General features: G+C 40.2%; 13 protein-coding genes across 23 annotated transcripts in view; 5 read left to right on the top strand and 8 right to left on the bottom strand.

Moving 5' to 3' along the window:
* The window catches only part of gpat2 (glycerol-3-phosphate acyltransferase 2, mitochondrial), a 116,958-nt gene extending 90,347 nt beyond the window's left edge, over positions 1 to 26,611 (bottom strand). For 2 of the 3 annotated variants that reach the window (XM_063897907.1, XM_063897909.1), the window contains exons 1-2: positions 26,419 to 26,611; positions 17,431 to 17,581 (exon numbers count right to left, since the gene is read on the bottom strand). In XM_063897907.1, coding sequence (XP_063753977.1) covers positions 17,431 to 17,479 — 49 coding nt within the window. In that variant the 5' untranslated portion in view covers positions 17,480 to 17,581; positions 26,419 to 26,611. Of the gene's footprint in view, positions 1 to 17,430; positions 17,582 to 26,257; positions 26,296 to 26,418 lie in introns of those variants that run through there. The other variant, XM_063897908.1, reaches the window with a different exon arrangement.
* Positions 26,612 to 45,064: 18,453 nt separating this feature from the next.
* On the bottom strand, positions 45,065 to 50,582 carry adra2b (adrenoceptor alpha 2B). The gene is made up of 2 exons (XM_063897450.1): positions 49,771 to 50,582; positions 45,065 to 49,587 (listed from the first exon to the last, which is right to left on the bottom strand). Exon 2 carries the CDS (start codon positions 49,561 to 49,563, stop codon positions 47,980 to 47,982), a length of 1,584 nt encoding a protein of 527 aa, XP_063753520.1. The 5' UTR covers positions 49,564 to 49,587; positions 49,771 to 50,582; the 3' UTR covers positions 45,065 to 47,979.
* A 4,288-nt stretch (positions 50,583 to 54,870) lies between these two features.
* Positions 54,871 to 58,285, bottom strand: dusp2 (dual specificity phosphatase 2). The gene is made up of 4 exons (XM_063897455.1): positions 57,067 to 58,285; positions 56,651 to 56,772; positions 56,257 to 56,476; positions 54,871 to 55,830 (listed from the first exon to the last, which is right to left on the bottom strand). The coding sequence occupies exons 1-4, from the start codon at positions 57,452 to 57,454 to the stop codon at positions 55,613 to 55,615; spliced, it is 948 nt and encodes a 315-aa protein (XP_063753525.1). The 5' UTR covers positions 57,455 to 58,285; the 3' UTR covers positions 54,871 to 55,612.
* Positions 58,286 to 60,772: 2,487 nt separating this feature from the next.
* Positions 60,773 to 65,268, bottom strand: LOC134873660 (izumo sperm-egg fusion protein 1). Of its 3 annotated transcripts, XM_063897451.1 has the most exons (10): positions 65,175 to 65,268; positions 64,129 to 64,392; positions 63,793 to 63,867; positions 63,608 to 63,691; positions 63,502 to 63,522; positions 63,290 to 63,379; positions 62,961 to 63,088; positions 62,700 to 62,850; positions 61,544 to 61,709; positions 60,773 to 61,131 (listed from the first exon to the last, which is right to left on the bottom strand). In XM_063897451.1, exons 2-10 carry the CDS (start codon positions 64,331 to 64,333, stop codon positions 61,050 to 61,052), a joined length of 1,002 nt encoding a protein of 333 aa, XP_063753521.1. In that variant the 5' UTR covers positions 64,334 to 64,392; positions 65,175 to 65,268; the 3' UTR covers positions 60,773 to 61,049. The 3 variants fall into 3 exon arrangements, with proteins under 3 accessions (XP_063753521.1, XP_063753522.1, XP_063753523.1); XM_063897452.1 differs by lacking the exon at positions 63,290 to 63,379; XM_063897453.1 differs by lacking the exons at positions 63,290 to 63,379; positions 63,502 to 63,522; positions 63,608 to 63,691.
* Positions 65,269 to 66,116: 848 nt separating this feature from the next.
* LOC134873722 (myogenesis-regulating glycosidase-like) lies at positions 66,117 to 75,703 on the top strand. 2 transcript variants are annotated; one of them, XM_063897526.1, is made up of 6 exons: positions 66,117 to 66,172; positions 68,528 to 68,998; positions 69,924 to 70,455; positions 71,085 to 71,889; positions 72,422 to 72,540; positions 72,972 to 75,703. In XM_063897526.1, the coding sequence occupies exons 2-6, from the start codon at positions 68,730 to 68,732 to the stop codon at positions 73,317 to 73,319; spliced, it is 2,073 nt and encodes a 690-aa protein (XP_063753596.1). In that variant the 5' UTR covers positions 66,117 to 66,172; positions 68,528 to 68,729; the 3' UTR covers positions 73,320 to 75,703. The 2 variants fall into 2 exon arrangements, with proteins under 2 accessions (XP_063753596.1, XP_063753597.1); XM_063897527.1 differs by having other exon boundaries at positions 66,148 to 66,172; positions 68,528 to 68,574.
* Positions 75,692 to 81,525, bottom strand: LOC134873323 (uncharacterized). Its single transcript, XM_063896826.1, has 6 exons — positions 81,215 to 81,525; positions 80,466 to 80,573; positions 79,842 to 79,987; positions 76,573 to 76,687; positions 76,102 to 76,200; positions 75,692 to 75,980 (listed from the first exon to the last, which is right to left on the bottom strand). Exons 1-6 carry the CDS (start codon positions 81,261 to 81,263, stop codon positions 75,832 to 75,834), a joined length of 666 nt encoding a protein of 221 aa, XP_063752896.1. The 5' UTR covers positions 81,264 to 81,525; the 3' UTR covers positions 75,692 to 75,831.
* A 1,573-nt stretch (positions 81,526 to 83,098) lies between these two features.
* On the top strand, positions 83,099 to 123,499 carry msh3 (mutS homolog 3 (E. coli)). Of its 2 annotated transcripts, none has more exons than XM_063896264.1 (24): positions 83,099 to 83,334; positions 83,421 to 83,538; positions 83,863 to 84,122; positions 91,763 to 91,966; positions 92,636 to 92,752; positions 92,838 to 92,955; positions 93,052 to 93,191; positions 94,046 to 94,212; positions 98,181 to 98,290; positions 98,484 to 98,598; positions 99,158 to 99,242; positions 101,280 to 101,389; positions 102,842 to 102,974; positions 104,708 to 104,895; positions 105,740 to 105,908; positions 106,126 to 106,190; positions 106,850 to 106,966; positions 107,238 to 107,345; positions 107,729 to 107,843; positions 108,221 to 108,378; positions 113,231 to 113,417; positions 120,905 to 121,037; positions 121,210 to 121,378; positions 123,144 to 123,499. In XM_063896264.1, exons 1-24 carry the CDS (start codon positions 83,200 to 83,202, stop codon positions 123,268 to 123,270), a joined length of 3,348 nt encoding a protein of 1,115 aa, XP_063752334.1. In that variant the 5' UTR covers positions 83,099 to 83,199; the 3' UTR covers positions 123,271 to 123,499. The 2 variants fall into 2 exon arrangements, with proteins under 2 accessions (XP_063752334.1, XP_063752333.1); XM_063896263.1 differs by having other exon boundaries at positions 91,745 to 91,966.
* Positions 123,500 to 124,032: 533 nt separating this feature from the next.
* Positions 124,033 to 161,540, top strand: rasgrf2b (Ras protein-specific guanine nucleotide-releasing factor 2b). 4 transcript variants are annotated; one of them, XM_063896398.1, is made up of 28 exons: positions 124,033 to 124,635; positions 135,611 to 135,717; positions 136,217 to 136,364; positions 139,778 to 139,867; positions 139,967 to 140,103; positions 140,789 to 140,905; positions 141,064 to 141,143; positions 142,738 to 142,931; positions 143,088 to 143,197; positions 143,279 to 143,397; positions 144,436 to 144,596; positions 144,700 to 144,766; positions 145,271 to 145,407; positions 145,882 to 145,964; positions 146,306 to 146,554; positions 149,690 to 150,183; positions 152,578 to 152,703; positions 153,526 to 153,615; positions 154,202 to 154,308; positions 155,782 to 155,894; positions 156,355 to 156,415; positions 157,168 to 157,271; positions 157,905 to 157,989; positions 158,094 to 158,291; positions 158,533 to 158,612; positions 158,704 to 158,821; positions 158,912 to 158,980; positions 159,437 to 161,540. In XM_063896398.1, the coding sequence occupies exons 1-28, from the start codon at positions 124,360 to 124,362 to the stop codon at positions 159,527 to 159,529; spliced, it is 3,813 nt and encodes a 1,270-aa protein (XP_063752468.1). In that variant the 5' UTR covers positions 124,033 to 124,359; the 3' UTR covers positions 159,530 to 161,540. The 4 variants fall into 4 exon arrangements, with proteins under 4 accessions (XP_063752468.1, XP_063752467.1, XP_063752470.1 ...); XM_063896397.1 differs by having other exon boundaries at positions 152,578 to 152,715; XM_063896400.1 differs by lacking the exon at positions 143,088 to 143,197 and having other exon boundaries at positions 142,738 to 142,864; positions 152,578 to 152,715.
* A 1,352-nt stretch (positions 161,541 to 162,892) lies between these two features.
* On the top strand, positions 162,893 to 167,951 carry LOC134874233 (creatine kinase S-type, mitochondrial-like). Its single transcript, XM_063898297.1, has 10 exons — positions 162,893 to 163,015; positions 164,480 to 164,645; positions 164,932 to 165,130; positions 165,215 to 165,310; positions 165,414 to 165,635; positions 165,752 to 165,837; positions 166,195 to 166,318; positions 166,576 to 166,710; positions 166,804 to 166,929; positions 167,660 to 167,951. Exons 2-10 carry the CDS (start codon positions 164,503 to 164,505, stop codon positions 167,774 to 167,776), a joined length of 1,248 nt encoding a protein of 415 aa, XP_063754367.1. The 5' UTR covers positions 162,893 to 163,015; positions 164,480 to 164,502; the 3' UTR covers positions 167,777 to 167,951.
* A 5,819-nt stretch (positions 167,952 to 173,770) lies between these two features.
* On the bottom strand, positions 173,771 to 181,204 carry LOC134872997 (corticotropin-releasing factor-binding protein-like). Its single transcript, XM_063896378.1, has 7 exons — positions 181,084 to 181,204; positions 180,856 to 180,943; positions 180,125 to 180,282; positions 178,904 to 179,114; positions 177,590 to 177,744; positions 175,143 to 175,263; positions 173,771 to 174,464 (listed from the first exon to the last, which is right to left on the bottom strand). Exons 1-7 carry the CDS (start codon positions 181,162 to 181,164, stop codon positions 174,310 to 174,312), a joined length of 969 nt encoding a protein of 322 aa, XP_063752448.1. The 5' UTR covers positions 181,165 to 181,204; the 3' UTR covers positions 173,771 to 174,309.
* An 11,108-nt stretch (positions 181,205 to 192,312) lies between these two features.
* On the bottom strand, positions 192,313 to 197,936 carry LOC134873530 (homeobox protein orthopedia B-like). 2 transcript variants are annotated; one of them, XM_063897203.1, is made up of 3 exons: positions 197,633 to 197,936; positions 196,926 to 197,323; positions 192,313 to 193,604 (listed from the first exon to the last, which is right to left on the bottom strand). In XM_063897203.1, the coding sequence occupies exons 1-3, from the start codon at positions 197,706 to 197,708 to the stop codon at positions 193,107 to 193,109; spliced, it is 972 nt and encodes a 323-aa protein (XP_063753273.1). In that variant the 5' UTR covers positions 197,709 to 197,936; the 3' UTR covers positions 192,313 to 193,106. The 2 variants fall into 2 exon arrangements, with proteins under 2 accessions (XP_063753273.1, XP_063753274.1); XM_063897204.1 differs by having other exon boundaries at positions 197,672 to 197,936.
* Positions 197,937 to 245,186: 47,250 nt separating this feature from the next.
* On the top strand, positions 245,187 to 252,542 carry LOC134873529 (secretory carrier-associated membrane protein 1-like). Its single transcript, XM_063897202.1, has 9 exons — positions 245,187 to 245,416; positions 246,474 to 246,554; positions 246,738 to 246,851; positions 247,258 to 247,363; positions 248,292 to 248,420; positions 248,700 to 248,859; positions 249,180 to 249,281; positions 249,367 to 249,484; positions 249,882 to 252,542. Exons 1-9 carry the CDS (start codon positions 245,360 to 245,362, stop codon positions 250,041 to 250,043), a joined length of 1,029 nt encoding a protein of 342 aa, XP_063753272.1. The 5' UTR covers positions 245,187 to 245,359; the 3' UTR covers positions 250,044 to 252,542.
* Positions 252,543 to 252,898: 356 nt separating this feature from the next.
* Positions 252,899 to 264,634, bottom strand: LOC134873532 (LHFPL tetraspan subfamily member 2a protein-like). Its single transcript, XM_063897205.1, has 3 exons — positions 264,465 to 264,634; positions 255,751 to 256,481; positions 252,899 to 254,610 (listed from the first exon to the last, which is right to left on the bottom strand). The coding sequence occupies exons 2-3, from the start codon at positions 256,160 to 256,162 to the stop codon at positions 254,354 to 254,356; spliced, it is 669 nt and encodes a 222-aa protein (XP_063753275.1). The 5' UTR covers positions 256,163 to 256,481; positions 264,465 to 264,634; the 3' UTR covers positions 252,899 to 254,353.
* Positions 264,635 to 272,225: the final 7,591 nt, after the last annotated feature.

Below are 272,225 nucleotides of genomic sequence, written 5' to 3'. Positions count from 1 at the left end.
AACAATGTGGCAAGAGGCCAAACGTATCTGTGGCAATTAGGCAAATGACGCACAGAACCACCAGAGTGTCTTTTAACAGGGCTTTCCAGCACAGAGACAAACAGTTTTATTCACAGCTTGTTCATTTATTACTACACGAACCAGAAAACAAATGGCCAGGATGTCTCGGGGGAATGGCTGAGCATGCCTCTAACACATCTCTCTCTGACTCTCTAGCCATTTGTAGCGAGCAGTCCAGAGCCATTTAACCGAACTGAGCCAGAAGCACCAGTGATCATTGTGAAAAGGATCCAAATCTCTCTCCTCCTCTCATAGCACATCAACTTTTCTCACCAGAAATGCTGTCTCAGTGAGCGGTCACGTCTTGAGGCAATTAACCTGACTCAGTACAGGTAGACAATCCAGTGCTGGGAACCACATCCCCCATCTGTCTCAAACCAGCCTTCAAAACACCCCCGACTGTGTCAGAGTACTTTGCACTGTTGAAGTAAAAATGACCTCTGTAGTATTGAGCCTTTCAAAAAAAAGCCTTCAAACCCTGCAGGTAACATTACAGAACAAGGCGACAGTGGGGGGAAGAGCCGAAGCAAACTGCAAGGACAAGGAGGGAGAATGAGGAGCATGCGAGATAGACGTAGTGAAAGCTGGAGCAAGACACTTTAAGGAGAAATTCTATTTTCTCAACAACATTAGTAGAAAACAGGCTATCCTCAGAATCTCCCTGAAGGAAATCAGAAGCACAGCTGCATCCTGTGTGCAGCGAAGGTTCCTCCAGAGATGTAAGGAATCAAAATATTAGTCAAAATGTTTGCCGTCATTGACTCATTTCACCCAAAATTCGGAATGCCGTCTGTCATTTTTACTACATTTTATTACAACTCTGAGGGAGATGCTGTAAATGTAGGTAATTCACATTTTTTTGTTGAAAAACTTTGGTCTGGAGGCTTTAGAGAACGTCCCTCCCCTCCTCAACATGCAGAGGGATTTCCTCCAGAGTGGTTGTAAGATCGGGAAATGAATTCCCGTTCAGACACTATTGTCAACCTCTGATCACTTCCCTGAAAGAAATGCTCCCTGACTTCCAATCCTAGGCTTTGAATAAGAAACGCTGTTAATGCCATCTAATTGGCCGTGAGAAGTCTTCTGCTCGAGGCAAAGACGCATAAACTCAATTTGTAAATCTCTATTGTTCAAATGTGCCATTTCAGGTACATTGGCCCCAGTTTGTCTTGGGAGTTGGCACAGGCTCTGATGAAAACTAAATGCTGTTTGATGGGTTATCATATCAAAATAATAAATCATTCTACTCAAAAAAACATCAACTGCTGCTAGAGTGTGATTGCTACAAACACATCCAAACAGTGATGTGGAAAATTTGCTGAGTGTGTCTGTTGAACTTTATTAAACAGGGCAACAGTGCCTGAGTCACATGGCTGGGATGTGATACTGGTGGCCTAATAGGAAACATGGTGCCGCCAGACAGTCTTTAATTACAGACAAAGTCCTTTGACAGGCCCTTGTGTGACCCGGCTAATTCTCTACAGCAGGCGCACACATGCACACTGAATGAAGGCTACACTCTGATAAAATACTTGACTGACAAATGAAATCTATGTAATTAATTACCCTATCCTGATAGAGGCTCTGTGGCAAGACAATCTGTATTAATGATAGAGAAATCTATCAAGCTCACTCTGTATCCCTCAGTCCTCAATCATGTGCTCATTCTCTCCCTCCTTTCAAGTCTAATTTATGATTCAAAGGAAACCATTAGCACAGAGCCACACAGAGACTGGCACTGTCACAGGGGTTACGATATGCAGAGCCGTGCACAGCCTGGGGAATGGGAGTACACAGCGGGTGCTGAAGACAACACACAGGCCCAGGCTGGCAGAGTTAGAGTATGTCACCTGATTGCTCTGATGCAAACTCACACCTAAATCCACACACTAACTGTAGCAGGACAGCAGCACAGTATGTGCCAGGACAACGCTGCTGACACACGCCAAGTCTCTATAACGGGGTTTTAAATTGTAAAACTTAAATACACAGAAAGGACAGGGGACAGACAATAGCTGGGTTTCAGTCACGTGATTATGATCACGCGCGAAGGTGGCGCGATTTGAGGGCAGGAAGTAAAAATGGAGAATACGTCTATGGAGGAAACCATTGCAGAGAGTCCGTATTGTACGGATTTAGATCCAGTTTCAAGACAAAGATACAAGCAATTAATTAACATATCTGTTGGACCTGACCCATATCTCATGAAAATGAGTGAGTTTTCGACAGAACCTAAAGATTTGCCGACAATCGAGGCTGTTGATATCCCAAAGTATCTGGTCCTTCAGACATCCTACTACACCAAACTGCAGATGAAAGTCTATAAAAGTCTGGAGGCATATCACTTTTTTGTCAGCAGTTGGGTCCACAGCCTCGGTACCAAACGGCTCCACGATGATTATCGTTTGGTCTTCGCCAGGGTGAGTGTTTGTTGGAAGACATCCGCCATGACGTCTGTCAGTTTGTGCGTGGCAACAGGACATTTATGGAGACAGGGACAGTGTTGGATGAAGGGAGGAGGGGACAACCAAGAACATCTGAGGAAAACATCCATTGTGTAAGACAAGCCTTTGATCGTTCTCTCTCATCCATCTGTACTACAGCGATTGTACGCGTATGTGCTTGAAAACCGAATTTGAGGTTTGCATAGATTTTCTGACGATCACATTTGTAATATCTAATAATAATGCTGGTTACACATCTTAGTACAATAATTGACCTTGATCATTTAATGTCCCATTCCCACTGATGCCCTCTGATTGTGGTTGTCAGCTGGCTGCTTCGGTTCGTCGCTCTCGGCTGTCTGCTTCAGATCCGGGCTCATATCCGGGCTCTCAGCAGTCTGTTGGAGATCCAACATAGCCTCAGCACATTCCGACTGTCTCTGTTGGTGTTCCTATAGCTTCATCCTCTGCTTTCGTTGAAGAGATGCCTCTGATTTGGACTTAGTTTTTTGGTAACCGAGTTTGACCGTCGTAGCCCAGTCTACCGACTCAACGTCACTCAAAGCGCTAGGGCAGCCTAAAAAGTCCCAATGAAGTCCCTATTAGACTACCGGCAACTTAATAATCATTACTAAGTAACAGAGCATTTGACGACAACCAAATGCTATATAAACACAGCCACAAAAACCAAGTAAGCTAGCTAACATACCTCTGACGAAGTGGTCGCTGCAGACACGGCATTAGCAGACTCTGCTCCTCCCGACCGCAGACGTAGGTTTAAAATCCACTTTTTACGGCGTAGTTCTGAGAGCTTTTTACATTTCTCCCCTTTGGCATCGACAATCTTTGGTACTCTATAAAACACCTTTTCCTTTTCTCGGCTAGAACGATTGGAGCCGCCGTTAACTACACAAAACATTAGCATTTTTTTGGACGGCAGATCCTCAGAAGCTACTTCAATTCCTGCCCTCCATTTGAATTTCGCGCTCTCGCGATGCAGCAGTGTGACGTCACGTGAAACCAACCTATTGTCAACATGTAGTAGTTACATGAATGTGTAGTACAGAACCTTATTTACTCAAATAATCTCTTTAAATTATTTGTAAGACAAAGTTTTATTCAAAAGATCTGGGAAAATTATTTTGTCAGTCTACAGTAAAATGTTTGTTATGGCTGGAAACTGGAAATTCCCTGCAGAGAATTGGTGGTAGTTAAAGTAGGCTTGAGCTGAGATGGTCCATATCTGGCTCATTAGCTAAGTAACATTACCCGACATAATGGGCATGTAATGACAAATAAAGATGCAAGCATTTGGTCGGTACATGTGAGCCTGCTGCAGTAAATGCAACTAGTAGCACGTTTCAAAAAAGTAAAAAGTACATTTCAAAGTTTGATAATGATGTTTATCCATGACTTAAAAGCATCCACAGACTGTTTGTGGAGCTGTATGCCTGACCTTATTTTTGGTCGGCTCAGACTCAGTTGTTGAGTGTTGAGGTATGCCATGTATCAACATTTCAAGAGCTCTAATCAGAGTGACAAATATTTCTGTTGCTTGCTTTGACAGTGAACAGAAACCAGCTAGAATGAGGGTTGCATTATTATGACAACCAACAACCGTGAGCTGTCTTGTCATTAGCTGCATCATAATTGCCTATTTAACAAGTTTTTATTTTGATATCCATGTTTATAACTCACTGTTTCTTCTTTAAAACACACTCAGGAAAGTTCTTGCTTCCTCGCTATGCTCTAAACTGCTCCCTTCGATCAAACAATTCCTACAAGGTGTTCAAACCCTCATGAGTGCATACTGACATGATAAATTAGCAGGCCTCCCGCTGTGAGTGTTCTGCTCCATATGATGGAGGATTTCTCTGCACTCACACACAGAAAAACCCCTACACCGCGGCGCTTGAATCAATCAGCCCCCACCAAAGGCAGTTTGACTGATCCTTTTATGCCAGTTATACCTGCATGTTGTAATGATAACTTTTTATTTTTATTTGACCATTCATTCATGATCAGCCAGAAGTGGAATTCTCGCTGTCAGCGGGTCAAAGGAGATTTAATCAGCACGACGTTAGACAAGGAAACCACATCGTCACAAGACAAATTGCTGTAAATGTACTGAAAAGGCTTGCTACCATTCCAAACCTTTGTTTCATACGAATGTAAATGAGGCAGGAGTGAACACGTTTTCCTGCTCTCATATCAGCAGGATAAAGGGAACACCTGTTTCATTAGCAAATTTGCAAAGAGGAAAAACCTTTGGGATTTTCAGATACATTTCAGGACTTTGTCGTTTCCTTTCACTTCCTGTCTCTCAAACTGCACCATATTTCTTGCCTAACTTGTAATTTTTCTCAGAGAAACAGCAAGTCGTTTGACTCAAATTAATCCGTGTAGAATTCCTGCAGTCAGAGACAAGGGTAAGTCTGACATTGGTATTCTGTGGAGACGGAGTGAGATGTTATCACTACGATCACAAGGCTTGAGCCTCTCAGAGGGTTGGAAATGGATCACAGGACCAATTCCATTAGATTTCTGACACTTGTTGTTGAGACTAGATTTATCTGCAGTTACTGACCGAGACGACCTAAAACGGCACGTCTTTTTTTTTACACAATGTACAGCTCACTCGTTTTTTTGCAAAGAATGTGTGATAGAGTCAACAGATAAAGAAAGATGGGTTCAGACTTACAAAAGCAAAGTCTGCAAAAATTTAACAGGCTCAACAGAGTGAGGGGGGGAGGAGGAAAAACCCGGGAACAGGCAGACTTAGATTACAGCGCATAAGTGTTCATTTAGGCCTGAGGAAAGCCTGAAACAAAGAACTGACTCAGGGACTTCTCTTAGGTCTTCTATCTTTTTACTGTAGCTCACTCCCTTGTAATATGACTTTTCAGGATGTTTTCTGTAGGGGTGTCTCTTCCTGAAATGCACTCATCACTGTATGAGCATAAGTAGTAAAGACAATCATCCAGTGAAGATTAGTTTAAGGTTTAGTCCACCTGAGATGAAGAGTTTGAATAGGCACAGTAGAAAACTTTTAAGAGCACTATTCAAACTTTGGAGAAGGATCTTGCAAAATGTACAGTCCTTGCTTGAGCAGCTCTACAGCCCACCTATAGAAAACTATAGGATACATTTAATGGTCAGACTCCGAGTAGGCAGATTTCCATCAGACATAAATCCATACCAGAGATTGACTTGAAAAAGATAAACTTGTTTACCGCCACAAAATGTTTTTTATCTGTGGTTGCAAGGAGAAACAAGCATGCCTGCTGGAAGCAATATTTCATATATAGGCCCATTTCTCACGTTGTCTTTATCGTAATCACAGAAGGAAGTGCAGTACATTATATAATAAATCTCCAAAGAGGTCCCACACGGGAAAAGAAAAATAAGCTTCTTCCGCTATCCACCAAGGGATAAAAATATATACTGCTCCCGGTTACAACATAGTACAGACAAAATGATTGTTTGCAATATGAAAAATAAGTACATAATGTGGACAAGATCAGTGTGGCGGTCACAACTGACTGCTGTACATGACTGAATATATCAGAAAAACTGGGATAAAGGTTAAATTATTAAGGGATTTAATCAGTGGCTAAATACATTTCTACAATAGAACAATATACTATGAAAACACCTCAGATATCATTCTTTGTGTCCAGTAATATCCCTCTAACCGTATCTCTGCCTTACGACTTCATATTGTCAATATTCTGTTAAGCATGTGCCTCTCACTTTAAACCCCTAAGCTGCCAACCTCCAACTCCCCATAATTATTTTCCCTCTCATCCACACTCTCCATCTCTCCTCTGCCTGTCTCATACTTCTCTCTCACCGCAGCATAAGGCTACTTAACACCATCTTAACTCCAGTGATAAACAACAGACTAGTCATTCCTCTATCAATCACCATCCCTCCATCCCTGCTCTCTGAGGCTGTGCAATTTCCCGGGTCCTCTCAAGGTCTGATTTACTTCCCTCCTCACTGTCTGTCCTGGCCTATTCTCTCCTCGTCCTTTTTTCTCTTTGCTAGATCTGTGCTGGGTCAGTTTCCCTCCTCTGCACCTTTATCTGAGAAACATTGCCCATTCACTTCTTGCAGCCCTCATCCTATACAAACAACCGCTCTGTCACACTTGTTTCTGTGTAGAAAAAGAAGGAATTCTCCTGAAATTATAGTTAAATTAAACTACTCCTTCACCTGAGAATTGCTCATGCATATTTAATAGCACCTTGAATATCAATTTCATGGAAATCTAATAACAAAAAGAAGATAAAGCAACAGAGAGAATACCGTAAGCATATGATGGATAAGTTGCCCTCAAAAGACTTGGACATAATAACTGCTAAACGCAGAAAAACACTTGCAGAAGGATGTAACACAAACACGACATATGCTACCTTGGCCTGTTCATACCAAGCCTCCTCCATTAAAGCTTAACAAAATAACTGGGATGAAAAATGCCAAAAACAATCATCAATTTACTATTTGAAAGAAAGTAAGTTTCGCCCAAAGCCTCTGTCTCAAAAGAATCAAATTAACTAAAACTTCTGATATTACATTTCTCAGCCAATTTAATCACTGCAGTATAAGGGGAAAAGAGAACGAGAAAGAAAAGACAACAGCAAGTCATTTCAAAAACGATATCTTACTGGAGGGTTTTCTACAGCGGGCACAATTTCTGCCTCTTCAGCACACTCGCTCTATGGAGGGACAACATCTCAAACCTTGCTGTGCTGTAAAAGTTATTTTCTTTTGTGTGTGTGTGTGTGTGTGTGTGTGTGTGTGAGTGAGTGAGTGAGTGAGTGAGTGAGTGAGTGAGTGAGTGAGTGAGTGAGTGAGTGAGTGAGTGAGTGAGTGAGTGAGTGAGTGAGTGAGTGAGTGAGTGAGACACACACACAACTGGACTGTTAAAGAGTTCACGCTCATACTGTAAATCATGTTTGGCTCCACTGCTGACTCTCTGGCTTGCATTGCCCAATAGCAAAGCAAATCTTGTTGCGGACCCACTGAAGCATTAATAGCTTTGCAGCAATCTTGTTTACGCTTTCCCTTCTGTTTACTTAACTAATCTTAGTAATTGTAATAATTCAGGCTGAGAGGCTGAAAAGGGGTGATTTAAAAGTCATTTGTGTCAAATGAAATGACGACAAGCGCCAGGTTATAATTTATAAATAAGACAAAGTTGATGACTCAATCTCAAAAACACGTGGTTGTTAACGTGACAAATTGTTTTTGTGATTTAATAGGATTCGGATAGGCTGTAAGATTCAGGACGACGTCTTGACTTTATTTGATTATGATGTTTTAGTACCCCATGAATCAGCACAAGCTCATATTGCTTGTAAATGAGTATTGTACCTGCTCCAAATGTGTGACACGAGACTCATTCTGAAAAAGTTCTCCAGTGCTCCTTCGACAGCAAAATTAAACTGTAAGGAATAAGTCCCGGTGACACATTGAAATGGGGGTGGACAATATATGAAAGGAATGTCTTACAATATAATGGAAACCACTACAGGCCCCCTGCAGTAATATTAAAACGGTCCTATAGTTTTAATATCTGACTTGTAAGCCGCGTGGCATTCTTCAAGTCTTTGTGGGTTTTCTGCTTTATTTCGATTCAAATTACCTGACTGTGCAACTCTGACTGTAAAGGAAGTAGCAAAACATTACCATCATGTTCATAATCATGAAATTATTTAGTGCAGTATCTGACCTTGTTACTTTTGTCCACTCGTTTTGTTGTTTTTTCATTTTCAGGTTTTGACAGTTGTGTTTCTACTGTGTCATGTTAACATGCTTTAATGTTCAAAAATGCTTTATTCTTTCCTCACACTGCCTGTGCTACATCACTTTATTTCACCCTCTGTTTGAAACGCTCTGAAAGTACCGGTGACAACTGGTGACAGAAACTCGGCACTTAAACCCCTTGCAGTAGCTACATTGTTTGTTACACACATAACAAATCCACAGGTAGTAAAGTTTACTTGCAGGTTGTGACTTTCCATCGCCAAATTGAAATTAAATTTATCTGAAAATAAATCATATTTTTAAAAAAGCATATTGATTGGACTCAAAAGCATGAAGACAAGCAAAAGCCTGCCCTGGCATTGCTCGTTCCTTTTCTGTTTCTGCTGCTTCTTGATCTATGAAGATAATGTTAAACATTCTGGACCTTCCAGCCCTGGCTCCTGAACAAATGGACTGTCCAACCATCCATCCACCTGTTCATGCCAATTCCTTTGGGATCCCATGGTGTTTATAGGCCAGAAAGTATCTCTCCGGTGTTTTCTGGGTTCGATTCCAGTTGGACCTGCCCTCAATAACTGTACAGGGAGCCAACCAGGAAGCATCCTGACCCATTGGCCGAGCAAAGACATCCTGTCATGAAGCTAAAACCTGCTGTTTATATCTAGGGATGCGTCGTTCAATCTCTTTCAGTCCAGATACCCAGGCTTTGGCTATTGGCAGGTGAAGAATACAAATCCAATAACAGTGACTCATTTAGCTGTAAATCCTCACTGTGAAACTGGGCTCATTCTCTTATGTGAAAGACAACATCAGGGTTGAAATAAAAATTGCGTTACTAATGCATTAATTAAAGTAATGGCATTTTGATATCAGTTCAGTCAATAATACCCAATCCAGCACTTTGAGTCAGTATCAGACTTGTATCCATGATTTATTTACCAGAGTAACTCGCTCATAATAATTAAAAATACGTTCCAACCTTATCACTTACTCAGGACAAGGTAGAACAGGCACTGATAATCAATGGTTATCCTACATGATCCTTTGACAGAACCTTAACTAAGTTAAAAGATCATTATTGGCAGCATTGGCATAGATTAATATAAAAAGTGTAATAAATAGCCTATCATACTCTTATAATACAATATACTTTTCGAATATCATATGAATAAGGGCAGATGCGCACTGGTCGGCTTAGAGTCTGTCGTAGCTATCTAAGAAATAGTTGTTTTAAAATTAATATTATAGGATCTATGTTAATACTTTGTTTATCACTTATCAAAACCTCATTTGAAATGCATATGGTTTCACATGTATTTTTTCTGTACATTATCTGTATCACTACATTTAAGGTTTGCTTGTTTTAGTGATGGGAAAGTAACCCTTTCGCCCTCAGTGGCTTCATTAGAGGAAAGCAGAACACTAGACTGGAAAGGCAACGGTGGACCCTTACAGACAAAAAACAGTGTTTGGGGTTGGACATGACACTTAACACAATGCCATTAGTGAACTCTCACTAGCACGCACGCACGCACACACACACACACACACACACACACACACACACACACACACACACACACACACACACACACACACACACACACACACACACACACACACACACACACACACACACACACACACACACACACACACACACACACACACACACACACACACACACACACACACACACACACACACACACACACACACACACACACACACACACACACACACACACACACACACACACACACACACACACACACACACACACACACGACTCCAGTGGAGCAGCTTATTAATGTCATGGGAATTCAGCAAAAATGGCCCCAAAAAAATAACATGGCAAAGAGAGGTCAGCAAATAGTGCTTTGGTGGAAGATAGTCTGTGAAAGAATGTAAACAAAAAATAACTGGAACATGTGCTTATGTTCTGAAAGCATTTGTTTAATCACATTTCTGATTTACTGGATATAACAAGTGTGATAGTGGATGATTGAGATTAATGAGGCAGATTTCCCAATATGTCAGTATACATTAACTTAGCTACAACTAAAGTTAAACATTATTAAAAAGACGCATGCCCTCAACTGACATATCACTTTATTATGTGTGAATTTCACAGTATCAGAGGAGTTTGTAATTTGGCATTCATGTCTTTCTCCGGCAGTAACATGTTCGGTGCAGCTGATCAATGGTATTTGGATCATTTCAGAAAAGAATACATCAGTGCACCTTTACACCTGTTCAAAGCGCAATAGAAACTGAGCATGTGAAGAAAACCCATCATGTGTACTCAATAATACTAATTAGGACATGTAGATATGACAAAAACTAAGAAAAGGAGGACATTTCCTTTTGCATAATAATGCATTAGTGCAAGTTAAAAAGAACATAGAAGACCTGATCGACCGAGAGATTTGTGAAAACTGTACAAATGAAAGGCTGGCCCATGGGAATCCTTTTTAATCACCAGAAATATATGGCAAGTTTGCTTCCCCCAGCTTCAAAATTGAATAAACCATTATAATAGCAAGCCTGCTCTCCGAAATCAAGCCAAACAATGTATCAGTGATACGCGTAAACATCCCAGTAAATGCACTCTAGCTCCAAAGTGGCCGGCATAGTGTTAGAAGGGGAGAGGTTGAGATGACTTTCACACAAAGAGAAACAGAGAGAGTGAGAAGAACAGGCAACAAATTGATGAATAGAAAGAGTGGTGTAAGAAGAGGTCAGTGGAATTGAAAATGCACACAGCAAGTTAGAATGAGAAAAATTATAAAAACACCACTCGAGTGTTAATTTAGTAGAGGTATGAAGCCCCTCATGCACTATGAAAAAGCAGACTCCTGCAGGGATATTGAAACAGATAAACACTCCACAAGCCTCTCCACATCACGCAGATGTGATGCTACCGTAGGCACTATAAAGTGAAGTGGCAAAACAATGCACAAACAAAGCCCCACAAAGGACTAAGGTACACAAAGGCCACAGTGTGGAAGTGAATTGACGTCAGCGAGTCCTTGACGCACTACAGATTTTGCTTGTATAAAATACACTCTCATGAGTACTGAAGGGTCTCCATACTCCTAAGCTGTTGATGACAATGAGGAGAATGCTATGCTTATGTAACCAACTCTATGACAATTATGGATGCAGTTATTGATAAAAATGAGAATCATGACTTGTGTTGCCAAAAAACATATTTTATGCATTCCAGGGGCTTTCCACAGAAAGCGCTGGTGGAGTGGCAGGCTTCTTTATAACCCAGAAACATGCGTTAATCAACCACCCCAACCCACTTCACTTTAAGACCTTCTGAATCAGACATGTTTTCTAGTATTTTCTTTTTGTGCTAAATTAGAGGTGTAGCAAGTGGGCAGTGAGCCATTGTTTCTTCTGAATTATATTTAACTTGAAAATTAAAATATAGGTCTTTTAAGCAATTCGCCATAAAACAGGAATTTGTTGTAACAAAAACAAAACAGACATACTTTCCGGCGTTTGTTAGCAGTATATTTGGAACTGTAACTTCTTAGGAAATATACTTGAACATGTTATTGTGTTTTTTGCAAGATAACATTGAAAATCCACGTTTCCTTTAATTCTCTATCTGTTACCTAGCCATCTATCGATACATCTAGGGGTCCACCTTTCCATCTATCCACAATTGGGGATTTTAGCCTTGCGTGACAAACATAATCAGAATCAGAGTACGTGTATTGGTCCCACGGAGGGGGAGATATGCATTTGTTACAGCAAGAAAAGAGTCCGATTTACATGAAAAAAATGGTGTCGTCTACACTTGATTTACAGCAACAAGTTTGTTGAGGGTGTGTTCTCTAGTACACCATAGTGGACAGAGTCAGTTGTACATGATACCTAACATTTCATTTCCAGCTTCTCAAATGGCAGAACAAATGTACAATGCCCCTATCGTCTACAAGCATTCCTTCTGTTCCCGAGGCGCGCATGAAAGTACCAGGACCCATTCATCACTGCTTGCAGCTTTCATGCGAGTTTGTGTTGTTGTTCCTCATACTAACCCTTACACATGACCCAATAAAATAAGCAGCAGAGGGCAATGTTTTAGGTCCTTAAAATATGTTTTTGTACTATATCTGTCAATGTTAATGTGTTCCCGCTCATAATTAAATTCAGTTTTAAAATGTCACCCAAATTAACCACATTAGCAAGTTTGACCAACTTCCACCCCTAATTCCAGAGGATCTTAACCCATGATTTGCATGGCAGTGAATTGGCACAAGCTGCTTGTTTTGCACTAACTTTTTTATCGGTTGAAAGCACTACTTTTTAGCAATACCACCATTTAAGATGAATAGTTGTTTACAAGTTCTGCGGGACGGAGGGGGTAGATCATGGCACGTGGTGGATGTGGTGATTTGGGGGGGGTGAAGATAAAAAGATACTTAACGATACATTTGCACACACAAGACCAAAGATGCCCACCATCTGTCTCCTGGTTGCATAAGTGTGACACGATGAGCAGCTAAAAGAGATAATAGCACCTCTGTGTGAGAGCTTACGCTTGAGGAGATAAACACAAATAAGAAATAGGGCAAAAGTGAAAAGAGAAGAAAATAATTAAGAGAGTCTCCCTTGAGCCTGTTCCTGTGGTTATGTAGTCTCTGACACCTCAGGAAGAGGAGAGAGAGGTTGGGGGGGCTGTGTCACTTGACTGTGGTGCAAAACAATCAGCGCAGAGGTACAATCAGCTCTTTGACTAAGGGTTTACCAACATCTAGTCTAGACCAGAGCCAGGGATGAAACTTAAGATTTTTAAAGTGATCCTTAAAACTGATGGCCCAAATTCTTGGGTTAAGGCTTAATTTTAGTGGATATATTTATGTAATTGCCTGCAATGTTGCTGATGGAATTATTGGGAATAAAAAGAAAAGTTACTAAAAACCACAGTCACTAACCGGAACTGATACCGATACTTTTGAATACGGATTTCAGAATCTGAATCAAGTAATTGTTTGCCATATATGGGCTCTAATCTTTATTCTCTAACCAGAATATATTGCTTTATGAGGTTTTGACAATCATTTTGTATTTTCTTGTGATGCTTTATTGAGAAGAAAGATAAAAGTTGCTTTGTTAACCTGCTTGTTAACACAAGTAGGTGCTCCCGAAAGGTTAATTAGTTATAAATAAGTTGTGATGGGGGCAGTGCCTGTACCTGATTCACAACAGTTAGTTTAGTATGACAGCCTATATAAACACCACTATAAAAGTACATTTATCAATTATAAATTAAAAACAATGGAGAAATAAAACATGCATGGACACTACGACACTTATTGCCAAGATGAATACTACTTTTGAAAACACTTTCCGCTAACAAACAACTCATCCACATGAACATGCATGAACTGACTAACACACTTCCCTGAAGAGCACTTGTGTAGAGGGAGACAGATGCAATCATTGCCCACCAGATACCATGAATTACTGCTCCGGTTCCCTTGACACAAGACACTCACAAGGCACAGCACTTCAAAGAACCACATGAAAATCAAATAGGCTATATCCCAGTTGGCTTGAAAAAGAACACCATAAAACTAGGGCTGTTTTCATAAACACTGTACACAGCTTTGAGTTCAGTTGTGTTTAGACAGGTAGACCAAACATAGAGAGACCAGTAAGATAATGAAGGTGATACAAAGTTCTCAAGTCAAATGATCAGTGTCATAAGCAGCACAACTAAGTTGGGACACTGCCACCAACTAATGTCAGGCTCATAAATACAATCAGCCAGTTACCCAATTCGGTCAAAAGTATGAAAAAATAAAAACATTTCATTTGAATATTTTTCCAGACCTCGCTTTACGAGTTGTGTCACTGACTGTTCTCTGCGCCGTGTTTCTCTCACTCACAGGAAGCGAGTAGCGTGAAGACAAACAGGAAGTTTTGTTTACTTCAAAGTTGAAATGTGGGTCAATATAAACATACAAGGGTTAACCCTAACCTCATCTCTCATTTCTATATTTTCACATACAAAATCTCACTAGACCATACCATAATTTCCGGACTATAAGCCGCTACTTTTTGCACAAGCTTTGAACCCTGCGTCTTATAGTCCGGTGCGGCTTTTCTATGGATTTTTCATGATTTTTGTGATATCGTAAGAGGTTTTGTTTTGGTTTGTTCCGCTGTTGTACGGCACTACTTTGTCTGGCGGAAGGGCATGTGATCAGACACACAGTCACCGGGGAAAAGAGTGGTATGTTGGTCACATGTCCGTCCGCCAGGCAAAGTAGTGCCGTACGAATTAGCGCGAAAAAGAGACTAGATTAGCAAGAGCAAGACGAGTATTACAGGAGCAAAGGAAGCTTTCATCCACAAACCCTCATTATGGCAAACAAAAGAAATGCATATGATGCAGCTTTTAAATTAAAGGCAGTCGATTTGGCTCTCAACGAGGGAAATAGAGCTGCTGCACTTACCCTTGGTATAAACAAATCAATGGTGAGATGTTGGAGACGCCAGCGTGAAGAACTGGCTCAGTCCAAAAAGACGAAAAAAGCTTTCAGAGGTAATCATTTTATTGAAGACTGGGTGAACACAGAGAGCAAACGGGCGAGGTGTTTCAACTGTGCAGATCCGACTGAAAGCCAAAACAGTCGCCACCGAAATGAAGATAGAAAATTTCAGAGGTGGACCATCCTGGTGTCACAGATTTATGAAACGAAAAGGACTGTCCATCAGGGCGCGGACGACTGTGTGTCAGCAACTCCCTCCCGACTACGTGGAAAAAATAACAAACTTCCGCAAATTCACACTAAGAAAGATATATGCATATTCTCTTACATGTGGTAATTAAACATTAAAACACCTGCGGCTTTTAGTCCGGTGCGGCTAATGTATGAACAAAACAGGATTTTTCCCTAATTTGAGCTTGTGCGGCTAATATTCAGGTGCGCCTTGTAGTCCGGAAAATACGGTACTCAAAATGTACTGAAAAAATACTTGTCATAGTGACTTGTCAAAATGTACTGAAAAAATACTTGTCATAGTGATGACCGTATACTGTTATATTGTCCCTCACATTTTACATAGAACAGCTGTGGACCCCCCAACCAGGGCTTTCAAAACCACGCCAGGGGCAGCAGAGCCTCAGTACATCCACTGGTGGGGCTAACAAAGCATGCACACACACACACACACACACACACACACACACACACACACACACACACACACACACACACACACACACACACACACACACACACACACACACACACACACACACACACACACACACACACACACACACACACACACACACACACACACACACACACACACACACACACACACACAGCTTCTTAGTTAACACCATCAAAGCATTACCTGTGCTCTGAAATCTATGAATGAAGACAGAGAAGCAAATCTAAGTAAAAGCGTGGAATATCGAAAAGAAAATACAATACAAACCATGTCAATAAAAAAGGGTGTTTTGTTACTTGTATGTCTGTACTTATGACTGTAAACAATTTCCGCCTGTGTGAGCTGTATTTGGCACATTGCCGCCCTCTCAGCTAGGAATAAGTGTCAGACCAACCAAGGAAGGAAAGTGTGGCATCTTCAACATGATTAGGTATTCAGAACCAGAGAAGCCAAATCAGAGGTAATAGGGAAGAAATCGTTGCAGCGAGTGAAGGCAAATGAGAGAGGAGAGGGATGAACTGTGATGGGAGAGAGACAACACCTTTGACTCAAGAGCTCATTTGATGGCAGTGAACAAGCTCTTTTCGATCTACTTTGACGTACACTGTTTTTCAGCCATGTTGCTACAGACTCCTCCAAACACTAAAACACTTGTAATGTGAATTAGCTCATTAGCCAGACACACACACATGTGTTCCTCCTCTGCTCTCCATCAAAGGGTGAAATGACATGATTTTCCTGATCCTGTCAAGAGCTCAAAAACATTTGGTTGGGGTTTCAATTTCTCTTTTTGGAATATAATTCAAAGCAATGCAGTCTAGGTTAGTTTAAATTATTTGAGTTTTTATCACCTCTAAATCATCTTAAGGACCTCTTAGCCTGAACTATGTAAACTATTGCCAACCTAACAGATGAATAAGGAATGCCAATGGCCATGCCAAATGACTTATTTATTGAATGTAAAATGTTTTAGGAATTTTATTATTTGACATTTTGAACTGGAACATTGTACCTGCAAAGTGTTTTTGATATGGTTACTAACAGTAAATAATGAAGAAATTCTGCTTTTGATATTTTTTTTATCATTCAAAGGGGACTCGTGTTGTGAGGAAAGTGATGGAGCTGCTAAAACTACAAGATACATATTCTGTTGATCAGTTATAGAGAATGTGTTGTTGACTTGTCACTAGTTACAGGTCTGGTTTTTCCCTCTGGGAAAAGTTGCTGTTGCATTGTGCATTAAAATACAGACATTATCTGTTCGTCCATGAAACTATCAATTTTACACTTCCAAAGCTTGCTAAAGGCATCTTTGATGTCAATAAGATGTTTGAGGTAGCAACACTATCTTGGGTCAGCTGGGAATTCCCATCAACGTATTGCTATTAACAAGGTAATTAAATGTTCTTTAAGACCATAAACTCCAGCCTTATGGTCAACACAACACACACTATTAACAACTTTGTATATATAAATAGGAAATGCGTGGTTGAGAAACCCTTCCTGTTATTGTTTTTCTTTTTGTTCGACTAATAATCTGGTTTGTTAATACTCCAAATATTTGTAGAGTATGTATACACTGGACGCTGTGATATCTCAAATTTGTGAGAAACAATCTCCTCTTTATGGTAATACACACAATTTAAGTAGTATATGGATTAATATTTAATGTCATTTGGACCACACTTGTTATATCTTCCCTCAACCCACTATCAATTACAGTCAGCTTGTTGGTACTCTGATGGTTGAGGTTGTGTCCAAAGAGACACCATCTGTTTTAAGCTTGACCTCTGAGTATTTATGCATTCCTGAAATACTGTCCAAAGACGAAAGTAGTGCTATGCTATGCTTTTCGTACACAGCTTCTTCTTCCACATTGCCTGGTAGAACAGTACGAAAGAATGCAAATGTCCCAATTGATTCAGACCAGACATCAAACATAATTTACCTTTCCAGGTTTCTTTTGATGAATCTGTGTGATGTCCAATTGAGCCCATGTGTGGACAGAGCAGCTAATTCTCCGGAGCATTCACAGCGAGCAGCGGGCGGTTGATGACGTTACTGTTGCGGCTGTCGTAAATCCGGAAGAAAACAAGCACCTGAGGACAAAGACAAAAGGATCATTTACACAAAGGCACTGGAGAGACAATGAGATTCTGGACTATTTGTGTGTCAGGGCCAAGGGCGAAACCATCAGATCAATTCAAGAAACATCAAAAGACCAGATTTATGACCGAATGACAAACCGGGTAATGGCTGGCGGTGAAATGTGTTGCATTTATTGACTCCTGCATTCTCTACCCAGGGGCAACTCCTCACCTAAATCAAACGGGTATTTCCAGAGGGTGAGAATGCTTCAGACACGGAAAACCTCCTGCACAATGATGCTTGTGAAAAAGGGAAACTGAGTTAATGTCTAGATCTTATCTCCAGATATAATCTAGAGCTCATATGACAAAATGACATACTACTTAACCCATATTCTTTTGTCATGTATTTAATAATTCTGCCTGACAGAGCGGACACTGACTCATCTTCACAAGATCACTTACAGCAGAGCTCTGGGAGCATGTGCTACTAGGTACAGCTTCATCATTTGATTTAGGTTTGTAATGACAATTTCATTATTTATGACTGTACGGCATCTGATAAAACATACACAGAATGCCTTATTAAGCGGTCACATTAATGACAGTGTTGAGGGTTGAAGTATTTATATCAGAAAATGATTGAAAACAGCTTCAACTACATTTGGCCTGCATTGTAAAATTTAACATCAAGACTATAACTTGTTGAATGTGGACGTCAAGTTTTTCTAAATTGAATATGAATGAATATCACTATGGATTTTCTCCTAACTGTTTTGTATATCTAACACTACTTTCAACTTAGAAATGTAATGAGTATTTTTCAAATAATACATTTGATATTTATATTTTGCATCATGCACAAAAAAATGCTTAAATAGACAAGCTTTACTAATTCTAACCAACTTGTACAATAGCTAATATTATTGTTCAATTCATATCATGTCATCAAAGTGCATTAAAATCTACACTGAAAACATGTGAATAAAGCAAGGCCAAACGTTGAGTAGACAACAATTGTTCCAAAATGAAAATGAGACAGAGGTTAGCTTTCACTTTGAATGTTTAGTTGGCCCTATTCGAAAGTATTTCATCCCCAGAAGTACTCATGGCCCCTAAAGCACAGACAGTTGGGTCCTAGACACATAGGCTAATGAGTTCTCTTTCAAAGTTTAGTGAAGCAGATAATGCTATCAAAAAGACTGAGTTCAGACAAATCCAGTAATGTGAGAAAATTGTTCGATACACAATAGTCTGGTACTATTATACAATTCTGCCACATTATCAGTGGTTTTTTTTTCTTCAATTTCTCTCAGCTAGATGCAGATTCATGGGACAGGAAGTTCCATGGTATAATAATATAACTTTGGTTGACGTATACTATGGGAGGGGGAAACTCCCAGATCTCAGATGAGCTCTGTGAGGCCTGGGCTCGACATCTACAGAACAGCAGTGTTCTCAAGCCAAGATTTATTATTAGTCCATAAATAATTCATTACAAATGTGTTTTCTGTTCCTGTGGTGTTATCAGAGTGGTGCTGTGCAGCTTATTGGTAATCCTCTGGTTTATCCGACAAAGCCATTGATAAAGACAAGTTAAGATCACATTGTCCTACAAGGACACACACACTCAGCCACCATTGGCGACAATTTAATAACACCAACAATGAATCCAAATGTTATTGAAATCGCAAAAGTTTTCCAAATTGCAGAAATAGCAATATCATAAAAGGCAATACCCTTTTTTTCCATCCATCCATCCATCCATCCATCCATAGAAATAAATATCAATCAGGTAGTGATACAAAAATGATTCATAATTCCAACATCTTTAATCATATTGCAATTGCAAAAAATCCCTGTTGGATATTTTCCCAAATCGGCCAGCCTGTACAAGCTTCCACACACAAAATTAATTAGAGATCATTTTACGATAAGATCACACCAGCAAAAACACCGGAACCAAACCAAGGTTATAAAAGTTGGGTTCCCAAAAAACCATTTCCACTAACACCTTGAACTGTGCCTTCATTTCGATCTCAACTACACACAAGTGTTAGTCTGATTGAAGACACACACAATAAAGTTTCGTAACTGCGAATTACACAGTTGTGAAGCTTTCACTTTGACAAAACTTGTCCACAGACAAAAGGACACCTGGCTAAGTGTTCAAAACTGCCTCTATGGTAGTTGCTGCTACAGCAGGTATCTCTAGGAGCACATTCTGCCATAATAACACACACACAGGCTCACAATGTGAAAACATTACCAGACACATGCTGTCGCAGCTGCTAGCAAATGGAAGTGATTACAGTTCAATGTCATCATCGTTACTCCACAGTCACAGAGAGTTGACAGATCAGTTGCAAAGCTGTGACTGATTATGTTTGAGTTATCTGCTTCGTTTTTGATATCGTCTTAAATTAGGAAATTCCCTTAAGAAGTTATTTGCTTAAAAAAAAGAAAGCAGCATAACCTCTAACATGATAGGTTGAACACTAATGAGTTATATTGGATAGGGATATCACCATTACAGAAACTTCAATAGTCAATGTAACAATTCTGAAAAGGTGATGGTACTCATATTTTATCATGGATGTTCTCAATTATATTGTCATTGGAGTAGCTCTAAAAAATGATTATACTGCCGTAGTGCTTCTTTCTGACACAAGCAAGATATGTTCAGGTATAATAGTAACTGTGGAGACTATAGGTCTAAGGAAAAGCATGCATACTTCCTTTTAACTGAGTAGGGTTCCCTTTCCACGGACTGTGTAGAGGCAAAAAGTCTTGGTGTGAGATTATGTAAATGTGGTGTTGTACAAAGCAGAAAAGCGTGAATAATATTTTCCTGGTCAAACATATTATAACAAAAAGCAAGCAGATAACGAAAAGGTAATTAGGCACAGCTTTGCAACTGATCTGTCACATCTATGTAACTCTGGACTAAATATGATAGTGAGTCTGAAGAAAAGGCGAAGATGTAGGCCACCAAGACAGATAACAGATTGGAACATATAGAGTATAAAGGTTGTCTGTCACACGTCACTTACTAAGGACACTTTCAATATCTTTTTCAAAACTAACAAAAACAATACATGCTATAGCACCAGATACAATGTTGGCAGGCAATAGGCGTTTTTCACAGCCGACATCTCGACATGTCATAGTAGATAAAACACAGGTGCATTCAATACTTATAATTAAAGCTGCATTCCGCAGAGGGTGGACTGGTATTATGCATTTTGGCTTCTTCGAATAGTTTTTGTAACTAATGTGTCTGAAGCAACGTTAATGTTTGCCATGCATTTAAAGTATTGTTTTAACCTAATTGTTAAAAGCAGTGGTGGATTTATATGAGGGGCCGTTAGGGACATTATTCAGAAATACCATTCACATACACATGTGAAACACTCTCACACTCACACAACTGAAACCAAAATCATTTACAAACATATGTAAAAATCGCTCATTACACGTATGAAACGCTCTCACACACACATAAGAAATCCAAAGTTATTCACATGTGAAACGCTCTCACATACACATAAATGAAATGCGATTTCAGTATGTTGTGTGAGAGGGATTTCAGTATTTTGTGAGAGAGGGATTTCAATATGTTGTGTGAGAGCGACTTCAGTTGAAACGGAAGGCTTTTAAAAAAAACAGCGAAGAACCGCGAAAACAATATTTTTCGTCTTGCTTGTTCCATCATGTCTGCTCAGCAGCCTGCACACAGCCCAACGGAGGCAGCAGCGTTGTTAAATATTATCCTGGCCTCAGCGGAGACTATTAGAACGCTATCGAACGTGGCCACAACCAACTGTTGGAACTGCAAGTGGGGACATCCTGGATGGTCAGCTATCGTCCTTCTTCCCGTCCTGCGGCGGGCAACGGCCTATTACTGTCCATGTGCCAAAGCAGTGTTGTGGTTGATTATATCAGGGTGCACAGTCTCTCTCTCTCCTAAGGGAAGCTGTACTATTTAACAACACTGCTGCCTCCGTTACACTTTGTGCAGGCTGCTGAGCAGACATGATGGAACAAGCAAACGGACAGACGAAAAATATTGTTTTCGCGGTTCTTCGCTGTTTTTTTTTAACGCCTTACGTTTCAACTGAAATCGCTCTCACACAACATACTGAAATCGCATTTGTGTGTGTGTGTGTGTTTCACATGTGTATATGAGAGCGTTTCATGTGAATAAGTTTGGATTTCCTATGTGTGTGTGAGAGCGTTTCATATGTGTGTGTGAGAGCGTTTCATATGTTCAATTTTTATTATTATAAATTGATTGATTGCTGTATGTTCTGTATTAACTGTAAAATGTATTGGGACCATGCTTAATGATGATTCTGCACTTTGAACAAAAATTGATTGAAAGAATTTGATTTGATAGTTTTGCTGCTATATAGGCTTAGATTGTCGGGGGACACCTTACTTCTTTCTTCCCTCTCTCTGTACCTGTCTACCCTGATGTTCCACATAACACACCTTCCCCAAAATCTATTTTTGGTGTCTGTCTATGCCGAGACCCTGAGTCAGGGCTCTGGGCAATGCTGCGGTCCTGAGCCCTGGATCCAGAGTCTGGCCGTTCCTGTTGCTGTGGTCCTGCCTGATGCCCACCTTACTACTTCTTTGATGGCTGCCATGGGATTGCTGACATCCACCTGGACCCATCCTCTTCTTAGTTAGACACATTCATTCTCCCGCATTTTGGACTACCGATGTTGCAAATGTATTACCTCTTTTATTTAAACACGATATCTACTACACTTCTGTCCGTCCTGGGAGAGGGATCCCTCCTCTGTTGATCTCCCCGAGGTTTCTGCCATTTTCCCCCCTAACTCTGGGGTTTTATAAGAAGTTTTTCCTTGTACGATGTGAGGGTCCAAGGACAGAGGGTGTCGTATTCATATCCTCTAAAGTCCACTGAGACAAATGTAAAATTTGTGATACTGGGCTTAAATAAACCTTGATTGATTGATTGATTGATTGATTGATTGATTGATTGATTGATTGATTGATTGATGAGAGATTGTTACATATGTTTGTAAATGAACTTGGTTTCAGTTGTGTATGAGTGTTTCACATCTGTATGTGAACGGTATTTCTGAATAATATCCCTAACAGCCCCTCATAGATTTATGTCATGCTGCAGTATTACAAAGCATTTCAACTCAACAAAGTACTGCCTAAATTGAATTAGACATAGGCTAATGTTCGCACTGCGGGGTGAGAAACAAGAATTACAGTTCCAACCTCAGTCTCCACTGTCAGCAACTAGCATAAAAGATGTGCCCCCTTCCTAACCAATAAGTCTAAATACTGCAAAGCAGGCAAAACCTTTTAGAATTATTGAAAACATATACATTAAGGTTAATGTAGGCCAGCTGTCTCCAACACGTCGCTCGCGAGCTACCAGTCGCTCGCCGCCCCCTTCAAAGTAGCTCGCCAAATAGTTTACATTTAAACCATAGACTGTATAAGATTTAAACACACATTTTCATAATATGCCAATTTCATTTGTCACCTGTACATAAAGTACCGCTCATCTTCTATCTGAAGATATGTTGCTACGATATTTGTTTTCACAAAATATGACACAGAGCGCTGCTATCAACCGGTATTGCTAACAATGGCTAACCCGAGGTAATTGCTAAATCTGTAAACAAGGCGCGTCCATCTTTTCCGACTTTCCGACCTCGAATGTGACGTCACTCCCAGTTCCGACCTCCGACCTCCGATGTAAACGCGGCAAACACCGAACGCGGCATTAGCTCGACCATGGCCGCTGAATGCAACAAGAGGCGGAAAACATACTTTTTTCACGAGAATTGGGAAATAGACTTTTGCTTCACAAGTGTAAAGGACAAGTGTGTTTGTTTGATCTGTGGAGTAAGCGTGGCGGTCGGTAAAAAATGCAATGTGGAGCGCCATTTCACCACAGTCCACAGCACCTTCTCACGGAACTTTCCCGCTGGTAGCAATCTACGAAAAGAAAAGATAAAGGACCTGAAAATACAGCTACAACGACCGCAGTCTGTTTTTACCAAACCGGCACAGAAGGCTACTGCTTGTACGGAGGCTTCGTTTAAAGTGGCGCACATCCTGACAAAACGCAAAAAGGCCTTCACTGATGGCAGTGTTGTAAAGGAGGCCATGACCGCGGTGGCTGAAACGTTATTCAAGGACCATAAATGTAAGACAGAAATATTGTCTGCTTTTGCTGATGTACAACTTGGTGCAAATACAATGGCAAGGAGAGTGTCTGCACTGGCTGTGGATGCGGGAAGACAGTTGGAAACTGACATTAACAGGTGTAAATGGTTTTCTATTCAGCTGGATGAATCTGTTGACGCGAGCGATACAGCCCAGCTGGCTGTTTTCATCCGCATGGTTTTTGATGATTTCACTGTGCATGAAGAGTTTTTGACTTTACTTTCATTGAAAACTACAACAAGGGGAGTCGATATTTACAATGCTGTGAAGAACTACTTCACGGAACAGAAGATCCCTATTGAAAAGCTGGTGTCAATAACCACTGACGGAGCACCAGCGATGACAGGTCGTCACTCTGGATTTATTGCCCGATGCAAAGCAGACCCGGAGTTTCCGCCATTTCTGGCCTACCATTGCATAATTCACCAACAGGCTTTATGCGCGAAGGTCATGCGATTTGAACATGTCATGGAGCCGGTTGTCAAGATTATCAACTACATCAAAGCAAAGGCTAAGCAACACAGGACCTTCAAGCAATTCCTGGAGGAATGCACTGTGGCCTATGGAGATCTCCTGCTCCACACTGACATCAGATGGCTCAGTAAGGGTAAAGTACTGCAACGTTTCTTTTCCTTGCTGGGTGAAATCAAGATTTTCTTGGAAGAGAGGGGGGAGGACACCACCTTGTTATCTGATGCAGTGTGGGTCCTTGATCTTGCGTTTTTGACAGATGTAACTGAGAAAATGAATAACTTGAACGTACAGTTGCAAGGTAAAGAGAAAGACGTCTGCAACATGATCAGTGCCGTTAACGCGTTCAGCGCAAAACTGGCCTTTTTCATCCAGCAGTTGAAGGCCAAAAGATTCCAGCATTTCCCCTCTGTCACAAAGGTTTTGGAAACCCATGCAGGGGTAGCTGATGCTTTGAACACAGAGAAGTACTGTGACCTGTTGATCAAGCTTGGCCAGGAGTTTGCAGACAGGTTCAGAGACTTTGAGAGACTTGAGCCCTGTGTGACATTAATTGCCAACCCATTCATGAATGTGGACATTAGTCAGATTTCTGGGCAGATGGCAGACCTTTTCTGTATCGATCCTGTGGAAATGGAACTTTTAAACCTCCAAAACGACATACAGCTGAAATCTCAACAGCATGCTGAACATTTCTGGAGCTTGGTTGAGCCAGAAAACTATAAGAATCTGTGTCAAGCAGCGCTGAAGACAGCTGCTTTGTTTGGGTCTACATACCTCTGTGAATCTTCTTTTTCTGACATGAATGTCATCAAATCTAAGTTCAGAACAAGACTGACAGATGAACATTTGAAAGACTCCATAAGAGTGAACCTAAGTGGGTATATTCCAGCATACAGCTCTCTTGTTGGCACCATGCAGTGCCAGGTATCTCACTAACTAAAGGTGCTTGACTGAATATGTAGGCTAGTGAATAAATTACTGAAAGTGTGATGTGGACAAAGTTAAGAAGTTATAATTGTTCAACATCAATAGTAGCCTATGTGATTTCAAAGGTGTGAGTTATGTTTTGACAAAGTGTCAGTGTTTTGTAAATGTTATGCAAAAAATGTGAATGCGCTCTCACACTTACACAAACAAGCCATGATGCAGACTCAGGGCTGGTGGACGAAGGCTCGCATGCAGGCTGAGGCTCCATGTTACAGTCAATCATGTCCGGTTCTTGTGGGGCTTTTCTTTTTAAAAAACGATCCATGCTGTTGTCCCTTGCTCTTTTTGAAATTAAATGTATTTTCGCGGTTAAATCAAACAATGCACTGCGCTGGCATCTGACCCCGGTGGGCGGGTCCGCGAGTCAGATTTTTAAATTTTAAGTTTTTTAAAATAAAAATGATATATATTATCAACATTAATTTACTATGTTAGTAATCCATTAGTAGGTAAAATAATGTATTTATGTATTCAAATTTTTTTTTTTTTTTTTTTTTTGGGGGGGGATTTTTTTATTTTTTATTATGTCAGAATACCTAATTTTTTGGCGGCACCCCTGACAGTCAGGGGGCACCCCAGTGTGCCGCGGCACCCACTTTGAGAAAGGCTGCCTTAGTATACAGAAACACGTGCGTGGGACATACTAGCTGATTACCGTACCAACATGCATGTAATGTGCCATTACGCTAGTTTAGGAATATACTGAAGGCGCATTTGTTCATGTCACAAACGGCATGTGATGTAATAAGTCAAATGAAACATGTCATATAACTTTAGAGACTGTTGTGACAGCATGCCTCTTTGAGCTAATATTGAACTGCTGTTGAACAAAGCTAACGATTTAGCATGCTAGCGTAGCAGCATGCTAAATCGCACTCACACAAAAGCCCATGGAGCATTTTACCTTCACAGTTACAGATAGAAGACACTTTAACCCACCAAGTGAATTAGTTAGGGGGAAAATATCAAATGTACTTAAAGTCAAAATCCGCTTAGTCCGTTTACCTGCATTAGCTCCTTGCTGCCTCCATGACACCTGTGCTGCACCCGTTAGTTAACTACTTGCAGTGTTTGCGATTGCAGTATGTTATGTGACTTCTAAGACACATAAAAATAAAATAATAATAAAATAAAATAAAAACAGACATGCGTTTAACAACACTTACCGTAGTTTTGAGGATGTTTCCAAAATCCTATCAGGGTAAAAATGTTCGTCCGCCGCTGCAATTAAATGGTTCAGTTTGTCTTGTTCTCCGAATCCAAACAAATGTGGGTACCGGAAGAGACCTATCAAACTTGCTGATTTGACATTTATTTTATTTTATGTTACTTACAACAACGACACATCAATACGTTATGGATTTGATATGTATTCTTGCATGGTATCACCTTACTCAGGTGGGAAGTAACTAACTCAAGTGCTGTACTTAAGTACAGTTTTGAGATACTTTATGCTAGGCTACTTTGTACTTCTACTCAATTCAATTCAGCGGTAAATCGTGTACTTTTACTCCAGTGCATCTATTTGTTACCTTTAGTTACTATGCAGATTTGGATTATTGATGTGAAACACAATCAACACTTAAATCAGACTTTATAGTTCCACCGAGTTACATTCACAAACTACCCTTCAGTAAAGTCATTAAAACTAGCTGCACCTTCAACAGCTTTTATAACACTTTAATGCATAAATAATTATAATCAAAACATAGACTATATATTATTCTGAAATGGGCCAATCTGCATAATGAGTACTTTAACTTTTGGTATTAAACTATTTTGATGTTAATACTTTTGTACTGTAGAACTTTCCAGCAGAGGAAACTATTGCTTTATATATATATATATATATATATATATATATATATATATATATATATATATATATATATATATATATATATATATATATATATATTTATAAGTGATAGGAAGAGTTATGTTTATATTTATATTGTAATCAAACCAGGTTACTGTAACTGATTGCTGTAATATCTTTCATGTTATATTAAGGTTTATTTTGTTATCATACTTGGTTTCCGACCTGTGTGTGTGTATATGCATGACTCGCCACAAGGGGCCTCCCCCTTTTGTTGTTTTCATTCAATTGATGGTCAGGACTGGTACGCCTTGTCGGTGAGTGACTATAAACTAAGCTAGGTTAAATGAGGAATTAATGTTAATATGAACGAGTGTATAATTTCATTGGTTAATTCGGGTTTTGTTTTGTGTTTGCATTGCAGGTTTACAACCTAGCTAAATGTCACTAAGTAACTAACGTTACCAACGGGCTAGCGTAGCTGAATCAGTGGGTGAATGTATTGTGTATGTGTGCGCAATAAAACTTCGTAAAGTGACTCGAGTTGTATCCGCCGTACTTGTCCGGATAACCCTTCCAGAGGGGAGTTTATTAAACTATAGCAGGTAGTTTAGTGAAAATCTGGATAGTTGTAAACCGCTGTCGGAGCCGTGCCGGAGAGGACACGGACCCCGAGCGGAGAATAGCCATAGTTGAGGGCCGGCGTCGGGACCGGAGACCCGGAGTCTGTGAAGGGAGCGCCCGTCAACAACGCCACTACAACGGAGAAGCCGATGCCAAGAGCTAACGGGGCCGTTAAAGGGCTGAATAACTTCCACAAACGTAAGTAAGGCTGTGTGGATAGCATAAAAACTGCGGAGCTAATAAAGTGACTTTGTACGCAACGCTGCTCCAGCCGTAGCAGCCAGCAAGAGACGTCTAGGCCGTTCGCGGACGAGACGTTCATTCCGAACGGATCTACCAAAACGAGTCGAACCTTTTTGCACGGATCTTTTGCTTAAGTGATTGTAGTGATTTGATTCACTTGGAAAGGACAAAATGGCGGAAGATAAGCTAGATCTAGAGAGCCTAAAGCGGAGGTGCTCAAATGTGCAACGAAACTTTACAACACGAATAAACCGCCTTGATGTTAGTGCTGGCCGTTTACGTGAAGTTGAGTTGTCAGAAGAGTTAGCAAGATTAAAGGACGATTATGATAAACTCCTCGATGCCAGTAATGAATATATCGACGCACAGGGGCAGGTAGACCCAACTGACGACGATGGTGAGTTGCGAGATGCCCTGGAGAGGAGAGACGCCAGTGAGCAAAAGTTCTGGAAGAGAACACAGTCATGGAAATGCTGTGGTCCAAGTATGCAGCACCAGATATAGGTGCTCTTGTAACGCAGTTCAAATCTGTTTTTGATCGGGCTGAGGCACTTGGAAGAGATACAGTGGTGCCATGGACGCAGCGAGGGGTCGAAAGCAGTAAACTGGACAGAAAACTCCATGAGCTCAGAAACACTGTGTACACCTGGAGAGATTATCGGCCGCATGGAAAGGAGAAATGGGTGATCTTTTTATCACTGAAAGAGGGCAAGGAGCAACTGATGGATGAGTGGACATGCCGGCGTGAAAATGAGGTCGTAAGGAGGAACAGTACAGAACACGATGATGATTGCAGCGGTGATGGAGGTGAGGAGAGGGAGGATGAAGACACGGGAGATGATGACGCAGTCAGTGGGGATGTCACATCAAGCGACAGAGCAAACATCACTACCAGCGTTGCTCAAGTTGCTAAGGTCAGTAGTCAACCTCCGAGCGGGTATGCGGCAGCTGCCACAGACAGTACTCCCCAACAGACATTACAGCCCACCCAGCAGTCACGACAGTCTGACGGTGGACTTAATGTTAGTTTTGCTCCACCTCCGACCCTCGCCAGCACGCCACAACTGTCGAACGTTCGGGCTGCTCCGCCCTTCGATCTCAGCATGGGACAAGGAAGTAGCGGGTCATATAGCAGCTCTGGTGTGCACGAAGGGTGGGGTAACAACTCTCAGTGGGCCCGACCTAAAATAAGGCTCCCACCCATAAGTTTGCCTAAGTTTTCCGGGGACAGGAGGGATTATTGGCGCTGGAAGGCTGAATGGGAGAGTATCCAGGCGCAGGCAGAACCTACAGGGTCACGGGAATGCAAGAAACTTCATTTGCTAGACAGTATAGGTGAGGCTGTGAGAAATGAGCTCAGACTGTTGCGTTGTAGAGACGCAAACGATATCTTCAGGGAATTAGAGAACCGGTATGGTGATAAAGCGCAAACGGCAGAAGAGATCGTGGTGGAGCTACAATCACGACCTGTTGTAAGGAACCACCAGTCACGGGAGACGTTAGAGTTGATCCTAGCAGTGGAGAGGGCAGCATTGGACCTCACAGACCTGGGGTGTGTAGACGCTATACAGAACCAGCTGGTGATTCGGTCTTTAGAGAGTAAACTCCCTGATATCATGAAAAGAGAGTGGCTCATGTATGTAAGAAACCCTGTTAACAGTGTCCACTCAGGAAACCGTTTTCGACAGGCTCTTGCTGTTCCTGGAAGACCAAAAGTCGTTACTTGTGAGGTTGGAGCAGTTGCTACCCAGCAAGCCATGGCCTGCTAACGCTCCCGAGAGACCAAGCTACCGGGAGAAGCCGAGTGACAGATGGAAAGAAAAAAATTGTTCACTAAGACTACAGCAAGTGCGGTCAAAAGAGACTCCCAGCAGTCGCCATGCACTGTGTGTGGTGGTGAAGAACACGGAGGAAAATTGTTTCGCTGTAAGACTTTCAGGAAGGCCAATCTGTCAGAGAAGAAAGCTCAGGTGAAAAAGCCAAAAGCATGTACAAAGTGCTTGGATGTTCATGGGGTCGATGGTGCCTGCACCTCAAGGTTTCTCTGTCGAAAGGAGGAGTGTAAGAAGGGCGACACTCCTGTGGACCACCACTATTTCCTCTGCCCTATGGCACCGACAAAGGAGGATGCTGTTAAGAGGGAAAACAAAGCGGAAGGAAAGAGGGGACCTCGTGGTCCGACAGAGGAGCAAGAGGTTGTGTTCGCCGAGTTGGGACTGACTCCCCACCAGTTACAAGCTGTCCGCAGAGCTTGTACTAACAAGGTAACGTCGAGAGTGTGTTCCGGTGAGAGTCTGATAGAACAGAGCGGCTTGAAGGAACATCCGGTGCTCATGATGCTCGTACCTGTCACGACAAAGAGAGGAGACGGCCTTGGCGCCTTGGTCGATCTTGCGTCTGACACCAATTACATTACGCACCAAGCTGCGGAAAGACTAGGGCTGACAGGTGAACCGATCTCACTTGTTGTGTATGGTGTCGGCACAATGAAGGTGAAAGTTAATACAAAAAGGTATCTTGTGACAATAAAAGTGTGGACCTCACAAGGAACCCTGAAGCTCCACGAAATGATCTGTTACGGGATGGAAGACATCGCTAAAGTGGACAGAGTGGTGACATCGAAGCGGCTGGAGCAGTTTTTTCCTGAAGTTGAGCCGGGAGAACTGGCCCGCCCAGAGGAGATCGATCTACTGATCAGTACCCAAGAAGGCCGGTTAGCTCCTCAAAGACTGCAAAGGGTCGGCGACCTGGTGTTGTGGGACGGTCCCCTAGGCAAGAGCGTGAGTGGTATGCATCCGGACCTCTTTGAAGAAGTGGAGGTGACCACATGGCACTCAAAGACGCACTTCGCACACTCCATGAGGACAGTGGCCGTCAAAGTTGAAGAACACTTTGTAGGAAGGCCGGGATGCCATTTGGAACTAGAAAGCAGCGTGGAAGTTCGAACGACAGCAACGTGCAATAAAGAGGTCATTGAGTGGCTGAGATGGGACAGTATCGGAGCGGCCTGTGACCCTGCCTGCGGAGGGTGTCGCTGTGGAAAGTGCCCACCGGGAGGAAAGGAGATGTCCCTGGCTGACGAGAAGGAGCTGGAGATAATAAGGGCAGGCCTGACCTTCAGAGAGTGTGACACACACAGCAGCCAGCCACACTGGGATGCAATGTACCCCTGGAAGGAAAACCCAGCCTCTCTTCCCAATAACCGAAAGGCTGTGGAAGCATCGTTCCTGAGGTCTGAGAAGCGGCTCATGAAAGACCCCATGTGGAAAGAGGCTTACACAAGGCAAGTTCACGAGATGGTGGAGAGGGGAGCTGCTGTTAAATTCACCAAGGACGTAATGGACAGCTGGGATGGTGCCGTATGGTGGGTGAGTCACCTAACCGCACCAAACCCCCACTCAGTGACTACGCCGGTGCGCCTTGTCTGGAATAGCAGTCAGGATTTCAGAGGGGTGAGCATGAATAGCATGTTACTCAAAGGCCCAGATGTCCTCAATCCCATCAGAGCGGTGCTCCTCAGATTCCGGGAGGGAGGACACGCAGCTATCGGAGACATCACTAAGATGTATAATTCGGTGTGGCTGGAGGAACGAGAAGTTCATGTGCATCGATTCCTGTGGAGGGACTCACCAAATGAGGAGATTGAGGACTACGCTGTGGTAAGGGTGAACATGGGAGACAAACCGGGGGGTGCATTGCGCAGGTTGCCATGCGGGAGACTGCAAAGTTGCCCCAGTTCTCTGATATGAGGGAGGAGAGAAGTCATTGAGTTAGACTCCTACGTCGATGACCTCCTCACGTCCCACAATGACCCGGAATGCCTAGACAAGAGATATTAAAAGCAGGAGGCTTCTACCTCAAGCCCTGGGTCCGGTCTGGTCAAAGTGGGATGCGGGAAGGAACAGAGTCCAAGCCGGTGACTTTAATGTTGCCCAACCAGCTAGGGGAGGAAGACAATAAAGCCCTGGGGGTTGGTTACCTCGTGCAAGAGGACACACTCTTTGTTCTGTCCTCACCAGGCGCCCATTCACTTGACTAGACAGACAGCTAACAATAGAACGATGGAATGACTTTCTGAGGCAGAAGTGGGTTTTGAACATTTACTCCATCCTTCAAGTTTACAGAATTCTTCCTTTTCTCCTTCGTAAACTAAATAAACAAACAGAAATGTACATAAAAGTGTGTTTGCTTCATCCTTCTACATACATACACAGTGTAGCATAGAAATCACGTGAGGAAAATAACATACTAGTTAGCTTGCTCGCTCTACATGACTTGCAGAAGTTCTTCAGACATTCTATCTACACAAAAACGATGTATTGCCATTAATTTGACTACAAATGAACTTAAGATGCATAAAAGCATAAATTGGTCCTTCATACACAAAATCATAAACATTGACTTACAAGCAAAGCCTTAACAAGGGCAAGAACGTCCTTCAAGGATGAGCATCTCTTCACCTTGGCATGTTCTGACTCAACTGAAGTAATGAACTTCCTACTCTAGCTAGATTTGACATCACAGGAAGTTACATCAGCTGAAGGTAAGTATCAAAATAAAAGGCAGGATTAATAATGAGTGTTTCCTCACTAGAAAGACACTAGGTGGCGCTAAAACCCCCAAAAATTCCAATGCCATGACACTCTTTGTGATGGTCTCCATCAACTTCTCCAGAAGGAAGAAGAAGATGAGAACTGAGATTGACCTCGCGGAAGAAGAAGTGGAAGTGAAGACACCAAAACCGCTGACTCGTCGGTTTCTACTGAGCCAGGTTGCCGGGCTGTTTGACCCAATCGGTCTAGCAACACCTGTGAAACAGAAAGGAGTGATCCTTGTGAGAAGAGCCTTCCAGGAGGCTGGCAGGCTTAATAAAGACACCTGGGATGAACCTCTGTCTGACGAGCTCCGAGGAAAGGCAATTGAGCTGTTCAAGGAGTACGCTCGCCTGAGTAGCATCAAGTTCCATAGAAGCCTCACGCCCTCCGGCTAGAAGGGTAAGCCCTGGGGAATCACGTTTTCTGACGGGAGCTGTGGGTCCTATGGCGCTGTATTGTACTTGCGATGGGAGAAGTCAGATGGTGTGGTCACACGGCTGGTGGAGTCAAAGGCCAAGTTAACCCCCCTCAACCAGAAAGGCGACGCGGTCAAGGCTGAGGTCTGCGGGGCTGTCTTTGCTACACGTCTAAAGGGATACGTATTGAAGCATGGGCGATTGGACGTGGAGAGGTGGTACCACTTCGTTGATAGTCAGACGGTGCTGGGAGCTATCCAGAAAGAGAGTTACGGATTCCAGACGTTCTTCGCAAACCGAATCGGAGAGATTCAGAAGGCTGGACCCGTGACTGACTGGTGGTGGATACCAGGTGAGGTCAACATCGCTGATCTAGTCACAAGGGGGTGATCTCCTGAACTGCTAGGTGGGGACTCTGAGTAGCAGGAGGGTCCCAAGTTCCTGTCTAGTCCAGTCGAGGATTGGCCCATGAAGTCCGCTTCAGAAGTGGCAACCGATGCTAGAGAGATGGTGAACAAACTCCAGAGAAAGGCCTTTTCGGCAGTCCTCACCAGAGTTCAAGCAAGGAAGTTGTTAAACCCCGACAGTCCTGGTGGTGAAGGTCCAGTAGTCACAGATGGAGTTAGCGGGGCTCCAGCGTCCTCAGAAAATGGGATGAAATTGTTCTCAACCGAGACCACGGAAACAGAGACGCTGTGGGGAGCTGCGCTCATAGACCTAGTGGATCCATCAAGGTGCAGTTCTCTAGCTAAGCTCTGTGGAATAGTCGGTTATGTCCGCAGAGCTGTGAAGAAGTGGTTGGCCTATATAGGGAGAGCCTCTATGCCAGCAAAGTGGGAGGCAGTATTGACAGTAAGGGAACTCAAAGCTGCATTCCAAGACATGTGCCTGGCCGCCCAGAAGGGAGTTGCATTTCCTGTGACGACACTAAACAGACTCGTTGTCAGCAGGGATGAAGCTTCAGGACTGCTGCGATGCCATGGTAGGGTCCAGATCATTACCCAGGGGGAGATCGGTGTGCCTCTGCTCCCCCACAATGCGTGGATCAGCACCCTACTCTCGCGGGAGGCCCATGAGGCTAACCACGAAGGTGTTGCTGGTACACTCCTCCGGGTGAGGTCTAAAGCATGGGTGGTACAGGGACCAAGGATCGCCAGAAATGTCATTGACTCCTGTATGCATTGTCGAAAGACCAAAGCAAGAATGTGCAAACAGGTGATGAGTGAGCTTCCCCTCGAACGAACTGAACCAGCCGCACCCTTTGAGTTTGCGGCACTGGATCTCTTCGGTCCCTACGTCGTTAGAGACACTGTAAAACGAAGAATAAAGATGAAAGTCTGGGGTGTGGTGTTCAGTTGTATGGCTTCGAGAGCAGTGCATGCAGACATCGTGGAAGATCTGTCAACGGAAGGATTCCTGAAGACGTACCAGCGCTTCACAGCTCTCAGGGGTCACCCAAGAAAGCTCTGGTCGGATCAAGGAACCAACTTCGTGGGCGCCAGGCCGGTGTTGCGGGAGCTTTATGAGTTCCTAAGTGACATCGACAAGGATCAGGTCCAAGGGAAGGCGGCAGCTGCAGGAACCGACTGGACGTGGGTATTTCACCCGGCTGGCTCTCCTCACCGAAATGGGGCAGCTGAGGCAGCGGTCCGTGTGCTTAAGAGAGCGTTGGTGAAGAAGGTATCCTGACAGCTCTGGAGTTCCAGACCCTCCTCTACCTGGCTGCTAACCTGTCGAATGAGAGACCAATCGGTGCCAGGGCCCAGGTACAAGACGAGACCGTGGAAGTTATCACTCCCAACTCCCTCCTGCTCGGACGCGCAGGACCCAGTGGGGACGCCGGAGGGTTCGAGTATCCAACTTACCCCGTCGTGCGTCTGAGAGCAGTCCAGATCGAGGTCAACAAGTTCTGGAAGCGGTGGAGCCAGCTGGCGGGTCCGGGTCTCTACATCCGACAGAAGTGGCACGCGCCTGCTAGAAATGTTGCGGCGGGGGACCTGGTGTGGTTGGCTGACCAGAACGCGCTGAGGGGCCAGTTCAGGCTGGGTCGAGTCGTGGAGGCGTGTCCTGATGTGAAGGGTGTAGTACGAGACGTGAGAGTAAGAACATGCCAGAGCTGTCCGGGTGTCGCGGGCAGTCCAAGAGAAGCCGTGGTGCTGAGAACTGTCCCTCCACCATCCTCCACAGGGACATTAGGAGGCTGGTGGTCCTGCTACCAGTGGAGGAGCAAATGACCTCCCCACCATGGTGTGTTTCGGTTGGTAAAGGACAGTAAAGGAGCCCCACCATGGTGTGTTTCGGTAAAGGATCAAGGCCCCCCCACCGCCATTCTCTTAGAGGTTGGTGGTGTGTTTCGGTAAAGGATATCAAGATGTCATCTCATCAAGGATGATGAGTGTTGGTTATGGACATTAAAACTGCCTTGATCCTATAGTTATTCATATTGTGGCATTCATGTTCAAGAGTGCAACGTTATGTGCATGGTTATGGGGTGAAATTCATATAGAAGTTTAACTGTTTGAGCTGGTTATGGTGGCCTACTTGGATTCGAGAATCAGTAGCCCAAGTGGGAGGTGTAGAACTTTCCAGCAGAGGAAACTATTGCTTTATATATATATATATATATATATATATATATTTATAAGTGATAGGAAGAGTTATGTTTATATTTATATTGTAATCAAACCAGGTTACTGTAACTGATTGCTGTAATATCTTTCATGTTATATTAAGGTTTATTTTGTTATCATACTTGGTTTCCGACCTGTGTGTGTGTATATACACGACTCGCCACAAGGGGCCTCCCCCTTTTGTTGTTTTCATTCAATTGATGGTCAGGACTGGTACGCCTTGTCGGTGAGTGACTATAAACTAAGCTAGGTTAAATGAGGAATTAATGTTAATATGAACGAGTGTATAATTTCATTGGTTAATTCGGGTTTTGTTTTGTGTTTGCATTGCAGGTTTACAACCTAACTAAATGTCACTAAGTAACTAACGTTACCAACGGGCTAGCGTAGCTGAAACAGTGGGTGAATGTATTGTGTATGTGTGCGCAATAAAACTTCGTAAAGTGACTCGAGTTGTATCCGCCGTACTTGTCCGGATAACCCTTCCAGAGGGGAGTTTATTAAACTATAGCAGGTAGTTCAGGGAAAAGCTGGATATGTACTTTTACTTGAGTAACATTTTGGTTGCAGGATTTTTACTTGTTACAGATTATTCCTAATCTCTGGTACTTCTACTTTTACCAAAGTACACAACCTGAGTACTTCTCCCACCTCTGGTATTACTGCAGTCAACTCATTTAGCATGGGGCAAGGCCAAATACAGTGCACTTACCATTTCATATCCTCAGTTTAAATAGAATAACAAGCGCCAGAGCCTTGATGTTTAATCTTCACCTTAACAAAAAATTGTTGGACTTTACAATTCTAATTGAAGGTGCACTTACGGCCTTATCCTCCATTTTAACCGCTTAACCTACTCTGCTAATATTTTCAGAGCATTTAACATTTTCAGTGGACCTTGAGTCGGGATTTAGTTTTGTTATTAATTATAACTCAAAATTAATTTGGCAAACAAATAAAACATTTTAAATGAGATAAATTCTTCGGCAATCTTCTTTTTTTAAAGTTGGTCATTACCATAACAATTCTGCGTTAGCATCAGGCCATGTACATGTATTAATTCTTCTAAATATAAAAAAAAATTCTAGTGACTAACACCATTTGGAATGTGCCTTTTGTAATTTTAATTACAGGGGTTAATTATTATTGTTTTAATAAATCTCTAATCATTAAAAATTAAGAATATCATTGTGCATTCATTTCAATTCAATGAGAATGTAGAAAGGAGCTTATGACATTGGAAGCACTATGTGTGACAAATTACTGAAAACATATTATATTATGACCAGTAGTGCATTTTTTGAAGGAATCTTTTCTACAATTCGCAGTGGTTTGTTCCAAAATGCTTGTCTTATCAATGTGATCCCTTTCAGGATCCACCTTGACTTTAAAAACCTTAAGGATCAAATGTTAGTCTGACTGAAGCCATACAAGAGGATCTCGTATTTGAGCTCATTGTGGAGTTAAGTCACCCTCTTGTTTGAGTTTCACCCTGGTAACCTCTTTTGTTTGACTTGGCTGGTTTAAACAGGGCAGGTCATCAACAAAGGCAGATAAACTGTAGCCTGTCTAAAGTAGGGGCTAAAAGAGGACTAGAGCCAGAGAGATAAGAGACTCACAGACAGTGAGTGCAGAAGTTGTATAACCAATGAAACAGTCATTGGCTATACAACAATGAAAGCGAAAGTGCTAGAAGTATATCTGCCAATAAAATGCAATAGAATGAAATTGACTGAATTGTACACCTAAAAATTCCTTGTAGGGATACATAATGTAGGGCTGTAATTTACACATTACTGAATCAGCTTAACAAATGGGGAAATGAAGCGCACAAAACATAAAGCATTCATTACATGTCATCTCTCTTTGTCACACATTATAACAAGGCATTTGTTTCTAAGACATCAGGGGAATGATGTATTCCATTGTAGGTGCATCAACGTATTGATCAGGCCTGGATTGATTTTTACATTAATCCAAAGTAATTTTACTGATTACTGCTCCCTGCCTGGATGAAGGCATGTTAATAAGTAAAATCATGAGCCAAAAACATCCAAAAATCATTTCTCTTTAAAAAAAACCCCGATACTGGTAGCACTGTGTAGCACTGTAAGAAGCTTGAGGGAAGAAGCTGCTGTACAGGTGTTTTCAAAACAAAAACACGATAAGTAGATTGATCATGATAAATTGGGTCTCTTTGTTTTCACAATAGTTGTTTGATACCTCTCTTAAATCTGTATTAATTTTATGCTCTTTGGCAGCAGAGGAACAGGCCGAAAGAATGACATTTTCTCAACTAATAAAGTTGTTATGTGGAATGCAATCATTTGCCTATTTACGCATCCAAGGGGTGCGGACCTTAATTTACATGTTTTTGGAGTCATGTCACTGCCCACACACAAGCTAAGTCCAATCATTTTATTTGTAGGTCTTTTTGATCTCTACGCAGCCTCAAGGAGAATATGTGGCCCCTCATCTGGTTTGATAACTTTGTCTCCCTGCTAATTGGTGGTGGGCGTGTAGAATACACTAAGCCTTGCGTTCAAAGCTATTTAGCCCAAAACATCAGCTTGTTGCTGATGATATCAAGGTTGATTAGTTGATGACTAAGCGAGAAAACCATAACACTTTAACGGAAGCTAAAACAGGCAGATAATCCTTAATTAGCTGAAGTAAACCACTGAACCAGGGGGATATTTTCTGTTGGAACCTGTACATATAAAGAGAGCAATGTGATCTATACATTTGTGTTTTATTAATTATTCAAATATAAATGTTACTCACTGTGAAGGGCAATTAAAAAGGTTTACGTATTAATCAGAATCAGAATCAGAAATCCTTTTAGGAAATGTACTTAACAAGTGTTGAGTACATTTCCCTATGAATCTTTCATGTTATCATCAAGTAAATATAGCAAGACTGACATTTTTTATGACATATGAACAGGTCATTCATGCTTGATGTGCATGCCTTCAACTTGAGTAGTTGACACGGTTTAATGTAAGTTTGGGCTACATCCCTTATAACAGGACCACTCAATCATCAGCAGAATTACTCTTTTGGTTATGGTGTAGCTAGCATTCGTATCTATATGGTCTCTTTGACTTTTCCTCATTTACACTTTATTCTTCTTGTCTAAATTGGGAAGAAAGGAGGGGCTCTGATGGTGTTGAGAAGCAGTGAAAAGCTGCAGCATTCTCTCAACCCTTCATCGCATGACAGCCCAATCCTAAGGGAATTGATGAATTCAAATCAAGTCCTATATATTTATAGTTCATTTTTTATAAAATAACACGTTTATTGTTGGTGCGAACATTTAATATGTTTTTGAGCTAAGTGATGTGTCTCTAAACAATCTCTGTATTGCAGACACATCAACAACTGACTCTGAATCACCACGTATGGTTTGAACAGCTTTAATTAGTACCCATCCCATGTGAGTTTTCATCTGCATGATATACACAATGTCAGTTGGATATTTATTGTACTTTCAGATTGGAAAAATATTGAGATAATAAGACTTCTGCACAAATTGAACACAGAGCACACATGCAAACACTCACTAAAGCCAGACTGGTGATGAGCATGATGAGCCTTTCAAAGAGGTATCAGGATATGAGATCATTTGTTTAGACGAATGTGGGAGAAATACACTCACAGTTATTCACATATTCAGCCAGCCATAACCACCAATATGTGCCAAAGTATGTGTTAGCCCCGTGTCATGTTTTATCATTGTTCATTCCATCACTCAGTGCCCCTATGCTTGATAAGCAATTTAGAGAATTTCTCAGCTGTCAATCACTAACACCCGTCTCTATCAAATTACCCTCTGCTCTCATGGCTCCCTTTTTGTCTCTGATCACACATTTAGCTGCTTTTGTCATCTGGCGACGCAATGACACCCACAGAAGGAGATCTGCCTTTCACAATCGTAGACTGCAAGGATCATACATTTAAAACATGAGCGCACACACACCCAGACAAGCACATTTGGCCCTCTGAGACAGGAGGATATACTGTGCCAAGCTGAGTATTTGACTGTTGTTCTTCTTCAATGCAGTTTGGCTTTAGTGTCCTCAGGCAGCAGAAAAGCGTAAATAGAAAAAGTTTTTCATGTTGTGTAAATTGTTTTATTTTATTCAGGCAAATAGTTACATTCATTTAAGTGCCTCATAAAGTGTAAATTAACCCAGTTAATACTTTCAAGGTAACAATAAAAGAGAAGTTTGGTTTCCAAAACCATCCATTAAAAACCAAGCTGGTTGGGAGTCATTAATACATTTGCATATGTAATGAAACAAGCTGGTGGGGTTGTTGGTTGTTAGGCTTAGCCCCCTATCATGGAGGAAAAGTGCTAAGTGTAGAAGCAAATTGGTTCCAGTTTCTTTGCAGATGTCATTTACACCCTGACATTAAACAAAAGGATTCAGCTGTCATACTTTGCAATTGCTATATTACTGCTATTGCTAACAAATATGAATTCATGTCAGCAAAATCCAATTCAAACTTCATGCTTTCCTCCCTTAAGCTAAAAGTAAGCTGGTTTTTATGTTTCTATTTTCATGATTAATCGTATCAATAACCTCGCAAAATGTATTTGACATTTGACATTCAACATTACCATTGACTGGCAAACGTTAGGCTTAGGAAATATTTATCTTAAACATCTCAGTTAACTTTCACAATTCTGCCTTGTATATTGTTTCTCTTACATTTCCTTTGTTGTAGTCTCACGAAATGCCGTGGAGTGTAAGATATCAGAAACACTGAAGAAGTTACAGAATATTGCTGTTGTTGTTATGTTACCTTAATAATAATAATAATAATAATAATAATAATAATAATAATACTGTTACCTTTATTGGGCAATCTAAAATATTGCAAACGTAACAATATGATATTCTGTGTTGTTTGCACAAAAGTATAGAGTTCTTTATGGGTCAAGAAGACAACACTAGAGACCTTTGAATCTCATAAGAGAGATGTTGTTTTGAGAGTCGTTTGCCTGCTGGCCTACTTCTTGGTTTTCAAAGTGGACTAAGAACATTTTATTTTTTTTAAACAGTTGAAAGCTTTGAAAGAACGACTCCTAAGCTAAACAAGGTTTGAATGTTGAGACTGTGATAAGAAATAAATGCCTCTTTCTCTTTGCTTTACTGAATGCTCTCCTCCTGTTAGTCACATGGAGCCCTCCATCCACACTGATGAAGAGAGGCCGACCACGGAAATCAGTCACTGTTAGCTTCAAAGGGAGGAGGAGCAGAGGGAAGATGCCAGGAAACTAAGGTCAGCGGTCTCATTTACAAAATAGTTTTATGTTAAATAGTTTTCTTGTTGAATGATGTGAGCAAAAACCAACAATCTACTTTTTTTTCAATCAGTTCTGTTCAACTAAGAAAAGAATCTCCCATCAGTCTTAGTTTAAAGCTATGATACCTCTCTCGTGTTTGTATGGTAAATATAAAGCTATAAAGCCAGGAGAGAGTTAGCTTAGGTCAACATAAAAACAGGAAACAGCTTGCCTGACTAAAATATTCTGCCTGCCTTCACTTTAATAGCTCACTAAATAACATGCTATATTTAGTTTTTAATCCAATAATAAAATCAGAACGGTAAAAACATCAAGATTTGGTTTTGGAATTACACCAAAACTCCAATCACTGTTCCCAACCAGGAACTCAAAACTTCTACAAGAAAACACACTTAAAGTTCACATAGAGTTCATTCATTGAAGGTAAAACATGCTCATGCAAGTGTTTTATGTGAATCTACCGAAGTATAGCCATCCAGGAACAGTGATTTTTAAACTTCATTCAGGTGTAAATCGAACGACACTTTCAGAATTGCATTAAAATAAAATGATACATCAATCACCTAGATGTAGAATTCCCGGAGTGCATACATCGGCATACATCGGGGCGGAAGTGGCTCAGTCAGGGGCGGCAGTGGCTCAGTCAGTAGGGACTTGGTCTTGGGACCGAAGGGTCGCCGGTTCACGTCCCGATCGGACCAAAAAAAATATGGAGTGAGCTGGTAGCTGGAGAGGTGCCAGTTCTCTGCTCTGCCACCTCTCCTCTGCATGTGGTTGTGTGTGCATGTATTTCCTCTGTGTTTGTGCATGTATATCCTCTGTGTGTATAATGTGTGTCAACACAACAGAGTAGAGAAAAGCAATTCCCTGTAAGGGATTAATAAAAGTATGTCTTCTTCATCAGAGAAAGCTTTCAGCGTTTTGTCAAAGATGTGGGAACCCTTAATGACACATTATATTGTAGAAAATGTGTCTTGTGATTATTTGTTATGGAAACTGTGCCAATAAAGTCAAGTCAATTTCATTTATGTGGGCCAAAACAGCACACACCACCCTATGTCCATTTTGACCCTCGCTTTGAAATGTGCAATCCCAAACCCTCTCAAAAACTATAATTTAAAAAATGATGGAAACCTTCAGGAAGAGTCACTGAGAAGGGATCCCTCTCCCAGGAGCGACGGTCAATAAACATGCTTCTTTTTACATTTTCATTTCCTTCTCTGCTCATTCAGTCAGTCACATCCTCATATACACACCCAGCACACTTTAAATAGGTCTGAGTAAAAAGTTGGAAACAAGATTGTTGTTTAACTGATTGCTGTGGATCCATAAATGAATTAGGGAGCTACTGCTGGAGCTAATAAGGACAGGGAGGGGAATCATCTTTAATCTTATTTTCCTTTTTGTTTTGTATCTGTCTGCATTGGTAAGTGTGTGTATGTGTGCTCCCAAGTAGCAGCATTTGTGAAAACGTATGGTACATCAGTCAAAGTCAAAGTCCACTTTATTGTCAAAGTTTCCACACGTGTTATACATACAGAAACTTGAAATATCGTTTCTGGCAGTCCCACAGTGCAAATATAAACAAGAACATAAAAAGATAAGAGCGTAGAAAAAAAGGGGTATACGTTATATGTTAGACACAATCAACACAGTTTGACGGCTGTGTGTGTGCTGACACTCATGATGTGTAACTGTTTGTTCAGTTTAGTGTCTGTTGCTCTATTTATGGACTGGAGTTTTTTTCCTGTTGTGTGTTTATTTGTGTTTTCCCTCAGAGTGTCTGCGCATGTGTGAGGGTATCTGCATACGTGCATCACTGTGTGTCAAAATGAACTTTGTGACCTTTACTTGTTGGCCAGGCTAAAAAAAGACACAGTCTTTCTCCCCTCTTCACATTCAGAAACCTTGCTTGGAAGTCACACACAACTGCACCAGTAAACTATTTTATTGTGCGTTGATCCGTCAACACATCATTTGCAGATTTTGTATGTCTATTTCATAGCCTGAGCACATACTTTTCAATCAGATGATTCAGCTTAATTTGGATTCTCATCATAATTCTGGCTAGGCTTCGATTTTTATAGGTAATATAGCACTAATAGAGTTAGAACACCAGAGCCTGATGCTGCCAATGATAATAATGGGACAATTTGGCCTCTTCATTCTTTTCTTTATCAACACCAGGAGGCACAATAATGAATCAGTGTTTATACCTGTGAAAAACATGAAAGTAATTGTGTCCACAGGGAAAGCTGAAATGAGGCTCATTCCTAATTCAATGGTGAGTCACACAAGAATATTTTCTTGAGAAATCAGACTGCTGTTGGTCTGAAATAAATACAACAATGAATAATATAAATATCCAATAACATGCTACATGCTACATAGGCAGCATAATAATATGTTCAGTTTGTACATTTAAATGAACTAGCTAAAATGTGGTCAGGACGGATTATGTAATATTTACATGATGTTGTCATTGTGAAAATCTGTGTTAATTTTGAAATTTTCTGACCCCAATAAAAGCAGGTTTTGCCAGAATAAAAGTTAAACAGCAAAAGCAGATCCAATCAACAATTGACAAATACATGCCAAATCTAAAACCCCTTTAACTAAGTCTTTGAAGAAAATGCATTTGTTTTCTCACTTTCAAGGGTTACAGCTTTGTTTGATCCTCACAAAGAAAGAAATGCAACACACACACACACACACACACACACACACACACACACACACACACACACACACACACACACACACACACACACACACACACTCCACTATTGAATACCACTCTGTTAAACAGCCACAGACTCCTACAGCGATTCTAATCATAATTGCCTGTGCCCCCTAAAAATTGCGTTTTTATCACAGATTTCACAAAGAGAAAGTTCATTTTAATGCCTCCACCTTCAATAGTGAGAGAGCGTGTGTGTGCTCCGTGCCTCATAATTCATCCTGTCTCTTGGGTATTTTCAGGAGCCACATTACAGTGTTAGGAAATCCTTCTGTCGTTATAACGTGCAGAACATTGATAAAGGAAAATCTGCGTTGGAATGCCATCCAAAAACATACATATTCATACCGTGGAATGCTATATCCATCATCATTTTTCAAAATGAGATTGAATGTGTCTTTGTTTCTTTATTTGTGGGTAATCCCCCCTCCTACAGGAGCTTGCACAAACATTTTCCTTCTCCTCAAGGCTACTATCACGTTGGAATAAGAGGCTAATGAGAATGTTCTGTTTTTTATGTTAGTTGGACGCTCTCCATCCACTCTCCGGAGGGTCCACTGCCACCAATCAGGCCTGCTTTATATTCCAGCTGAGGCTAGAGAATAAGCAGCTTAGGGACACTGTGTCTGCCTGGATATACAACACTGGAAACATACACATCACGGCTCTCTATGCTTGGCTATGATTAGTTATCTGTTCACCTCCTCTTGTACCTTACAGAACAGCCATGAATATGGAAATCAACCTGTGAGAAGGTTACTCTCAGTTGTGTGTCTCTTCAACGAGTGGAAATATATGTGGGTGAAGGAAAAGCAGGCCAGCAAGGCTAGATTCAGTGCTTAGAAATCCCCAAACCACCCATCGAGCATAAATCAATTACAATTCGCCGTAGGCTTGCTGACCTCAAATAGAACAAGCTGTCACTACAAGTGTGTGTGAGCGTATGTGTGTGTTGAGCCTGTTTCATGACTTGAATACAGTATGTGACAATTGGTGCATAATGACACAAATAATGTGTGTGTTTGTTTGTGTGCTTGCATATGTGATATTTGGCAACATGCTCCAAGTCCTTAAAGACTTCCTCTGTGTTTGTTGGCAGAGAGCTACATCACTGCTGCAGCCTACTTCTCATGTCCCACTGAGACAGGAGATTTTCCAATGACATCTTGAACTGCCATCAGCCCAAAATGTTAAGCACTACTTCCTGAACTTATGTAGCTGTTCAGGGCTTTATCATCATGGCTGGGAATTGCTTCTCAGTTCAACATGAATGCAAGAAAAACGCATTCTGTGAAAACTACCATTATGAAACAACTAATTAGTCATTTTGTTCCTGAAACATAACCCTCGTCCCTAGGGTTGTATCATGTGAAGGTATATGAAATAAAATAAAAACAGGGAATTACTCGTGCTTTTTTAAGTAGCTTTATTTCCAAACTGGAGAGGGATGATGACAGATGGGGGATAGAGGATTGTAAAGCTCAGACCATGTTATTTGATCCAAACACAATAAGAGACAATACAGGCGGTTTCAGGGGAAAGATGGTGATCATGATGGAGATGACTGCATCTGTCACCTTTAAGCAATAATTCATACTTTTGTAAGTTAAACAAAGCAGAAGTTTCACCACATAAAGCCATGGTTGGAAGTCTGAGCAGCATTGAAACTCATATTTATTGGAAACGACCATGAATTCATGGCTTCTGTGCCTATTTTTATTACAAAAGGGTTGCTATAGTTGTCGTATTTCTGGAGAGAAACTAAGCGTTTCAGATGAAGGCAGGGAACAGTTGTATAAGTGCACGGAGCTCTCACTCGCCACCATTTTGTTTTATTAGATATTTGGATCTCAAAGCAGCGGTGTGGTATGGATTTTAGCATTAATGTCCGGCACAAAGTTTGCAAATCATCAAGTGGAAAATGTCTAAGGGTGCTATTGATATTTTCATTTTCAATCACTTTTTAATGAATACTTTTAAAAGAGATTTTCCTGCTGCAGTATGCATGATTAATTGTACATTCATGAGTTTGCTTGTATCTTTGCTTGAACCTTTTACTATCACTACATGAAACAATGACAAACATTGCATTGTAGATTCTGCATTATGCACATAACTCGAAGTTCAACTTCCTTCAATTCAACACAAATACATACACCCCAAACTGAAATATAGCTCAATCCCCACAAAGTAAGAGCAGAAAGGCAAGTCCTTATTTGTGATATTTAACATCTGTACAGTGTTCTTGCTTTTTGATAGCAGCTTCACTTGACTTTCAGAATAAAAGCACAGTAATGGAACAATAAATAGGTAACAGACAGAAAACACAAAATAGTTTGAAATAAATTATACAGTTTCTTAAATCTTTGTGCCCCTTCACATAAACATATTATAAAGAAATACTTTATTAAAGCAACACAGAGCCGGATATCACATAGTCAGGCTGGTGACCTATAAGGCTCTTTGGTCCCTTGGGAGTGATCACTAAAAGCCATGTACTCAATATCACTGATAAACACTGACTCTCAGTTCGATAAGACTTTCTCAACATGGCTAAGTACTACTGATCTGTCAATCAAGTCAAGTAGAAACATTCACAAAGTGATGGCGGCACCAGGACATCTGGTCTCTATTTTTACTAATATTACAGTAGACCTGCAGCAGCCAGAAGAGGCAGCCACTCTCTACAGAAAAAAAACAAAAACATGATCACGCGCGCATGCACACACACACACACACACACACACAACCACAAATTCATACAGGTCAGCAGTATTAGACAATCAGTAAATTGAAGTGTTGCTGCTGACAGCCCTTGTCCCATTGAGTCAATAAGCCTGTGTGTTATTCACAGTCACAGATACATTTTTCTTTTCTTTTTTTAAATCATGAAAGCTGACAGAGCTTAAGTCTCATGGTGAGAAAAAAATAAATGGCCCATTCATGCTCTTGCCTCTCAGCTATAACCCAAATGTGCCATGTAGAGGTCCACTGCAGCTGATGTGCCAGAGGCGTTTGTAAAGAGTGGCTCAGCCATATGGTTCTCAGAATAAACCATGTAGGCGTGATTAGTGGTTACATTACACATACATAATAACACTTTATGTCCTTTACAGTGAATGTAAATCTCTCCCTGCTTAATCAGGTTTTCTGAAAATAATGATCATTAATAGGAATCTAATTCTTCACCAGAGGCACCTCCCATTAGATACTTTGAAAAATGTCTGAAGCACTTTTAAAAGCTAAAAGCGGTTTGATTGTATCTCATAAATCCAAAAACTGTGTTCATTAGAAGAATTGCTTTATCCAGTCCATTGTTGTGATAGCCCAGGTCAAGTTCAAAAGCAGGAAACAACAAGTGAAGGGGAGGGTCAAACTGCCCTACTTTACATCTCAATAACTTACACATGTTTTTCTTGAAAAATCCCCTACACTTTATTTTGTTCTGCAGGTCATGAGAGGGGAAAGCCAAGAGTGTCATTACTAACAACCTGAGTGTCCATCAGGACCCACACCAAGCAAAGAGCTAGGTGTCTGATGTGCAGGCTTTCCTCATGAAAACCCACAAGATCAGTTTGAAAGGGAGTCATTGTCTGTGCTATCACATCTGAAGTCGTCAGAAACCTTCTCTTCTTGCGCCTTTAGATAAAAATCGAGAAAACACATGTTTGCCTTGCAGCTGGACAAATTAAGACTACAGACGTAAGAAATCACCACTAACCTTGTGTGCTCCTTGTGCTCAGTATTGATAAATAAATGGCCTGAGGCTCATAGCCTCAAAGGTCACTTTTCCTTCTTTATATTTGTTTTCTTGCTCCATTAGACCTGGAGTATTTAATAACGACAAAACCATATATATTACACATTAAACTGTCTATATTCTCATTCAGGAGTTCATTCTCAACGGGTTTCATGCTTCCCTCTGACAGTTTTATAGAGAGTGTGTACATTTCTTATTCTGCACCACCCTGTGTCCCAGTGTACTCCATTATTCAATGTGATCTGGAGATTAAACGTTTTAATCAAAATCTTATCAACAATACTGAAGTGCGAAGCAGTTAAGTATCTAGTGCTGCCTCGGTTTCCTGTCCTGTGTTCAGCTCACACCATGAAATATCTGTGCATGTCTGCTTCAAGCTGGGATTTCACAGTCCAAGTTGCCTGTTTGCACACACTGTGGCTGTAAAAGTGTGGCTCTCAGTTCTGATTCCTACGCTGGGATTTCCACACATAGTTTTTTTTAAACAGCCCTTTGAGTGTTCTGAAAAAATTAAAATGATTGATTTGTGATGCCTCAGAAGTAACATTTTTTGTGTGTAGGTCCTTTACAGCTGTACATTTGTATGCTAAAAGAATGTACCCTTGGTGGTACTGCACAATATCTTTTTGAAGGCCTTTCTGAAGTCTTTGTTGAAGATGGTATATATAACTGGATTAAGTGAGGAGTTGCAGTAACCGATCCAGAAGAAAAATGTGAAGAGTGGATCAGGGATGGCACATGTCTCTGGGCACACTGCCTGCAGTGAGTAGGAGAAGAAGAAGGGGAACCAGCACACCACAAAGACACCTATGACCACCGCCAAAACAAAGGTGAAGCGTTTCTCTCTGTTGACCATGGCTTTGCGCCTCGCTGCTCCAGGGTTGTTCTCTGTCTTTGACTTCCTCCGCGGCACCAGCCGAGCCCCCTTTGAAGTTGCCATCATATCCTGGTAGCGCTTGACTGTGGCCGGGGAGTGGAACCCCCCTCCTGCAGGGGACCCTGGCATGCTGGCGCTGCCTCGGCCTCCTCCATGGCTGTGCTCCATGTCGCTCTCTGTGCTTGAGCTGTCACCATTGTTATTGTCAGCTTTTTTCCCACCCTGCTTCTTGCCCTTCTTCCCCTTCTCTTTAGTGTTGGCAGGGGCAGACAGGGGCACAGAGCTGGGAGTTAAGGGGCCACGAGGAGAGGTCTCAAGGGAGGTTGTGACAGGGGTCATGGCTAGAGAAGGTGATGGAGGTTGCAGGAGATTATTGGAAGTGGGATTGGGGGAGGTTTGAGTGTCTCCTGAGGAAGGGGACGGGGTGATGGCGAGGGTGGGGGGTCTGGCACGAGAGGTTTTGTTGGATGACGGCGGTGTGCTTTCCTCATCATCCTTCCCATTGGCCTGGACATGTCGTGGAGTCTGACTTGGTGTTGCACAGCCGACCCCATCCTTCCTGGGCTCTCCTGGGGGGCAACGTGTTCTCTGTTTGGCAATTTGGTAGATTCTTATGTAGACCAGGATCATGATGAGGCATGGAGCAAAGAAGGAGCCAATGGTGGAGTAAAGGATGTACCAGCGCTCATCATTCAGCTGGCACTGGGGTCCTCTCTCAGTCCCCTCCTCCCCTGCCTCACGTTTGTTCAGTGAGAGCAAGGGAGGGAAGGAGATTATGGCAGAGATGAGCCACACCACCACAATAGCAGCTTTGATGCGCTTGGGAGTGCGCTGGCGCCCGTATGTGACCCTGGAGATGGACAGGTAGCGGTCCAGGGAGATGGCACATAGGTGCACAATGGAGGAGGTGCAGAAAAGCACATCCAGTGCCAGGTAGATCTCACACCACAGAGACTTGAAGTACCAGTAGCCAAGCAGTTCATTGGCCAGAGAAAATGGAATGATAAGTGTAGCCACTAAAATGTCTGCAGCAGCCAGTGACACTAAGAACAGATTCTGGGGTCCTCGGAGGGATCGGCTTGTCAGCACCGCGATGATGACCATGATGTTCCCCACGATAGTGAAGACGACCATTAGGGTGATGGCTGTGGCGAATACCGCTGTGGCTTCAGGGGAGTAAGGGGCGAGCTTCAGGATGCTCTGGTTGCAGGGCACGGAGGCACCGGCACTGCTCGTGCTGCTGTTCCAGCCGCTCAACTCCAGCGAGCAGCCGTTCTCCGGAACCAAGGCCATGCTGGGATTAGCTTTCAAATAGTCCTTATAGACAAAAAAATATGTTTGCCGACTAAATAAAACGTATTTAAAAATGTATGTCACTTTTAGGGGTTCTCATTACTGTTTCAATATATCAACATAAATGGTTTGTGCACAATTAAAAATGTGTTACATTTATAAAACTATTTGTGATTATAGTAAAAATAGAATTTGAATAATATTTACCTCAGTTTCTTTCGTTTGGTCCCTGATCAGTGTCCGAACGATAGCTCCCTTGCATCCTCCACGGTAGCTCAGCAAAGTCCATTTTAAGCATACAAAACAGTCCTGGGCAATGCGTCAAGACACGGACCACTGCTTTCAATTAATAAGAGATCTGCCACTATGTAGAGCAGTGTTTAACCACCAAAGAACAGAGGTACTTTTCGAAACGCTGACTGCTGTGAACCAACCTTTCCAAAGTATAAACAAAGCCCGAAAACTAAAACTTCTAGCCTATAGCTCACGAAGTTTAATGCTTTTTTTTCTTTTACGGTTTTTAAGATAGTATTATTTTAAGGCTGTAATTTTGTGTCATTTAAAACGAAGCGACACTGAATACAGGAGACCAGGCGAGAGAAAATAATCCCTGTTCGTTCTCCGTGCGTCCTCGTTTGGAGACGCTTGTATAATTAGGAGTCTCATCTGAACAGCGACCACGGAGAGGTTTTGATAAAGCTAAATAAATGTACTGTGCAATATTTGTAGAGATTTACTAATAAAATGATACTAATGTTTCCCGGCGATGGCAGCGTTTGCAGTCAATCGAACAAGAGAAAGCACAGAGGTTACCTCAGTCTCTCCAGTTTTGCGCGTAAAGCAAGATATGAAGTCAAAACGCGTTGTTTGTTCGGCCGTGAGTCTATTCCCACAGAGCAGCTTCTGTGTGTGAGTCTCAGGAGATGTTTCCCCTCTCCATGGTTCTTTTGTATTTTCAGAACTTTATCAGGATGCCAAGATACAGCCGCTCCTCTTGCGCACATCACAGGCTCCTTCACAGAGGCGCCGCAGCAGCACCCTCACTTGTGAACAGGACCTTACGACGAAATCTAATAAGTGGGGTGCCTCCCATCTCCCTCTTGAGCTTCTTTTTAGACCTGGTGATGTCATTGTGAAGCTGTGGGCGTCATGGGATCCTGACTCGCTCCCTGTGCCACCCCCCCCCCCCCCCCTCTCTCTTCTTCTCACATTAAATGTATATCCAAGCAGCTCAACCAACGAAGTTATATTAGAAATGGCTTGTTGGGTGCCACTGCTTTGATCAATTAACTCCACGGGATACAGCTGCATATGCCATCTGCTTTAGCAGAAGCATAAGTTTCCTGCAGGGGCTCCTAAACTAATTGAAGCTGCTCAGTCGTCATCATCTCCTTTAATACGTGACACAGCACATTTGGCTTCATATTGCTTTCCAATTAGATATCATGTGTTATCAATGCATCTGTAGTCTTATTTTTTTCCACCATGTTTCCATGTAACACCCAACAACTCCAGTTATTTACAGCCAATAAACATTTTCACTGCAGCAGCTGGAGATACCTTGTCATAAGCCTGTTCTGATTGTTGGTTAGTTCAAAGCATGGGCGTCGCCACAATATAATTTGGGGGGGACACGTCCCCCTCACTTTAAAAAAAAAGTCCCTCGTCGTTTGGACCCCCTCACATTTGCCATCAAAAATATTATTGCATGACTGCATTTTAGTCCAGCGTTCTTTTCATTGCTTCACAATGAAATCCGTTCCACTTTATCATAGGGGGAATACCCATATCAATACAAATCCACTCCGCGTTTTCCTAGTTTCCTACACGCCCAAAGTGCGAGTAAACAAATATCACCTAAAGAGATTTTACTAAATAATTATTGTTAATGTAGAGGGGCAGATTTTGCATATGGCGTGAGGAGACTGCAGTTGCAACCATCAAATATTCTTGTTGTAAAAGTGTATTTACTTTTGAAATATGGTCTAGGTAAATGATGTAGTCTCCTCACACAGTAGCTTACTCTCCCTCACAACTCACTGGGTAAATGCAAATTTGCAGTAAGTGTTACTTTCCACCTTTGCTTATTGTGCAAACTGCAGGGCGGAGGGTTAGGCACTTGCTTTCTGTGCTCATGCATTTACATCATCACTTGACTTCCCCATTTAAATCCCTCTGCATTATGCGCCATGACACACTCCCTCCCCCAAGAAGCACAGGCATCCCTCACCATTTGTTGCCCACCTGAGATCAAGTGCTCGAATCTCAATTATCGGGTGAAACCTACGTCACGCTGGCTGAGTCCTAAATTAAGGGGCAGCAGAGTTTATCCTGTGGCTTTTAAAAGTAGGTGGGTGTATACCTGTGATATAAACTCACACAAAAAAAATACAAACACGCACGCCCCCCCCCCTACACACACACACACACACACACATTCACCAGCCTACACATGCACACACACAATCTTATGAATGGTGTGTGGGTAAAAGGTCTTGTATGCTTGTTTTTGTAGTGCAGCCCCCACACGTTGCTGCTGTAACAAGAGAGAAACCCAGCTCGTCACCCATGGAATTACAATTGGGTGCCATGCTCTCTGATTGTGTGACCTGATCCAGCAGCCAATCATGGTTTGTACATTTTCGCTCCACGCTACACATTCTAAATATAAAGGGAAAGAGAATAAAGCTTTTAGCGGGAGAGTGCACTCCAATCAAGTGTCTCTGTTTCCATGGGTGAATTGTGCTTAGTAACACGCTGGAAATGCATTCTGGGGGAGAGGGGTGTGTCACTGAAGACAAGGTTATGGAGACTGAGCAGCACACAGCGTTCAGTGCACAGTACAGCGCTTCTCAAGTGCTTGTTGTGTAAGAGCATGTGGTATACAAACGTGTACACACACACACACACACACACACACACACACACACACACACACACACACACACACACACACACACACACACACACACACACACACACACACACACACACACACACACACACACAATCAGTAGGCTATGCCTGGAGGAAACTCAACCGTTATGGATCACTCACAGTGGATCAGTAATTCTTGCTGCTCTGTAAAGATGTTACACCTGGTTTGTGGAAGAGGATCCACTCTTCTAACTTTCTTCATTCTAAAACCTTCTGAAGTCTACAAGGTACAGTAGGAATTAACACAATGAAGAAGTGAACACAAATTGTCTTTAAAGACTGTTTGTCAAAAAGGTTGCCAGGCTGCAGGTCAGCGTGCTGCAGTGTTTTTTTTACCCTTTTTTAAGTCATTGGCTTGTATTTGTCTCCTGTTTACTATGCATACCTATGCACCTTTAGTTTGGATTGTGGAAAGTTGCAAAATGTTGTCTACAGCAAAGGAATAAGACCTGATTTGAGGGTTGCAATACATTTTAGGTTAAGTGAAGATGCTGGTCGGGGTTAAGCATGTAGTGTTTAAGATAAGGGGTGGCAGCCTTTATCAACCTTTATGGCATTGAACCCTTCACAAAGTTCACTTCACTAATTCAAACCACTTGTCAATTGTGTATTTGACTTTATTGGGTTCTATTTTTCTCTTCTCAGTTTGAATATTGTATTGTTTTAGATGACTAAAGAGGTAAAATAACTCAGTAAACTACTTATTGTTTCCTATTATAGACAGAGAGAATGTTGTCATCTCATTTCCTATCCGTTGATATAGTTGGCGACCCCTTTCACTAACATTCATTATTTCAGTGAGGATCCTCAGATGTATAGCATTACAAGTGAGAATGTGTTTGTAACCTGCAGACAATAACAGAGAGCTCTCCCAGAGGGTCACAATATAATTTTCCTCAATGCATTTGTAATGATTACAGTTGCCACTTTTATGCAGGCCAGTGGATGTGTGTTAAAGCACCTCATTGATATTCCCCAGCTAACAATATCACAGATATTGCTCATATTATATTGTCTGTTAGCAGTTTTACCCGACTGGGATTTCTTGTTTGAATGACATAGTCTCCAGCTGTGAATTACAAATACTGTAAGTGTGATGTCCGTGCAAATCTCTAATTTCCCACTCTCTTCTTTTTGTACATGCAGTACAGGCAAATGCACTCACAAACACATACACACACCTTAGGTAGGTACAGCCACAGCCTAATGTTATATGATTTATGCTGACAGTGGTTAATGTGGAAGCAGAGTGTGAGTAATGGTTTGAGTCTGTTTTCATCAAGGAGCCTGACTGACTGAGGAGGAAGTGAAGACAACAAACAAGATGAGAGAGACATCCAAATAAAAGGGAGATGGAGCAGTCTACTTCCAGTGATACATAAATTATTAAGTGCGATGCACCAAAAAGTCTATTAAATTAAATCAAATTGAATGTGTGAATGGACAATCATGTATTAGGACACACCACAGATAGGAGGGGTTTGTGTGAGTTAGATGTGTGTATGTGACTTTAATGTGTTATCGCTTTAATAAAAGGCTGCCTCCAATAACAAACGGTCTGCTGGCGTCATCTGCTGGATACTTTTAAATTATTTGGATTTCTTGTGGTTTCAAAGGTTGTCACTAGAGAGCACTGTCTCACTACAAACTAATGACCAATGCTTGCTATTACTGTGTCTGGATGATAATATAGCAGTGGTGGATGAATCTTTAAAACAATGTCAAAACTTTGATAAACTCTGAGGTTATTTCTCTACTCTGTGTCTAGAAGCTCCGGATAATGGAAGGAAAAAGTAAAGGACAATAGTTACGCTTGGATACAATTTGGGAAATACATACGATAAAAGGATTATTTAGCAATGCTTATGACAAGAATGTTGGGGGCATACTTAGCATTAGAGAATGAGGGAGTGGAGGCAGCCAGTGTTTGATGCAATAGTTTTAAGTCAGCCACATGCTGACCAAACAAGAACATGTTGCTGGTGTGCTTATAGGGGTTACACGTCTGCAAGTTGTTATTTAGTTTACCTTCTACACTTCCTGACTACAAATGTCCTTTATGGTTTTCTGTTGTCTTGCACGTACAATCAAACGGTTAGAAAAAGTTGTCCGAAGTTGCAACTGAAATGAATAGACGTGAAACTGATATAAGTGGATGTTGAGGTCAAAAAGACTTCAGACTGTTAAGCCCATTTTCTTTCAAACCCAAAGCAAAGCAGTTTTAAAAGATTCAGGTTTAGCAGTAGTGCAACAAAGCCAGCTTGTGTTGAAATGTGGGTAATATATTGACTATTTCTTTTTAGAATATAGGATGTGAAATAGGTGTCACAGCACATACTGTATGAAAGAAGGACATTATACAGACTCACATTATTCTCCAACATGTTTTCATTTTATTGGAAAAAACAGCAGGTATCAGTCAAACATAAAGTGCAGTAACAGACAGTAATAATTCTAACACTGTCAGACAAATACTGAAATATAAAAAAACAAAACAAGATTTACATGACAAAAAAACATCTTCTAGCATGAGTGCATCAAGTTTAATATATCTCAGGATACAGAACCAACAGAAGTTAGTGCATTTCTATAACTTTCACAAATAAACTTGAGAGTCTTCCAGTATTGCCTTAAGTAGTTAACACAGTGTTATCATTTAAAGACAGGTCATGATGTCAGAGTGGTCGTAATTGTGAAGGAATGAATATAAAAATAAGACAGCCTTTGTATAAGATCAGGAACATAAGTTAAACACAATACAAACACACAAACACACCTTAGACAAGCAGGCCCTATCCCCTAAAGAGTAACAAAATGTCCGGGTAAGTCACCTGATAGCTTCTCCAACTTAATGGCTCAGAATCGCAATTGTTCAAAACACATTTATATTACCATCTGCTGTTTCTCAGTTTCTCTTCAAAGTAAAAGTCCAGGTTCACCAGCCTTGTGATGCCAGCAGCACAAGTAGCTTTTCTCTGAATGTACAAAGTTTAAAATCTTATACTAGTCAATAGTACAAGCAGTTTGTACATTGTCCTGATGAATTTCTCTGAGTCAATGCCTACAGGAGGCGGGAGAATTCATTATAAAATAACAGTCATGTAAAAGGTCTTCATCCCTGGCACAGCACATCAGTTTCAAACTGTAGCAGCTGTCCCATGAAGGCCAGGTTGGGGGAGATGACCTGACGGCGTTGCTTCACAAAGTCGAAGGCCTCTTCCAGCTTGACACGCTGCGTATGCATGAGGTAGGCCAGACAAATGGTGGCAGAGCGGGAGATACCTGCCTGGCAATGCACCAGCACCCGACCACCACTCTGCTTCACCGAGTCTGTAGGGAGAGAGCGGAAAGAGGAAGACAGATGAGCAAATTGCTTTCCATTTCACATCAGTTTCTCTGACATCAGGGAAATGCTTTACATTCAGATATACAATTAAAGCTTTACACTGAATGACCAAAGGTTAAAGTACAGTCACTATTCACCATGGATTAAGTGGGTTCTTATAAAAATCAACTGTGTTCTTCCTAACTAAACTTTATAAAAAAAGGGAGGCGGTCAAATAAAACATCATAAATACAGTTGTGCATCTTATGCAACATCATCCAGTTTTGTATTCAGATGATTACACTGCCGGCCCGCAATTCTAGGCTACAGAATGAATTTGATAGTACAAAAAAAGTTACTCGCTAAACTAACATGAGACTAATTCATTGTGTGTCAGGTGGGTCTTCACATTAGGCAAATAATGAACTCACCAATGAAAGCGATGGCGGTGGAGAAGCAGGCTCTGATGTCAGCAGCCAGATTGTCCTCCACCATGAGCTGCAGGTACTGAAAATCCCCCTCATAGAAGTTCGGGCATGTGGAGGAAACGTTGAGCACAGCAGTGATGCCAGCTGCTGCGAGGGTCTCTCTGCGGGAGGAGTGGATGGCACTGCCCAAAAACAGGAAGGGGAGCAGTTCGACCGGACCATCCTGCAATTTACAAAATCATAAAAAGTTCAATGATTATAATTCCAGAATAATCAAGCAGTTTGAACTTTTTTAAAATCATTTAAAAAAAATAGATTTTTGACACACTCCTTAATGTTTAAATTGTATTACAATATTTAATGTTTTTTAGCTCTCAAAGAGTCATTTGAAATGTACCCGATCATATGCTGGTGTTCTACGACCCGTCACCATGGGCTCTGGTTCCACTGCAGAGAGCTGATTGAAGGCTGAGCTGTAACAGAGCTCTGGATAGGCCTCCGAAAATCCCTCCAATCCACCTTAAGGGGAGACAACGTAGTATTAGCCAAGTTCCAAGCTTTCACCGAAGTCATCCTTAAAAACAGTTAAGTATGAAACACTAAAAATATTCTGGTAAACAAGAAAAATAAGCCTGTATATAACTTTTGGGTAATTACAAATTCTGAATTTGTAATCCTAAACGGTTTGATTGTGGAGATTTAAACCCTTATACTATATTGTTTGTGATATTTTGTTCAAAATATAGCTCATGTTTCGAAGTCAAAAAGTTGAAAAACTAAAATTTCAACAGTAGCGTAAAAGTATAAGTTTACCTTGTAGAAAGCAGATCTGCGTTTGAACTTCGTTGTGCAGGGCGGTGAGCAGCATCTGGGCCACGCTCTCTGGCCTTAGCTCGGCCACGGAGGGGCTGCTCTCATCTACCACCACTACCGGGGAGAAGTCCCCGCACCTTAGCCGGCCCAGAAGCGCCTTATCCGGTATGAGCCACTCCAGAGCCACCACCGAGCTCTTGGATCTACGGCGCAGCATTGAGTTCCAGTTGACGTTTCGAGACTCGCAAATGTGCTCAAAGGAAAAGTTGAGGAACGGTCTGCAGTCGAGCACCACACAGCCAGCAGAGGTGTACTGCTCCCGGGGGGTCCTCAGGATGTGAACCAACTCATTGCTACTTATCTCCAAAGGCTCAATGCTTGATGTCATGACTGAAATGAATGAGTTCAAAATTATTTAAAAAAATAAATAATAAACTCGTTGTTCTTCGCAACAACAATAAACCAGGCTTCTTCCAGTGGGAATTCAGTTGATGAAGATACTTTTGGTGATGATATTAAAATCTACTAAAAATGTATCTAGAGAGCACTTGTTGAATTGTCCTCTGTTAAAATCAGCTGTAGATTGAGAGTTTCACTTCTTCATTGATAACAGCTGTGAAAGGGGCGCGGTCTCCACGGCCCCGCCTTTGTTTTCCACAGAAGGAACAACGTCACAGGCGGAACGACCATATATGTACCGGCCGTCAATCCTCATATGGACACTGACGTCAAGTCAGATTTTTCCTACCGCGCACGTGGTGGTTTGGGGTTATTCTGTGTTTTTGTGTTGAGTGACGTTATGATTTGGTTTGAAAACCTCCCTTCAGAGTTGATTTATTTGGGTAGATCAAACATGAGCTTCTCAAAGCTACTGCCTTACAGCTTCTGTTTTCATGCAGATCACACACTAGAATAGCACTTCCTCTCAAGGCTTTAACTTTGTTGCTTTTCACGTTCAGTGAAATGATGCACAGATAAACCATCAGAACCTGACTGATTGCCTTGATGCTTCGATGCTCATAGTCTTGTTTCTCTCATATGACATTGTCCCCATTACACTGAGCAAAATAAATACATCTCTGCCATCAAGAGAACCGTTACACATTGCACTGGTTATAACAGATAAAGCATTTTTCCTGCTTTTTGTACAACGATTAAGGCCTGTGCCAGATATGGACTGCGTGGTTTTAACAAACAGACATTTCATTTAGCACATAGGCAAATTGTAAAGTAACCTTAATAACTCCCATAATTGTAATACCCTGAGTTTTCATAAACTTGCACTTTGATAATAGGCTACGGCTGGTGATATTCTATTTCTTTTTATCTCAACAAATCCCATGAAGCCAACATGAAAACAATCTTTTAAAATGTTTACAAAAAATACTAGGCTAAATAATACATTCAAATATTTTACTAAAAAATGCTTGGTGCTGCAACTTTTATTATCAATTACTCATAGAGGACTGAACAGTAACTTCATCTGGGAACTTTTACAGCTGTGGAATTGGTGCACCAGTGAGTATAATGATTTGACACAAAATCAACTACAGTGTATTATTTGTTCATTACACTATGGCTCATCAATTTTCTTTTAATCGTTCTTGACAACAATGGAGCTCATGGCACAGCAGAATAAGATATATCAAAATGTGTGTCTTCCATAGGATCGACGAGTTTTAAGGAAAATATAGAATATTTCCAGACTTACAAATTCAGTACAGCACTACACTGTATTATTTAAAGCAGATTACTGTTAAAGTAATGTGCTGAAGAATAATAAATTGTGATGCACTTTTGTCTAAAAAAGACACCGGTTGGAAGCTTTCTAATAAAGGAAACATAATTCAAATGGTTTAAAAAATAAAATAAAAACATTTAAAATATTCTAAAGACCATTAATGTTTTAATTTTAATACAAAATATTAAAGATTACAGTCACATTTTATTAACTAGAGAAGGTTGGTATATTTCTTTATGTTTAGGTGGTGATAGTTAATATGCCACTTTTGACTCTTCCTTTTGACTTATTTCAAAGAACACTTGCACTCTGATTGTTGTTTTGAAAATTTAATTGTAGAAGAACACTATAGATTTCAGGTTTTAGGTGCTTAAATTACAACTCAAGAGAGTATTTTTTGTGTTTTTACTTGAGAATAGGTTTTAATTTAACTTCTACATGAGTAATATTTAAGCCAAGAATTTCTAAATGTCTCTCCCACCCCTTTTTACAGTGGGTAAACTTATTGTCCTGTAACCCCCAGCAAAACTTTCTTCATGTTGAGTGTGGGATAGTTAATATCAAAGTGTATTCTGACGCCTTTGTCTTCGTTTCCTCACAACCCACGGTAAAATTACCCTGCCTTCCCACATGTCTCCCACTCAAACCTCTGACTCTACTTTCTTCTTGTTCCCATTTCCTTCTTTCCCTCCCTCCCCCCTGTCTGCTGGCCCATCAGCAGCCCTCCCATTTTGTCTTGCTCTCCCCCTGCTGAGGCTGCGTTTTCACTCCACACACTGACTTTGGTTACAGTTTATCATGGCTGTCAGCAGAGCCGCTGAGCATGCATTTACTGTAGCCTCAACCTACACTTTAGGCTTGAACACACACATTGAGGTCTGTTGAGTTGGTAGAGTGTGACGTGAGTGTCTCTGTTTGAGGGTGTTGTAAAGAGAGCGTTCTTTTTTTAACACTCGGCTACATCACAAGAGTCCCACAGGAAACAGCACTGCACACACATCCTGTCACCATACACACCCACTCTAATACTGTATCACCCCAACTCTAACTTTGTTTCATTTGTCATAGCTAAAAACACAAAGGGTCTTCCCTGACTCAAAATTTTAGTTGGAAATTACCATGAAAACCTGAGCAGGGATGAATGATTTCAGAGGTGACAAAGTTGCTTAAATTCTGGATGCAGTGACTCATACATCAATCATTAACTAGCCTTCAGTTTTCTTTGGTTAGGATGTTTGTCTTTCCTAAATTAGTACATCAGTCAGTCATTGTTGGCAAAGATAAGCCAAAAATACATTAGGCCTGACATGATGCTAAGAGATGGATGTGAACATGTTGTTGATTATTATTATTTTTACTGTCTATTGCGGGGAGTTTCACTTTTCTATTGAGAGCGAGCTGAAAGTGCTGGAAATAGCTCAAGGCATGTGAGCAGATTATACGACGCCTGACAAGACATATAGAAGTGATGGCGAGGAGGCAGTGGAGATCATGACAGAAGTTGTGTAAACTTAAGGTTGTTACTACTCTTTGAGTCAGCTTGTGTCATCATAATATGGGGGAAGACTGTAGGCAGACGCAAATGGAGAAAAAAACAGGTGATTCAATAAAATGGTAATTTCAGACAAAGAACATTATTGGTAATGCAAAAACTTGCCCTTTCTCTGAATAAATATTAAGGTAAATACACATCAAAAGAAACCATTATAAAAGATCTGCAGCTAGCCTTCCTCCCTGCCTCCCACATTGGGATTATCCAGGATTAATTGGATGGCTGGAGCTATTAATCTCAGAAAAAAACACTTTAATCTGAGAGATTTACCTCATCCCTGATTCCACTCATAAAAGCCCATGTGACAACTCCATAACTCCATTCAGAGGGAACGTGACGCTGCTTGGGTTGGATCATTGATGTGTTCTGGCATGCTTCTAAATGTTACAGAAAGTTTCAAGGTTTCTTGGGGATTTTCATGGGGTGTGTATTTTTATTACGACATACAGTTTCAGGTTTACGAGAGAGATCACAGTTTCTGATTCATAATGATTGATTGCTTGAGTTTTTGCCATTGCTTAAGACAAACAACATATCAACATGTTTCTCATATCTGTGGAATTTCTACCCAACTTGGCACTTTGTGGCTGGAAATTTATTTAGCTATTGAGAGAAATGTCCAACCTGTGTTCTAAGTGAGTAAAACGTCACTGCCTGTAATGTGCGTATTTACTGTAAACAGTATCTTTATCAAACCGCGTTTTGTGTGTTCTTCCTCTCCGCCCTGCTTCTCCTTGTCTCCTCTGAGGCTCTCCTCTGAATCATCATCATTCTTAAAAAGATTACAAACACAGTAACATTTTTAATTTAGCTCCCAACCTACTTGAAAGAAATAACAGCCAGTTCCCGGTTTACCTTGTTTGTGTGTTTAAAATGTATCAAATTGACTGACATCACTTCCTGGAAGAAGTGACGATACTTTCAGAGAAAACAGCTTAATGACGTAAAAAGTAAATTGTCAACAATAAACTTATTTATAACTCCATTGGTGGCTTCATATGTCATATATATATGTCTCAAAAATCATTATTTACTCTGAAATATATGACTACATGACCACTTCCTTTATCTTGCATCATTTACTTTGTCATACTCTCTGATTGTTATGTGTCACCCCTTTCACACCCACCCCTTCCTGCTACCATCTACCTCTCTTTCTCCCCCACCCACTTAATGCCACTCACCCCAGGACAACTGTGAGGCCTATGATCGCTGCCAGACTCAGAGCAGTAACCATGGCGATGAGTGGCACCAGCAGGTCTGCAGGATGGAAAGTCGAGTAGTTGTCTCCGTGAGGCGGTGAGGGCAGCGTGACCACAGGTCGGAGAGTTGGGTCAGGCACAGGGGCGACTGTGAAGCGGGAGGAAAATATAGAGGCAGGACATTACAGGTCAATGAAGAGGGCTTTCCACACTGTCACCAACCCAAACACCAAACAAACATGCAGATGCCGTAGACCATGTTTACAACAAGCTCTTATTCAAGCCATTAGTTTAACTTTTCAACATTATTAAAGTAACAGTTTCAAATTTTGCCTGGATATCCTTTAACATCCCCATGGCCCTAAAGTCGAAATTTAAGGCAAGGCAAGTTTATTTATAGAGCACCTTTCAGCACACAGCAATTCAAAGTGCTTTAAAAAACAAAATTGACAACATTGAAAAGCAAATGCAGTAGAAACACATTATAAAAATGGCATTTAAAAACAGGCCTTACGAAGCAAAGATAGTGGGGTAAATATAACAGGTATGAAAAAACATTAATAAAAACCACACTGAAGCGTGACATATGAACAGCTCAATTTAAAAGCAGCAGTAAAAAGATATGTTTTCAGTCTGGTTCTAAAAATAGCAAGAGTTGTAGCTGACCTGCAGGATTCTGGGAGTTTATTCCAGATAGTGGGTGTATAAAAGCTAAATGCTGCTTCTTCTTTTTTAGTTTTCACTCTTGGGACAGAAAGCAGACCCATCCCAGAAGAACTGAAACTCCTTGATGGTTGATAACTTGGCAGGAAATCGTTAATGTATTTTGGGCCTTACCCATGTGATGCTTCAAAAACCAGCAGCAGTATTTTAAAATCAATTCTTTGACCGACAGGAAGCCAGTGTAGAGGAGCATGTGAACACCGATAGCGTCAGACATTTGACCAACTGACATTTGACCGACAGACATTTGATCTGAGTGTGTAATTGACTGCCAATTATATAGAACTGACTAACGTTTATTGGAGAATTTTTTTAAGGGAAAAAATTAAGCACATGTTATGTCGCCTTTTGCCCTTTGAGTGCTTAATTATCTGACCATTTTTCTATGATGTCATGTACAAGAGATGTACTTTACCAGTGAGGAGGAAAGTGACTCGGTAGAAAACGGTTCCATTACGGCCCTGCAGAGAGCAGCGATAGGTTCCCTGTTCATCCACATGCAGCTGATTTAAGACCACAGATGAGTCATCTGTCACTACCAAGGCCTTGAAGTCACTCTCGTTCAGCTGCAGCTCATTAGGAAGTGATAGTTGTGATTTAGTGGCTTTGAATGAATTTGCATGTTCATGTTGATTGTGGCCACGTTTTCAGAAACAGACAGTGAGTGCAAACAGACCTTTTTAGTTCCTGGCACACCGGGGGCCCAGGAGTAGCGGTACTCTGTTTTTTCCAACAGAAGGCGATGCCATGGAAGGAAACAGTTCAACACTGCCTGGCCCCCCTCTTCAGCCTGCACTGGGTACTCTAGAGCGAGTGAGAGGAGAAAAAAAGAGGGAAGCTAGACTCATTTGCGTCAGGATTACTTGAATAATCTTTTTTATTAGCCCACACATGGACTGCAGAGCCAGTACCTCGCTTAGAAACTGATTACAGAAGTACATTCATCCCCCACCCACTCACTAAAAATGAGTGCACAAATAAACACAAAAACAAATAAAGATATACCGCCGCAGCTCTGCTGGCCTGAGGGAGAGGGACAGACGTATCTCCGGTAGCGGCAAGAGGAGCAATCCATTACTCTTCGTTTCAAAAGCCCTGAACAACCATACCACACACTTGTGTCTTGTGAACATGCACTGAATATAGTACAGACACACTGTGCTTCAACAAGGGATTAACACAGATACAGAGAGAAGGATTGTTTGAACAAAACTTACCACACTTGTTGGGGCACAATCCTAAAGGAGAGACAAACGAATGCTCAGTAACTATGTGCCCTGGCTCTTACTGTGCAAAGCACCTACTGATATTCATGCCAATTACCATCGTGGATGAATACATCCAAGTGTTTTTCTAAGATCTTCCTGCCCTTCTCCAGGATTTGAATGGCTTCAAATGTTACAGATCCTTTAAAAAAGAGCAGAAAATCTTGTCCAGATTGAGTTTGTTCCGATAGCTTATCTAAAAGTATTTAGTGATGATAAACAGAAATGTATTATGTTTCTCACCACTGTGCTGGGTTTTCAAGAAGCGGTGAAATTCACTCTGGTACTCAGTTCTGACTCTGTACAGAGTGGTGGGATCTGAGCAATGGGCAACAGACAATTATATTTTACAGATTGTTTAATATTTTACAGTTAAGAAATGTCCTTTATATGGAAAAAATAGCAGCAAGAGCTTCAAATGACACATCATAAAACATTTTAGTGGCCTGACAATAATTAGGAAAACTATAATGGAAAGATAGAAAGAAGATTAGAGACATATGTTGGCTTATACAATTAATCAGCATACTTCACACACATGCCATATTGTTTTTATGCTGAACCAAATTTTGATCTCACCAATAACTCCCTTTCGCTCCTGGCTGGTCTCTCTGTAGGTCACATAGGCATAGTCACAGATCTTTTTTATTTCAATCTGGTCGTCCACAGTGGGAGCAGACAGGACAAAATCCTCGTACAGGAGCCTGATGCTGCGGTCACACTGCAGACAGGTCTGGGCCGCAGGGACACAGCAGAGCAGGGACACCAGTAGCACCACAAGCATCTGCCCTCTGCACCCTGACAGTCAGTCTGGCTCCTGTGATATTTGCACCAGTGCAGCTTCTGAAACAGAGTTCCCAAATACTATTATTGCTTCTACAAATATCACTAATACTGCTGCGCTCTTACCTCAAACAGCAGTTTTTCAACTGCAACAGTATCACAAGTTCTAGTTATCCTCCCATCACGTCTGATTGTACTTTTACCATGAGCCTGTGTTTTTCGTTGCTTTAAAGCCTATTTAAAATATGATGGTTTAATGTTTCCCTCATGTTTTCTGGGGCAAGTTCACAACATACTGCAGTATACACAGTGTTGGAAGTAGTACTCAGATCCTTTACTTAAGTAAAAGTACAATTATCATTATCATAAATTACACTTTTACAAGTAAAAGTCCCCATTTTATAATGTTACTTCAGTAAAAGTACAAAATGGTTAGCATTCAAATGTACTTAAAGTACCAAAAGCAACTGTAGGCTACCCATCCTGCACAATGGACCATTTCAAAAATAATACTTACTTTAGATAATGTGTAGGTTAATATTACAGTACTGCGTTATACCATATCAGTATATCAAATTTTGTGTACTGAGTGTTTACTTCACTTGAAACGTTCATTCAGGTAGGCACTACAACTGCCGCTCTTGCCCGGTGCACCCAACATTGTTGTCTCCCTGGCAACGTATATGATGTGTATATGTACACATAAATGGTATGAGTAAAATGTATGATATCTGCTTCTGAAACGTAGAGGAGTAGTATTGTAAAGTACCGATAAATGGAAATACTCAAGTACAAAAACCTGGGAAAAAAAGCAAGTACAATACTTGAGTAAATGTACTTACTCAAAAGATACTTCCACCACTGACAATACAGTATTGTTTTTGTTTGTTTATCGAAATGTTCTGCTACTAGTTTACTACTTTTGTGAAGCGTTATTAGGTTAACATCTTTAAACAACAGCTTCTAGTATGCTACCTGTCAAAGCCAATGTTACTGCTACTATTGCTATATTAAGCTAGGTTAGCTTAATTCTCACACTAACGTTGCACATAAATAAAAAAAGTTTAAAGGTCAACTACTAGCAAAATAACTGTACCATTTTATACTGTATCTATGACTGACTAAACTTCTAACAAACCGATATTACAGTAAACGGAGTAACAGGAATATTTGCATTGCCTCAGAAGATAAACAAGGTTTCTAAAGATGGGGTAGCGTTACTTGTTTCACAATGCCCTCTTGTGCTGTCATTGAGTTCCCTTGTTCATAGCTTTTTGCTGTCACCCAGTGGCAGAAGGGATGTCTCCGTCACAGCAACATTATTTTTACTCAGGATGATCTCACCTCTAGTTTGTTCAGGACAATCTGTGCAACCCTGCTCCTGAGTCAGATGATCAACACAGTCGGTGACAGTATGCCACACTATAACCGAATTTTCACATTTCAAAGGCGTCATAGACAAATATTTTGAAGGTTAAAATACTAAAATACTGCATTTCATATTTGAAATGTTTCCGTGGGCAACACTAGCACTTACGATTAAAAACACACACGACCTATATTTTTTAAAATAATGCCCAACATTACCTACCTGCCCAGCTGAGAGTTTCACAATTTCAGTATAATAACCAACTTGGAAGCTCCTGTCTAGTAGATTCTTCTGTTTTACCATGTTCTCACACTACATTTCCCAGAAGCCCATTGGAGGATTGACAGATTAATTGACGAATCGTTTGGGCTTGGGGCGGGACCGTGAAACTTTAAACCGCTCTGCAGCTGCGCACTGTGGTACTGCGCTCTCAGCTGTGTGCACATTGACCCCAGAGAGTCAGATGCGGAGGTAAGATAACTATGTTTTATCACAACAAGGGTATAAACCACACTTTTAAATGTGTTATCTAACAGTGGTGTGTGTTATTGGCATGGCTAACTAAACTATTAGCGGTAAACATGACTGTTTCCAATCCAAACACATTTCTTGCTACTGGTACAACCGGTTACAGTGTCACTGTATGCAGCGTCCACTGCGATATTGGTGTCGACAAGTGCTTGCGGGTTATCGATCAGGCACTGGCACATTAGTAACGCTTGATACGTTAGTTATACTGAATCACATCGAAACTATTGTAGTACATTACAAATCATCTGGAGGCGCTGGATGTGACCATCATTTTAGCAAAGTCAGATGAAGTGCATGCAGTGTAAAATACTTGATAGCTTTAACTAAAGTGAACCAACAACAATTAGCAGTCAGTAGTCACTATGGGCAAAATTGTTCCTGTGTTTATGAGCTCGCTGCTCGGTAAGAAAGCATGCATAACCCACAGAGACCAACCAATAATACTGGACTGACCAGAATCGATGCTTTCTGCTGTATATCAAAACACTGCATTGCATTAATTTGCTCCCCATAAGTAGCAAAACTGAATCTCTGGTCAGTGAGCAAGCCATTATGGTGAACTAGGATATCCAAAAAATAATAGTTATTGTTCATGCTAAATAAAACCTTGTATGTGCAGTGATAATTGTAAAAAAAATATTGTTTTATGTCTGTTGATCCTGACCATGCAGTTAGCTCTAATATTTAGGACTTGAAAATGAAACACTTTCCCAAGACAATGTATCATAGACATGCTTGGGAGATCAAGGGAATTGATATTAAAACTCAATGAACCAGGTTACAAATTAAGGTTGAAAGAGGCAGTGCAGTTTTTTTCTGTAATTGTACACACAGAGAAGGTAAATGATGTAATTAGAACATGGGGTTTGTGTAAACTTTCTTAAAGAGGAACACAGGTTATGCAACAGAGGTTCTTGCTGGGTATGCATTTAAAACATGTCCTTGTCACCCTGCATTGCAACACTCACCTCACCAGAATAAAAAAACAAGGAGGTTTAGCTGAAGCATAATGATACCTGTTGCAACATTAAATATGGTTCTGTTGTAGATGATTGTTCTATGCTCCGTAAACTATAGGCCTGCTGCAGTGCCCTTATTGGAGGTTTGCTAGTTTTAAATACTATTTACTCAATCCCAAGGTGTTTTTACTTGATGCTGACATTAGGTTTCTGATCATAGCCTGTTTTTATGGTGTCACTGGTTCTGTTTCTATCAGTGCCCATGTGGCTTCAAAGCATATCTACCTACCGTTTACCAGATTTAAGCTTCTGTGCTCCCTCTGTCGCTCTCTGCTGGAGACACTGCTGTCGACACCTAACAGCAAGTGCACACCGTACAGAAATATTTTTAAAATATACCAGCGCGGTGGTGGTACAAATATACTGTAGTATCATTGATTGCTTATAAGATAACTGTCTCATGCAGAATTATTGTACACTATATTGTTTTAGGGTGTATGAGAGAGCATGCAATTTGGAAATTGAAGAGAAAGAAGAAGAAGACATACTTTTATTAATCCCTTACAGGGAAATTGCTTTCTCTACTCTGTTGTGTTGACACATATTAAACACACAGAGGATATACATGCACACACAACCACATGCAGAGGAGAGGTGGCAGAGCAGAGAGGCAGCCAGGTACCCGGCGCCAAGGGAGCAGATAGAGGTTAGGTGCCTTGCTCAAGGGCACCTCGGCAGTGGCCTAGGAGGAGAACTGGCACCTCTCCAGCTACCAGCTCACTCCATATTTTTTTTGGTCCGATCGGGACGTGAACCGGCGACCCTTCGGTCCCAAGACCAAGTCCCCACTGCCGCCCCTTAAGCTATTTATAACTTAATTTATGGAGTCTGTGGTAAAATTAGAAGTGGATTGTCTAACACTCTGTGATGTGGGTTACAAGGGACCAACACTGGATTTGTATGTAAGACACTGATTAAATGTAATTAGTATATGTGAAACTATTATGCTTGACACGTACAACGTTTATTTATGTTTTCTCTCATCCGTACTGGATAGCTAGGCGGATCAGTGTATGATATTAGGGTTTAAACTACAAATAATTTGATTATTGATTAATTTGCCCATTATTCTCTAAATTAATCTATTAACAGCTTGGCCTATACATTGTTTGCAATAGTTGTTCATTATTTATCTGTCGATTGACTTCATGATGAAGTCGTGTGTTCAATTTTTTTTAAAATTATATCTGCACTGATTATTTGTATTGACTTGATATAAATTGAGCAATACTTAAACTAAATGTAAATCCCTGTCTGCCTTGTTTTCATCTTGCAGGATTGGACAAATCATTCATAAATGGAGGCTTTGCTCAAGATCGAAAGGTAGACATCAGGCTTTGCTTTACCTCTACTTCTGTCAGTGTGAGGGATTTTCCATTTTCAGCGACACTGACAGCGAGGTCACTACAGCTGTCCACCCCAGCCACTCTCCCTCCAAACCTGCTCTCCTGCACACTTCACTGTTATAAATCTTCAGTATGTACCATATTGTGCCTGTGGCTCCTGGGGAGCAACAGACAGTCGGTGGTTCTCCCATGAAGAAAAAACTGGCTCATGAAGGTCGGCCCCTGGTGTTAGCAGGCATGTTGGGCTGTGTCTTGGTGCTGGCTGCTGTGGTGGCCTGGTGCTACTACTCTGCATCCCTCCGTAAAGCCCAGCTGCTGAAGGCCGAACTGCTGGACCTCAACAAGGATGGTTTTATAATTCATAACATGACGGGGGCTGTGGTCTTCAGTATGACCTTTAGGTATGTGTACTGTGGGGACTATTTTAATTATTGATATATCTTTTTATTATTTATTATACATTTCTCAGTTTCTTACCAAACACATTCAATTCAGAATAAAATAAAACAAATCAATGGAAACCATACTCCAACACAACACATTATATTATTATTTCTTATAAGGAAAACTATCATAGTGTAAAGAACATCATACTCAAATAATCTAATTAAAAAGAGAGTATTATTTATGCAAGAGGGAAGGAAAATATAATATTTCACTTCTTTAAGATGGTGCATATCTTTTGCAGATAATCTTTTCATGTTAAATAAAATATTCATCCAAAAATGTAGTGTCTTTGAGACTCAATACAGTATCACAATACATAATATCGCAGTACGATACTGTAATTGAAATCTTTTAGACCTACTGCGTTGTAGTTGCAGATTACATTTCTGCGGGATAGAATATGTGCGTGATAACAATTATCCTGCTGATGTCATGACCATTTCAGAGCAATGAAAATAAAATGATAATAGGAAGATTAATGAACAGTTTTCTGTTGAATCAGCCAGTACACCTTAGTTCACAATATTCTTTTAATATATATTTTTCCTTTTGGCATGGAACAGTTGTTTCTCTTTGTGGGCTTAGTAGTACTAAGAAGCTGCCTGTCTGCAATGTGTGGATGGTTAATTGAGAGCCACACGAGGCAGACACATGATTAAAGGTCCTTTATCAGCAGAGCTCACATTCCCAGAAATTGCCATGGTACAATCCCTGCACTTTCTGTGAAAACAGTAATGAAATGTAGCAAACAATATCTTTTCGTTTCAAAGTATTCTTATAGGCTTAACATTATTTTGAAGTTACAATAGTTGCTCAGTCGGTGCTGTGCTTCACAAGTTTATTTATATTTTATTTCCCTGTGTTGTTGCTGCCTTCCAGGTCTGGCACTCTGGATCTGGACTCCTGCTCCAAAGAGGGGAATATCCTGAGCTGCACTCAGTCAGATTCTGGCAAGCTCAACTTCTTTATTCAGACTGTTAGACCAAAGGACACTGTGATGTGTTACCGCGTTCGCTGGGAGGAGCTGCAAAGTAAGCGCTCAGTGGAGCACGCCATGGCCTATAATGACTCTCATTGGTACGGAGGGGCGGAGACAGCAACACAGTACTGGCCTATCAGGATACAGGGAGAAAAGGAACCTGAGCCTTTCATCACCAGTGATGTCTACTCCAATCGAAATGCTTTTGGGGGTATCCTGGAACGCTATTGGCTTTCTTCAAATGCGACCGCCATCAAGATTAATGATTCTGTGCCTTTTCATTTGGGCTGGTCAGAGAAGGACAGGACTCTCAGGTTCCAGGCCCGGTACCAGGACTCTCCTTTCAAACCAGCAGAGGGACAGCAGGCCTTACCCGAACTCAGCTACAGAGTGTGTGTGGGTTTGGATGTGACCTCTATTCACAAATACATGGTAAGTAATGACATACTGTGGAATTTGTAAGAGTGCTTTTGAGAACGTTTGGGGAAGGGGGGAATTGTTTATATTTGGTTATGCACTTAAAGATCGGGCCAAACAGATTAAACTAAGAGCAAAATTGGAGTGAAGATGATGGGAAATACCAAAGCACAATGCCTTCTTAACTGTTATATACCAGAAACATTTATTGTTAACCACTCTGACAGTTGTTGAAAAATTCATTTATCTACCAAAATCTAGTTTCTACATTGTTGGTATTTGCTTCTCTCTTTTTTAGATTACAATAAAGTGAATATATTTAGGTTTTGAGTTGATGATAGGACGAAAACAAGATGCTTTAAGGTCTAACCTAGGATTCTGATAGCTGTGATCTTCATCGCCTACATTTTTTTGACATTTTATGATAAGTCTATTAATTAAAACATGTATTCGTTTATAAAGACCAATAGCTAGTTGCTAAAGTAACAAGGACTTGAATTGAGATTAGTTTTGGTTATTGTTTGATAATTCGCTGCTGACATCTTTGCCATGTAGTATTTAAAGTCACATTTTGAATTTATGGGAAATATGCTGTGAATATTCCTGTAGTAAGTGTCTGCTCTGTATGCATTTGTTGTGCTCAGGTACGTCGATATTTCCCAAAGCCTATCAAGGTCCCGTCCCCTGAAGTGTTTAAACAGCCATTATGGTCCACATGGGCTCTCCACAAGACTGCTGTGACTCAGGAGAAACTGCTGCGTTACGCCTCCGACATCACCGAGCATGACTTCAAATGCTCCCACCTAGAGCTAGACGATCGTTACACTTCAGATTATGGAGAGTTTGATTTTGACCCGCAGAAGTTCCCCAACGCTAGCGGTATGTTTGACAAACTCAGAGAGGATGGGTTTCGAGTGTCACTCTGGACTCATCCTTTTATCAACTATGACTCCATCAACTTTGGTGTTGCTGTGGAGAAAGGATTGTTTGTGCGGGAGCCCAGCGGAGAGCTGCCTGCTCTGGTTCGCTGGTGGAATGGCATCGGAGGTATCTTGGACTTTACAAACCCAGAGGCAAGAGAGTGGTATTCGTCACATCTGCATATGATCAAAACTCGCTATGGAGTCACTTCTTTCAAGTTTGATGCAGGAGAGTCAAGCTACCTCCCACGTCAGTTTAGCACCATGGTCCCACTGTCTGATCCCTCCACCTTCACCCGCCGCTACACAGAGATGGTCATCCCATTCAGTGAGCGTGCAGAGCTGAGGGTCGGCTACCAGAGTCAGGACATCTCCTGCTTCTTCAGGATCATTGACAGAGACTCTGTGTGGGGTTACGAGCTCGGCCTCAAGTCCATCATCCCGACTGTTCTGACTATTAGCATTCTGGGCTACCAGTTTGTCTTACCTGATATGATAGGAGGGAACGCATACCCAAACCGCACCACAGGTATGGTACTGCATAACATATTCCTTCAGAGAGTTAAAGGCTGCTTCTGAGCTGTCTAAAACTACCAACCACTTTACCTTTACCATGACCTTGATAAAAAAATTAATGAGGTCAAGACATTTTTTTGAAATAATCATTCAGGGAAAAGACATCTGTCTTTTTAAGAGAATCAAAGTACACTAATGCTACGATGGGAGGATGTTATTGGGTTGCATCTCTTTAAATATTATTACTAAAAAGAGTGTGATAGTTTTTTTTTCTTTTCTTATATTTAAATTGGTCTAGTGGAACCTTTGCTAAAAGAGATTAGGAAGTAAGCACTTTCCTTAGTATTTAAACAATTCCAACAGCTTCCTTCATGGCCGCCACTAAAATACTTCCGAGTCATTTCATCAAGTTAGAAACATTACAAAGAAATAAAACACTATTCCAACATAACTTTAGAGTCCAGAGTAGGCTTTTTAAAAGACACATAAAGATCTTTGATACGGTTTTAGTGTACTGTCTGACACTGTCTGATTTGTCTTTTTAGGTAGTTCAGATGGCAAAAACGTTCTTCCAGACAGAGAGCTGTACATCCGTTGGTTGGAGCTGTCTGCTTTCATGCCTGCCATGCAGTTCTCTATACCACCGTGGGCCTATGACAATAAGGTAACCCAATTTAAAACACTCTAGGGATAATTTGTATTTGTAAATATATGTTTTCAAAGAATGTGAAAGCATGCACACATCTTTCTTGACAAGTTGTTGAGTCCAAAAACTGAACGAAGATTTCTGCTTGCCTTTTCAACAATGTACTGTAGATTACTGTCATTTATTCTTTTCTTACATTTATAAAAAACTAAATGGCTCTGCACTTCAAAAGCATGACAACCATTTGATGGTAGATGATTAGTAAATGTAGATAAATGTTAAAAATATCAATTCATTATTACTTGCTTTTAAGTTCTGGCTTCATTGTGCCCTCTGTCCTTGTCTTTTAAATGTTTTGATGTCAGAAATCAAGAAGAAAATGTCTTAATAAACCAGCCACCATGCATTTCTATGATGCTAACACTGTATCTCTGTGTATTGACCTGCAGGTTGTAGAGATAGCGCAGAAGTTCACAGCGCTTCACGAGACTCTGGTGGCCCCAAGGGTCCTCGAGCTGGCAGGCGAGGTTCTTGATACAGGAGACCCAATCATAAGGCCCCTCTGGTGGATCGCCATCAACGACGAGGCAGCCTACAAGATTGACTCCCAGTTCTTGATCGGGGATGACCTGATGGTGGCTCCGGTGTTGGAGCCAGGAAAGCAGGAGAGGGACATCTACCTGCCTGCAGGACGATGGAGAAGCTACAAGGGAGAACATTTTGATAAGTGCCCCATGTACCTCACTGACTACCCCGTGGACCTGGACGATATAGCGTTCTTTACATGGGTTCACTGAAGACATTAAAGACGCATACACTTGCACACACATACTGTATGCACATGTACATTCTTTTAAGCACACATGCCAAGACGTAGCAGCAGATGTTTGTTGTTCAAAGGGAAATGACCACTAGGGGTTCCGCTGCATTTTTTGGTAAAGATGAACTAGATGTCTACCCTGCGGTACTTTTGCGTGTCCATATTAACCGCCCACTGAAAGAATAACAATGAAATTTGTGTTCATTCCTAATTATCTTGCTCCGTCATTAAGCTGATCCTCATGTGCCTTCCACAGCCAATAGTAAAACCGATTTCAGATTGTATCGTCACCTTGTCTTCCACCGCAGCTAGTATGGTTTAATAACAACTGTGCCAGAAGTAATCTCACTTGTGTTTATATTATGGCCTGATTGGGGTTGGTTCACTGAACCGGCAATAAATATGCAGTCAGAGGGCATACCTAGCCGTGTCACTATTGCAACGGCTCTCGTGAGAAACACACACCTATGTTTAAGCTAACCTGCATTAATTTGCATTGAATTGAAACTAACATGTGACTCAGAGTCATTTGTTAATTACATTCTATTTATATTTATTAACTTCTTTCTTTCTGTTTGTAGGATAGTATTTGAGTGTATTTACAGGAAAGTCACATGTTTGATGGTACTTTGATGGTCACGATCAACACACTGCAAATATTTTTATGTCAAAACTTCTGTGACCTGTTGTGCCATTATGTCATTCCAGTGCCAACATATCTGCTCTTTTCATCTTGACAAGTTAAATGTACAGCTCAGGGTAGGTTTTAAAGAAATACATGTATAATGTTTGAATTAATTTAGTTAATCCGCAGCAAGAAATACATTAGGAAACTGATGCTACTAGTTTGCCTTCGAACAACATGTATTGTTCTCAAAGATGCCATATTGCTACGTGCCGTCCATGTCTGCCTCGTGACATTATTTGCCTTATCAGCTAAAGTAATCTATGCCGACACTCACCTCTGCTCACAGCGATTTAAGGCTTGATGATTTGTACCTATACGTTGTAAGTATGTGAGGATCTCCCATCTCAATACATGCTTGTCCGCTCGTACACAGTGATTTCTGGGACGATAATATATAGTATAGCACACCACTGGCTTAATAATCTAAATGCCTTGCTTGAAAATAATAAAGCTGTATAAGCTAGAGCCAGTATTGTTTTTGCAAAATATTAAAGTCACTATACATTGCAAATTTATGGGATCAGAGTATCTTTCACATTATTCAGATATGTTTTGTCAGTTGAAAAATGTTTGTAAATTGGGATTCTTTTTGTTGCGTTCTTGCATTCTTCACACTACCACCAGATGGTGCCAGAGTCATACTTGTTCAAAGATTACATGCGTTGGCTTTGACAACATTTCTAGAAGAAAAATGCATCATTGGGAATAATGTTACGAATATGTTTTTTTTTGGAAGAAATAAAAATACTAGGTTAACTTCTGTAAGAGTGAGACATTTAAAGGGATTTCGTCATGACACTGAATAAACTAACTGGAGAATATTTTTGCCATATGAAGTTTTTGATTAAATCCATGTGGGTATTTCCTCTGTGACACAACACAGTTTAACATGGTAAAGGGAAGTGTTTCTAATTGAATGATTGCCAATTTTAACAGCATTTTTATTGCAGAGAATAGTTCCTGCATTATAACGTTAGTCTGCCAAAGAACCGACATGTTTTTTGCACGTATGTTTGTTCTAGTCTGGAAAGCATGAACTTCATATGTTCAGCTACCCTAAACAACACTTGAACATTACCAAAACTATTTCAAAGAACAACATGCTCAATTTTACATGTTTTACAATAATGCATTTTGTTTAAATTCCTGCAAACAAACGTAACAAACTTGTATCAGATTATACTAACTAAGAACATTTCCCTTAACCACCTTTTGTATTATCTGTAGATTGTCTTCACTTTCCTCACCTTTGAATTGTTATTTTAAGCATGCCATACATGCCGCATTGCCTGTTGTCCTCTTCCTCTTAATGTTGTTTTTTGGAAAAGATAAAAGTATTAGATTTCACTGCATGTAAAAACATGTCATTGGTGTCTAGATTAATACCTATAGAGAATACAGTTCGGCAATGTTTTCTGCCTCTTTATTTATGCTTGTGTTGACCTGTTGATTAAAAGTAACTCCATTTTTTAAAAAACAGTCCATACATGTTGGTATGCTGATCTGCTCCTTAATCCAGAGCAATTTACGTATAATTTATTAATTCCCTCAATATTGTTAATGTCTAATGTCCTGTGTTGTCACTCATGTTCCTTATTACGGCTACATGACAACGTTGCTGTAAAAAGTGATGTTAAATGCAGAACAAATGAATTAAACAGTTAAATAATCAATCATTTTGTGTTTTATTGAGCAATTGTCGAGATCCATTCATTTACAGCTTTTACACGTCCAGAAATGTATCTATTCTTGTAGGATTACAAAAAAAGGAAGACAAACATTGTTAAGCTGCTCCGGAGCCTCAGAGAAAGACTGTGATGATGGCCGAGGAGAGCAGCAGAAGTACCGGACTGCAGCCGATGGGCAAGGCGCTGTTACACAGGTCCTCGGCACAGCACTCGATGGGGCTAACACATGCAGCGCTGGCCAAGCAACTCTTCATTTTATTACCTGCAAGGTGCGATATACACAAACTAAGTTTAAACAAGCCACCAAGCATTTGGAAGATAAACATAGCACTGATATATTATCTATCCGAAGTGCTTAATAATACCTGAGGTGTAAAACTCACCAAGCAACTCGGCGCTGGAACAACGGTCAAGTCCGGGAGGACAAGTTGTCGTTAAGCAGGCATGACTTCCAAAACAACTGTAGCATTTCAACCCATAGGCTGTACAGAAATGGAAAAAGCGCCACAAACTGTTTAGGTTTCACATATAATACTCTGTGAAATGTGAAATGTAATAGGCTACTCTTTTTTGCACCATCCTCCAAAAAACATAATGAAAAAGTATTTTTCTTCTAAGACTGTTGCTTTGTTGCAGTTTCTGAAAATATAACTATTGAATCAAATTAATGATGCGCAACACATTTAAAAAAACAACCTAAATCCAAAAAATATATATAACTTCAATTTCATTATAAACAACGGTGCCATATCAAACTACTGCGACATATTTCCAGTTCACCACCATAATAACTAAAAGAAAAATACTTTGACTTTCTTGGTTCAACCTGAAGCCAATACATAAGCAGTTTTTACCTGCAGACAACGTCATCAAGAGGATCAGAGCTCCATAAAACTGCATCTTGAACAGAAAGGAAATCCGACCTTTAATTAACCGTGTGGGAGAAAAACTCGAGGGGAAACGACCACCCCGTCAATGCTCTTCCTTTTTATAGTCCCGTCCTCCAAACAGGAAAACTGCTTTTCCTCACAAAGACTCCTCCCAAGGTGACATTATCCCAAAAGACACAGGTGTGCACTAACCCGGTTTCTGTTTGTCTCTGTTTTTTTCATTGGTTTCATTTAGGGGATCATTAACAAAAGTTAACCATGCCCATATAAGAGTGCTTTATGTGGCACACTCTTTTTTTATTATCATATTTTTTTATTCATACAAAGGACAAAATACAATTAACAATCACAACAAATACAACACAACATACAACAAATACAGAAATAATACACTGCCCGGACAAAAAAAAGATATATATACACATACACTGCCCGGCCAAAAAAAAGGCCACAAGCCTGTGGGGGGCAGTGCTATGATCTGGGGTTGCTGCAGTTGCTCTGGTCTAGGTTCAGCAACGTTATTTGCCCAAAGAATGAGGTCAGCTGACTACCTGAATCAGGTTATTCCATCAATGGATTTTTTTCTTCCCTGATGGCACGGGCATGTTCCAAGATGACAATGCCAGGATGCATCAGGCTCATATTGTGAAAGCGTGGTTCAGGGAGCATGAGACATCATTTTCACACATGGATTGGCCACCACAGAGTCCAGACCTGAACCCAATTGAGAATCTTTGGGATGTGCTGGAGAAGACTGTCCGAATCTCCCGTCATCAAGATCTTGGCGAAAAATGTATGCAACTCTAGACAGAAATAAATGTTGTGACATTGCAGAAACTTGTGGAAACGATGCCAAAGCGAATGTGTGCCATAATCAAAGCTAGACGTGGTCCAACGAATATTACAGTGTGACCTTTTTTTGGCCGGGCAGTGTATTAACAATAAGATGGCTACATCCGCTCCATCAATTTTTCATTTGTCGACACCCATACACCAATATTGGACTCCTTAACTCCAATCACGTGTGCAGTGGACAGCTTCATGTACACTTCATCAAGAAAGGTTAGTAACCAGCAGGTCACTGAGAGCTTGTCGAGTTGTTTCAAACTCATAGCAACCCATTTCTTAGCCACTGTAAGGCCAGCATAGAGAGGTCTTTTCTGGTACCCAGTAGCCAGCAGCTGGGATAAGTCATTCAAAATAAAAGTAGTCACAGATACAGGTACAGTCAAAGAAAATATCTCTGACAACTTAGAGGAGACCCTGTTCCAAAAGCGGGCATCAGGTGGGCATTCCCAGAACATATGGAGTAATGTACCATGGAGCACAGGGTACACCGAGCATCTGCCAGAAGACCCATGATATGCAGCCGACTGGGTGTCAGGTAAGTTATATGTGCATAGTTCAGATGGATTTGTTGGTGGTCGGGATTGCGAGACGCCTGAAGCATGTTAGCCCAGAATGAATCCCAATTAAAATGAGGTCTCAATTCTGGGACATCCTTAGTGGCTTTATCAGAAGTACTTTATTTCAGAAATCAGATGACAGGTGCCCAAGCTTCCTTTGTGGTCTACGAACACGTCATGTAGACAATGGAGTTATAGACAGGCAAACAAATGATCAGATTATAGTGATGCAAATTGGAGCACTCATTTTTATAAATTGTTCTTGCTTTGCAATTCAACATGGGGTGATTAGCCAGTGTTTATCTTGACCCCACCTTTGTGGTCCCTACTAAAATACAATTGTGTAATTGTTGTATATATTTTTGTTTCTTGGGTGTAACATTAAGCTGTCTTTGGCTCTTTTTGCTGTAACGAATGAAAACTTCCCCTCTGTGGGGCGAATAAAGGGATTCTGATCAGTTGCGGCTGGTGGAGTTTTCTCCAGGGGGGGCTATAACTCTAAAATGTATATATATTAAAAAAAAAAGCATGCATACATGTACTAAGGTATCAAACGAGTGTATTTACATAAATGAAAACAACAAAAACAACATTATAGCTAGATAGATAGAAGTGCAAAGAGAAACAAGTGTGATGTATAATGCAGTTAAGAGTGATTATGTAAAGATAAGGGCAGTATAAAGAGGTGGGAATAATTGGCATAGTATAAACAGATGTAGTATGAACAAATATACAGATGTGCTATATTACTATACAGATGGCCAATATACATATATAATAAATATCTATCTATCTCTATATCTATCTCTCTATCTATCTCTAGATATATCTCTATCTCTATATATTTAAATAATATATATCATATATAACATGGACAATACACATACTTTTTGACAGAAGGCTGTGACGTCAGCCCCGCCGCCAAATCCAGCTGCATTCAGCTCGGGGCGCAGGAGAGGTGCGCCCCAACATCGTCCTATCTCTTGTATTGAAGAGGAGCTACTGCGCATGTACAACTTTGAACGAGAGTCTATGGGCAAAGATTCCTGAGCCCCAGGGCGGAAATACGTCACCAATCAGACAATGTCAACGAACGAAACAACTTTGCTCATCATTAACTATGAAATATTTATCTTGCACATCTAAAACAATATATACATATATTTCGTAATATTTTTATTGTATTATTTCATTTTTATTTAATTTTTTTTATGTCTTTTTCAAGGAAATGTGGTGAGAGGTGAGTGGTGGGGCGGCGCCCTAGCGCCCTCTATTGGCCATTCGCCACTGATTCTGATACTGATTACAGCTTCATTTCCCAACGCATCTAGCCTTATTATCTAGTGTGCATCCGTCTTAGCTTCCCTAGTTTCAAGGTTCAAGTTACAATACAAGCTCTTTATTGTCATAATAACAACAATTACAGAAAAACAGTCCCTCTAATCATGCTCATTCAAATTGTATAAAACATAACATAACACGACACACATATATTGTGAAAGGTGATCTATTTGTCTCACACACTATATTTTAGGAGACAATGCTAAAAAAAAAAAATACATTATCAAGGGACGATTTGATTTGATTATTAGAAAAATAAACATACCAAGAAACCATCTACAAGACATCTTAAAAACATATCAGTACAGCAGTTATGAAACCAACCGTCTTCATATATGACAAATTTAACAACCGGCAGAGGGACAACATAATTAGTTTGATTTTGATGAGAGGTTTGGAAGAGCAGGTAAGTATTGTAATTGCTTATTCTTCTTCAGTTGGATCAGGATAATTGAAGCATAGAAAAAACAAAGTCCCAGAACCTCAGAAAAAGATGAAGGCCAAGGAGACTAGCAGGAGGATGACACAGGGAACAGTGGGTAGGGCACTGTTACACAAGTTCCCTTCACAGCAAGCCATGGCACCGCCACATGCTATGCTGCTTTGGCATCCCTTGGTTACCATGCTATAACCTGCAAAAAAAAAATAAAAAAAATATATATATGAAACTTTCGAAAAACCAGTTCACATACAGTAACAAGACTATTGTATGATGCTTGTTTTTTGTGAGAGGAATATTAGAGTTGCAATTGAAATGATTCAACCCCCGTTGCACATTAGGTTTATTGGCAACATATACAATTTCTCAGCTGTTTGCAATAAACAAATGACACATCAACTGTTTAAGTAATTCAATGAAACTAATATTACAGGGGTTTTTTTTCCAAATTCAATACAAAATGCTACTTTTAATGACTAATGCAGAATCAAAATGATTCAACCCCTTCATGAAAAGCATCTTCAGTACTTAGTAGAACACCCTTTTGCTGTTATGACCTGTTGCAAATGTGATGCATAGCCAGACACCAGCTGGCTAACGTTCAAAGGGGATTGAATAATTTTGATTGCAACATTAACTTTAGAAACGTACAAGGTCAATAAAAAACTAACCGTCTATTCTGAGAGAGAAACACCGGTTGAAGATAACTGGACAAGATTTGGTGTCAATGCAGGATTTAGGGTCGGTGGCGGTGCATGTGTAGCATCTTAATCCACAGACTGTACATAGACACAGAACACATCAGGAACATCAGAAACACATGCCAAAGATGCAGGGTTGGGGAAGCTACCAATTCAACAAGTTGAACTACAGAAATGCTACCCTAGGGAGAAATGTAGTTGGGTTAATTAAGGTATTTTAATGTATATTTGGTATGAAATTATAACAACATATAGTACAAAAAGTCACATGCCAGCAGAAAGTGACACCAGTGGGCAATGGGCCCACATGTTCACAGGTCATACATGTCCCAAAAAGATAAAATTCCCTGCTTATCATGGGAAAGTTTAATGACTATCTGATTTGGTTTTGTGTGAAAAGGTGGCTCCCTGGTTTTTGCATTGCCCGGGGGAAAGAAAAAGGACGCAGGGATGGTCAAACGAGATTTAAATAAAGTACAATAAAAGATCCCTTTCTTCTAATTGCATCATAGTGATTTTTTGTTTCAATTAAATATACAAAATATGTGAAAAAGTTATTATTTTTAACAGTGGGATCAATCTTCTCACAGTGATTATGCATGTTGCCCAAAATATCAAACTTACTTTTTAACACTTATAATACACACAAACACATTACTTTTCTTCATCTCACAATGTTCAGTCAGTGCACATAAGTCTAAATCAAAAGCTATTATTACCTGCAGACAGAGTTATAAACAGGATCAGAACTCCATAAAGCTTCATCATGAACGGAGAGAAAAACAGATTTGCCAAGTGAAAGAGGGACTGCAGAGTGCCCTTCCTCTTTCAGCCACTCTTTACGAACTTGATCATTTGCATTTCCTCACAAAGCCTCCTCCTAAGTGACCGGAATAATGTCACCCCTAAATTGACCCCATTATTCCTTAGACAGCCACGAGAACCTAATGCTTTTAGAAAGATGTTTAGATCATCATTGGTTGCAGAAAAAATATATATTTTGAGAGTAAAAAATGTACCTAAGATTTAATTTCTTAGTTCTTCCCTTTTTTGTTGTCTCGACAAACATTGAGAAACACTTTCACTTCCCTTTGGAAGTTAAAAATATACACTTACACAGTCATAATGAAAGCTTCAAGCTTTGCAAAAGAAATAATCAGAAAAAGAGTGGACTGTGGAAAACTTGTGACAAAATGACCTTACTTGCTGTCCCATGGGTCAACCTCTGACCAGTCTTCTTTAGTTTGATAAGATTACAGTGTGAAAATCGACCGTTATTATTTTGTTAAAAACTCATTGTCCTGGTCAGAAAATGTTGACCCCCCTAACCCCACAAATAATAGACTAATAATGAAAATATGGATGCTTTAACATTTATTATTATCTGAAACATTTTGGCATGTTAATAAAAAGGCTATGCTATTCTCAAAAGAATGACATGTTTTAGGTTATGTGTTTGTACCCAAAGGTAGATTGTCTACAATTTCTCACTTAAACTATAAATGTACTTGCTTTTTTGCAATAAATGTTTTAATATTAACATCAAAGTTAGAAGGCATGGTGCTGTGTTCCAATGAACCTGGGTATGTAGTCTTCAGGTTCACCACAATTTTGTAATATATTCAACAATCCAAAAAATATAATGATCCAGGTAGAGTTAAATGCTAGTGTTGCTGATAATTAAATACAATGCAGTATCCTGAGGGCTTGGAAGAGCAAACTGAATAATTATTTCAGTGCTTTTTCTTAATTCAACTCCACCTGATTTGTAGCCAATTTTTTTATCTTCATTTCTTTGATTCTCTTTCTATATGAAATTCAGTGATTTAACATCATGGTTATTACTACTTAGAAATATGTTTGATTATAGTAGAAAACTAATGTAGATTGCAGGCTCTACCACTAATCTGAACCTCTTCCTACATTCTTACCTGCTGATGAAATTGGCTATTATCAGACATCATCAATTCATCAAATCTGGGGGATCCTTCAAAATGTCTAAAACCTAATGTGGCCTTTTATTTATATAATTTTGGTCAGAGGTGGGAAGTAACTAAGCACATTTACTCAAGTACTCTATTGAAGTACAATATTGACGTACTTCTACTCCACTAAATTTCTGAGGTAAATTGTGTACTTTTACTCCACTTAATTTATTTAGTATTTTTAGTTACAGATGATTTGAAATATAATCATCACTTCAATAATAGTTTAGTTACACCTGGAGTAAATTCACAAGCTACCCTGCAGTATATAAAGGGATTAAAACTAGCTGCTCCTTTACCTGCTTTGATAAACACATTAATGCACCAATAATTAAAATAAACAAATATAATATATATTATTATGAAATGGACCAATCTACATGATGAGTAACATTTTGAAAGCAGGACATATACTTGTAACAGAGTATTCCTAGACTCTAGTTCTTCTACTTTTACTACATGATGAGTACTTCTCCCCCCTCTGCTTATGGTAGGATTGCCTTTTGATTAATATTTGGAAAAACATACCCGGAAGCGTTTTCTCCGTTGTGATTGGCCTGACGCTAACTGCGTCATTAACGCGCCTAGGTGACCTCAGCACATGCGCCGCTCTGTTTTGAAAACCCGGACAGCCAAAGCCTCTCACTGACTTCTACAGCAATACATGTGCAAACAGTTATATACTTATTGATGCATCTAAGATAAGAGAAAGGTAAAGCATGCCAAAGTCTCTGAAGAAGTCGTGCACCGCTCAAACCTCCATCAGCAGATACTTCGGAGGTCTGAGCAGCAGGACTGTGTCTCAGTGTGGGATTAACAAGAATCCTGCCGAGCAGCAGCCTTCAAGGGGCAAGGTGAGGTTTGCTTTATTGGACACATGCTTGGGTCAGATAAACGTAACTTAAATCGAAAGAGTGATCTAAAATCGTTTGTCCTGCAGAAGAAACGGTCCCCTGATGATAGTTTTGGATTGCCAACAAAACGAACCAAGCTTCCTGTACATGACCTGCAGGTGGAGGATTTAAACTCTGAGCCTCCCTCCTTTCAGAGCAATAAAAGTGAGTGTGTGCACCACAAACAAAAAATCTACACATATACCTTACACATGTCACCCTCAGCCAAACCCATATCAAGCAGTTAAAATCTCCTGTTTATGGAATTTTGAATTGACATGAGATGGACCTGTTCATCATATTTAAACATAAAAAGTAAAGAGTTTTGACTAATATGCGATCATTTGTATGACAAACTTGATTAAACGCAGCAAATCCTGTGCATCCAGGTAATAATGTAAGAATAAGAAAACAAATACCTTTGTGATGTTCTTTTATGGATTGATATTCTTTATAGTCACACTTCATCTATATTGCTTGACATTCTAGAGACAACGGTAATATCAAGCCCAGAAGCAGCAGGCCTCTGCTCCTCCACCTTGGAGAAGCTGAAAGGCTTCACCTGCTCGACTGAGGCCACTGATGGTGCTAGCAGTAAAATCTGTGAAGGAGGAAGCAGTATCCGGCCTACTCAGGACATTACTGAACAACACCGCAATACAAATAAGCCTCATCAGCCAGGAGAGGAGCATGAGGAGGAAGAGGATGTTGAAGAAACAGGGGGTTCGAGGCTTGCTGCTTCAAAACAGGTACCCAATATATACAAATCTGACATTTTGTGACCTACACATACGATTATTACAAATGACTGGTACTTTTATTTTCAAACAAGTGAATGTTTGTTTTATATCAGCATTTACAAATAATTAGCAATATTTTATCTTTGATAAGCCATATCTTGGCTCTTTCTTCATCGGATAATCATAATTTCTCTCTGTTAAACAGTTGTTTTCCGACAAGGAAGGAGATGGTTAGGCGTATGTTTCCTTCAGATGAAAAACAAACAAAAATGTTCATATGACTTTTAGTGTAATAGGAGCTTAACCATTTACACTTACCATGAAAATATATAATTTGCTGCGTGACGTATTGGATGGATATGACAGTTCTGGAGCTGACTTTGACCTCTGACCGTGAGTTTGGATGAACAATGTGTTCAGAATATATATTATAGAAATATATAAGAATTCGAGCTGTGAAGATTTTTTTCATTATAGTCAGATTGATTTGAAAACACAAGCTTATTTTGTTGTACGTCGAGCACCTTTCCTTTCATTATTCTTCATTATTTAAGGAGTGTAAAGTATTGCAATTAAAAAACAATGGAACTTAAGTGATAAATCAGCCTACCCAATAAATTGGCTGATATGAACCGAATGCAGTTAAATCAGTTTAATGTGTTCGCTGTAAAGTTCTATGAGTATGTGCGGAGCCCTCTAACGGGCTTCACTATTGGTTTACCCTCTCGAGGCTCTGCCTCGGCTCCTGAGAAAGATTGACTGTATACTTTCCGCCCAATCGGGGGGTTGCTCGTCTCCCTTGACACTTAGCGACAACAACTGGGATCAGGGCTATTTTGGGCTTGTAGTTAGAGGGCTCCGCACATACTCATAGAACTGGAGTTACATCCAGGTAACTACTATTTCTATTTCGTACGTGCTCCGCACTCTAACGGGCTTCGCTATTGGTTAAAACTTGAGGCGAAGGCCGTAAGGATGAGATGTACTCCAAGCTGAGCTCGAAACAACCCTGATCCCAACCAGGAATAAGAAAATAATTCCACAGCAATGCACCGGTCGAGCACCGCCTGCCTGGGGGTCTCGCACCGGAATTGCAACCACGTCAGAAGCTCTGACGAACACCAAAAAATGCACCTCAGTCTGCTCCAGACGAGGTCCCCCCAGACGGTGCCCCAAGCACCGAATGAGACACAGAATCAGCAGTCATATCCCTGAGGTAGGACTGCACAAAGGTCGAAGTGGAAGACCAAGACGCAGCTAGGCAGATGTCCTCCACTGAAACACCCCTCAGAAGCGCCATTGAGGAAGAAATGCTCAACATGCGGAAAGGTGTCCGCGCGATGTAGCCATTCAGTACGCGCAGGTCCAATATTGGTCTTGTGTCCCCCGACTTCTTGGGCACCAGGAAGTATAGGGAGAAAAACCCCGACTGCTCTTCCGTGTGGGGAACTCTCGATATCGCTCCCTTTTTGAAGGAACGCCGGTATTTCCAACTCCAAAGCCGCTCTCTCGGCGGGGATGGAGTGAGAGGTCTGAATTACGCTGCTGAAAGGCAGGGGCTGGCGGCAGAACTGCAGGGCATAGCCCCTCCGTAACGTCCTGTTTAACCAAGCGGGGATTTGGCGCTCAGCGGGGAGGTCCAATCCCGCCGCGCATAATCAAAGTTGGGCGCCATCTTGGGGGTGACCACACGAGGGCGCGGCCTACCCCGCGTCTGGGCACGGCGGCCTACCGTGAAGTCCTTGGCTTGAGCCGAGGACGGCGGTTGAGGAGGCAGAGGGGTCCCCATCCCCTCGGTGGCCGAGGCAAAGAGGGCCGGCAGGTCGTCGAGGTGTTAGCGGTGGTCCGCCGGCGGCTCGTCATCCCTGAAAAGGGAGGCCGGGTTTTTCCTCCTCATAGACGCGCCGGTCGTCGTCCTCAGCGGAGTCTGCCCACGACTTTGGCTGCGCCACCGACGCTAGCGGTGGCATGGGTCGTCTCGCCATAGCCTAGCCTCCACTCGCGCTCCTCCCGGGGGAGCGCAAGACAGGAGGCGCAGGACCCGGCCTCATCCCGATGTCGTGCTCCCAGGCAGAACAAGCACACTCAATGGGGGTCCAGACCTTGTGAGTATCCATGGGGAAAAAATAGCGAAAAAACTGCGACACCGGATGGTGAAACAACAATCGCAGGAAAGAAGTCCAGTTCTCAAGTTGCTGAGTAAAAAAGGGGAGACGAGCAACGCAGTTACTGGGGTTTTATAGGGGAGGATGCTACCCCCTGATTGGGCGGAGAGTACAGTCAATCTTTCTCAGGAGCCGAGGCAAAGCCCGTTAGAGGGCGGAGCACATACGAATAGAAGTGTGCTTCATCCAGTCACGGACGACAGGCTCAATGCGAAGTGTGCTTCATCCTGGCACGGACAACAGGCTCAACGCGAAGTGTGCTGCATATGCGGATGACGGGCTTCAATGGACAGTGTGCGGCTGATCCTGTGCGGACGACAGGCGTCAACGGACAGTTCGCTGCGTATCCTGTGCGGACGACGTGTGTCATCGGACCGTTTGCTGTTGTCCTGCTAGAACATGGGCTTTCCTGTGCAGAAGAACATCTTTTCCTGCAGCGAATTCAGGTTACTACGTGGCTCCTCAGGTTGAACTGTACTTTGACATTTATACCTTGAATAATTGATGGACAGCCCCAAAATAAGGTAAAGGTAATCAAGACTGATTAGAATAAAGTAAGGAAAATATATTAAAGTCCCTGAAAAGTAACTGTTATTGTTATACAAGGGTCATTGCAGTTAAGAGTTGTATATTCATGTTCTGTTCATGAAGTCAGAGAACAATCAGGTATCGGCTAAGAGTTAAAGTTATAACAAAACTTCCAAGTTGCCATTCATATGCCTGTAACTTACTTTGTTTGCACTTTATGATAATTCCTGGCAAGTCAAAATGTCTAATTAAGATCCTTTGTGTCAAAATGGTGATGATCAGTTTGATTTAATGTTGATACATCAAGAGCAGCAAGGCTCAGACTTTGAAGATGAGAGAAGAAGTGTTGCGTCTAAAAAATCAGAGACAAAAGTAAGGAAATCATCTCGAGAGAGAGAGACGGTTAACACCGAAAATGCAAGAACTTAAAGAGCAAGAATTAACTCAAAAGGAAAAGCAGTTCAAAACAGTGTATGAGAAATGGAAGAATGAGGTAAAAGACATTTGTACGACACTTAAAGGAGAATGCGACATGTATAATATGATGGACAAAGTTGAGGGGCTTAAGGGTCTACAGGTTCTTAACGACTGCGTAGAGAACCAGAAGATGCCAACCAAACTTCCTGATTGTTTCACATCAAGGTGGAACCGTTATGTCACAAAACAGCTGGGTATAGGCAAAGATTCTCCAAGCTTCGCTGAGTTTGCCAACTTCATCTCAAAAGAGGCCCGCATAGCATGCAACCCAGTGTCATCACTATATGCTCTGAAACCCTCAGCAGTAATACTTGTAAGAGAAACAAGACAGCCTAAAGCAAACGCATTTGTCACCTTTGTGGGGGCTTCAGACACACCTTGCATTGTTGCTAAAACCAACGTGGAAGAAACCAAATCAAACATGCAGAGGAAATAGAGGAAGAGAGCATGCCAACACAAAACTCAAACACAACGGAGTGTTTGTGCTGTGGAGAAAATTATTCCATATTCAAATGCCAAAAGTTAGTAGATTTGACTGTGGAGGAAAGAGGAAATGCATGCGAGAAAACAATAACCTGTGTTTTGCATGCCTGAGAAAGGGACATGTCACCAGAGACTGCAAAAACAGAGCCATGTGTGGCATATGGAAGAAGAGTCATCTGACACCTTTGCATGATGAGCGTTCCTCAGCGGTCAAACCCTACACACAAAGCGGGTTTGAAAGTAATATATCCTCGCTATCATGTTGTGTGAATGGAGGTGAAGGTGGGAGCACATCAATGATTGTGCCAGTGTGGATTTCCTCATCAAACAACCCTAATTCTGAAACTCTGGTGTATGCTCTATTGGACACCCGAAGCAGTCACACCTTTGTAGAACAGGAGGTTTGTGAGAAGCTGCAGCCAGGGATGGAACCGGTAAAACTAAAATGATCAACTATGATGGGAAAAGACTCAATTGTGAATAGTCAGAGAGTTTGTGGACTCAAAGTCAGAGGGTTAAACTCAAATACATCCATTGACCTGCCTCCATCTTATACAAGGGATTTCATTCCATTTGAACATGCAAACATTCCAACCTGCCAGACAGCCAATTAAATGGAAACACCTTGCAGACATAGCTCAACATTTGCCTCCACTAATAGATTGTGGTGCTGGATTGCTGATTGGCTATGACTGCTCCAGAGCACTGAACCCAAGGAAAATCATCACTGGTGGCAATTATGAGCCCGATGCTGTTAAGACTGACCTTGGATAGAGCATCGTAGGAAGTGCATCACAGTGTGTGAATTCTCAAGATGTGACTGGACTTTGTCACCAGGTATCTCTCAGGGAGGTGCAACCGGTAACGCCATCAGCCATTATCAAGGTACTTGAGTATGACTTTGCGGACAGCAGGCCAGGGGACAACAGCATGTTTCAGGATGATATTCGCTTCCCGCAGATCTTAAAGGAAGGAATCCAGCAAAAACATGCTGGATCAACTAGAGGTGCCTCTTCCATTCGAAGCACGTCCTTTACTCCCAGATAACAAAAGGTTAAAGCACCTTAAAAGGAAACTGGAAAGAGATCGTGAGGAGAGAAGTAGAAACGGAACCAGAACGCACTGCAGAGGTAAAAAATGTGGACCTCAACTACGATGACCTTCCAGCACAGAGTGCTAGGAATAAGATGGAACATTGAAAGTGACAGCTTCTCCTTCAAGGTGTCACTCGATGAGAAATCAGCAACTCGATGTGGGATACTCCCAGTTGTGGCCTCTCTGAATGACCCATTAGGGGTTCTAGCTCCATTCATCTTAGAAGGAAAGACAGATATGCACGAGATGTGTCAGAAAGGAATCGGGTGATGATGGACTCTGCGGAAGGCTGCAATACCGATTGGGGTGCAGCAGTTGGGGTAAAAGGGTCAATGCCTCAACAAGCCATCCATTGTTGAAAGATCCATTCAGAAGTTAGTTGTTCTATTGGAGAGCAGTGGAAGCAAACAATTGCTAGAAATGTATATACAGCAGGTAAAATAAGTATTGAACACGTCACCATTTTTCTCAGTAAATATATTTCTAAATGTGCTGTTGACATGAAATCAGATGTCAGTAACAACCCATGCAATCCACACATGCAAAGAAATCAAACCATAGATGTCCATAAATTAAATTATGTGTATTAAAATGGATTGACACAGGGGAAAAGTATTGAACACGCTTACTGAAATTTATTTAATACTTCGCACAAAAGCCTTTGTTGGTAATGACAGCTTCAAGACGCCTCCTGTATGGAGAAACTAGTCGCACGCATTGCTCAGGTGGGATTTTGGCCCATTCTTCCACACAAACAGTCTTTAAGTCGTGAAGGTCCAGTGGGCCTCTTCTATGAACTCTGATCTTTAGTTCTTTCCATAGATTTTCTATTGGATTCAAGTCAGCTGATTGGCTGGGCCATTCTAGCAGCTTTATTTTCTTTCTCTGAAACCAATTGAGAGTTTCCTTGGCTCTGTGTTTGGGATCATTGTCTTGCTGAAATGTCCACCCTCGTTTCATCTTCATCATCCTGGTAGATGGCATCAGATTTTCATCAAGAATGTCTCTGTACATTTTTCCATTCATCCTTCCTTCAATTATATGAAGTTTGCCAGTGCCGTATGCTGAAAAACAGCCCCACACCCTGATGTTCCCACCTCCAAACTTCCCTGTTGGTATGGTGTTTCTGGGGTGATGTGCAGTGCCAAACATGGTGTGTATTATGGCATCCAAAGAGTTCAATTTTGGACTCATCTGACCAGACTATATTCTCTAAGTATTTCACAGGCTTGTCTAAATGTTGTTCAGCAAACTTTAAACAAGCTTCAACATGCCTTTTCTTCAGCAATGGAGTCTTGCGTGGTGAGCGTGCATACAGGCCATGGCGTTTGAGTGCATTACTTATTGTTTTCTTTGAAACAATTGTACCTGCTAATTCCAGGTCTTTCTGAAGGTCTCCACAAGTGGTCCTTGGCTCTTGGAAACTCTTCTGATAATTGTTTTCAATTCTCTGTCCGAAATCTTGCGAGGAGCACCTGGTCGTGGCTGGTGACATGATGTTCTTTCCACTTTCAGATTATATTACCAACAGTGCTCACTGGAACATTCAGAACTTTAGAAATCCATCCATCCTACATCCATCAGTAGGTTTTGCAACAATAAGGTTGCAAAGTTCTGGAGAGAGCTCTTTGCTTTTACCCATCATGAGATCTTTCTTGTGTGACACCTTGGTAATGAGACCTTTGTATAGGCCATCAGTTGGGACTGAACCAGCTGATATTAATTTGCACTGACAAGGGGCAGGATTGCTTTCTAATTACTGATAGATTTCAGCTGGTGTCTTGGCTTTCCATGCCTTTTTGCTCCTCCCTTTCTTCATGTGTTCAATATTTTTTCCCTGTGTCATTCCATTTTAATATTCATAACTTAATGTATGGACATCTATTGTTAGATTTCTTTACATGTGTGGATTGCATGGGTTGTTACCGACATCTGATGAAAATGTCATGTCAATAGCACCTTTAGAAATATATTTACTGAGAAAAATTTTACAATACTTATTTTACCCGCTGTATGTTTCCTCATTAGGCTTATGGGCTAATTAAGTTGTTGTAGCCTCAGTTATGTAAATGAAAATTGATTGTTCAAATATCAAAATTCTATTGTGAACTTGCACTGATAAATATATTTGTTCAGTTTATTTATATTTACATACAAGTCAATTTAAGGGAAAGAGAAACAAGAGAAAGGAGTTGAAAATTACCACTGATTTCTTTGATGAAGATCATAATGTATATGTATTCTCATCTGCATTTGTGTTTGAAGGTAATTTTGGTGGGAGTGTAGCTGACGCTCAAAAATGTCTTTATTTATTGGTTTGTATTTTTTGAAGAGTGCATAATGTACGCTTGAGCCTTTGTTTTATTTTGTTAAATGATAACATTATCTTGCCTGAAGTCACATGATTTCAAGCTCCGGATGAGACGTGTTGATTTCAGAGTAAAAACGACTCTCGAAGTGTAAGCCATAGTCAAAATGTGCGTTTTTCTACTGCTGGTTAACAGGCGAATACGTTTTCACGGTGTGTCATAACATTTTGAAGAAACAATAAATGTAATTGTGAACATCAGTTTGATTCGTAACGTGATTTGAACCACAGTAGTTACAATACCAGCATTGCTTTTGCAGCTGGTAACAACAAGTTCTGGTACAGTAATGGCAACTAATGTACTTGAGGTAAATTAGGATCAGTGTGGCCACATTTCTGTCAATTAACACATTTTAGGGATCTTTATTATAATGGTTTGGTTCCCGTATTTTATCTATTGTTCTCTCAGGGGAAGTTAAGTTTTTTTTTCACGCATTAGTTGGAAATGAAGAACTTATTTGGAAGGGGGAAGTGATTCTGCTAAAATGATTTCTAAGTAGTTTTTTCTGATGCAGGGGTTCCATTTTTCTCAGTTTGCCAATTCAGGAGGAGGGGGAGGGGGAGTCAGGTTTGCAGAGCTAACTCTCCCTTCAGACTTGAGCGCCCCCTCGAAGCGCTCGAAGAAAGTGTTCACCCCCCTGGAGCAGCAGGTGATTCAGCTGAAACGACAGCACCCGGATGCATTGTTGGCTGTGGAGTGTGGCTACAAGTACAGGTTCTTTGGAGAGGATGCAGAGGTGAGAACTGCATCTGCGTTATTAGGTGAATGGATGAAATATTTGGGGTATGCCAGAATTCATTTTGAGAACATTCTAAAAAGTAACTAACATTACTAAAAGTATGTAAAATAAGTTACAGTGTTGCAGATATGTCAAAGACATCTACTGCAATTACCATGCTAGTCAGCCAACCCCAGCCTGTCCTGTCTTGTAATACCGCTTGTTCCTCTAAAGGCAATAGTGAGTTGCTGTAGTGCCAGTCTTAAACAAAAACATATAAAATATCTCACTCTGTGAAAGTATGGTAGATATTTTTGTTGGGAAATTGTGTTTCATGGCAGATTAAAGGATATTTCCAGGTTGTGTCCCAAGTTCCAAACTAGTCGTTTTTTCAATTTGTTTTTAAAGACTTTATAAACAAATTACCTATAAAATAAAAATAATCATTTATAACTTGGTTTAGAAGTGGATATTTTAACTGATTATTACTGATTTGTGATTCTCAGATAATCAAATGTAACTTGCAATCATGCCATTTGAATCCTCCATTTTCATTTCCATCACTTTTAACTCAAAGCTCAAATTTGATATGCTCTACTGCTAGACCCAAATTATTTCGCCTGAAAACACAACAGGCTTCCTTCATCTAAAAGCCGTGACAGATGTAATCTTTGTTTGTGTGAGCAGATTGCTGCAAAGGAGCTCAATATCTTTTGTCACCTGGATCATAACTTCATGACGTGCAGCATTCCGACACACCGTCTGTTTGTTCACGTTCGACGGTTGGTGTCCCATGGACATAAGGTATGAAATATATCTTGCATATTTTTCAAAACTAGAAGCTGTTAGAGTTTTGTTCTTTCTCAATATCACTGTCCTTATTTTATAGGTTGGTGTGGTAAAGCAGACGGAGACGTCTGCAATCAAGGCCTCAGGGGCCAATAAGAACGCTCTGTTTGCTCGTAGGCTGAGCGCTCTGTACACCAAGTCCACTCTGGTGGGAGAGGGTATCCTTACAGTCTGTGAATATCTGTGTGTGTTTCCTTGAAGCTGCTTTTTCTGTCGCTGTCTGTCTAAAGGGTTTCCTTGACAGCTTTTCTTAGATGTGAACCCAGTCTGCAGTCTAAGGGCTGTGGAGGAGGGGGTCTGTGATGAAGTGGTGTCGGACCCCCCTGACAGCTTCCTTCTGTGTATCAGTGAGAGTTGGGACAAAGTGAAGAAGCAGCTAACTGTGGGGCTGGTGGTGAGTCTGATCAGTTCATATTCATAAAAACTACAGATGCTCTGAGTCAAGGTGCTGAATCAGGTTTTTCAGTTCAAAGCAAATTCATATTGATAGTTCATGTAAAACAAAAGAGGACGTTTACATCTCAACCTTTGTGATCTCATCTTTTTTTCACGCCAATGGTTGTAAAATACCAGTCTATTAAAATGTAATCTTATTTCCACAACTCTTTAGTCATTAAGGAGGCTAAGTTTAATATGCAAAGAAGTATTGGGTTATTTTAACAATATGCATACAGGGAGTGCTGCTGGGAGAAAAATTCTATCATATATTGATTAAATTATACAGATAGACAAGAAGGACTATATCGACATAGCCTAACTAGGCCATATCACCCGGACCTAACAGTAATAAATAATCAGAGATTATTTCAAATCAGATTTATTAGCTCTCCCCTAAAAATCTGATTCCCTTGAAACAACTGGATTAGCCAAAAACAGATATTTCTAAGTTTCCTATTTTATTTAGAATTAAGAGTATTTCAATTTATTTTCCAAGATAAGGTTTCTTGATTTGTAACAATATCACAAAATAACAAAATGGTAATAGAAGATTATTCAGCCCAGCACTGATATGGAGAATAAAGTGATGCAAGAAATGCATGTCTATCATAGCCGGTTGTAAAATGTGAACTGTGAGTACAAGCTGTATGTCTTTAACATAATCTGATTTGGAACGAAAGCTTCTCCATGTGAGATAAATCTTTCAAATCACTTTTAGTCTTCATAGAAATGTTACATTAAAAAAAGACAAGCAGCTTTTCTTTTCATGAAAGTGTGCATTCAATTAACAGTATGTTTTTGTGTTTTTAGGCAGTCCAGCCGAGCACAGGTGACGTTTTACTGGATTGTTTTCCTGATGATCCTTCTCGATCCGAACTAGAGGGTCGTGTCCTAAAGATCAATCCTGTGGAGATCCTGGTGCCCTCCGACCTCTCAGAACAGACTCACAGACTCCTGCAGAGCATCGCTGCCGCCAGGTAATCTGCTGTCAGGCCACTAGAGGGCAGTCTTCTTCCATTCGTGTGTGTGTGTGTGTGTGTGTGTGTGTGTGTGTGTGTGTGTGTGTGTGTGTGTGTGTGTGTGTGTGTGTGTGTGTGTGTGTGTGTGTGTGTGTGTGTGTGTGTGTGTGTGTGTGTGTGTGTGTGTGTGTGTGTGTGTGTGTGTGTGTGTGTGTGTGTGTGTGTGTGTGTGTGTGTGTGTGTGTGTGTGTGTGTGTGTGTGTGTGTGTGTGTGTGTGTGTGTGTGTGTGTGTGTGTGTGTGTGTGTGTGTCAGAGATCAAAGATCAGATTTTCCCCAGTAGACAGTTTCTATCTTCGTCTCTCTGGGCTTATTTAGAGGTTATGTGACGACCACAGGGTCCAACAACCAGGCTTTATTTATTTTAAAAGATCATAAAGTGATCTTCTTCATAAACTCAGGTTTTTATGATACTTGTTTTACAAAAAAAGATTTTTGCAAGATAACGTATTAAGCTTATTTCGTTGATCAAATGTTGAAAAGTTAATATAAGTTGTCTGGTGGCCCCGAGGGCCCCAGCATTTTTTAGCAGGTGATACGTTGTTTTTTCAGGCTTCAGAACTTACTATTTCGGGTCAAAATAAAGTGAGATGCTATTTTTCAAACTGCAGCTGCTAGGTTGTCCTATGGAGCAAACAATAGATATATATGGGTCTAAAAATGCATCCTTGTTTTACAATCTACAGTATGTAACATTTTCCGCACAACATTTGAAATACTTTCATACCGGTGAATCTTTTTGGATAGTTAAGTTAACCTTTTATGCACAGCTTATAGTGTTCAAGTATATCCAGGGTGAAATATTATTATTAGTTTTGCTATATTTCTCATGCAGATTACTTTTGTTGACTTTTTGGGCTTTTTTTTGACAGTTTTTCATACACTTCATGGACATTTTATTTTTCCTGCTTGATTTTAATGTGGATACATACGGTGGCTGAAACCAAAGGGAGCACATTTAAAAAAAATAGTTTTATCTTTTTTCTACGTTTTTTTTTCAATACCCCACCTACATTTTGTGTGTCAATAAGTTTATATAACCTTTTTTTAATAGGAAACTCCACCTTTCTTCAACTCTGCTTTATATAGTAGCTGCTCTCTTAAAGCACAAAGCTAAAAAGTTCACATTGTCATTGTCGATCCAAATAATTTCAGATATTTGGCAGCAGTAAAATCCATCCAGTGATAAACAGCACCAGGTACAACAGGTAGTTGTGAGATTTTATGTTGATACAACCGACATGCTGATGCAAAAACAGACTTCAATTTAATGCATGCAGGCTCCAGTGTTAACCAAGATATCAAAACTAAATAGTTGGTTTTTTGTTCACCGGCTGACTAACACGGTCAGCAACAGTTGAGCTGATGAATTCCAGAAACCTGTTGCCTCTCATTGTGCCGCCATTCAGATCATCTTTGCTGACAGTCTGCACCCAGCATGTTCACACCAGCAGGGACGGGTTCCTCTGGAGGCTGCCTATGATTGCATTATGTTCTGAAAATGAAACGAGGCAGTGGGAGGCAGTGCAGTGGATTAGATTAGAGGGGAATAGTTGGATAAATGGGAAGGATCTCTGCCACTTTTTGTATTTGACTCCTTGAATGTGCACATATCTCATTATTTATTCCAGTGGCTTCTTTTTTCCCTCTTTGTTTAAATTCAATTCTAGAAAATGTGGTTCATTTGTATTCATTCCTCTCTGACTTTCTCTCTCCCCCTCCTTTTCTCAGCCGTCTGTGTTGAGTGATTATAGCGGAGATGGGCCTGCAAAGGCCATTCCAATTATTGTGTTTGAACAGCACTGCTCTCTAGCGTTGTGCTCATCAGAGACAAGAAAATTCTCAATTGGCAGCCTGTATCATACAAATACAGGGCAGCTTGGTCTGTAGAAAATGTATCACATTTATATGCACACAAGCCTGTTACAGATCACTATTACTGTAGCCCTTTCAGGATATTCTTCTAGGCAATTATTTTTCAATTATTTTTTTGGATTAATTTGACTGAAATGAATGACAGTTAAAATACAAAAAATATTCAGAAATTAAAGTTTTGCAATGACACATTATATTGCTGTTAATCCAACCCATTAAAGATATCTTAAAGCAAGAGCCACCCAGGCGATTTAGAAGAGGAATTTTGTGACTGCTGACGTTAGCTTCACAGCCTCCGTGTCTCCGGGGTTAGCTGACAAGACGCGCCCCCTGGCAACGGGATGTATGTGTGTCCATGGAGAGGGAGGTAATGAGTCCCTGGGAGGATGGGAGTATCTTGGTGCAATATTACTTTACCTATTCTCAGCCTGGAGTCAGTATTTGAGCAGTGACATCGAGAGCTGAATGAATGATGCTGTCAACACAAAGGCTCTTGCTCTTCAAGATTTTAAGTCGATGACCAACTCTCCGACACGCATAACATAATTTGTGTTTTATGTCTGTATGGATTTAAACGGCCACTCAGGGCTTTGTATTCACCCTACAGAAATAGATACTAATCTTCCGCCTTGATCTGTTGTGCACGTTAACCTCTGCTCTCTGGGTTGGATCATCTCTGCCTTAACCTTTTAACGTCACTGCTAATGATTGATAATCACCATCATAAAGGCAAACAAAAAGAAAACACACTTCTTATTTTTAGGAACCCACCTCTTCACATCTGCAGTGATACACTAAACCCAGAAAACCAAAAATGGAACATATTTTTCTCATTTGCCTTTCGTTGTGGTTTTATTATCCCAGATTTGGAGATATGCGTGTCAGAGGCATGTTTCTCCGCTAGTACAATAGAGGTGGATGGAGTTTCATTTGTAGAGCTTAGTGTTGAAAACTAGTGTTTGAAAAACGCACAAATGTCATGAATCATCGCAATATAAATATATATTGACTTGCTTACCTTAGCACAGCTGGATCCCATGGCTGTTGTGTCATGTCATTTAATTTGTTTAAGCAACAGAAAAAGAAACACCTTCTTTCATTGAGGCGGAAAGCCACTTAAACTAAAATGATTAGCACGCTACTTACCACAAGAGCCGAGGATGTGTTTCCTGGTTATTTAAGGGGACGTTTTGACAAATTGGTGGCATAAACTTGAATGAGATTTGTAGTTTCCTGTGAACATCAAACTGAAGCTGACACTTCCACAACACTGGGTCTTCTCAGGGTTTTGCAGAATGCTACACGGCACTGCTGTGTCCCTGGATCGATAGCAGCAATTGTCGCTGTTCTCATAAACCCCCTAATGTGGTTGAATTGATTGCTTAAATGATTAATGGTACAATATGCGGTCTATTGATCACTTGCGTGCAATCTTTGCTCCCAGTCTGACCAGTGACTGAAGTGAGAGATAATGATTCTTGTGTGTGTGTGTGTGTGTGTGTGTGTGTGTGTGTGTGTGTGTGTGTGTGTGTGTGTGTGTGTGTGTGTGTGTGTGTGTGTGTGTGTGTGTGTGTGTGTGTGTGTGTGTGTGTGTGTGTGTGTGTGTGTGTGTGTGTGTGTGTGTGTGTGTGTGTGTGTGTGTGTGTGTGTGTGTGTGTGTGTGTGTGTGTGTGTGTGTGTGTGTGTGTGTGTGTGTGTGTGAGCATTAGGAAGCGGAAGAAAGAAAATGCTCCAGCATCACTGTGTTCAAAGCCACGTGTTTGCCTTGGTTGCCCTGGCAACAACAGTGGACAAAGCAACCGAGTCCTTGAAAGCAGCAACGCTGAGCAAGTGAATGGAGAAAGCCAGAGATGCGGGAAAGTGTGTGTATGTGTGTGTGTGCACTGAGTGTGGTTGAACAAAAGGATGGCTGGAACATGCAGTGCCCCTGTGTTTAATTTGCCTTACAGACAGGACAATGATCAGATATCAGAGGGTGTATTTTCTTCATCTGTCCGTCTGAACAGTCACAAGCACAACTTAAATCAATGCTGTCCTGTTGTTCTCCTGCAGCGCTCAGGCTGATGACCGAGTGAGAGTTGAGAAGAGGGACAGCACTCAGTTTGAGTTCGTCTCAGCCATGAACACAGCAACAGAGTTCTACTGCCACACCCAGGAGAAAGGTGCGTTTGTGCCACTGGGTGGTTTTTTGGTCTGAAATCCTTTTCTCTTTATAATCCTTAGCTACTCACATAATGTAGTCTCGTTGAGCCCAAGACAGCCATTCAGCTCTAACACACTGGATGTGTGTAAGGAGAGGGCCTGTGACTCATGGCTGTTTTATCAGTGACATATTTGTGTTTCTGTATCCTTCAGGCTCTCGCTCTCTGTCGAGTGTAGCATCCTTGGAGAGCCCAGTGATCTGCTGTCTGGGGCCCCTCATTCAATACCTCCAAGAATTCAACTTGGAGAGAGTTCTTAGAAGTGAAAGGTATTTGCACACTCAGCAATGCAGGTTATTATTTTCTTTGAAATCCTTGGTAGAAGTAAACGATTAGACAATTAATTGATAAGTTGATTGTGTGTGTAACTGCTGCTGCTTACCTTGGCCAGGACTCTTCCTGGCTAAATAAATGTTGAATAAAATAAAATTGTTTAAATTGTAATATTTGATTTATTGTTCCACTCACTCATTGTCAAACTCATAGCTCTTATTGGCTTTTAGACTTTTGCTTGAACAAAACAAGACATTTACACGTTCTGATGGATTATTTGGACATTTTATTGACTCAATTTATACATTTTAAAAAGATTAAGCTTAAACATAAGAGATAGTGAAAATAATATATATACCAAAAGGTTTTTTGAAAAATATTTTACTCATTTACAAACCAGGAAGAAAGAGCAGTTTTCCTAGAATTGCTCTGATTTGAGTTATAGAAAGCTATTTTTATCATTACAGTCTTCACTATTACACATACATTTACTTCCTATATAAATCCTTATATCATCCAGCTGCATTTAAATATGATTGTTTTTGCTCCATACAGCTCATTTCGGCGTCTGTCCTGTGAGTCGGAGGGTATGATTCTTGGTGCGGCCACCCTCAGGAACCTGGAGATCTTAAACAATCAGGTAAAGGCACATCTCTGCAGCCAGTCAGTGTAATGAAGTTTTTTTTTAGCCTGTTAATGAGAAATCTGCTTTTTTAATTAAGATGGCTTAAGCCCGGACTGTTTCAAAATCTCAAGGTTTCTAATGTGTTAAAGGAAGGCATGTAAGAGATCCTCAAAGGTCAGTCAGTTGCTTACATTTAAGCTCTCGATTCTAATCAAATGTTTAAATTGTCTTTTAACACTCATTGGGTTTTGTGGTTTTGTAAAATGTCTTTAAAAACATTAGATTTATTTATGTGTAAATTGTCCCCCTGACAATGAATTGACCCCCAATCTGGTTTTGTCCCCGTTTTCAAATTTGACTTTGTCCATTACTGATGACATTCCCATCAGCTGTGCTTTGTGTTTTTGGCTGATGAGGAGATAAACTAAAATGATAACATGGTAACAGTATACCTGCTAAACATTACAGTGTTAACTTTGTAATTTAGAGCATTTTTCTATGCTAAAGTCTGTAGGGACTAGGAGTTAAGCTCTCTTTCTGACGATTGCCCCAACACTGAAAGTAAATGCTGAGACAAAAACGTAAAACTTACATTTTGTAACCATGTCCTCAACAGAGGGACCAAACATTCACAAAAGCATTTTTGGTTAATTGAAATAAGTAGAAATAGTTACTGGAATGTTTCACAGAGCCTGTATGGTAAAAATTAAGAAGAAATACGAAGTACTTCATGTGATGAAAACTTCTGGAGCAATGGAGACGAAACTCAGAGAGACACAGGAGAGCTGGAACTTTGATGGCAAAACACTGAATGTTTGTTACGAAGTTAACGGCTGTAGAATTGACAACACATTTGCTGCAGCCACGAGTTGACAGAGCGGTTGCCGAACCAATTTTGAAGATCCCTAGCTGTAGGAAGAGGTTTTAACTAGTTCTGAATGAACAATCAACATTCTTCGGACACTATATCTAACTAAAACTGTCATCTAGGGCAATAGAATATAAGCACAAAGGGCACCTGGAGCCAGATAAATAGGTGCCCAGATGTCCTAAACAATAATGTATCTCAGGTCAGCTTGTGCTCTAGTCCCAAAATGGGCAAACAGAGAAGCCCAAGCTGCCCCTCCTTAATGAAGATAGCAGCCCCCCAACGCAGTTAGCCGATGCCAGGGGAAGACACATAGGAAGGAATACATGATGAACTGTGTCAAAGATTACCTACCTAAGCAAAATATTCACTTTAGACAGCAGTGTTTTGTAGAAAATACATTAGGGTGTCTTGCTGCTTTAATTGAATGATTCAAATGCCTAATGTGTGCATCACAAATGACATTTTGTAGAAGTCAGATGTTCATCTGTAATTGTTATTTTTTTATTTGGGTTGTGTAGAGAGTTTTGGCACAATGAGCCCAATCTAAACAAGTGTGTAAACAAAATAAAAAACTGAAGGTCTACTAACCTAGAGCAAGGTCAAGAAAGACAGCTGAACAGATGTGCATGTCAGGAATAATTTACTGTCGAGTTGTTGTATTTAAAAAACTTCAACATGATGTTTGTAACATCTACCTCAGTAAAAAAAGCCTGGCAGGTTGAAAGAGTTTTCCATTTTTGCACATGGGTATTGACAGCCGCCTAGCTATAAATGTCATGCAGCTTACCCGGTTGATGGCCACCTTCCAGTGCAAATACTTTTTATATGTCAAGAACGTCCAGATGATGTCTGTACACATTGAAAAAATCAGTTTGCCAGCGTTGTTGCGCACTGGAATGTAAAAATATAATGGATGAGTTAAATTGTCGTTTCTCCGATCACATGAAAATGTTCAGTGACTGTTCAGCCTTGCGTGGGTGACGGCTCAAAAGTTCAGCCCGACTCCGCTGCTGTGGAATGTTTGTCACACATGGAGTTCAAGCTGAGTTCAAACCTCCTCACCTGGCTGCTTGGGGCTTCCCTCACCTGCCCATATCTATTACTTCATGTTATTATCCTCACTATGTCACAGTAAAAGGGTGTCATCTGTTTTGTTTTTGTGTCTGATCTTTGGGTGACAGACAGATGGCGGGCTGAAGGGCAGTCTGTTGTGGGTGTTGGACCACACTCGCACTGCATTTGGGAAGAGAATGATGAGGAAGTGGGTGAGCCAGCCCCTCACAGACATGATGTAAGTACAGGATACCTTCTGTCCTCTAAAGAAGCTTCTCTCTGCTTGACATTCAGTTTCACAGTGCCCCACATTCAACCCGATCCCTAGGATATCGTAGTGATTCTTTCCCTGAAAGAAGTCTTAAGCAACATATGTGAAAGACTCCAATGTTTATCATCTGCATTGGTGTAGGTTGAAAATAATGTGTATTGTAGAAGTGTAATGTATGTCAATCCACTATGTGATATTGTGTTATTGATTCTCAAAGAAAGTCTTTAATTAATAGTTGATATGACATGAATGCAGCATTATTCCAAAGCTGTGTACCATCCTTTCAATTAATTCCTTAAATTCTTCAAATAAGTTCAGTTTAACACAATAGATGTTCTAGAGAACTTAAGATGGCGTTCAGCATCTGAAAATGTACTTATTTTTTACGCAATTGAGCAGTGTCACTGAAAAGAGGAGGAACTGCTCTATGAAAACACATAAAAGTTGTTGGAGGCAATCTCTTTAAATAAATCACAGAAATTGACTCTCAGACCTTTCAATACAAAAATCTCAAAGTTATTTTCAGCAGAATTCTATTATCCATAGTTTGGTGTGTGTGTGTGTGTGTGTGTGTGTGTGTGTGTGTGTGTGTGTGTGTGTGTGTGTGTGTGTGTGTGTGTGTGTGTGTGTGTGTGTGTGTGTGTGTGTGTGTGTGTGTGTGTGTGTGTGTGTGTGTGTGTGTGTGTGTGTGTGTGTGTGTGTGTGTGTGTGTGTGTGTGTGTGTGTGTGTGTGTGTGTGTGTGTGTGTGTGTGTGTGTGTGTGTGTGTGTGTGTGTGTGTGTGTGTGTGTGTGTGTGTGTGTGTGTAAAACCCAGATTACACGCAGGCACACAAAATCCACATCACACAGGGCAGCAGCACATGACAAACTCTCATGCACCAAAAACACACACACACACACACACACACCGTGTCATTATACTAGAGACCTTTGTGTCTTTGGTATAATGACACTTTCCAGGTAATGTGTAATTTGGTTAAAAGTGAAATTACAGGTTTTTAACACCTAATACTTCAGCTTATCTTAAATACTAAAATGTAGCCTAGGTTATTATTTTTCTTTCATAAACACATTTTAAACTACAGTGATTCACATTTAATCCATTTCCAGAAAATATACCCTAAAGATACTGTAATCGCCTTCATAGCTGGTTGGCTTCAATTAGTTCAGGCAACTTGTAAATCTCAGCACGTGATAGAATTTATGAACATGCAATGGCAGCTAATTGCTCTAAATTCAAAGTTACAGTGCCTTTCAATCAAAGTATAATTCAGCTCCCCAACATGTAACCTGCTGATGACTGATTTATGACCATTTTAATATCTTTGAATATTTTACTTCCATCTTTCCTATCAACTCTCTGATTTTCGATCTGATCTGACTCTCTCCTTTCCTTCTTTCTTTTCCTTCATGAACAGGTCTCTGTCAGAGAGGCAGGATGCTGTGCAGGAGATCCTGGAGTCACCCTTGCTCACTCTAGGTTCCATCAAATCTCTGCTGTCGCATCTGCCTGATTTGGAAAGAGGCATCTGCAGCATTTACCACAAAAAGGTAAAATGCAATAAAAAGTAACACCATCATCTCTTGCCCCTCTGATAATTTCTTATTTTCTACAACTGGTAATCATTAAAATGGCATCTGTTTGTGTGGTGACAGAGATTAAAACTGTTAGAGAAAAATGTCACATGTCACAAAAGCTGGCAAAGGCGGTATGAAAAGCAGACCTACTTTTGGACGTTATGCTTAAAAATGAAAACAAAGAAAATGTTCTCTCTCGCTCTCCATCTCTCCTTTTATTACGTGCATCTTGATTAACAGAGGAGCAGTCACCTCATTGGCATGTACCTGATTGTCTGACACAATCTCATTTCCCATCAGACCCATTTTGGAAATGTCAGATGGCTTGTGCGTGCGAGTGTGTGTACGTGCGTGCGTGCGTGTGTGTGTGAGAGAGACATGAGAGGGTCACTCTGATCTGAACTCGTGTTCAACTGTTCTGGCTTCTTTTTATATATTGTTAAAAGAAAACGATAAAATGAGAACACACACACACACACACACACACACACACACACACACACACACACACACACACACACACACACACACACACACACACACACACACACACACACACACACAGACAGGGGCCTTGATTGTAATTTTGCCCATGTGTAGATAAATGAGACACTGTGTAATGGTCTGTGTCTCTATGGCTCCATTGACATAATGGGAGGGGGGGTATGTTCCTAGTCTCCAGTCGCTGTCTGTTTGGGTTCGTAAAAGAGCATCATGGGGGCTGCTGACGTAGGGAACCATTAGAACTGCACCATGTGATTAATGCTATAAACCACTGGCAGTGTGACTCCCATTAACCTTTCAGCACTTGGTACGATACCCTGAAGTCACTAATGGCCATTTGAAGTTGATAAAATCGTAAATATTGGCTATGTTCTGCGCATTGATTAATCATTACCTTGATTGTATCGTAAGTCATATTCTGTTTTATGTTTACAGCAGCAACATTGATGCCAAAGAGACATAAAACTGCTATGTTTGAGATAAAGGACAGCTATGTTTATCATATTGTGGATTGTCAGCAATCACTAAAAGAGCTGAAATACAGACAAAATAAAATAGACATTTGGTAGATTTGGTCAACAGCTTTTTATAAGGTGCAGTCTGCGCTTTTAATCCAATACACTTTTTGTCAATTCAGCGACTAGCTACTCAAGGAGTAAGAGGGACGGTAAATATGGCACATGCTAGAGTTCTGCACTGATGGGAGGGATGTGTTTGTTTTGGTGTTGGATAATCAGCACTATTTCTCCAGAATCACATACTGTACTCCACCTTTTTAAAGTTTCCATTAACCAACATGTCTTGTTGGAATATCTTAAATATCAAAAGATATCAATAACTTTTAAAAGTTCAGAATACATCTTTTTGACATTTTCTCAAACATGTAATGCAGTAAATGCGATTTTAGATTTTATTTTTGTTCACCTTGTAAAGACTTGCATCCCTTGCTGCTTCTAATGGTGTTGTCTCTCAGAGCATTGGCTTTAATAGGTTGTCGCTCTTTAAGCTTGGCTGCCAGACCCATCGCTGACGTGATTTACAGATCTAATCTTTCTGCCTTACAGACTCCCCCAGTAACATAACTGTTGTAGAAGAATAAAGAGGATATTTCCAATATAAATAGTCATTTTTTCCAACCACGACCAAAGATTGCTCAAACATTTATCTTCATCAGATGTAATGCATAACTTTGTGTGTTCCAGTGTTCCACGCAGGAGTTTTACCTTATTAGCAGTAGTCTTTCCCGCCTGGGGCTGGAACTGCAGGCCTTGCTCCCAGCTATCCATTCACAGATCAGCTCTGCGCTCCTCCGAGGCGTCTTGTTGGACACACCTAACCTGCTGGCTCCGGCCCACAGCCACCTCAAGGTGCTCAATGAAAAGGCAGCCAAGTGAGTACCGAAAGCATGAAACTGCATGAAACCAAGGTATTTGTAAGTGAAAGGGGGGGGACAAATTACTTTAGTATAAACACTTTCATGTATAAGTGAAGCATTGTGAGAGCAGATTACTTACTGTTGCTTATCACATTTTTGCGTGAAAAGTCTTAAGATTTTGAATGATCATAACAAAAGGCGTTGGTCAATCAGGATGATATTTAATTTTTAAAAATTGACTTTTTGCATTGACGATTAATCTCTGCTTTAGATAGTCACAAAATCCAATGCTACAATATAAAAACTGTGAAGGTTGTGTAGCTTATAAAGTTTGACAGTCGTGTATTATCAATACCTTACAATTGCGACTATTGCAGAAGCATTTGTCGAAACTATTTAGCATATTTCTACATCGACATACATCTGATAGCTAAAATATGCACACGTGCTGTTGAAAAACTTGGTTTGTTAAAGCCGTTTTACATTTTAAAAGTCTACATCTCTGTAAATGGAGGAATTGGTCTCTTTGCCTCTTCTATACTGGACTCATTTTTATTGAATCGCTAACTCCATAAAGTTTGATGGCCAAACACTTTTGTATACTGGTAAATCTAGAATTAGTTTTAACAAGGTAAGTAAGTGAAAATTACACCAAATTAGGCCTTTAAAATATAATATACTGTTGACGGTAATGCTGTATGATGTTATGGAGCCCCCAGTATTTGCTGCTAAGAAGGTGGACCAACCAAAATGTTTAATGTCGGAGAAATGATAAATTGTGTGTCTATCCTGCTAAATATGCGTACTAATAATTGATGCTGCTGACCCATTTGGATTCTGTTTTTCTGTATTTGTGGAGGTCGGGAAATAAAACAGAGCTGTTCTCAGATCTGTCCGGCTTCCCAGTGCTGCAAGAGAGGAGAGAGGAGATCCAGACTGTCATGAACGAGATTCAAGACCACCGAAAAGAAGTCCGGCGGATGCTGAAGGCCCCGGCACTCAACTACACGACAGTGTCTGGACAGGAGGTGTGTGTTTGAGGCTGAGAGTGACAGACATCTGGGAGGAGAGGGATTTGGGTGGAAGACTGAGTCTTAGAGATGATCGTGTGTGTGTGTGTGTGTGTGTGTGTGTGTGTGTGTCAGTGTGTGTCAGTTTTACTCAAGAATGACGCATTATTTTGACCGTATGCTCCCATATTATTTATCAAAGTCTTCCTCATTCCTCTTCCTCCTTTGCCCTCAGTTTCTGATTGAGGTGAAGAACTCGCTGTCGTCCACTGTTCCACCTGACTGGGTCAAAATCAGCAGGTGAGCTCACTGTTGCCACGCGCACACACACAGTGGTATGTGCTTCTTGGTATAGGGCTAAACAATAAATCCCAGTGTTATTGAAACCACAATATAGGAGAGTGCAATATTTGCACTGTAATATTTGTTAAAGGTAAAATGTGTCCATATATATTGAGTGAATTAGACATTGTGGTGCTGCAGAGATGTCAAGGTTTACATATCATATTATACAAACTTAAGAAAAAATATCATTAATTTTGTACACCAAAAAACACACTATGATAGTGTATGAAGTATATGCTTTTACTTAAATAAAATAATTATGCTAAATTGAGCATTTTCTGCAAAATTGTGAATCATAATGCAATATCAGTTCAAAGGAATGCAGTCCTATAGTGGAACTGAGCCATTAACCACTCACATATCCTAAATAAGGATTAAGAAAATATTGGATAATTTACATCTTCAGGGCAATGACAAAACATATTTAACTGGAAGAAAGATTCTACGTGTTCCATCGTTTTAGGGCAGCCACAACTCAAGACGAAACAGGTGACGTGTGGTAGTCGCTGCACGTGTTGAAGCTCAGTATATGGTATCATTAATAAAACATGTTACATGTTTTGTATATTTACTAAACACCTGCATTCTCTGCTCTGCTGCTCTCTCCACTGCAGCACCAAGGCAGTCAGCAGATATCACTCTCCTTTCCTGGTGGAGCGCTACAAGAAGCTGCTGCAGCTCCGAGAGCAGCTGCTGCTGGACTGCCAGAAGGAGTGGACCAATTTTCTTGAGTATGACACAAAAACAGCTGAGCATAATCTCAAATGAAAAACTGTTAAAACATGTCAGTCTCTGGTTCAGAGAGAGGCCTGCACATCTCTTAGCTGGACAACATTAGTTTTTTTTGGTCAAGTCAACCGTCAGTCTGCCCAGAACACAGTATGCACTTACCTTATATTACACTTGAAAACACTTTCTCTCTCGCTCTCTCTCTCTCTCTCTCTCTCTCTCTCTCTCTCTCTCTCTCTCTCTCTCTCTCTCTCTCTCTCTCTCTCTCTGCAGTCAGTTTGGGGAGCACTATCACACCATGAAAAGAGCTATTAGTCACCTAGCAACCATGGATTGTCTCTTCTCATTGGCTGAGGTGGCTAAACAAGGAGACTATTGCAGGTGATGTCCTCTCATGATGACTGTAAAAACTGGTGTGTGTGTGTGTGTGTGTGTGTGTGTGTGTGTGTGTGTGTGTGCGTGTGACATTGTGTGTGTGTGTTTGTGGGACATTGTGTGTGTGTGTGGCTGTGTCGTGTCCTATAGTCTCAGACATGTTGTGTGTGGGAGTGTGCACCGGGCTCAGCAGCGTGCTCAGCCAAAACGCCAACATCTCTCCCACTCACTCACTTACACACACACACACACACACACACACACACACACACACACACACACACACACACACACATACATACACAGCACTGTGCTGCAGTCTGTTTTCATAAATGTGGCCATCTCTAGACATTTATGTGTGTTTATGTGAATGTGTTCATTGTATTCAGGCCTGAGGTGAGTGAAGATCAGCGTCAGATTTTGATCAGGGATGGACGACATCCTGCGATTGACTTACTGAGGGGAGAGCACAACCAGTATGTACCTAACCTCACCGAACTGCAGGTACGCACGCACACACGCACGCACACACACACACACACACACACACACACACACACACACACACACACACACACACACACACACACACACACACAGACTTGGATGGCACCACACACACTTCCTCGCACAGAGTGGGTGTAGGTTAATTTTGCAACAGAAGTACAAGCCAATGGGAAGTAGCCAAGCTTTCAATCCACCCACCTCCTCAGCTGTGCAGGACAGCATGCACATATCTTATTCTGTCTCTCCCCGTGCCTTCTCTGTGTGTCACTGTTGTTACTCCTCTCCCCTACCCTCCTCTCATTTCCTCTCCTCTCCTCTCCTCTCCTCTCTCCTCTCCTCTCCTCTCTCCTCTCCCCTCCTCTCCTCTGCTACAGGGGGATGGCAGGAGAACCATGATAATCACGGGTCCTAATATGGGGGGTAAGAGCTCCTACATCCGGCAGGTGGCCCTGATTTGTGTGATGGCTCAGATGGGCTCCTATGTCCCGGCCTATGAGACCCGCCTGGGCATGCTGGACGGCATTTACACCAGGTATGAACACAAGCACAATCTGCTTCTGAAACCTTTGGAGTTAGACTTGTTTTTTTTTTGAGAAGTGACTTAGAAACATTTCTTATCTTAGCATCATTAGAGTGTTATATTGACCAAACCTGAGTTGGTGTTTGTGGTAAAAGTGACTTTCAATTTAAAATATAAAAAACTACAGGGTTTTCCCAAAACAAATGTACATTTAAGAAATATTCAACAGCAAAAACTCTGTCCTAAAAAGTTTTGGATAGACAGTGAAGACATTGGTTTTAATGGCACAACTTTCCTCTGAAGAACTACTTCTGAAAAGAAAAAATCTGACACAGTGTTAACTTTCTTCTTTTTAAAGTTTGGTTGAATACACTTCATTATGAATCCTTAAGCCAGTGAACTGGCTTCATGAGGCAGAGTGCATTTCACAGAACCATGATCAATCAGCAAACATTTGATGCTGCTGAACAGAAAAACAAGCACAGCCTGCTTCTATTTTCTAGATGACAAAAAGCTGTACGTTTATTTTCCTGGCAAGCATATTAAATATGAGACAATCATAAATTGTTACATGCTTAAAAATAGGTTCATAAGAATACATAAAGCACTCCTAATCCATCATTTAATAGTGACACAACAAGCCACTGTGCGTTTTTCATTTTACTCATGAACAGGGGCACAAACGCTGTCAGGAAGAGATGAGTTGCTGGGCTTCCAGCTTTGTCTCTACCAACAGGAAGACCACAAAAGTGGCCATGACAGCGCACTTCAAATCATTTTTTATTAGTGCAATTAAACAAAAAGACATTGCTGGAGACAACCTAAGAAAGAAATCTCACTTTTCCACAAAACACCTCATTCACCTTGTTTCACCTTCATGGTCTGTGACATGGTCGAGTTTATTTCTAGGACTGAGAGTAATCCCTTCTAATCCCATCGTGTTCCTCTGCACACAGGAAGAGGTGTGTGAGGGGGGGAAAAAAAGATTAACAAGAGCTGTTTGACAAGGCCAGCTCTATTGTTCTCTCATGGTTCTGTGTGCTGCAGCTCTCCCTATCGTAGGAACTCTGAAACAATAAGGCTTTGTTGGAGGAGATCTTTTTTTACTGGTGATGATGATTGTTCTCATTATGATGAGAGTAGCAGTTAGCTCTGCATGTAGTTTTCAGTTATAGTGAGGAACACAGGCCAATGTAATGTATGGTGTCTGTTATTCTGCTGCTGCAGCACTATGTGATTAGACCTAATGGCTTGCAGATGTGTGTAATTGTCTTTCTGTGGGTATAAGCATGTTCTTAATATTAACCCAGTAGGTGCCAGAAACATGTCAGCAGCCTGTGTGTTTTTAAGGGTTATTAGAGTGACTGGTTTGACTAAGTGAACAGAAGAAAGAAACTGATCTTAAAACTTGGAAAAGTAATAATTGTAGTACATAATATATTGTTTGTCATCCTGTAACCTAGAAGCAAAAGATGTATATTCAAACTGAACCAAAATAATACAAATCATGTCATTTGTCGCAGAATAGTAGTCAATTGAATACGATTCTTTGAAATTAATCAGCTTACAATATAAATGTTCTTTACCTAAAATAATATTTTAAAATATTTTCTTTAAAAAAAGCATGAAGTAATTACTTCCAAAACTAAAAACGGAGTGTAAAATACATAATCAAATGTTAAAAGATAATTTGTTCCTCATGTTTTTCTTCCCTTTCTATTATCTTAAACATACGATTTGCTCATTACAAAGTATATATTTGAAAAATAAGGTAATTAATGTGTTCCTTCAGCAGCAAATCACATATTTTACTAGCATGGGGCAATATGTTCAAATGGATCTGATTTATTTGGCCCTGTTATGCCTTTTATAGTATACTGACCATTTGATAGAAAGATTACAGGAAATAAGTGGAGAGAGGGAACTGCGCAGTTACATGCAACACAGATCTTGAGCTATATATTTATAAGAGGACATTAGTTAGCTCTACATCACTAAGGTGCCCCAACTAAGCTGCTTTCACAACAATCAGGACATTTCTTGGGAACACATGTGTTAAAAAGAAAACTAAACAAAATACTTTAAGTTAGTAAGTAATTACTGTCAGCTTTAGGTCAGGGTAGACAATGAGTGTACTTCGGAAAAGCATAGCAGCACAGAATGTGTATCCATGTGTGTCCATTGGTTGTTAAGTGGGGTCTCTAAACATGGTAAGAGGTTAAAAACCCGAACATCTTAAAGAGCCAATTAATGCCGAGAGTAAAAACGCACAGCTTCACAGAACCTGCTGTCCCCGTTTCCTCTCCTCTTTTTCTAATTGGGCAAAGATCCTGAGGAGAATCTGTTTTGATAATAAGCACTCTATCAATTCCCACTGCTGTGTCAAGCATGATACACGCAGCGGTGGGAATTGCTTCATCTTGTGTGTGTTAGAGTGACAGGGGTGGTGTGTTTATGAGCAAGAGGGGAGACAGACATGGAGAGCTTGTGAGAGGAATAAGCAGACTTTGTGGGTTGGGGGTAATGAGATGGTGCGTAGGTGTGTAATGGGATGTCCTGTCTGAATTGATCCACATGATTGATTATCAGTGAAGATAAACTGAATAATCTGGAGATTTGTTTTGAATCTGCATGGTTGCCTTCATAACCTTCATTTCCTGCACTCCTCTGCGCTACAGCATAAATACGCCATACAGTGGTTTTAAAGTGTGTGTTCTTTAACAGACTTTACGATAGTGACCCTGCTGTGTGTTTTCTGGCAGCAGACTGGTGTGTGTGTGTGTGTGTGTGTGTGTGTGTGTGTGTGTGTGTGTGTGTGTGTGTGTGTGTGTGTGTGTGTGTGTGTGTGTGTGTGTGTGTGTGTGTGTGTGTGTGTGTGTGTGTGTGTGTGTGTGTGTGTGTGTGTGTGTGTGTGTGTGTGTGTGTGTGTGTGTGTGTGTGTGTGTGTGTGTGTGTGTGTGTGTGTGTGTGTGTGTGTGTGTGTGTGTGTGTGTGTGTGTGTGTGTGTGTGTGTGTGTGTGTGTGTGTGTGTGTGTGTGTGTGTGTGTGTGTGTGTGTGTGTGTGTGGAGTCCTGAAGGTTATAGAGCACATTCTTCCATCCCTTCATGGTTGTTATGGAAACAGCTAACGGAAACAGAATATAAAACTGTGAAAAGGACCTTTAACGACCATGGACTCGCAGCACTGATTATACCGTGTGTTACTTGAGGCTTTCAAAAGTTCCCTGCCCATCAAAAATGCAAAAAAAAGAATTCTGAAATGTTTAATTCAAAAAGAACCAGAGGGATTTTTGCCATGGGTCTTTGAGTGACTTCATAACCTTGGTGGGTGTTGTACAGTGTTGTGAAATGTTGCATCCAAAATCCACAAGTTTGTTCCTCAGAGCTTTTGATCTAAATACTTAAATGACTGACAAAATAATTGATAAATGCCTTGTGTTACATGCTTACTTTGATCTTCATGCTGCACAATTCAACATCATGTTTTTCATGTAGCGTTATTCTTAATTTCTCTAGCAAAGTGGTTGCTAGTCCTCTGGTATTCCCACAAAATAAAGATAAACTGCACTTTTTAAACACAGCATCAATGGTGCAGCAAAGGTAGAGCAAATCAAACATAAACATAAAAATAAGTGAGTTAAAAGGGACTCTGCAAATCAAATATCACTGGTACGAGCAGTAAACAACAAACTGGTCAATCTGAGAGTGTCAAAAAAGACTTGAAATGTGGCTGACAATGTTTTGTTGTGATGTGATGATAAATGGACTCTATTTTCAGAAACAGTGTATTTGGCGGGAAGGAGGGACTCAATGCAGAGCAGCAGGACGTCCAGCTGGTGGAGCGAGTGTGTGTTTTTGCAGTACATTCGCTCATCAGAGGACGGCCAGAGTGTGTGAATAGTGCTCTTCCTTTTCATCTCACTCTGTCCTTCCTTCCTGCCACACAGTATAGATCTGATTGTAATAATTTCCCCTGATACACACGCACTATAAATTGGCTAATGAAATGCGGCAGCATGTGTGCCACACCCCTCTCCTGTGTGGCGTGTGATGTAACCATGGTAATGTAAGTGCTCCAGGCTCCTGTCGGTTTTTCATTGATAATATGGCACTATATTCAAGGACAAACAGGACAAGAAAGACAGATTTAGAGGTGAGAAAAGCTGACCGGCAGATAGATTGGGCATCTGTGCTCCAGCTGGAGTCCCTGCTCTGTCTGTCAGTCTGTGTCTGTGCATCCGAGGAGCTCTCCAACGGGTTCTGAGGCTTGTGAAGAATTCAACATGTTGTTGTATCTCTGTAGTCTGTAAATCACCAGTGACATTTGTAATCAAGAGGTGGCAACGTCAATAATGTTCAAGCATGTGTTGTTCCACAGTAGGAGTCTTTTTGATTTTCTGTCATCAGACTTAAATTATCACTCAGGCGACAGTGTAACATCTTCAACCATAATTCTATCTAAAATTAGTTTATCAACACATGCATTCTAGGATGTCTAGTACATGTATTTAATGTGTTGCTTCTCATAGCTAGGCCTAACACAAGACATGTTTTGTCGTCTTGTGTGGGGTGTTATAGTAGCAGATTATTGTCCCTGTTTTTAAAATTAGATGTTCAACAACACTATATTGGTGTCAGGTGCAGAAGATTAAATCTCTGGGGCCACATTTAGAATGGTAAAGGTCAGATCTAACAGGAATAATACTCCCTTTTTATTTTTAAGGCCACTATAACTATAAAATGCTCAATAATGACTCAACTGATTATTAATTGTCTGTTAAGCTATTATGGACTTTTGATGATGCTTGAAGCTATGGCTTCTCTCAAGATCTTTTTCTGAGCTATTTCTTGGTCTGATTACCAGGATGGGGGCTTCAGACAACATCTACAAAGGGCGAAGTACATTCATGGAAGAGTTGACTGAAGCCTCAGAGATCATTTCTCGTGCAACCGACCATTCATTGGTGATCCTTGATGAGCTGGGACGGGGCACGAGCACTCATGACGGTATTGCGATCGCCTATGCCACCTTGGAGTACTTCATCAGAGATGTAAGTTTGTGTTTGTGTGTATGTGAATGGATTCTTTGTACTGATGTCGTTGTCATAACACAGATTTCAATATTTTAAGAGGGGAAGAAAAGTGATGAGAAAATTTGAGGAAAGACACCGAGTACATCTTGGTTACATTGTGGCGGCCATAATGCCAAATAATGTGAAATAATCCCTGTTGTCATACAAACACATTTTAATCCACCTGATTTGTTGGATCTCAACGCCAACCCAATTAACCATTAAGCTGATGGCCTCAAGAGGTGTGTGTATCTGTGTCCATGCAACTGTTTGATTTTATGTGGCCGTGTGTTCTGCAGTATGCGGTGATCGTTTGTTCTCAGAGATAAATACGAGGCTCCAGAGAGGCCTTTATCAGCAGAGCAGCTCCTGACAACAGAGCAGGCTTGATCTATAATGTTAATATTCTGTGAAAGAGAGAGAGAGAGATGAAATATTCACACATTCAAGGCCAATGATGGGTGTCCAATCTTCACCTTTGCAACCTCAAGGGATCATTTGTGTCCGTAGGCAGTGTCGCCTATTCCTGATATGTTTCCTGCTTATTTTTGTCAGCCATTGTTAAAATTATGAGTTTGAAAAGCAGAAAGGTCCAATTTAACAATCGAGGCCAAAGCGAAGAGAGCAAAAGGTGCTGAGGTTTCAGTATTTTACTGTGTTGCAAAATGTTGCACCTCTCCATTTTGACAACAAATAAGGAGTATCCTGAGAAAACCTGGAGAGGGGGGTGCTGTCAGTGAACGGGGGTTATTAGTACCCACATTGGCAAGTCAATCTTGGTTGAGTTGCAGTAGTTGTTTCCAAGTTATGTTTAACAAACAATTAATTACTGTACGCATAAATAACTTATTATTACATTTTGACTTGGGCTCTGTGCTCGAAGGTTGTAGCATCCATTAGGACACACAGCTGTTCATTTTCCAAGCTGTTAACACCCAAGATGTTTTCACCTGTAAAGTATTTTCTACATAAAAATAAGGTTTCCTTTTTGTTTTATCTTACATGTTTTGCAAGGTAATCTTATTTATATCAACATATAGAAGGGAACATAAATTGAACGTTTTTACTTTCATTTCAACACATCACTACATTGTTTTACAACATATAACAACAATAAACACTTTAAAATATGTACATACAATATGTATTAATACTAACATTCATATTAACGCTGAAAACCGGATTGTTCAAAATGTACAGTGTAATACAGTAATGATGCCATAATTATGCTAGATACATTTGTAAAATAAATCCTTTCAATAAATATTCAATAAATATCAATTTTGACAAATACATGTAAAACTGCAGTTCATATTTTTTATATTGGATTCATAGACTCCACATGTTGCTTTTTATTTGCTGGATGTGAAAACAGACAGTTTGCTGATGTTAGCCACATCCACTTTAAAAGAGAGGTTGTGCATTTAGCCTTCAAGTGGCTTAACATTCCTTAACTGTAGCTTTAAGACTTGGATCAGGAAAAAAATATCCTTGGTCAACATTAAATCTTACGCTTTAGGAACTTTGTTCTCCTGGCTGTAGTGAATAAGCACCTCACCAGCTATTGTAACGGCTGATTATGCACAAAACATAGATCCTCAGTTTGGGGCCCCTGTTGGTTGTGGGAGGATGAGCCCAAGGGTCCAGCTCCCCCTTTCGTCCACAGTGTCAGATACCATTAATGTAGTTTTTCCACTAAAGTATCCTTACTCCACCGATGCCTTCAGGATAATCTTCCAAGCTGTATCCAATCTCTGACAGCTGCCATTTGTTTATTTTTGGTTTTCCAAAGCCTTAGTCAAAAAGCTCCTAATTGCCCTGAGGTTCCCCCGTTCAAATATAGATGAATAAACATTTATCTTTGAAAACTCCTTTGAGTTATTGTGTTTTGCCTGTTCCACATTAATCTTTGGACAGAATCTCAGGGTTATGTAATCCTGCTGGATAACGTAGAACACAAATGTGTAAGTGGCAGCTAATGCAGCAGGCAGCTGCTGCTGGCTGGAGGAGGGAGCTCTCTAACTACCTGTTGTATAACAGCATTGATTTGTTAGAGAAGCCATACTATTCAAGCAAAGACATAAACAAGAAATTAGGCTTTGCAGCAAAAGGCATTTTCAGTACAGGAAGACCCGCAGAGTCTTTCATGCTCTCTCCTCATCCTCCTACTCCTCCTCCTCTCCAGACTCAACTGCTCACGTCAAAAGTCAGACTACTCCTCCTTTGACTCGGTTGTTATAGTAACACACCTTTCCCTGTCCCTTAGCACTCACCTGAGAGGTAGTTAAGAATGTAGATGGGTTTCATAACACCGCTCAATAAAAGAGACAGCCTTGACGCAGGAAGAGAAAAAAGAAACAGAAAAGCAGAGGAGCGACGTTCACGAAAAAACTGGAGCTGGGTATTAATGTGAAATAAATCACAACCAGCACACGATTTGTTGGTTTAGTATGTGTTTCTCACTCACTCTCAGACTCACTTGGACTCTCACTTTTATTCACGCCAACAGCAGGTCCTGCCATTAGCTTCACACTGAGCTCATAACTACGCATCGTTCTCCACTTGTATAGTGACTCAGGCCCGAATGTGACTGCAATAACATTGTAATACTGCACTGTATAAACAAGCAGAATCAGGCCCAGCTTTACACTTGGACACACAGGAGAACTTGTATTCACTAAAACTTACTTTTGGTTGCACACTAATGGGTACATTTTCAGTAGGATGCTTCGCTCCGCGTAGGCGTAAATGGTCTGTTATGCTCATGCTGTTGCACAGAGCTCCTACGAAGACCCACGTGCTCCACTGCAAACTGCACTGCTCGGTTTCTGAACTGTTATACATACTGCACATGGGGAAGATACTAGTCAGTTTTTTCTTTCAATTCATTGTGATTTCATTCCTTTGTATTTTTCAGCTCCTGCAAGTTTGATGGTGAGAATTTTAAGATCTCCATTGCATGCCAAATATGGTTTAGAGTATGTGGGTGGGGACCACAGACAGGGATATAATAGAATACAAAGTGGAAAAGTTACAAGATGATATACTAGAAATATATTTTCCACAAAACAATTAATTTTTTCTTGTAAAATCTTGGATACTTTAAGTCCTTACTATTGCACCCAGGATGTATTTCTATTCAAACAAGGAATAAATATAACCTAAAGAAAAGTTTGACACTCATGCCCCCATGACTGACCCTAACTGGAAAATCGAAGCCAATTAGAAAACAGGATTAAGTCTCAGCCAAAATCAAAGGTCAATGACACACATGCAGGCATAATTTTCATCAAATCTCTTCCTGTCACACACACACACACACACACACACACACACACACACACACACACACACACACACACACACACACACACACACACACACACACACACACACACACACACACACACACACAGCACCTCGGTGAGAGCCTTGTTAGCTGTGAGGTGAGAACACAAAGGGTGTTTATTTGAGTCAGAATTGGATTGGTGTCTAACAGGATAGAGAGAAGTAACAAGACGGAGAGATAGCAACAGAGGAGTTCACTTCACAACTTCAGCCTCTGGATCAGATTTTCGAGTGGAAACAAACCTGTGTCTTCGACAACATATCTCTACAGGTGTACAGTGAAACAGACACCAATTTAGAGCTGATAATCAGAGGCATATAGGAGAGGAAGAGGTAGGCAAGGTGACAAAATACTGAGAAAGTGTTACCTGGCGGCTTGTGACCGATTGGCAATTAGAGATGCTGTTTTGTCTGAACCTTTGTTTCAAGTGAGCTGAACACAAACCTGGTCTCTTCTGGACCCCTTTATGTTTCAGTGCTCCAAGCATTCCTCTATCTGTTTATAAACATGCAGCACATTTTAGCTTACATTAGGAGAGGATATTTATAGATGTTCCACTTTTGTTTAAGTCCCAGACTGCCACTATTCGTAAGCAATGAGGCAGAGCAATGTTCCAAGACTCCCTCACCCCTTTTTAACAATCTTCAGATCATACTTTTTGGTCTATATTATAATAATAAAGATCATACACGCCATTAAGACTGAATCGTAATTTTCCAGCTTTTTACTTGATCTTCACAAGTTTTTCATTTTAATTTTCCTTATCAATTAACTTAAAGCTGCACTCATCTCTAATTTTAGGTTCACATGATTAGAAATGATGTTTCTCATTGTCTTGTTTTTTTAGGCTTGATAGACCAACTGTATTGCATAACAGATAGCAGACACAGTTGGACAACATAGTAAAACATTTAGCAGCCAAACATCCGGAAATCTTACCAGAAGGAGTCAAGAGTGATAAATACATGACAAAAACATTTTCAAATTAACGATAATGTTGCGTCATAACTGTGTAAATAAGCCACTGTTTGTGATGATGTTCTCCAGAGAGAAACAAAAGGTCAAAAACTCACATATTGTCTTAAAATTGCTTCTTCAATTGAACCAGACATTTCAACTTCGATGTGCTTCTTGATTTAAACGATTTTGTGATCTTTGAAATTGCCATGAGGAACTTTTCTAGTCACCGACTAATCGATTGATTCACTAATTGTTTCAACACTGATTTCATCAGAACATGGGGCTCTGCAGAACACAGCTGTCAGCTCACCCACGGGTGGTCTTGTAATGAGCTGCTATTAGCACCTAATCAAACCATTAGCAAGGCTGCAGCCTCCCTGTGACACGCTCCGTTTGTTTTTACCTTTCAGTGTAGGAATGATTGAAGTGGCAAGCTTTTGTGTATGTTTGCATGTGTGTAGTTCAGTGTTCCTTTGTTTGAAACATGTGGGAGTCGCCATGCGCATCTCTTTCTGAGGGAGGTATTACCAGTGACGCCTGACCTTTCATAGACCAAGCAGTTAGCGGACGAACTTAGAGCCAGACGAGTCCTGCAGCCGCCTGTCTGCTGTGATGAAGTAAGACTCAGGCCTGCATCACCATGAGAGCTCATACACTCTTTATAATTTTCTGTCATCATCAGGCTCAACAACTATTAAAACGTTTGTTTTGGGGATATTTAATCAAGCACTATTTTTTTATCCTAATCACTGCCTTTTAATGTTCATGAATCCTCCCTACTACCCTTCAGATGTGATTGGGCAGTTAGATTAAGCAGGAAAAGGAAACACATTTGTTTTAGTAAAGAGCTCCCAGCAGTTGTCCTGAAATGGAGAGAGAGAAGGGAAAAAAATGTTAGTACAAGTATTTCACAGAGAGGTAGAGGGAGTACCCACCCCCTGTTTTTCAGCTACTTTTGCTATAATGCAACATTTGTTGATAAGCCTACCATTTGGCATATGTATTTTTACACTTTATCTTCTTTGTCTTTCAGTTTTCCTCCGCATACTACAATTAAGTTTTGTGCAGAAATTCCTGTTTCCTTGGGGATGTATCGCAATGACATTTTTATCCATACCACAATCAATTCACAATGTCTGTCTTATCCAATGAAATATCACAGTGCCAGACTTAATATCATTCTATGTCTACTTCTGATTTCTGCATATTCATCCTTATTATATACCGTATATATCATATACATAGTGTATATATATATATATATATATGTTATAATCAATAAATCTTGTCTAGCAGAATTCATTTTTTCCATTACCAAGTCACTGTTGACATCCAGGCCCATCCATCCATCCATCTTCTCCCGCTTATCCGTCAGGGTCGCGGAGGTAACAGCTCCAGCAGAGAGCCCCACACTTTCGTTTCCCTTGCCGCATCAATCAGCTCTGACTGGGGGATTTCAAGGTGCTCCCAGGCCAGCGAAGAGATCTAATCCCTCCACCTGGTCCTAGGTCTACCCCTCGGTCTCTTCCCAGCTGGACGTGCCTGGAACACCTCCCTAGGGAGGCGCTCAGGTGGCATCCTCACTAGGTGCCCTAACCACCTCAACTGGCTCCTTTCAACGCGAAGGAGCAGCGGTTCTACTCGGAGTCCCTCCCGGATGACTGAACTTCTCACCTTATCCCTAAGGGAGATGCCAGCCACCCTGCGGAGAAATCCCATTTCGGCCGCTTGTATCCGCGATCTCGTTCTTTCGGTCATGACCCATCCTGACCATAGGTGAGGGTAGGAACGAAAATGGCCCGGTAGACAGAGAGCTTTGCCTTCTGGCTCAGCTCTCTTTTAGTCACAACGGTTCGGTAAAGCGACTGCAGTACATCCAGACCCACAGGTTGGAAATCCCTCATCTAATTTGTTGATGCATTGTGTTTTTTAGACATTCAATTTCTTTGCTGAGATTGGGGATCCCCAACTTTTATCTTAAGGACCACTTAAAGGTTTACACCAGATTTAAGTGGAGTATGTCACCAACTAGTTTGCCCGGCCAAAAAAAATGGAGTCACACACTGTAATATTGTTGGACTGCGTTTAGCTTTGATTACGGCATCGCTGTGGCATCGTTTCCACAAGCTTCTGCAATGTCACAACATTTATTGCTGTCCAGAGTTGCATTCATTTTTTTTTTTCATATTCATAAAAATCTTGTATTGATGACGGGAGATTCAGGACTTTGCGCAGTGGTCCAAAGATTCTCAATCGGGTTCAGGTCTGGACTCTGTGGTGGCCAATCCATGTGTGAAAATGATGTCTCATGCTCCATGAACAACTCTTCCACAATTTGAGCCCGATGGATCCTGGCATTGTCATCTTGGAACATGCCCGTGCCATCAGGGAAGAAAAAATCCGTTGATGGAATAACCTGGTCCTTCAGTATATTCAGGTAGTCAGCTGACCTCATTCTTTGGGCAAATAACGTTGCTGAACCTAGACCAGACCAACTGCAGCAACCCCAGATCATAGCACTGCCCCCCACAGGCTTGGGACCTTTTTTTTGGCCGGGCAGTATATGTGTATATATATATATTTTTTTGTATTCTTGTTTTGTGTAAGAATGTTTAGGTTTCATTACCTCATTATAGAAAAAAAAAATCTACAATTGGGTGTTTAAACAGATAATGACAAATACACCTGGATCATTTACTTCAGTTTTTAACATGACTTTCTTGTATTATGTGAAAAGTTCTCATTTTTCACTGGCACTCTGCAAAGCTGGTGAGAAGATGGTAATTGTGTTGTCATTAAAACCAAACATAGCAAGCAGACGGCTACCACATGTGATATTACTCTACAACCTGTTCTTATTTTCTCACTTTAACCTACCATCTTGATTATTGGAAACAACACAAGTGACAGGTTTTAGAGCATTGACTGTAGTGATGACATTACTTCCTTTATCCTGTTTGATTCAACACCTCAGCTGGGAATTCCTTCTTGTCCAAAGTGAACACAATGTACAGATCTCATTTCACCTGGCTGATTCTGTTTTATGCAGTTTTTGCAGACTTCAACGTTAAGCGAAGTATATTGCACAGCGTATCTGGCAGTCTTTTAGAGCTAACATCAACATGTTAACACTGCACTCTCTGCTTCCTTCTCTCAGGTGAAAGCCCTCACCCTGTTTGTGACCCATTACCCTCCTCTGTGCGAATTGGAGCGGGTGTATCCTGAACACGTGTCTAACTTCCACATGGCTTTCCTACTCAATGAACCTGACATCAACACTGAAATTGACGGTATGTGTGTGTGCATTTAAAAATGATTTCAATGTTTTTTGTCACATATTGTAGCGGTTGACTGTTGCCTTGCAGGTAGGCTACATTTACATAAATCTCACATTTTTTAATCATAATCACGTTGCACTTGCTGATTTTTAACTTTTATATAAATATGTGTACATACTGCCAGACGAAGAGGTTCAGCCAGAGTTCATCACTTTCCTCTACCAGTTAACTGAAGGAGCAGCAGGACGGAGCTACGGCCTCAATGTTGCCCGATTGGCTGACATCCCAGACCCTATACTACACACTGCTGCACACAAAGCTCGAGAGCTGGAAAGCACGGTCAACGCCAGGAGGTACACCAAACACGAATACACACTAAGTTTAGGCAAAAATATAACTTGGCCAATCATCAGTGTAATGTTTTGTGGCTCTTGAGGCTAAACGGATGAATTTCAGAAAGCTTGTGCTGCACTAAACTGAGTAGTGAAAGTGTTTATATTGCAGGGTGGGTCAGAATTTTGCATTTAGACTGTTAAGCACGCCTTTAAACAAAATAAGGGGCTGTTTTCTTTCAGGTTATGATGAGACCAATGAAATCAGGGAAGTCCCATTTGAAAAACAGATATATACATTTATCAGCCACCAAAACACTGCACAGTAATCTATAATACAAATGATTAAATCAGTCTTATCATGAAGGCAGTTATTTTATCTTTAGTCCTGATTCACCAGGTGAAAAGTAGAACAATATGCGGTTTTGCCTATTTTGTGCTTGAGCCCCTTAAAACACCTTTTATGATATAAACAAAGTTGCATATTGGGAAATGTAGGATGTAAGTGTCTTTGGAGTAAAATTCAGCCTCCTCCTCTGCTTCGATTTTTACTTTGATTTCACTTTTTTATTCTCTCATAAGTCCCCCGACTTTATTCCAGTTTAATACTACCTTTCAAACCTTTCAAAATACATCGTTTTCCTGTGCAAATGTAGCTTTACAGCTTAAACCTGTCTTGAAAAAATAAAACTCAAAGCAGCTCTGCTGACAGTATACTTCATTTTTATTTAAACTTTAGACTCGCATGAACTTGATTTCATTTTTATGCTAAGACCTTTGAACCAATAATGGTAGAATCATACCGCTGTAAAACGTGGCATCTTGAAGTCTGAGGGATGGAATTCCAGTTTTAGCAGCTTTTAGTTTAGGTTACTTTGAAAATGTTGTTTGGGCTACATATCAGAAGTTTTATAGAGCCTTCTTGAAGAGTTGCAGCTTATACCACCTCTGGAAATGTCGGACATCGAGTATATATTTGTATCTAAATGTTCCTTCAAATATAGACACAGGATAGGTTTTCAATAGTTGTTTTAAGTTCTGATTTGAAATTAATGTTCCTAATTACTTTTATTACTTGTATTAAAATGAATGTGCTGGAATTGCTAATTAAACAATTTTTTCAACTTAGTCACATTCCTTAAATGGAATATTTTCACCCAGGAGGTTCAAATGCCATTATCCCTAATAAGTATTAAGAAGGGCAAAGGTTTTTTTTTTTTGCAGATGTATTTTTTCAGTTAGGATGAACACTGCAGTAACAGATGTTTGGTTACAATTGAGTAAGGAAGAGGAAATATGGCAAATTCCTTTGCTGTCAAAATGTCAGCATATTGCACTTTCTCCAAATACAGGTTTTTTTCTCTGTATGTGTGTACACACTGCATCTCGTTCGCTCTGTAAAAGAAATCCTGCTGGGACTTGATTGCTGCTTAGCCTTTGCTTCAGTAATCCTCACCATATGAAATATCTGACTCAGACACACACACACACACACACACACACACACACACACACACACACACACACACAGAGCAATTTCTCTGGCAATGTAATCCTCCCTATATTAGATGTTTGTCGTTTGTTGAAGTGAAGCCATGCTGAGCATACAATAATCGTACACAGAGGAGTTAGGCTACTGGTCGACGTAAAGAAGAGGGATTTTGTTGTTCTCTCACACACGGTGTATTCAGGCTGAACACATATGGGTTGTGAGGATATACAATAGTTTAATATACAATGTTTTGTTAAATTGTTGGTCACTGTATCTTTGTCTCCTTTCCTTTAGGAAGAATAAAAAACTTCTCTCAGATCTCTTGAGCATCTCGGACAGGTCATCCCTCATGGAGTGGTTGCAGTCACACTCTGCATTGGTGCAACACCAGGAAAACACACTCCCTGCAATCAGTGAATGAGCATGCTCAAGGAAGGATACACGGAAGCTCAGAAGTCCAAACTTGTCTTCGAAAGGGCACAGCACTGAGTGGAGTCATTTTTGTCAGTGTTTGTGTGCGTTTCTGCATTTCACCATCATGTGTACTGTAGCTGTTTGCTAAATATAAATTCTTCCAGACTAAAAATATTTCACTTCCAGACAATATTTGAAATCAGTGTTTGATGATTAAAAAAGTAAAAAAATGGAAACTTGTCACTTGCTGTTCTTTACCTCTACCTTTGATGTTTTTTACCACGCAGTCTTCTTTCTTGGAAATATTAGAAATTATCACCCAAAATGCATCTTGATACAATAAAAAGTCGTTTGTCATGCTATTAGCAGCTACGGTTAAGGGCTTTTAGCTTGTTATCTCTTGGCCTGTTTTTTTCACATATGCTACCTTTCAAGACCTGTAGACAGTCTTGCATTTCTTAAATTGCTGGACTGTCCATTTGAACATTTGTTGTTGTTTGGCAGAAAACTTTAAAGAAACACATTTGTTCATGCGTAACATTGAACACTTTAAATTAGATCTGTCATGGTATGAAAGTGTATAGATATTTTTTGCTTTATCTTTTAATTTAATCTATATGTGATTATGTGTGTTTGCTCTTTGATGCAACGCTTTAAGCGTACATTCAGCAACAAATCACATTTGCCTGTAACCTACGCTCCGCCTTTCAATTCGCCATCTCCAAGGAGAGAAAGAGAGAGAGAGAGAGAGAGCACTGTCAAAGCCGATTACAGTTTTTCTGGTCTGTGAATCTGTAACTGTCCACTTGAGGGTTCTCCACTTTGTGGACAACACGCTCCCGCTTTCTCCTGTTTGATTGTTTGCCGAGCAGCATGGATGTACTGTAGTGTAGTGTAGTGGGACTGAGACACCTTTTACTATGAGTTCCTCTGCAGACGCGCTCCTGTCAACGGGGCAACTTTTTGGTGCGCTGCGCAGCCGCTGAGCCGCGCGTCACTCGGTGGGAAAGTTCACACAAAACCGCTGGCGAATATGGTATCTCGTTGAGAGCCCCGCTTGTTCTACTTTCTTCTCTCTTCTATACCGTTTGCCAACATGCAGAAAAGCGTCCGCTACAACGAAGGGCATGCGCTGTTTCTGTCGGCTGTAGCGCGTAAAGAGGGGACTAAGCGCGGCTATCTGAGCAAGAAGACAGCGGAGAACAGCCGATGGCACGAAAAGTTCTTCGCCCTCTACCAGAATATATTGTTCTACTCCGAGAACGAGCAGAGCACGAGACCCGCCGGGATTTACCTGTTGGAAGGATGCACCTGCGAGCGCGCGCCGGCGCCCAAGACGTCTACTACTGGGAAGGAAGCGCTGGAGAAACAGGTGAGAGTTGTTTACTCAACCTTGATGTGTGTGAACGTTCTCGGATCTTTTCTGATGTAAATCCCCCCAAATCGGCCCAAACCCCTTGACATCGTCATGGTGCAGTCACTGATTGTAAGTTAAAATAGATGCAAATCTGGAAGCTGATATGTCTTGTTTATCACATAACCCAGGGACCCACAAACGTCTTCATAGAATATTCTTTTTTGATTTACCTTGAAAGAAACATAAAAGAGGAAATGACAAGTTCAAATTGTTTCATCACTCTCACAGGGACGCCCATGTAGGCAACAGTAAAAGAGCAAGTGGCTCATGCAGCGTCAGACTGAAGTGGCTGCAGCAGTTCAGCCTCTCTCTGCAGTGTCAAGAGCTCCAAGTGCCTCATCCCTGAGCAGTTGATCACCCCCCAAAGATTCAGATGTGATTTTCAGGGAGCAGGCTGCTAGGAGAGTTAGGTCTCATAAACCATGTCATTTTCCAATATATTTTTATTTTTTTAAAAACAGGTTACCAACCTTTTTAAATAAATATATTTATTTTTCTTACTCCCATAACTACTTTTCTTTATCTCTGAGGTCATAACATTTGCCCGCTGCCTCACCAAAACCTACTTGATTCGAAACCTTTTTAAACTGACCATGATAGTCCATCACAAATGTATTCTAAACAAAAGGAAGTTATTCTGAACACCAGCTTTTTCAGACAGGCTTGACATTTGTTCTTAGCTCAAAGTCAAATTCATTTGGTCTGACTGTAAGAGGAAAGTAGAAATGCAGCAACAAGTTCTTTCATTTAACCTAATGAATTCTATAAAGCTGGGAAACACTTTTTATTCTACACTACAATGCTTTTTGATTTAGCATTGCAACACATCCACATCATCTTTACATTGAATGAAACATGTATGCCCAGTCTTCCCACTATCTCGTATGAATGTGTTCTGCTTTGTTTGGTTACACCTACTTCACCATGGAATATTTAATTATTTTTCTGTTCAATCTTGTTATTTGAGTTACGATTGAAAATAAACCCCTGTTTAAGCAATGCAATTGTGTGGACCCACTTCTGAATCCTGCTGATGAAGGTCAGATATTCATGACTTAAAGGCAGTAATAGGGGGAGGGAGTATTTTTGGCAAATCCGTTTGTGATGTGCTCAGCTGCCTCAGCATTGTTGCTCTAACAGCTAGGTAGATCTGGTTGCTAGGAAACATTTGAATTATAGGCCTACCATGTGCATATGAATTTCATTGAGAAATGTAACTCATCCCATGTTTTCAGTCGGCCTCAGAGATGTGTGTGAGCAGTCATCATTACATTATACATTTATGGGGAGGGATACACTGGAGAGCATTGCATTTTACAGTGACAATTCTTTTCACATGTATGCAAATGTCCAGTGGCTGACAGGTGCAATGCACTACAATGGCCATATACACTTTCAATTAGGAGAACCGCACTGTAGCTTCAGAAACCATGCAAATACAAAAACACAAATGTGCCAAAACACATGCAAATTAAGAAACATCTTCACCAACTTTTCAAAACATGCACAGCATTTACAAAAAGCGCTGCATAAACAAACGTTGCAAAAAGAAATTCGGAAAATTAACAAAAAAACAGCTTCAAAAAAACGCTCCTAATAAAAAATTGCTGCAAAAAAAACAACGGCAAGAATCTCAAAACACAATGGAAATGAAGGACACTAAAAAGATGCACACAGTTAAATGAAAAGGGAAGGGAGATTATTTCTCAATTGTGAACCTGTATTATTGTACCCGTCCTTCAATAAAACAACATTGAAAAAAAGGTTAAAAGGCTGGCTAGCTGACTTAGATAACCTAGTATTTTCACATTTACTATAAAAACACTTACGATTATAAAACATACCAACTCTTATAATCCTGGAATATCAACTAGCGCTCTGGTCCGAGCTGTGTGCATCACTTTCTTTTATTTGCAGCGTCTAGTTTATGCATTGCGTTTTGTAAATGCTGCGTATGTGTTGTCAGGTTGGTGAAGATTTTTCTTCGTTTGGTTGTGTTTTTGCACATTTTGTGGCTTTTATATTTTGAAAGTGCAGCATGTTTCTCCTAATTGAAGTGTTTCGGGCCGCTGTAGCGCTATTGCACCTGTCAGCCACTGTACAAATGGAGAAAAAAGTGAGTCAAGTTATTCATAAACAAGGAGAGTACATTTTTGTAAGTGAATCATTATTTATGGTGATGAAGGAAGACAAAATATCTCTGAACATTGCATATGGTTCTAACCCTTAACACCTAGTATTGGTACTTATGTTAACATGGACACTGACTGTATCACTCTCCCCCATCTGTCTACAGCTTTGATGTTTAATTAGGCTTATTTTCAATCTACCTTCAGCTGAAACCTGGTGTGCTGCAAAGTAATGTGTACCTACTAGCCATGCACACATACTGTATATACCAAATATCTTTGTATTTTTTAACAACATGTGTGTGGTCAGGTGTATATAAAGATCATATCTCAGTTAAGGATACGTTTTGGTTGCTCCTGGGGTTTTCCTTGTGCAAAGGATTGTGGGATAAAGTAAGAGAAGGCCGTCCATCTCTTCATCAGTCACGCTGGCTCTTCACTGTTTTCTGTGCAGTAGAGTGAGTCTGCCAGCAACCTACAGTATTCACACCCCCACAGTGAGCCACAATGCAACCACACAAATAACACACATCTACTGCCCTCTCTCTCGTGTTGTACTCTCAGAAAGACACAAACCCCTTCAAATAATTTAGAGAGCATACACACTGGTCTGAATGGTTTCCACAGCGACTGTGGATGTGCATTGCTGATATGAACAGGTGATTTTGTGTGTGTGTGTGTATTTTTATTATTAGTAGAAAGCTTGTCTACATCTAAACATCCCTTTCAGAAACTCCAGTTTTTGTTGCTGCTTGCCCTAATCGTCTGCCTCAAGGCACCAATTCTTCCCATATTACTGGATTCTGATTTGCTTCCATCCACAGTCTGCTTTTAATTTTTCTCTTTAGTCTTATGCCAAGACTTTGAGCCATTATGGACCTCATTAGTGTCAGATAACAATTTACAGCTGGCATGCATCTTAAAATCTGTCTTGTGTGTTTTGAAATACTGCACTAATCAAAGAATGGACAATGAGGGGGTCTTCAAAGAAAACACTCCTGGTAAAACAACATTTTTTTGTCTTATTCTTCAGCATTTACTCCCTGTTTAAGAAAACTAATTGTCCAAGTTCATAAAAATCTTCTTCTAAAGAAGTAGAACACAGTTTTGGGAAATATACTTGCTTGTTCCTTTCTCTCAGAGAGTTTAGGCCATTTTACATCAATCTACTGTAATGTGGAGCCATTGGTGAAATCTGTTGACATAATACATCTACAGTAATTAAAATGTAGGTAATGGTTGGCTGTTGGTTGTAATCTTTGCAGTGTGTTCAAGTGCAACGCTTTGACCAAGACGCACAAAAAATGAGGGGAAGCAACGGTCAACTTGTGTGAATACTTTGCAGGTACGTTGCAGCGTGGCCCTGTCGTGGGTCTCAACATTCAATGCCAGTTTGTGATGTTTCCACCCAGGATGCTTTTTATAGCCCCTTTGTAAAACTTAACAATGCCTTGACTGGGGAATTTGAGTTTCTAAAGTTATTCCTTAAAACTGCTTTCTCCACCCCTGCTTCATCCAAATACATTGGACTGTTGGTCTTCGCCCTTTTAACAAAACAATCCCAGGCAGCTCTCTGGGTTTGTAGTCATTGAGTGATAGGTTATTCTCTGGGGACTACTCTGCAAAACTGTGGATTGTCTGCTAACTCAAAATATAGTCAATGTTTGTAGCCCGGCCCCTAATGTCAGTGTTGTCTGCAAACTTCTCTCCCTAATGGGGGCTGCAGTGATCGATGTTTAGCACAAAGCCTGGGGTGCTCTGTGGTAAACAGTTTAGTAGACAAGGTAATGGGGGGAGATTGTATTGAATGGCGAGCCGAGATCAACAACCAGCAAGACCTTATTATCTTCACCACATGTTTTTGGAAACGGAGTAAAAAGATATTGCCATTATGAACATAATATTGAAATGATGAATATAATTTGCAGTTATTCTGCAATACGACAACATTATATGAATATGTTTGCAACGTATTGACTAGCCTCTTTGGAAAAGCAGAAATCGGCAGGTCTAAAATTGTTTATAAAACTTCACGTCAGTAATTTCAAAGCCTGAGGTTAGGCAGAGTAGATATGAGAATAATATATAAAACACACCCAGCTGGTCAGAATTATTCCATCACATATCTTCCTCAACTGGCACTGGGCTGTTCATGGGGATGCCACGGGTGATAAAGCTCTCGGGGCATTGAGCCTCTGTTCTCTTTAGTGGTGTTATTGTTATTGCTGGAGCTGCTCCAATAATACATGTTCCTCCTGTCACCAGCTACAGGTGTTGATGTTGAGTGGTGGCACAGAGAAAGAAAGCATACACACATGTCCCATGAGGAGTTTATAAAATAAACATTAGCGTCAGGTAATGGGATTGTCAAGTAGTTTCATATGTGCTTGTTGTTTTCTGCACAGAGTTCATGAGCAGTGCATTTTTCAGGATCGGACAATACCCGAGAATATTGTAAAACAGATTTACGGTATGTGTAAACAGAGGTGGAGAAGAGCAATACGTTTTGTCATAAAATTAAACAGACGGATCAGATTAAGGCAGAAAAACTTATTCACATAACATAGTTGTATGCTTATATACAGTATGTGTGTTTATATGTCTGTGATTATAAAAGAAAGAGAGAGAAACGGCCTCATACTTAGTTATAAAAACTTCTTTGGAGAAAGTGAACAGCATGGAGGGCAATAAAGAAACAGCAGGATGTGGGATGTGGACTCAGTGATCGTCACATTAGCTGGTACATCATTAGTTGAATTCAGTGCTTACATAAAGTTCTGCTGCTGCTGTCAGATAAATGTTTTGTACTGCTTCAAAATAATAAGGATACAAGAAATGTTTTCTAATATGATACAGTTTGGATTTCTGAAATAAATGGTCGTTATGGTCGTAGAAATTCACAATTTAAACTCTAGTGAGAAGATGAATTACATGTAATAAACTGCATCATGTATGTTTACAACAGGCAACATACTGTGTGTCTGTGCTAATCAAAGGAAGATAATTTTAAGCCATGTAAAGGAATAGTTTGCATTTTTGGGCAATATCAGGATTGTCTTGCCAAGAGATTGATAGCTCCTTTTTAAAAAGATGAGTTATTTACTCTATTCTGATGAACTTCATTGATAGTTCATCAGAATAGAGATAGGAATGTGGGAGATGGTCTGATTTGAATCGGGCTGCTGCTAAGGGCTCAGTCTTTATACGTCAGGCGACTGTTTTTCTTCATCATTGTATCATTTGTCTTGGGAAAATGTTGAAATTACAAACAGGAATGCACAAAAGCTTTTCTATCAAAAAAGATCTTTTGAAAAATGCCCACGAACTTTCTGAAATGGTAGCCCTGGTAATGTTAATATTGCCATTTTCAAAAAAACGGTGTTCTCATGACTTTACAACTTGATCAGCAAGGATATCTTTAACACACCCTCCCATGTCGTTACCACCAGCTCACAATATTTCATGGCTGGCAGCAGGTCCCAGACTTCTTCAAGGCTTGTTCTCACTGGGAGGTTGCCTGGTTACCAAAGCAGACTCCAAGAGGTCCTCATAAAAAGCAAAACATGTTTATTTTTTTTTTATTTTTTTTTAAACAAACAAGATATAACATGGTAACAATTCAGATTTAGAGGTACTGTTTGGTAACATCTGGATACAGCAAGGATGGCTCTTTCACCAGTTTTCCAGTCTTTATGCTGAGCTATGCTAATTAGCTGCTGGCAGCCATTCACATTTCAGACAGGTATTTGCATCAATCTCAATCAGCAAAAAAAGAATGAGCATATTTTCTTCAACACTATTTAAAATGGCAAATATGATGGATGTCACCTGACCACTTATTAAAAATGATTCATGTTCACCCTAATGTAGAGTAAATAAGATCATATATACTGTGTATTATTGAATGCACAATGTTTTCATGATGTTAGCACTTTGTTTCATTGTTCTTGTCTTTGGAGGATTTGATAAAGCTAGATTAGGCACAAAAAAGACATTATAGCCCCTGTGGGAGCACAACAGGAGCTGAGAAATGAGAGGAATAGAGGAGGGAGGCTGATTGAGAGACTGGTGGGTGGAAAAGTGAACCAACACCCCTCCTATCCTATTTATCCCTCGGAAGCTTCTTTAGATAAATGACTTAAAAACGACTTTTATTGTTTCAGTTATTGATTCAATCCTTACAGTGGCCAATAACATATTTTACGACATATTGTATACATTTCATCCTTATCAGTCTATTCATGAAAACCCAAAAGATTATCTCAGCAATATATCTTGGTTATTTTGAAAAACAACCACACTGTTAGAATACTAAGAACATTTAATAACTTTCATTGTGGTTTTGTGCATTTTTATAAAAAAAGAGTTTTCCTTTTCATTGTTGCTGTGTTGATATGACAATGCAACAACCAGTTGTTTGAGGTTTGCTCTGATTATCACTCATGGTTACTACATGTGTTTTTTATCTCATAATTGGTTTTTCTTATCATCTTTTAAGGGAAAAATAACATGGCTTACATACATCCACGCATAAACACACAGGAAACCAGTTTATCGATGATATCAACTCCCTCTAGACACACACACACACACACACACACACACACACACACACACACACACACACACACACACACACACACACACACACACACACACACACACACACACACACACACACACACACACACACACACATACACATACACATGAAACCTGGTCTCCTTTCTGTTGTATTTCTCTGTAATGGTAATTAACGCCCTGCGGGATTCAGGATCTCTGAGCAGTCCCTGCCTCACTACAGCACTGCAAAGGTGGATATGCATTTTATATCAGCATCCAGTGGAGCCCATCATGCTTTCTGTCCTACTTCGTAATGAGTACATACTGTATGGAACTAAGGATTACGATGATTTAAAAACCTCTTGCACTTGTAAGACGTTAACTGCAAACACACATGACAACGAAAATAACTGTGATTGGTTTTCCCTGCTGTACTGGTCGCTTGTTTTGAACTGTTGTGTTTCACTTATTCATGATGCTGTAGTAACACTTCCTGTGGCTTCATGCAAATAGCTTTGCTTTTATGCAAATTAAGATCAAACAAAGGTAGGCCAACCTTAGCAATGTGGTGTTAATATAACCGCAAACACACAATACTGTATGTGGAGGTGAGACAAAGCAGTAACGTGATGGTCAATTTCCCAGCTTGCTCGACCACCAAATACAAACGTTTTGAAAGTTTTAGCACATTAGCTGAAATATAAAAAGAGTACAGGGTGTTGCATGTATGTTTTAAGTTAAGTTACTATTATTTTTCTCTGTTCTTTTTAGATATTGGTTTCTATTAATTTAAGTATAATACTCTATGAAAATAGAGGACATTTGAAACTTGCTTAAACGGCTCATTTTCATTTCCAGGATCATTTTCAGTTTTTGGGGCTTTTCATTAGAATAAGTTTACAAGCTTTAGTTTTCCAAAAACGATATTTGTCTCATATTCCTGTTTAATACCTTTGATACTCAGTTTTTTTTAAAGCCCCATTCCTAAAAGAAGCCTAATCTGCTGTGATTGGCAAATGAGAAAATTATGCTAAACTTTGCAAAGACAGCTCTCGATTTTCAGGTTGGAAGATGGTTCATTTCAATGAACAGCACGGCAAAAAGCACAACAATAATCCATAAGGGTATACATGTAGCATGCAAAGTACAGATGATTTGTAGTTAATAAGCCCAAACTTAAAACACACAGTTATGCTCTTTTAAAAACCTGCGGCAGTAAAATGCCAGCTGCTTTGAAAGGCTGACATTGTGAGGAATTTAAAAAAAAATAGGTCAATCAGTGGTACTGTAACATAACTTGGCCTCTCATCAGCGCAGACACCACAGCAGACAGCAGTGTTGCATCATTTGTTGCTATTCAAGCCTCCTAATCAGCAGTGAATCCCAACACTGTCGTCTCCGTTTTTAAATATTTATAACAGTATTACCGGAGTATTTCTGGTACCTCCAGCCAACATCTGCCAAATGAATCTATTACCACCAAGTCCAGTTTTATCTTTGACTCTTTAATGTTTGATAAAGAAAAAAGTATTTGATCATAGTGCCACCATAAACTTGAGGGTGTGTACGTTTTCATATCCTAAATCGCTTTTGCAGAGTAGAAAGAACAAGTGTTACTCGTCACCTCTACCTGCAGCAAGCAGTTTAGATGACAGGCCCAAAATTGTTCCTGAATAATAGAATTTCCTTCTATTGTGTCTGTCCTTCTGGTGGTGGTAAAACACGCTCATTTGTGTCAAGCTGTCAGTTTCACACTCTCATTTTCCATAATAGCAGTTGCTCAGATTATGCAAAAAGGTGAGTGGTAAATTGCTCTTCGGGTGACATAAAGAGCTAAAGAGTAGATAGAGAGTATTTTGTTTTCCTCTGTCTTTATTTGTTTAAATTAAATCTCTTACAGTACAGCGAAGACCCTGAGGGGTAGAGGCTACATTTGAGCTTATTTGAAGGGAGAGCGAGCCAGTAGCCCTGAATGGTAGTTGTAGAGTCGGGAAACTGTGTGTTTATAGCTCAGTGAGAGTCTGACCTCTTACTGCTTTAACTGTGTTCCTTTTTCGACTAATGAGGACACAGCTCAGTGTTACAATTCAGTGCATTACACGAGGTCCAGCATGATGCAAAATCTGCTATAAAGGATGTGATACCTTTAAACTTTAATGATTGCCTTAGGGCAATTGGGTCACTGCTGCAGCAAATAGTAGTAATAGTATACAGCAGGGGTAAAATAGAATATTAATATAAATGTAGGGTAAAAATATGATGTATGATAAAAAATGTGACTTATTTCAACTATCTATTCTAACATACAACTTAGAGTAGAGTAGAAGTAGAATGGTAAAACTGGCCTTCACATTCAAACAGTGTGCAACATTTATTTAGTAATAATAATAATTTGACCCAAAGACATACCTATAAATAATAAGACAACAGAAAATTATAATGCTGAAGTGATCTCTTAATTTCTTCTTTGAATTTAGGACATTTATTGCATCAGAGTGGTATTGAGACTACACCTATTTCTTCCACATTGAGCACAAAATGGGAGAAGTCACTGCAGTTGCAAACATTAGCATTGCTGTATGTGATAATGATGACATATGACCATGTGAATCAATACTAACTGGTGTGATAACATTTGAGTGTTTTCATTTCATTAAGGCTATAAAAGGCTGATTGACATATAATGAGCACTGAAAAAATCCATAACTATTGACCCATAACCAGTGCAGATCACATATTCTCAGAATACCCATCTAGATCTCTAAAATCTGCCCTAAGAAAATATAACATTTTCTCCTTGAAGCTGCTTCCTCCTCAAGTCCAAAGCTGCAGGATTGATGAATAAAAGCGTTAAATGAATAGAGGCAGCAGCGATAAAGGCATAAAACTGAAGTGCAAACACAGCGGAAGCATCAGATATTGCGTTGCCATGGAAATTATGTCTTGTTAGGCGGTGACACAATTTAGAAAATGTGTATTCGGTTAAGAAATATTATGTAACCTCTCCCTCTCTGGACCCGTCTCTCTTTCTCCCTGTCGAAGTCTGTTAGAGCACGGATTTTTGTTGGTGTAATAAAATCCAGCCAGCCAGTGAATCGAAACGACAGACACATAAAAAGCAGAGATAGGGAGATGGAGATGGAGATGAACGTGTGTGTGTGTGTGTGTGTGTGTGTGTGTGTGTGTGTGTGTGTGTGTGTGTGTGTGTGTGTGTGTGTGTGTGTGTGTGTGTGTGTGTGTGTGTGTGTGTGTGTGTGTGTGTGTGTGTGTGTGTGTGTGTGTGTGTGTGTGTGTGTGTGTGTGTGTGTGTGTGTATTTCTATAACTTTGGTGACTGTATCCAGCCCATCCCCATTGCAGGGTCCGTCAATCCTGCTGCAGGGTAAACGTCTCTCCGCTCTGGACTCAGTTTGGGTCACTGAAGACCTACTCAGAGACACACAAAGAGAGTATGAAGAAATGTGGGGATGGTGGAGGAGGAGTGGGTTTCGACAACAGAGAGAAGTGAGGATGCTGGTTGAGCAGGACAGAGGAGGCGGAGTGGGATGATAGGTGAAGTGCAAAGAGAGAGAGAGAAGAGGAGGATGAAAGAGGCGGTTGGATGAGGAGAAGAGAGAAATTCCATGCAGAGCTCAGTCTTCTCTGTTTTCCCTGACTAAGAATAGCAGCTCTTCTGGTAACCCAGTGCCCCAGGACAAGACCATTTGAATAAAAGCCTCCATCACTTCACATAATGCCTGGTGTGTGTGTGTGTGTGTGTGTGTGTGTGTGCTCCACTGTGGGTGTGTGTGCTTGCCTGTGTTGGCATGTGACTGTGTGTAAGTGTAGGGATGTATTTTGAAGGCAGATACTCAGGGAATTTAATCAGAATAATAAGAGAGACCGATGGGAAATGAGAGTGAGACAGGGTGCGGGCTAATTGATGGTGATGACAATAGGCTGGTCGAGAAAGGGGGGCAAAGACAATACTTGATGCTTCATTTTGTCCGTGTGCTCTGCCTGCTTCATGTAAGGCCTATGGAACTTTATATGGGATGAATCTGGGTAGGAAGAGAGCATGAAAAGCAAATGTAGTGGAAAGCCATGTTTCCATATGTGTGTGCCATTTGCTCAAAGGAGCAACTACAAATCCTATGCTTTAAAGTAAGACTGTAGGCACAGTTGAGGGATGATGTTGTAGATGCGTGAGGTGTCAGGGTCACAGATATAAACAGTCTTTCTTTTTACCTCTCTCTTCAGCACTACTTCCTTATCGTGTTCGGTCACGACGGACAGAAGCCTCTGGAGCTGCGAACAGAGGAGGAGAGTGAGTGCGATGAATGGGTGGAGGCTATCCAGCAGGCAAGGTACTGTATGCACGTAGTATTTAATATTGGTGTGCTTTCCCCTCTCGTTTAGTTTTTTGTATGACCTCACTCTGAAAAACAGAGCTTATTTTGAATGTTTGAATAAGTTTGGACATTTTGACATATTGGATTAGAAAACAGGAATATATAATAATGTATGTGTTATGATGAATTCCAATTCGCTGCCTCAGTTTCAGGGAATTCTATACGTGCTGGTTCGCCGTCACACATGGATTGCAAAATAGGTTTACAGCGCTTTTAGGATTTTAAAGCTTCCTTCAGGATGGATTGATTGAATAACCTTCATAAATCATTTCCATACTCTTTCTAGAAACATTAAATGTTGTTGTTATTAACTGATTTCATCCCATAACACACATGGGAGACAAAAGCAAGACATTTCATTGGTTTGTGAAGGCTGCTACTGTTTATAACATAAGTGCCTCATATAACTGATACCTATGTAAAGACTTCTTTTACTTTTTGTCTTTATTTTCAGTTACTCTGACATCATCATTGAAAGAGAGGTGCTGATGCAGAAATACATCCATCTTGTACAGATAGTGGAAACTGAGAAGGTCGCCGCCAATCAGCTGCGCACCCAGTTGGAAGATCAGGACACAGAAATCGAGAGGCTCAAATCAGAGGTACACACACAAGTGTGCACACAAACACACACCTGAAACTTGACCATTAAGTGCATTGCCTCTGTTTTTTCTAACTGGCCTCATGCCATTCCAACACCTAGCAACAGCAATTTGCTCTATGAGTGTGGGACTGTGCCCCCAAACCTTAGGTTCTTAGGTCTTACCGTTTTGAGAGGCGTATGTCTCTTTCCTTAACAGCTGATCAGCTGTCCGCTGAGCAGCGACTCTTACTCTTTGGTGGCATATCATTCAAATAGGAATAGCCAATGTTTTTATTTAATTGCTCAAGACCATTGCCTCTTCTATGTGGTTTTTCAAATTATGGGGGTAAAATTAGGTTTAGCTTGTATATTGGACAGACATTCACTCAGGATCCAGTGGCGTCTTCTTCCTCAGTTTCGCAGACTCCCAGTCAGTCAGCAGTCAGAAGATGGTTATCTCACATCTGAACCCTCTCTTAATCACAGTAAGGGTTTCACTTAAGGACTATCAAGGACTATTACGTTTAAAACAATTTGAATGAGACAAAACTAATGTTCTCGTTTTATATATATATATATATATATATAATATTGTTTATTAAAAGGTCTAATTTTTCCAATAGCTTCCATGTCATTTGACTCAGTGAGACCAAATGAATGCAGAATTGTATTACTACAATTGCAGGACACATCAGTGCTTCCTGTGTGAAGATATGAGACATTTCATCAAAACATTTGCATAGCTATATTCATAATAAATGAACTAAACCTTAATAAAAAGAGGAGTGCCCTACATATGTATGCAGTGAATATATATATATATTGTGTATCCTTATGGGTATGCAGTGAGCCTGTGCCTTTTCACAGCTTTCTTTTTGGCAACGAGGGAGTGGGTGGGAATGGTCCTCACTCACATCTGAGTGTAGGAGGAAAACACCACAACTCAATAAAAGAAGCCCATCAGTTTCCTTACAAACAGCTGCCAAATCATTATGCTTATCGAACGTAACACGTTTCTGTTCTGCCGCCACAGCATGATAAATCAGTCGTGCATGCTTACAACAAAAACGGACCCCTACAACATTGTTAATTAGAATTGATAAAAACTCCCTGTTTAAAACACATACACGACAGCATTGGTTTATGGTAATTAAATCAATAGTTCTAATTGTTTATGAAGTAAATAGGGATTGAGCTTACTTTGGATGCTGACATAACTGTCAGTTATTTGATCTTTGTTTCACATACTGTACTTACAAACAGCACATTTGATGTGATGCAAAGCAGTGGAACACTATTTGTTGCATTCAACACCAGCTTTAATTTTTGACCGAAGATTTTGCATTCATTTGCTATATCATATCATATATCATATATTGATATAATGTGATATTGATGTGGGGAGACTTAAAACTGACCACAGAAGAAGTCATGTGTTACAGTACATTCATTATTTTTGGTGATGCTTATCTTTGTGTATCTGTCAACTCTTATTTAATTTCTATTTATTTTGCAAACATTTTCTGGAAGGTATTTTGGAAATTGTTATCAGTAAAAGGCTAAATTTAAACCCTATAATAGATTATGTTTTATTATATTTTGGCCATCAGACACATCTTTGCCGTGTTGCATATTTAGCTGATTGCTTTGCACGAACAGAGAGACACACACACAGGTTTTGCTATTAAGTGCAATTAGTGCTTTATTAAGGTTTATCAATAAACCAAATTGTTAGGAACATTATTCAGACAGTTTAGACCTGTAAAAAAAAAAAGCTTTACTATTGTGTTTTAAGATTGATATCTGCCATATCATTTAACACCCCAGATATGAAGTGCTTCTCTTATGTGCCACATGTATGACCAGAGGGCACTGCAGAGTTATTCCTGATGTACAGGTGCTCGATGGAAATTTAATTCTGGTCTGAGCCGCCGTTAGCTTGAGGGGAAGCTGTTTGGATATTGGACCATCTGCTAACATATAAATCACAGCTGCATCGCCATTTTAAATTCTGTGTCGGTTCATTTGTGTTTATTATGGCTTATATTAATATTTTGCTTATATTTTTGAGTGGGGAACAAATACGACAATGAACTCATGGACTACCGAATTTTCCTGTTACACTGCTTTTAGTTGTAATTCCCCCTGTAGAGCAACAAGTGGAGGCTTCTTTGCTATACACTGTGATTATAAATCCCAATGGCTATATACAGTAAGCATTGATGATAATGAAATGGCTAATGAAAAACATCTGCCTGTGTAATTGGGCTGCTCATGGAAAAGGGATTAGATTTGAGAGCCAGTGAGCAGTTGGTGATCCATCTCATTAAAACATACTCTTGTTTGTTTGTTTATTTGAGTGTTGCTCCGTGTTTATGAATAATTTAACCAACTAGCCACTGGTTCTGTCAACAGTTGGCAGACTGGCTCCTCTCCTCTGCCATTTGCATGATAGTGCTGGTGATTTAGAAAATAAAAAGGAAACTGTGTGGCTCGAAATTACTTTGGTTTCATCTTTCATGCTTTTCATCATCTGTGATAAACGTATGTGCTCAAGAGGCTTGGAGGTAAAAACAAACAGGTGGAAGTAATAGTACTAGAGCCAGTCTGAACCTCTGCTGGTTTCATTTCCTCACTGAAGAAAGCAGTGCCAAGAAAACCCTTTTACAAGCTAGTTTGAAGTTAGTCATCAATGTTATTTAAAGAGACTTGTTTCTATCTATTATTAGGTTTACTATGTGAAATGAGATTCATTTTCCCCAGTTTAATAACATTTAGAGTTTGGCATCTGCCTGACGTCTTCCCAGATTTCATGCCTGCGAGACGATATTAACTGCGTGCAGGCAGCTGGCTTTTCACACCTGAACATAGCAAATGTCACATTTCTAAAGGTTGATCTGACGTTGCTGTCTGAAGAGGATATTTGATGGCTGTGAAAATAATACAAGAACTCTTTGGGGTCTTTAACAACATTATGGTTTCCATTGATTGGTTTGTGCTAGAAATATTTTCATCAGCAGAAGATTAGACTTCATAGTCAGTAAATTGCGCTGCAGGTCATCAGGCACATCAAAGCCTTAATTTGCTTACTGTCACCAGCTGATAGCAGCCCTCCCCCGCTGATGTCATTCTCTCTTTCTGAATGAAGGCTGCAGAGTGTCAAAGATGAGGAAGTCTGATGTTGATCTGATGCAAACACAGTGACAGTTCACCCAGAACACAATGCATGGCTTAGATCACATATTCAGTTATTAACCAAACAACTCTGAATCCCTTTAGGAACATAATATCCTTTTGAATGAAATCTAATCACTTACTACTATACCTTAGAAGACCATTTTTTGTTTTAGAGAAATGTAATGTGTGTTTTGTGCTGCTATGTAGTCACCCAAATTATGCTCATGATGTTTGTGACTGGATTTCTCTTTAAAGATTATAGCTCTGAACAAAACTAAGGAGCGAATGCGGCCTTACCATGTCCACCAAGAAAATGAAGATCCTGATATCAAAAAGATAAAAAAGGTAAACGTTTCTGTACTTTATTCTGTCTTGTTTGTGTGTGAGCATGCAGATGTACACTCCATGTGTATGACTGTGTCTAAGCTCCTTATTCTTCTTCAGGTGCAGAGTTTCATGCGGGGCTGGCTCTGTCGGAGAAAGTGGAAGATCATTGTTCAGGACTACATCTGTTCTCCTCACGCTGAGAGCATGAGAAAGAGGAACCAGATTGTCTTCAACATGGTGGAGGCAGAGACAGAGTATGTATATATAAATGTACTTTGAGTAGCAGCACATAGAAAAGTTGTTATCAAGCTTTCCAATATAGTAGTATACAGTACATGTCATTCTCATGTATTTCATAAAGTGTATATCACAATAACAGTATGTACAATACATACAGTGAGATCACTATCAAACTATCAGACTCTGACTGGATAAAATTGGCAAAACATGTCGAAAAAATATTTTGTTGCCTATGCTTTCACCAACAAATGTTGATTAAACATTCGTAATTTGTTTGAATACCGATGGACACACAGGGGAGGCATTCAAGAATTCAAGGATCATTTATTGTTTGCCCGCAGCACCGGTTGCTCAACGAAATGCACTTATAGTCCATTTATTCTATCCTATGAGAAATGTTCATTTGAATTGAATTCATTATTTATTATTCAATAGTTATATACTGTAAATGTTTTGAAGCTAATGCAGAATTTCTATATCATTGCTGTCCACTATATCCCTATTTAGGTCTGAATACAAACTTTATTTGGTTATATACTATATATTATGTTTGTTATTCTAATCGTCTTTTGTGTGTGTGTGTGTGTGTGTGTGTGTGTGTGTGTGTGTGTGTGTGTGTGTGTGTGTGTGTGTGTGTGTGTGTGTGTGTGTGTGTGTGTGTGTGTGTGTGTGTGTGTGTGTGTGTGTGTGTGATGACAGGTATGTCCACCAGCTGTACATCCTGGTTAACTGTTTCCTCAGACCTCTGAGGATGGCTGCTAGCTCCAAGAAGCCCCCCATCAACCACGACGATGTGAGCAGCATCTTCCTCAATAGGTGTGAAGATGTTCTGTCAATCTTTGGTTTTAACCGAGTCAATGAAGTGCTAATCATGATGGGCGCATAGACAGATATGCAGGATTATTAAGACAAACAGACAATAAAATATTTTTTGTCTTTTTGTATTTCACATTGCGTTTACACTCTTTCTTCAGTGAGACCATCATGTTCCTACATGAGATTTTCCATCAAGGCTTGAAGGCGAGGATAGCCAACTGGCCAACTCTAGTGCTGGGTAAGCAGATACTGCTACACAAAACACATGAATATACAAATACACACTGTCTGCAGCCACATCAAGGTCAGGTTTTCAGTGATCTAGTTTGTTTTACTCAAACATCAATCTTGACGTCTTACTGCCCCATTCACACACATACACACACATGCTAATTTCCCTATCGTTGTCTGCAACAAGCTGACTCATTGTCTTGACACACAATGACCACCCTGACCAGAGGGAATGCCACAAATTCACCTCCTAAAACCAGAAGCCTCCTCAACAGATAAGCGTCACCTAGGAGACAGACTGTTGAAAGACACAACAGCAATTCAAAAAGAATAGGACGACTGATTAAACATCCTTATCTGCTGCTGTGCTTCAGGCTGACGCTGAATTGAAATGAACAATGTGATATTCATCAAATCCTTTTATGTTGTGTTCAATTCAGATTGACTGATTCATTTATCATATTGTTCTAATGTTATAGCCTCCTATACAGCATGCTTTGAACCCCAGAGAGATCCTGTTCAAATGAATAGAAACATCCATCTGTGACTGATATTATGCTATATGCCTTTTGTATATGGTTTGTATTCTTGTTTCCCTGTGAGTGCACAGCCAGTGAGAAACCCAGTATCTACAACTTGTTTCTGTGCAGAAATGATATGTTTACTGCATCCAGTGTTGCTGTCAGAATGTCACATAAACAATGCTAATGTATATCTATTATTTAAGGAGACATGTGTCAAGACAGTGCTTTTTTAAACAACTGTTTGTTGTCCAAGAAAGAGGCAACATGTTGTATGTAGAAAAATATTTCTTAAGGCAATATTTACTGATTTTGGTTTTACGCCGTACATCATAAAGCTGACATTTAGAAAAATCGCTCTTGATTTCTGTCCAACCTAAATTTTACCACACCCCTTCCTCCTCTGTAGTTTGCCTAACCATTTTGTTGCTAGACGTCAATGGATTAGATAGTATTTCTGTGTGCACAGTCATGCATACAGCTAAGCAGACTTTACATTAAAATGTGAAGTTTACATTTGCAGTTGTGGAAACCCTATTGCTCATTGAGAAACAGTAACACATTCAACCAGTTATCTCTCAAACACTAACTGTCATTTTTTCTGCCATTACCAGTAAAAGAACTATATTAAGTGCTGAAAGACCAACGGATATTGTAAAAATACAAACTGTCAATTAGAATACAACTAAAAAGAATCAATTGTTTAAAGAAATTAATGTCAAGTCAAATCTATTAAGGCACTGTTGATTAAGCCTGTTGTCCACTGATGTACAATAGGTCCTTTGCATTTGCAATAATACTGTGTGTGTGTCAGGACATTCACTGACATAACTTGGCAACAGTGCCAATTTAACAGTTAGTTGAATTAGCAGCATGTTTGCCTAAGATTCAAATAGAAATTCCAACAAATCTCAAATCAATGTGACGTTGATGGAGTAGATAATAAGACTTGTGTCAATATTTGATCCAACAATAGGCCCAGAATAAACATTGCAATTTAACTGATATGGAAATGCTGAGAGCTGCATTCCTTGCCTTACATACTGCTCATACAGTGAATACATGTCATTTTGTTTCTAGCTGACCTTTTTGACATCCTGCTGCCCATGCTGAACATCTATCAGGAGTTTGTGCGTAACCATCAGTACAGCCTGCAGGTTTTGGCCAACTGTAAGCAGAACAGAGACTTCGACAAGCTGCTGAAACAGTACGAGTCTAATGCCGCCTGTGAGGGGAGGATGCTCGAGACCTTCCTCACATACCCCATGTTCCAAGTAAGACTTGGACACCAGTACACTGATGTTTTCATAAACACACCATAACACTAATGCTTTTTATCTCTACATTGCCAACATATAAAACATATTTTTTGGAGTGATAACTCACTATTTAAACAGTCTTTTTTCTACACTGTTCTTCTCTCCTACAAGATTCCTCGATACATCATCACCTTGCATGAGTTATTAGCACACACGCCTCATGAGCATGTGGAGCGCAAGAGCCTTGAATTTGCCAAGTCCAAATTAGAGGACCTTTCCAGGTATGTGTCTGGGGAGTTGTCAGATTTATAAACGTATCTATCTTGAAACATTTTGATACTGTCATGTTTGTATGTGTCCAGAGTGATGCATGATGAGGTGAGTGACACAGAGAACATCCGGAAGAACCTGGCCATAGAGAGGATGATAGTGGAGGGCTGTGACATCCTGTTGGATACCAGCCAGACCTTCGTCAGGCAGGGTAAGTCTTCATCAGGTCAAAGCACTACTCACCTGACAGCTCTGGAGGTTTTCCCGACCATCAGACCCTCTTACCTGACAGCCTGTGATCTGAGACACAATGACACAGTACCTTGTTGGAGCTCAGTCACTGAATCATGACATTAGCTACCATAATACTTTCTACCATGGGAGATGTGGCTCTATGTCTGAATACTTTTATGGAAGAATGACTTTCTACTGAATTTTTCCCTAGCAGTTCAAAACTGATTTTTGTACTCATTTAGTTTAATCACATTTCATGTTTTTTTTATGCAGTTTCCTAAATAAAACTGTCAGATAAAACCAATTTCCCTTTTCAAAATTAAATACGGTTAAGCACTTTCTTCCCTTTCAGTGCTCTTATTGTACATTACTCTAGGCAAAAAAGTGTTTGTCAAATTATTGTAATGTAACATTACAGATGTAAATCCATTTCTTATTCTTATGCTCCTGCCATGGAGATAAAGGAATCTCCTGTGAATAATCATGATTATTTAAGAGTTACCGGGTGGCAGATCAAAACAAAATCTTTCTTGGTCACCATCTCAAATGTAGTCCATGAATTTGACTTTGTTAATTAGCAATTAATTGCAACAAATGGTTTGAATGACAGTTCAATAATGACACTGTTCAAAGAACTTCAACTCTTTATACTGTTTATGTGCTCTTGAGAAGAGCAATGAACCATATCTGCACCAGCATTCATTAAGAAGTGTGCTAATTGCTACAGTGTGCAAACCCTAATGAGCTACTGTATCTGGTCTCTTGATTTGGTAAGGTCACTTATGCATGAAGTGTTGACATGTGTCTTAACAGTGCATGTCTTCCCTTGTTTCAAGGTTTCTACTAAAGTCTGCACATTTTAATGATGAAACATAACATTTCTGTATGCAGAATATAGTGGATCAGAAATATTGCTTTTTAGACATGTTTTTTTTGTGCCACTGTAGATGGTTAGCATACACAGCTTCAGCTTAGTCTTTGCTTAATAAAATGATGTGCCCTTACTGCTCCTCAGGCTCTCTGATCCAGCTGCCGTCGGTAGAGCGCGGGAAGCTTAGTAAGGTCCGTCTGGGCTCTCTTTCTCTGAAGAAGGAAGGGGAACGGCAGTGCTTCCTCTTTACCAAACACTTCCTTGTCTGCACTCGCAGCTCTGGAGGAAAGCTTCACCTTCTCAAGGTGAGAACACCTTCACTTCACGAGCTGAAGTGGATCTCAGTGTAGAAACCTTTAATTGATTGCCACCTTCAACCATATTAACTGTTAAAATGTGCTCTTGTAGCAAGGTGGAGTTTTGTCCCTGATTGACTGCACACTCATAGAGGAACCAGATGCCAGCGACGAGGAGTGTAAGTTAACCACATCTATGAAAGACTGCGTATACATTGGTGCACAAAACCAGGCAGCTCTTAATGGCTCATTTAGGCCCTTCACCCCTCATGGAGGTTAATTAGGTCAGATGATAAGTGTCCAGAAATGACTTCCCTTTAAATATCAGATCACCACCCCTTTAAATGTCAGGTGTTAATCTTGACATTGATTTGCATATTTTTTTGTTCTTCTGAGGTTTCTCACATACAGTACACATATAAAGCTGAGACGTTAGCCTCAGGGGTGCGTTGAATTGAAATTGCAGGTTCACTTAATTAACCCTGTGTGTGTGTGTGTGTGTGTGTGTGTGTGTGTGTGTGTGTGTGTGTGTGTGTGTGTGTGTGTGTGTGTGTGTGTGTGTGTGTGTGTGTGTGTGTGTGTGTGTGTGTGTGTGTGTGTGTGTTTGTGTGTCTCTTTACTATCGTTACTAGGATTGCTATGTTTCTTAAAAAAACCCTCTTTCTTTTCCCTTTATTACATAGCTAAAGCTAGCGGTCAAGTATTTGGTCAGCTGGACTTTAAGCTCGTAGTTGAGCCATCAGACGCACCTTCATTCACCGTCGTGTTATTGGCACCATCGCGACAGGAGAAGGCGGCATGGACCAGTGATATTAGCCAGGTAACACACAAAGTCACACTTATACACACCCAGACAAACAAGGAATAACAATAACCTCCAAATGGAGAGAGGGTGTCTCTGTGGGCATTGAGAAGGCTTAGTGATAAGTAAACACAGACGAGGGTGCAGCTCCCCATGGGGCGAGTTCAGCTCACTGCCTCAGCACTTCACAGAGTAGCAACATGTCAGCCTGGATTCAGTCTTATCGGGGGGAAAAAATACACTGACACTTGCACACAGCTTCTGTTCCCCCTCAATTTCTTATTAACCTGACTTTCAAAACATTTATCTCGCATTTGTTTGAATTCATTTGGAGCTAACTGATACACAATTTAATGAAAGGAAGATTACTTCAAAGTAAATCTAGAGTACATGGCCTTTTATCTATTGTACGTAGGTCCAACAAACCCTCTCATACTGTGATTCTTTTACTTTAATCTTAAATGTATCATCCTCTTCTCTCTATCTCTGCAGTGTATAGATAATATCCGCTGTAATGGCTTGATGACCAGTGTATTTGAGGAGAACTCTAAAGTCACTGTGCCTCATATGATCAAGTAAGTATTTTTGTGTGTGTAAAGAGGAACATCCATCTCTATATGCCAGTATTGCAAAACATATGATTTAGCATTCCTGGGTGAAAATGTGTCAACTGTGGTACCCGTACAGTACATTTTTAGGTTGTACTTCTTTATGCTTTTTCTATATTTATATATACTCAAACATATTATTTGGTATCCATTTTGATTTTTAGGTTTCTTTTGTGGAATATATGGATTTTATTTTATTCATTCCTATTTTACGTGGCTGTTTTTGCTCAGTTAATTTCCTTTCTTAGCAGCACAGCAGTCACCCATGCTCGGTTGTGTGTGTATGTGTGTACGTGTGTATCCATCAGATCCGATGTGCGTCTCCATAAAGATGATGTTGACATTTGCTTCAGCAAGACGCTCAACTCCTGCAAGGTCCCCCAGATCCGCTATGCCAGCGTGGAGCGGCTGCTGGAGAGGCTGACCGACCTGCGCTTCCTCTCCATAGACTTCCTCAACACCTTCCTGCACACATACAGGATCTTCACCACGGCAACAGTCGTCATGGACAAACTGGCCGACATCTACAAGAAGCCCTTCTCCTCCATACCTATCAGGTCATACAATGCAAACACACCAATATGCATTCATGAACATAGAAAAGCGTCATGCACTTTTTTTGTTCTTGTGTATCCCTCTGTAATTGTGTCTATTTGAGTGTAAGGAATATGCAAGGGTACATTTGCATTACATGCTCGGGGCCTTTTTTTCCTTTTACAATTCTATGTAGTCAGATGTGGTAAGTGCTTTGGACTCTCTTAAAAACATACTGGCTGAAACAAACACCAGTCTGTGTGTGGAGGCCAGCAGAGCAGATGCTTCATCAAAGTTTTTGGCTCAGCATTGGGAATATTCTGTGTATTAAAAGGGATTTTTTCTCTCTCTCACTCTTGCTCGGCTTTATTCATGCTCTTACTCTCATATGAGGTCTCTGGCTGCTTCAGGATTGGGTGTTTATATTCTTTCATTGATTTTATGTAACTTTTAAATTGGAAAAGCTGTTCCTTTGCCCAAGGGCAGGTTTGTATTTAAGGTCTAACTCACCATGGCCTGTGGCTGCCTTCCCTGGAAGAGAACAGCAAGCACTCATCCAGAGACCAGAGGTGTGCAGGGAGGGTAGTGGGGATGTGTGGGCCAAGTCCCGATTCCTAAACCTTAACTCAAGCAGCATATGCATAATTTCTCCCTAATGTCATTTGAAGTGGGAACATGAGCAGCAAAACAGGTCAAACCTTTAATGTGATTCTTTCCTTCATCCACCACAAAGCCAGTATTATAGGAGGTTTATAAACAAACTTCCAGTTTTTCTCTCCAATATAAAATGTTTAGTCTTTTTTTTTTTACATTTGTTGTTTTTATTTTGGTGTTGTTTGGCTATGCTGGCTTTACATTGGTCAGTCAGCCCAACTTTTTATTCCAGACTGAAATATCTCAAAAACTAATTAATGGAATACCATGAAAGTCTATGAAGACAACAATGTTATAGACAACCGGGATCAGTAATAATTAGTGTTAAGTGCTAACTGGCAAACGTTAGCATACATTATACCTAATTAACATCAACTTATCAGGTTGATGAGTTGAGGTATGAGCATGTACTGTACCATTAAGCACTGCTGTGTCCAAGTACAGCCTCACAGAGCCACTAGCATGTCTGTAGACCCTTGGTATTGTTTTACTTTTTTGAATTTATTATTAACATTCATTTAATTCTATTTTGTGTGTGTGTCGGATGTAGATTTGATATTGAATTAATTATTGAAGCATAATAGGAGACCTTTAACTCTCTCTACGTCTGTTTCCCACTAGATGTTTGCTCCCATGCGTTTATATCTGGGAGATTAAACATGTGCTGCTGTTCCTCACTCACACTGTGCCTCCCCCCTCCTTAAACACACATTTCCTCCAAGAGATTCATCTGTCTTCCTTCCATCATCTTCCATCAAACCATCTCGTCACATCTACTGCGTATGCATTTTCATGTCTTAATTCAACCATCACCCTATCCATTTAATCATTTTTCTGTTTCATCCATCCCCCCGTCTCTTCATGTCCCCTCTAACTACAGGGCGCAGTACCACTCATATGACCGTCTGTCCATCTCATCCATCTGTCCTGACTACAATCTGAAGATCAAGAAGATAACCATGGATCAGTCCAAGTAACCAACTCCCTCTGTCCTCCTTCTTTCTGTCGCTTTCCAACTTTTCCTGCCTGTTCTTCTTCTCCTCTGGTCTTGGTCTGACACTTTACTGATGCATGACTTTTCCCTTTTCAATTTGATCTACTGGCTATCTCTCTTCATTCCAGCAGTTTGAAACATTTTAGGTGTTTCATTTCGTAGACAGGAATGGGAGAAGGGAAATGTTTCCCAGATTCTGCAGCTGGTCTGTAGCATGTTCTCTCACTGGAGAATCACTTCCTCAAGGCTGTTTTTTCTCTTTGTATTCATATTGATCCCTTTCGACATTCATCTTTAGCATGCTTTGTATCTTACTCTTAAGCATCTCTGCTACCTGCTTCAAAGTTCTCCAGCAACCTTTTGCTCTGATTTTGGGGTATTTTCCTCAATATGCCTTTCAGTTCTCCCTCTCTTCTTTCGATCTGAGATGCAATTTGTTCCTCTATTTCCTGCTGAATAACTGGCTTTTGTGAATAAATGATGGATGTGTTTATCTATGCATGATTACCCCTCCCTTAGCTCAGTACACACAACTTTCTGAGCAGCGTTAATGTCATAACTAAGTGGTTCTTATTCAAAAACTTTTGCACTTTCATTGCCTGGTAAATAAGGCGTTTAAATGTTGCAAATGTTATCTGAAATAAAAGATTGATGTTTTTCTAATTAGAATTTAGAAAGCTGACTAAATTGTTCCTCTTTTAAGCACTTAATCGGGTACTAAAGTCACAGTCAGCAACTTTCCGATTTAAGGATTTTTGAGGGGGTTTACACACAAAACATTTGCTGAATAGTTTTAGGTTACTTTGAACCCATTTTATACATACTGTAGTCCCACAATTTTAGGACTGGGGTATCATTTAAATACAGATCAGACTCACACTGAGAGTGGTTAGAGTGAACTAAAACAGTAAAAACCAGGTCATAGAAAAAGCTGATAGAAGCTCCATACCAGCAGAGGGGAACGAAATAATCTTTAATGAGTTTCTGCGGGTTCTTGACTATGAGCTAACCATTTTACATTACGGAATGTCTATTTATCCTTTGAATCTGTAATGTAATGAGATAATGATTGACTTTATGTTACTTTTCCCAACTACCTCCATTCTAAAATTCCTACACTGTTCATCTGAGGTGAACATAAATACCCCCTAATTAAAGCTGACTAGACACTGTTTTATTTCGAACCCAATTTGCTGGAGTATACACAACATAATAATATATTTTCTGCTGTTCTTATATTGTGTAACATTGCAAGCTTTGATTTCCCCTTTGTGTCTTAAGGCAGTCTTCTTCTTATACTTCTTTTTGAACTCTGAATACACAGTCATTTAACCCTAAATCAGATACACTGTACTGTATGTCTATAGTACAAGAAAACTATCTGACAATTAGTTTAGCTATTGAACGGTAAAGGCAAACAGACATAGAAGTCCTTTAGTTGAGCTGCTGTAATTACACAATTATTTTCTATTCTCTTTAAAATATCTTCCTATTTTATTCCCCCTTCCAGGTCTTTGGAGCTGTTCTTTGCCACCAACCAGAACAACAGAAGTGGCGAGCACATGAACGACAAATCTCCTCGTCTCTGCCGCAAGTTTTCCTCTCCCCCTCCTTTGTCTATCCAGTCCCGCACCTCCTCCCCTGTCCGAACACGAAAGCTCTCCCTCCACTCCCCCATCACTGCCAGGGTCGGCGGCCTCGACCTCACCAGTCCCCTGTCAAACTCCAGCGTCAACCACAACACTTCCCAGTCTGCCGCCAGCAGCCCCACATCTGCAAACACCCCCCTAACCCCGACACCTCAGACCCCAACTCCGACCACCTCCTCTCCTCCTCCTCCTCCCTCTTCCACCTCTCCCCCACCGAACAACATAAAGCCACCAGGGGACCAAGGTCCTACCACTCCCACGTCCCCAGACCAGTGTCCTTGCTCACCTGCAGAGGGCGAGGAGGTGCCAAAGATCGACCCCTTCTGTGGCAAACTGAGACGGAGCATCCGCAGATGTATGTTTTAGTTCCCACACAAATACAGTGCAAAAAATATGTATACTTTAGGATAGTTTGTAATGGGCTTGTTTAAACCATGGTATCCCTGTGTACTACTGACAGTCCCTGGAGTACACCAATAGCTAAATGAGAGGTTATCCCAATTAAATTATTCAGCACATTTTGGTGTGAAAGGTAAATTCACACATTTCTGTCAACTTATCTTTTTATGCATAGTTATTAAGGTGGTAACAGAAATACAGATGTAAAACTCTTTTTGTTAAAAAATGTGTATTGTAATGATGATTTTGGGGGATCTGTAACAGCTGAATTTTGTAACCCTGGCAGATGATCTAAATCCTCAATCTGTGATTTTACACTGTGCCTAGCTTATACACTATACCCTAATTCACCATATATTCTAGGACTGAACATTGAAATATACAGTAAAGCCTCATTGGTGTACTGAAATACTTTGTAAGAGCTGGAGGTCACTCCTCAAATGGCACAGTGTGAAGTGTTCCCAGTAAGAGTAGCACAGGCGCCTGGTGGGGCATCATTATCTCCTCACACTTGTGAGCTTGAGTCAGCTAAGTTGCCTTCCCTTTGCACATGCTCATATCTTCTAACAGTGGTGTTACACATCCCTCTGTGAAGGGAAAGAGAGTTTCAGGGCATATGAAGAAGCACAGCAAGGACAAGTTGCAGTGAGTTCATTAGAATGTTCGCACACATATGTACAGTTTGTGTGTGTGTGTGTGTGTGTGTGTGTGTGTGTGTGTGTGTGTGTGTGTGTGTGTGTGTGTGTGTGTGTGTGTGTGTGTGTGTGTGTGTGTGTGTGTGTGTGTGTGTGTGTGTGTGTGTGTGTGTGTGTGAGCGTGCTTGGCAGAAGCTAACAGCTCACCAGGAGACAAAAAGCCAATAGCACTTTCTGAGCATATGTTGAAAAGCCATCAAGTGAAATAGGAAATGTCTGTCTATCAACAGATCCAAATGGAATTAATTTAAATATTAGTTTTCCATGCAAAACGTCAGGATACCATAGCAGTAATAAGAGCATCGACAGTGTTTACTTAACATAGTGGCAATATACACGTGGAAGACAAATTACTGGAAAAATCTGATTGAATGAGCAAAGAAATGTCGGTAACACTTTACTTGAATGGGGGTTCATAAGACTGACATAACATTGTCATAACTATGACATGACACCTGTCTTAAACATTAATGAATACTTATGACAGTTGTCGTTAAGTGTCATTCGGTAAGTTATGTCACTTTTGATGTAAAGGTGACATTGTTTGAGATGTCCTTGTTATGATAACTTGACATAAACCAAGACAACAACACCTGTCATAAACATGTCATAGCAGACATCCATATATGACTGTTTAATGTCGCGCTAAGATATCAAGCTAAATGTTTTTCTTTAGTTTGACAGTTAGGTCTGCTATGACATGTTTATGTTGTCTTGGTTTATGTCAAGTTGTCATAACAAGGACATCTCAAACAATGTCACCTTTGCATCAAAAGTGACATAACTTACCGAATGACACTTAACGACAACTGTCATAACTATTTATTAATGTTTGAGACAGGTGTCATGTCATAGTTATGACAATGTTATGTCAGTCTTATGAACACCCATTCAAGTAAAGTGTTACCAAAATGTCTTATGCAGATGCTGTCAAACTGGGAACAAGGGGTTATTGAATGGTTTAATAAGTGTAAAACATATGGTACAGGGGTTCCTGCACCTCTTTAAGTACAAATGTAAAAATGGAAAGGCGTTTTTATACCTGGAATATTACCAGCACTTTTGCAAAAGAAAAGAAACAACAGCACAACAATTTACACTGTTCATGACTTTTATTGAATTTGAATAACAAAAATGTATAGTTTACAATAACTAACATAATTAGAAAGAAGTTCTTAATCTGACTGGTAGCTGTGCCTGAAGACAAATCTTCTCTACCAATTAACTCAAAATAGCAGTAGCAATAAGCAACTTGATGGGGATAGTTTCAAATGCTATCATAGCATTTGTGCATTTCGGATGTCTTTTAAAAATCCAGTGTTTTACGAGCAATTGTCCCTAGTTTGAATGTTTTTCCGTCCATTGTGCCACATACGAGTTGGCGGTTGGTTTCAGCCAGATGTATTATTGCCACTTAGCAGTGTTCTCTAAATATTGATGTACAAACAAATGGCTGGTGCATAAATGGTCCTTGTTGTGAGATTTAAAATACTAGTAAAATACAAAAATAACAGATAAAAAATTAACTATATACAAAGTACCAACTGATCTCTGCATGGCTTTGAATTTAAGCGCAATAAAGTACTCTCCAGTCGAGTAGTAGAGAGTACCATCACCATCTTCATCCTCATCAGCGTTGTCTCTCTCCTGTCTAGCTGTGCTGGAGTCAGTGTCGCTGGAGAAAATCATCCCAGAGTCTCCTCAGAGCAGTGAAGCAGGAGACATGTCTCCAAGCCGCTCCCCTTCCACACCTCGTCACCTGCGCTACAGACAGCCTGGAGGTAACCCTGTTGGTGCGTGCGTGCGTGCATGTGTGTGTGCGTGCGTGTGTGTACTGTATGTACAGTATGTGTGTTGGTGTGGTTTAATGACTCATAACTAGACCACAGTGCCATCGCTGGAGGCCCTCTGCAGAGCCAGGCAAAGTTCCCTGACCCTGGAGGCAGACACAACTGGTCCACACAACTGGTCCTTTGTGACTGTGAGTGTTGTAAGTGCCTTGGGATTGTTTTTCCTGGATATGATCACAGTTAATATTCTTGAGAAGGCTATTGGACATATTGCTAACAGCCCCAATTCTGGTCTGAAATGTGTCCATAACAGGAATGACAATGACAATGGTTGGGATTTTGTAAGTGATGACAAAGACACAAAATTACAAATAGTTTAACTGTAATATTTTATATTTTGCATCTATAATTTATGTAGATTATATTCCAAACACTCAAAAACCCTAGTACAGATGAATAATCATATTTTTCATATGTTTAGGACTCAAGTAATTGGTACATGACTTTAATATACTTTGCCATTGTCAACAAAGTAATTTGACTTTATGCAAATAACTAGTTTGAAAATGAGGTTTGAGTGACATACCGTAACCATCACATTTCGGTTCTTTACATGCGCAGTAAATCATCTTTGATTGTTTGCCGAAGTTCTTATGGGAATATTTCACAAGACGGTTACCAAGCAACAACAACAATTTTGGTTATTGATGAGGTTGATAAAGGACAATGGGGGCTGTAAAAAAAAAAGTATTTCAATTAATATAATAGGGTATTTGAGCTTTAGGTAAAAAAATTAAAACTGTGTCTCTGCAGTCCAGTCAGGGGAGAACTCACGCTGCTCAGTCTCTCCCGCGTCAGCCTTTGCTATCGCCACAGCAGCAGCAGGACATGGTTCACCACCAGGTACACACACACACACACACACACACACACACACACACACACACACACACACACACACACACACACACACACACACACACACACACACACACACACACACACACACACACACACACACACACACACCTACACACACCCACACACACACACACACACACACACACACACCCTTAATGTAAAATAGTATCTTTTACTTTGTCACCAAAAGTGTTTGTATGTTACATGCAAAGTAAATGATCAGCTCATAATAAAAATCACAAAATGTCGACTTATTAAAATAATAGATTGATCCACCAAATAGCAAAACAGAGATCTATGTTTAAATGATTGTTATAAACCCCTCCTCTCTGTGGATTATCAATAAGTGTGATTTTAGCCTTTACAATTGGAAATACATTTGAAATACTTTTATTAAGTGCTATATTGTTACTTTAATAGGTTTAGTAGGCAATTCTTTTGTACCACTGACTGATTTTCATTAGTTGTTAAATTGATATAAGCCCCAAATCATTACTGTAGGATTATATATCCACACAGTAATAACTCATCCTCTCTGTCTCTCTTTCTCCTTTTTTTTTCTCTACAGTGTTTAATAATTCTGAAAGAACTTGTGATAAAGAGTTTATCATCCGCCGAGCTGCAACTAACAGAGTTCTCAACGTGCTTCGGCACTGGGTGTCCAAACACTCACAGGTCAGTCTGAGCGTGTGTGTGTGTGTGTGTGTGGTCCCTTGTTTGTGCTTAGGTGATCAAGTCTGTGGTCTCATTAAAGCAGGTGTCTTGTGTGTTCTCTCTGCTCCAGTGCCCTCTCTTGAGCATATAAACAGCCATATGCACACAAACACACGCTGAACGTTGTTGTCGTGTCAACTGTAGAACCATCTCAACTCGCCTCAGTCCACCTACTCTTCTGCTACACAGCCAGTGTTGCCTCTAATGAAGTGAACATCACAGTAATTGCCAGCTCCCCCCCCCAGAGGTCCAACTGAATCGATCTGTTTTATGTATTTTCTTCAGTAGCACAAAATACCGTGATGACAGGCCAGCTTTACTCAGCTTATTAACACAGAGGCAAAGCACAAACACGCACACTTATTCATCCACTCGTATTTCGCTTTGGGAGGCCAAAGAGCTTGTTAAAACTGACCTTTGAACAGGAGTTGAATTGGGGAGGGAGTGAAAGGGAAAAGAGAGGAAAAGAAGCAGTAATGGCTTGGAGGAATGAGGGGGTACAGGAGGAGCAATGTATGCAGACATAAAGGATTGTATAGCAGTGATTGATGATTGCTCAGACAAATAGGTGGAAACTAGAAAAAAGTCAATTTTCATGCATACAACTACAAACACTTTTCATCAGGATGATCTGGCTAAAAGTGATTTACCGGATAGATTTTAAAAAGACTTTTGTATCAGTCAATGTGATACCTTGTTAACTTAATTTATCAGTAATTCAATGGAAAGGACTAGCTTGAGAAAGACATCTTGCTATTTTACCAATTCATTCTACAGTTTTCAGATTGTAACACTTAAGTTACTCTTAATAACATAATATATCTCTCAATGCATTACAACTACCTTGGGATGCAACCTACTTTAATCACCTAAACAACAGTTGGATACAATATAATATTAGTATATATTATAAGTATAAAACATTCACTTCTTTGTCTTTTGTATGTCCGTTTCCAAATCTTAACAAATTCTAAATTATGGCAATGTGAATTGAAATCACTACAACATGTTAAAGGTCACCTATTATGCAAAATCCACTTTTTCACATCTTTTATACATAAAATAATCCTCTCTGTTAAGAGATTGAAAAAGTTTTATGACAATGATTCTCCCTCTTTTTGTCCTGAACCGTCTTTATTAAAAGCTGCCTGAAAATATACTGATCAGATTTTGGTGTATTTTTGGGTTCTGCAACCATTTGCCAATAACCAACCAAGGTAAAACCCACCCACCTTATCACCTGAAACTCTTCCTAAAGCGTCATTGTGTTTTTTCAAACCAAACACAGAGTTTAAGACAAAAGAATTAAGAATTGAAAAAGTTGATGTTAGTGTACTAGTTGAAGTTGGACATGTAGTGATGGATGCTGGAGAACCCATAACTTGACCCTGAGGTTCATTTGAACAATAGAAATGGATTTGTGTTTGTGTTTAGGACTTTGAGATGAATGGGGAGCTGAAGATGTCGGTGATCTGCCTGCTGGAGGAGGTGCTCAGAGATCCTGACCTTCTGCCTCAGGAGAGAAAAGCTACTGCCAACATATTAAGGTACGGCTCACACAAGCATTAAAGCTTAAAATGTGTTTCGATAAAATGGTCTTATGTATTAAATTGGCATGAAACATTCCTTTATTCTTTCCTATTGTGAAATGTTCTACTGTACTCTAGTCTGATCAATTCTGTTATGTTCAATCCTCTGTTGTACCATTCTGTTCTGCTCTGGTATGTCATTTTTTCTATTTTATTCTGTTCAATTCGTTCTGCTATATTCTGTTCAGTCCTATTATGTTCTATGTTTTTTTTTGTATTCTGCTACATTGTTCTGTAATCTGTTCTTTTTTATTCTCTTTAATTCTGTTCCATTCTGTTATATTGAGAGTTTATTTTCAGTTACGTTGTATGCTGTTCTATTCTAATCTGTTCTGTTCAATTAAATCAGATTCGATTCAGTTTTATTGTATTCTGTACTATTCAGTTGAAGTGTATTCTTTTCCACTTTGTCTCCTAGTGCCCTTTCTCAAGATGAGCAGGACGATGCCCAGCTGAGGATAGAGGACATCCTACAGATGGTAAGTTCGTCATTGCGAACATCTTGTCAGGACTTCTTGATAATTCTGATATGATATTATTCTGCTGGATCAATGCAGCATCTGTGAACTGCAGAGAAAAAAAATGTCTACCCTTTACTGCATGATGTAAACACATTATTATCAAGGACCAGTTGAGGCAGCAGCTTTTATTTTTCCATCGAGATAAATAAAGAATTCTGATGATGATTATAATGTGGTCCTCTTTGGGATGAAATAAAGTACTAACAAACTTCAACTAAATGCGTTATAAACTCCCAGAGATGGAAATAATCATGGGGTCATGAGTCCCTCTGGTTTATGATATTGACTTAATCACGTTAGGGAAACACACACACCCACACACACCCACACACATCCACACTCACACAAGTATGCCCACACACAAGCATGCACACACACACACACACACACACACACACACACACACACACACACACACACACACACACACACACACACACACACACACACACACACACACACACACACACACACACACACACACACACACATTACTGTTGTAAGATGTGAAAAGCATTGCCTAGTGCAATCAATAGTGCAAAGTACACATCGTTGTATGACTATGACGGTCTCCAGGGAACTGTCAACTGCCATACAACATATTCATCAAAGTCGGTCTCTTTATTAGATATTTATAACTCCTTATTATCTGGTGTGAAAATGCATTTGTGTGTATGTGCTTGTGTGTGTCTGATTGTATGTCTGTTTAGGCCGACTGTCCGAAGGCAGAGTGTTTCGAGTCTCTCTCAGCGATGGAGCTGGCAGAGCAGATCACTCTTCTGGATCACATCGTCTTCAGAAGCATTCCTTATGAGTAAGTCCTCTCATAACTCTCACACTCTGGGATCTGCATCAGGGCAAATACAACTAAATCAGCTTTGGATACTGCTTATAATAACAAGACCAGTTAATCACCACAGGTTTTATTTTAGATATATTGACCTACAAAATATGGACATCAGTATGTGGCCTAGTGTTGCTATGATAAAGGTTTCTCCATCAGATCATCTTTGTGAAACATCTGCACCAGCTTTAATAAATCTTAGCCTATTTCGTATGCATAAGTCTTGATTTATGGCAGATTCCTCTACTGCTGGTAAGTTAAAATAACATATACAGTACTTATCTATGAAATTACATATCAGCGGCAGAGTTAAAAGTTTTAATGTATCCCCATCTTGTATTTTTTTAATGTTTTGCAAAAAACAGCTAAAACAATAAGAAACACAGCTAGCTTTTAAATAATTAATATGGAAACAAATGTGTGATTTGTATTTGGCTTTATATTTGGCTAGATGACAATGCAAGAGTTTCCTCCAACAATATTGCAGTGCACACCTAGTTCAGTTAATTTGTTTTGCTACCCATACCTGTTTGGATTACTGCATTTCATTATATTGTCTGTGGTCTCATTTTACTTACCACATTACTCTGCCCCCTCTCTTAGAGAGTTCCTGGGACAGGGCTGGATGAAGGTGGATAAGACCGAGAGGACACCATACATCATGAAAACTACTCAACACTTCAATGATGTGAGCTCCAAAATGTCTATTAAAAAATGTAAAGGACATATTTTTTACCCTTTAAATATCCATCACTTAACTTCATCATATTCTCTTTTCTTCTCCTTTTGAAGATGAGTAACTTGGTGGCATCACAGATTATGACCCACACCGATGTGGGCTCCAGGGCCAACTCCATAGAAAAGTGGGTCGCTGTGGCTGACATCTGCCGCTGTCTCAACAACTACAACGGAGTCCTGGAGATCACATCTGCGCTCAATCGCAGCGCCATCTACCGTCTGAAGAAGACGTGGGCTAAAATCAGCAAACAGGTGGAATAATTCCCCATCAATACTCTATTCATACCTAAAAACTATAGTTTAACTGTGTATAGAAGGATAAAAAAAGTGATTTGGGCTCTGCGGTGTTCGGAGGCAGGAGCAAATTTGATTTTGTAATTGTATTATCATTATGTCTTATTAATAGGACATCTGCAAGTTCCTTCTTGTTGTTCAAAATAGTCTTACTTAATGCATTTTTATCTATAAAATATATATTTGTGATCTTATCCAGACCAAAGCCCTGATGGACAAACTACAGAAGACTGTGTCCTCTGAGGGAAGGTTTAAAAATCTGAGGGAGACCCTGAAAAAGTGAGACTTTGCAAATCAATCAATATACACAAATAGTGTGGTATGTATTGACATCTATATGCTCATAATTCCTTCACACTTTTTTTCCCAGCTGCAACCCTCCAAGTGTGCCATACCTGGGAATGTATCTCACAGATCTGGCCTTTATTGAGGAGGGGACACCCAACTTTACAGACGAAGGTCTTGTTAACTTCTCCAAAATGAGGATGGTAGGCACATAAATGAATACAAATTATGCAAATTAACATCACATGTAAACCTGTTTTTAAATATCCACTTAAATTCCACATTTCCCTTAGATATCTCACATCATCAGAGAGATCCGCCAGTTTCAGCAGACTCCGTACAGAATAGAGCATCAAGCCAAGGTACTTAATTACATATCTTCACAATATGAGTCGTTTTTCTCTGTTACATCAGCAAAGCAGACCGTGATTGCATGGACAAAATATTTTAAGAAAAATAAATGGTAAACTTTATGTATATAGTACTGTAAAATACAGAGTTCTGAAGTTCATTTCGATGTATCTTTACCAAACGTGGCCAACGGTGATACGACGACCCAGGTGTGTAAATGTGAAAAGCGCTCGAAAATACCTCATGAAGCGTTCTATACGTACAGTCCATTTACCTTTTAATTTGAGTTAAGCTCTATATTTGCATAACCATTTGTATTAATTCCCTATTAGGACGTTCAAGACCATCTAGGTGCTAAAAAAGTTAAACAATTCAGTCTTTAATTAAAAACAACTAAAAGAAGCCATAGATGTACAAATACTTTGCTGTTCAGGACAATATGCCTCTCTTGTATATTTTCTGTCCAGGTGACCCAGTACTTGCTAGATAAGACTCTCATCATGGATGAAGACACACTCTATGATCTCTCTCTGAAGATCGAGCCCAGGCTCCCTGCCTGAGTTACAGCTGTTTGTGGCCAGTGGGAGCCTGCCAGACCTGGACCCCCTGAGGGCAACACGCCCACGTAATCTCATCAATCAGGAGGAAATTGGAGAGATTTGAGAGCAACATGGAAATGAAGCTAAGAGTGATACTGACTGAAGTGAGAGATATCTTTATAGTCAAGTACGACGGTTGGACAGTTGTTTTTTTTGCAAGGGACTGAGGGAGCATGAGAAGGTTGCTGAGTTATAATCTCCAAGGAAAAGAGGAGGAAAGGTTTAAGTTGCACAGTGTGAGGGTTATGAGGAAATTTCACTATGTGCGCTCATCATTCCTCAGTGGAGCGTGTGGTGCGCATAACATCACACTTCTTCAGACAGCCTGAGAGTGCAGGAAAGGCTGAGAGCATGAAGTGTATGATGTGTGTAATACAGTGGATGTAACAGAGATGTAGCATATACAGATAGTGTTTCAGAGAGATGTCTTGTGTCTCTGTGCTGTTGTCTGTGTTCTGTTGCCTGTGCATTTCCGTGCCATGTCCTAGATCAAAAGCCCCCCAAAAATGCTTTATGTCATTATGGTCACCGCATAAAACTTGCATGATTGCAGCTTGGGATGTAACTGTCTAAATGGCCTTCAACCTGACCCCTGACCCTCAGCTTAGCATGCTTCACTCTAACCAGGGTGACTCTAAGCCACTATGCATCCTCAGTGGGCTAGGTATGAAAAGACGCCTTTAAGCCTTCAAATATATTGTGGAAAGATAATAACATTTGGATAATTTTTAATGGAAATTTGATATATTTTGATGAAGTGGTACATTTTGCCATTGAAGAAAAACTGAATTCTGTATTTGTCTTTAGTAAGTTTTTTGCTTAAAGACCTCCATTTACAAATGAAAGCTTTTAAAAAAAAGAAATGTCCTCATGAATGATACAACATTTAAAACGTTTATCAGTGCCTTCCACTAGTGTAGGTCAATCTCCCCACAATGTTTTCTTAAGAAAATAGGTAATGTGACTAAACAGTAGCATGTTAGTGTAAACACAGTAAAGTCATTGCAGCAAATATCTCCTTCTAGTGTTTAAACATTGTAATAACCTCTACTGACCCAAAGCTTTGGTATATGTGCACTTTTATTTCTTTGGCTTTTACAAATTGTCAGATACTGACGTGTGTAGTTAGTCCTAGTGTGTAACTTGGATGTAAGCTGGGACCGTTTTTGCACTCTCTGAGATGTAGCTTTGCTTGAGTGACAGTATGATCGTTATTTACCATGCTATTTATTTCATCAGATAATGTATTTATGCTATTTTGTATATAGTGACCCCATACATATCATATGATTGATGACATATTGTTTTGCTGTGAATATTAATTTATTGTTGTTGTTTTTTGTCTATCTTGCTTTGATGATGAAATATAGTTTTGCATCCCAGCCTCTTGTCTTGCAAGAAATCTGTTTAACTTTATTCTGAAGAAAAAAACCGATGTCTTTTGAACGTAAAAAAGATGTAGCATTTGAATAACCAGAATGTTTTCTGTATTGCTGATATGATCAACATAGTTGTCCTGCATGTACACAACAGCTGCATGTTGTGCATGTCTAACTGGACGCTCCCTCTGCTTCTCTATTTTAATATTGTCTCTGTAGCTGTCAGGAGGCTCTGTTTAAAGGCATAGAAACAATATCTTGTCCATCAAATCTGGCACATTTGTCTCTTAATGTAGCTTATGCCATCACATATAGTCTTTCAGCTTGTGTCATCTGCAAATCAGCCTGTCGTTATGGAGTAGCAGTGTTGGAAGTGATGCACTCCTCAGTAAAAAAAGATTCCTCCTCCAACAATAACCTTGTTCCAGATTGTTAAAAGGAAATGTTTAGAGGCTTTGCTTTAAGAAAAAAAACATTTTTGCACTGCATCTGTATTTCTAAGTGTTTGTTTTACATACAGGATGCCATATTTGTATTTTTATTTTTGTGTATTTGTTTGCATTTTTCACTTGTTGATGCAGAGGAGAAATAAATTCAACATGCCTTATATGTTTGTGTATTTTCTCGGGCTATGCATCATTGAGATATTAGATTTCTTCTGATTCCTCTAAACAGCGGCCACTCTTTAGAGGAATCTACTAAGTGGGATGACACTTTAAAAACCATGGGAGTTAAATGTTTGCTTTGTATGATCAGAGAACAGTTTATTTTGGCAAAAATCCTCCTGCCCATCAATGGGTTCAATTTGATAATGAGGTCTCAAAGTAGACTTAAGCAGGATCATGAGACTGGGACAAAATGACTATAGTCACATGTGTGGTTTTAAATCATATCTGTCTGTAGGCCTCCATATTGTCATGAATCGTTATCTGGAACTGATGCCATCCTGCCACCTGGTGGTCATGTACAGTATTGTCGTTATTTGCTACAGTAGATGCATGACCTGTGTGCAAAACGTATAAACCGCTCCTTGATTTTAAGTTTAACGGTTAAACGCAAAAGTGTAAAAAATAGAGAAAATATTCTCGTTTCTCTAATTTACCCTGAGAAGATTTTAGACATTAAACTTGCAGCTAACATGTTATGTATTTGAGTAATCAATTAATATGGTGAGGGAATATTTCATTACATAATATTTACCAGCTTTAATATCAAAACGAGGTACACCTGTATACCTGTATGAAAAGGAAACCCTGTTGAATGTGCGTTCACTTTTCACGGTTAGAACAATCAACATTGCTGTTTTTTTGTTTCTTGCAGGAGATAATGTTAGAGTGAGTGAAAGGGAGAGAAGAAGAGTGTGAAGAAACAAGTGGTAATGTGTGAATCAGAAGTTGAGTGGCTTTGCAAGGCGCTGAAGTCATCGTTCCAAATGCTGTCGAGGAACTTTGACAAGTTGTTAGTGTGGGATATGCTGTCAGGTTTTAGTGCTGATAAACCAATTGGAGGCTGGCAGTTGTAGGTTGCAAGCATTTGTGTCTCAGCAGGAGTTTTGTAGCAAATTAACCAACATGACTCCTGTTTCCAAGGGACAGTTAAATGACAGTTAGTCAAAGTTTACCAGAACGCTGTTGGTGCGAAATCCCAGCCCTTTCCAGTCAAAGACAGCAGCTCATTGGTGGGTGAAAATCATTAATACTGCACTTGAATTGCTGGGAAAGAAAATAAGTATAGGGGATCTAATAATATTTACCAATGCATTCATCTCAAAAAAGTTAAATAAAAAAAATTGCTTTACTTTAAACATAAACCCTTTTCTGCTTACTCAATTTAAGATGCCATTGATTGGCATGGGAAGTAATATTGTAGGCAAACTGACAGACATGCTGACTGGCAGTAGAAAGAGGATTTTCTGTCTGTTGCGCAGTGAGAGGCTAATCCTGAGCCAGTGCACCCATCCCAACTCGGTTCTTCAGTCTGCTCTCATTCTGCAGATCGAGCCTCACCGGACTGAGCTGCAGGAAACACACGGGCCATTTGCTGCCTCAACTCTTCAGAAAGACCTCAGGTGAGTAATAAACCATCCTCACCCCTCAGCTCATTTTCTTTTCAATATTTCTTGCCTTTTATGCTGCAATTGTATACATTATTCACTTTTGTTTTTATCCATCTTGAGACAGTCCTCTTAAAAGTTGATTTAAAAAAAACCCAAACATTTATATTGTTGTAGAGTATGCATAAGACTTGAATTAGATTTATTTGTGATCCCTTATTCTAATCATATTTGATAGAAGTTTCAAGTATGTTTGAATACACAATGTTCATCAGCTGTCTCTTGTGTTAGGGCCTCTTAATCTGCCTGATGTCAACAGCTAGACAGCAATCTGTTAACAACTGCTCCTCTCCCTTTTGTGTTTCCTCTTTTTAGAAAGATTACATGTCACAGGTGCCTCTCTTCATTACCTTCCCTCTTCATTTAATCTTCAAGTCTGGGACAAGAATCAGTCTAATCCAAACTTTCCACTCTCTTCTTAACCTTTGGCCCTCCTTCTGACCTTAATGTCACATCCCAACTGACCCTCACTCATCCTTTACTAGAATCACCCACTCCTTCTCCTTTACAAATCTTTCTTTTTTGTTGCCTGTGGGAATTCTTTCAATACATCCAACAAGTTTGTATTTTTGTCCACAATTCCTTTCCAAATCAATTTCCACTCACGTATTTTCTATGTTTTAGTCCTCCTCACCTAAAGCCCACTCTCTGTCTTTATGTTGTTCCCGTTTGAACCCAGCTGAGCAGTCCAGGCTGTCAGACAGGATCATATGTTGTCTTGGGCTGATGCCACCTCTAAACTGGCACTTCAGCTTAACCTCACTATAACCTGACTATAAATACTGTGTGTGGGTGTGCATGTCAGGTGACTTCATCCTATAGATTAAGACATATATAGAATGTTTAATGGGTTATGTGCAAAGATAAAGTAGCTTATTGAAATATCCTGAAATTCTTTCATTTTAAATGTAATTCTTTTTTATGATGCTATATACATAACTACTTATTTGATCACAAATTATCTGATCACCTGAGCCTGGGGTGCTCATGAAACGACCTATAAGAAGTCTTCTTCTCTAGTTTGAAAATAATCTCATCAATTAGACTTAATTTGTATCTGTTACTTGAGGACTAGATAGTTTAATGAAATTAGTTGTTTGGTCTGAAGATGAGTGTTAATGCTCTTCTAGATGCCATCTGTGACATTCAGGCAGGATGCTGTAGCACATATAAACATAAGCACATAAGCTGTCATATATAACTCCCAAAAGAAAAAACTATAAAACAGCTATAACCACAAGCAGTGTAAATACATTTTGGTATTCAGAGGTAAACTAAAGTACTTAAGTAATAAACGTTGATGATACTTGATGACCGTCAACAGAACACGGTGGTAGACACCGTATTCAGATCTTTCACTTAAGAAAAAGTAATCGTACCACACTGTATAAACACCTTTACCCTCTGACCTTTCACCAGGTAATAACCAAGACCAGGTAACCATGGCAAACTCTTTCACCCGCATGATGTCTGGCCGTAACACGGCTGTGATTCTGGCCAGTGTGGGAGCTGGCACTCTTACATCTGGATACTTTCTCTGTGACAACACTGCTGCTGCTGAGAGGAGGAAGCTCTATCCACCCAGGTACATGTGTGAGGTATTTCAAAAATAAACCCTACAGCCAAAATGCCTATATTACTGTTTCCATAAAAGAAGACATTAATTCAGTTCATCATGTAGGTACATTCAAACATAATGCATGGCATACATGCAAAACAAGCTTTGGAAATGCATTTTTAAAATGCAGACATGTATGAATTTATTATTATTTATAACGGGATTGGCCTTAGGTTACAGACTTTAAAACAGTTTTGCAAGTTGTAAAGCTTCTTGACCAAACACTAAGTATGTGGATTTTAAATTCCAACAGCGCTGATTTCCCTGACCTGAGGAAGCACAACAACTGCATGGCAGCAGCCCTGACCCCCACCATCTATGGACACCTAAGGGACAAAACCACCTCGAACAACTGGACTATAGACCACTGCATCCAGACTGGGGTGGACAACCCTGGACACCCTTTTATCAAGACTGTGGGCATGGTAGCTGGAGATGAGGAGAGCTACGAGGTTGGAATTCATGCTTGTAGTGTGTTGTTGATTCTTCAATCCTAAAATGAGATGAAAAATGAAGTGTTTTATTTTCCCTATCAGCTGTTTGCTGAGCTCTTTGATCCTGTTATCAAGGATAGACACAATGGCTACGATCCTCGAACAATGAAGCACCCCACTGACTTGGATGCTTCAAAGGTTACCCCAGTATTTCTCATAAATAATTTCTTTCAATCCCATCCTCCCACTATAACCTGCACAAACTGCCACACACAGTGACGTAATGCTTTCACCCTACCAGATCACCTCAGGAATGTTTGATGAGCGCTACGTGCTGTCAAGTCGTGTCCGTACCGGGCGCAGCATCCGTGGACTGAGTCTCCCACCTGCGTGCTCACGCTCTGAGCGACGTGAGGTGGAGCGAGTGTGTGTGACCGCTCTGTCCGGCCTGAAGGGTGACCTGGCTGGGCGCTACTACAGCCTGCGAGAGATGTCTGATAGAGAGCAGCAACACCTCATTGATGTAAGTGCACAAACATACCCACCTACACACTATTGACAAGCTTCTCTACTTGTTTTCCGATTTCTTTTGTCAACTAATGTCCCCCATGATTCCTCTGTCCCTTTACTGGCCACCAGGAGCACCTACTGTTTGATAAACCTGTGTCACCTCTGCTCACTGCAGCCGGGATGGCCAGAGATTGGCCTGATGCTCGTGGGATCTGGTAAGACGAGAAGAATCCCAGTCTAGAACAAATAGTGCTGATTGGCTGTAGTCATACCATTTTTTTCAAGCAATGTTGCAGTGTCCCATTTCATGATATTTATCTATGTGTTGGATGCAAAGGGTTATTAAGGAAATATTGTCTGACAACAGACACCATTAGAAAGTACAGGACCAATATGAGCACAGAAAAGTGGATTATACTGTAGAACTAGATAACATCGTTTTTAGATAACCTCCCCTCCCTACCTGTGCCTTGATAGCCCATTGAGAATGATTCAATTGAATCAGCAGATTAGTACTAACATAAACACTAGCTCTGGATTGGAATTTATTTCTGCTTTTATGGGTGTTTCAGGCACAACAACGAGAAGAACTTCTTAATCTGGATCAATGAGGAGGACCACACAAGGATCATATCAATGGAGAAAGGAGGAAACATGAAGAGAGTGTTTGAAAGGTTCTGTAGAGGACTTAAACAGGTATGCATGTGTAGAGTTTGAAAACATTTAAAAGAAATAATAATAATGCACGCAGTTTATCTAAGTGCAAGTATTGGTAATAGTACTTACAGTAGCTCTCACATACAAAATATAATAAAGAAAATAAAATATAATTACCACATCAAAAATCAAGGAGTAGAGCCTTATTTGTCTGACTAATCTTCAGTCTACTGCAACTATATTTCAAATGTATGTTCAGAAAAGTATAAAATACAATATTATCTTGTAACTTTTAGGTGGAGCATCTAATTCAGGAGAGAGGCTGGGAGTTCATGTGGAATGAGCGTCTGGGCTACATCCTCACCTGCCCCTCTAACCTTGGCACTGGGCTCAGGGCGGGTGTGCATGTCCGTCTGCCCATGCTCAGCAGGGTAATTAAAACAAATGCACAGGCAGTTCACCTCAAACAACACCTATTTCGTCCTGTATTCTCAACATATTGATGTTTAATGTTTATTGTTAAGGACCCTCGCTTCAAAAAGATCCTGGAGAACCTGAGGCTACAGAAGAGAGGCACTGGTGGTGTGGACTCGGCAGCTACTGGAGACACCGTCGACATCTCTAACCTCGACCGTCTTGGCAAGTCAGAGGTAATCACCTGACGAAGAAGCTGAAGTAAAAGTAGAAATTAGTGGCAGGAAAACACCGAGTCACAATGGGGACAACAGACATCCCAACAGGTGCTGTGAATAAGAATATCCCCTGCGGTTCTTTAATCTGTAATCCAGGCAGGGATATGCCAGGTAAGATAATAGACCTCTTTCTCCTGAGCTGAGCCTTTCCTGCGGCACTTTCCTACAGACTGTGAGGACAGTCTCCAACGCACACTATCAATTAAGTCTGTTAAAGGTCATTATTAAGGTCATGGTTATGGATGTTACTAGATCTGCCACCACAGTCAATCCTTCCTGAAAGGCTATGCTCAGGGAGCAAACATCCTGTGAATTAGGTAATCTTGCTAGAAAGTAATTTATATAAGGGAGTGGGGATGGTGCATTGCAATTAGACAACACTAACAATGTACCAAATATAATGCATTAATGATTGCACCTTTTGAATGGTTAATCAACCATCAACTTCTTCTATCTGGACATTACTCTTTTCCATCCACACACACTAGCTAATTTCACTTGTTTGCTTATAGTTCCTATGCTTTAAATCGTGCCCCACAGTGAGATGAATATTACTTAAGAGTTCCTTAAGTTTAGAACCATAATAAATCATTCACATATATTGTATATATGTATAGTGTAACCTGAACCTGTGTAACTCTAACCACATTAAATGTGTGATTTTTGACACGTTACAACATGTTCACAGGTGGAGCTGGTACAATTAGTCGTTGATGGCGTTAACTACCTGATTGAATGTGAGAAGAGACTGGAGAGGGGGCAGGATATCAAGATCCCCTCCCCCATCCCTCAGTTCAGGAAGTGAACAGCACCTCTGCTGGGTATCCTGGAAAAGAGCAGGCACTCCAACCACTGTTAATTAAACTGTTGGTCTGAGAAGATATTCATGCTCTGTATAGCACTGGACCTACTTACATACACGATAAATAAATGACGTGAACATTAATTCTAGACAGAATAAACTTGATTGAAGAAACGGATGTATTATTATTGTTTGTTTTCCTCAAATGCAATAAATTAGATAGTATAAACATCTTATAAAAAACAAGGTAATTAGAAAGAGCGTTATCTGGCTAAAACTGAAAAGAACGCACGACAACGCCTACTCACTCTAGTCCCTTCTTTCCCTCAGAAAGAGGCCATGGCTGACTGCCAGTCTTAATAAAATGAAGCTATATATTGGACAATAATCTCAAAAACTTTGCAACTATATATTTAAGTGCTGAACCCCTGCTTGTCCTGACCCACAAACAAGACTATAGCCACTGTTATAGCACCAAGTAAAGAACTAAATAGCATCAGGAACTAAAAAATTGTCCAAAGGATGGATCACTTCTCAGCAGCTGGTGGATAACCTGGCATTCAGACCTCACCTTTCTCAGGCGTTTAATCCAGGGGTAAACGGTCAAGCTCATTGCAAACACCAGACAGAACAAACAAAGGGGGCTGGTCAATACTACAGTAAAACAAATGTATTGTATCTTAATAGATGCTTTTGAGTGTGGATTACACTTTTCGATATTAAATGAAGATATTAATTTATTAGTTATTTGGGTGAATGGCCCTTGTAAGTCCTAAAGTCTTTCTGAGTTGCTCTTCCTTTTCTGGCAGCAGATTAATGACGTAGATCTACTAATGCCATTAAGATCTACATTAACAAGATTAGTGTGTATATGAGTGTGTGTTGGTGAGGTTTAATGCTGCAATTATTCTAATCTCAATGAGGCTAGGATGTATCTGGCAGGGAATACAATTAGATGTTCTCAGCAGGGATAGTGAATATGTAAGATTGTAATTCACATAGAACAAATAGTGTTTACACTAACTGGTATTTTCAGCTTTAGCTTCACCACAGATGGTTCAAGTGTTTTGAAAATGTACACACCCAAGGGACAAATATGAAACTCAGGTTAAGCAAACTCTCCTTGACACTGGAATCTTTTTGAAAATTGAATTGATGATGAATTGGTCCGACTGTGGAGAACCAGGTAAACATTAATGATTAAACGTTAAATAAATGTTCAACAATAAAGGAAAACTGGTGGACACTCCCCTCTGAGCTATCCAAACATACTAAGACATAAGCCCAATGGGTTATTACGACAGTGGATATAAAATACACCAGGGAATGGATAACATTCATTGGACATCATCAGAGGTCTGACAAGTTTTCAAATCCTTGGTTTTCCCATTTGACTCAAAATGAGGCTGTGTGTGTCTTTGGGGATCATCTGTATGATGCTTATAGGAGGTAAGAGCTGTAAAATAAATCAAAAAATCAGTAAGTTGTGGTCATTGTGAAAAATGTACATTCTGCTTTGCCAGCAGTGTGTGGGTTACAGTGTTTCACCTGCTGGAGTGCAAACCCGGGCTCCTGCACTCATGTTTGGGACTGTGCTGAAAATTATGACCGCTGTAGCACCTCTATCGGTAAGATGAATTTACCACAATATTGTGGCTTTGATATGTTATTATTACCTTTTATATTATTATTATGTATGGTGTGATTTGATTAGCCAGAACTTCTGTGACTATTATCATATAGTTGATCTTATTGTATGTAACACTTCCTGTCCTTTTCTCTTGCAGTTGCTGAAAATTTGATCACAAAAGAATGCATGAGAAGTGATATGTGCAATAACGTGGATTCTGTCAGTGTCAGATGCTGTGCTGGGGACCTGTGTAATGGAGCGAAACACACTGGAGTCTTAGTCCCTCTCCTTTTAATGCCCATAGCCATCATCACACTGTTCATTTGAACCCTTAAGTCCTCATGTTTACCTTTCCATGCTGTAAAAATTGGAATTTGCTTCATTGTTTAACGCTTTCAAATGTGAAAGAAACTGCTGATCATACATAAGTTACAGTAAGGCGGTGGTAATCTTTAAACATTTAGAGACCTTAATGAAGCCTGTAAATGCTCAAATCTTGGCGGCCCATTGAAAAGAAATTATTTATCACATTGTACATCTTTAATTATTTTGATGGTCATCTGTATCATTTTTTAACCTGCTAATATTTCAACAACAGCTTTACCACAATTTTTGTTACTTTGGACTGAATCTAACAAAGTCGCTTTGCACCTTTATTTACCGTGCATTATCACATGTGTAGTTCATGAAACCAGGCAGTGGAGGGTGGTATAATCAAAGGATGACACACAAACATGAGAATGGTCAGAATAGTATTAATATGTAAATATGTTCTGAGACCACCAAGTTCAGAACCCTTTGTGTATCAGTTCTCAAATTAGATTTTTAAAATCAGTTCAGATAATGTTGATGTCATCATGACAAATCATTTAGTCTTGCTACATATTTTTGGTAAATTTGTTACATACTTGATTGTCATAATTAATAATAATAATAATAATAATTGATTAAGGTAATTTTCCACCAAAATAAAACAAACACCTTCTGTTGTGAATCTTCCATCATTGATATGTTATTATTGAAGCAGTGTTTTATTATAAGTGGTACTTTTTGGCCTCCCTCTATTGGGTACTTTCCCTATGATTGATGTAAAATAACAAAATGCAAATTAAAAGCTGTTGACCATTTTGTAAAAGTGAACAACTCACTTGCACCCAGGGGGTCACTGTGTGATTAACTGGGGTAATTATACTGCAATACCAGATTAAAGGACAAGGGTAAAATTCACAAAAATGAGTGTATAGTATTGCCTGCACTTAAAGTCATTCGGTGAGTCTTCTGCACTGCAAAATCCTACTCAATCTGTTCTTGATTAAACTTCTCTTGCTTTTTATTCCAAAGCCTGGATATGATTTATATAATAAGTTCAAAAAATGATGAATTGAATGACGATTTCGAGGCACATCTGGGATAACATCACACGACAGACATGGCCAGTAAAAAAATATTTTAAAAACCTTCCAATTTCTGTATGTAACACTTAAAAGGATAGTATTGTTCAAATCTAATGTAGTGTCTAATGTAGTTGCTGGAATCAAGCTGTTATTTATTTATCGTTTATTTGGTAGGGACAGATACAATATACATTGACAGACTGAAAACAGCTATCCGATGCAAGTATCATAGTGTTTTTAGCGAATGGTAGTTTGCAACACTCGTCCCTAGAAGGGCTTTTATGGAACTAAAATCACACTTATTATAAGTTGAACTGTAAAAAACAAAAAGTCAGCTAAATGACATTTAGTAAAAGTTCCTCATTTAAAGGGCCACTAATATGCCCTTTTCAGGATTCATAATTTAATTGTGTACCTCTAGTGTGACATCAAGCTTCAAAAAGCTCTTTATTTTTCTCACACTGACTGTGCTACAGCACCTCTTCTCTGAGCCCATTCTTCAGATTGGTAAGCTTGCCGACTCTGTGGTGAATGATAAACTGCTTAGAGATGTACCGCCCCATAGCCTATCACATACAATGTGTTTGAGCACTATCCAATACAAGCAGGAGTCCTACATAGTGATGTCACTGTGTCACGGAAGAAACAATATACTACAATCGAGGCGTTTCAGGCAAGGGGGTGTATGGGAGAGAAACTCCCTTTGATGTGAACTTTGCAAACCATTTACATGCACTAACAAACTGGGAAACCCCCAAAAAATCTCTGTAACAGATGTGACTAAACCTAAAAAACAGTGATATAACTTATAAATGATTATAGTTCAAGTACAAAAAAATGTTCTGTAAATACAAAACTGAATGATTCCCTTACAAAAAAGGTTGTACTCTATGCCAAATTAATATTTCACCTATATGTAGTCATTTCTTTAATAGCCCATAACATTTTCTATAAATCATCTTCAACACTCTCATAGAAAATACAGAACACACTTTGAAAGGGGAAAACAAATTGAGAGAAAGAATAGTGACAGATTTTGCCTTCTGTGGTTTATTCACTAACCAATCCAGTGTAAATAATATCTTAAATAAACATAATTTTCTCTTTCGGTTAATTCAATGTTAATAATAACAACGCAGGCATGTCTCTTTCTGTATAGGGTCACATCTCATCCATGAAGACTTCCAACCCTTTTAGCCTGAAAAGTGACAGACTAATTTCCAGTCCACGATCACAGGCCTCTATAAATACATTAAAGAGCATTCATGGCTGCTATTCTCAGTGCAAGAAACAAAGAATCAGACTTTATCTCTCCTGTTTGATCATTCTCTAATGAAGACTGAAAATGGCAACACATCGAGCGAAAAAAGACATCCGCTGGTTAATTGAATCATAACGGCTGAGCAGATTTGAGATTAATTCCACGTAAGGAGAACATCAAAAGCAAGCGAGTTAGAAGGAGGTCGAGGGGAATAAGAGCACTGAGGCTTGTGGGATAATCCCATTAAGAGCTGAGAATTCATTCAAACTGAGGATCCACAGCTGTACAGTATGGAATAGATTATTACAGCAAACCTGTATTATTACAGTTTTAGAACATTGTGGTGTATTATTCTGTGCTCTCAGTATTAAGCCAGTTTAATTATGTTTCAACCACTATGAAAGCTATTTCAGGGTTCCTCTCTGGAACAGATTGGATTACAAAAAGGAAGAGAAATGCATGCGTCATCTGTTAATACTGACTGCCAAGCACACATTTTCATCAATTGCAATAGACAAACACATTTTATTATATGTACACACATGTTGTTGCAGGGTATAGCAATGATATATCAATGACTAAACTGCAAGTTTTTCCTCCAGGATCAGACTCTTCTGAAGTCTTCCTTTAAGGTATTCACTCTGTGCTACAATGTCGTCATTACTGTTTGGCACTGCAGAAGCAACTCAGTTTAGCACCAGAGCATCAAGCTCTTTGTTGATGGATGGTCACCCGCTCAATGTTCAAATAAGCATTAAGACATAATGGGATTGTATCATACCACGTGATATTTATAAAAAACATTCACATTGGTGAAGGGCAGCATAAGTCCACAGGCATGCTAGCAGCTAAATTATACTGTTCTTGGCTTTGCAGTGCTTAGAGCTAAATGCAATGTTAGTGTGCTAAGAAGAAAATGTTTCAACGTTATTGAACAATTATTCCAATAAATCATAAAAAGGCACAAACATGAGTTTATTACATTAATTCAAAAGTGTGTTAACAAGATAACGATGAAAATGCCAAAATGCTGATGTTCAGCAGGTATTATGCTCGCCATTTTAGTATTGTGTGCTCCCCTGCTAAGAGTTGCTAAATAGCACTGAACACAAAGAGCACTTGAAGCAGTACAGGAATGTCTGAAGTTTTGTAGATATTTAGTGATTACAATTTATCCTGAGGTGGGGCATGTCTGTAACACATTCACTGTAATGTTGAGATGTTTCATTAAAAAAAATGCAAATGTCAAATTCATTGCGAATTGTGGGGGGCTCTGGAAACGGCAAATGCCTGCACAAAATATCATGCCGATCCACCAGCTGGAACATTCATCAATGTTCTGGCTAAAAAAGGGCTGATTTGAATCCCTCCTGACCAACTTCCAAATCTCTGCTCCTTCATCCACTGGCCTGAAATAACAGGAGGAACATTTGAGTTGTTTTTCAAGGAAATATATTGGTTTGTTATTATGATTCAGTTTTTCTACAGAAAAAACAATCTCCTGCTGGATAAATAACCACTGCAAACCCAATACAACTTTGCAGGACTTGACTGAAGAACATTCCCACACTTTAATATATTGCTTATGAGTTAAATGGATTTATCTTGCAGAGCAAACTATCAAAGCAAACACCCAGTGAACACTCTGTACTTTAATGCAATGGAAAGAAAGGCTTATAAAAACATTGACTCAAAAAACAGACCATAGCAAGTGTGCTTTATCATGCAAGTCATATTTATTTTTATATTGTCAAGGCATTATAAACAGAAAAGACAGCAGAGATGTACAACCTCCCAGAATACAGAAACTGATATGAACTGAAAACAAAAGAGGGAAGGTTTACAATAATTATCTTGCCAAAAAATATAATGTATCACAGAATTTCTAGGATTAAAAAGTAAACTGTGAATCCATCTTCCTCCATAAATTTGACATCAATGAAAATCGCTCTTAAAATAAATATTGTACGATCAAAGCGAATATATTTTAGGAAACTAAATAAAACAACTGGCAAAAACAATACAAAGTTTATATTGGCTGCATTAAACAAACTGTTGTATTTACAGATAGATGGGTGGCTGTGTGATTGTGTTCATAGGTATGTGCCTGTGTTTATGTGTGTGTGTGTGTGTGTGTGTGTGTGTGTGTGTGTGTGTGTGTGTGTGTGTGTGTGTGTGTGTGTGTGTGTGTGTGTGTGTGTGTGTGTGTGTGTGTGTGTGTGTGTGTGTGTGTGTGTGTGTGTGTGAGATTTCATTCCACAGAGCAGAAATTATCCAGAGCGTTCTCTTGGGTCTTGGGGAGTTCGCGTTGTTCCAGTAGTCTGTACTGGAAGGAAACACGGTTGATATAGTTCCCGCTTGACACCAGCCTCACCACCGAGTTATCACAACCAATCTTCATCTGGGCTGAAGGGTCAGAGAGGAAAACTGATGCTTTACTGGAGCACTAAAGAGCATTTTTGTTCTCTTGCCAGCACTTGGCCTGGTTATCACAACTATTTTTTCTGTGTGAACCCTTTTTCATTGTACCAATCTACCCAGATTAAGACAAATGTATAAAGAACATATAACAGGTTAAATTAAAGAGGTAAACTATAGCAGAATATGGAGTGTTTATTTTTTCCGATAATTTAAACAGCTGAAAATCCAGTCGTAAAATAAAATCTGCATTGCAAACAATTCACCATTAGTAAAGATTTCTTGTTCTGTCCTTTTCGAGTATTCCTCTGAGCATATCTGTCATAATATATTTTATTGGAGACATATTTTAAAATTCCTCCGACATCTTGCCCCTGTAACACTGAAGAGGACAGTCTTTTGATGTGTGGGATCATAAAACACAGCTTTGAGTTGTTTTGTAAACATGGTTAAATGTGTCAAACTGACTTTCAAATGTTTGGATAATTTTGACAGTAAACATTTTTGGTTAAATAAAAAAAGCGAGCCTAAGCATAGCAGAGAAAGACATTGCAAAGCAAACATTAATACAGCATAGTAATTGTCCAGCACAAGTCAGACTTCTTCCCTTTACAATAACAAATTACAGATTGACACTAGAGGGAAACATGAGATGGTCAGACTCACCGAGCCCACTGAGGGAGAAACAGAGGTCGGCTACAGGGAACATCAGCGAGGTGTCCACCCCATTCCCCCCTAACAGCTCCACATAGTCTCCCGACCCGGAACAACCCGACAACAACTGCCTCTGTAAAAAAATATATATATATATATATTCTGGTGAAGTGAAGCTAAGGCAAGCAATTCACTTATTGAGTGTGCAACCTAAAGAGCTATATTAAAGGCACCCCATGCAGTTTTTGGACAACTAGTGGCAATATTCAATAGCCAGATAGTAATTAGCTATTCATTTACTATAATGCTACTCTGGTTATAGTAAAAAGGCTGAGAACCACTGCCACTCCGGAGAAGTGCAAGTATAGCTATCTGCCCCCCCTGCGACCACACTTTACTGCCCCATTGATGCATGTTGTCCCTATAACAACTTATAACAACCACCATTTTCTAGTAAGATGAGCATTGCAAAAAAAGTCCTGTGCTTCTATTCTATGTGTTAAGCAAAAATATAACTCTGCTAGCAAGAGAGATTGATACTGCCTTTAAGTTTATGATATCACTGGTTTGTTCTCATAAAAAACAAATATGAAACCAAAGAAACATGAAGAAAATGCATTCAACACATTTGCAAGTTCTAAATGTCTTGTGAGAAATACTTATTTAGTTATAAAATAAATGAATACTTTACTTAGTAAACATGTTTAAAATATTAAATTCCAGTGTGGTCTGCGTACTGTCTGTTCACTTGGCAGGGATCTGATGTTCCCATGTTCAGAAATAGGCTATAGTACGTCAGTGTTCAATCCTTGGTCCATCACATTTTCTTTTTTATCACATACTTTTTACATAACTATAATTACATGCAGCAGCACTAGCCAGTAAAACTGCACGTTCAAATCTTTTTTGAATTTGAAACACTCTTGACAGACATGTCAGGTTGTTGTATTTTGCCCAGTAGATGCAGTCACGGTCGTTGATCATGATGTCAGATGTCTGGCAGCCATTAGTCCGACCAGCTGCCAACAGCTACAGTATGGGAGTCATTTTGTTTGGTTAACCTTTTTATCTAAATGATTTACAACATTTCATTCCTTCTCCTACTTAAAGAGACCTGGAAGTCATGTGGTGTTTATTGCTCAAATATTTTTAAGCTGGCATTGAACCCTTATATGAAAATGTACCTGCCAATAGTCATTATAAACCCCCACAAAGCCAAGGGGAGCGGCACCATCAACACACCAGGAGCAACCAATAATCTGATTTTTTAAATACTGATTTTGACCTTGAAAAAAATGTTTTCACTCAATACAAGTCATTTCATTCACATAATACACAAAGAACTACAGAACTTCTTTATGCGACTTTAACTGCAGCTCCTATATACCAGTAGTCATTGTGCACTTGCACAGGTGTTATCACTTATCATAAACCTTTTGCCATGGAAATCTAATTATATTATTTATTAATAATGCACCGAAACACCAGTTGTGGTCTGTAAAATATTTGCCAAAAAGAATATTGAATTAGACAACTACCAAATCCTTGGCCTTTTTTAATGAAAATGTTTATTTTAATTGCAAATGTTTTTACCAGACCCATGCAAACTGAACTGAACTGGTTAAAATGCAAAAACCAATTTCTTCCCAAGAATTAGATAAGAACATTCATGGAACACAAATTAAACCTATAACTGGAACCAGAAAGCACATTTTGTTCCCTTGGGAAAGATCCAGGTTTGCTATTTTTAGTTACACACTTTTGCCATAAGCTATGCAAAATGTCTCCTGAATGTAGTTTAATATTTAACAGAGATCAAGATAAGGACATGGTGTTTTTGTCAGCAAGAAGGCAAATAAGTATATTTCCATTTCTTTTCTTTTTACATTAGGAAAATATAGACACATTTAAGGTCAATAAATGAAATGAAAACATTTAAAATGTATAAGGTTCACTATAACGTCTCATAACCACACTTTTAATGAAAGCATTAACAATGATAAATCAAGTTATTACATTTTTTTATTATCATAATGTTCTCCTCATACAAGCTTAATTAAAAGGTTGTAAGGACTTTGCATAAACCAATGACAATATGATGATCCATCCAGATGATATTGGAACTATAGCCAGATCAGCCTGATTCACCATTTCTTTTTCACTTTGTTGACAAATATCTGCACTGTTGCATGGTGAGGAATTTACTCAAGCAGCTAGGTACACGGGAAGGGGAAATCTGATGCTAGTGGTGTGTGTGTGTGTGTGTGTGTGTGTGTGTGGCTGTGTGTGTGTTTGTGTGTGTGTGTGTGTGTGTGTGTGTGTGTGTGTGTGTGTGTGTGTGTGTGTGTTTGTGTGTGTGTGTGTGTGTGTGTGTGTGTGTGTGTGTGTGTGTGTGTGTGTGTGTGTGTGTGTGTGTGTGTCTGTGTCTGTGTGTCTGTCTGTGTGTGTGTTTGGCTCACCTTTGGGCTGAGCTCATTGCTTTTGGCGCTCCCCAGGCTAAGATCTGTCAGTTGGATCTCTACAGGGTAGATAATGGAGAAGCTGCAGTTCCTGCGCTGGTGTGGCAACACCATGGTAAAGCTGCCCTCTGGACTCTGAGACATGATGTTACAGGCTTTAAACACACACAGGACATACATACAAATACAAACGTGCACACACACACACACAGACACACAAAAGAGAAGAGGTTTCAAATTAACAGTTCCCCGTCAACAGAGAAACTCATTACTGACACCTCATGTCACAAATTGGACATGATCAAGGCTGACTGCGGGGAGGAGACACAATTAGGGCTGAGCATGGAAATCCAATTCCAGTTCTGATGACAAAGATAAGAAAATAATGAAATTTGAATTGATAACAGATAGATTGATAGACTCTACAGGCACCAACAGGATTCGGAACAGTTTACTCATGGAGCATGTTTTTCCTTAGAAACATTTCATGGTGAGGGAGCTGTGCCTATCAAAGATGACGAGAGAATGTAAGAATAAATATTATTGAGTTTAGTTTATTTGGGTAATTTTTCCTTTTTTATGCCTTCAAATGCCATTTACAAAGGAGTTTAATATGAATCTAAATAGAATAAACTTTATTTATTATTATTTATTGGCCATCAGGGCCTTTAAACATGTTCATAGTTGATCATCTTTGTGATATACAGTGTTTATATCACATTGTTATATTTACACACATTGAATGCAGTTTTAGGGCCAATTTTACACAATTTGTGGCAATGTGTGTCACAGCAAAAGCTTGGATAAGATCAGATAAATCAAAGAAACAGTATTGGGACAGCTGCAGTTTGTGGTCATTATATGAATGAAACCTCACACATTGGCCTGGGATAAATGCTGTTTATCCATAGATAATCTATGCAAACTCCATTGTTTATGTCTTTCTTTGTCTGGCTTTGTCTAACACCCAGGCTGTGATTGATATGTTGCTTGACAAACGGTGTTAACACTGTGTCAAGCAGCTGAAAAACAGGTGCATGCCTCTCCTTCAATTTCTTCCTTTCGCTCTAGGCCTTAATGCTTGACGAAGCGCACATGTCAAGGAAGAACACACTTGGGTGACCACAAGTCACCACTCTAGCCCTTATTTAAAACATAAAATACGATTTAGATGGTCTTGGAACTTGTTTAAAAATAATCCTATGATTTACTATATTTTGTTTGTTAACAATGTATTTTTTATGGATGTTGTTTTGGGTTATTTTACGTGAAGACTTTTTAGCATTCAAGTGACGTCAAGGCAACAGGACTTACGGAAGGGGTTGTGAAGTTTTTTGACAGCGAGGGTGAATCCACTGTCAGCGCTGTGGAGGCGGAAGAAGATCATGGCGACGTTCTGAGAGGAGCGGCTGGTGGCTCCTGTTGCTGGGGAGGAGCAATAGTCTGTGTAGCGCTGGTGGAGAGGCAGCTCGTGGTCCTGCTTGCTGGGGAACTTCTCTCCCTTCAGGACCCAGCCATCAAACATCTGTAGGAGGGAATCAGTTTACTCATTGTCATTACTTTTGATATATTGAAATGATAAATTACTCTCCACTCCCCCTTTGAATACACAATATGGAGTTATCATTGACATATGAGCTATATCTTAAAAGTTTGAATAGGAAGAGGCATGCCTAAAGCTGAACAGGCAAGATCTAACTGACATAAAGAACTTTTCCTCTTGAAATGAGAATGATGTACCAGGTGCCATAATGGACATTGGCATTTGGAGAATGTGTTCATCATTCATCATGTTTTTATAGATATGATGGATATGTGGTGGTTGACTTGAAATAAAAATATATCAGAGTAACTGTATAATAAATAATGAATTTGCTAGTCTCTCATGTTTTCTATTAAACGTGTCTTAACAATTCACCATGTTTGAAAAACAAAACACATTTTAGTATTAGCCAATAGGATGAAGTTTACCTGAGGCCACTTTATTTGAGTATTGTCAGTTTGTAATATATTGTTGTAATATTATATTCAATATAATATAAATTGGCTCTGTAAATATTTAAAATCTCATTTATTTAGATAATGTGATTAGAGTTCTAGATGTTTTTGTTGTAGTTCTTTTGCATCTTCCTCCAGCTAAATGGAACTGATCTGGGCATATCAGATACAACTTTGCCTGGTCCTCTAACCCCAGTTGCCTGAAGTTTCTTTCTACCATGTAACGGTTTGTCCCACATGAAATGAAACCGCAGTGTAACTGGCGGGCTTGGCTTCACTACTAAAGCCTTCCTACTCTTGCTTTGAGTAATGTGCCCAATTCATAGAGGATCCAGTGGGATGTTTGGCCCTTTGAATGTTGCCTTAACCCTTTTTGGCATGATTTTAAACAAAAATAAGAAGATTAAAAAAAATGTTAAGAGTTTCAAAGCCCTGACCACCCTGCTTCCACTCAGATAGGGGTGGGAGAATATGTGTGTGTGTGTGTGTGTGTGTGTGTGTGTGTGTGTGTGTGTGTGTTTTATTTTTGGAGCCAACCTTGATGAAGTCTCCGGCGCTGCAGTCGATATTGACGTCAGACAGCTCCAGGCTGATGACCTCACTGGGCTCAGCGAGGATAAAAGCAGCACAGGCCAGCTGAGGCCGAGACGCCACGAAGGTGTAGGAGCCGTCAGTGGCCAGCATGTCCAAACATCCTACATACACACACACACACACACACACACACACACACACACACACACACACACACACACACACACACACACACACACACACACACACACACACACACACACACACACATTACTTTATCATAATGACATCAAAGTGTGATCAGCTTTATGGTCAAACACACAGATCTTTTAGTGTCCACAACTCATAATGAACATTTTTTTTTTCTTTTGTGATTGTTCATTATTCTGAAGTGGATAAACATAAACATTGACAGTGTGTTCATTTTTGACTTTTTGTACATTTGACTTTGTGGACTTCTGAGAAATATCGTACTTAATGGATGTCCAATAGTTAAGGGGAAGTACAATTTACAATATCAATGTGAGCATGGATTGATTAAGTTATACTGACTTATAGATAGAGGTTAATATATAGTACCTGCCAAGACAACTATAATAAACATCTCTTCACTGAGTGTTTCAGCTTCAACTTACATACTTTTAATTATTTATTTATGTAAAGCGTTCACTTGTTGCCAAGTCGGTAAGCATGATCAGCTGCTGAATAAAGCTGTTGTGAACTGCAGCACTTACTGAGAGGTCGGCGGAAAATAAAATCCTCAGATTCTCTTTTCTGGTCCAAATTGAGCAGAGAATATAATCCATCTGCAGATTCGATGTCCTAAATTAAACATTTCAAAAGCAAAGGTTACATTTGAAGTGCCAGCTGTTCTCGCAGAAACTTTATACAGACAACAGTTTAACATGCCTGACTAAAACGGAAGTAATGTGCGATAATTTCTTGATATTCAAAAGCGTTACCTGAATGTAGCGACTGAGCCCCATCCTGGATGAGAGGGAGATCAGAAAGAGGAGCAGCTGTGCGCGCAGAGCCACCGACATGCTGAGTGCGTCTCGTGAAGTGTTTCCTGAAACAGAGGGGAAATAACAGCGCTGCGTGAGAGGTGGCAGCTTTTATAGCCGCACGACACATAGGCAGGCCTACATCAGAGGGTCACTGACAAACACTGATCCGTCATATTAATCATGTGAGAAAAGCTCTCATTCTTACCCGTATTAAGACACTGAAATGTGCCTCTTTGTAGGATGTAATAATAAATGCGTATCAGTTGGTTAAAAGTTATCACGTTGCATGCACGATATTGCTTAGGGCAATTTCCGGTACAGTTATTACATTATCAGCGTGCTTTATTCAGGAAAAATAAAGAAACTTGAAATAAAACAAATCTCCATTGCGTGTGTGAAACATATTTCACATTGTAAATTATTTGTAATGTTAAATATTTGCCCTTTAAAATTAACAACTCATAATTAATATTGCAAATGAACCTAACTGACACGTTCAGATAAATGATACATTCACATACAAGCACATGACATTTCCAAATATAAGTAGCATACGTTGAATGTTACATTGCACAAGTTAAAACCGAAATCTTACATTAGTTTTTTGTAAGGCATGATATGGTTATGTTAAACAAAGAAACACATGCAAACTTTGACTTGGACCCAAAAGTGAGCTAGGGTTGGTTTCTCAACAAAAGGACCTCTAGGCTTGATCAGGATGTCAAAATAAGGAAACTTCGCAGTGAAGATCAGAGCCAACATCTGTAAATCTTAGCCTAGGAAACTTTGCTTTAGTTATTGTCAATTCCCAAAGTATTATAAGACTTTTGTTATATACGTCACTTCTGGGAAAGAGGGGTGACTGGAAATGTGGCCTTCACTGTACAGCTGTACTTTATTTTGTGTATTTTCTCCCCCTCCTCTCCTCTTACTCTATGCCTAGGAGTCATTGACTTTTAAGCTTTATTTAGATTGAAACAGTTTAATTGCACACTTCTGTTTCACTCCAGGGAAATTGGCTACACATCATTTTAAAGAATCTTTTTCATCTCCCTGTTGAAATCATGGAATAAAATGTTGTGTCCTTCTAAAGCAAGAGCTGATATGAGGTAGATTAATACTATGGGATTACAAGTCAATCGGCAAATGCTCTTACCAACTAGTATTACTATCTTCATATTCAGTATAGAACATTTACATTTTGTAATCAGTTAGTTGGGGACACTAATTTTGTCAAACTGAAGCACAAAAATAACAAATTAATCGGCCCAGAAGATACGTCTGCTTAAAGGTCATGCCAGTTCTTTTAGATTTGATGATATACTTCAGGTGTTTCCATTATTTTGGCAGGCACCTGATATATTTGACTAAACATTGGTTGTCTAGTGTGTGGTTGTGTTGTTCATTGTTGAGTTAAGTTGAGTTGAACAGTGATGCTCCATATGTTTGTTTTTCTGCAAGTTAAACCCAAACAGAAAACCAAATCTATTAAACATACAGCTGGATCCACAAGCACAGCAATAATTGTATCGTTTAGCTGATCAAAAAAACAACATGGAGAGCTCAAAGAAAAAAACTGACCAGAATGATATAGAAAAAATAGACAACTGAAAGGAGTCAAAGAAAGAAAAGCTGTTATGTAATCTGGTGTTTAGTGACATAGCTAATTCATTTGGATGAGACTAATCATTTTTGTCCATGCTGCCATTGTGAAAGGTCAAACTGAGATGTTGCTGAGTGTATGTGATGACGATCATCCTGTCAGCCTTCATACACACTTCAGCCCACACTTTCTCCCATTCATATGAAGTATAGACGAGGGACTCTGTGTGAAACTCTGGCCGGCAATTATCTTCAGCTAATGATAGCTGACATGTTCTCACACTGATGAAGGTCTGTGATGCCACACACAGGAATACAAACTGAAAAAAACAAAACAATAATGAAGATAATGATTAACAGCTCCTTAATCTGTTGACAATGGTGATGACCTATTCAAGGTATATTAGTTTCACTTCAAGCCAGTGGTCAGTGATGATAATTAGTTGCCCCTGACACAGTTGTTGCGTTGAAAAGACGTCTGAAACTATTAGCCAGGGTCTCCCTGCTTATGTGTGCCTTGCTTATGTGAATGCCAGCAGAGAAAAAGAAAAGTGTTTTTGTGTGTGTGTGTGTGTGTGTGTGTGTGTGTGTGTGTGTGTGTGTGTGTGTGTGTGTGTGTGTGTGTGTGTGTGTGTGTGTGTGTGTGTGTGTGTGTGTGTGTGTGTGTGTGTGTGTGGGTGTTTGTGCTACACAGGCTTGTCCATTGGTGATTTCTCACAAAGGCTGCGATGTGTGTTATGCAGTGCTGTGATACATACTGTAATTGTTTAAATCCAATTAATCAAATCAATCGATACATTTAAAATAAATTGAAACCACACAGTCTCATTACACTGCTTTGACCGATCAGATAATCTATTCACAGAGTCCATATTCTATTACAAATAAATCATATCTAACCCCACACAACCCCCACCCGTTCAGTGAATCACCCGAATGATCGAATTGACATGTTGTGCTGCGCAATTATGAACTTATACACACTTTCCCTATTTCTGTTTACAATGCAGAATTCAGGGTACATGACAATATACAAAGTATTCCACTAATGTGTGACATTACACAACACAGACAAATGCATGCATATCGAATTAGCTGTAGGAATGACTGAATTAAGTTGGTCAGACACACAAATATCCCTGCTCTGAGGTTGCTGAAAATGTAACACGAAATTTAAATATCATTAACCGTAATACATTAAATTAGGAAAGCTTCTTTACTTTTAACATAATACCAAGTGCCAGTTGCCTCTATCTTAACAACACCCAGGACTACAGCAACATCTGGTGGTAAATGTGGGAACCGTTTTATTTTATTTTTGTATTGAAACTATGCATTCATTATAGTTCACGTTTAAATGCAAGGGAGAAACAAAAACCTTACTTACAATTTGTTTTAAATGCAATTATTATTCTGCTCATTGGGATTTATTTTAACAGGAATGTAATTTTAGATTGCCCTCTGTGTCTGTGATGCTGGCCCCAGCTGGCCAGGTGTGTGTCAGCACTCCGTGTGGTCAAAGTTAAATCACAGCGATTGTTGACTCCAGAAATTAGCTTCTCAACCTCGCCTCGTATCCCAGCATGCAACCTCCAGCTGCACACCTGCTTCCTGGCAAAGAGAGCAAATATAGCAAGGTATTTTTGCTTTGTTGTTCTTCGAGTGTTGACTCACAGACAGACAGACAGACAGACAGACAGACAGACAGACAGACAGACAGACAGACAGACAGACAGACAGACAGACAGACAGACAGACAGACACACACACACACACACACACACACACACACACACACACACACACACACACACACACACACACACACACACACACACACACACACACACACACACACACACACAGATCTGTCTGTCAGCTGAGCGGTCCAGCCCGGCTCTCCTCACTGCCTGACTGACCCATTCATCTCCTGTGGGGGCCATAATGAGCCGACCCTCCCCGTTTGGACCGACCTGACAGAGAGAGATTACTCTAAAGCCTGCATGGATTTTCTCCCTTTTCCCTGCCTCCCCATTCCTCTCTCCTGAAAGTGGTTAATTTAGAGTGCATTAATGAGGAGCGATGGATAACACACTCTTCTTTTAATTACCTTCCAACCGAGTTCTTCAGGGGTGGCCCTGGTGACTTGCATCTGATACTTGCCTGTTTTGTTTGGTTTACTTAAAATGTACCTCTTATATTTTGTAGTAGGGATGCATTATGACAAAGCATTAATAGGGTACAAAAAATACACAAAAAATATTGATTTCGTTTATGCTGAGAACCCACTGGAACATATTTTTATTTTGTTTGGTCTGGTAAAGCAGGAAACACACTTAAAAGTGCACACCATTGATTGATGTTGCATGCAGATAATTGGAATAATTCTACATAATAATATAGTTACAGAGTGCACTGTGGAACATTTTTTCTTCGGAAGCAGCAAGGGACCACTTATCTCAAAGAAATACAACCAGAGTGATGCAATCAAACAAGTGTTTTCGCCCAAAAGTTAACTAAAGGGCTGAGGGAGTAAAAGCGTTGCCTAAGAATAAACTCAGATCTTGTTAGGCTGATTGGCAAGGAAAAATTCAGTCCAAAAATCATCAAATTACATTTTGACCTTTTGGCCAACTAGAGCCAACATCCTTGTTGTGAAGCAGTGTTTTTGTAATGCATTTGTTATTCAGAAGGGTCAGAAGAAAGCAAATTAAAGCTGTTTTCAATTAGAACAGACCTGCTTCAGTATAATGTATAATAAATGCTGGGTGATGGCATCCATAGTGCATTACCTACACTGCTCTCCGGGCGATGTGCATAGTGGCAGCCCACTGCTCCTAACACCAGGATGGGTCAAATGCAGAATGTAAAATTCCCCTCTGTGGGACGATTAAGGGTATATTCTTTATTCTTCTTCTCCTAATGATTGAGGACCAGTACCACTTCCCCATATAAAGTCTCTGGAGACTCCTATATGACAGCTTCTTTTCAATTTATGTCTTGGAAATAATTATTTTAGTTGCAAGCCAGTGACCAACACCAATACAACAGCCAAGCATCGACTGCCTCTCTGTATCTTGAGTCTGCTGTTTGATGCTTTCATCTGTGTGTGTCAGTGGGCTCATAATATTGGACTGGGATCACCAGTGCAAGAAGGATCTGAATCACCTGGGTAAAAAGAAAGACAAACACCTTAAAGAGTCCTAATGTACAAACACCACGATAAACAACAGAACTATTGCATTTTTTTCTAAACAAAACTCTTCCTCTTTTTGCATAAACCATCTAATTTTTGGCTAAGTGCAAATACTTGCGAGATGCCTGGAGAGTCCCTTACTCCTATCTCTGCCTCCTTGTAGATAAGCGTGGACTCTCCAGCGGTAATTGTTGATCAGATCTCTCGCAAAATATGTGTCCTTTTTACTGCATTCTGATTGAAAATGTTACATCCATTTTGGATATCTACTGCATACTTTACTTTAAAGATACCATTTTAAGTTTCCTGGTTGAAGTTCCCTCTAACTCTGAAACCTGTCTGCTCAGGGCAGGTGGGTGGGCCTCTGACACTCAGTAAATGTGTTCCTTCATCATTCAGCCTCCACTGTGGTCTGGCCAGCCTTATCCAGCCTAATAAACATTGATTAGTCCACATAATCAATGCACTCAATGACAATGATTCAGTGCACTGCATAAATGTATCGACTGCAATCAGCTGTAAACAGCAGCCCTCTTTTTCATGCACTTTCTGCGTTTTATCAGCTTTGTTTTGATGGAATAATAATTGTATGATTCTCTGTAGAGTTAACAGACATATTTCATTAAGTGATACCGAGATGAGATACAAATCTATTGACCATCTGTCTAAATTTTAAATAAATAATTGTATGATTGATTTTATTAAAGAAGTAAAAAATGTGTACATTAATGTGATCTTCTCAAAATCTACCAGAAGGTGGCAATGTTTAGCTGTTGTTTGCCACGAAGTACCAGCTCTTAGTTGCATTCTCATCCTGAGTGTTGTATAGGCCTACTAAGTTATATTTTCTTTAGCAGTGATTGAACTGAATAAAACAATAAATATAGATAGCTTACCTAGGCGCCAGATGTGCATAGTTTGTGTCTGTATCATAAAGATAAAAAGTCCAACAATAAATAAATATGTTCAGAAATGTGACATTTGAAACAGGATTCAAATTTAATTATAATCAGAGGGTTTTAACCAGGAAATTGTATACACCAGTTTTGTAACCAAAAACTAGTTCAGGCACCAGTATTGAGGTTCAACATGTAAAAACACCTTTAGTCTGTGTGAGGAGAGTTTTTGGGGAATACCACATCCCACATATTTGCTCATTTAAAACACTGCCTAAGATCCAAAGAGAGACATGTGATGTATCACCTTTCACCAAACAGTTGAATTCAGAGAAAATGTGCAGAAGGAAAACCCCAACATGAAGCTTGTAACTTTGCTGCTCATGGTTTCGGTAGCCATGCATGACAAGGTCATATAATGAATGTTAATAAAGTAGAAAAGCCCGTTTAATCAGGACGGATCACTGTGCAGAGGTGGAGAATGTCAGAGAGAGCAGGCACAGCTGCTTAGTGAGAAATCCAATATTGACTGTCAGGATAAATGTCCTGCATATTCTCTCATCTGTCCCAGGGGCCGTGGTATTATGCCTCTCACGTTAGCACTCCTAATTGGATTAAAAATGGCTTGTTATTGGGAGAAAAATGATTAAGAAAACTATCATGATTATTGCCTCTCAACAATGTTGGCTCCCAGAGCTGAAGAGGTAAAGTAATTGTCATGGCGTTGGCAAATGTCAATGTTTCAAAATAAACAGTTGCTTTGATTGAAGATCAAACCAATGAAAGACAATGTAGGAACATTAAGTTTCTCATCCATTGTCTTATCTTGATTCTGCAAGCAGGATAAGACAAGCAAGAAATGTCACATTAAAGTGTGGCATTCGTAGCATTTATTTGTAACATTTTATACTTTTTAAATGCTTATAAAATAAACTTGAGTTGGGTGTGTATGTGTTTTGTTGTTGGTAGACATACTGTTTGAATGCTCAAATGGCTGTGAAAGCATGCATGAACAGAAATGAAACAGACAAATCCATCAGAAATCCACTGGGTTTTGCTTTGTATACCACCAGGAGAAGCCATTAACAGAAAATAAATGCCTGACGCCATAAAGCTGACAGTGTCTCATTCATACTGACACTCTGGTTAAATTACACATAAAAGCACTGATAACAACATCATTAAATATTGATTTTAAGGATGCTTGAAACGAAAACACATCTACACATATTTTACAGATGAGGGTCTTTGGATAAGAGTCAAAGAATATTAGGTGGATTTTTTTTTTAAAGGCTGCTTGGATGGCTCCTCGTGGGAAAAAGATGGACAGAAGCTAAGCGGAAAAAGAAAAGGAGAGACTCAAATCAGGGGGAGAGGGGATGAAGAGTAGAGGGAGGTAAGGGCTTGGGAGGGGTAGAAAGAGATTTAAGGCAGAGGCTCAGAGCAGATGTTAGTGTTGATGATGATGGATGCAGGTTGTTGAGATGCAGAGTTGTTATCATGAGAGGCACTCGCAGCCTCCTCACAGCACACTTTCCCCCAGATGTTACTGTGTGTGCATACGTGTGTGTGTGTGTGTGTGTGTGTGTGTGTGTGTGTGTGTGTGTGTGTGTGTGTGTGTGTGTGTGTGTGTGTGTGTGTGTGTGTGTGTGTGTGTGTGTGTGTGTGTGCGTGTGTGTGTGTGTGTGTGTGTGTGTGTCACAGCAGTGGAAAGGGAGACAAAAGGAGAAAGCCTCAAATTAGGTTAGCGCTTAATTTACTTTATGTATGTTGGTTTTTATGAAGAGCTTAGATTGAACATTCTTTTAATGCAATACATTTCCTCATCATGCTAACCTTAGATCAACTACAAGCAATAACAACAATGAAGAGACGCAATGAGATACAACAAAGGACTGTTTGTCACAGATGAGGCTAATGAATAACTATCTTTATGCTCTTAGGCACAGACACACTGAAAAGCAACTTCCTACAAAGGCCTAAATTGGATTGAATTGAAGATTTTTCCCCTTTATCTCACACAGGGGAGACATTTTCTTGCGCTAAACCCTGTATCACAGGGCTACCACATACATCCCTACAATAATCCAAATTCACCAAAACCACACACATCTGCTGCACACACACACACACAGCAGGTGGTGTGTGAGTGTGAATGGGACATGGTGAGTGGTAACCTGCTCTACACTCTAACTAGATAAAAGGTGCAGGAAAGAAACATGTCGGTAATTGATTGCTAATTAGTTCTTTTGTTGTCTTCCATTGTGTCCTGACAGAGCTTTGCCCTAGGCTGTCTATTCACCCGCAGACTCACTGGCCTCACAGCAAGGAAATAAGCAAAGTCAGACCGTAATGAGACACACTGATGTATCCTCAGTAGACGATAGAAGCTGCTTTACCAAATCTGTTATTGAAATCTTGGATGCAAATACAGAAGTCTTGAAAGTGTAAACAACACATTTCTTTTTGTCATTCACTCCACAGGTATTCTCAGACAGAAAAGCATGCATGGAAATTATATTTAATAATGAGGTAATTCATTTCCCCCCAAAACTGTCCAGTTGCAGACAGTATCCCCCCTCAGCTGCATTGTGCTTTACAGTATGTGATGCAGCGAACTATGAGCTGCTATACCCACATCTCTCTCCCTCTCTCATCAGTGCATGAGAAATTACCTAATGAGGAATGGGTCGCACATTTCCACAAACTCATTAACCCGCGAGCGAGTGAGACTAATTGCAGCGTTTGGGTAATGTGATTTCACATCTGTTACTGCAGCCCAGGACACAGTAGTCAGCACAGGGCTGGATCTGGTGGGATGAGCCACACTTAGAGCTAGATTTACCAGAACCGCTGTTTGGCTGTGGGTATATTATTTGATCAACTTTTGTCATGCCATATTGTGTTATTACATTCCTCTGTGGGATAAGTGGGCCACCTGCATTTATTCTAAACAACAAAATATGGCTAATGTCAAACCTGGCATGGGGAGCATAGATGTAAATGAATAGCACAAGGCAAAATGAGTTTGAGTTATTGATCATCATGAAACAAACAGTCAGTCAGACTGCGTGGGTTGGCTTACAATAAATTGGTGAAACATCTATGGGCAACATGACTATACATAGCATTGTTCTACAAGTACGGTTTCCATTCTTTGGTTTTCCATTAATTCATCTTTATTTCTTTACCTGTTTTATTTTATGAAATAAAATAATGCTATCTGTATTGTATTGTGTAGTCTGTAAATGCAACCTACCACACACCCACACACACACACCCCCCCCCCCCCCACACACACACACACACACACACACACACACACACACACACACACACACACACACACACACACACACACACACACACACACACACACACACACACACACACACACACACACACACACACACACACCAGAGAGAGAAATAAATGGATTTTTCAGGGTCTTGACCTGGGTTGGTATTTTCAATAATTCTGCAAATTAGTGCAAACAAATTTATGTTAATAGAAAAGGTGTGAACCAACTGTTTAATATACTTTTGTTAATTATGATTAATCCTTTCTTTAACCCCCCTGCATTGTTACAGAAACTCCAATTATAAGTTTACAGGCAGTAGGAGTGCTTATGGTAATGCCATATCTCATCAATTACCATCCTGTGACCGTAAATTGGCCTCAGCGCTGACAACGAGATGAGGTTAACACGCTGATTAATTTGAGCTGCTGTGATTTCAGGCTCAAGTTGACACTTATAATCTTTGACACAGACAGTGAGGTCCGCTTTCTTTCATAATGGAAAAATTGTATTTACTTTTCTCTGAGCTGCGTCTGAGTTTATACACAACCCATATCAAATTATTATAATTTGAAATTAGCGTAACGCAAACAAGGTGAGAGGTTTTCTTACTGCACAAATGATGGGCAAGTAATGAGAAACGTTGAATAAATGTCAAATGATCAATATGTCTTAAAAGCCAAACTGATTAACTCGGATTATCTGTCTTTTATTTTTGCATGTAATGTAGTAAAGACAATGCAAGCTATGGCTAATAATCAGAAATAATACAAAGATTAAAGTCAATAAACCACTTCAGGATGACAGCGTGTCAGCAAGTTGTTCAATGTCTTGGAGGACTGTGTTTGTGTAACGCTTTAGAAACAAATTGATGATAATCTCTAACTTAGTTTCCAACACATAGAAGGCTGCTAAAGGAACAGTAGTTTGGAACAGTAAAACAATTCAGATTTGTGTTTTGTTTCACATTGTCCCTATTATTAGCCTTGGAAACTCCCAGATCAACATTTTTATCGAATAGATATTTCGACTTTTGCTTGCCAGGTTTCTGCTCATCACTTTGTTGGAGGTGCGATACAGTCTTAGTAAACAGCTGTTTATGCTGCATAAGACCATGTTAGTGATATAATGTTGTAGAATAAACAGTGGCGCACAATCTGATCAATGCATGGTTATAAATTGTTTTAAAGATGTAATGTAAGTGTTTATAAATGACTACATTGTAAGGCCAAGTTGTGAGAATGATAATGTGAAAACTATACAGTGAGGCTGTGCTTGTCTACCTGTGCCAAGAAACATAAGAAAGCCTTATTAAACACATTAACTTTAGCTATTTAGCCTATATACTGTTTGTTCAAGTAGTGATTTAGCAACCACCAAATAGCAAAAGGTACTGCTGCTTCCCTGTGGCTTCTAATGCAAGATATACCCTACAGATATCAGATTAAAGTGTGACCCACAAATTGATAGTAACAGTGTGTCAAGAGGGTTACTGATAGGCTGCTAAGGAGGAATTCTAGTTGCATATACTATTTCTGACATTCCCATGAGAACTGGGCACCCTTCTGGAATAACAAGATTTGGATATTATAACAGTTTTTCTAACCCATTGGTTGGATCATATCTGAGCTACTTCTTGAGATAGGATCAGAGCTGGTTTTGGCCTTAGAATAAAAGCTATAGAAACAATATGACACACACAGGCCTGAGTGGTCTCCTGTTTGGTTACAGTCCATCCAGTCTCAGTGATGACCGTCATGCTGAAAGGGAATGACCGTCACTGCACTGACATCTTTACCCCTCCTGTCTGCACACTGGGAGCAGCCACCTGAAATAAACCCCTTTAACCCTTTCACCTCACACACTGGTCACTGAGTAACAACCTTAATATAAGTTTGTGCAGCAAAATGTATTCGAATATTTAAGCAGCCTAGCCAGGCATACATTATAAGTAAAAGTCCCATTATATTTGTGATATAATCCAGGTAGCCTACCATGAACAACCTACCAGAAGGATGGTCAGTACTGAGTGTGCCATAAACAAGATCATTTACTATAAAAATTCATTCAAAATGGTCATTAAAACAATTGACCTAATGGAGACATAAATCATTCTTGTTTTGACATTCTTGAAAATTACTTTTATTTGTTTGTTCATTTTAAATTGGTACAAACCTGTCAATGTGGTGCATTTCGATGTAAGATCAAACATTTAAGAAATGTGATAAGTAATAGCACATACAATAAGTTAAAACATGTCACAAAAAAAGACCAGCGGGTACATAGCAAGAATGTTTTATCTACACAAAACATCCTAAAACAGCGTAGGCCTACTGAAATATGTGTTTTTTTCCTCTTTAGATTTATGCTCCCGTCTCATGCAGACGAGACGTAGGTCGCCTAAGAAAGTACCTCAATTAATCTGAGTGGGCACCGTTTTCTCCTTAAATTATCCAAGCGTTTAAATCCACATGCACAGTGCATGCCCGAGACCCAGTTCAATAGGCCTTCCTAGAGTATGGTGCGAGTGTGGTAGGCTGTTACCAAAATGTATACCCAATCTTATAAATAACCGTTTGACATAACACAACTTCACCTGAACACAATAACATGTGTGCGTAAAGACACACCCAATGAAAACGTAAATACGACGATTGTTTGGCTCTCAATAATTAGGGCCTATATTCTAAAGATCATTACAATAGCATTTATCATCAATAGTTGATAAAATCATTTTTGAATTAACAAGATAAATAACCCCAAACCCATGATATTTTTTCTTCCACTTGTCCATCTGTGTTGTCCTTTCTCTTTTTTCATTATGTCTAGATGTCACATACAGTCTCCATTTTGTCACATTTCAGGCCTGATTAGCTCGCTCGTTATGATCTAATAGCGGGAATAAAATCAGAAAAAGAGCTGCGCGTTGGGGCTTGGAGAGGAATTAATGAGGAGAGGGGTTCGGTGGGGTATCTTTCAAAAGTCACTAAGTGAAACTCATTGACACTGTGTGCTCCAGCGCTTTGCGCCGCAGTGATGCGATGCTTGTCCCTCGCCACATGTCACTGTCCGGGGAACTACACAGCTGCGGGGAGCCCGATACGTTTGTGTGGCCGGAGAGAGAGGCCGACATTCCAGGGAAATGCGACTGGTAGAGGTGGGACTGCAGACCGGAGCCATTAGAGGACAGGCCGTTGGAAAGACCCATGGAGTTTGTTGGGCCAGGACCAAGACTGCACTGTGACAGAGACTGCATGCCCGGCTGGCGACCCAGTGCTGGCGGGAGTTGCAGCTGGGAGACCCCCGGCATCCCCGTGGCCCAGCGAGAGTCGTTGGCGTGGAAGGAGCACAGGCTGTTCTCCATCGCAGCAGCGGCAGAGAACTGTTGCAGACCCGGGGTTGGGAGCAGCGTCCCCGGGGAGCGGAAAACATTGGTGGTCTTCTTCCTTTTCTTCCATTTAGCGCGTCTGTTCTGAAACCAAACCTGCAACAGTACACACAAAACCGTTAGTCATCAGAGGGACACATGTCTGGAGCAGTAGCTATGTTCTACACTGTGAAGAGAGCAGACTAACTTTCGGACATTAGGGTCGTTAGGCCGTTGGTTGATGAAACAAAACGGATTGCATACAGGCCTACATATAGACCACAAAGGAGGCTTGAGCACCTGCCCTTTTGCCCTCTTGTTTTTTTGCACACATGTAGGCCAGTTCACAAAGGGTTAACAACTCAAAAGTTCCAAGCCAATTGTTACACAGCGTTTTAAGAAGTGCTTTAGTCAACCACAATGCAGATCCTGCAGTGCAGGAGGCGGGCTTTGCCTGCACCCGCTCCTCAGAAGGGGTGACATGGAAGGGAAGAGATCTTTGCCGAACGGCAAAAATATAAGTCAGATAAAACCTTAATAACTCAATATAATGTTGGCAAATCAAAACGGTGACTGTGTGTGTGTGTGTGTGTGTGTGTGTGTGTGTGTGTGTGTGTGTGTGTGTGTGTGTGTGTGTGTGTGTGTGTGTGTGTGTGTGTGTGTGTGTGTGTGTGTGTGTGTGTGTGTGTGAGAAGCCCTGCTCACTGAAAGCTGGCAACTGACACAGAAGAACCCCCTAATTGGTGAATCTCGGTAAAGAAATAAATTAGAGAGAAAGTGTATCTCTGTCAGCAGTACAGGGCTTCTGTCAGTCATAGGGTTAGGTAAAGGTGATATAGTTATCATGTAAGGAGAATTTACTGAAATACACTTAATTTATTTTTAAATAACTGTCATGAAGCAGTGTTTGAACCAACCGTAGTCATAGGTTTATTTTAAATACAAACATTTAAATATTCCTTTAACACTGTCCAGTCATATCTTTTTCTTTTTTTTAATTGGTGACATAAATCGCCAATGTGCCCTTTTACGTATTTGAGCCCCTTCCCCTCTAACATCCTCTGCACGTGCCTGCCTACAGGTAGGCTGTTTGAGTTTTGTAAGCCTACATATTCATTTAATTTATACAAAATATTATCTTTATTATTGGCTATACATTTTTTTTTAACAATAATTAATATAGGAGGCACAGAAAATATCGTGTAAGGAAGTTAGAGATGTCATCCTTGATTCCCCGGTGAATTCTACCCTGCTGTTCTGGAGCGACAAAAAATCTCTAAATTGTGGGTCCTGGTCTAAATCTGAGTCTACAGCTTGCATTGTGTCGGGGGAAATGAATTGAAAAGACAAAAAGGTAGATCTTATGCAATTGGTCTAAGGACCTCCCTATAGAATATATTCACTTCCACCACATGACTTTGATTGAGCAAAGGATATATAACATTTAAATAATCTTCTTAAAAAGGTAGCTGCAAAGCCAACAAATATTACATCCTCTGTTTTAAAATACCGTTTTGCGAAACTGAAACAATCAAAATGCCAGGGTTGTGATTTTCATTGTAAATAAAATACAACCTACACAAGGCAATTTGTGCAAAGGCAGCAATCATAGTTTTATTACTGGTGTTCTGCAGCAGTACATCGAACAATTTATCTTTCCAACATCTCATTTACAAGCAGATTAACAGAAAATTGCCCTTAATATTGTGTGGGCTTAAATACAAATTGCCGGCACCACTGTACACAATCCACGTGAGAAAAAAAATTCTCCACACGCACGCTCGAGAACCACAAACACACCGACTCACGTAACAAGCTAAAAACGCACGCCTGTCCCTGTTGGGCTTTATTAAGATTACATCATCTTCGGGCTTGATTAATGCGCGCGCGAGGCCGTGAGTCGATGCCTCCGTATTAAAAGTGAAATCTCGCTCTCATTCCGCCCAGCCATCCGTGAAACGTCGCCCAAACCCATTACACTCGAGGGAGAAAGAAAATGCAATTTCTCATTCCATTAAAAAAGTACAATATATTCTTGAGTCCTATTAAGACGTCGCTGATAGAGCATTTTAGAGGCTGTTGAGGCACGCGCCCTGTGAAGGCTGCACCTGCAGAAGCTGCACAAATGTTTACCAACAGCGAGCAGGAGCCGAACTGCACCGAGCATAGAGGATCCGATTCTACATACAATAAAGAATTGATTATTAAGGTGACTAATGATTATACTGGTTTTATTGCGTTCAGTGGGATAATTTGCATGAATTTCACATCACTGGTTAATAACCCGTTCAGTTATAAATAAGACTGAAATTGGTTGATCATGTGTTTGGTTTATTAGAGGCTGGTACGTTTCTGCACACTTGTTCAAAAATTAAAAAATTAAAAAATGTATCACTTAAGTCTTAGACAGTTAAAATGGTTGCAAAAGTGATAACAACCAAAATTATTAAATAAGATTTTAATAAGTTGTCATTTTTAAGGCAAGCAATAAGTCATATTCTGTGGGGCAAATAACTAAAGCTGTTCTCTATGAAATAGTGTACATTATTTGGCCAGGGTAATTCCTATATTTGTAATGCTAAAATAAATACATAATTACTTTATTAAAGTCTTTAAAGCCACTCATGTAATTGTACGTAATTGTTAAGATAAACAGAAACAACATTTCTACAACACCAATTTAAATGTTTAGGGGTAGAAGTTACCCCTAAAGCTGGCTGTTTCTTATGTGTGGCATTGTACAATATTTTCGAAAATGTTTATGTTGAATCTGAATACTTCTGACTTGATGGAGGAGCGGATTCCTGCTTGTGATTCGCAAGTGTGAATTGTTTCAGCACCTCGGACAGAGCCACTTGTATTTAGATCGGACTCGGCTTCTCAGAATTAAATATTTTTTACTATCAGACTAAACTTGAAAACACCATAGGAGATTTTAATTTAATACAATTCAATTAAATTAGGCTTGAGGTGGTATTTTTCTATAACAGCTGTTATTGGACTATCAGAACCAAACAACACGATACTGATAATATGACTTTAATGACAGTCTGCACAACAGTCCACTGTCAAATGGATTAATGTAATTTAGAGTGCATCAGTGACGTCAATGCACTCGTTAGTTTTGATATTTACATTTACTTCTAAAACATAACACCTGATAGCCACAATATTTGTGGACACAAATGGAGTGAAAAATATCTTAGAATAGAATGTAAATACATTTATTAGAAGTGGACAAACTATATCTTACAAAAGCACTGAGTACACATGTTCTCCTGTTCATATTTTGCTCACTGCTTTTCAGATTGAGTTAAAGAATGATTTTGTTTATATCGTGCTTAAAAACTATACAACATCAACAGGACCAAAATACAGTCCCTGATATTCAACGGCATTGATTTCATCCTATGAAATTCACATTGCACATGTGTTTACCTGAACTCTAGACTCGGTGAGGCCGATCCTCAGTGCCAGTTCCTCCCTCATGAAGATATCAGGGTAGTGGGTTTTGGCGAAGCTGCGCTCCAGCTCGTTGAGTTGCGCTGGGGTGAAGCGCGTCCTGTGGCGCTTCTGTTTGCTGGCAGACTGACTGGAGCTTTGCTGTGGCTGTTGCTGCTGTTGCTGCTGCTTCTCCTGCTCCTTCCCGTTCACTTGCATGCCGGAAGAGTTGGATCCCACCGTGGCGATATCTTCTCCCGGCAGGAGAGTGGTTCCCTCTACAGAGTCAGAACCAGGGGCCATGTCTCCAGGATGCCCCTGTTCTGGCACCCCACCACCAAGCCGGCACTTGAGAGCCTCCCGGTGTCCAAGTAACTCTGCAGCATCCTTCATCCCTGAGAAGATGAGGAGTTGAATCTTTAAGTAAATAGCTACATGGGGAACCCTACAGCGCAGCATCTTTAAATGAGACTTACGTGAAACTCTTCTTGACAACAGACATGCATTCATACAAAGATTATAACAAATACACTCAATATAGCTAGGGTCGTAATTTTACTGGGTCATTTTTGCTGTCAAATCATTCAGGATAAATTACTGTAAAGAATTGCTTCAAACAACGATTAAACACTTAGCTCATAACACAATTAAGTTCACAGTCTATCTATCACATCACAAGGTTTAATAAGAAGTTGAAAGCTTACACTGGAGTTTAGGGCCGGAGTTTAGTGATGATAACTCACCAAGCCGAGCATCCAGGAGGTCGGCGTGAGAGAGCATCGCGTACCGCTCCAGGGTGAAATTCGCCCGAAAAAAATCCCACAACTTTGGGCAATTTAAAAAGTATATATCGTCTAAATGAACGAAAATTCGGTTTGTGGTTAAAAAAGGAGGTCCCTTGCATTATAATGTTCTTTAGAGCGATGGGGAGGCGCTTATTAGTTGAAAGAACCCGTGAGCTTCCTCAAATAAGAGCCAATCAGAACAGGAGCTTGGAAATGTCAGCAACGTGACTCCCCCCTCTTTCTTACACACATATGAACGCTCACTAGCGCGCACGCGCACAAACTCAAACGCGCACGAAACACTACAATTCAATTCAATCCACTGCCATTCCGACCCCTGATTTATTAGCTTTTCATGCTCAAATTATTCCACGTTAAACATCTTAATGTGTTTGTTTAATCTCACATAGCTTTGTGCCATGACAGGACTCCTGTTTGTAGATTTACACAAAACACTGAAGGTGAGCTCATCCAAATATAATGCTAGTCTTATTTCAGCTCCAGTTTATAGAAACGTACGTTTATTTAAGCAAGAAAATGTATCGCCATTAAACCAATACAGCATGTCAAAATCTCACTTTTCAAATCAATGGACTAAATCAGCCTGCAGACAGGAACCCATACTATTTTCAAATTGAGTATGATTATTGATATAAAATACTGTTCATTTCCTGCTTAAATGAATAGTAGATTGATTGTGTTCTGTTCTCAAAACAGTGTGGACATAAGTAAAAACAGAAAAATAGAAACAAATGTCGGATATGAGAAGTGATATAACGCCAGGCCTGTTTTCCCCACCTCTGAGCCCCACTCCCCCCCACCCTTGGATCTCAAACAAAACGAATATGGTTCCCATTCCCCCATGGCAGGTGATTTGTGGAGACAAATCGAAGAAATAAATAAATAAACGAGTACAGATGGATTTAAGCTCTGTTAGTGATCGGCCGCTTTAACTCTTATCGACTTTTCATCAACGCAGGCGCAATTAAAGGTATTTAGGCCTGTTTGGTTCAAACAAAATCAGATGTGGTGGACCCTAAACGATTGTGCCCCTTTAGCAGTGGTCCATAAGTAGGTCTATTATACAATTAACAGGACAGCCATTGATCTGCGCCCCACTCTTACTTCTCCAGACAGTGCTGGTTAGAGAGGGCTTTTGGCAGATGTCAGGGTGAGCCTGCTGAATACACCACCGCCTGGGACTAAATGGGTCTCTTTGCAGCGGCACAAAGGAGGCGTCCGAGCGAGGACTGCTCTCTCTCCGCATGCTAGGCAGCTCCTCTTTTATGCTCCTCAACCACAATCTGTCGGGATCTGGCATATCAGGGATGTATTCTTCTCCTGAACCTCCGGGATGTAGACTATGTGGCACAGCTTGTAACGTAAGGAAATGGACCTGTGCGTGGTCCACTGAGATGAGGGAGGCTGTGAGCAGCTCCTGGAGGTTCAGGAGAAGAATTCAGCATCAGCAGAGGCTCGATGCGTTTGATTCAGACGCGTTGATCAGGAGAGGAGAGGGACTGAGCGTTGGGAGTTATAAGGCCAACCCTGCATGCGTTTGTGAAGGGCTAAAGCCAGGAGACACGGTCTGTATGCTTTGGAAGGGGTTTGATTTCTAATTTGTGTAAGGTAAAGACAACTGATGTAAAGTAAAATGAATAAATAAAAATAAAAAGTAATTGTTGAATTTGACTCATGAAGGTCAGTATATTTTGTTTCTTTCTCTAAAATAATATGTCTTGTGCATACATTAATATATGAGATGAATAATGTATGATAATACTATGTAAATTATGAATTAAGTGAATGAAACAGTAGCACAGTAAATGTATTTCATTCTAATTTAGGACTATTGTGAGGCCATAATTCAATTTATTATTTAAATCAAATTTAAACAAATCATGCTCGGTTTTTTTTAAACAATTATTAGTGACAATATATGCATGTTCATTTTATAAATGTATTATTATTATTATTATTATTATTATTATTATTATTATTATTATTATTATTATTATTATTTACATATTATGTATTTAATATTGTAGTTTCTGAAAATGGTGTTGGATTTGAAGTTATTGTTCTATAACCCGTTTAACTAGACAAGATCAATAATTGGTCATCAGATTTTGATTTAACAACAACAATATTAATATTTACACATACTATTGAATTGTTTCCTTGAAATTATTCAAAGCAATGCCTTTAAAAGTCAAAGCCTAGTATTATTTATTTGTTATGGACACTCAATTTACACAGGATAGGCCTAAAGCACGTTTTAAAATCAAAAAGTTGAAGTTATTGTCACCTTTAGTAAATCTATATGAAGACTGTATGATAAATATGCATGTTGTGGTTTGTTGTAGTGAAAACAGGCCGGAGAGCAGACATCCCCTCAGCTGTCCGATCCACAGGCTGTAACTTATTGCTATAATAAGAGGAACCCACTTGAAATGGGTCTACGTCTCACTCAGCCTCCCTAACTGGACCGCATCAATCTTCCCCAGTAAAAACACACTCACATACAATCCTCCCGGGTTAATGCGGCGCATCTGAGTGCGGAACGGCTGTTTACACGCGAGGAGACACTTTTAATGGAAGCGCACCAAAAACAAATGCAATTTTGTAGAGCAATTTCAAAGATCAAGAATTCCGTGTCCACCCTCTCCGCGGTTTTTTTTAGCAATCAAACTGCGTTAAATCCATTGCTCATATGGGCCTTTGAAGTGCAGGTTAAAATAACACAAGTAACAGAAGGCAGATGCATGGAAAAGATCTTTCACACCACAACCAAATAGTAAGATGGACCAGAAGGCGAGCTGGCTGTTTCTTATGTGTAGGCCTATTGCATTGCATCGTGGACATCTGCATTCGCGCAGTTAAAACAGTCTTAAAGGAAAATCGATTTCCCACCTACAGCAACGGTCCTCTAACTCATTAGACTGTAGTTGTGTTCAGGTGATTTGATGACAGTCGGAGGAATAAGAAGCAGACCAATAAGTGCGTTGCATCCCAGTCCGGGAGATGCAGAGAAAGAGCGGGGAGCCACAGGCAGGCAAAGCCATTAGAGGCTCCCCTCTTCGGCCACCCAGCCTGGCTGCACCACCCCGCGCATCTCATGCCCCAATTAGGCCCCATGCCCTCCGCCTGCTCTCCGTTACTGCGTGATCTGGTGGACAGGGCGGTAATCACGGCCTTAAATAAAATAATCAGCAAAGAAGAGCCATTTCCTTAATGAGGAAGAAGGGCCGTGTGTCACGAAGAGTATAGTGGTAGTGGCGATTTGCGAGCATGCGTGTGCGTGTGTGTTGTTGAAAGTGGTTGTGGGGTTATTAAAATAGCATTGAGAGTCACAATACGTGGTATCAACATAGGGGTGTTCAGGGTCACAGCAGGTTCAAAACGGTCTCGTTACCTCTGCTGTTAATATAGCACAAAGCCTCATCAAAAATACATTTATCTACACTTATAATCTCATAATCGCTCAGCAGGTGAATGAAGGATGAACCAATACAAAACCAAGCTGTTAAAAACTGTACCATATTTGTTTTGTTGTAATGATTTAATTACTAATAAAAAGAGACCATAAATATTGACTATTCAGCTAAAATTCTCTTAGACAATTACGAAACTTTAACACATGATTAGTCACCTAATTGACTCAAAGGTGGTGGCCCTAAACATCGCACAGATTCATTGAAACAACAAAAGGTCATTGGGACTGCTGGTGCTGGCGGTTGATATGCATGTATAATTATATATGCATCCAAATCACAAATGCATATATTGAGTAATTGTATCATTGCATTTTAAACATGCTAGCTAACACCATTTTGGTAATTTTCCAAATGTAGTTAAATGTATAATTTCTACAGTGTCACATTTCAGCAAACTTTATAACGAATAAAATCCTTTAAATGTGTGGTGATCCATTTCATATTCAAGCTGTTTTCCCCTCTGTCTAACAACTGGACATATTGGAAATGCAGAGTTTAAGGGCAACAGCAAAACAAATCTTCCTTGAAATCTGTTTTGACAGCTTATTGGCTGAGAGTATCTACTGAGGTCTGCAACACAATTCTGATAAAAGCTAGACTCCACATGATCGTGAGTGCTATGTGTTTTCATTAGTTTTTCAGTGCTGGCAGCAGTGTAAAGCAGTGGTGCTTGAATGTGCTTTTTCTGTGTTAATTTAATTTCTCTGCATAAATACCTATTTTAACACATTTAAAACGGAAGCATAATATTAAACCTATAAGGTTCGAGTACTAAACCTGTAATCTATTGTATTTACAGTGTGACCTCAGTCACTTAGGCTCCTCCAGCTGTCTACAGATCTAATTCCTTCTCCTCCCCGACACCTTGACTTTCCCTGCAGACAGTTCTGCTCCAGCTATTAGAATATGTTCTTTCTTAAGTCCGGTCATTAGTTAGGTCCATTACTGTGGCTCCATCATTAGGAAGCTGTAATGCATCATTGAAGGTAATGAGTGCCTAACATTACAGGTGCCAGCCAGCCCTCGACACGCTGAACAGGAACCTTTTACACTGCAGCCTGAAAACATCACTAACGTTATTAATTTTAACCCAAATCTGCCCGAGTGAGGTGATAATGGCATTACAAGGGCTGACACATTTTCTGATGTGATATTTATTTCATCATGAAATATTTTTAATTTCCTAACAAAGAGATGATTTTGTGAGAACTTAGCTGATTAAGTGAAAAAATTATGATTCAATAGTATGAAAAAATAATTTGTGATTTTTGCAAACATGTATATTAATTTGCACATAGCTACTGCAGACACTTGTGCTCCTAAATTACCAAATAAAAGGGGAGGACTTGGGTCAGTAGTGTCTCTGAGTAGCTTGAAATTAGAAACATGTGCTGGTAATTATCAAACTGCAGCAAAGCCACATCATGCAATTTAATGCCTCAGCAAATTAAAGAATAAATGGGATCAGTCTCTTTGACCTTGCTCACTCTGACTTGCCCAACTTGATCTACCTGATACTTCAAGTGTGTGACTCGCCCACTCTGAGGCACACACACAAAGGTCACTGTAAAGAAAAATGCGGACATAAACACACATCCCTAAAATTAGTTGATTGTGTGATGATAGGACCAATGTGAAAACAATGCAGCTAAACCTATAAAATAAATTCAAAAAAGTGCACATACACTTGTTGTATTCCTCATGTTTTCAGCATGTTACTCACCCAGCCAGCTCATCTCTCATTTCACAAATCCCAGACTTTCCCATCCATCCATTCTCTTTATCATCCTCTCCTCGTCTCCTCCCCCTCTCTCTCTCTTCTCTCCTCTCCATCCACTCCGCCACTTTTCTGCTGCTTCTCTGCTAAACACGGCGCACTACCCCTCCCAAGATTAATTGATCATCAATTTAGCTCTAATTTGGACCAAGTCAGCTGGTAAATGGGGCAGTTTTCCCTGATTGTTAGTGAAATGTGTGCAAGTACATTGATACATTTTGATTATTTATCAATTACAACCAAATGAACTAAATCTATTGAATAAATTCTAGCCTGATTGCCATAATAGAGTTTGAAAATATGGCTATTGATAATGATTCCGGCTAATAGTCTTTTCCGGCCGTGGTTGCCGGCTTGTCGGAATGACAACACAAAACTCATTTTTCACAGAATCAGCTGAGTGAGTGCGAGGCCGATCTTTCATTAATCAGTCACATTATGGAGCTGATACGCCGTAATACGCAACGCTTTCCTCACAAAGACTCAAACACTTTGTCATATTTTATGTCAATTACCAGTCATTTCGTTGTGTTCCATCAAGACATCATGTAATAGTTAACATATGCTAAGGTAAAGCTCCCCTGTCCCGCCCCTGGGAGCTCCATTGGAGGATGCCATGTCTGTGTTTGTGGGGAGACAGGGGGCCGATGATGAAATGGGCCCTGCTCTTAATTTCTTATTTTCCTGAGCTAAGGGGCTTATAGGAAGGGTGGAGAACAGGCTTTTTTTTAAATGGGCCTGCCAGCGTGTTTTCCCAAAGTTAATGGAAAAGCAGCATGCTGGAAAATAGAAGAGGGAAAAATTGGAATTAGGTTCAGAGGCTTTCACACAATAACAGGGGATAACTATGAGCCAAGGGCCCATTTCAGCACACATACAAATTAAGGTTGTCATATTCTCACAGCCTTCGCTGTTTACTAAAGGTGATCTTTAAGTTGTTTATTCATATTTTATAATAAAAGTGTGTGATGATTGCTTCGTCTAAGTCCGTAAAAATTAAAGTGAAAAAGTGCCATTAGATATAAACCTTGTAGAAATGGTAGCATGGAATATAGCTCTGTTCTGTTCAGTGATTTGATTTAAAATGTGTCTTACCTCTGCAGTCGACCACTTGGGGAAAAGGGAAGGAGCTGAAATAACTGCGATATCAGCCTTCCTTTTTAATCAATGATATGAGCCCCTCTGCACCAATCATGGCTGCTGGAAGCAACTTAATGATCAGCATTTAGGCTGGGCAGGTAAACCACGGCGCTATAGAGCCAACACAGGGGCCAACTGCAGGAGAATTAACCCAGTCCAGATCTAATATGCTGGTGTCAGCTCTGGTTAGTTCATGGCTAAATGTGGCCTGTATTGGCAGTGGAATAGCATCCAGCGTTGTCTCCCTCATATGCCAGCAGGCAGCTATCTATAATCGATGGCCACTTTTAATTGGACAGGCTGTCTGTTAGTGGACAACGAAGGTTGTGCAGGGGAGGCAGCACTGTATTTACCACATGTTTATTGTGGATAAATAGGTCGGGGATGTCGGAGGTTTTCTCTTTAAAAAGCCAATCAAGGCTTCTGCTGTTGCATGACAGTCAATTATATTTGGAAATTTCACACAGTGACCCTCAAAAAAAGTATTCCAGTACTAAATGCTGTGCATTCAACACTAAAGATGGTCTGGTGTTGAGGGATTAGTCACACATGCTTGGTTGATATATTGTTGCAGAGTCAATAATATATATATATTTAATTTGTAAACAACAAAACAATTCAACAGTTTAAAATAAATTCAGAACCAAGCATCGTTTCCAGAGCTACAATATAAAGAAAAAACTTGATTATGCAAATGTCATTTTAGCCTGATTGAACCTGGGAGGGAACAAACTAATTTCAGTTATCTAAAAATAAAGGTATTGGAGTTGAAAATATGGAATCATAATAGCAATATCTTCTGTAATGTAGTCAATAAATGAAATCAGACATTATTAGCTTCATTTATATACCGACTCACGGAGGTCAGAGAAAAGGAGAAATGTGAATTAATTCTCTTTAAGCCGGAACGACCTACAGATGCTGGGTTGAGAGGATTTTCAATCCGTTCACATACTATTCATTATTTCCAAAATGAACTCCATGGAGGTAAGCTATCACCTTGACTAATAAGCCTAAGTGACTCTTCCTTTATTTTTCCTCTGAGGTGTGCGAGCCTGATCTGAGATATTCGACTACAGACATAAAATTGGCATACATGTTATTTGGAGTAGCTTTCGCACCATCTGAGCAACAATGCCTTAATTGTCCATTCCCATGTCTCCCTCAAGGTAGATGATTACTGCCCCCAATCGAAAGTCTCTGCAATACTTTTTTTCTCCTTTCTATTTTGTTATCATTCTAGTATATTTTAAAGCAGTGCGACAAGACTGGAAGCAGGAGACGGAGGGCCACCAGTGGACATGCTGCTTTTGGCGCAGCCTCTAATTGATATTGAGCGAGCTGCTGGTGAGGAGCACACAGGGCCACTGCTGGCTAATCTATGCTTTAATCAGCGTGTGTAATGAGAGTGGCGGCACGCTCAGAGAGAAAAAGAGACTTACAAGCAACGTCTGTCAGAGTCTGGGGGAAAATATTGGCTCTAATTGTCGTGATTAAAAAAAAACAGAAGACACTGGACTGTGAGGGGGGTTGCTTTTCCTTCAACACCACCTGAGCTGGGCCATCAGATACTGTCCAAGGTGCTGAAGATGTAGACGCAGGTAACACGGGCCTATATCTGCCACTGTGGATCTATGGTGAACATCTCTATGCATCCTTTTTCAAACCTAGTGCATAGATCTGCATTAGAGATCCTGATCACAATTCTGGTGGGATAAGATAATTAGTGAATGAATCTGCTATTGTAATAGAACAAAGTGTGCCGAGAGGAGAGGCATGAGGAAAGCAGGCAGGCCGCAGACTGAATAGCAAGATGAACATTAGTAGAGGTGTGTGTGGGAAAACTGTCTGCCAATTAACAGGGCATTAGAGATGACGTGCAAGTACTCACACACACATAACCATGCATGCACGCACATGTAGGCCTACCTATCACATGCCAAACATATGTATTGGCACACTTTGGCCACACACGCAAACACTTACAATGTTAAATGCACCAGATAGCAGATAGCCCTGGATAAAGTAATGCAATGTAAAAAAAAAACTAAAAACATTTGTAAAACTTCTATGCTTTAAGCGATATGGCACTCTATCAAAGGTGTAAATTCAGAAGGTATTTTGTCCCGCTAAATTGCATTGAATTATGCAAGTAAAACCATATGTAAAATAGTAGAACACAGTTTGTCCAATGTACCACTTGTGTCAAAATAAAACAACTCAAATAAGCAAAACCTATACCTAAAACTTAAGAGTAGTTTTAACAGTATCTTAACATTTTTGAGTGAGTCAGTCTTTGTTTTCCTTGAATGTCACTGTGCAGATGTTTCTATTTTCTGGATCTCTCAGTGTGTGACTGACAGACAGAGAGGAAGGAGGGATAGGTAGAGAAAGAAAAGCATTGCCATTTTGCTCGGAGCATCAGTAAAGCTGTCTGACAGACTGCCTGCTGCTGAGATTAGCCTCATCTATCCGGTGTCAGTGACGCTCGTGTCCAGAAAATCACAGAATAAACGGGTCTGACTGAGGTTAGAGAGAGAGACAGACAGAGAGAGAGTCCACTTCCTGTCCCTGGTACTAACACTTCGTCCTTTCATCAATCACACCTGCATGAATTGATACACATTATGTGAGCAATGCACACACCCACAGAGTCTTGTTTTCCTTTTGTGTAAATGACGCACTTGATGTGTAAGCATGTATTTCAAATAGATAGATCGTTTTTATATTAGCATAACAGTATGCGGAGGGATTTCCCCCCAACAAAATGAGATATCCATCCAGCCCACCAAAGTGACAACTTCTCTAACAACATGATTGATAGCACAAACTGGGAAGATCTCATGGTGCTTTTTAAAGGTTAGGAGGCACCTGCAATCATTGGCTGACAAAATGATTACACTTGCACAAAGTGGGTCCCTATACATTTGAGAGATGATGATGATGATGATGATGATGATGATGATGATGATGATGATGATGATGATGATGATGATGATGATGATGATGATGATGATGAACATTGGGTAATGTTGATGTTATCAATGATGTTGTGTTTATTTTTTATTATTATTTAATTGCAATAATTGGCAAATGACTACTGGGAAATTTGAAATAAGACGTTGCAAAATATGAACATTTGCGAAAAAACACATATGGGGCTACAGGTTAAACCACATTAATCTCAGTATTTCCTTAATTAAACCAGTGCTTGTTTAAACATTTTTACAATTGTTACTTAAAATTATTCATTACAAACCTGGTGGTATGATTACATTATGTGTAAATCTTTTTTTTTATTTTTTTATATTAACCTCTTTTATAATATTATTTGCCTAAATAACCGAACAACCAACACTGGAGCGTTTTCTGTCTGAGCACCCTATTTGAAAAATGTCCGGTGGGACAGTGAGATGGAGACATCAGGAGCGATCGTATTTATGAGGTTTTCTGACAAATAGGCGCAGATACGCTCCGCCGGCGCACTGCCTGTTTACATAGAGCAGCTCCATTTTATCGCGAGGCGTTTATGGAGCGTGTATGTGCGTATCAATCGACGTGCAAGAGCGTGTACGTGAGTGTGCATGTGTCTCGTCCACAGATGGCCTGGTGACCTTGGAGGGGGTCACCTGTGAGGTGGTGATGCATAGCCTACTGCATGGACAGGAGACTAACCAGAGCTTTGTGGACCTCCGGCTCATTCCATCCTGTGAAGATGCTGAAGGTGACTGCTTGCTTTTCCCTCATTCATCTTGAAGTATGCACTTCCTGTATGCACCGTGCCTCTCCCGGGCTCCCCGGCGCTCTAACTGCCTATTATGGCTCTTATTGGAACGACCCGGAGTTATTTCCTTTACAAATAAAGTGCCTTTGAAATAGATTAGAGAAATATGTATGAATTTTAGCTTAATTTATTTGATCATTCCACATTACAAAGCAGCGTAGTGCTCAAATGTGATAACAAGTTTTCAGTTCCTTTCATTATGTAAGATAAATTAGACCTCGATAGTATTTCACTGGGGCGCGGTGGTCCCTCGGATGAAATGTAATTTGTGGGGAGAATTTGTTGTATCTGTCACAAATATTCCCAATTAGCCGCGTAATTATTTGAGGGTTTCTGCAATTACGGCTTAAACCGGTAAATTTGAAGCCGTAGCTTTCCCTAATTGGTCTAGATTTGATATTTTGCATATTTGCATAATGAGGAAATTGGGAGGAAATTGTGTTCATTCACTTGTGAAAAAATCTATGAATTTTATGAATCTGAAAGCCATCCCCTTGCGGTGGGTGACTTTGCTTCAGCTCCCAGAGGAAGCAGGGCGGGAGCGCGCAGGGCACGGTCACGTCTCCATGTTCGCTCGAGACGGCACACAGGGTAACCGAGAGTTTACAGTAGCAGTCGGCTTGCTCTGCAGGAAACGTTGCTTAAATCTATGAGTTTGTAACTTGTAAATAATATGGCGATTAAAACAAATATAATAAAAAACTGTTTTGATTTATAATTCAATCTATAAAAGTACAACTATAGCAATATTAGGCCTACTACAATTGGACAATAAGAATGCACATGAAAGATATGTTATGGAATTTGCTTTTAGCAACTGATCATTAATTAAGCATTAGCAGAAGGGCAACGCTTATCTTTTTCATTTTCCATCAGTTAACAAACAATATGGCTGTATGGTTTTATTAAGAAGTCTTTGATTTTGTCATTAGGTTTATATTAGATAATTCATCCAGATTGGTCTGTGAGACTTAATTATGCATTATCACATTGTGCTGATTGATATTGAGAAAGCTAAGTGTTCTATGTAATTGGTAATAAAGAAGGCAATTTTAGAAATTTGTCCAATCAGTAATGATTATGAGGCCGTAAGTAGGTAATGATGTTAACCCTATTTGCCTCTTTCCCATCCACCTCTAGCATATCAAATCTGAAATATAATGTCTACAAAAAGACGAAATAGCCTATTCACACACATTATCTTAAATATTTTTATTTTCTAAAGTTAATGAAAATGTAAAAAAAATTTGATCAAGAGGCAGAGCCTCAGGTATAGTAAGAAACTCTTTGCCTAACAGTGATGCTGATGGTGTGTGTGTGTGTGTGTGTGTGTGTGTGTGTGTGTGTGTGTGTGTGTGTGTGTGTGTGTGTGTGTGTGTGTGTGTGTGTGTCCTCATGTGAGGGTTTTAGCCCGCTGAGAGCCGTATATCAGAAGCAGTAAAAGAGAGACGCGAAGAGCACTGATATATGTCTGAGAGATAGATGTGTTAAGTGACCTTGGTACATTACACCCTCCTTCAAAGCCACAGCAATGAAGATTAGTATAGTCTTATCTTACCAGCCCAAGTGTTATTGTGTTCTTGTGTGTGTGTGTGTGTTTTTGTGTGTTTGTGCATTTACTATATTATATTGTTGTTATTTTGAAATTGAGTGCTTGCTGCTGTTAAGTAAAAAAAAGTGCTTTTTAATGTAACTGATAAAGATTTTTACAATTGATTAAACAGCTGTCTATTTTCTCAAGTTATCAATGTTTTGTTTACTCTAGGGTGATACATTCTTTTTATAACCCAGCAAGTCACACAATGAAGAGGCTACAATTTGAGAATATTTTGTCATGGATTATCAAAATAGTTTACGAATATGTTTTTCAACAAACTGTTGCAGCTCTTTTCTAAAACAGTGACATCTAACCTTTATAAAGGTTATAGCCAAAGAGTTGCTTTTTGAATATAGGAACATTTGGCTCATGGAGGAACAAATTTGGATCAAGTCTGTCAGTTGAGATCCTGAATTACTGCAAGCAAGGTTTGAGAGGGAAAGAGCCAGCCAAAAACAAACACAATCACTTTGATTTATGGCAGGGATATCACAGAAAATATCCTTCCTTAATATTCACAGGCAGCTCATAAAATAGGCTGCATAATAATTTCACCATTTCATGGGATATTAGACCATAATGACCACAGTCCACCTCTCTACACCCCACAGCCCTACAGGCTACGCTACATACAGATATACACCTCAACCTCTGGGCAGCCCAGTGTCGCGGCTAATTTATAGGTGAGAATGAAAGGCAAGCTTAATGTAATAGCTCCTTACAGCCTTGAGATACTATGGGCACCATCACTCCTTGGGTTTAAGTAAAAGGAAGATTTGGAAACAAAAAGACTAAGACTTAAGGAGAGAGAAGGTCAAGAGAGAGAGAGAGAGAGAGAGAGAGAGAGAGAGAGAGAGAGCGAGCGAGAGAGAGAGGTCGGACACATCAACACAGGGACTGGAGGGCTCACAGCACACATTCACTTTTTTTCCCAGGCAAAAAACAACAGCAGCCATGAATGTGTTCCCAATGAATCTACAACTACAAGCCTGAACAAATAGAATCACACACACACACAAACACAATGGCAACAACAACAGCAGCAGCTGAAACTGGCGTATTCTACTCTTTGAGTTAATGGGAATAAAATACCTCAGTGGATGAGTGCAGATGTGTTTGATACAAATAGTCATTTTCCTATTTGCTGCCTCATTGGGCATGATGAATGATGGAAGTCATGGAGGCGGTGTGATAAATGGCAGCACCTTGGCTCTACTGCATGGCCTATTGATTCTCCTTCTTTATTACCCCTCCAACCCAGCTGGCTGCTCTGCCCCCCCTTAGACGCGTGCGTGCGTGCGCGCACACACACACACACACACACACACACACACACACACACACACACACACACACACACACACACATCGGACTCATACACAAACACACACACACACACACACACACACACACACACACACACACACACACACACACACACACACACACACACACACACACACACACACACACACACACACACACACACACGTGCACAAAGACATACACACTGCTCTCATAATACAAATACACACATGCATGCAGCCGTGTGTCCAGTGAATACACACGCACACACACAATGTATGCAACACATGCACATTTGGAGATAGACTGAGCAAGGGGACTGTGATGAGAGGCAGCAGGGGAAAAAGTAATAAGAGATTGAAGGAAGGGTGAAGAGAGCATAGGATAACTGTGTTTCCACATCTGTGTTTTAACAAAGCTATGAGGTGGTTGGCTCAGTTAGAAATCCCCCCCCCCCCCCCCGAAAAAAAGAAAATTCCAAGAACATATAGATGACTCAATTAAAGTGTTTTCTGAAGGTGATTTAATGTTTACTTCATTTCTAAATTCCAATCTGTCAAAGAATGAATAGTTTGATGAAGGATTGGTCTGTTTGTGCAACACCATCAGTCACACAGACAAAGCGGGCAGGATAAATCAGTGTTATGACCATCTACTGAGCTCTTCATCATGAGGTAATGAGGGTAATATCCTGCACTGCACACTAACATCCAAGCAGGTTTCAAATAGACAAACAGACAAGCCCTGACTGCTTTCTGCTATATATTTTAACACACACATAACCATACTCCCAACAAGCCAGCGTGATGTTTGAGTAGCAGTGACAGGCTTATTCTGTGTGACAGCATGTGCAGAGGTGAACTTAGAGGACTGCTTCCTGTTGGACAGCAGGAAGTGACACGGGTCAGAGGGAATGGGGTTAGACGAAACAGATAAGGCCTGTCAAATATGAAGATAATGTCTCTATCATCCCTGTCCTAAAACAAAGAAAACAGTCCTTTGCTGGTTTTATCTCTCCAAAGCTGCACGAACAAACAGAGTGATCAAACTGCACTGACCTCTCAGACTTAAATTTACCTGCTGCATCTCCTTGACCTTGAACCATAGATTACCATAGAGATAATAATTCAGGGTCTTTCAGGCAAGTGATAAATGGTTTGTGTGTATGTGTGCACGTGCATGTGTCTCTGAGTGAGTCCATATCTAATTCACAGAAGAGAAAACAAATGGAGAGGCAGTGAGCTAGACAAACAGGCAAAGCACACACACACGATTAAAGAACACACCCGCTCGTGAATCAGTGTTGTGTAATGTACTAGATTGTAACAGAAATTGCTGTTTTGCAATTAAGATCAACTTTGTTCCATTAGGCTGCAGAATAATTGAATCTTTTGTTTTCCATTATTTGGATTAACTGTCAGTGCATCTGTGGTTTGGTAACATTTTCTTATAAAAAAACACTATTTGTAATTGGCATTTCAAGTATATAGTACCTTATGTCTTAACTGATGCTTAAGTTAGGATTTATTTAGGATGTATAGCCATTGATTATAATTATCTTTTCTTATTGCGTAATAATTTAATTTCATATGATTACTTTTATAATAATATAACATTTATTAACACCCATGGGCTTTCACTCTCGAATAAACCATTAGTCTATATAATGTATAACATAATGTATACATGTTTAATGTTATAGAGTACAAAGCTGCAATATAGAAATGCTCCATTAAAATCCCTGCAATCAAAATGTCAATAAAGTATTACAAGCTAAAAATACTAAGTATTAAAAGTAAAAGTACTAATAATTTTTATAAATGGCTCCAGTCACTAAATTGATATAATATATTACATTATGAAATTATTATTTTTGAAGTGTAAATGATTTAGCTACATAAATGTTTCATATGTGAAAATTGAATTGTTAGGTAACTTCAACAGTTGTATTTGTATTGGAGAAGAAAGAAACCTACATATTTCCCCCTCACTGAACTGGAGTCAATAAAGTATCATGAAACTGAAAAACTCAGGGAACAACAACCTCACATGTGTACTCAAGTCAAGCACACATTCCAGTCCTAAATATGAATAAGTATCTATTTTTCTTTATTGTTAATTATTAAAATATGTATAGATAGTTCAACAGTATGTGTGTGCATGTGTGCGTGTGTGTGTGAGTCCACATACGGGCTTGATGGCCTCCACCTCATGCTCCCTGCTTTAAAAGTCCATTTGGACTCCTGCCTACAATCACCTTTTCTGTGTCGCTGTGGAAATGGAGCCAAGCCTAATTAGTATGCATTATCAATTAACAAACTTAATAGCCGGCAGATTGATTAGATCCTCAGTTATAGGGGCAGAACTCAGGCGAAACATGGAATGAAAAATAATCATACGCACAAGCTTTCAGGCTTTCAGGCTCACTCTCTTACTCTCTCTCTTTCCCTCACACACAGCTCCGCATACACACAACAGCGGCTCACCAACCTTCTCCTCCTCCTTACTTGTGTAATTACTGTATGCATATGGCGGTGAGTTGATTGGGAATGAGGCAGTGTGAGGTTTTAAATAAACCTTCAGCTTATAATGAGTCAGGCCGCCATGGCTTGTTTAGCTCTGATTGTGCTCCCCACTAATGAATGACAAACCTTCTCTTCTGCACATGCATGGATGCACACGCACACACACACACACACACACACACACACACACACACACACACACACACACACACACACACACACACACACACACACACACACACACACACACACACACACACACACACACACACACACACATACACACACACACACACACACAGTTAAACTGTGTATCAATACAATAAAGATATGTGCAGTGTGTGGAGAAATGTATAGGGTGCGTCTTTCACTCCCACATAAGTACATCCACAAAGGATATGTACAAAGTGAATACGCACACCCACAAATAAACACACACTGAGATGTAACCAGGCGTTAGGTTTACCCTCCTATCAGTCTAATGGAGGTTAATGAATGATTAGGTCTAATAATTTTAGAGTGCAGCTCCAGCTTAGCCACACGATGCATCAAATAATCAACAGAGGAAGAGCAATAAAAAAACAGATTCACCATTCAACAACATCAATGTCAGCTTCGTCACTAAACTCAGATTAACAAAACATTTTAGATGTTGATTATCCTGCTCACCCGTTGTGCTAGTGAAACAAATTATAAGAATATTTGTCATTTTAGAGACAGTTTTTTCCGGCCAAGATCTGTTCTTTGTTTAAAGAAGGCTGTCAAGAAAAGAAAGCCTGTTACTGATGTTTTTTTAACAAGTGTTTTCTGGGTAAAAAAAATTATATTCATATATATATATATGTTTGTGATATTTTTCATCAAAATCATTTGCTTTTCATTCTCTTATGCTGTATTTAATTTACTTGAATTGTCAAGTTTAAAGTCATTTTTCAGACTAATTATTAAATGTGTACAATAAAATGTGTATAACTAACTAATTAAAGAAAATAATAACATATTCCACCGAAATGATCTAGACTGGAGAGTCGGCCTAACTGCATGATTCATATTGTCAATAGAAATATTTGTTAGTTTTTTCAGGTGAAAGAAAATAATAGATAGGCATCAAAACAAACAGAATACAATTCACGTGTAACAGCAGTATTTCATGAAATGACCAATAACTCAATTTGTTTTGGAATATTGATCGTTTGTTAAAGAAGGAAGATAGTACGTCAATCAGTTCTATGATATGGATTCATCCCTGTATCCTGGGTACTCAATGCAAGGCTTAAGCACATAGGCCCCATATAGAACCAGTGACCTACCACATCAGTGAAAGGCCAATTCATGGGCATTAAAATGCAAACGCATGCATATTTCACAGTGTTAAATTTTATGATGCATTTAAAGCACCATCCCTCCAGTAGTAAATCCAAATGGTCTTATTTCCTATTCATAATATTCATACTCGCCACCTCTTTAGCAGTCACATTAAAGTGTTTGCATCCACCAACTTAGAGGTTGAAATTAAACTGAGTTTGGCAGTGAAGACACATATTTACACACACACACACACACACACACACACACACACACACACACACACACACACACACACACACACACACACACACACACACACACACACACACACACACACACACACACACACACACACACACACACACACACACACACATACACACAGTGTGACTTTAGTGCAGATGTGCGCTAGTCTCCTCTGCTGCATTGTGGCCCAGTTTGCAGCCATCTCCCACTGATGTATAACTCGTTGTCCAAGCCTTAATGTTGATTTATTATCCATCCATAAATTAGAAAAATATGTTTGAGAATTCCGTGGCGCAGCCAGGCTCTGTGGACTGTCTGGGGATTGGCTGACGTGTCAGAGGCGCATATTGGCTCGCCAGGCAGCCTTTTGTTTCCCTGCACCAGCAGGCATTTAATGAGTGCTGATGGCTCAAGGTAAATGTGTTAGGACAGACAGCAACAACAGCCACAAAAACAGCCTGCTACATGGGAGCGATGTAGAGCCACTAAACAGCAGAAACCTGTTCAATTTCTTTACTTATGTCAAAGAACAACATGATTTTTTATTATAAATCATTGGGCTTTTTTTGTGAAGAGTCAAATAAAGTTTCACAAGCAGTTGATGACTACAAACTTTATGAGCAGTGTCTTTACACCACCTTAAAGACTGCTTTGCTAATTTTACAAAGCTCCAGCCCTCCATTCAGCGGTTCGATAACATGCATCTCCAGAGCCAACTCATCATATTAGCTCCAGTTTCAGCAGCATGCAAGCCTATTTTTCTCTTATGATGCTATTATCAAATAAGGTTGATTATTACTGGTGATGATTCTCCATTTGCTCCTGGCTGACTTGGGTACCGACATACATACTAATTTCTAATAAAGCCTCAGACATCTCTGGGGGTACCATGTTGCAGCACAAACCAGACTGTGCAACGGTCCTATCAGAAATGTTTTTGTGCAGTTCGCATTAATCATAGAAGTAATCGCAGGTCAAGGTTTAATTTTGTGACACAAAAACCTGCCATGATGTACGCCGGAGCATCATTCCCCATTTATCCAGAACAGCCTCTAGCTCTATGAGACACACTGTGGTGCATAATCAACACACTGAGACAGAAACATCATTGTCATCTTGTCTTGAGCTGACACTGTCACTTCTCTGTCATGGCTGTTAGGTCTGCTGTGCTGATGTCCTGCTCTGCTGTTTATGTTACAGATGTTGCAGTAATCAGAGCAGCAGCGTGTGAAGGACGCGGCCTGCAACCCCGACCAACATCATGCCTGCAAAGGTCATTGTGGAAATGCTAGATGATGGTGATGGCTGGGATAGAGTGAGACATGGTTCCTCTGAAATAACCCATTTTTCTCACATCGATGTTGCTGCCATCAGTGGCTCTCTTAAATCTTTATATACTCATATTTCTCTGGACTACGTTAAACACACAAACTTAAAACTAAATGTTTTCATTTTAACAACATTTATTCAACTTTGTTGTCAGCCATCAAGCTAAATCACTTGAACAACAATAAGGATAGTGAGGCACTCATGTGTACTCAATGTTCATAATCCATTACCCTATTTTAATCATCTTGTTAGATTTTTGAACCAATTACAGTGCTTGTCACAACATTAGCTGGCCAGTTTACTTTTTAAAATAGAGTGCCTTTTCACATCCAGAAAACAGTAAATTGATCTCGTAGAAATCAGTCAAGACACAATTGCTGTTTTTATGACAGCAAAGGTTGAGGAAACAACTGATGTAGGTTTTTTAGGGGGAGAAAATAATGCCTGTAAGGCACACTGAGAGCATTTATCCTGGGCCATAATGGGGTGCTGAGTTGCTAGTGGCGGCCATTGTTTAATGATCTCCTTGGGCGCTGGGAGTAAACTACTGCGGTAATCAGAAGGGTAAACTCAGCTATATTTCAATTTGGAGAGCCGCTCTTCCGTTCAGAGAGGCCGCTCTGAGACGATAAATAATAGGACTATTTAGCCTATCCCACAGGCTGCCTCTACGACACCTACCCAAACACAGACACACACACACACACACACACACAGATACACACACACACACACACACAGATACACACACACACACACACAGATACACACACACACACACACACACACACACACACACACACACACACACACACACACACACACACACACACACACACACACACACACACACACACACACACACACACACACACACACACACACACAGTCAACCTATAACAATTCATGTCCCTTCCATAAATCAGCCCCACTAAAAGCTGGTGATTAGCGACATCATTTAGCCCTTAAAACCCAAACAGCGACAATTGTTTCCTTCCCTGTTTTAGGGAGAAGATGGAGAGATGCACAGATGGTAAATTGGTTGAGGGGAATGAACTGTAGCTGGATGACTGGATTTGGGGATTTAGAATAAATTCAATGCAGGTCTCGGTTATGGAGTTGAGAGGATTTGTGTTTGATTTATTGTGGCCAGTGAAGGTGTTGACCTTGTAGATAACAAGATAGTTACTGGGGAGTTGACAGTATTATTTTTTATGTATTTTGTTGTATTTCAAAAGGTTAAAACCATTGTTAAGGTAAGGGACATAAAGAAATAGACTGAAAAATATCAGTAAAAACTGTTCTTAATTTTATTTTATTTGTAGTTTATTTTCCAAACGGTTTCTATTTATTTTCATATATTGGTGTGTTTAAATTGGAAAGCAAAGACAATTGCTCTTGCTTATTTTTGGAGCAAAACTACAATTTCACAACTGGAACTTATGTATCAAAATTATGCAAATGTATTATATAATTATATATAGCCTTATATTTTCCCAAGCTGCAGTGCAAAACACTCCTGGTGTTTATTTGTGCAGGAAAATATCACATTGAGAGGGGGAAAACTACAGCTTGTAGTGGAAGCACATAATGAAAACTAAATAAAAATATTTGATGGCACCACAGTGTGCTTTATGAACGCAATACATCATCCTTGGAACAAAGACTAAGACAAGAGGGTTTCTTTTGGTAGATGTGGTCTACTAAATGAACATTTACACATTTATTTTACTATTTATTTTCTTTTGCCTATTGTAACGTTTGTAAAATATGCAGTATATAAGAAGACATGACCTTGCTTTAAGACAACATTTTTAATTTTAACAGTTTGTATTCATTTTCTCTGGTAAAAAATAATAAAAAGCCCAAGAAAACAAATAAAAACTGTAGTTAAGCACCACTGAAAATCCTAGTTTTTTGAAAGCAACTTCTTTTAGTATTAAACTAAAGACATTCATTTTAATTGAACAACATTTGTCCACTCAAAAAAAGCAGAATAAACATTTAGCCATACAAAAAACATTTTCCAGCCAATAATATCCTCATCCTTATAACAAGCACCACTAAAATCAAACCGATTAAGTAACCTAATTTTCTCTCTACTGTTCTGCAATACTGTTGTCCTGGTCTCAGAGGAGAAGGATCAGACGTGTCTCTGATGATGGCTTCCTAAAGAGCTTCAATTAATGGCCTGTCACTTATCATTAGAGCTGCTGAAAGGCGGGACACCAGGGAGCATGATGCAAACAAAGGCACTTTTTAGAACGTCAATTCTAAAAGCACCCATCGACTGCCTATTGAGGCGGCCAGGCTCTGAGGCCCTCGTCCCTGCTGGCCCCGGGCCCTGCTGTCCCTCCTGGGGGATTAGGGGGATCTGGGGAAATTAGCCGTTTGGATGACAAGCAGAGGCCAAAGGACGAGCTGGTGTTAATGTCCCCTTTTACGGGAACAAAAGCAGTAGGGATTTTAAATAACACGTCTCCATTGCCGCCTGCGTCCACTCCAGTCATGGTGTGAGTGTGGTAGCTTACTCAGCAGAGTTAATTGATTGCAGTCGTGTGCTAACAGAAGGAATTGGTGTGTCTGATAGCCTACCTCAACCTGCATCTGTGGCCCACAACCCCAGATCATTCTGACAATCGTAATCTACATGGCTGCTGCTAATTTAAAAGCAGCACTACCCAAATATTGTGATAAAAAATATTATTTTCACTACAATTTCTTAAAACTGTGAATTAAATATATGAAATGTCTGTACTTAATGCTTAAAGGTGCAATGTGTCGACATCAACTTAAAGCCGTGCGATTCTTAATGCGACCCAACTATCTGTGGTCTGGCACTAGCAAGGATGTTTACTCTTCATTACAGTTTCAGACAGAGGCAGGGAGATCCTCAAAGAGAACATCCACAACAACATCCTCTTGACTGGGGCTCTGCAGTGCTGCTTTTGTCCATTACGCTTGGCCTCCTCATTGACAGCCAATAAATCATTCATTTAGAGGCAAAGCAGGGAGAGAATCAAACAGCCATTTCAGAGCCTGAGGCCTTTCACTGTAGTGGCTGCTGCAGGCCACAGATCTAATGTAGAGTGGCTTGGCTGCAGGCGGGTGGAAGGGCTCTTAAGAGACAGCAGCACATTGTTTGGAGGGACGGGAACCGCTGCTCTCATTAGACCTAGAGCTGAAAACCAACCTGAAAGGCCTGCTTCAATTTACCTGCCCTGTGCTTGGAATAAATCATTGTGTGTGGAGATCTGTATGTGTGTGTGTGTGTGTGTGTGTGTGTGTGTGTGTGTGTGTGTGTGTGTGTGTGTGTGTGTGTGTGTGTGTGTGTGTGTGTGTGTGTGTGTGTGTGTGTGTGTGTGTGTGTGTGTGTGTGTGTGGTCATGCACACATTCGAACACATGAACAGCTAACACGTACACACACTCATAAGCAGACACTTACAAAGAGCTTTATACATGCCTTTCAGAGCACACCTCTTCAGGTTCAGAGTTGTTTTAGCGCAGCACTTGTTAAAGGTAAAACCTTTTACCTCTGTGCCTCCAATGGCCCTTTTGTTAAGGTGCTTTCTCATTCAAATCAGAATCATAATTAAGCCAGTCCTAACTTGTGTGTTTTTTTCTTCTGTAGATTTGAGTACATCTTTGTATAAATAGATGCTGCAATGACTAACTTATTCATGAACAGGTCTTCTGTCAGGGACGTCCAGCTGCCTCAAACATAGCTAGCCTGAAAAGTATAAGCCTAGAAGCATATTAACATTTATAATTTCCATGGAATATTGCCAGAAAAAGGAAAATCTTGAACTGTCGCCATGTTAAATTTCACTAGAGCCAAAAACTCACTCAGCGCAGCCAAAGTAAAGAGAATCTAATACTTTACACCAGGTAGTCAGGCACAGCAGGTAACACAGTGTGACAAATTCCAACACACACTGAGACAAAACAAAAAGAAACGGAATACATTTCACAGTCGCTGATATGAAGAGCAGAAAAAGGAATTGACAGAGCATGAGAGTGGCCTGGTGGAAAAAAAGGAAGAAGAAATATGGATAAAAGGTGAGTAAAAGAACAGATGGATGAAAAAGGCTGATAAGAGACAAAAGTGGGAATGGAGAGCAGGAAGCCCCCGCAGAAATGTGGTGGCAGAGATGTCAGACTATTTAAATACTGATGAGGCCCTCTGTTTCTCCTCGTCTCTGCTAATGACATACTCGTCAAAGCCAGACAAAAGAACCTGCAGCCTGTCACACACACACACACAGTCAACACACCAGGGTACATCTGTGTTTATGTGTCAGGGGATTCTCACACTGCGGTTCTGTCAGGGTGTAAGGTACCGCTGAGAGATGATAAATCTCCTCTTCCCTGTCAGAGAGTGCTGGCACTGCATCCTTACACACACACACACACACACACACACACACACACACACACACACACACACACACACACACACACACACACACACACACACACACACACACACACACACACACACACACACACACACACACACACACACACAGTTCATTTTAGCTTTTCGTTCTTTACTCTCTCTTCCTTTCTTTTTTCCTCCATCCCTCATACCCTCAACCATTTGTTTTCTAGGCCTGCTGTATCTGAACCAGCATTCAAAATTAACGTTTTACACTAGAGCAGATGGATTACACATGCACAGTGTCACAAACACAACTCATAAATGAGGTGAAATGGAATCAGACTTTAGTGAATGTCTGCTTGAAAAACAGTTTTTTCTCCATAAAGACTACACTCTGTTTCAACCCATATCGATCTCTGTTTGTCATTTGTTTTGAAGTGTGTACATGTTGGGACTAACGACAAAGTCTTTGTTTCTCAGACGGCTGACAGGAAACAGCAGGTGATAGAGCAACATCATGAAGGGAATGATATGCTATAAAACAAGCGATGAGCACCATAAAAATGGGTGCCTCAAAAATGCATACGTCTGTTTGATACATGAACACGGAGTCAAGCCAGACAATAAAGTGTCCACTCAACAGACGGGGAAATATATTTGTTTGGGGTTCACCGTGGGACTACATTTCTAATTGTTATTGCAGCTGGAAACTAAACTTTTGCTACAAATTGGCTTTAAAAAGACATCATAAAACTGTCTCTCCATCTTTCATCCCCTCTCCTCGTCTTCTTTCGTCTCCTCTTTGTGACTTTAGCTCTAAAGCAGAGGAGAGTGTCAGCGAGTGTTCGGTTTGATTCAGTGCTATCTAACCTTGCTTTATGAAAGCATTAAATTGATGGTTCCAGACCAGCCCAGAGAAAATGCACATAAAACTGAGACTAACTGAGAGATAATAGTCCTCGTAAACTGGTCTAAGAGCTCTATAACTCACAACGTCCTCAACTTGTTCTGTCTTACACAGCACAAGCTGTAGCATCCAAAATACTGATTCACCCAAAGACACAAACCACAATGCAAATGCAAACAAAAGGGAAAAGACAAATGAGAAAAAACAACACTGGACTTGCAAATCACTCTCAAATGTATTGATTGGTATTTGAATACACTCATCAATACAATTGAAATAAATACAAGTCTTTAAAACTTGTAGAGTTGAATATTACATGTTACATCAGAAGTAAAATCTTGTTCCATAAATGGCCATGATTGTCAAAAAAACATGCAAAAAATGCTTATTAACAATATAGCACTGACATTTTTCAATGGCCCTTCTGGTGGAGTGTTACTGTAGAGGAAATTACCAATCACACTTGTATGTTTGTTCCTTACATATGAATCTGGACGCAGCAGACAGTAAGCTTACCACAAACACTGCAGACAGCCCGCTTTGTCCAATGTCAACACCTCTGGAACTCACTTATTAAACACTAGCATTTAGTCTGTAACAACAATTTTTTATATTATATATTATATGGGGTTATGCCAGACTTTTTCTAAACAGGCAGGGATTACTTCTTTTGAGTCTCAAATTATTGCTTAGCAGCTTTGCAATCAAGTCAAACCATAAAATCATAACTTTGACAATGATTAATCTATCTTCTAAGCGAGAAGATAAAGAGATTTTCCCTGCAGCACCGAACACTCTCACTAATTGTTTAGCTATCATAAACAAAGTCTACTTCTGCTTCATGGGCCTCCTGGCTCTTACATCTACCCATCCTCTGCCATAATATACCTTTTCTTTATACACACACTGTTCCATAATGCAGGATTTTAGATAAAATAAAATGTGCTCCTCTCAGTCCTCAACCTTATAAAATGGCAGGAAAAAGATTTGTATTGTATATGCAGACAATATGTATGGTGCGCAGTGAGTGCATGAGATCTCAGAGTCTCTTGTACACTGTGCAGGTTGCACGGGGTGGTAATGGATGGCCGGCAGGTGTGCCCGCTGACGTGTTATTCTTTTATAAAACATTGCCTCTGCGTACCGGAGCGCAGGGGAGAGCGTGTCATGCTTGTGATGAATGACCAGAGGGTAACATCTTCACTCCTGACCCCTAACACAGGCGAGCATGCTCACCCACACAGACTCACATAAAATAAAGCATGCATTCATGCACATTCAAGTAAGTAAACACTTTTTTTCCCACTGTTAAGCAAACAAATACATATGATAGGAGTTATTCCACTAAGCAAAAAAACAGATGCAGGTTGCTGACCTATCTGTGGGCTTCCTTTCGAGTGTGTGCTGAATACAGAGGTTTGATCTTCATATTCTTTTCAAAGCTTCTATTCAGGTTGGATTCATTGCTTCATTATTATTTTTTTGATCACAGATCCGTCATTAAAAAGACTTTTCCTTACTTCCTCTCATTTATCACACAGCCTGTCTAACAGGCCTGCAGTCATCAAAGATATCCTCAGCTATATCTCCCAACAAAGCATGAAAGACAAACATCAAAAGCAGTTCCTATTAACACTGGCAGAGCCTGAGCTGTTGGACAATGCTGAGGAGCTGGAGACGTAAGTAATAAGCAGTGACCTTCTGCTTTTACTTGCACACTGCCAGCACTTGAACGCAGCACACAGACAATCTAACAAGCAGCAAAGAATGCTTATACATCTGAGCCTAAGCCGAAGAGGTGCAGCAGCAGAAAGAGAAAAGAAAAAGAGAGACAGAGAAAGAGATAGAAAGAGAAGGAGACATGATAGGGAGGAAAGCGAGACAGAGGGGATGAGGAGGGAGACAATGAGACAGAGACAGAGTGGATGAAGGTGGCCGTAGAGGCGGCGGAGGTTTGGTGGGGCGGGTGGGGAAGGGGAACAGGCAGCCAGTCTATTATCAGGGGTCTATAGAGAAGCATTTAGGGACAAATAGGACACCACCCCCCTGTCACCCCGAACCATTCAGCCCCTGTCAGCCCCGGCCATTCAGCCAAACCCCATGGGGAAGTGGACAGGGGGGACAGAGGGGTGGATGCAGAATCAGGGTGGTGGGGGGGTGCTGAAGATGGAGTACCCTGGTACCTCCCCCCTATGATGCTTCAGATGCTGTATCCTAGCAACGGCACTTTGGGTGTGAACCTTAGTCATATGGCTCCATTCAGTTTCACATGCGCGCACACGTGCACACATGCACACACACACACACACACACACACACACACACACACACACACACACACACACACACACACACACACACACACACACACACACACACACACACACACACACACACACACACACACACACACACACACCAATTAGCACGGATCATGTCCCCAACCCCTCTCCCCCCAACCTGGCCATACCAGCAGCCCCACAGGGAGCAAACTTAATTACCATCAACAGACAGAGGGGAGTTTATCTTTACACACTTAAGATGATCCACTTTGCACACATTCACACACACATGCCGAGTCATCCCATACAAAAACTCTCCATTTCAGCATGCTGTCAATCACATGCTAATTAAAGCATCGTATTGATGGCATTCTTCTCTACACGATTTTCATACGGAATTAGTATTTAATGAATTGTGTGCAGATTAATTACAGCATAATGATATTAAATTGTTCCTCCCTAATTGTTGTGGTACACTTTGTTTTGCAGTCGCTGGGAACTTTGTTTGTTGTAAGTTTGGAAAGGAAACAGTTGTTATGCTGTTTGCATAACAACTGTTTCCTTCATTGAGCAAGTTTGAACTTAAAAAAAATCTGTTAAAATAACCTTTCAACAAAAAAACGTTTTATTTATTTATACGTTTTTGTAATGTTTCTGCAAAGAAAAGCAATATTAAAGAAAAAGAGTTGAGATTTTGCGTGACAGTAATGTGTTGATAGAAATGCTTTGATTAATGGTGATCGTTCTTTACCTCTGCTCTCGCACACACACACACACACACACACACACACACACACACACACACACACACACACACACACACACACACACACACACACACACACACACACACACACACACACACACACACACACACACACACACACACTTTTTGGGTAATCCCCCTCTCAGAAGGATAAACGTCTTTATGGGGCTTGTTCGGGCTAATTGATTTATATACTCCATCTATTATTTATCCACGGATTATCACAGTTGCTTGAGGGTAGTGATGTAAAATGTTTACCATGACCTTGGCCACTCACACAATTTGGCATGAATTTGGTTAGTGATAATAAACAGTCATACAATAATTGTCCCAAAGTCACTTTGTTCTTTTCAACTCTGAGGACCCTTGCAAGCCAACTCTAAGGCCTATTGGATAAGATTGTCTACTGACTCTTTATGACTACTCATTAAAACACACTTTTATCATTTGTTATAATATAGCGCACTCCTCTCCAAATGACATCATTAAACATAATTCAATCTTTACCTCCTCTTCATGTGTGCTGGTTCTCCTGATTTATCCCCACTTTTATTCCTTTTCTCTCCCGGTCCACAGCAGCTGCAAACTGCTGCACTGCCCCTCTGTGGATGGTTGGGCAGCTGCACGGAAAGCTGCAAATAAAAAAAGAGGGAAAGATCACTGAAAACCAAGCTGTCCACTCAAACCACATCGATCCACAATATTACTGGAATACAAACAGACAGCATCAAGTTTGCAAAAATGTTGCCAGCACAAACACTGGGCACATGCACGCAGAAATATACACTGATTTGCTCTCTGCGTATACATACACACACAAGCACACACACAAACGCATTGGGCAATTTAGTAAATGTCATCAGGTCTGCAGAAAGAGAGGGAAATAGGCCTGCCTCCCATCTCTGTATTGGGAACACAGGTGAGATTGATGAGTAGCGTCTGTTTATGATATCGGTTATTCAAGATGAAAGATGAGGGTTTGTAGAGGGGTTCCTCCCATTCACTGTCATTGATTTACACACACAAGCATGCACACCCGAGAACATACCCACAGTGAGTGTCCTTGCTTTGTCAATTGTCAAGGTTATTTTATATGCAGTAGAATATTTGACTAATATGGCAATATCAAACACAGCAAATCAAAAATACTTGGTCATTATGACAGAACAAAGACTGACTTCTTAAGGGACATATTCTCTCCAGTCAAGCAAGTAAGTAGCGAGTGAACATCCATCAGTGAAAAAAGAACATAAAACTGTGGTTTAAAAGCAATAAAAGACGGAGGAGAAATTTGTGAAGAGCAGCCAGGGTAGAACAAGAAGCACTCAAGCCAGAGGCTATTCTGTTCTGGTGAATTAAAACCTAAACCTCTATCACATTAACATCCACAGAGAGACAAGTGCTGCAGTAAATGAATGTGTTGCCTGTGTTTGTGTCAAAAGCCTGTTTTTCTCCCTCCGCCCAATTAGAGGGACTATGGCACAAAGGCACCTAATTTTGTCAAGCTCCTGTAAATGGAATGATGGATGCTGACATTTGGGAGGTGAGAGGGGGGCACTGGGAGTGAATGTACGCCTCTTGGTAACCCAGCAATGCCTCCTTTATTAAAGCTTCTTCCAGACAAACACAGTGAGAGAAAGATGCACAAATATTCCCTATTCAGGATGAATTAAAAACCCACAACACACTACTTGTCAAAAGAGAGCATTCATTATGTAGCCCTAATGTAATGGCATAAAGCACAGGAGCAACAGCCTATCAAGTGCAGCAATTTGGCTTTTTTCACTAGTGCTGTTTCGTTGCTATAGGGTAATTTGTAGCACTCAGCAGGGCAGGGTAAAGTGAATCAAGATTAATTTACATGCAGGCGAACACTTAGGCAGAGGCAGAGCGGTAAGCAAACGTACCATCTCTGCGACTGAGCAGAAAGGAGGCAGCAAGGCAGAAGGGGGAAAGTGTTTGATAATTAAGGAGCATCAAATGTGATTGCTGAAGGCAGTTAAAAGGCCACAACATGCCAACTGTGGTCGCTCTGAGATTGCAGCCTTTGCGTTAAGTCGAGTTGCATTGAAGTAAGCATGGATCCTAACAACAGCTGTAGAGCAAACCAGCTACTGCAGATTCAGTCTTCATTACTTCTGCTTTAGTGTCTTTTCTTCTAAGCACATCATTTCGATACATTAGTTTGTTTTCATTCAGGAAAATGAGTGCCACTCAGTACAGCACCAAGCAACACAGTGCATGGCTATAGTCTATAGCTTGGAGAAGTCAAGAAGGACTGTCTGTAAGAAACCAAAAGCAGAGGTTATTCAATTGAAACACTTGATTTAAATAACACATTGTCGTACATCACAGTGACACAAAGACAAAGAAAAAAGTCCCTGAAGATCTGAGGTTGAAGTGACAAGGCTAACTTGAACAAACTGCTGCAAACATTTTGATACAAATGTACCAAGCAGTGGGGAATGAAAATGTTAAATGAGCTGTTTGAGGTGGACACACATCTCGGGAAGCGATGGGAGCTGAATCCTTGCCCCACTGAACAGACTTAACATATCAGAGAAAGAGAAAGAGATCACTGGGATGGGATAAAAAGAGGATAGTTGGCAGAGTCTCTCCCCTCTATCGCTCAGTGGTAATGGACCCTGGACCAAGCCCGTGGCAGGGGAATTTGATCAAGCAAGCTATCCTGGAGACACATCCACGCACACATGCATTCACACACACAGAATGTCTGTCAAATCTGAATAAACACAAACACACATCGGTTGGATTGTGGGGTGCAGCTTGGGGATTTGGGGAGAGTGTATGGCATATTTGGCCATCTCAGATCTCCTGTCAGAGCCTGTATGCAGGATGACAGCAAGAGAGAGCCTGCAGCGTCTGGAGACCTGTCTCCATCTATGCATCTCTCACATAAACAAATTCTCCAATCGCTGTATTCAGACTAGCCTCTCTGCTCTATTACACACAACACACAGCTGCCACAAGCACTCAGACACCCAATCAACAACCACAGAGAGAGAAAGCAAGAGGGAAAGGAAAAAGAAAGAGAGAAGATGAAGAAAGAGGAAAGCAAAGGGGGGAGAAGGGCAGCAGAGGGAGATGGAGGAGAGGAGAAAGCGAGACAGGAGCAGCGCCAGGGGAGATGCTGAGATAAGAATGTTGAGAGGAGGGCCAGCTCTCCGAAACTGTGCTCAGCGTTCTGTCTGGCCAAGCAGGAAGCTCCTAAAAGCAAGACGACGACCGGCATGGATGAAAGAGAAGTGGGCTCATTGGGATGAGCAAAAGACAAGAGTCAGGGGGCTAAGGGTTGCAAACACATTGAACGCATGAAATATTAGGACCACCTGCGCTTTTTATGAAATAGGCTGAGCAGGTGAAAGCAACGCTGAGGCTGAATGTTCGAGAGTGATCCCGGTGTATTGCGTGATCTGATGGAGTGGGCTCAGTCACTCTGTCACCTCTTGAGGAATCCGATTAAAAGATATCTTGTGTGATATCTTATTTATGTTTATGTTTACATGTTTGTATGTTATTTACTTCCTTCTGGCAGCTTATAACTCAACAATTCAGTTACAAGCCAGTATAGCTGAAGTGGATAATTCCAGGCTAAAATAGAATTCCCGTCGATACTATTAAAGAGCTCACACTTTATTCATTTGTGTATTTAAACAATATTTGATTCATTTTTGGATTATTTTTCTTGATTAATTGTCACACCTGTATGTCAAAGAGACTTTCAGTACAGTTAAAAATCAAAATATATACATATTATTTATTATATTATATGATCAATGATTTTAAAGTTAAAAAAACAAGTTACATTTGAAAAGCAAACAATAAAAACAATTAATAAAAGAGTTCAATTTATTATCTTAAAGAAGTGTTCTATTTGCTCCCCTTTAGAAATTGTCAAGAACTGATTAATTGACATAAAGAGTGGAGTTACTCTATAAAAAGAAAGGCATTTTTAAGCTTTCGGTTTTACATAAAAGCATAATCAGGAGCAGGTAGAGGTGACAGTATTAAGAATGAATACCAGGTGAGCCTGTATGGTTTGAGTTTCAGGTTATCTCCTCCTTTCTTGACATTGACTTAAGTTTTGTAAATTTCTGCACTAGTGCCGACTTCCCTTTTTCTTTTATAATGGAATTGCTATGAAGTGTGTGTGTGTGTGTGTGTGTGTGTGTGTGTGTGTGTGTGTGTGTGTGTGTGTGTGTGTGTGTGTGTGTGTGTGTGTGTGTGTGTGTGTGTGTGTGTGTGTGTGTGTGTGTGTGGGCCAATATGTGGTTAACCTTTGGCTGGTAACTTGTTGATGAGGATTGCTTTTTGTAGAGACTAGAAAGAATGAGTGAGTATTTGAAATTAACATTGAAGCACCTAAGAAATTAGCAAATGAGCAAAGTTAAAATAGGCTGCACAGTGGATATGATAGGTGGACAAGAACACACCCAGAAACTGTGCTGTTCAGCCAGATTGATCTGCCACATTACAAAACATTCCCCCTCCTTCCTCTGCGGCCCTTCTTTCTGCCTCCACCTCTTTTGATCAGAGTATTGATCCCTGACCAGTCGATCGGTTGCTACTCTGAGATCTGGGCCGGGCCAATTACTTCAGTGAGTAATAGTGATTAGTTTGTGTCTAGATCAATCCACACTGATACCTGCAGAGAGGCTGTGGATGGGGCCAGGGGAACCACTGACTATTCACATCAGTAGCACATTTGTGAAACAACAACAGTGTCGTAGCAGGATCCCGTGCTAAGTATCTTCAATGTAATTGTTTCATCGTGCCAAACCTCCACGGAGTACATATCTGTGGACGTGTAGGTAAAGTGAAGACCTACAGACGGTCTCTAGGCTTGCAAAAAGTTAGAATTTGGAATTACCTCCACAGAGAAAGACTGCATCCATTCTATAGACCATTATAAACAGACACACAAAAACATTCACGCACTCACACACACACACACACACACACACACACACACACACACACACACACACACACACACACACACACACACACACACACACACACACACACACACACACACACACACACACACACACACACACACACACACACACTGGTTAAATCTCAGCCTGTGGCATTGGTCTGACATTGTACAGGTCATTAAAAGGAAAACTGGTACTAATGTCGAAGGTAAATCTATTTATGTTGATAGTATTCATGGGCAATCTTTCCATAACATTGATCAACACAGTTTGTCTAATAGGAAAATAATAAACAATTACTCCTGCAGACGAGAAGGGTAATTGATTTTCTTCTGTAAATTACTACCACCATCAACCCTGCGTACACAGAAAGGTGATCATCTGCATAAAATCAATGGGATATGATCCTATCTGTATGATAATCATGGACTGTAACCAATGAGCCTTCATTAGCTTCTGAGAGAGAACCAAACGTGGAGGGTAAAACAAAGAGCCACACAGCAGCCATACTAGAAACAGATGTAAAGACATATGTCATCCTAATAAACATAACATTTCTGGTGGAGAGATTTTCAACATAGAGAATTATCTGTGCTCTAGAATAAAGGTAAATTACATTTATAAAACTGTTGCTTTAAATCAAAGCTGATCACCATACCTTCATTTGTTGAGTTTCTGTTAAACTGCAGTCACACTCAGCTAAACAAATGACATTGTATGAATAACGTGAGAACAGTATGAACTTCTGAATTACAGTAGTAGATACGAAGGCTGATTTTATTCTCCCCGATTAATTTCTGATGAGTGCTCACACCACCCCTGGTGTTCCCAGCCAGACACTGAGTTATGGTGATTGCTGGGCCCACCACCAGACAGCTGTATGTATGACTGCGTGCAGGCCTCCAAATCAATATTGCCAGCAATATTAATATCACCACACACTGTATGTCAACAGGCTGCCACAAGGACAAAGAATGAATGTAATGGATATGACTAACACTATCATTTTACTTAATTCACAACAAGACTAGATCAAACAATATGAGTAACCCTTATTGTTCTCTCCTGTGGTCTCACCAGGAAATTACATCATTTGTCATTTCTTTGAACACTTTAAAATGCCAATTTTTTTTTTCCTTACAACCAACTTGTATATGTGGATACAGTTCAACAAATTGTGAATTTTATTACCTAAGCAATTCTTAAATCGTGGCTACATTGGACTACCAAAGTATTTGACTGTGACACAACCTTTCCCCAACCTTAACCGAGAAGTTTTAGTTTCCTATACCTAAATACATCTTTAGACGGCAGATCAATAAAACTCTTAAGAACATTTGAATAGTAGTCAAAGAGCCGTTATGGAAGATAGTGACATAAAATTGTATTCATTTAGGTATGAGGGTGTCTTGGACACTTACTGCTGCAGAGCAAGAATGCCTTTTGGCCCTATAGGCAGGAGGAACAGGCCTTCTGCTCTCTCTGATAAAACATGTAAGTTAATTTGCAGACTGAACACGACAACATTATATTTCATGGAGAGACCTGGTTAACAACAGTACTGACAACCAGTAAGGGGAATGTTGTGTGAGTGTATGGGGACTTTTTCAGTTTTCACAACTGATCAACACTACAATAGTATACAGCTCATTTGGGCATGAAAAACAACACGTTTCAGTGGGTCCACAAAACCAGTCTCTCATATATTGTCTATGAGTCAGTTCTCATCTCTAAACTTGATGATCACAAGTCTGAAAACAGTTTTTCTCTGGTCTCTGGCTTTTAGAGAGTAGATCATATTCACAAATATCACTCAAACTTACAAAGGCTATGGAAATATAATATTGAGAGCTCTCAGTGTAATTACTCTACTGTACCTCCATATCTCTCTAACCCCCTCAGGCGTTCTCTCTTTTTAGAAGCCAAACACATGTACTATATAATGAATCTTTTTTTAAGAAACAACGGCACTCAACCCCTTTTCATTCTTTGTTAACCATGAAAAAAGTGGTACCCAATATTGTAAGACCCTAAAACCAAATAGAGGCCTTTTCAATAATAAAGGCTTTGGGCTTTTAAAGCTGAAAGAATGAGTAGCTGGAGGCAAACATGAAGAAGAGGCTTTCAGTATATTAGCTTCTCAAATCAAATCAGCATGAAGGGAAGACAGAACCAGCATTTAACATAGGAAGGAGCCTGGACACAGAGGAATAAAGTGAATGCTCTGTTTGAATCTGTCCTCCCTTCATAGATTTTAATGACCTATAATAAAGTAAAGAGCATTAACATTAACTCAGGAAGAAATTTTAAGGCACAGAGAGGGTTTCCCTTATTTACAATTCCCCTTACTGCTGTAAATTGAACATAATTAAATAAAAACATCTGGCACACTCAGACCATTGTCTCTTCAGATTATAAAGAAATATGAAAACTTGTTAATTTAATAAAGTATGTGCAATTAAAGGCACTTACATTACAGAAAACCACAGCCAATTTTGTATTCTGGGTATAAATTACAGAATGTACAGCTGAATTAGTTGTTGAAGATGTAGCTTTGTACAGATTGATGTCCTGCTTTCATCATGAGCGGCTGAAAGGCTGGGATCACTCAATACTTATCAACACGCTGGACACAAGCTGGTCTTTATCACTTTGTCCCCTTTATATGACTCACAACCTTGGCTGCGCGAACAGTTGCCTGATTTCTCATTTTGTTGCACTGCGACTGACAGTGAGCGGCTCTGATTGAGGGGATCCATTAGAGATCAGCCTGAGGAAAGCCTGTTTGATGGATGAGACCAGCAGTCACCTTCAGAGCTTACTAACAACACCTGTATCCTCTCTGACACACACACACACGCACACGCACACGCACACGCACACGCACACGCACACCACACACACACACACACACACACACACACACACACACACACACACACACACACACACACACACACACACACACACACACACACACACACACACACACACAGTGAGTGAGTGAGAGAGAGAGAGAGAGATATTTAGAATAAACGGTGGCCTCAGGTCACATAGCTACTGTAGAAGAAATGGCTGGGCAAAATGGCTGAGTCCTTTGGAGAGGAGCTGCTTCCTGTGATATGAAGGGCTCTTTCTAAGTTAACCAACACACAGGACTTTTAGATTCAAGAGATAGTACAATAATTTAAAAAATAGTTATGAATATTATGTTCCTTGTCAGCTAAAAGACCACCATTAATTATTGATGCACACTGGCCTTTAATAAATCTTTATCTTTCCCTCTTTGGAACCACACAACAATCACTGCATCTGTCTTCTGTCATGTCTTAGAGCATAGGTTATAAAACCAGAACATTAAAGTCCACAGTTTAACAGCATGTGCAGTACTAAGGTGTATCCAAAATCTGATGTCGGTCTGAGAGAGTACATTTGGGGTTTTATTTTGCAAGTTTGATGGCATGAATATGGCACATTGGTAATAAGACAATGTGTGTCACATCTCATCATTTGGCAATGTAAACCATTCTTGCTTTTGTAGAAACAGACAGACACAAACAAGATAGATATACATTAATAATAAATCCTAAGGAATCCTTTTGCACACGTTTCAAATCATTCATTCCAGCTACATAAGGCAACACGGCCATATAATAAAAAGGCAGCAGTTTTTTACCTCACATAAAAAGGGACTGTTGTGCCAGAGGCAAACAGTATGAGGGAGGTTGTAGACACTAACTGTGTCATGTATAAATGTATGATTTAATAAGAATACAGAACATGTTTGTTGAACTTTCTGTGTAGTGAAGGGAGAAATTACACAGGCTGCGATGCTGCACATATCATGTATGAGCAGGAAAAAGTAGGGTGTGGAGGTTGTGACACCTACTTATTGGAAGAGTTTGCATTTTCTTTAGGATTATTTGAACAGAATAGAATTTTCAGAATAGCTTACAATCAGCTGTGTGATATACGGTATATATTTTAATTTCCCCCTTTAGAGGCAGTTGTTTCCTTTTCTCAGCATTGTAAAGTATATAAGTGTATGATTACACTTCAGCATTTGTGTGTGTCTGCATTTGTTGGTGTGAATAGTATTCTGTGTGGAGCAGGCTAATTGCTGTCAGCAGTGTTATCTCATTAGGGCCCATCAGCATTTGACATTCAAGTACAGAGCTGCTAAAAGCCTCTCTGCTTTTTTAATATCAACATTACCATCCATCACATCCTACGGAGATGAAGAGCAGTCACAGACCTTCGTCTTTTAGCTCCTTTTCTCCTGACTCCGAGCTCTTAAACCTCAGGGTAATTATTTTCTTGAATAACCAGTTGATGCATTTAATAAGAATAATATTGTTAATAGCAACAGCGTGAGTGTGGCAAAAATGGAGAGCACATTCATATGACTTGTACAGTGAATGAAAATAGTTTAAAATAAAGAGGGGATGCTGAGATGAGTGAAGGTAAGCAAGAAGGTGAAATGGAGGATGAGAGGTGGAAGAGTGAGGAGGGATGGGAGAGGGTGAAAGAGGGAGGGAGGTCAGCAGAGCGCTGTTAGAGAGGGAAGGTAGAGCCTGATGGGCACCAAATGAACAAATTATGACGGGCTCCATTTTGCAGGATGGGGTCACACCCCCCATCCCACCCTCCTTTCTCCTCCACTCCACCTCTCTTCTCTTCTCTCTCTGACAGTTCAATTTCCCCCTCTCGCCTCCCTGCTCCTGCCTGCTAATTGTGAGTGAAGCCTTATCATTGGGCCCCCCATCCACCGTGGGTCCGAGGCATCGCAGTGTCTGAGAGAGGAGACTGGAATGTCAAAATGTTATCCGAGACAGCAAACAGCCAGCGAGACGGAGGTCACACACAATAAGACTGGACGTTCATCTCGATGCACGCCACCTTTCACAGGAAAAAAGTAAAAAAAAGACTCACATTTTTTGCAATGAAGCATTTGTATAGAACGTATTAAGCAAATGATTTGTCCTTGCTTTTATGAATTGTGTTAAGGCTTGAAACTAATTATCTGCACTCACGTTTTCTAGTGTTTAGTTAGTTGTCAGGGGTCTGAAGGATTGGCTGCATCAAAGCGTAACTGAGTGCCAGGTGTCAATCCAATACAATCATTAGAAAACACCTTTGTTACGCCAGGAGCAATAAAGCTGTGATGTAATAAATTCAGTCTGAAAACATATTGGATTTTGAAGAAAATAAAACTCCCGCATTGACAGCAGGAGCGAATTCTAAGAGCTGGATTGATTCATGCGCTTTATAAAAACGCCTCACACAACAACACTACCCAAATCCTGGCTGAGAGCACTTGACTCTCGTGTGCAAGGAAGTGCGGAGGCATGTTATTTACGGACTAGAGGTTGCCAAGTTTAAATGACATCTGAGGATAAAGCTCATCTCACACCAGTGCTCAGCCCTCTGTCTCTACTTTGTCATTTGAAATTGAAGCGTTGCTGAAGAACATTTGCTCATGGTTTCCTTTTTAGTCGAGCTGTTCCCTCAGTTCATACGAGACAGAGACAGATAGACAAACAAGCTGAGAGGTATGAGGCAATATTTACTGTGGGGAGCAGCTGGCTGTTGGATAGGTTGGGGTTTAAAGTGCTTTAGTGGTCAGCTGATAGAGCTGATCTAAGGTCAGAATAATCTGAATGCAGGAGGAACTATCAGGGGCAATACAGGACAGAATCACTGACCCCAGACGTCCCCCATCACAGAAAGCTAGATGGAGATAAGAAAAGGATAGAGGGGAAAAGATTGGGAGTAAGAGCAGGGGAGAGAGAGAGCGCTCATCTATATTCAAACACTGGTAATGAGGGTTAATTCATTGGTTAAGGATTAACAAGGTGCAAGAGTATGATAGGCAAGCAGTTGCCTTCTCGAATATAAGTTTAAATCAACCCCATTATGTGTGATGTAATTTCAGCTGCAGAGCCCCGCCTAGTGGGAAAGTAATTATGCCATGACTTTAGGGATTCTCCTTAAAGTACAGCTACCAACCTGTTACACCAACACAAATGAGGTGGTTCATTCAGCCAGCCATTTTTACACAATCTTTTATAAGTCATGCAACACCTCCCATTGTGCAATCACATCAGTGTGAAAGCTGTTTAACCCTAGGAAGTATTCAGAATAGGATGGACCAATTTAATTTATCACATTAAATACTCTATATGTGTGCAACATAGAAAGTGCAACAGCAAATGATCCAGGTTGGCATGCAGGTTCCTTAGAGGTTATGGCTCAGTAATGATAATCTAGTTAGCTTTAAAAAACAAGTGCTTTGTTTTTCTTTAAAGAAAGACAGGTTTTTTTGTATTATCTATAAAAGTGTCCAATAAATCAGATGCATTTTTTACACCAAAGAGGATTTCTTTGTATTCATCAAGTGTTCTTGTGTGTGTGTTGGTGTGTACAGTATGTGTGTTGATTTTGGATAGCTGAATGCAAAATGTCAGGGTTTAAAGTTATATATCGTGATCAAATAACCAGTTCTATATATGCACAAAATATGTTGTAAGGCAAATACATTAAGGTAACACATGTTAAGCTTTAGGTTAGTAAAAGTGTACAACAGGACGCTGTGTTGACGTGAAACATACAAAACATAACGCAATGTCCGCAATCTCCCCTGCGTTAACTGTCAAACAAAAGCAAAAATGTTACAAAACGTACATCAAGACACTCCAAGCAGATGAAAGAGAAAAGTAGCAATAACTTAAACGAGACTTTAATATTGAAACCAACTTATTTTAGCTTGTCTCTGTCAAGCCTAAACATAGAAACTGAGATAGTTAAGAACTCAATCTGTACATTCAGTTAATAACTGGGTTTGATCTCTGTGTGTAGGTAATAAGATGGACCTGACCTCCAAGGCAAGCCCAGACTAACTAATGATGGCCTGAGCTAAGCTAATATTTCATCATAAGCTAGCCGGTGTTGGAATGATCTTGATGCTATTAGCAGTCTAATGGCTAAATACTCCGGCACTGCTAGGAGGAGGCAGCCACTGACACACTTAGCAACCATGGGCTCGTTTAGCATGGACATAAATGAGAATTTGAAATGGAGACATGAGAGGGATGGGCACACCAGTCACACACACACACACACACACACACACACACACACACACACACACACACACACACACACACACACACACACACACACACACACACACACACACACACACACACACACACACACACACACACACACACACACACACACACAAACGAACATTGTGACCCCTACACGGTTGATGAGACGGGAGCTGATATGCGAGTCAGACGGAGCCACATTTGTAAAAAGCGATAGCCAATTACGGCAGCCCGGGCTGGGGGATAATAGCCTGCCTGTCAGGCACTGTGTGCAGTATACGCGATTGCATGTATGTGTGTGTGTCTGTGCCTGAGCACGTAGTACCCAAGAGTGAATATTGGGTTCCTATTCTCATCTATTCGCCCTATATCTCCATTCCTTAGATATTAATTTCAGAGCAGTGCTGCAGCACAGGGCCCAGGTCGTTAGCATGATTCATCTGGGCGTAATCCAGAATGGGCATGAAAAAGACAAAGAGTAAGCCATGTCTACCAAAATAGGAGGTATATTTCTCTAAGGTTCCAGCGCCACGGAATAATGGGGAGGTTTTTATCCATAATATTCTCTATCCCTGCTTTATATCACAAATGATGTGCGATACTTGGTAAATATAAAAAAAATATTCAAGAAAGAAGAGGTTTATACTCATGTTCAAATAATAGATGACATGTGAATGATTGTATATAATCACATCTGTCAATGCTACTTTTAACAAAATCGTTGTTAAGTCATGGACCTCCACCATTGAGGCATTGGATGAAACCCAGCAGTTATAAGGGGAAAAGGCAACAGACGGGACACTGGTTTGAAAGCTCAAACATCAGTGTTTGCCCTGTACTTTCCACAGACACATGATCTCCTCAAGGACTTGGCCCTGTCAGCCACAGTGGCCAGCCACCTGAAACAGAGGAATGATAGACTATCAGAGGAAGGGAAACTGTTCAAGGGAATTGTGTGGATTTAGTGGTCTAGTGCTGACACATGGCTTTGAGCATGGTAGAAAAGCACTTTAACTCTTCAGTGCTTTTATCACATGTACACACTCCATAAAACATGGATCTATGTCGTAGCATTGCTCACACAGTACAGTAACACACAGTACCGTTACACACATGCGCGCACACGCACACACACACACACACACACACACACACACACACACACACACACACACACACACACACACACACACACACACACACACACACACACACACACACACGTTCCTCACAACGCTACGGCGGCAGCAATGTTGTCAGAAGAAACCAAAATCTTTAAAAAACAATGTTTAAATGACAAATGTGTTATTTGTAGTGTCCCCTGGTCAATAGTGAATAAGAAGAGGTTGACAACAGACTGGAAGAGATTGCCAAAGAAACTGTTGAAACATTTGTGAACTGCTTACAGTTCACAAGCAACAGAGCAGAGTCACATCACAAGGTTTATACCATCGACTATGTCTGCAGAAAGGTCAAGGCAGTGTTGTTTTCTCTGTGTGATTGTGGATTGAATATAATGGACTTTTACTTGACCTTTTCTAAAAGTGTTTTTGTTTTTTCACCACTTTGAGCAGCACCCGGATTCCGCTTTGATTTTTGACTTTGTTGTAAATTAGTCATAAACTAATCTCTAATGATGGGACTGATACAGAGATCCATGTAAACATGCATCAACCAGATCCCAGCAGTTGCCATCATATCATTTCCAGAGAATCAAATCAGAGACGGTAACATTGAAAATTTACAGAATTGCAACATCCCACAGCAAAAATATGAAGAAAATGCATTTTATAGCATTATTTGATTGAATATAAAGTAGTTCTCTATAAAAAAAATGGATTAACTGCAAATAACTTGTTTTTCAAGGGCTGGCAGAGCGCATGAATTCTGAATCTATTCTGGAGATGTGAATGGTTTGCGCTAGTCAATGGAGAGAAAGGGTGACGATATGGTGCATAAGAAAAGTTTTCATTATGTTATTTTTCATCAGCATGCCTCTCCTCCATGCCTTGTATTTTTAAATACATAATTAATGTGTACTTAAAGAAATCCCAGATTGGGGCTTTAATTCTGAAAAACAAACAATGAAGTTAGAGTGTATCCTATGCGATATTCCCCTCTCTCCTATTCATCTCCGTAATAGAGATGCAAGCTCCGTAATGTTCGCTGGGAGCCAAGCATGAGATTGAGGATTTCTCACACACCATGCATTATTCATAGTCCAGAGCAACAGAGTGTGTAAGATGAGAATTACACAGCATGAAGAGAACAGGGGAGAGGGGACTGAGGGGAGAAGAGGGGGAGAGGGGAGGAAGGCGAAGGGAGCAAAGGTGAGAGACGGTGTGGAAGAGGAAGAGATAGAAGGTGAAGAGAAGGGGAGCGAGATAGTGGACACTGTCAGACCTCCATTTCCTTTCCCTCTCAGGTTAAACCCAAGGATTGTTTTTGGAGTTTGTGAACAGTGGGGAAGAGGAAATGAATATGGAACCGAGAGCCCCAGATAGCTCCACCAGATTGGCACACAATTTGCATTTGTTAAATGTGGGTCTTGTGAGTTGGTTTGTATTCCGAGCACAAACTGAGTAGTGAGCAGGAAATTTCAGGGTTCTGTTATGATTCGTGTCCGGTCTTCGTTCTTCATAATGAAAAACAATGGGAAGTGAGTCAGGGTTGGAATTGATTTGTTTAACAATGGAAACGAACAAAGTAGGAAGCATGGACCAAAATAGGAGGCATGCCTTCTTAAATGGAAGCTCGGGACCAAGAAATTGTAAGATTGTGGCTGATACAATTTGACAAATGACTTGTACAGAATGATACAGAGCATTTTTCATCAGAATAATTGGTAGATGGACAAAAAAAAAACTGATTTCATGTCTATTACACTGCAAAAATATTGCTTTGCTGAAAGACGCAAGCAATAAACTCATAGTGCATTTAATATACAGCTTACAAAAGTGACTTCCAATTGTACAATGTGAAATTAGTTTACAGAAACCATTTTGTGATTGTAATTTTTAAATAAAAGCAGGATATGTAACATGAAATAGTAGCAATATTTTATTTATTACTCTGATGACCCCATTTGCATGGTCTGAAAGCCTTTCTCAGCAGAAGATTAATGCCATTAGTTTGTCAAGTTAATGGAATATTACTTTATATATCCTTCCTTTCATAATATACGTATGTGGGCATGTGTGTGTGTGTGCATGTTTGTGTGTCCTCAGATGCAGCCTTAATGACAAGAATGTGATGGTTACTGGCTTTTTAACTTCCCAGTGATGAAAAGCCAGTATTAATTTAGGCTACAGATTTCATTTGTTCCGAACAGGAAAAACAATATAAATCACTTTTAGAGTGATTAGAGAGAGGGTTGGATTAATCCAGGCCTGATTAGGGCATTATGCTGGCTTGTTATGGACACACAGGGTGACTGACGGTAATTACTGTCTGTAATAGGAGAGCACACACTCAGTCAAGGCATGAGCCACAGCAAAGTGTGTGTGAATTTATGTGTGTGTGTGTGTGTGTGTGTGTGTGTGTGTGTGTGTGTGTGTGTGTGTGTGTGTGTGTGTGTGTGTGTGTGTGTGTGTGTGTGTGTGTGTGTGTGTGTGTGTGTGTGTGTGTGTAATACTACTGTGTGCACGAATAGTTTGACTTAAACAAGGGTTGATAATGTTTGCTTTTCACAAATTGCACATTGAAATATGCAGACTGTGTGCACTGTTGTGTGAGAGACAGTCGGAGATATGTAGAGGGGGAAGCAGAGGGATAGGTGAAAGAGTCATGGCTTTTTTTTGATTATTGATATCCTTAGATAAACATAGTCACCCAGATAATAAAAACAGATGACAGTAGGTAAGGCAAATATTACCCTGTGGAAAATTAGAGAGGTGCTAAATCAGCAAATCGAATCTCAATGTGCACAATATACACAGTCGCACAAACCCATAAACACACACCTGAGTCTAATCTATACAAGAAATATAGACAACTGAGTGAAATGTGTACCTCTACAAGATTTACCATAATTAAAGTATATCCTGATATAATTTCTTTGCAAAAATAAAAGTAAATGTATATAAATCTAGAGTTTTATAAAGTTCAACCTGCATTAATACCATAGGCGTCTTGACAGCACTAGAAAGCATAGAGCAGATTCAGCGGACACCATACGCCAATATTGTCTTTATTATGGGGAATTTCCTACAGGTGTAAAATATATTTTATAGTTTGGAAGCAGACATAAGGCACCCAATGAGATGTGTCCCATTAAAAGCATGGCAAATAAGTATGCATATTTAGCAGAATGCTGCACATCTCTCCTCCAACTGCACTCTCCATCTTCCCCAAGTACTTTGTCTCTCTCCTCCATGCTCCTGTTCCTTTTGTCCCCCTCTCCTCTTGCCCCCCTTTATTTCTTTATGGTGGCAATTGTTCGTTTTCTTCACATCATTGGTTGAAAGAGAACTTTAACACGCCGTTGGCTCAGCAAGAGCTCCACATGATTTGATAGGCTGAGAGGCCCCCCCATCGGTCCCTTTGGGCTGTAAAACAACTCAGTAGAAGCTTATTTTATGAGTGCACGCCTCTGCTCTTTGCATGTTTATGTCAAACATTTGGAACAAATGGCATCCATTGGCTGGAACAACACGGATAAATCTAGTCAATTCATGAGAGCAGCACAGGCCACTGAGAAAGTGGCCCACTTGATGGCTGACAAGAGGAGTGCTTGCATTATTCAATTAATACCTGAAAGGCGTATGTTTTATGCAGCATTTACTAAAGCATCCACCAGTCAATGTGCGCATACCACACACAAATACACAAACACAACCACACAAACACAGGGACTTCTGTTTGCATCCCGGGAGAAGACTGGACTCCCCTTCCATTTTGCTAAATCAAATATACAGTGAGAGCAAGCTAAAAGGCACTTTCAATCAGCCGCTCTGGGTCTGTCTGTCAATCTGGGAACAACAACAATCTAGCCTACTTGGAGTGGTCTAGTCAACATCCATTCCCCAATAAATTCAATCAGTGATGCTTTGTGTGTGTGCGTTTGTGCGCAAGAGTTGTGTGTTACGTGTGTCTACTGCAAGTGTTTATGGGAGACGCAAAGAGAAAGACAGAGACTGTTTCCAACAGGGTTGTTTTAGAACAACAAACAAAAAACATTTTAAAATGAAATCTGAATATATATCAAATGTTGAATATTTAAGAAAAAAAAGATAATGACATCTGGGTTGGGAAATACAGGAACTACATAAGAACGTACATTTTACTTTGAGCATAATCCTTTTCCCCTTTCACAGTGACAATAGGAATCTGCAGCTCACCAAGTAATCTTAGAAAGCCAAGTAGAAGTTAACAGGCCTGAGTTAATGACATTGATGTGGAGGGCTGCACGCTGGAGTGATTGTCTGACTGTTTGAGACCCAAAAGCAGCACTAGCGAGCTCATCATGGACCCGCACTCTCATTATTTGGCCACAAATGGAAATGCAAATCGCTCGCTTTGCTGCGGACGCCTCAAATTTATTAAACTAAAAGGTTTAATTTCCATTTTTCTCTGCATCAGCTTTATTTATAAATGTCGTGCCCTATGAAGACCCTGTTATTTTCTCCCTCTCCTGCAGGCTCTTAACAAATCTGCTCATTAATATGGAAATGGAGAATCAATCGCTTTTCCGGCGACAGCCGCAGTTTCCCTCTGCGGTGTGAAATGTGCTCTGACTGGTCAAAAGGCACAAACAAATTCAAAAGCATACACACAAAATATACAAATCCATTTATATTACATATCTCTATAGTGCCATATAAATGATTATAGAAGAATAATGTATTCTTTATTATATTTTACTATATGGTTGTAACATAATTTCAATACTGACTTCCCAGCCCATTTATACAACACTCAGCCTATTGCCAGAATGGAAGCAGATGTTGCAGCATTAATAACCCATAATATCAAGTCCTGCTTATCCAACCTTTTCAGGGCCCTAAAATAACACTCATAGACCTTAATGAGATCTAATTATGCACAAGGTTCTTATTCAGAGCAATATGATGATAATTGCATCTGCGGTTTTTAACACTTGGGCGTCATGTTGGCCACTCAATTGCTTCTCTTCCTCCCCATCTGTCCGTCTGCCTGCCTCTCTTTCCTCTCTCTGTCTCTTACAGTCAACATCTGGGAGTGAACCATCACACCTATCCACTCTGGTCCGCGACCTAATGAACATTTCTAAATGGCCATGACCAGCTGGTTAAGAGACTAATGTTGCAGCTATTAGCCAAAGTGGTTGTTTCCTCACAGAGTCATCTGTGGAAGGCAGCATAGAAAGGCAGGGGAGAGTGGGCAAGGACAGACAGCGCCCTGCTTTCGCACTATTCTTCTCCACACACTCACACCTACAGTACATACAGACACAAACATTACACAGCATGTTTATCTTTCAAACAAACTATGTGACGTATTCTCAACTCACAGTGCATTAGTGCTTGGTAGGGCCTCTACGTGTGTGTGTGTGTGTCTTATTAGAACAATTCAGTTTCACTCTAGGTCTCATCACTAAGGCTGCAGACCACTGACCATTGATTATTCATAGAGTCTGTGATTGGGTCCATTAATACAAGATTAGGGAAGGATCTGATGCTCATTTTGTGTGTGTTTGTGGACAGGAGTTGAATTGTAATGAATCCAGCTTTTGTTCTAGAGTTTATCACTGCAAAACATTATATTGTCACGTACATAAGAGGCACATTAGGAGATTAGTGACTTATTAACACAATTAAACACAGTTTATAAGGTATAAAATGTTAATCTACTATGAAACCAAAGTAACAGAGTGCCTTTGTTTAAAAATGAGCAATAGGATTCCAACAATAAAAAGGGAATATTTAACCTTCATTTACCACATACTGTAAGATTTCCACCTAATAGCATTTGTTCTTCAATTGAAATTTAATCTGGGTAAATGGTGCTTAAATGTTTAAATCACATTTACAGGCTGTCAACTGATGTGATGTTCTTCACATGGTCACCCTTTGTTTGAATGAAAATAAATTGATGGCAAATGAGAAAGGATTCTGCAGAACTGGTTGAGCAGACATTGAATCATAGCTCCCCCAAGTGGCCATTTTGGGCAATTAACAGAAGCTCAAAGCTAATTTGGTCCAATACTTCTTATAGAGACAAGTGAAATAAAATGATTTTCAGTAAATTGTCTGGGATTGCTGCTGAGAAAAAGGTCAGTGTTACATATCATCAAATGAGCACACTGGGTTCACCTTTCCAGCTCTTTCTCCAATGCAGAGATCAACTAGGCAGCAGACACTTCCATATATCATCCTCGTCATCATTATCATCATTAACATAATCATCAGGTGGAGGAGATTGCTGAGGAATGTGACCTACAGGAGCTCAAATACTGTGTGACAATAGCATGGAGAGTATATGCACTGTAGTAAAAATCAGACCAACCATAGAAATGAATCAATTCACTTTATTTTAGTAAACTTCAAATACCATGAGAGCAAGATTTGCCATTTAATATATACAGTGTGTGCAGTGAAACATATATATATATATATGACTAAATGGATTTTAAATCCTGATTAAAACATTGATAATTTGAGCAGATTTGTTCCACATAGAAAACAAAGATTGTTAGTTTAAATTAACAATACCAGAGCAGAGATGGGTGTTTGTCAGTGTCAGATTAGATAATACATATATATGTATATATATAGACACACATTTTAATCTATTTGGGGTTCAACTGAAAACTTGTAAACATGTTTTAAAAAGTGTACTAAGGACGGAAGAATCTGGGAAAAGTAGGCAACTGCCAGAGGATCAGGTTTCCAAAAGCTCCTTCCCAACAGATGGTTTTTGGCAATTTGCAAATCTAGATTATATTTGATAGAGAATGTACACCACTAAAGTATAATGCAATCTAAATGTGATCACAACGTGATATAAAGCAGATCCAAATAATCTGGTTGTTCTTTCATAAGTGGGCCATGGGTGGCGGGCCACGTGTTTTAAACCTATCCTTAAACAAAGACATGTTTATTTACCACAAACAAACATAAATTGTCGGACCAGGCAGTAATCCAGTTTATGAGGCTCGATTGATTTGTGTCTCTGTGAATAAAGAAAATGCCATGTAATGCTTTGTGCACTGTACTTGTTGTAAAACTTAGAGGCAAGGAGCCATTCACAAATGATGGGAGACTGTATTGGAGGACGTCAATAGGGGCCCAACATAACATTTTCTTCACATAACCTTGCCATGTGTCTCAAATTAAAATGATCATTGAATGAGAAAGCGTGTATCAGCCAACATATTTATTCCAATGTAATATTCAGTTTTAAGGTGAAAAAATATGATATACGATAGATGTGCGAGACAGAAAAAAGGCACATTTTCTCATACACAATGCACTGTGATGTACTCTTTATTTATACAGGCTATGGATGTCCAGACGTCCTGCTGTCAGCGGTGCTGAAGCAGTGACGTAGGAAGTTGACGCTCTTTATGCATCCTCTCCTGCCATTTTTGTGCTACGGGCTAGCTTGCTTAGCAAGGGGTCTCCATCAGCAGGAGGCGGAGAAAGACTGCAGACAAGCAGAGAGAGCAGTCAAATCAAGAAACTGAACCTTACCTGGAGAACCGGGGGGCTTTTCCACACAGGAAACAGTTATTAGAAAGGCTGTACAATGTCCGATTTTGACAGCAACCCGTTCGCAGACCCGGACTTCAGCAATCCCTTTCAGGTAGCCAACTGAGCCAGCTAGCCTGCTAGCCTACATACGCTTCATAGCCCAATGAGGCCAGTATTAGATTAGCATCCCTGCTAGCCGTCTAAGCTATATGGCTAGAGCGTTTCCTTGGGAAGCAGAATTAGCTATTCATCATTCATAAGATTTATCTCATCACTGACATGGTATATGGCAGTTCACTTAGTAAATGAGGCAGTAAAGGCTCAGCTAACAATGTGTTGCTGAGGATGTTTGTTATCAACGTTGTGATAAAGGTATATATCAACTAAGAACAAAGACACATGATGTGAGCTAGCTAGCTGCTAGCTAGACCAGTCAACACTCGCTGTCACCTGCTAGCTATAAGTTTGATTTGACCTCTCTTATGAGCAATGTATGCCTAGAGTTATCTCCAAATTTCGCTGGGACGCAGGTCTTGGACATGTAAACGTGTTATTGGAGTTCTATATTAACACAACAGGCAACAAGCTGTTTCTTTGGGCTACAGTTGAGCTGCTCTTACCTTCAACCAAGACCATGGTCTGTCAACATTCTGCTGCGCTTCATCCTAACAGTACACCTGAGTGGGTTATTTAAATGTTAAGTCCCTCCCCTGCAGGTGTGGTAACCAGTGGGTGGAGTCTTGGTTGGAATGAAAACCAGCAAACTGTTGGCTGTTCATGTCACATGGTGTACCACCTTACATTACCATCACCTTACACTACCATAACCTGTCCTCCCTAGCAAACTTGTCAGTGGCGTTTCCCAGTTCCCCTACTGATCCCATTCATAAAGTCTTAAATAGCCGCAATATCAAGACCAATTTACATTGATAGTTAGGTTATTATATTATTTGTATTGTGTTGCATTTAAACCTTGCTCTCTGGTTCCACTTTACCTGCGGTCAACACAAGATTAATAACTAACAAGAACAAGTTAATTAATAGACCCAGTGATTATGTGGTCAGTTGTGGTTTTTCATGATAGTTAAATGTCAGCTAACACAACAATAAAAAAATGTTTGGTTTTGTGGCTGTAGTAGTGCCCATCATGGTCCCTTTCTGTCCTGTAGGATCCTTCAGTGACTCAGGTGACCCGGTCTGCCCCTCCTGGTGGTCTGGAGGAGTATAATCCCTTCACAGATGCCAAAACGGTCAGCTTTACTGAATGATCACCAGTTGTTTCTGTGCTTCTGAGTTATTAACCTCATTTTATGCACTACCCTAGTTCTCCCTTCAGCTACAGTGACAAAAATGATTGTGGCCTAATTACACTTTACATTTTCGGTCTGTCTTAAGATTGCACATATATTTAAAAAGTCCATTCTGGTTTACAGGCGGCCCCTGGGAATACTCCCAAAGCGACTCCTGTACCTCCCCAGCAGAACACACAACCTGCCATCATGAAACCCACAGAGGAGCCGCCAGCCTACTCACAGCAACAAAGTCAGGTATTTGTTTGTATATTGAACCTCCGTTTTATAAATACAGTCACTGTCTGTTTGTTTCTGGTTCACATTTCTTATCGTCCGTCATTTTCTCATCTGTTTTCTGATGGCCCAACAGCGGCGCAATGAGGTATTGTCTTTCATCTTATGATTTGTGTCTTTGTCTTGACTAGTGTGAATTCAGAACTTCCCCCAGCTTTTCTCATGCTGTTTAGATTAAGAGATAGTTTAACTTAAGGAGAAAACAATTTGCCTTTCCAATTATAACCCCTTTTTCCCTTTCTCAAACTAGCACACCCCTGAGTTTACCTGAGTGGAAAAATACCTTCATTACTAACCTGATCAGATATCATACTTCCTGTCAGATGTTGGATAGTAACTTTAACAAGTATTTCTGTGTCTGTGTCAGGACCAAGCACGTGCTCAGGCGGAGTTGTTGAGAAGGCAGGAGGAGCTGGAGAAGAAAGCGGCAGAGCTCGATCGTCGGGAGAGAGAACTACAGTCCCACGGAGGAGGTCAGTCAGTCACTTTATCTACTTAGTAAACTCATCAACCTCAGTCTGAAGGATCATTCCCAATCAAACCTTCATTAATGACAATGTTTAGACTCAGAAAGTGGATGTGTTACCATAGCAACACATCAATCTGTGTGTCTTTAGGGTAAGGATCCATACAAAGTTTTACAAAATTATTATCAATGGTGATAGAGCGTATGCTGAGTATTTTAATTGGTGTTTTTTTTATGTACAGCTGATTTAAGCCCTATTTGTTGAAAATACCAGAACTTTTCAGAAAAACGCTGGTGTGCTGATTTGTTGTCAATATATCGTTGTTGTTGAAACAAAACTCACATGTATTATGTTTTATTAAGTAGTGATAGTGTCAACAACGCACATTTAAACTTAAATTTCATGGTAAAGCCTTGTTTGGCATTTTCTCTGCAGCGAATGATTGCATTTAAAATAATTTGATTTTGATGTAAATATACATCTGTCATAAATGTTAGGATTACGTTTTAGACACACGGCAGTCAAGTCATGATGTCATGAAACAAGTGTGAGCTCCCAGAAAAGGCAAGTTATAAAATCAGAAGAAAAAACAATTGTATAACAAAAGTAGGTTTTCTACGAAGGGTTGCTAATTTAATTAAGGCATCAAAATACCCAGGCGATTTCGAATAAGTCGAGTAACAAAGATTTTACATACCCTCATACCTTAATCTTTTTTGCATATTTCAGGTTATATGCAGTGATCAGAGTGCCTTAGATTTAACCAAAATATCTTTATTTTTTTTGTTCATAGGCAGATTGTACTGTAATGCATTTTCTTTTTATTCTTGTGCACACACGTTGCTTTAAAGTATAATACTTCATAGTATAAAATCTAAGTAAACAAATCTCTTATTCTATACATGGCTTATCATTGTTGCTTTTGTCCACACAGGGCGTAAGAACAACTGGCCTCCACTGCCAGAGAAGTTCCCCGTTGGTCCATGTTTCTACCACGACATTGCAGTGGACATTCCTGTAGAATTTCAAAAGACCGTGAAGATCATGTACAACCTTTGGATGTGTAAGTGGAACATCCAACACACCCCTAATTAGCTGTATTGCTTCCTATACCTGTGACCTGTGATGACACTTGGCTTTTCTTCAATGCAATACAGTATGTGGGATTGTGAAACTGCATTGAAAGGACATCAATTGTTATGCAGAAGTTTAAGTCATTTGGACATTCAACACACAACTCTGCTCATCAGCAACAAGGACATTAGAAAACAATACGATTTTTACTTATGCTGAGCATAAATTATGATTTACTGTGAATTTTATTTTGTTGTTTTTCTCCAAGTTCATGCAGGCACGCTCTTTGTGAACATGTTCGGCTGCCTGGCCTGGTTCTGCGTGGATGCATCTCGCGGTGTAGATTTTGGCTTGGCCATGCTATGGTTTCTCCTGTTTACTCCCTGTTCCTTTGTCTGCTGGTACAGACCGCTTTACGGGGCTTTTAGGTAAGCAGATACATGGAAAATAACAGTGGTTCTGCAGCTGTAGAAAGAAGCAAACACATTTTTCTGCGGACAGCCATGATGTGTGCTAATGAAGCTAAGCAGTACGCGATCCTAGTATGAATCCCCAAAAATAGTGGTCATTAGACCTCGAAATGCTCTTATTTCTTGAGGTAATTATAAGAGAGCACCAAATAAAGATATGAATAAAGTCAAACCTTCAGACAGGATTTCCTGTTAAGTGAAGAACACATTTCTTCAGCAATGCCTTTTTTTATTTATTAAACCCACTCATACTACCTTGTTCTCTGTCTCCACTACAGGAGTGACAGTTCATTCCGCTTCTTTGTCTTCTTCTTCATCTATATCTGTCAGTTTGGCGTTCACGTTTTACAAAGTATTGGCATCGCTGGCTGGGGTACATGGTTAGTATTTGTGCCTTTACTGATTCTGCACCTCTACAAGTATGTACTAAAGCTCACTCACATTTTCATTGTTTTGTTTTGCCAGTGGTTGGATCGCAGCTTTAACTGGTCTGAATGCCAACATCCCAGTGGGCATCATCATGTTGCTGATTTCAGCTCTGTTCACTGCACTGTCCGTGGGATCGCTCATCATGTTTAAAAAGGTAACACTATCACAAAAAACTGCATTTCTACCTGAATAGCTAGCATATCATTATTGGAGCCCATGAAAATAAAGTTAAAATATATGCAAATAAGTTATACACCATCGCGATCAACACTAAAGTCAATGTTCATAAAGAGAGTGGAGGGATGCGCTCTGACTTGACTAACAAGCTGACAGCATTATGAAATGTGAGTGAAAGCAACAAGAATAAACGGGATACTGTACATCACTTTTATTCACTACTACTGTTGAGCCAAAAGTCAGTGTTGTGATGAGCCAGGAAGAACAACGCTCTGCCTAAGTGAATCATGTAATACATCTAAAGGGCATGGCGGGCGATATATAATATCACCTGACTTCATTTCAACTTATTTTTATTTTTCTGCTCTTTCCAGGTGCACGCACTGTATCGTACCACTGGTGCCAGTTTTGAGAAGGCTCAGCAGGAGTTTGCAACAGGGGTCATGTCTAACAAGACGGTTCAGACCGCAGCTGCCAACGCCGCAGCTAATGCTGCAACCAATGCTGCTCGTGGGGCCTTCAAACCTCAGCCATAAACAGACGCGCCAATATACATGCACACATGCTCACCAATACAAGCATACACTCACACACACTGAAGTTGGAGGTGCACAACTCTGGCCCTGCAGGCTCTCAGATCAAAGAAATTCTATTTATGAATGTTGTTATTCTAAGATTGCCCTATTCATGTCGCTAAAAAAAAGTAACCAGAGTTGTCCACCTTCACTCAAGATCAAGTTTTAGTAAAAACTCTCCTACATCCTTCCTGTTCTCAGTCAGATGGCTATCTGCTCACATAGTTGAATCATCCACAAAGAGACACAAGTGTGCTCTGAGTGTGTGGGATTTCATAATTTGCTCCTCGTTCCGCGTCCTCCTGTCCCGTTGAGGTGTTTCTAGGTCAGGCAGAGGTTGCAGTTCTAGTATACCTTATTTTTGTCATGGTGATGACCTCCAGACAGCTTCCTGCCTGGTTAATTCAGTATAAATTATTGAAAAGTGATAATATGATCATGGTGTTTTGCACATAGTTCTGTTTTCTTGGTTACAAAATGAAAGTACAGAGTGTGTTAGTATGGCTGGTCCTGTGCGCGAATGTGTACTTCACTTAACGAGAACTCAATGTAGTCGTTGAGATCTGAAAGTTAATCTTCCTTGTCCTACATCTGTGCTTCTATTCTGAGATAAATCGATTCTGGTAATTCAAATAAGTAGATTTCAGTATCATTTATTTAGAACCCATCTGTAGCCCTCAGCAGTGACTTGTGAGCTACTTCAAACACTAAAGTGGAATAGGCCTGTGGCTTCATAAAATTTGACAGCATGATAATGACATGTATGTTCAGCACACTCCATGTAGCTGTTTCTCAAAGTCAATGTGCACTATTAGCCTTTTCTCTGGTTACAGGTGGTAACTGGTTTTGGGGGAGGAATGTCAGCCTACCTATTTTTCCTTAGTTGGCTTATGTGTGCAGTAAGCTGTGCAGTTATTGCATGTCACTGTTTGACTGATTGAAGATGTTTGGATCTTTTTGTGAAGATACAATGAACACCCAGGTCAGCAGGGTCACCAATTCTCACCACAGACCCAAAAGAGGGCCAGTCAGATGCTTGATGGCCTGGTGCAACTAAAAAGGGAGAAACATGAGAAAAACACACTTTTCTTTATGAACTTTAGGTGTGGCATTAACTGACTACTGTGTGGCTTCATCTCAGTTGTTTTTGTAGCACTTCACACTTGGTTAAAAACTAACGCTGCTATGAGTCTTGTGCTGTCGTGTTTCTTTTTGAAAAAAGACACATATTCATAGGGATGACGGAGAGAAGTGAACGGCCAGACAGTGGTTTTGATTTTCCCAGAGATTAACCTCTATACATGAAAAAGTAAAACACTGATACTGTGTTTACCTCCACTACACAGCTAACAGTCTGTTTGCATTTTCATGACAAAGGCAGTCAAACCAGTTGTTTTTCCTCTGTCAGTAGTGGATTACTGGCATCAGAAGTTTCATATGATTAATATACAATAATAACAGTGTTATTCAGAACTAAGCTGTACAGACCACTGTCACTTCAGTAAAATATCGACGTGGTTACATTTGTCGTGTTTTAGCCCCTCGTAGTGGTGGTGAAAGTCTGAAGCTGTGCACGATGACTGATACCGAACATTAAAGTAGATGAAACACTCCTGTGAATAGAACCAAGTTGAAGATCAGTGATTTGCCATGAAATCAGCCAACACCTCGACAGTATTGGGTTTTTGGGGAAATATTTTTGTTTGAAGTTCATTGCACTTTCTTCGTTTTACGTTGAACTTAGTGCAAAAGACACATCTTTTTATTTATGGTGTCATTTAAGTTGTTTTCTTAAGTAGAACCAAATTTCTTTTGGTTTGATTTTACATTATGTTTTATGTTTGTATGGTTTTGTAATGACATGATCATAGCATCAGCTAGATTGAAAAGTGTTTAATGACTTTGCAACTTGACCCTGCAAGATCTGCTTGAATGGATGAGAATGTGTAGGATTGGTATGAAAGGCCCTCAAATGTTATTCTGTCCTGAAAAGCTGTGAGAAATCTACCAAATGTCCATAGATTTGTTTTTAAATCTTGGTTTGTGATGTGTTCCCTTGCCATGTTTTGCTGTAAGATATTACTTTTCTCTTTGCTACAAACACCCACATGATTCCCATGTGTTTAAAGTTTTTGAAAAGTTGTCAAATGAAGCCATGCCACAGAGAGTCATTTCGTGATGTATTTGGGCAAGTTGGTCCGCAGTATAAAACGATGTATTTGAAGTTGGCTGACACATCACTGTGTTTTTGACCCGTGACCATGTTATTTCACTGAATCAGAGAAGAAACATATTCAAAAAGGGACACTTGTATATTTTGTAAAGTTGAAAATTTGATCCCCATTATCAATCACATGTAAAAAGAAAACGTAATGCACTCTTGTCTGGCCTTTGTTGCATGTGAAATAGTTTGAGTTTTGTATATTTATGGTATTAACATGGAATAAAATTTGAAAGAAATATTGATTGGCTTATTTCCTGAAGCTACACAACTTCTTTGTGTAAATGATCATCAAAGAAAGTTACTTAATTTACCAAATATTTGCTTCAGATCAGTGGTTAAGTCATCCTTTAAAATGAAGTATCCCTCTTGTCTCAGTTTTAATGTGCAGAAGTTGTGAGTAGTTCAACCAAAATGTCTTACATTTAAAAAGGTAAGGTTTTAAGACGATTGACAAAGTATGTTGCTTCCCTGGTTGGGATTCTCGGGATAAGCAGATGTTCTGTTCTGTCTACTCTTTGACTCTAGGTGTCAGTGTTTCCTCAGTTTGATTTTAAAGGGAAGCAACATGAAAGAAGGAACTGAGAGCAAAATATATGTTTTAAAACTCATCACAGATATATTTAAAGAAGGCATGGTTCTCACACACATATCAACCTCTCTTATACACGCAGCATTATACAATGTGCCAAAGATGCTGTTACCCTTTTGTTAATGTAACAAAACAGCAGACAGTCAACATATACATTTAAGCACTGACAGGCTAGAAACGTCTCATCCTCTCAGTCCACTCTCTCTCACAGCAAACACACTATAGTTGAATTATTGCACATCTTATCTACTAAGAATAAAAGTGATCACACAATGTTACATTTACAGCAACTTAATGAAGCGGGGTTAGGATGACATGAAGCAATTTGAAATGAATTAGAACCAAGTGCAAAATACAATACTCTGACCTCCAAAAGTACCAAACAAACAGAGAGGTCTGCCCTAATCATAGCATCACTGAAAACCCATGTCGCATTCATCTTGCAAAAGCTCAACAAAACCTTTTTCAATTTTCACCACTTTGGGCATCTTTACAAAGCCAGATCTCGTCTGTGTGCTGTGTTGTAAGGTAACCCATGATAATCTCTGGTGCAGCCTGCTTTATCTCGCTGTGATCAAACATCCCCTCATGAAAGTCAACCATAGGGAAACATATGGCGAGTCTGGGTTCTGTTCACACACTCTGCCAGTTAATAAGCTGCAAGACACCCACAAAACATCCAAGTAACAGGTAAACCGCCTTTAACGTGAATGATCCCTTAAGTGGCATATGGAAAGTTAGCAAGAGCGGGTTGCAGTCCTGCTGTGCCACACAATCAGATCATGAAGAAGTTTAGAAACCACAACAGTAAATGTCTCTCACACACACACACACATACACACACACACACACACACACACACACACACACACACACACACACACAAATGCAAGCCCTTGTTGGGAGTTTAAGTGGTCACATCTGCTAGTATTCAGTGGTTTGTTACGTTTTGCAGGTGAACCGTGTGAATGAACATTGTAATGACGTAACAAACCTACGCACTGACTTGCAGTAATTAACCTGTCCACAGAAATGCTAATGAGTCATCGACTACCAATTTCTTTAACTAATCTCCTGTTTTTCAAGTACAGTGGTTTGTTGATGGCAAGGATTATTACAAAAATAAACACAATCTTGTTCAAAAACATTGGTTAAGTCTGCAGGTAATGTTGTTTAGCCTTCTGCTGTTCAAGAGCCTTCTTGGCAGTTTAACCGGCAGCTGTAGAAGCAAAATGTACTTTTTACTGTCCCTGTTTATCATTAGGTAGTACGATATTGGTAGCGTGATCTGTATATTAATATTTAGTTTTAAAGGCTTCCATCTTTTCAACAGCCAGCAGATTTTATCCAGGGTATCATATGGAAAATCGTTCAGAGAAACGTCTTTTCTCCTTCCTCTGAGATCTAAAAATGTCTGTAAAAGAGAGAAGACACCAAGGATGGTTTCCCTAGGTGTGCTCAGAGCAGGCAGATCAGACTCTTCCCCTCTTCAATCTCCTCCTGAACCTTGTCGCTGGAGGTGGCAATTTCAGCCTGTGCAGACAAAACAGCACACAGGAAGGATCCCAGCGTTCCTCCTATTGCTGCGTAGAAGGCCCAACCGAGGGAACAAAGAGCCGGCCTAAAGGGCAAGGCCTCAGCACCGCAGTAGTTGATCACCTTCTCTGATCCCCAACCAGCAGGGTAGAGCATGAGGCCCACCATCAGCAACAGGCCTGGAAGCATTGCAGAGGAGGAGACGATGGGTTTAGTCACGTACTTGTTAAATTGAGGCAGAAAGCGCAAACAGATCACAGTGCATTTGCGAACATGGTGACTCAAACTCAAACATTTGATTTTTGTTGAGAGGAAAGACCCAATTTGACCGCTTTCACAATGATGTCACATAATGATAGATTACCTACTTGACAGACATGAGCAATCAAACACACCTGTGGCCATTGTTGTACAAATATGCAGAAGAATTGGAGAGGTTTGGTTGGGATATCCAACCTCCAACTTGGAAACGTTTGAAGGAATGCCACTAGATAATGCCAATTTATAAACTCAGATGCTTCAACTTGTAAACGTAATAGCAACACAAGCATTCCCTGAAGGCTAGGCATGATACGAAAAGAATCATAGGCTTGTATAGACATGTAACCACTATAAACTCTGTGTCAGGGATCCCAGATTATTAGCCTTAGCGATGATAAGTGCAATCCAGCTGCTCAGCTTCATGAGTTTCACGATGGCTCTTCCCAAATTTTCCTGAACATAAGATTATTGTAGTAAATTCCAATTAACTTCTTTTTTAACTAGGAACCTTTAAATGTCTGAACCCAGAGGAAGTGTGAAAATAAAACAAATGAACAAAAAAGTGTACATTTCTACTTTCAGTACAAACAAAAAGGGCAAACTATTTGATTTTGATCCAGATTTTTACTTGACATCAGACTTTTAAATTGAAGAAATTAGATCCTTTGAGATCCTTATCTTGTTTGTCTGTGCAGGAAGTTGATTTAATTTGGTTTGGTGACAACATTATTATACAGTTATAAAAAGACATTCTATCACACATATTTCCGTGGTACTAGCCTCTTTTAAGAAGGACACATGAAGCCAATGTCTGAAATTAAAAAATATTGCTAAATAATAACTAACTAAAAGGAAAGGCATAACTAAATTATGCAAATGTTCAAATACAAATTTAGTTTTTGAGTTTCCTAAGTTGTTTGCAGTATATACAAATAATGTATAATATTGTAGGTGTCCTATTGGTCCTGTGGTTGGGGATCTCTTTGTCTCATTCCAGTTTTTCATGTCTACTCCTAATGAACACTAATGAAAAACATAAACTAAAACGGACATCTCACCTCCGATTGCCTGGAGCAGTCCACAGATGTTGAATATACTCTTCTTCAGGATGCTCTGGAAGCACAGGCTGAAGATGGAGATACAGGCGACCCCTGCTAGAACCAAGATCCCTGCTGCCAGAAATAACATGGCAGCCTGCCAGAAGCCACTGGCCACTTCTCCAAATGTCCGAGCGTAGGGCCCGCAGCTCACCCCAATTCCCCGGGACTCCACACGAAGGCAGCGGCTGTACAGGCCGAGAGACGGCCGGTACTCCCCCGCGTCCACGCCTGCCCCGCTCGAACTGGAGTCCCTCCGTGGGGATCCCAGCAGCCATTCAGGGCTCATGAAGGCTATAAGCTCAGCAAAGGCCACTACAATACTGAGCAGCGTCCAGAGCATAGAGCGGCATGTTACAATAACATGGCACATGATGCTCACTCTTTCTGAGATGGTCACAAACAAAGTAAAAAAATATATAATTCTTGAAACCCTTCAAAATGGACAGAGCTCTGACTGATACTAGGGAATTTAAATTCCTTTACTACAAAAGGGAAAGTTCCAGTTGATTCCCTGTCCTGATTTTATCCTCTATGAGCAGATGTTTTTCCTCCTCTCAGTCGGTATTCTTTGCTTTTCCCTCTTCTTCTTCTGTTTCTCTATTGAGGCAAGGTCTGGCTCTGGTCAAACCAAACAGCTACAACGCACCGAAGCAGCTTCCCTCAGCCATGGTAACATTTGAGAAGCACACCTATAAACACAGAGACACAAGAAGGTCAGCGACAAGCAGAATCTGTAAACATACAGTATGATGTAGGAGTCACTGGCAGGAAAAGGGGGGAAAGGGGGAGAAAAACAAGACACAGGATGGGTGAACAGCAAACGATTTCCCATCCACCATGAATCATCAAACTCCCTCTTGTTTGTCCTACATGATGTTTAATGTGTACCATTGCCATCAAATAGGACCCAAGATCTTTCCATGGTTAGTTACTTCTCATTCAGCCAGCTGTGAGTGCAGCATGAGCAACAATTTCAGATGTTTGTTGAAAGATGAATCACACAAATACACACATAACTGCAAGTTTATACTGTCTTCATTTTACTTGTGACTACTAGCCTTTTAGTGATTGATTTTATCTGTGAAATGACGGAGCCTTGTGTGTCTTGCAACTGAGCAACTGTCAACACAGATCAGTGCAGAGCTCTGTTACAGCACGCCGCATTTCACAGTCACACAGAGGGTAACATGCCAGATCCTAACTGCAGGGGCAAGCACACACGTGACACCAACTGGAGTTCACTATTCAAATACAGCCTGAATCAAAATCATATGTCTTTGTTCTTTATTCAACAGCAATCATTACTTGATTACAAAAAAATGTATAACTTGTAACAGATGACATGAGTGCTAAACGCTGCATGTGTGTCTCAATTAGATTCAGGGGCGAAGTCTGTGTATATGAGCGAGCGTAAATTAGTCCCAATCAGAGTGATTGTGATACTGTTGCTATGTTATGATACAGTTGCCGTGATCAATCTGGCCTTGACACAGCTTTGGTCTCATGGGAGCATGGAGGCTTTCTACGAAAACCCTCTGATGTCATGTTCCAGCATTAAGATATGAAAATACGTGGGATCTGGTCTTAAACACAGGGAGGTGGACTCTGCTGTCATAGCTCTAGTAATATCCGGCCATGGGATTAATAATGGTTTTAAAATCTGTACATTTTTGGCCTGAACGGCAATACAATGGAGCCAAATGGAATGTAATTCATGGAGTTCATAGCATTTACATTCAACCGTGATAATCACAGCAAAATGCCTACTTTTTTTTTTCTCATTTGAGGTGTGTTTCTGTTTTGAGTTGAGGGTTACTTTGTTTTGTTTTTATCATAGAAATCAGCAAAGAGTGTTGTCAGAATCAGCATCATTTTTCTGTCACAGAGGATGCAGTAGAGGTCAACTTCCCAGCCATAACTTTGTTAAAGCAACTTCAAACAATCTGTGATGATGTACTGATTTATTCTGCTTCGCATAGATTTAGCTATCTTTGCTGCTCTGTAACAAGATGATGTTGTGAAAATATTCTCAATTCCACCTACAAAGCTTTTGTCGATCATTTTCCCCATGTGGTGAAACAGCTGATGAAGAAATAGTCCCTTCCAACTGCTGACAATGAGGTTTGTAACAAGATATTTTTTTCCAGAAAGAGAAGTTGCTGGTAAATAAAAAATGAAAGCAATTCTTCAAAGCTTTCACAATAAAAGGGAAGGGCAACTAAACATTTGAGTGGACTGTTTTTTCATGTTAGTGCTCTCATTACTGAATCTGTAGTTTTGTTGTTGATAAAAACTTCTGTCCAAATACATTCATTAAAAATTAAGCCTGATGGCCTGAGGGGAATTAATGTGGTATTAGGTTATCCATAACGCGCCCGCCTCCAGTCAGGATGGTAATTCGTCCCACTACATCTGTAGGGAATGAGCACTATCCTTTATGTTGTCTGATATGATCTGAGTCACATTTCCCTGGCCACAAAGCAGGAGCATTATCTCATGCAGCTAAAAGGCTGACTGACTCATCTGAGGCCAGGGTCGAGTAGAAACCAGTAAAACAGAGTCATAGGCATGACAACATCTAAAGAGCTGAGGTATGAGATGTGAAACACTTAAGATGCGGGCATAATTCAGTTCAGCGGGATTCACTCATGTTTGGACTTCATGGTTGGGTTTTTAAGGAGTTCTGCTGTAGTTGTGACAGGTTTGCTTCCAGTTTGCTTTGTCCTGAATTCGATAGTGATGCCTATCTTTAACATTCACAGTCAAATTTGTATCTTACCATCTACTTTGCCCTAGCAGAATTTCAGAAATGGCTTGACGTTGCTTTATTCTCATTCTACAATTTTACATCCTAATTAGAGATTTCAAGAACCCTCAGCCAAAATACACAGTCTACATATAATTACCCTGATTGAAGTTTCTGCATCTCGAAGGGTTTATATTTCAGTTTCAACTGAGCTGGTAGTTAAAGCAAACCCGGATAAAGACACTACAACGACTTTACTATTCATTATCGGACAAAAAAGGAAATGGCCGAAACAAGCAGGAAGCAAACAGGAAGCATCAGTGTCTGTCCAACTGCATGACATTCATGCAATGTGAAGATGAACTGCTAAAAAGTATTTCAATCCAAACCGTCTTGCATGTTTCCGCAAAAATGATAGAGAACATTTCTGAAGAAACATGTCTGCATTTGTGTTTCTACTTCCAGAAATGAAGAAGAAAAAACGACAATATAAACAGATGTTCATATTTGAACTGTGTTTATGTGTTTGAGGGTGGTTTGGGGTGTGCCTTATTCTATTCTAGTCCGTTCCAGGCCTCTTTTCAAAATCATAGCTGTCCTTATTGTCATTAAAGTTTCCATTCTGCAGAAGTTTCAATGGTTTCAACAACAGCACTCACTCTGCATGACTATAGCACTATTTTAAACTATTACAGCAGATTTTTTGGGTGCATGCTGAATAAACATATGTGTGTAAATGCCTATGTTTGTTTGAATGTCTTTTAGTTTTTTAGCCACCCTGTCAACAGTTTTGGATTCTCAGTGAACGCTGAATCTTCTGTTTACAGCTGATTATAGTCCTTCCAGGCCCGGCATAGTGCTTTCTGTTGAGACTACAATGCCCTCAAATTAGCAGTTCTACCTCTTTAAACTACCGGGATGGAGCCTAAACATGCCTTGTCAAGGTAGTCAGAAGGCACAGTGTGTGATCTCCCCCAGTACTTACAGGAAATATCTTCACTCATACCTCATCACGGCTCTCAGTAGTCTCACAGAGGACTGCACTCAGAGGGAGGGGGTAACATGAAGGCATTTTTTTGTATTAGCGGGGTAAAGAGCAGAGAATTTAGACGTCATCTATTGAGGATGAACATTAAGATTCTTACACCTACAACAACCCAATCAACATCTTTATTTGCTTTTTTTTTTTTTTAAGGATTAGTTGTGTTTGAATGCTACATATTAGCTGATAATCTAAACATTAATAAATCTTCAGCACTAGTTATGTCAAAATAATTTAAGTATAAAATTGTAATCCTTGAATCTGGTGGTTTGCCTGTGTGTGTTGCAGTGTCATTAAGGGAGCAGAAAGGTCATTACATCCTGAAACTGATGAATACTTTCCGCTTGTTTGCTGGTTGTTAAACAGACTTCTGGGAAAGTGCTTCAACAGCACTTCCTTGGCAAGGTCAAAACTTTTTGTGTGTTTAAGTGAGCGCTGAGGGAGGAGTGTTTTACACTTCACGGAACATCAGACACTCAGAATTATGACTTATTCATAACCCCGCGATCAAGGCGCTCTGGGTGAGAGGTCTCAGCCTCCCAGTTGCTTTTGATAGATATGTATCTTAAAGAACTGTCAGATCTTTGATACTGCAGCTCTCCTTGTGCCTGTGGAGACACTGACATAGATATGCATTATCACTAACTCTGACAGGTCATGGGGTCTTATGCTTCTTTCATGAATCCTCCACGATGCTTAGTTTAACTGATGATACAGTAGATACTATACAAGATGAAAGCAGTAATGTGGTTCTGCCTCTGATCTGGACCGGCTCATTCCCACACTGTTCTCATGTCCTGACAAAAACCTGTGCTGCCACACAGGATTATATGCATATAGTGAAGGCCTGGGGCCAACTTACACACAGTTCACAATCCTTCATTCAGCTGGCCAACATGAACAGTGTCCTCGCTGCTATGAGACAAACTTCCTCTTTTGGAATTTACAACAAACACAAACCATGGGCCAGCAGCCATGTGGACTACGTACAGGTTTGGCTATGAAAAAGTATTGGCCAGGCAGCCCTATATGCTCAATAAAACATATTCTAATGAAGCATCAGTTTGAGTTGAGCCCTTTCAAAGTCTCAAAGCATATGAGGGTCAGTCGGTTGGCCGTTAGTTAAAGGAGCCCACTGAGTAGTAAATCCAGAGTAGTTGGTCCGAGATATCTGCAAAGGCTCTGGTAGCATGCAAAGGTGCTGAGGTTATGAGGGCTGGCCACTGTAGTGTGCTCTTGAGAGTGAAAGTGAATGAGGACTGAAGGTGGGTGGTGCAGAGATCTGAAGCTCAGTTGACACCGATTGCTTTTCAAAGAGGTGAGACACAGTCATCAGAGTTTGAGATAAGACAATTCCACTCATTTACAAAAATAAAACAATTTGGAGAGTCGATGGACATTCTTTTGTTTATCTATAATGGCAATGTCCCTGTTTAGGAAAATGTATTCAAGCTGTTAGACCCACAACCCAGATCCGATGACCCCCCCAGTTGATCTGGGCTGGGAGTACTCGATTAGCTCATTTTCTCTTGACACACAGATCCTGTACCAGAGACCTCAAACCAAGGCAATCTGTTCCCTAAGCTGCTGCGCCTGGTCTGCTCTGGTCATGCATCTGGACCAGCCAGGAGGAAGGTCCTCAAACCAAAACCACATAAGAGGTTGCTTCACCATCTTCAGGCTACACACAGCTACACTAACAAAATGTGGACAGTGAGAAAATCACAGGCCACTGATGAGGGTTTGATTTCCATCAGTATCTCCAACAATCAAAAAACCTAAGAGGTATGAAACAGTCAGAGTTGGGCAGGACCAAACATATCCCTCTTTCATAAAAGAATGCTGTTGAGCTCCAGGTGAAGTGAGTGAGAATGAAGCAATGTAGCTTGGATACTGAACTTCCCAAACACCCATCACAAACTCAACTCTAAATATCTCAATAAATAGTCATATTCTTTTGAAAGGGAAGGGTTCCCAGTCCTTATAAAGCTTATGTGCTGGAATGGCAGAGAGGATGATGTAAGAACAGGCAAGCCATAACACCAGTCCGAATGGAGACACCCATGCCCTGCAGCAATGCCTCAACTCTCATTTATATCTCCTGAACAACAACATATCAACACTGTGCTTCAGTTGCCCCTAGCAGTCGATCTCTGAACTTAAGAAACCTGAACCATCAGAAGTAGAGAGAACAAAGCCTCTCGAACAAAAGGATGGAACTTGCACAAGGAACTAATGAGTTGTACATCCCTTTGATTGTCACACCTAAGCGTGTCGCCTTAGGGAGGCAAACATCCACCTGCTCTCACAGCATGCTACACACAGAGGAGAGAACACACAGAGGAGAGAAGACAAAAGAGTCTTGCAAAACAAACAAAGCAACAAACAGACAGAGATACGTTTAGCTCTTTCAATTTTTCCAGATAGTGTGAGACAACTCAAGCAGCTCTCCTACAGAGCTGTTTCTTGCTAAGCATAACCATGTGAGCCACTGCTTTGGTAGCCCTCCATAAACAGCGACTGAAAGAGTTGCAAGAGGAAAAATGTTTCCCATGGATAAGCACTTACCACAAGTTGTGTGTCTCATAACTTCTGTGAGTGATTGCAGCCATCAAAAGCATGTTTTTTGGCTCTGGTGTTAGTTTGGATTTATTTAACAGACCCAGATTAAATACTATAAAACAATTCAAGCTGTTAAAAGCCATTAGTTGTTATCCTTTGACTGTGTATTAAGATTAAAGACATGCCAGCCGTTTCAGCTTTCAAATACAACCAGGAGGCTTGAGGTTTTCGATGACAATAGGAGTCTGTAGAAATGTAAACAACAAGTCAACAGTGAGGAGCCCTCCAACAATGTGCTGAAACAATGCAACCCGCTTTACTGACACACAAACGTATAAATAAATATACAGCCATAAACTGTGAAAGCTACCATCCTGTGCTCACTTGGCCAAGCTATAATCGCATCAAAACGCACGACTTCCCTAGGAGGAAAGTATCAGCCAAGCCCGTTTGTGTGCATGTGTTTGTGCCAAAAAGTCTGAATAAAATCTGCCCACTTCATCTGGTGCCACTCAATTTAAACAAAGGCTGCACAAAGACGTGCCGACACCGGCCCCCCTCACGCACTCTTCAGCTCTCAAAGACATGCCACCGTTGGCCCAGAATGCACTCCCTCATTCTCAAAGGCAGGTCGTCGTGGCCCCTAACCTATTCAATCTGTGCACCACCCCGGCCCCTCACTCCCCGCGCTGACTTTGCAGTGGCCCCACAGTTTCTGACGCACAAGGCCCCTCAGTGACCCTCACAATTCAGTGACACAAAGACAGGAATGACATGGCCTTGCTCTACGCCATCCTATTTTGTTATGCTTGTTTGTAAGATGATGGATGCCCACTTTTCTCTTCTTCTTCTTCTTCTTCTTCTTCTTCTTCTTCTTCTTCTTCTTCTTCTTCTTCTTCTTCTTCTTCCCTTTCACAGTGATGTTTGAAGTACTAACTTAAAGTTGCTTATACTGGTAGCTACTGGTTTCCATACAATATGAACACTTGCAAAAGATCAATGTACCTCTAATGAAAAGTACTTCTTCTGAGAAAAATGAACTTGAAGATCAATGGTCATTTAAAATTTGCAGGATACAGATGAACAGTAGTGTCCTAGAAGGTAGGGTAGGGTAATTCATCAATCCTAAAATGTAAAATAACTAGTGAACAACTAAGCAACAAGTCAAATTCTTCATGGACTCTTCTTCATTATCTTTCTGCTGATGCTCCAAACACAGAGGACGAAATAAATCACAGAGGCAGAGTAATCTATTGTTTCTTCTATCTGATAAAAAATCTCAATAAATCCAGTTGACATATAGCCACAAGACAGTTTTTAAAGAGGCAACAATTTTCTTTTCACATTTGAAAAATTCTCCCTCCATCCATTTAGCAGTGACAAGTTTGCGCTTGTCAAAACTAATTCCAGGAAAAGGAGGCAGGTAAGAGCAATCCCACTTACATAATATACAGCACAATTTCATCATAAAGTCAGTCCTGGAATTTATTTGCCATTTTTTAAATATAAGAAAGCTGATTTGTAACAGTATAGAAGTGTATGAGCACTTTCTGAAATGTGGTGATAATTCCCTCCTCTAATCATGTCACTTTAGTTTGTCCTTGAACCCAGCTAGTATAAACACTGAACCTTTCCTGGTTTTGTTTGGTTTATGATGTAGCACCACTTCCCCTCTCAGTGCAGTGTGTCAGGCAGAGAGCTCCATGGGTGGCTCTCACACAGATGGACCTCCTCTTCCCTGCAACTCAAGGACATGGCCTTGTGTGGTGGAAAATTCGCGCAATTGGGGCTGATGCATGGACATGTGTGAAAGACGGAATAAGTAATATAAACAAAAAAATGGTATTGTTAGGGTTCTATTAGAGGAGATTTCTCTAATTGCTACTGTGCTGTGATATCAAATGCTGCAAGATGGTTGGTGTGCCTGAACACATTCCATGTCAGTTGCAACTGTAGAAATGTAACTTTCTCCAAATCCACATTCACCCCAAAAAAAAGCTAAACTACCTCCATTCAAATTGGATGTAGGTGGTTGATGCAGTATCTGAATCAATGAAGCATGCACACTTTCTCAATAAAAGTTGGGAACACACAGGTGTGCAACGAGAAGCTTGACTGAGAAAACAGTTTAAAGGCGTTTTTCTGACAGTTAGAATAACTTTAACTTCAGCTAGACTTCCTGCAGTGAGTAGGCTATGTCAATAAAACAAAGGACCGTTACGTTAATGACACTTTCATCAACGTGAGTTGAAAAGGGAATGTGTGAAATCTCAACGAAAATGAGCTACATTATGTTTCCTCGTCGCATTGTTTTATACTCACAGAGAGCCGATGTGGTGTGATGTTGCAGGCGAAGTGAAGAAGCTGTCCTTTGTTTTGAAACGCTGCTGTGTTCCCGGTGCAGCCCAGCGCTCATTCACTCCAGGCTCCTTTCTTCAGGACGTTTTCTCTTTCCTTCTCCCCTCACATTAAGCCATCCCACCACCGTCTGACGTCGCTCTTTCTCCCCTTCTCTCCTCCCTCGCCTTTCTCCCTTCCCCCACTCCGTTTGTCAGAGAGAAAGAAGAAGAAAAGTTGCAAAGATGATGTGAAAGATGATGACGACTTCCTGGAACTCAACTTCCCTTAAATTCCATTAAACTTGTCCAGGCTGATTTAGTCACGCTTTATTTTCAGCTTTTTCTGAGTTTCAAGTTCTTCGTTTTTTTCTAATGTAGCCTACTTACAAGTAAGCTGTCAATGCATTATCTCAGGTCCAAGGCCCAGGTAATATTCAGAGATACTAACAAACTTGAAAGCAACCTCCTTTTAAATATTCTCTGAATTATTTGACCAGATTAACGTTTGAACTATGCAAAGTATGGGGGTCTTGAATTTTGTATTTTATTATTATTATTTTTACACATTTGATGGTCTCAGTCCCATTTGTTTTGATGGTTTTGGGACTTAAACAGGAGTGTCTCCAGGTTTGTTTGGCAGCACTAAGTAACAAGAGCACAAACTTCCGTATTTTCATCATGTGAGGCTCAAAACACATTTTTTATTCATAAATTGTGTCTCCACCTGTAGAGAATAAACTGGGTTCTTTCTTCTTGACTTCTTGAGCTCGAGACATTAACCACACAGTGAATGTCGACGGGCCATAACTGCATGGTTTGAAGGATTTGTGTGGATGGAAAGAAATGGTAAAAGGTTGACGGTGATACATTGCTGGAGGAAGTCCATAATCTTTTTAGAGTCACTTGAGCTTCAACGTAGCAAGAATCAGAATATCCTTTACAGACAGGTTTGTAAAAAATGTTCATACTTTTATTTTGTGCAGAATGGAAACAATGGTCTTTTTCAGGTCTCTTCATGGGCCTCTGGTGTTTTTTGGAATAATGTTTAAAATATTCCTCCTTGTCTATAAGTCTGGTTTAAATCATAAAGCAGTCAGCTAACAGATCCAAGAGTCCAATGAAGAAGCAGCATCACATAATTCAAGTACTGCCGCTGAGGATAAAGGACTTGCTTTAAATCTGAATCAACTTTATTTTATAAATAACGGTAAATACGTATACTAAAAAATGTAATCTTAAAAACCTACTTCTCCAACCTTTGCGTTCAACTATTTGTTTCTCTTCTGCTTCTGTTCTTCTTTATCCTTTTTTTATCCTTTAAAAAAAACATTTTCATTAACACTTTAAATTACCCATGCCTGTGTGTCTTATTTATTGTTATTCAAGCCATATGGCAAGCTGTAGACTACCCATGCGAATGAAATGTCCTGTAATTAGTCTTACCTTGATATTAAATACACCCTTAAAGTTAACAAGACCCAAGAAGACTGAATATCTTTTTGCATTCTGTATTTAATGACTTTTGTTCTGATTGTACTGAGTAATCTGGTGTAGAGATCTTACATTCTTGTCTTGCACTTTTTAACTTAACCTAAATCGAGGTTGTACTGTGAGTAAATATAGCTTGTGCTAGACACATATTTTCACTCGGTAATAAATGCCGTTTGTAGTGTTTTTAGCACTACAATGTCAGTTCAGTTAGCTTGTTATGTTATATTTCATCGTAAAGTCCAATATCCCTGCAGTAATTTACATTTTGGTGAGATCCAGCTGTATATTATTTGTTGAGACTATATTTAATGATGGTATAAGCAAAGATACCATAAAGTGTCACATTGATGAGGTTCTAATTGTGATTACTTCATGTGTTTGACATGCATCATCAAGTTTTTTATAGGCTTGCCAACCCATATTTGTACCGTGTGTGTCACTGAGCAAGTCCATCATTATGAGTTTTACCACATTGGTATTTACTGGGTTCTAACTGCATGCTGTTTCTGTTATTTTCTACAAAACCATATACAAAACCCTTAAACAGCAACTCCTTTCCCCAGCCTGTTAACACCAGCTCTAATTTCCTCTGTGGGATGCTGCAGTGGGAGTTTGTTGAGTGCAGCTCTTCACGCCACCCTCCTGACATTCTTCACAGCCTCAGATTTCGTACCCTACAGTTTGTCTCTTCACTCACATGGGGCCTTGCTCCTCCACCGCAGCCCAACCACTGTGTTATTTGGTTGTCCCTGCCTTCAGGACTTCCTCTTTGCACACCAGATCTGTCTGTGTGTGTCATGGTGAGAACACTGTGGGAGGCAGTGTAGTATGTAAATAGATGAGTGTGGTGACCACAGCGCTCTGGTCTCAGGAGGAAGATGCACTGACCTTCAGGGCAACTCCATGGGAAACATAGACAGGACCTAAGACACACTGAGAGAGAGGTTAGGTTTTAATGGTTAGTGGCTGTGGGGAGGAAGTTACACTCTCTGTGCAGAAATAAAGCAATGATGCCATTCCTGGTGCATGTGTGTACAGATACATTATGTATGTGTCTGAAAATAAGGGCTGGTATAATTGTTTTAATTGCAGTAGGGCTTTAAATATATAGCTGCACTGTTTCTAAAACTTTGTGAGTTGTGATGTTGTGATCTTTACAATGAAATGGCCTTTTCGTAAACAAAGTAGTTAAAAAATAATTGAAATGTGAAAAAAAAAATTGTATATGGAGTTCTGTCATTATTATTATTATTATTATTATTATTATTATTATTATTATTATTATTATTATTATTATTATTATTATTCTGTGTAAGTAGTTTTGTCTCTTTCAACTTTGACCATGTATTGATGGAAGAACAATCCAGTTATTATTGGTTTAAAGTGCTTCAGTCCAGTGAGGTAAATGTGAGCAAACAGCAGGCAGCAGGCTGTGGTCACAGACTTGGCACTTTGAAAGAAAAGAAGAGAATCCATTATTTCTATTTTAGTTTTTTGTGGGGGTTTACCAGCAGTATACAATTTGATTATGGAAATGAGGTCACAGCGAACTGACATGAGACACAAATAAAGTATGACTTAAAGGTGACACAAGATTTTGTACCTCAAAAACACAAGCACAGCAAAGAAAAGCATTACAACCGGGTTAGTCACTCATACAGACCCTGCTGGGACCAGCTGAGCCTGATTTAAGGCTTTAGGAATAGAAACAGAAAATACTCTGATATCTCCTTTCAGGACAAACATATTTTCATCATGATGGATAATTACTGTTTAATTTAATGCATAAACAAAAGCAGTTATTGAGTCTGAGTGTGACTCATACATGCGGACATAAACACCCAAAGGCATCATCATATGGTTATTTTGTGGACTTTTTACTTTTGGCTCATCACATGCTTTACAAATATTTTGACTCATCAAATTTGGTTTATCTGACAAATCCTCTTCTACTTATCTCAACATATGAATCAACCTGAAGACACAAGGAGCAACCTCAAATGCAGCAGCATTCGAGAAAATCAGATCAAGCACTCAACATAACATCAACAGCATTACACTGCAGTTTAGCCAGAATCAACACAACTCTTGGGTGATGGTGACTTCATAAATTGTGTTTTGATAACACATCAGTGGTTGCTAACAAACAACAGGCAACAGCTAACTCAGTTTGCGGGGTTCATGTCTCAAGAGTGTGCTTCATAATCCTATAACAGTGATTTAAAATGTCAAACATATACCCCAGCATGTAAAGAGAATATTTTTTTGTGTCTCGTATGTGATTATCTTTGTATGTGGATTCACTGCATTTTCTTTGCAGTCATGCTGTGTGATTATAAGAAGAAAGTGAAACATACTTTTCTGTAAACCTTCTATAGAGTTCTTCATGTCTTCTTAACAAGATCTAATGAAACGCTGTGCAGCTGCTTTATTACAGTGAACTACAAGTTTGTTTGATCAAACCTCTTTTAACTTTATGGGTGTCTAAAATGTATGTTGGGCGGTGGTGGCGAAGTCCATAGGGGGTTGGCCTGGGAACTGGAAGGTCACCAGTTCAAGTCCCCGAAAGACCTAGTGCCACCGTGGTGTCCCTGAGCAAGACACTGGTTACCTACACTGCTCCCCGGGCGCCGTACATAATGGCAGCCCACTGCTCCTAACACTAGGATGAGTCAAATGCAGAGACCGCATTTCGTTGTCCTAGTACTTGTACTCTGTGCAATGACAATAAAGTTGAATCTTATCTTATCTTATGTTCACCTGTTGCAATGCAGCTGCCGTAACTGAGCTGTAACTGTTGTGGCAGGAGGCTGTGGAACAGTGGGTTAGTGCGCTGATCTTCAGATCAGGCGGACACTGGTTCCATCCCAATTGCAGTCAGCATGTCGTTTTGTCCCTGGGCAAGACACTTCAACCCAAATTGCTCCTGCTGGGATTGTCCACAGTATTAAGTATGTAAGTCACTTTGGATAAAAGTATCTAATAAGTGGCAGGTAATGGTGTGCTGAAAACATTTATCTTTTAAACAAGTTGAATTGAAATTTGGAGAAGTGTAAACATTGTGCACAAATGCTTACACTTAAGAGACAAAAGGAGGAAGACATGGACACCTAGCAACCCTGGTAAGCTGTATGTCCAGGCCTTTTGGTTTTATGCTTTTAATACTTGTGCACAAACTTATATTAAGAAATATACATGTGATATTTCTGTATACAAGTCCTTTTTAGATATGCTGACTCATTTGAAAGCCCAATTCATACATAATCAGTTTCCTGTGGATTCCTGGTAATTTAAGGTCATAATGTGTGTTAGTAAGCTGTTTAGCAACCAAAAGCCGGCAGTACAGATTCTGAACTCAAAGGGACGAGCACTACTTTTCAGAATATTTTCACTTTTGTTGATGAAGAATGAGAGCACACATGCCTCAACACCTCACCCAAATTTAACTAAATTGAGTTTTGTTGACCCGCAACAACCTTAACATGTCATTTCTATGTTTCTTAAAGACAGAGAATTCTCTGACCTCTTGTATAAAACATCTGACTCGTTTATTTTTCTCAATGCACAAGCAGATACTGAAGAAAAGTGCACTCTTATGCCCTCTGGTGTTAGAAGATAGTATTGCAGTGTATCATTTTACTACATTCTTTTTATGCAGTACATTTGAAACATTTCAAAAACCTTAGAAAAATGTTGTCATGAGTGTTATTCCCTACCCCTCGAGTGTGGTGGAATCATAAGAGACATTAGCTTTTGAAAACTTAAGCAAGTTTATTAGGTCACAGAGTGCTCCCTCTCTTTCTCTGGCTCCTTTTGCGCTCAGTTTCTCTCCCTATCTGTCTTTCTGTGGCCTACAAATTCGCAAAGAATGGACGGTTTCAGCAGAATGTATTCTTCAGCTTGAGCTGTGATTGGACCAGAGGAAGGGGTGGAGGTAAACAGGGAGTCCCTCTATAACAGGGAGAGTAGAGAGTCAGGCAACACAGAAAACACAACATGTGTGTAGGATATTGCTTAGGGTACATTTTATTCAGCACATGGGGAACTTACGCACACACTTAAACTTGTGAATTTCCAATGATAAACTATGAGACTGAATAAATTGGGTAAACTTAGTTAAAGTAAACATTCAGCAACATTACCTTCATTGCAATGACATGTTCAATGCAAATACATACATACATATTCAAATGTTGGACCACCTTCTTTCTGTTTAATATCTGTACCACCTGACCAAAAGATCATGTGACAAACCCAACATCTGATTAGTTCAGTAGGAGTTAATAAGTAACCTCAACTTTATCAGTGTCAGCCCAGGTCATTCACATACACTATATAGACAAAAGTTCTGTGACACTCCTCTTTATCATTTAATTCCAGTGTTCCAGCAACACCCATTGCCACAGGTGTATAAAATCAAGCACCTAGCTATGCAGTCTGCCTTTACAAACATTTGTGAAAGAATAGGTCATTTAAAGAGCTCACTGAATTCGAACATGGTACTGTAATAAGATGCCACCGTTGCAACAAGTCAGTCCCTGACATTTCTTCTCTCCTAGATATTCCACGATCAACTGTAAGTGGTATTATTGCAAAGTGGCAGACCATGTAAAGTTACAGAGCAGGTTCGCGGAGTGCTGAGGCGCACAGTGCATAAAAGTGTCCAAAGCTCTGCTGACTCAATAAATGCGGAGTTCCAAACCAGCTCTGGCATTAATATCAGCAACAGAACTGTGCCGGGAGCTTCATGGCATGGGTTTTCATGGCCGAGCAGCTGCATGCAAGTCTTACATCACCAATTACAATGCCAAGCGTCTGATGGAGTGATGTAAAACCACTGGACTCTGGAGCAGTGGAAAACTGTTCTGTGGAGTGACCAATCAAGCTTCTCTATCTGGCAGTCTGATGGACGAGTCTGGGTTTGGCAAATGCCAGGAGAGCGTTACTTGCCTGACTGCATTGTGCCAACTGTAAAGTTTGGTGGAGGAGGGATAATGCTATGGGATGTTTTTTCTGGGGTTGGCCTAGGCCCCTTACTTCCAGTGAAGGAGATTCTTAATGTTTCATATTACAAAGTCATTTTGATGATTCCAACTTTGTGAAAACAGTTTAGAGAAGGCCCTTTGGACTCCTTTGGGATGAACTAATACGGAGATTGCGAGTCACGCGCTGTCGTCCAACAGTTTCTGACCTCACACATGCTCTTCTGGACAAATGGGCAAAAATTCCCACAGAAACACTTCAAAATCTTGTGGAAAGCCTTCCCAGAAGAGTGGAAGCTGTTATAGCTGCAAAGGGGGGACCAACTTTATATTGATGCTTAAGAATTGGGAATGGGATGTCATAAAAGCTCCTGTAGGTGTAATGTGTAGGTGTCTCGAAACTTTTGTCTATATAGTGTATGTGACTCATCACAGAAAGAACCAAGCATGCAAAAAGGCTTTTTCAGCGCTCTGTTGTCTCAGATCTGGCCTTTCTCCCAGTCATTCTCACTCACAAAGTCGCCCCTTCAACAATTGGAGCTCCAGCCCACTGTAAAGAGTTCCTCCCCCCCTCCCAATCAGCCATCAGTCCTTCTCCTCACCCTTCAGCCTTTGGTCTCTTTGCAGCTGCACAGACAGCCTCAGTTCCAGCCTCAGCCTGCGAGAACTAGTTGTGGCTGCAAAGAGAAAATGTCACTGAGTACAGCTGCTGGTCAACGCCTGAAATTCTGATTGGAATAGCTGGAATAACTCAGAAGAAATTAGATATGCATATAAAATATAAATAGATTTCATAGAACTGAATGGAAATCATATGGTCCCATATGTTATATCTCTGGGAAAAGGAAGGTAACTGAAGGAGAAAGAAAATAGAGATAAAGGTCTACAGTTTCCAAAATAACATGATCACTTGAGGAGATGAACCCCTGTGTCATTTCAAGCTCCTTTGGACCCTTCATTGTGTGTTGGATAAGAGTAAATCAATCAACATGAGCTAATAAGGGGGTATGCATAGTTTGTTTTGGTGCATTTTTGGAGCCCTGTTCAGACCAGGCTTGTGGTTCAGTGTGTACTTGGAATTTGAGGGTCTCTTCCCGCATGAAGATCTGCTGCAACTCAGCACTTTAGTGACACTTGACATATCTTTTGAGCTATTTGTGCTCTACACATAAATACTACACACTTGCAAACATGTGTTGAAAAAGCATGTGCACAACACATGACACACTTTAACAGTTGTGCGTAAGTAAAAAGGTTCCGAGAGTTCTTGT

Source organism: Eleginops maclovinus, chromosome 12 (genome assembly GCF_036324505.1).
Source record: "Eleginops maclovinus isolate JMC-PN-2008 ecotype Puerto Natales chromosome 12, JC_Emac_rtc_rv5, whole genome shotgun sequence".
NCBI classification, from domain to species: Eukaryota; Metazoa; Chordata; class Actinopteri; order Perciformes; family Eleginopidae; genus Eleginops; species Eleginops maclovinus.
Note: the sequence above shows the minus strand (reverse complement) of the source record. Positions and strands in the feature narration are given on the sequence as shown.

Bases quoted from the DNA above. Each gene is read 5' to 3' on its own strand.
- adra2b (XM_063897450.1), bottom strand. From the start codon at position 49,563: ATGGCCTTGGTTCCGGAGAACGGCTGCTCGCTGGAGTTGAGCGGCTGG.
- dusp2 (XM_063897455.1), bottom strand. From the start codon at position 57,454: ATGACATCAAGCATTGAGCCTTTGGAGATAAGTAGCAATGAGTTGGTT. The intron at 56,773-57,066 runs GTAAACTTATAC...TCTCCCCTTAAG, and splicing joins GCAGATCTGCTTTCTACAAG to GTGGATTGGAGGGATTTTCG. The intron at 56,477-56,650 runs GTACATTTCAAA...TGTAAATTGCAG, and splicing joins GAACACCAGCATATGATCGG to GATGGTCCGGTCGAACTGCT.
- LOC134873660 (XM_063897451.1), bottom strand. From the start codon at position 64,333: ATGCTTGTGGTGCTACTGGTGTCCCTGCTCTGCTGTGTCCCTGCGGCC. The intron at 62,851-62,960 runs GTCTGTTTGCAC...AATGAGCTGCAG, and splicing joins GTGTGCCAGGAACTAAAAAG to CTGAACGAGAGTGACTTCAA. The intron at 61,710-62,699 runs GTAAAGTACATC...CCCGCTTCACAG, and splicing joins AGTCACTTTCCTCCTCACTG to TCGCCCCTGTGCCTGACCCA.
- LOC134873722 (XM_063897526.1), top strand. From the start codon at position 68,730: ATGTACCATATTGTGCCTGTGGCTCCTGGGGAGCAACAGACAGTCGGT. The intron at 68,999-69,923 runs GTATGTGTACTG...GCTGCCTTCCAG, and splicing joins GTCTTCAGTATGACCTTTAG to GTCTGGCACTCTGGATCTGG. The intron at 70,456-71,084 runs GTAAGTAATGAC...TGTTGTGCTCAG, and splicing joins CCTCTATTCACAAATACATG to GTACGTCGATATTTCCCAAA.
- LOC134873323 (XM_063896826.1), bottom strand. From the start codon at position 81,263: ATGATGAAGCTTTATGGAGTTCTGATCCTGTTTATAACTCTGTCTGCA. The intron at 79,988-80,465 runs GTTAGTTTTTTA...TTTTTTTTGCAG, and splicing joins TTTCTCTCTCAGAATAGACG to GTTATAGCATGGTAACCAAG. The intron at 75,981-76,101 runs GTGAGTTTTACA...CGCACCTTGCAG, and splicing joins TTCCAGCGCCGAGTTGCTTG to GTAATAAAATGAAGAGTTGC.
- msh3 (XM_063896263.1), top strand. From the start codon at position 83,200: ATGCCAAAGTCTCTGAAGAAGTCGTGCACCGCTCAAACCTCCATCAGC. The intron at 92,956-93,051 runs GTATCCTTACAG...AGCTTTTCTTAG, and splicing joins GTCCACTCTGGTGGGAGAGG to ATGTGAACCCAGTCTGCAGT. The intron at 108,379-113,230 runs GTATGAACACAA...TCTGATTACCAG, and splicing joins CTGGACGGCATTTACACCAG to GATGGGGGCTTCAGACAACA.
- rasgrf2b (XM_063896397.1), top strand. From the start codon at position 124,360: ATGCAGAAAAGCGTCCGCTACAACGAAGGGCATGCGCTGTTTCTGTCG. The intron at 124,636-135,610 runs GTGAGAGTTGTT...CTCTCTCTTCAG, and splicing joins AGGAAGCGCTGGAGAAACAG to CACTACTTCCTTATCGTGTT. The intron at 145,408-145,881 runs GTAACACACAAA...CTATCTCTGCAG, and splicing joins GGACCAGTGATATTAGCCAG to TGTATAGATAATATCCGCTG.
- LOC134874233 (XM_063898297.1), top strand. From the start codon at position 164,503: ATGGCAAACTCTTTCACCCGCATGATGTCTGGCCGTAACACGGCTGTG. The intron at 165,311-165,413 runs GTTACCCCAGTA...TCACCCTACCAG, and splicing joins CTGACTTGGATGCTTCAAAG to ATCACCTCAGGAATGTTTGA. The intron at 165,636-165,751 runs GTAAGTGCACAA...ACTGGCCACCAG, and splicing joins AGCAGCAACACCTCATTGAT to GAGCACCTACTGTTTGATAA.
- LOC134872997 (XM_063896378.1), bottom strand. From the start codon at position 181,164: ATGTCGGTGGCTCTGCGCGCACAGCTGCTCCTCTTTCTGATCTCCCTC. The intron at 179,115-180,124 runs GTTGGCTCCAAA...TCCCTCCTACAG, and splicing joins GCGCCGGAGACTTCATCAAG to ATGTTTGATGGCTGGGTCCT. The intron at 177,745-178,903 runs GTAAGTCCTGTT...GTGTGTTTAAAG, and splicing joins AAAACTTCACAACCCCTTCC to CCTGTAACATCATGTCTCAG.
- LOC134873530 (XM_063897203.1), bottom strand. From the start codon at position 197,708: ATGCTCTCTCACGCCGACCTCCTGGATGCTCGGCTTGGTGAGTTATCA. The intron at 197,324-197,632 runs GTAAGCTTTCAA...TCATCTTCTCAG, and splicing joins CTCCGGCCCTAAACTCCAGT to GGATGAAGGATGCTGCAGAG. The intron at 193,605-196,925 runs GTAAACACATGT...GTACTGTTGCAG, and splicing joins TCACCGAGTCTAGAGTTCAG to GTTTGGTTTCAGAACAGACG.
- LOC134873529 (XM_063897202.1), top strand. From the start codon at position 245,360: ATGTCCGATTTTGACAGCAACCCGTTCGCAGACCCGGACTTCAGCAAT. The intron at 248,421-248,699 runs GTAAGTGGAACA...TTTTTCTCCAAG, and splicing joins CATGTACAACCTTTGGATGT to TTCATGCAGGCACGCTCTTT. The intron at 249,485-249,881 runs GTAACACTATCA...TGCTCTTTCCAG, and splicing joins CGCTCATCATGTTTAAAAAG to GTGCACGCACTGTATCGTAC.
- LOC134873532 (XM_063897205.1), bottom strand. From the start codon at position 256,162: ATGTGCCATGTTATTGTAACATGCCGCTCTATGCTCTGGACGCTGCTC. The intron at 254,611-255,750 runs GTGAGATGTCCG...CAATGCTTCCAG, and splicing joins ACTGCTCCAGGCAATCGGAG to GCCTGTTGCTGATGGTGGGC.